The sequence below is a fragment of the Strongylocentrotus purpuratus genome, unplaced genomic scaffold (assembly GCF_000002235.5).
Source record: "Strongylocentrotus purpuratus isolate Spur 01 unplaced genomic scaffold, Spur_5.0 spur5_scaffold_8, whole genome shotgun sequence".
In the NCBI taxonomy this organism is placed as follows: Eukaryota; Metazoa; Echinodermata; class Echinoidea; order Camarodonta; family Strongylocentrotidae; genus Strongylocentrotus; species Strongylocentrotus purpuratus.
Window position 1 is genome coordinate 31,803,284 of NW_022145614.1, and position 243,793 is coordinate 32,047,076.

At 36.3% G+C, this 243,793-nt stretch overlaps 12 protein-coding genes across 15 annotated transcripts in view; 5 read left to right on the forward strand and 7 right to left on the reverse strand.

Annotated features, from left to right (window-relative positions):
- LOC762546 (katanin p80 WD40 repeat-containing subunit B1) overlaps window positions 1–8,685 on the forward strand; it is a 28,894-nt gene extending 20,209 nt beyond the window's left edge. Inside the window, exons 13-17 of the mRNA XM_030975255.1 lie at window positions 76–249; window positions 755–831; window positions 1,592–1,666; window positions 3,110–3,223; window positions 5,648–8,685. Of these exons, the coding sequence (XP_030831115.1) occupies window positions 76–249; window positions 755–831; window positions 1,592–1,666; window positions 3,110–3,223; window positions 5,648–5,780 (573 nt within the window). The 3' untranslated portion in view covers window positions 5,781–8,685. The remainder of the gene's footprint in view (window positions 1–75; window positions 250–754; window positions 832–1,591; window positions 1,667–3,109; window positions 3,224–5,647) is intronic.
- Window positions 8,686–76,126: 67,441 nt separating this feature from the next.
- Window positions 76,127–83,243, forward strand: LOC115920408. The gene is made up of 2 exons (XM_030976166.1): window positions 76,127–76,280; window positions 82,894–83,243. The coding sequence occupies exons 1-2, from the start codon at window positions 76,196–76,198 to the stop codon at window positions 83,241–83,243; spliced, it is 435 nt and encodes a 144-aa protein (XP_030832026.1). The 5' UTR covers window positions 76,127–76,195.
- A 605-nt stretch (window positions 83,244–83,848) lies between these two features.
- LOC100891702 lies at window positions 83,849–90,125 on the forward strand. Its single transcript, XM_030975065.1, has 3 exons — window positions 83,849–84,113; window positions 88,550–88,618; window positions 89,295–90,125. Exons 1-3 carry the CDS (start codon window positions 83,885–83,887, stop codon window positions 89,357–89,359), a joined length of 363 nt encoding a protein of 120 aa, XP_030830925.1. The 5' UTR covers window positions 83,849–83,884; the 3' UTR covers window positions 89,360–90,125.
- Window positions 90,126–98,701: 8,576 nt separating this feature from the next.
- On the reverse strand, window positions 98,702–110,571 carry LOC578820 (alpha-crystallin B chain). 2 transcript variants are annotated; one of them, XM_011683314.1, is made up of 4 exons: window positions 110,140–110,571; window positions 104,905–104,916; window positions 102,168–102,501; window positions 98,702–99,499 (listed from the first exon to the last, which is right to left on the reverse strand). In XM_011683314.1, the coding sequence occupies exons 1-4, from the start codon at window positions 110,169–110,171 to the stop codon at window positions 99,251–99,253; spliced, it is 627 nt and encodes a 208-aa protein (XP_011681616.1). In that variant the 5' UTR covers window positions 110,172–110,571; the 3' UTR covers window positions 98,702–99,250. The 2 variants fall into 2 exon arrangements, with proteins under 2 accessions (XP_011681616.1, XP_784059.3); XM_778966.5 differs by lacking the exon at window positions 104,905–104,916 and having other exon boundaries at window positions 110,140–110,568.
- A 2,577-nt stretch (window positions 110,572–113,148) lies between these two features.
- Window positions 113,149–142,261, reverse strand: LOC578765 (sodium/hydrogen exchanger 8). 2 transcript variants are annotated; one of them, XM_030975138.1, is made up of 15 exons: window positions 141,887–142,261; window positions 138,526–138,674; window positions 137,617–137,762; window positions 133,115–133,198; window positions 131,320–131,421; window positions 127,755–127,933; window positions 125,185–125,323; window positions 124,582–124,687; window positions 122,635–122,751; window positions 122,023–122,105; window positions 121,026–121,137; window positions 119,499–119,641; window positions 118,853–118,915; window positions 118,135–118,278; window positions 113,149–117,191 (listed from the first exon to the last, which is right to left on the reverse strand). In XM_030975138.1, exons 1-15 carry the CDS (start codon window positions 142,102–142,104, stop codon window positions 117,081–117,083), a joined length of 1,896 nt encoding a protein of 631 aa, XP_030830998.1. In that variant the 5' UTR covers window positions 142,105–142,261; the 3' UTR covers window positions 113,149–117,080. The 2 variants fall into 2 exon arrangements, with proteins under 2 accessions (XP_030830998.1, XP_784010.4); XM_778917.5 differs by having other exon boundaries at window positions 138,526–138,671; window positions 141,887–142,260.
- A 3,306-nt stretch (window positions 142,262–145,567) lies between these two features.
- On the forward strand, window positions 145,568–154,354 carry LOC590481 (eukaryotic translation initiation factor 2 subunit 2). Its single transcript, XM_030975390.1, has 8 exons — window positions 145,568–145,875; window positions 146,606–146,819; window positions 148,044–148,141; window positions 149,067–149,250; window positions 150,041–150,111; window positions 150,815–150,963; window positions 151,351–151,493; window positions 151,939–154,354. The coding sequence occupies exons 1-8, from the start codon at window positions 145,834–145,836 to the stop codon at window positions 152,112–152,114; spliced, it is 1,077 nt and encodes a 358-aa protein (XP_030831250.1). The 5' UTR covers window positions 145,568–145,833; the 3' UTR covers window positions 152,115–154,354.
- Window positions 154,355–157,798: 3,444 nt separating this feature from the next.
- LOC762470 (RNA-binding protein 39) lies at window positions 157,799–174,737 on the reverse strand. Its single transcript, XM_001198098.4, has 14 exons — window positions 174,576–174,737; window positions 173,477–173,576; window positions 171,311–171,387; window positions 169,433–169,507; window positions 166,537–166,911; window positions 165,978–166,089; window positions 165,410–165,502; window positions 164,630–164,827; window positions 163,675–163,740; window positions 162,999–163,206; window positions 161,873–162,096; window positions 161,135–161,352; window positions 159,931–160,115; window positions 157,799–159,320 (listed from the first exon to the last, which is right to left on the reverse strand). The coding sequence occupies exons 1-14, from the start codon at window positions 174,602–174,604 to the stop codon at window positions 159,211–159,213; spliced, it is 2,070 nt and encodes a 689-aa protein (XP_001198098.3). The 5' UTR covers window positions 174,605–174,737; the 3' UTR covers window positions 157,799–159,210.
- A 3,337-nt stretch (window positions 174,738–178,074) lies between these two features.
- Window positions 178,075–181,607, forward strand: LOC575390. The gene has a single exon (XM_011672288.2). It carries the CDS (start codon window positions 178,236–178,238, stop codon window positions 179,826–179,828), a length of 1,593 nt encoding a protein of 530 aa, XP_011670590.1. The 5' UTR covers window positions 178,075–178,235; the 3' UTR covers window positions 179,829–181,607.
- Window positions 181,608–193,367: 11,760 nt separating this feature from the next.
- LOC575312 (ubiquinone biosynthesis protein COQ9, mitochondrial) lies at window positions 193,368–198,647 on the reverse strand. The gene is made up of 6 exons (XM_030975960.1): window positions 198,537–198,647; window positions 196,687–197,047; window positions 195,905–196,091; window positions 195,168–195,323; window positions 194,575–194,628; window positions 193,368–193,412 (listed from the first exon to the last, which is right to left on the reverse strand). The coding sequence occupies exons 1-6, from the start codon at window positions 198,577–198,579 to the stop codon at window positions 193,377–193,379; spliced, it is 837 nt and encodes a 278-aa protein (XP_030831820.1). The 5' UTR covers window positions 198,580–198,647; the 3' UTR covers window positions 193,368–193,376.
- Window positions 198,648–207,197: 8,550 nt separating this feature from the next.
- LOC100893432 (vesicle-associated membrane protein-associated protein A-like) lies at window positions 207,198–207,909 on the reverse strand. The gene is made up of 2 exons (XM_030976167.1): window positions 207,633–207,909; window positions 207,198–207,311 (listed from the first exon to the last, which is right to left on the reverse strand). The coding sequence occupies exons 1-2, from the start codon at window positions 207,798–207,800 to the stop codon at window positions 207,198–207,200; spliced, it is 282 nt and encodes a 93-aa protein (XP_030832027.1). The 5' UTR covers window positions 207,801–207,909.
- A 1,713-nt stretch (window positions 207,910–209,622) lies between these two features.
- Window positions 209,623–216,955, reverse strand: LOC100892653 (ubiquinone biosynthesis protein COQ9, mitochondrial-like). The gene is made up of 4 exons (XM_030976168.1): window positions 216,632–216,955; window positions 211,462–211,771; window positions 210,874–211,060; window positions 209,623–209,823 (listed from the first exon to the last, which is right to left on the reverse strand). Exons 1-4 carry the CDS (start codon window positions 216,672–216,674, stop codon window positions 209,623–209,625), a joined length of 741 nt encoding a protein of 246 aa, XP_030832028.1. The 5' UTR covers window positions 216,675–216,955.
- A 3,342-nt stretch (window positions 216,956–220,297) lies between these two features.
- On the reverse strand, window positions 220,298–240,092 carry LOC754448 (GMP reductase 1-like). 2 transcript variants are annotated; one of them, XM_030975336.1, is made up of 9 exons: window positions 239,563–240,092; window positions 234,883–235,002; window positions 230,855–230,938; window positions 229,613–229,786; window positions 227,530–227,611; window positions 225,668–225,774; window positions 225,078–225,120; window positions 224,026–224,185; window positions 220,298–223,489 (listed from the first exon to the last, which is right to left on the reverse strand). In XM_030975336.1, the coding sequence occupies exons 1-9, from the start codon at window positions 239,665–239,667 to the stop codon at window positions 223,303–223,305; spliced, it is 1,062 nt and encodes a 353-aa protein (XP_030831196.1). In that variant the 5' UTR covers window positions 239,668–240,092; the 3' UTR covers window positions 220,298–223,302. The 2 variants fall into 2 exon arrangements, with proteins under 2 accessions (XP_030831196.1, XP_030831197.1); XM_030975337.1 differs by having other exon boundaries at window positions 239,581–240,090.
- Between the last annotated feature and the right edge of the window lie 3,701 nt (window positions 240,093–243,793).

Genomic DNA, 243,793 nt, shown 5'->3' on the forward strand with positions numbered 1-243,793 from the left:
ATTAACCTTTAACACCATACCATACCCTTATGTCATACAGCACTTATATATACACCATACCTTTATCTTGTACAGCCAGCCCATGCCCAGCAAGCACCACGTGTAAACGCCCCCGCCTCAAGAAAGCAGAGTGATAGCGAGCGCATCGAGGGTCTGAGGAAAGGGCATGACTCGATGTGTCAAGTTCTTTCTAGTAGACATCGGAATCTAGATGTGGTACGGGCTATCTGGACGGCTGGTGATGCAAAGGTAAAATCATATAGTGTAAACGTGATAATATCAAATGAATAAAGATAATTAATAATGATATTATATTGCTATAGATTAAATTAATACAATATTGATAATAATATTAAATTAATTATATACAAAATATTTAAATGAACTGATAAAACTTAGTGACAAGAATACATAATATTGTTCATGTATATTTTAAATGCATATGCACAAAATTTGTAAGATATGGTTGGATTTTATGTTGTTGCTGTCATTTCCTCTTTATTTCACAAACCATGATAAAATAAAACATTGCCTAAATATAACATAAATATAAATCTGATGGTATGAAGAGTACAAAATTGCAAAAAATAATAGAGTAATACATAGAAATATATGAACATGCTATATAAGTGAAAAACATACATATACCATGAAATGTACCATTTGAAAATCATGATGCTGCAATCAGTTAGCAACTGTAACCATGTCTTTGAAAGTGTGCTTGATGATTTCTGGTTTTATTTGGATGTTTCAGACGTCTGTGGAGTCGGTTGTGAACATGAAGGACCAAGCAATACTGGTAGACATTCTCAATATTATGCTCCTTAAAAAGTAAGTTTGATGCTTCCTTCTCACCACTTCTGAAGTTCGTTGTTGCCCCTCCCCCCCCCCCCCCCCCCCCCAGCACACAAAAAAAAATCTTATTCGCTATCAGTCTTATACATTTGGTAAAATTGGATGCAAAGCTAGGATGTTCAAAGTTCTGTCTATCAAACATAAATTGTGAACAGTTAGGAAATTACCTCACACAAACAAAATTCTTTTTTGGATTATTTGTCAGATTGTCAGATTGATGAATAGTACTTCTATATTATTATTAATCTCCATATTGATGATATGTGTCTCTTCTATGTGAAATTATTACTCATTTTTTTGGATATTTACATTTTGGTTATACACTACAAGTTTAGACATCAAGATATTGTATAGATTATCAAGCATATTTCATTCAAAAGTAATAAATGTTTTTTAGTCCATAAGAATATAATACTCTCTTATATTTTACATGCAGTATTGATATTCAGTCAGAGGGAGAAGCATGTGCAAGACATAGTTACACAAATGTTTGTTGACACCAGAGAAATACCATTTCAGCCTAGACAGATTTTTGTTCTGTTATGTTTGCTACTAAAATTCATACATCTTTTTATTTATTTTTATTTTTTTTTATTTATTTATTTTTTTTTTTTTTTTTGGGGGGGGGGCTATTTTGTTTGTTTGCTTGCTTCTTTTTTTTTTATATAAGAAATTGAAATGTCATGATCGGGCTTGTCAGTTCCTTATTGAGATACACATCTTTTTTTTATTTCAGGTCATTATGGAATTTAGACATGTGTGTTGTTGTGCTACCCAGACTGAAAGAACTCCTTTCCAGCAAGTATGAAAAGTAAGTCATTCATTGAACCCCAGTACGATTCATCATTATCAAGTATTTTCTTGTGTTAGATAGCTCTTACAGATACAAAGATGCAATTGGTCCACAGCTCGTCATGCAAGAATCATAATTTTTTTTCTTCTTCATGTTTTTTGGGTTATATTGACCATATTGTCAAATGAGTATATGTTCCACAAATTTTGCTAATCACACCGAGATCACAAATTCGAAAACATAGAAATATTGAGTTTCCATATCAAGCTTTCAGAGTGCACATTTACACAGCTAGCAGAAACCGCGTAGTATTGTCTGAGGTTGCTAGGAACTATACCCATAAAAACATTTTTAGGGCTGAAACTCTGCTGTTTTACTGTAGTGTAAATGCAAATCTCCACTTTTCAAATGTACAACGTATCAGTACTGTATGTTCAGGGCATTGGCAGAGTCATGCAGTGCAGCCACCACATGCATGCATTGAGCATAACTATTGTGTGTGCCTTCTAACAGCGCAGACATAGTGTGTATGGAATTAAGTAGGAGTAGCCCGAAGGTCATTTGCAAAAGCAATGACTTGTTGGCCTGTAATCCGTGAAGGTATTGGCTTATTGAGTATGAGTACTTTCACAGTAAGACACAAGTGTTCAGTTCTATACTCCTTTCTTGTTATAAAGCAAGAAAGTCAGCATTGGAGCTGGTCCCTGTATAATAAAGAATTTTTCTACTAAAGAGTTTTAGTTCTATAAAAAAACAGGCATTTCTGTGAAAGCCATAAAGGATGGCTTGATGTTATACTGGTATGCATTCTTGCAATGTTTTGACAGATTGAAGCCTGCTTCAGATATGCGGGAGTAAACCGTGGCAGTTTTTTATGATAATGTAAAGTGGAACACACTTCTCAATTCTGTATCTTATAACACAGAGCTATTAAAAGGGAATACGAGTAGGGCCTTTGTTGCGCAAAGTTGCCTTTCATTTAACACGTTAAAAACAATGCAGCATTTTCGTGATTTACCGTGACATATCTGAATGAGCCTTTTAGATAAAGATGAGTTATGGTCATGCGATTGCATTGCGAAAGAAATGGAATCGATCAAAAAAGGTTAATCATCTAGCATACAAGTATTGGTGTGTACTGCAAGGTTCCGGAATCATCAAAATGATAAGAAATCTGGCCCAGTCTTCATAAAGTTACAAGCACTGTACACAGAAAGATGTATATGGGACTACGTGACACGTGCGTTGTATCTATCAGGTCCAAATAGATATAATATTTTACCAAAAATATCAATTAGTAGGCGGTTTCTCAGCAAAAGTTGTATCATTACGATTTAGTCAAAACATATTCTTTACCATGATTGGTAATAAAATATTTCATTTTTTGAGAGGGGAGCATTTCCAAAACTGGCCTTTACCTTTAACCATCTTTGTGTTTGATTCTCCTTGTTTTCTTTCTAGCTATGTCCATACATCATGTGCCTGCCTGAAACTGATATTGAAGAACTTTACCAGTCTTTTCAACCAGAATATCAAATGCCCACCATCCGGTATAGACATTACCAGGGAAGAAAGGTAGGTTGGAAGGAATTCCAGGATTCAAACTTTCTTTAATTACTCTTGTATTATTCCATGAGGATCAAAAGCTGTTTGTTCTAAATTCATGAATCATTTATAGCGATATCATGAACTCTCTGGTTGACTTTGAGGATTTCATGTGCCATCCCTATCACAGTCAGTGTTGTCTTTACTTTCAAACTTATTTGTTGGCAGCCGTAGAGTCTTTAACCCTATTTTAACTGGGCTATTTCAGACCAGGTTTTTACTGGGGGGGGGGGGGGGTCAATTTGACCCCCCCCCCCTAAGATCTCGGCCGTTTCACCGCCGATCGCCGCGAAAATTTGCATGCATGTTAAGTGAAGTGTATAGAATACTATGGTAATTTCAAATTTTTGAAAAATTAACTCATTTGCATACTTATGGTAATTTATGCAAATAAGGTCATAAAATTCACATTTCGGCCCATAAATCATAGATTATTCATATTTAAGTATTCTTTTTCACTACATATATTTATTAGACCATTTGGAATAATAATACGACACAAAAATTGGAAGAGCCAGGTTATTCCTTATGTTATCTCTTGTTTTTATAATTTCTTATGTATTTCATTGTTTTTTTAACTTATGTATTTTATTGTTTTTGTTGTTTTTTTTCATTTATTACTACAATTCAACTATTTTGACCCCAAAACAAACATCTAAACTTTAAACAAGACTGAATAACCAATGTTATATCTATTTTTAGGAAAAATGACTTTTACATATGTTTTGTACACAAATCACGAAAATGAGCGATTTTCGGGCTGACATGCAAAGACAAAAGGTCACGCGACCTTGTAACCGTAAGTCCGATTTTCAAAAAAAAAAATTTGAAAGATGCGTAACACTCGAAAGTAAAAAGTCATGAGGAAAATTTTATATCTGCCGCGGTTTCGGAGTAGTCGCGAAATTTCTACAGGGGGGGGGTCAAATTGACCCCTCCCCCCAGTTAACGTAGGGTTAAGAGTTACAGTGCAAGCATTGTTCATTGTGCTTTCTTGTTTAGCTCATCACTGCTTTCAGACAGTCATTGTGCTTGTTGAACTTGTTTGTTATGTCTTCAGCTGCCTTTTATTTGGTAGAATTTTTGTTTCTGCAGGTCCATTAAATCAGATTCTGATTTCTCTGTAGTTGTTTTCCAGGATTCTTGATTTGCCTGTCCAGATGAAGATTGTTGTCTAAGACATAAAGAGCTGGATATCTTTCATAACATTTTATATGTGCATTGATTTTCTTAAAAATTAGGTCCACTATCAGATCATGCTTTTTCAGTAATATTTTCCTAAACACTGTTTTTTTAATACTTTTTCTGTTTTATATCTTGGGCTTGTGATCGAAAGATTGGGTTCTGTATCGTATCTTTGATGACTTGTATGACTTTTAATTGTTCTTGAATTATTTTATGGTTGCAACTTGAGAATTTGTTGGTGCAGAATGAGAGCTAAAGTAGACCAAAATTTTTCTAATTGTAGATAGTTTTGATAAAATTCCAGCTACTTCATCTCCAATTTAGCCACACAGATATTCATTGGTCTATAAATTTGATTATGAGTAAAAAGGAGAAATATGTCGCACAACTGGGTATTATTGGTATATAGTATAACCACTGCATAACCACTACAGAAACCGCTGCTCTATCCACTTTACCTCCATGTAATAATGTATGTAACTTGATAAATGTTTATGATTATAAATTTGCCAGGTTCATTATTACAAAAAAATTGTTAATTAGCAAAAAATGAAGTATGTAGATGATAGCTGAATAAAGTTAATTAGATTGTTTTCAGTACAAAACAGGCATATTGCAGCAAAACAATGAAAGGGCTTTTTTACCTACCAAGTACAAAGCTGAATTAAACACCTGTGTTGACTATGTGATAAAAATATTATTAGTAATATTGTATGTTCAAGGAAAAAAAAAGATTTTTACATGTTGATCACAGTTGTGAATATCAAAGTTCAAAATCAATTTTATTTAGCCTCTGAGTGCAAGTTCCCTGTTTCAATTGTCTAAGATCAATTGAAGTAAATTTGCTCACAAAAGACTGTTTTACTTTAATATATTCAAATTGTATGCATACTGTCTAAACAATGGGTGTTCTTGACAATTGTAAGCTTGCCTAAAGCTCGCCTGACATAGCAACAAGCAGACTGAATTCCAAGTATTGTAGTTTATTCATTAATTAATTAATAACAGGTTAATGGAATAACTCGTCACTAGGTCCCCAAGAAAGAAACATCCATAGATTTGAATATGTACAGTTAGTAAACCGGTTCATAAACCGGTTAGTAAATCGGTTCATTCAGCAGAGTTGATAAAACATCATGTTTATTCTCTTGGACACTCAATCAAATCACATTCACATGTTCTGTATCTGTGTTATGTCTCCCTCTATAGGTATAACAAGTGCAGTAAATGTTACAGCTATCTGATTGCCACGCGGGGCTACGTGGAGGAGAAGCAGCACGTATCGGGCAAGTTGGGCAGCTCATTCAGGGAGCTACACCTCTTACTAGACCAGCTAGAATAGGGAGAAGGAGCTATCAATCTCCCCTGATGAGTGTGTGTTTGAAGGCAAGACAGGGTTGTCTCTCTGTACTGCTCTATCATAGCTGTACTCTGTCATGTGATCTAAAGGAGGATGCATTCATGTCATACATTCATCTTTGAATGCAAGACAGGGTTGTTTCTTGTACTGCTCTATCATAGCTATACTCTGTCATGTGGTAGGCAGGAGAATCCATTCATGTCATGCATTCATGTTTGAATGCAAGACAGGGTTGTCTCTTGTACTGCTCTATCATAGCTATACTCTGTCATGTGGTAGGCAGGAGAATCCATTCATGTCATGCATTCATGTTTGAATGCAAGACAGGGTTGTCTCTTGTACTGCTCTATCATAGCTATACTCTGTCATGTGGTCGACAGGAGAATCCATTCATGTCATACATTAATCTTTGAATGCAAGGTGGAGATGCAATCAATTTGAAACCTAACCCTAGACAGAAATAAAGACAAACCTGTAACAATTTATATGAGATGCAACAACCCACCCCTGCAAGAAATATATAGTCCAATGGAGTCTTTGCAAGCCATACATGTCTGTAGGCAGATGAATAATTGTAGTCATGCTAATATAATAGCCTACAATTCAGTGAGTGCATTCAAAGGTTCTATTAACCCATTACTTGCGTGAACCAGGTGGTCTCTGTATAAAGCCTATGGGAATGCAAGAACCAAGCTGTCACAGGTTAAGCCTTGTTCAGATAGGAAGTGGTGTTGCGGGTAAGCCTGAATCCGATGACCGGGGTAATAATTTGTGCTGCGCCTAGAAACAAAGTATCAGGCGCATTATAAATGTGAGCTATTATTATTAAAACGCAGTGGATTGATGACTTAACCATAATACACTTCGCATTTCTCCATCTTATAACAAAAAGCTCAGTGAATGCTTGTAGGATCTTTGTTGCATGCAGCTGCCATTCGTTTACACGTTTTTATACAAAACTGTCGCAGTGTACCACTTCATATGGACCGCGTATTATAAAAAGTTCTGATAGATCTTAAGTTTGATCAATACGTGATGAGCAATAGACTTACACTCAATATTAACCTTACGATCAATCAAAAGGCTTTTTAATAGATGGCCATGATGGAGCAAACCTTTAGGATAATAATAATAATACTCAGTTTTTATATAGCGCTTATTAGAATCACTGAGCGCTTCCAAACTTGGAGATTATTACCCCGGCTTTAGCTGTGCTGCCATTGTGGCGCTCTAGCATTTCAAAGAATTGTTGTAGGTCGAGGATGCCTCAGAAACCTTACAGTCATGTCTTATGATGAAAGGCTTCTGCAGCCATGGCTCCTGTTATCCCCAGGGGGGCTCGTAATGCTCATGTTGACATTGGTTTTAATTTGAATCTTGTACACTTCAAAATATGCTCATGTTGACTGGGTTTTAATTTGAGTCGTGGATCTTGTACGGATTCAGTAAAGCTGAGCTTCACTGTGGCACTGTGGGCAGAATTATCCAATTAGATTAACTCTTCAAAGTAAATTAACCATTCAAAACAAGATGTGTTGTTTGTCTTGGTCACATGTTAAGGATATCTGATCATTGTTACTGTGGATTAGTTAATCAGATTTGTACAAAACAAAATGCATTTTAAAAATCAATTACAAAACCAAGGGTCTGTACAGTGCTTGAAACTAACTTATAATTAAATGTTATACTTATTAATTTTATACAAGTCATCCAAACTTGTCTGAACAGTTCTTTCATCATTAAGACTAAAACATATTTTGAGAACAGGTATGATATTGGCTCAATTTGGACTGGGGGGAGGCAAGATGTTTGACATGGAGTGGGCTCTGGAGCTCTTATAGTACATCAAACTTTTAAGGTTATTTTGACATGGTTTATACCAAGTTTGTGAGGGAAGTTTCGTTGAAAGGGGTAGTGGAATGAAAGCAAGTGAGAGAATACCAACTCTGTCTGATACCTTGCATCATATACTTAAAGAATGTACTTAGGTAGAAAGAAGATATTATATTTCTTTTTTCGAAAGTTCTACTTCAGGTTTGATTACTTAGAATTCCTGATTACTCTGTTAACATTTGTTAGTGAGAGTTAATTCTATTGTTGCTTACACAGTTTCTCTTTACTTAACATGTACACAGCCAGCTTTGTGCAGACATTAAAGATGGTTTGGCCTTTTTCAGAACTAAAAACCTGAAGTTCCATGTATGCAGGGGTATATTAAAGAGGCCTATTATTGGGAACCTCCCACCAAAAGCTCTTGACAGACAGTTTTTGGAATAGGGTTAAGATTCAAGCTTTATTATTTGCAAAACTTTGCAATAAGTATGAATATGTTTGTTGTATGAAGCTTTCATAACTTTTATTTTTCCTGATCTTGCATAATTTTAATTCATCTTTCATTTTCTTTCCATAACTCATTCTATTCCATCATATTATTATTGCAATTATACAAATAATATATGCACACATGATTTGTATGGTAACTGGGATATATTGGTCCAATAATGACTATTACTTTTATTTGGGTGTTGTCTTTAAAAATGTTTGCTGTGTTGTAGTGATTATTTTTTTCTTTTGATGTTAGTACCGGTATTCAAGCCATGGATTGGATGTACAATAAAAACCTGCCTTTTATTCCTAGAGAATGTATAATAAAGGAGAAATATAGAGTAGGAACCTCATTTCTATAAATACGCTTGTGATGTATGAATTCATATTTCAGTCCTTCAGTTTGAGGACGATGCTGCACTTTGGGGACTTAGATAGAATCAAATAACACGTTTCTGCTTTAATATGTAACATGAGTAGCATGTGGTCGCTGTCTGTCCTTTTCAACTTGCTATTATGTTATTCAATTCTCTGACATCTTTCTTCTCTCTGTCTCCTTCTCTCCGTATCTCCTTCTCTCCCTCTCCTCTGTCTCTCTGTCCCTCTCTCTCTCTCTCTCTCTCTCTCCTCTCTCTCTCTCTCTCTCTCTCTCTCTCTCTCTCTCCCTCTCTCTCTCTCTCCCCCTCTCTCTCTCTCCATCTCCTCTCTCTCTCTCTCTCTGTCCCTCTCTCTCTCTCTCTCTCTCTCTATATATATATATCTCTTTCTCTCTTCCCTTCTCATGCATTCCATCTCAGGACCGTTGCACAAAACTTAGCATTGAAGGTGACTTTGCTATTAATGGTAACTTCCATGGGAACTTTGATTTGATTGGCTGTTGAATGATGTTGCCATGGTAGTTAACATGTAACTGGGCCATGGTTTGTATGCCTATCATTGTTGTTCATCTCATACACCTTTTCTCTCTCACTTTTTCTGTCTAAAATATCTTATTCTCGCTTCTTTCATTTTTCTTTCTCTCATAAATAAATGAGGTACATTGTAAGGTAATTCATGTCCTATGAAATGTTGTATCTCAATTGTACTACTTATGGTTCTTGCTGTATGGTGATAGCAAGTTAAAAGAAATTATGTGAGGGATGTTATATTAAAGAGATAGAATCCTCTTTCCCTTAAGAGATGTTGTAAAAATAGAAATTGAATTTAATAAATGGATGCTATGTTAATGCTTAATAATTTGTAAAATTGGCATTGAAATAATTCTGAATTTATATCTTGAAAGTACTTTAATATATATATACTGCCAACTAGCATGTTTATGATTGATAATGCAATGGAATGACATCTAAAAGCTAACGATAATTATGTGCAGTTGATCTCATCTAAGTACTTCTGCATTGGACCCTCACTGTGTGTTTAATATAGAAATAGATATTTCTAGGCTATTACTGGAAGTGTTAGATTGATAGTGCCTGTATACCGTGTTATTTCTTCCAAATTTATATCATTGTTTTTCAGCATCCATCATTTTTGTTCATGATTCCTGCAGGGTTTTTTAAAACGAAATTAACCTGCTTAATTCACCTTGGTCCTTAGTTTTTCCTGTTTTTTGTTTCATCTTGCCTTCTTTCTATTTCACAATGCCATGGAAGCTAAATGGTTTACACAATGGAGGAGGTATAGCTGGATTTATGGAATAGCATGTGCATGCATGTTTGCTCCATGCTATAATGTTGAGTTTGCTATCGGTTGGTAACATTCTGTTGAAAGCTGTCTATTATTTTCATAACAAGCTGTCTATTATTTCATAATATATTGATATGTAATCATGATATTCTTTCATTGCGGATACACTGCAGCTATATACTAATGTTTATTTGTGATTTGTACATTTTTGTGAGAGAAAAAGAAGGCTCTAGTGCGACTGTTTTGTTTGTAATTACAGTTGTTGAATATTTGCAGATATCTGGTCGAAGAGTGGACATTAACAAAAGTATACTTCGATTTGTAAATAAAGAGCAGATAATAACACTTTTGTATTAATCGGTCTCATTTTTACCTTAGCCATTTTAAAAACCACAATGAAAGTTACCTACGGACTGATGGTTTTTGGAAGGCATAAAGAACAGATATAAAGGAGAATTTGAATAAGAAACTAAAGGGAAAAGGTCGGGGATAAGGACCTACATTTGACAGAGAAATTGTTGGAAAAGAATGAGTGACGGCATGCCTACTCTGACATGTGTGCAAATTACAGACAAAACAAATTGTATCAGAACAGAGAGAGAGAGAAAGAGAGAATCTTGTTATGATATGGAAGAGAAGGTGAAGGTGATTTTAAAACATATTAAAAAAAATAAAGATAGAAGCCATTGAAAATATTGTTTTAAATATATCGTAGAGAGAGAGATTCGTTTAATGATGTATAAGAGAATGGTGATAAGAAAGAACAAACAATACAAAACATAGGAGTCATTTAGAAATATAGAACGAAGAAAAACAATAAAAGGTTTCTTCATTTGTAGGCCCTATTACAAATGAGAGAGGGAGTTAGTGGGAGAGAGAGAGAGAGGGAGAGAGAGAGAGAGAGAGAGAGAGAGGGGGGGGGGCGGTCAATACCCGGAATGGGAAAATGTAATAATAGACAATATATAGTCGATCTGAGATTTGCACTAAAAGTTATAATCTATATCGGGATAAGGGAGGACAGACTCTGATGGGGGTAAATCAATAAAACAAGACATATAGAAAGAACCCTTAGGGTAGGTTAAACTGAAAATTACTTCTTCTTCTTTTTTAATCTAGCTGTGGAAGAAAAAATAATCCCTCACATTTTCTAGAAATGAAAAATGAGAAGGGATTGGAGTAGATTATGAGGCCATGAGGACGATGAAAGGAATTGATTTTCTTCTCTTTTTTTACCCGAAATCGGCTTGATGAAGTTCGATCTCCATCACGGCTCGTCTAGCTATCGCAGACCAGATATCCGTGCCATCTTCATCTCCCGGGGCGCTCGCCGACAAGTGTTAACTTACCACCCCGTACGTGATTTCTTCGTCGATATACCGTACGCGTGACGTCGGACGCATGTAGTGCATACTGCTTATTGTGCGTAGAAATAATAAACAACGGGCGAAATTGACTTCGGTGAGCGGAGGAGAGCGTGAATGACCAGGACGCTGAGAAGCTTATTAAAATCTCATGTGACTTATACAATGTCGGAGCACGATTCGCATGGATAGTCTGTAGTGATTATTTGTAGAAGGGCTTTAATTAACTTCATTTGAGAGGCCAGAGGCACTTTGGAAATCTCAATTCGAATCTAGTTGTTCCTCTGCAAATAGTACATCTGCTGACCAGGCGAAATTAAGACATCAGGAATCGGGACAAGCCAGCTTACTTTTACATGAACCCTTTTACCCTTTAGTTTCTGTTATTCTTTCGTAGTATAGTTGCTTCCATATAGTTTCCATCGTACCCTTCGATTTAGCCAAAGTTTCCTTTTAAATCTTTTTGTTTCTTTCCAAGCGCTCCAGATGCAATCCCCACAAGGGAGATATATTGCAGGGGCGGATCTAGCTTTTTGCCGAGGGGGGTGTTTGACCCAGTGGCGGATCCAGGATTTTCCAAAAATCGCGCCGTTTTTACTGTTTTACTCTTTTTTTCTCACTTGGCCGCCCAAGGGGGGTGGGGGGGGGGGGGGGGTTAAACCGCCGAAACACCCCAACCCCCTAGATCCGCCCCTGTATTGCATTTTCTATATAAATAGTGAACTTATGCAAACTCTGTGGGAAACATTATGGTGTCAAATTACATATAATGAGGCACTGGCGTATAGCCATGGCTTGTTGAACAGGGGGGGGGGGGCGGCACAAACAGAGGGTAATGTTAAGGCTCCTGACCCCCATGACCCCCAAGATGCCCCCCTCCCCCAGCTACGCATATGTAACGTATTCCTAACAAATTGTTTGACATTTTCTTATGATTTCTAAATCCGGGGAAGGGGTGGGGAATGGAAACGGATTCAAGAACGTATGACCCTTCATGGTATTTTATATAAAATGATTAAGTGGCCGGATGTATTTGAGACGTGATCAAAAGTCAAATAGCCTACTTATGTTTCTAATATCAATCTATATTTTTGTTCTTGTTTTATTACATCTACAATGTTAATTTTACCAGGAAACCATCATATATTTCAAGCACTACTTTTTAATAGGTTTCTCACATTCTAATTAATCTTTCACATGAATTGAGTATCATTGAGACGTGCTCATAATACATGTATTGTATAATTATATAAGTTTTTTGTAAACTGTGGAACAAATAAACTTGAAAACTTGAAACTTGATTGTGATATTTTTTTTTTTACTATATATCAATTTGTTTATTTGTCTACCCTGTAAATACAAGGCTCTCTTGCAAAGCAGTTTTATGTACTGAAGAGACTATCCTGTACGAACAAATATATAACAAAAAACAGAATAAATAAATAAATTCAATTATCCCTTTTATTTTCAGTGAGTGGGACTAACTTTCTTTACATTTTCAAACGAATTCATATTTCCATCTCTTTACACTTTTACAATAATTTTACAATCCAATGTTTCTTTTTTAATTATACCACTGCTTTGTTTTTATTTGATGCCATGATAATAATAATAATACATAATAATAATAATATGTCTTGTTTACCCAGGGTAGCCTCATCAGTATTCATACTGTTCTCCCTGAAGGCCCTGCAATCATATTATTACCCCGGTCATCGGATTCAGGCTTACCTGCACACAATGTATGCACATTCTCCTCTCCCTGGGGAGCATTCCAGCCAGGCGTCATTTTTACAAACGCACACTTGCTAATCTAAGCACATTAGCTTTCGCATCCTACCGGGTACCCATTTAACACCTGGGTGGAGAGTGGCAAATGTAGATCAATGTCTTGCCAAAGGACATTAGTGCCGCGGTGGGACTTGAACCGCGGACATTGTGATCCACAGTCTGGTGACATATCCACTCGTCCACGACACCTCTACTTATTAGAGAATAATACTCGATAATTCTTCCATACGTATTAATGAATCTTTCCAATACTTGAAATCGAGTGTGTAAATTGGGGATCTATAGCATTCGATTTCATCTGGCCAAATCTTTTCAGATATTTTTCTCCAAATTCCACGTTTTTATGAGGAAGGAACGAAACTACTCTCAAGTAATAGTCACGCTCTGCTTTCAATTCGAGAATATCTCTCAACTTCATGGAATGATACGAGAGTAGAATAAGATGTGATACTACTGGGAGTCAAGGAGGGAGGAAGTTATAGACAGAAGAAGAGGAGAATTTGCTTCTTGACTCTTCTGTTTTGGCCTGTGGACTGTCTTAAGGCATTTGAAATCACGCATATTGTGAAGTCTGATTTGATTTGATTTGATTTGGTTTGTTTTACGTCCACGCAATGACTATACTAATACATTTTAAAGAATTAACTCCATCGAACATCCCATGAAAGCTGCTCTTAATCTTATTTCCAAAGTTATCAGTATTAAACTCTGCTACATGATTAGAATCAATACACGTATGACACCTTCATGCATTTAGTCAATATTGGTACCCTAACTCGATCATTATTATTAACATACAACTTGATCTTATAAGAGTGCCCTTTAGTAGTGGTTACAACTAAGATCTTTCTTAATCCACCAAGCACTGACGGTTATAACTATATGACTATACAGGCGCGTACGCAAGGGGGGGGGGGGGGTCGAACCCCGCCTCATATTTGCGTGTGTGTGTGTGTGTGTGTGTGTGTGTGTTTTGGAGGAACCCCCCCCCTAAATGGGTGACCTAAACTAAAAAAGGTGACCTTACCCCCCCCCCCCCCCCCCCCCCCCCCAACGGAACGAAATGTCGATCGGTCAATTTTTCAAATTTCGGGAGGAAAAATGTGCTCTTTTAGTGCTATATAACAATACCAATAATTCACGATTCTTAAATATAAATAATACAAAATTAAGTCCAAGGAAGAAAACAAATCGGTTTGGCAAAGACCCTATATAGAGCAATTGCCACTCAGCATTATGTCTTGAAACTGTCTCCGTTTTAGTATTCACAAGTCATTCACAGTGTCCTTCGTCATCCATTTCCTGTAGTCATCGAAAGTAAGAGAGGGCTTTAAGTAAATACCATGAACTCTACAGGTTGACAGTCCGATAGCTGCCGAAATGGCAAGTGTCATAAAGTGTGTTGTTTTAGAAACCCCGCAGCTAAACTTCAACATTATCCCTTGTACTTCACAATCTCTCTAGCTCTTAGAAAAAGCATGTTTATCTCCATTACAATGCGAGAACATGCTTCTGATCACACACTGTTGATTTTTTTTCTTTCGGTGTTGGTTTTATTTGATTCATTGAGCGTCTTCACACTTAATCGTAAAACATTCGAAATGCATCGAAAGTTAGAAACGCGAGAATGCTGCATATACGATAAATCGATCACCCATTAGCGATTGTTTGCCGTCCTATCGTTAACGTCTGATAATTTGACAAGGAGGAGAAGTCCTGCAAACATTTCGGTCACATGATATACATGCAGTTATCGATTATACTAGTACACTGCCGTCATGGCCCGCATCCTTTAGATGTATTTGTTTTCGGGTTCGGTTTCCTTGTAGGCCTACTTGGCCATGGATATCAAAATAGATCATTACTTGTTGGACGGTGAAATGAAAAAATAGAATGGTAACCTTGAGAATCCGTAAATACAAAAAAAATATCGACATAAGATAAGCTTACAGAGTAAACAAAAATACTGTGATTATCTTCAAAAAAACCACCAGGGACAAACATGTCCGTAGAGCGCAAGTTTTCGATTAATCAAAACGAAAACTGATATGTATTCAGTATAATTATTCACGGTGAATCCGGGGAACATCCCTCCCAGCATTAAAATCAATATAAAAAAGTGCCACACAAGTTTGAGAAAATATGTCCATACAGTATACCAGTGTGTATTCTTTTTAGAATTCAATCAAATATCTAGGATTTGTGTAAAGTGCGTGATAAGATTTCCCCTCAAAATTAGTCTTAGGCTCCTCAACTCATGCAAGAATCCTAATCCCTCCTGTAGGGGCATGGAATTCCTATTCAAAGAAAGACAACAAAATAGGCAGTAAATTTTTACAATGCTTTTATAAATCAAACGGTATGGTCAGATTACAACATTATAAAGTAAATAGTGAATAAGAAAGAAAATGCTAGGATGTATGGCGTTATGTTTTAGCTTAATTGTTATTCATAACTCAACTAAGAGGGAGAACATTCTGATGTTTATGATAAACATAATTATACCTAAGAACAGCATTTTCCAACCTTTTTTTCAGTCACGACATCCTTATCAGAAATAACAGTATCTCGCGTCACCCCAAAATATGAAATTATTCCGTTTTTTAAATAATCCGAGCTTTAATATGCTTTTTATTTATTTCCTCATCAAATTACATACTCTATAGCGGTTTTTTAATATTTGTTGTTTCATAAAATCGACGTTATTTCAAAAAAGTTTTGTTTTAAATGAAACTAAATTTCTTTGGCAGCATCCCTAGAGATGTCTGGCGACCCTAGGCTTCTGAATGGCGTAGCTTGGACAAGGTATTAGTCACATGGTCAGTCAAGATACCGGTCACGAGGTTTGTACCGGGTGGTAGCCACGATGCTAGAAGCGGTTGATATTTCTGCATTAAATTAAACCTGGAAGAAAAATGAAAGGGACTTAATCACTATAAATGTTAGAAACCTTAGTGGGAGATATCTTTCTTAACAAATATATTTTTAAATGAGCATTTTTTAGCTGTAACTCCTAGGATTTAAGATTGTATGCACGACTTCTATTCATCATGCTGTGTCATATTATTCTAGTCGCTTTTCTTCAACGCACTGATCTCCTCCACTATTTTCTTTTCGATTACTCACCTTTCCCCTCAATCTCTTTCTTACTCTTGTTTTCTTACACATCTCATACACTCTCGCCCTTTCAATACTTTCCATGTCTATGTTTTTCTTAGTTATTCTCATACTTTCTTCTGCATCGAGTTCCTTTAGAGGTCATTACAAGAAATCACAACAGATATCCCAGATCAGTTTCCAGCGGAACTACAAAAATAGAAAACTGAACCAAAAGTATAATATTCGTGCACTGAAACCATATTCTTTATATTTTTCTATTTTCTCTATCCGATCAAAATCTCATAGCATTGTCCTTGCCATTTTTATATAACTCTATTTAGTATGTTATTTTCTCCGCTAAAAATCAATAGAGATTTTCAACTGATATAAAATTGTGCCTTTTAGCTATGAATCCCTCCACCATATAGTATTTTTTGTTAAATTATTTTTCCATCAACCCTGTATGATATTGTCATCCGATCTCTCTTTAATCACTAAAATCTTTTTTTCTATAAAACATGTTCGATAACTATAGTCTCCCAACCTTTTAAAAGGCATCGCGATTTGGTGTTACATCAACTTTTTATTCGGACCGATGAGCAACAACGTTTTGAAAATGGAAGATAACCCCTTCATCATCCTGGATGTAACTTGTACAGTGTTTTATCCATCAAAAGACTGCCACTCCTTTCCCCATTTAAATATTGCTTTACACGAGATTTCAGAGTGTAAAGTTTTAAAGCGATATAAACCGATGAACTTTCTGCCCAATCGTACTATTATTGCCATGCTCCATCTCATGGTCGACTGGCCAACAGTGCGTAACCCCCGGCGTAACCCAATTCCTTTTTCCTATACTTCGCAGTCCCCTGATGCACACAGGACTGGATGCACACACAACACATTCAAGTTTAACCTGCAAGATTATTTAGGATTTAAAGAAACAGAGGAATTACCCAGAAGAAGAGCAAAAGCTGCCCTAGACATGCACAAATGAAAAGTTACGATATATTTGTGGCACTGTTTGATAAAAGTTGATAAAATGAAGATAGACTTACATCAGCAAAGTAAACGATATAGCTATCTACATGCAGATTGCGAATCAACGTGCTAGACCTGCAAGACATGTGACCTTTACCCCCACCATAGCTATAATTTTATTAATGATAAGGGATAGATTATGATAGTGATAATTTCATATAATTTGCATACATTATTACCTTTGAAGTGAATGTCTAGAAATGAGAGTTTGACGCGGAAAACCATGGGGGTTTATTTTCTTTTATACTATTTCTTATGTGTACATGAACGGAAGTATATAGTTGCGCGAAACTAAGGTCATACGGGTAGTCACTATCTGTTTGTTATAAGATACAGAATTTGAAGCACATTAGGTTAAAATTACATTATTGTAATACATGTATATGATATAAAAACACCGCAGTTTACAGTGTTACTGTATGTGTGAACGAAGCTTATAATAAGTATCATATACTGATTTCAGATACGGCATATTCAAATTGTGAATGTATATCGCGGCTATTTTGAAATTATGCAGATTAGGTACGGAAGAGAGTCCACATGTTGTAAATATTATCATTATCTTATTCGTTAACCCTGAAAATATGGGTCTAGACACCAAAATAAAGCTCGTGAGTTTCAGATCCAGAGATATGACCAAAAACAATTGGATGGCGGCCATTTAGAATTTATACAAATAAGGCATTGCTCCGACAACTTCGATTTTCCTAAACTTTAAAAATATTGTTTGCGTAAGCTTTTCCCGAATCACCTAAACCTGTCCCTACTTTTACGTCTGCTGAGATTTGTGATTCTTCACCAATCACGTTCATCTTTACTTCAAACGATTCCAATTTGATTCAACCATTTATAGCACTGACCATTTGTTTTTATAATGTTCGTATATTTTCACGAATTCGGTTTATTCATATTACAGTTCAAAATAAATGATGGAAGATCATGTGTATCTTGTGTGGTCGATATATCGCCATAACCTCAATATGATATCAAGGAGGAAAAAAAGGGAAAAAAAGAAAGAAAAAAAAACTCCATCATCGTAGAAGGTATTGGTACACGTACTGCCGAGTATCATGAAGCCATTACCATGGTAACGCCATTGCTAATGGAGCAATTTTGTAACATTTTACTGTCATTCATCTCTACTCAGGAAAAGGTTAAGATATTTGACCTTCCTTTATTTAGAAGGGAGCTCAGACGTTTTCTTTTCAACTCATTGCCGAGTGAAAGGTAAATTTTCTTCAAGCTGATGAAAGGGCAAGGATGATGATATTGACAGGTTTGAATGTGATGACATTTAGGACACATTTCTGCAAGGATTTTCAAAACAAACGTGCTTGAAGTCGAATATTTATGAAAGAATGCAAAATTTAAGTTTTCTGCGTACAACAGAAAACAACTATATTCTTTCATCAATATTTGTCTTTAAACACATTTTTTTTTTTTTTTTTTTTTTTTTGGGGGGGGGGGGGGGGTCTTTGCAGAAGTGTGTCTTCAATAACGTTGTCTATTACACCTTTCATTCTACCAATTTCTTGTGGATATGATAATTATTAATGTAATTTTTTTTTTTCTTCCCAATTTTATTTTGGAATGGAGAGGAAGTCAAACGTCTGCAAAGTTGCAACCAGAGGATTCTAGCTCTTCTGTCACTCCTAAGATCAACCTTTCATGTCATTTAATGGACATTTCGAGCGACCCTCCTACGTGTCCTATTCGCCTAAAGAGTTTTTATTGCTAAACTGACCATCCGCTCTGTCCAAACATTTGTCCTCAAATTAGTCTATACGGTAGAGTTTCCTATTTGTTGTAACCCAAAATAAACCACTGGAAGAAAACAAAATGTAGATGAGATTAGTATACAATGTCATAAGGACCAGTGGTGTGTCTATTTTGTTTTTACAAGGAGCACGTGAAAGGTGTATAACAAATTGCGCAAAAGAGAGAGAAAGAGGGGGGGGGGTGGACGGAGAGCAAAAATGCAACCAAAAGAAAGAGCTAAGGGAAAGGAAAAGGGAAGAAAAAAACCTGTAATGCTCTCTCCATACGCGGGGTAAATTGCATTCCAAATAAACTTCTGTAGGGTTTAAAATGCAAAATTTCCTACATATCGATAACTTTGCTCCTTCGCATATTGCTTCGGGATTTGATTAAATTCCGCTGGTCTTACAGCCGGAGCCATGAAGATCCCAAAAGTTGTCACGTAGTTGCAGAAATTGTCACGTGATAGCCAAAATTTCCTTCTCCTCCCAGATGATTTGAAATCAGATAAAGAAAATGCGTGAGACTTTTAAAGTGCATGAGAAATAGGCTTTTGGAGGGTTTCAAATGCAACATTTCCTACATATCGATCGCTTTGCTCCCTCGCATATGACTTCAAGATCTGATTAAATTCCGCTGGTCTTACAGCACGTACCATGAAGACCCCTAAAATTGTCAGAGTAGTTGCAGAAATCGTCACGTGATAGCCGAAAATTGCTGCTCCTCCAAGAAGATTTAAAACCAAATAACGAAGATACATTCGAGATGATTATGATGATATCCGCGTTTAGCTAGAAACCTTACTATCATTATCATTATCATTATCATGAAAAACTTTTTAACTATTAACAGACTCGTTTTGAAGACCATGTCTGTTACCGTGATCGCTTATTAACTTGTTGATAAACATGTAAGAGAAAAATCATTGCATCAAAGCTCATCAGGTTTATGGAACCAGACGAGATTGGCTCAGGTGTTCCTGCTCAAACTGCATTATAAAGAACTTAAATCAATTCTGTATGATTAAATCCTCTTTTAGTTTTTATGTTTATGATTCTGACTTTTGAGGTGTGTTGCCATCACGGATGATATAAAAGAAATAAGAGACTTAGTAAATAAAAGATAAACGAATATGATTTTAAAAAATAGTTTAAATTTTAGGGCGATAATGATTATTCCTTATATAGGAAGGTGTATCACCATAATTTCTTTTCTTTTTTACTCTTATTTTGAAACTTTAATCTTTTACCTTACAATTCCTATAAACAGAAAACTATAAGTTTCAAAATGTAAGCATCTGGTAGCATGAGTCTCTCTCTAATAAGTCCACCATGTCCATGTTTTAGTAATTGCCCCACCTCTATAATACTTGTGATAATCTATGACACGCGACCGGATTTGCCTACCCTGGATATCATTATCGTTACTTTATGAAGGTGGTGCACTATTTGCACAGATTTACTGCAATCAGGGGTGCGTTCATATTAATACACGAGGTGTAATCAAAATCCGGACCACATATTAACAAGGCCTCGCCCCCTTTGCTCTTTACTGGTTCAATAAAGTCCGCATGTAGCTTCGCTGAAATCAGTCAGCTAAAAAGGGAGGGGGAGGGGTGGTAAAATGACAGATAGGTGGAGAGATGGTGCAGAGAGTGGTAAGGTCATTGTACTTGTCAGCGACAATATTGGAAGTCTCTGATCTTGTAAGGTGAAACGCTCAAACCACTAAACAAATTTAAGCAACCCTCGTAAGCTAATGCCCTTGGAGCCGTCTAATAACGTCTTTGCCAACGTGTTTGAAAGCAGCAAGAGAGAGAGAGAATGTGTTAAAGACCGTCACCACTACTGGGCAAGAAGGGATTAGACCACACAGCGAGCCATCGAGGTCACTGTGACAGGTGGCTATCTCATTAACTCAGCTCTCATTTAACATAAGAAAAAGAGGATCATGGGGGACCAACAGGCACCGATTGGGGAAGTTTTCTATATAGAGGGAGCAAGTAGCTACAAGTATGGCAGTGTGCCTTTAAGAGAGAGAAGGAATATCGAAGATAATACAACAAAGTTTACCAGTAGAGAAGAAAGAAAAGCAATAACTGCTACAACTACCAAAAAAAAATCGACCCCTTACGAAGAAATAAAGCGAGGATTTGACGACAGAAAGAAAACGTAGAATGTTAAATGGTGTCTTGACTATGTGCAAATAAATTGTAATTCTATACGTGTTCGCTTGTATTTTCGTTCACTCAACGTACCTTTATGAAGAAAAAAATGTAATGATATAATATCAAGTTGATAATTTGATCTTATTTGCCCAGGGTAGCCACATCAGTATTGATATCACTCTTTACGGTGCCCCTGGAATTAGTATCACCCCTTGCATACACACTTGGGTCGACAGGGAAAAAACTGGGCGAAACACATTGTCCAATGACGTAAGCACCCGAGCAAGGATCGAACCGAGGACCTCTGCTTTGTGACCCTGGAGCCTTCACCGATGTACCAGGGCGCTCCCCAAAATGTTTGAAATAAAACAATAATGATTAGAGGTGTATTGCGTTCCTAATTTTATTAAGGGATATTCTAACAATAAAATGTCTCATTAAATTATCAAGGCATCGGGGCTGCTTTCGTGTATTTCCGTATTTGAGGATTTGACTGATCACACAAAGAGAAAGAAAAGTAAATTCACCGACGACGAAAAGACCTAGATGATAACTATATCAGAGATCCGCTTTAAAAAAAAAGATAATGCATAGTCTGATTTAAGTAAAAGAAACAATACAACGACGCAAACAACATAGGTAGGATACAGATATTAGTGAAACCGTTTTGGTGTTCAAAATCGTACCTATAACTTGATTTTCACCCCCTTTCCCCGCTCGGGCGCTTCCCGTCCGGTAAAATGTCTACCTCAAATAATGTCTCTCCCCCCCCCCCCCCCCCCCCCACCACACACTAACATCATATACACATTCAGTTGTTGATCCTTTAAATGGTCACGTATTACGCTTGGTATTTACACGCTATACTGGCGAGAAACCAAATAAACTTGGCTAGCGCATTATGCCATGGGATAAAAATAGAAACGTTGAATTATTTAAAAAGAGTAAGATCATAAAATCGATCGGACGATCCAAGATTATACTCATCAAATGAGATGATTGGAAAGTGAAGCAGACAGACAAGGTACAATTAATAAAGATAAACATCATGAAGGGTTATAAGGAGAAGAAGAAACGGAAGAGGGAAAGAATAATGATAGCAGGATTTTATGACATAATTGTGTCTGATATTGATTGAATAATTTCTCAATTGATCTGTAATTCTAGTTCGTCTTTCTGTCTACTTCAATGTTGATTCATCGCTTGATCCTTGTTTGCCCTTTCAATTCGTTAATAATCGTGACAGGCTAAGTGATTTTCTGCTCTCATGGTATTCGACATCCCAAAGCTCCTACCAACTGTCCATATCACCCCGCTTTCTCTGCCTCCCCCTCCTCTTTTTCTCTCTCACTCTCTCTCTCCCCTTTTTTGTACTCATCCTCTGCTCTTTCTCTCTGTACCCTCTCTCTCCCCCATTGTACCTCTCCAGGCCCCATTCTCTCTTTCAATTCTCTGTCTTTATATCTTCCCTTTTTAATTATTCATCTGTTCTGTTTCTCTGTCCCTTCCCTTTAGCTTTCGTTCCCCTCTACTACCCGATCTCTTCCCATCTCCCTATTTCTCTAAAGTCTTTTCTTAAATCCCTTTTTTGTCTTCTCTTTATCTCTTTATGTTTTATTCTTCATTGTTTTTTCATATGTCTCTTTCTTTCTCTTTCTCCTTTTTTCTTCTTTATTTCATTTGTTTTTCTCTCTTTCTCTCCTGCTCTGTCCCTCTGTCAGCTTGAGTCAGGCCTCTTCATTAATTCTCCTTCTTTTTCGCATTCTCTGCTTTTCTCCGTCTGTCTCTCCCTTTTCTCTTCCCAGTATAGGGAACCTTGAAGAAATAAAGGCACATAGAAATCATTCTCAGAAATCCAGGGACGGGCCTAGAAATATACAGAAAAACAATCATACAGAGCCAAGGGGGCTTTTCTTTCTAGAATACAGAATATGATTCCAGCCAGATATTCTCTCACCCGCTACATTCGAAATAGAACCACAAAATATGTACCTACATAATTCGAAGGCCAGACATTGTAATATGAAACAAAATAATTTTGCTCGCGGTTTTCTTCATCGCCATTTGAATTAATATACCAAATATAGTTCATTGTGTTTAAAATATATCGAAAGGTCCAACTTGGAAATAGAAAGAAGAGATTGCATTCACGTGGTATCTTATCATTTCCATTTGTTCGTAATGCTATTTAACTTCAATTGGTAATCGTTTGACATAAAATAGGTAAAACATTATGGAATCTATCTGAAATTTCGTAGTATTCCTATGCTCAGAAATGCTGTTAATGGTTATTAGGCATATTGAATTTAGAATTTAGTATATTAAATATTAATTCTTTATTCTCGTTTTACAAAAAACGAAGCTTACTTATAGGATTGATATATTAGCTAAAATTATTCCTTTCTTAAGTTCTTATTGAGGATTCGATATAATATCAGAAGCGAGGAGATAGTAATTTCTATCATGACGGCAAATATTGAAAAGCAGGTGATGAGATGGCCAGGTATCTAGTATGATATTTAATTTAGATTGTCGGCATGTTCGATCGATTGGCGGACGATCAATATAGAAAGTGAATGCACGCCATATGAGGTTCACTGCTCGCAGTCATGCGCACTAAGATTTAAAAACAGCTGCCGTTTTAAGGATTGAAAAGTTAGAATGAATGGAGAAGATTAATATTTAATACGGCTTGAAAAAGATATAAGAAACATGTACATAATAACAAAGGGCATAATAAGCTTAGGCCAGTGTAAGAATTAAAAATAAATAAATAATTAAATTGATGATGAAGGATTAAACGCAGAAATGCGTGGGTGAATGATAAGAATGAAAACGATCCAACCTTGTTCAAGTCATAGGGTGTGCACGTATACCAAACATACATGGATATACGACTGTAGTTAATAATATATGAGAGGTTGAATTACAATATATATACAAAATCAACAGACTGATAAAATCAGTATTATCATACAGATTATTGCATTATGTTGTGAACAAAAACAAAAAAACATTCCATTCCATTTTTGTTTTCTGCGTGATAAATTGCAACTAATTGAATCTTTTTTTAGGAATCCTTAAAAAAATTCAATTAGTTTACAATATGACAAGCCACTGGCCTTTAAATCCGCCGAGAAAATTCTTTTACGCCACAAAACAAGCAAAATTTAGAAAAAGTCTATATAGGCTCCGATAGGCTTTTGTTAGTCTTTGCTTGGTTTTAAGGCGTTTTATTGCTAGCATAGAAAAGCAACAACGTTCTCCTTACGCATAAAAATGCTTTCCTCATGTCTATAGCAATTACTTGCTTGAATAAAAGAAATTTGTTTCCTAGTTTCTTTCTTCCGAGAGCCTCCCATTGTCCGAATCCCAGCCGGGTACTAATGTCCTTTGAAAATACATTAATCAACATTTGCCACTCTCCAGGTGTAAATGGGTACCTTGCAATTGCTGGGTTGATAATAACTGCAGCGCCCTCATGATGAATAGAATGGAAGCTGATGAGGCTTCCCTGCATGGGTAAACAAAGTTGTATCTTATTTCCCCCTTCTCTTTTCCTCATACGAGGCACTTTATTACTTTATATCATTTTAACCACACTAGTTTGATTACGATATATATAAAAAATCAACAGACTGATAAAATCATTATTACCATACAGATGATTGCATTATGTTGTGAAAACAAAAGAAAAAAATATTCCATTTGTGTAGTGTGTGATAAGATCCATCTCATTCGTAAACGATATTAACCTTTGACTTTTTTGGTCCTGATTCGGAGTTATATAATTAGTTTTTAAAAGTGTGGTGGTGAAAATATAATATATATGTGATGTGTATACAATAGCAAAACATGTAATTTTACACGATATCTTATAGAGGGCACGTTGTAATTATTGCAGACAGTGCCATTTTAATAAAGAAGTGAGCTTTTCTGTAAGCGGGTAGCGATACAAAGTATGTTGCTATGTCGGGCAAGTCTATATAGATGACGCAACAAAAGAATACCGAATTGCTACGTATTGTAACCATGTTCATGATGTTGGTTTGACTGTGTGAATAGATGACTATTACTCAAAAGGTAGAAGATGAAAAATAAGTTTTCACCACACACGTTATTATTTCTTTTTCAGAATTATATATTTTTAAATGGCGGCATTAATTTGATTGTCTTGGCCTCGTCTGTTACTTCAAGGGGATAAGGTGGAACAGTAGGGGAAAACCCATCCACGTCTATCTCCTCCCACATAATTACATGCGATTGTTTTGTAACGTGTCCTTTATGCAACATGTTACGATGCACACTCGGTTACAAAACACTAGGGATACATATTGGATATGCATAAACAGCTCGCAGCAAAATTAATTTCAATGTTTTTTTTTTTTTTACTTCATCAGATGAACAATGGAAACGCCCCCGTAAATGATTACATGATATTACATCATCACCATGGACAAGTACGTGAAGAATAGCATTACAATCACCCAAGGGGGAGTCATGATAGGGAGATGTCTCCCTGGTCATGCTATTTCAATGGCGGATCAAATACACTTTCCCTGGGGCACAGGTCCTTAATTTTCTTTACAAGCAACACAAAAAGTATCGAATTTCAGTTTAGAGAAGAGCTGGAGAAGACGGGGAAAAAACGAACAAAGCAAACTCCAAGTGATACGGAGGGTGGGGATAAACCTGTGTATCAAGTAGTATCACTTTATTACCGGCGGGACATGCCCGCGGCCGATCCATCCATCTTGCATAAATAGATGAGCCAGTGCATATAAATATATTATCATTGTTTGGTTTGGTTTGCTTATGTGTTTGTATGTTTCTTTTGTTTTGTTTATGTATGGTATCAATAGTATCACTTCAGCAGCAGAGCTACATTAGGGTTGTGTTACAACAATTATTTCAATCTATTAATTACATCTATGTCTAAAATGCTGACAGTTTCTCAACCAAAGCACCGCACAAAGTACGAAGATACTCTTATTTAAGAGGCCGGTACTCAACTGGAAGAAGGAGAAGAAGAAGAAGAACCTTTACACAAAATAAAAGTGTATAAACTGTTATCAACATACAAATAGGAGGGCAAGAGTAAGAACAATGCGAGCTAAGGTATTCTATACAAATATTTTATCATTACAATTATAATGATGATAATAATACTAATATAAAAAACAAATAATATTAATAGCGGGTTCTTGTATATCGCTCATGTTTGTCACACTTGACACTCCTTACGCTCCACAATTTTGAAAGATAAGAAGCACAACATATGGAAAGAAATGAGCGGAATGAATCCATATGAATCCATAGCTATATAGCTCGTACTTGTCACATGGTAAGTGATCAAGGCGAAACGTGGGTGCTTTATGAAAGGTTGGGGGGGGGGTGGAAGGGGTGGCTACAACATTCGCCATTAATCAACAGTTTCATATTGACCTCGAAATACAATACAACAATGTCCATGATAAAATGTCTAGCTGAAAGGCGCACCATCAACAATGCACCTGTTCAATTCAGAGGCTCTCCCATATATTTGCCTGTTTCATATCGACCTATTGTGAATTCCACATGGCCTCCTGTACAGAGTCATCATGCCTGGCATCAATATTTCAGCGTGCTCTTTTCATCGAATAGACACTCGGGATAAGATCATTGAAGATTATTGTTTGGAGTATAAAAAACATGAACACGATTAAGCCTAATAAACTACACCAGCACAGCCATACGAAAAAACGAGGTCTTTCCGTAACCAAGGAAACCACGACGCCATATCTTCTCCCAGGGTAACTTATTATCGTAATGGTTGAATTTCAACCAAACAAAATCGTATATATATTTTTGTTGTAGCCTTCTGTCTGTTTCCCTCCCACACTCGTTACACGCTGTTTTGCTAAAGCATACGTGATGTGTGTTGCTAGAGCATACGTGGTGTGTGTACGTGTGTTATAAGGTAGGGATAATACATTTTTTTCTCACATTTTTAAAATCATATTCTTGATTTTAACGGGTGGAAAGAAGCGCCGTGTTACACCATTGACCTACTACGAACGGTTATGCAGGTTATTAATGCAACCACGGTCTCAAAGATGATACGGTTATGTAATACTGCAGAGAGTCTCGTTTAATTTTAGAGCTACTGAAATAATGAAGTGGTTGATCTTTCATACAGACTGCAGAGATTGCTAACAGCAATTATCTCGAATAAAAAAACGTTCAGAGAGAAACAAAAATTGTCTGAAATATTATTATGGTGGATATATTACAAGCGCTTTGAAAAGTCACTCTGAGTTGAATTGCGCTATAAAGAAACTTATAATGTTATTAAAAACCTTCCTGTGTTTGAGGCATGTACGACTAACACCAGTGTGTTCTCGACTAATACCATTCACATAATATTTAACAAATTGAAGATCATTTAGACTGTTATACAGATACCTATTTCGACGAAAAACGATATACCTAAAAGTCTAATTTCGTGTGCTTTGTTTATGCTTATGTATATATTTATTAGTCAAACAAATAATTAGTCTTTCATCAAAAATGTCAACCTTCTATTTTTATGCTCATGTTAATTTCACTAATATGCAAGATATGTGTTTGAATGAAAGTCGTCATGTGGGGGCGTCTAAGCCGTCATACTTCGTCCACATTTTTAACCCACTAATGGGTGATGGGTCTAAGTCAATATGCCTTCGGCAAATATGTCTTCGTCATTTCAAGTCAATGCATGCCACATTCACGTTGCGAGAAAGAAAGTTAATGTGGACTACATAATGAATAGGCGCATTAGCATTCAAAATGATGTTCAGCCGATTTAGTATTTACAATGGGGCTATAATTTACAACATCGACATTCTACATAGAAAGCTTTTCTACTCTTTCTTTATGTTTCTTTTCGATCGCATTTATTTTTATTTTCCTTCTTTTCTTTTTCCTTTTCAAGATGAGAATGTTCCACTTTTAACACGTCCAAATAATATGTTGACAAAATAAACATGTAGAATTCTTCAATGTGTTATAGTGCGCATGAATAGCAAGAGATTTTCCATGAAAATGAGGAAGCTGTATACGTTACGTGCAACTTGATTGTAGATTATGCCAGAATACTTTCTCATCCCTTTTCTCTCTCTCTCTCTCTCGCTCTCTGACACACGCACACATAACATACACGCACACACACTCTCTTTCTCTCATCGTCTATCACTCTCTTTCTCTTTCGTTCCTTCTCTCTCTCTTTCTCTCTCTCTCTCTCTTTCTCACACACGTACACACATACACACTCTCTCTCTCCTGTCTCCTTCTCTCTCTATTCATCTCTCTCTGCCTCTCTCTGACACACACACACATATACACACACACACTCTCTCTCTCTCATCGTCTATCACACTCTCTCTCTCTTTCTTTCCTTCTTTCTCTCTCTCTCTCTCTCTCTGACACACGCACACACACACTCTCTCTCTTTCTTTCCTTCTTTCTTTCTCTCTCTTTCTTTCCTTCTTCTCTCTCTCTCTCTCTCTCTCATTCTCTCCTTCTCCATCTCTCTCTCTCTCTCTCTGCGGGTGTAGTTGTTTTTCTCATTCTCTCCCTCGTGCGGTTATGATATATTCCAGACACTGTGTTGGGTTTTTTTTTTTTTGGGGGGGGGGTTGGGTGCTGGTAATGTTGTATTTTGTCATGTCCAAATTATTTTAAAAAAACGAGTTTCCCGTCCGGACTCTTTCAAAAAAGGAGGAGGCAGGGCATTACTATTTACTATTTTTCAATTTTTTTCCAAGATGGCTGCCGTACTAAGCTGGCAAAGGTATATTTATTCACAGAAATTGTGCTGTTTGAGTATACTGATGCAATTTATGACAAAACAAATGTTTTGTAGCATTTTAGTTAAAAAATTAAGTGAAAAACTTACATGTGTTCAGCTTGCATTAGCTATAACAGCTATTTATACGAAATGTACATTAATGCCTTTTTTTGTGTAGCTTCGTTTGTGGTCCTTTTCTTCTGAATAGTCAATTGTAAAAAAAAAGGCGCCGGCCAAAAAGGAGGCAGGCGGGGACTAGAAACTCGTTTTCTTTTGTGATTTGCCCTAATTTGGTACCTACATTTATCTTTTAATCATATATAATTATCTTCCTTAGGTCGGCCCCTTATGTAAGGGTCAATGTATGATTCTATGAATGTATTTAATTTTATTTAATTTATGTGGTAAAAATTGAATTGATCGAACTTTTCCTCTGAAGATGTTTCGTGAATAGCTGAAGTCAATATTACAACCGGTGCACTCTTTCTTTCATAAAAGTACCCGACCAAAACATCAGTGGAAAAACGCCTTGGGTTGATACGCCCACCTAATGGAAAATAAATTAGAACAAGATTGCCCCGCTAACGCGTTAACTCTGTAAGATTGTTATTGTTAAGATTATCTGTAGGCAATTCGGGCTACGCTGCAAGCTGTACGTCCTACATATTGAAGCCTTATGGGGTAAAGAAAACGTTTGTCTTGTGCTTAGGAACACTTACACGAAGCCAATACGTTCCTGAGTTCAGGAATTTGCAACTGTTCATCCTAAAGAGAATGCAACGATAGGCGACTTCTAATTAAAGAAGTTACTCCTTTAAATGAAACAAAAACCCGGAGAAGAGAAAGCAGACGAACCGATTGATTCACAGACGGGTCGATGCCCGGTAACGTACCCATCTCCAATCAAAACACGTTCACATGTCTCAAGCATTTCTCCTCCCCCAAAACACCTGTTGCACATGCGTGTGTTTAGCGGCGGAGTGAACTACGTGAGCGAATAGGGGACACACCGCACCAGCAGAAAAAGAGCACTTTGCGCTCATAGATTTATAGCCAAATGGGAACGCTGTATCAACAATCACGCAGCGCACGCACTAAAGCAGCATTTCTTCAGTTTTGCCCGCACGATGACATACACTGTAGAATTTGTACGATAAACGGCGTGCACGTGTTCAAAGCGTCATTCAGCGCTACTAAACTCACGCGACTAGCTCGAGTATTAGCCGACTATACGAACTGCTAATAACTGAAAGCATTGTATTCATATCTACCTGAGATAGTGACACAAGTTCATAAAGCTGGTGATCTGACAATACTTGATACTTCGTCTTTAAAAGACATTATTCTCTTTGCTTTGTGTCAAGTTGCTTCTCAATCTACCTTGGCATTGTCTTCTGAAGGGTCTGAGAGCTCAAACTTGACGGAACTTTGACGAATATTTCGGTTGTTTGACGGAACTTCGCTTTTTTGCGGTAAGTTGCATTCAAAATGCATAGTCCTCTTGGACTTATGATGCTGTTATGTCGTATTTCGTTTACTGTTGGTATCTAGGCTGCATTACAATATTGTTTTGAAGTACATTTACTTTCATAATCTCGGAACATTTTCTTTAACAATTATTGATGGTAATTTAATGGTAATCTATTTTCTTTCTCCTTTCTTTCCTTTGTTCTCTCTCTCTCTCTCTCTCTCTTTGCTTTGTAAAATTCCTCTTAAAAAATGAGAATCTGAGTGCAGATTTCTTATGAATGAGCTTAAAAGTAATTCCATCTAGGCAGCAAATTAGCAAATGAAGACAAAAAAAAAAAGAATTAAAAAAACAATAAATATAGGTATGATGCTCGATTATCTAGGTTATTTTTAATTTCCCTTTCCTTAACAGCAAATTCAATTATGATCTTCTAAAGATGTTTTCTATGGCTTCAGAAGTAGAATATACGAGATAATAAATACTAGAATAGATTTACATAATTTTGAATCCAGCTAGGGATTAAATTACTCCGTTCATTTAACAGTTTTCATTTGTTGCCCAACTTGATTATTTTATCGATATTCGAAACAGCTTTTTCGAATAAACTGTAATATCGGACACATGCAGTGGCATTGAATTTTCCAGTTGTTACGTTTCTTTTTAATACATGTTCAAAACAGTGTGTCCCCTATTAGATATGATAGCACCGTACAAACTATACAAGTTATAATTTTACTCGTGGGTGATGTTTTTTACACAAAATAAAGTCTTAGCACGCATAGTGTTATTATCGATGCAATACTATATGCTGCATGATATATTTCTGTCATCACAGCACTATAGATCACAGGAGTCACAAGGTCACAACCAAGATACGACATGAATTAGCCGGAATTATTGAAATATGAGAAGGAATGCATTTTCTACTAAGAAGAAGAGAGTGACAAAATATTGGAAAGAAGGTTTTCTTACACTCGATAAGATTGTATTTCATTTGTTGCCACACAATGCAATTTACGCTGGCGTGCATTGTGACATCTAGACCCACAAGCCGTTGAATTATCGCTCACACCGGTACACATAAAATGCGTAGAAGAAACGTGTAGCTGATATTTTTGTCTCCAACTATTCGTATCGTCTGGATATGTAAGTCATCTGCTTATCTCGATGAAGATTACCCTTCCTAATTTCACAATTCACCCATTTCCAGTTTATACGTGTTCATACAACATGCATTTCTTTAAGAGTGGAAATTGGTAAATTGAAAATGTTTCTGCCTTTCAAATCCTCGTTTATTTTTACGACAAATCCTCGATTTTGAATCATACCAACATGACTATTCGAGTCATGTTAACATTCTTCCCTATTTTCAATTCCATGTTGAAATGTTTATGCAAAATATATTTTCCTCTAAGTATAACAACTCTGATTTTTAAAATGACGACGGCCTCTTATAGTTATACCACAATACTCACGCTAATACTCTTAACGTTTGCCGATACAGAATGCTCCTTCTCTCTTCCTCTCTTTTTGTTTTTTCCTGCGTCTAAAAATACCCTTTAGCCGGATCGAGCTCCGCTAAAAACCCACTCGAATATCACAAATACTAAACCGTTTTCAACGATGCGCGATTTAAGCTAATGTTCGGTCATTTGCGTTTGCCCAATTTACACGCGATAAATACAATTTATTACTTGCAAAAGCTGTTCAAATCCGATTACAGTCTTATTATATATATGCCCCTTAATCTGTGCTATTTTGATTGAAATATTGGTAATTCATTTGTCTTAACTTCCTGGCATATAAATCTTGATGCGTTTTTGCAGAACAAAATCGACATGTTTCAGTATTGAGGTGCGGACTTATCATTAGTTATTTGTGCGTATCAAAATATGTGACTTCTCTCTCTTATACATTTTCTGTACGTAGAGCTTGACCAAATATATATGATTTCCTTAAAATGAAAATTGCACCTTAAAAAGGATAAATTTATGCGGTCACATCGTTTACAATCATTTATAATATTAATTTGCTTCAAACTGTATACTCACTTACTTATACATATTTGGGACCTAATTGGACGGAAATAGTTTCGACACCCAATTAACTATTCCACCACGGTGAACGGTATTGTTTCCATTTCTTTTCCCCAACAAATTGTTTCAATTTAGGTTTACACATAAAACGACTGTCGCTGCGGTCAAAGGTTATTCAAGATAATGTGGGTGTGTGTGTGTTTGTGTGAATATTCCGGATTTTAGTAAAGATAAAGGCATGCATGCAAAGAAAAGGATTATGTTTGTAACATATTACCCCGAGCATTACCATAATCGTTGTTGCCGGATCATACATATTTTTGTTATAAATTAAGGTTGATTTGTTGTACTCTTTCGAAAAATTGAAAATAGTGTTGTGACTCTTTTCCAGTGAATTTTAATTTTGAAAATTTAACGTATAGTTTTTTTTCAAAGCATGAAATTTGAAGTTTCTTAGAAAATTTTAATTTCAGTAAAATAAAAATCAGTTTTTGATGTACACTTTTCATCGTTAAAATGTCTCACAATTATTGAGAAGTTGGTTTGTATGTATAACGTAAAAATTTTGTATGTAAATATAACGCATCGAGAAATCTCGTATTTTCACTTTCTATAAGGACTTTCACAATAGTAAAGCTATCTTGGGGTCACCATGTTTATCATCAATAGACAATTTTCGTTTACGTATCTTTGATAAGTGCTATGTAACAAATTATGTCATTCACATGTTACAAATACTTGTTTTTCAATAGTCAGAATGCCATGCATTCATTGTTGATTGTTTATCCTACCTAACAAAACAGAATTAAACATTATCAAACTTTTATCTTTTATTATAATTTAGAAACTGAAAATATAATTTTGATGCATCATGCTCTGTATTTTGAAGTCCTCGAATACTATGTCTGGTCATAGAAACAATATGAAAAAATGCCCGTATTCGATATGGAGAAGTGTTTCATCCATCCGGCCCCCACACCTAGAACAAAAAATTTTAAAAATAAAAAAATACAGAATCCTTTTGATGTATACAACAAAATAAAATTTGGCTTCAGTTGTTGATCTAGAATGTTCCACTAATTGACCCTTTTGGCATTGCATTGGCACGAAAGATGCGCATTTAAAAAAACATCTACTCGACTATAGTTTTCAATGCCCCCATCTATGCCCTATCTTTATCGACTGTTTCCAACGTCTCAAACTATACGCCTACAGACTAATATACTTAATGGATTGCAGCTCAGGGTTAGTATGTTATTGTAATCAGAAGTGGTAATTAGCTTTCTTTAACCGAAGGACTTTCTTTGTTGTATGTAATGCAAATAAAACTTAGCGGGAAAACATGAGTAGCTATAAGTAAGATGAAGAAGGAGAGGGAGACTAGCAGACAGCCACGAAATACAAATGCAAAGATAGAGAGAGACACAGAGAGAGAGAGAGAGGGAGAAACAGAGAGCGAGAGAGAGAGAGAGAGAGAGAGAGAGTGTGTGTGTGTTTGTTTGTGTGTGTTTGTGGGTGTAGGGTAGGGAAAGGCAAATACATCGACAATTTGAGACACGCAGAGACACCCATGATTATATAATGGAATATATAATACTTTCAAATAACATGTGAAAAAACATAACACCAAAGGACTACAAATATGACAAAGAAATAAGCCCATTCCTAAAATGATTTTTTTCGGGGTAACGATACAAGATTATGAGTAAACTATACTGTTTTTATTAAAAACGAAATATATTTAAAAAATACATACATAATTTAGTATTTAAGATTTTGTTAAACGATGAAAGATTCGATTCTTCAGATATTTAAGATTCCATGCATATTCAAAGGTCGATAAGTTTCAAGATTATTTAGTGATTCAGTATGATATTAAAATGTTAATCTAGTGTAAATCAAGTTTCTTCTAATGAATAATGAATACAAATTCTACACAAATTCACCATTGCGTCAATAATTAAATAATTAGATGTGTGAATTTTAAGATCCCAGATGTACTTGTATTATTTTAATAGGTCTCAAGTATTTTCTTTTTTCCGAAGGATTCGATGTTTGATTGGCCAACAATCAATTTGGTTGCATAAACACAAGAACGAAACGAAAAATTCATCCACCTGGTGCCCCCTCCTCTCATTCTGTCGGTACCCCCCTCTGAGGTTGAACCTAGCTATGCCACCGCTTCTGACCATTCTAATCTAATGAGTGAGACGCCATCTCATCGGTGTGACTCTGATAGAAGGTCTATAAAAGGGGTATAATTTCCCCGGATAATTTCAGTGCTAGAGCAGTCAGGTGAAACAAACAAACCAAACAACCTTCAATCCATTGTTGTTCTCCTTTTCCAAACATCCCCTATTCTTCCTATGCAAGTCATTCCTTCATCTCCCCGATTCCATAGCAATTCTACATTTTTTTTTTAAATCAGCCTCTTAACTCTAAGCTATATATTTTCACCTATGACGTCCACTTGGATATTTTGATGGTGCCGTTGATTGTGTTCGAATGCTGTTACCCTGGTTATTCATGAGTATTTGTGACGTTGGTGGTGCGACCTTGAAGCTATTCTGCTATATGCGATCGGGTAGTTTTCCTTTCTGTTTCTTTTTTAGACAACCCCGCTAAAATACCAGCAACGCTTCACATTGTCGTAAAAACATTTCTCCCATAAGTACAATATGAATTTCCTTCTTTTAAAATTGACCGAATTTTTTGGAGAATGCCGAAATGTACAGTCATTTCGTGAAAAAATAGGCATGAACCTCCCAAAATTGCAACAAACAAATAGTATGATAAAAATGCACTTAATAACATGTAAACATTTCTATGGAGTCCAAGTGGTGGCAAGAGTTGAAAAAAAATCATTTTCAATTTCCATAAGCTTGAACAGATCCATTTATACACATAGATTGACCAACTCGGCTTCAGTTGGACACACACTAGTTTTTTTTTCTCTCCCTTGGCCGCGCAAGGGGGGGGGGGGGGGGTTAAACCGCCGACCCCCCCCCCCCCCCAGACCCGCCCCTGCACTCCGATGCACATTCTTTCTTGTTTGCTTGCCTATTATCATCATGCACCCGAGTCCAACTAAACACGATTTATACATATATTTTCTTCCTACGAGTTTCTCAGATCAGGGAGACGATTAAGGTCACTGAGATATAGGACACAGCGATTTACAAACACATTCGTTCCGTATTCAATCACGGCGTCTAACCAAATATAACACGTTTTTATGCAGCATTTTTGTGTTTTTTCCTTTAATATTGATATTCGTTAAGAAATGAATAGAAGGTATATTCAATGGACGTAATTACTACGGTGGGAAACATGGTTATCATTTGCCCATATAATTCAGTATTTTATTTTCAATTTATCAGATATATTCCTATATACTTCAATTTAGTTTAAAAGCTGAATTTTCTATTCGTATATAGTGGTAATTAATTTCATTTATGAATATGCATGAAGAAAGATAAATTACCTAACTTATAGAAACGAATCAAACCATAACCAAACGAAAAGTAAAATTATGTATGGCTATTATTTTATCATCACCAAAACGTATCCATGTTTTGTATCATAATTCTATTCTTTGTAAGTTTTGTCTGAGCATTTTTTTGTTTACATGTGAGCGAAACAAATATCCATGTTGAACGTTCATCGGACAAACGATACATTGAATTGAATTGCATCTAACGGCTCTGAGCAACAGCTTATGAAAGAACGCCCTCGTAGGGAAGCCAATTGATTACATTTTGAAATAATAGTAGCGATGTAACACTAGATAGAAAAATAATTAGATTTTATTGGGATAGAAGAAAGAGAAAAGGAGAGTGAGTGAGTGAGAGAGGAAGATAGAGAGAGGGACGCAGAGAAAGATAGCGGTAGAAAGTCAGAGAGAAAAAGGTAGCGGGAGACAGAGACAGGGAGAGGGGGAAGAAAGGTAGATGGGGCGGATTTAGTATAATTAAAATACATCAGTTTGTAGAATTTCAGTTTGTAGCCTTTGATTATTCTAATGTATCTACTAAGTCAACCCTACTTGCCATTTCTTCTTTATCGCACTCTCTCCGCACCCTCTTTCTCTTTCTTCTATGCTAAAAAAAACCCAATCCCTAACATCTCTTGTTTTACGATTTTGAAATGAGATTTGATTGCTTTCACCAGAGGGCTTCCTTGTAAAGCTATTCCTTCGACTCTACTTTTCTTCAGAGCCCTCGATGTATTTTGTGTAAGTTGGACCACAGCGCACGTTGCTCCATTAGTCTAGCATACAACTCAACCTGAGTTTGCATGACTCTTTGGATAATCGGCTCTGTTGATAATAAGCCTTTATATTTTAAACACGTGCTTTTCACCATTTGGATTCCTTAGAACTTTTTACACGTTATTAATTGCGATTCTTATGATACTAAAAGATTTGAAGTAATTAATGCAATTAGTGGTAGCCATCTTAGTAACATGACTGTACAAAACTGACTTACTTTTTTGACTTAATGGGTAATTAGTCTAGTAAACTTTACTAGATGTAGATAAAATATATTACGATTACACAAGGTTTAAGAGAAACGTTTAAAGATCTCCATGGTCAGAAAGAGTTGTGTCGATGGGGGAGATTTGAGGCATCCGCACAAGGGCTCCTCGTTGAGAAAAAGAAACGTTGCGATTGTGCATTGAGATATAGAGTAGGTGCTACGTTTGGGTCAATCAATAAAAAGGTTCGATTTATTCAGCTGGATGGATTTGTAGCGTGAGCGCTTGTATTTAATGATTTGCTCTGTCTCGGATGGCGACTCACATATATATCATAGATGGTGATAGCTTCGTACGTGCTTTCCTGGAGATGTTACATTTTGTTTATCAACAAGACGAGATGATTGTTACGACATGAACAAAAATAAAAGAGGCAGCAATCGATTTTTAACAGTATTAATCCTAGAAGTTACCCTAACATTATACTTAATCCTAACTCTATATAGAGCTTTTCTGAACCCATACTGTATACTGCAGATTTTAAACCCAATCCTATGGCCTCATTTCACAAAATTTGTCATCAGTGACAAATGACAGTTTTTGTTATAAGCTATTCTTGCTTCTGATTGGTTATCAGCAGATTTGTCACTGATTTTTGTCATTTGTCATTGAATAAAGGGCTATGTGAAACGGGTCCCTGGTCACGCGATTTCATCATGAAAAACTGTCGGGAAGCAATCGGAAAAGGTTGATCTTGTAGCACATAAGTATCGTGTATAATATGAGGTTTTGGAACCATCAAAATGATAAGAAATTTGCCCAGTCTTTCTAAAAGTCTCATGTACTCTTACTTTAATAGAAATGCATATATGGGAATACTCAAATATGTGGCATAAGGTTTTGGTCCACAACCTGAATACTCAAACATGTGGCATAAGGTATTGGTCCACAACCTGAATACTCAAACATGTGGCATAAGGTTTTGGTCCACAACCTGAATACTCAAACATGTGGCATAAGGTTTTGGTCCACAACCTGAATACTCAAACATGTGGCATAAGGTATTGGTCCACAACCTGAATACTCAAACATGTGGCATAAGGTTTTGGTCCACAACCTGAATACTCAAACATGTGGCATAAGGTATTGGTCCACAACCTGAATACTCAAACATGTGGCATAAGGTTTTGGTCCACAACCTGAATACTCAAACATGTGCCATAAGGGTTCGGTCCACAACCTGAATACTCAAACATCTAGCATAAGGTTTTGGTCCACAACCTCTAGCTTTTACCTTTCATATTTCGAATATGAGGGCATTTATAATTTTGAGGGTTTTTTTCATGGGACATTTTTCCTGTCATACTCTTCCACTCTTCTGTAAAAAGAATGAAAAAGCTCACCAATTATGTTTCACCTTTCCCAGAGCTCTTCCTTCTCTTTGACACAATCACGCCACGGTAAGATCCCCCCCGGATCGAAATGTATCAACATTCCGACCCTTGCCTTAAATGAAAAGGGCAAAAAGGTGGAATTTTAATACACTATTGCCCATTAAAGTGGTCTCTTTTTATGAAATCATGGTGACAGTATGTCATAATGTATTCTAATGTTATATCTGCTCCGAAAGTTTGATATATAAAGTTCTGCGAAGATATACAATTTATCCATCAAGAATATAATAAATTGTTACAATCATGAAAGGAGGTAGGAAAATCTATTCCAACTTCATGCCCAAAAGGGTAGTATGGTGTATCAGTATTGATCTTCATTGTGGTGTATTGGTGTGACCGAAATGTCAAAGGTTACGTTTGATATTCAACTCATTTGTAATAACCATTATCGTAACATGAATGAGCATACAGGGAAATCATCACCATGATCACTTCTCTCTGGTAATGGGTGTGGATTACATTATCGAGGCTTCGTTCAATAATCACCAACAGGTATGTAGACCACCAGCCTGTCTGAAATTACAAACCGACTTGACGGAATCGAAGCGCCAAACACCACCTTTAATCGTCCATTATTCATAACGTGAAACGTGATGCAGGTACAGTATATCAAATTCAGATAGGGTTAGAGTTTTGACTTTACTTCTTATTAAACAGAGTACATCTTGAATATCAAGTCTAATGGCAATACAAGTTGAGTTAAGGTGTGATGTGATGTGACGTATTCTGACTTGGAATAACAGAGTAGGACAAAGGAAGAAATGAAGGAGAGGGAGAGAGAGCGAGAGGGGGGGGGGGGGGGTCAAAACGAATATATTGAAAAGGACGCACGGCAGGTCACCTAGTGAAAGAAGGATATTTGAAATCAGGTAAACATTTGTGTTTTCACCTTTAAAACAGACATTTTTCCCTCCGAAATAATAAGTCACAAGATAACACTCGAACAAAGGATGTGATGGATCCCTTTTCTTTATTTCATCGTCATTGTGGCATCGCAGGTTTATCGTTTACCCCTAAAAAGGAATCTACTTAATAATGAGACGTACATAAACTCAATTAGTGTTTCGGATAGCTAGCTTCCACTAGTAAGTATGATTAAGGATGTAGTTTTTAGCTGTACTATTATGTATCGTAGGCTTTGCATTAGAAGGGCTTTATCCTGCCATAAGCAATAGATAGCCATTACGACCTTCTTAGAGGCAGCCGACGGTATCAAAGAAGTGAAATCCTAAAAATTGGAATAAAAATACAGAGAACACTGGTAAAGGCATGAACGGAGCACAATGTGAATACGAAGACGATGGTCTACTTAATTTCTTTCAAGGTCACTTTAATTGATTTACACTGATCAATATTCACACCTCAACCATCCTAACGAAGTTATGACGCCAATCACAACCGCCCAAGATAGAACAAAATTGTCTAATCAAGTCTAATTGTCCTCGAAGCTTATGTTACTTGTTGATATAATTATGTGGCTATTTACAACGTCGTGAAAACCGCATTATTCATTTTTATTATTACATTATTATTATTACACCCTATCATGATTTTGATGTTATTTACATTGCTTCTATTATTAATTTACAAAATAACAAAACGTGTCAGAACGTTGATGTGGTGTAATTTGCTACAATAATTTTGAATACTCGTATTGGCAAACATGCATACACACACGGACACACACGCACACGCACACACACACATACGCACACCCGTAAGCCCGCTCTATCTCTCTCTCTCTCTCTTCAGATCAAAATCCGTCCAATTCAAACTCTTTATGATAACGAAGTAGTACGATTTACATGTGGAAGGTGAACGACTCAAATACTCCCTTTCCGATCACTGTGTCAAAACAACACCGTGTTTTGGGGTGTTTTTTTTTGCCAGATTATTTGTAAGACCCATAGGAGTTTCCATTCTCAGAAACTACGGAAACCATGGCCCGGAAGACCACTAAGGAATATCCAAATCCAATCTGGTTTGCCTTCCTCTCATCCATCAACCCTTCTTGTTGACTTGTGAATAGAATTTTGAGGTGCAACCTTCCTTTCATTTGATATTCACGTATCCCGTTCTGTCCCATTTAAACGTTTCCAAGTAATTTGGTGATGCTAAATACAGACCAAGGGCTACTAAATCCCATAAAGACACATCTCCGTCATAGTATATAGCTTGCATCCACTTAGAGAAGTAGGTCGATTTAGATGTGTTCACAATCTTCGTTTTATTGAACGTCGCAGCGGTTACGCAGATGAAAGCAGTAATTATCATGATTACAATAATAGAAACAAAAACCATGATATTAATAATGATACTAATAATAATAATAATAATAAAACATAATGAGAGATACAAATGATGACGACGATGATGATCATGATCATAATTTTAGTCATGAGCATAATAGTTATAAAAAATAATAATAATACACACGATCGAACCTACTTTAATAAATATTAACCTGAGGTCATTTCAAGAGAGTTGTGCAATTAAGTAATTTTTCGCTAACATTTTCCCAAGAAAAACTTAATTCGATCCGTCAAATGACTTATCCACGGGTCCACAGCACCTCTCAATATCATTTCTGAGAGAAGTTCTAACTTGATAAGGTTTTTTTAGGGGGCGGGGCGGGGGGGGGTACTGCTTAAATGTTCGGATGATTTTAGAGTAGTTTTTGTCTAGCCATTGCAACAGGCGAATTAGCATTTTTCCACACAAGGCAAAAACATTAAAACATACTGAGACTGCATGTTTAGCCCGTTAACCTCAACGCGCCAATTTTATTTACGTTGTAGATTTATTTCATGGCGAATAAAACAGAGACACGTGGGATTAATTTGCCATTTTAAGCACAACATGTCTGTCAAATTACCAATTTAGGATGATCCATCAGATTTATGAGATATGCCTCTGAGGAAGGCGCGGAAAACGAATCGGAGGGTCGGAGGGGAAAAAGATAAATTAAATTGGATTGAAATATGAACGAATGAATTAATTATGGAATCAGGAAGAGACGAAGATTGCCGGAGACAAATTTTTAGAGGAAGAAAGAGAGAGAGAGAGAGAAAGATGGGTCATTGATAAATTAACAGAGTCAATGAAAGAGACGGAGAAAAAAAGGGAAAAGGGGTTGAAACAAGTATTTGTAAAGGGGCAACAAACAAACTGTTAATAAATAGAGAGAAACATGGGAAGAGAGGATGAGAGAGAGAGAGATATAGAGAGAGAGAGAGAGAGAGAGAGAGGGAGAAAGAAGAACGGATATATTATAAATTATATACTACGGGTGTGATCAGTGTGTGATTGTGTGACAGTGAGCGTGTGAATGGTAAACACAACCAAAAATATGAGCGTATACTAAAAAAACAAAAAAAGGATGAGAGGGAAATGTAGCACAGTAACATAATGATGAAATTATGTGTGAAATATATTTGTACTACATTTAGTATGGAGTCCTTGGGGAGAAAGTAAATCATCTTTGTAAAAACATCTTTTTTTTTAAACAATAAACTAGATTACTGAAAAATATTATGCATTCACCAATGTGCCTTATTTATCGATGAATGCTCGGTTGGTTTTATACAATGTTGAGGGAGCCAAACTTTATAAACAACCTTCCAGAATGTACAACGTCAAAGATAATTAGACAATACCCTTTTCCCCCGAACTCAGATCTGCCCGAACTATCCTCACCCGGACAACTACCCCAGCAACTACCTCCTGGAATAACTACACCATGTGTGATTAAAAGGAGCATACACCCCTAAAACAATAACCCTAGGGCAATTATACCTGGGATGTACACTAAAATCGACTTTAGGTTGGACTTAACTATGGCAGGCCGTTCATGCCACTGTTTTCTCTCGTCATTTACTAGCATTGGTCTCTCAAGGGACTTACAAATCATGGTAAAAATCTATAACATTTAATTTTGTGGATAGTTCATTACTGAAGGAAAAATATTATCTAAAGATCAATAGTGAGAGCAACCAGTGGCATGAATGGCCTGCCATAATTAAGTCCAACTTAAAGTCGATCGTAGTCTTTGTGAAACACTCCCCTAGCTGGACAACTACTTTCTGATTTTATTCCCATAGTAAATTTCTGGAAGTTTTTGCGACATTTCTCAGAGAGTAGCTCGGAGAAAGTTGTCAGGGAGTAATTGTCCTGGATGGTAGTATTCCAGAATGTACTTGTCCGGGGGTAGTTGTCCCAAGGGGTAATACAGTTCGGAGATATTTGTCCTGAAATGGTAATATCTAAGAATTAGTTGTCCGGGAGTAAATGTGGTAGTTCTTTGGGGTAAGAAGTCCCGACTAATGCAACTTCTATCGTGAAAAGCTATAACATAGTGTCGTTATCAAGTTACTTTAACCGGGGTTATAAAACGGGGTAATTATCGAAATGTTATACTTTAAACCAATCGTGATTTTTTTTTCAATTTAAAATGGTTGAATTAAACAAACAACTTTTTTCAGAACAGAACAAAACAAGATAACAAAATAACGACGGACAAAAATCAATTCATCTAATTCTGTTTACTCAACTTGGAAAGATATACCTTTCCCTCTACTGCAATGGTATAACAATAGGATGCCTAATAAAGAAACAAATTTAATTCAACAGATTCAATTCTAAAATCTTCTGCTTGCTTTCCGCAGGTGATCAGATTAACATAATTGATTGAATTTTGTTCTTTTGCAGAGTAACATGATACTCCTGATGCTTTCACCTGCTTTACATCGGTGAAGTAAACAGATTTCAATTTCTATAAACATGTATAGTTCAAACGTACATTGAGGGCCATAGCGTAATGAGAGGGGTAGTTTTGACAAGCGCATCTACGCCTACGCGAGATGGGTCATAGGTTAAATCGTGTTGCTCCAAACAGTTCCCTCCCACTTATAATCTCTCTGAGAGGGAACTATTTTCGAGTTTCATCAAATGCCTGACCAATTACAAGCAACTTTTGGTGACACAGCTATCTCTCCCAGTTAACTATGATGAAGGGTAGGCCTATAAATGGGGCTATTGGTTGTTCTACAAATCATTTTGTGTTTATACCAAATCGGCTTTGAACTTATAATTGACAACTGACGCTTGTAATATTACGGTAATTGTGACATTTTGATTCATCCCGCTTCGAACGGTCATTTCCTGATGATAGGGAACAAAACTTTACAATCCCGAACGTCTTTGCTTGCACTCAGAGACTCCTTCAATATCTAAAGTTAATACCGTAAACGTCACCATGACGTCACGCAGTACGCTGTAATTAAGGATAATGTGTAGTAAATGCCTCTGTTTTGGTTCACATAAGCGCCTGACAAAAAACAAACATATTAGAAGGAGGCACTTTCGAACAAAATGAGAAAAACAGCTTTATTACTAGTTAAGTGGCATATCCGATGTTTTGTTTTGTTTTGTTTTTATTTCTTTTTAATGATGGTGACGCAAGGAAAGTCTTAAATATATTTAGATTGGTGCATCCCAAAAATGTAGAAAGGAATTGACACTCTCAAGATCACCCACCCGACCCCACGCACTGGCTCTGCTAGTGTATGATTATACTCTTTTCAAACGTGATTGAACCTCTCATGTGTCAAGGCGTTAAGGTACCATGGAAACACGTTTATACCGAGATCTCATCTTATTGGAGCTCATCAGCAAGCATGTGACATTGATATAATCTTAGATTCAGTGATCTTTTCTATATCTTACTATGGTTGCCTTCGCGGTTTGCCTTCAAAATGTAACATAAGAAGCAGGTCTATCGATTCACCTATATTCCGTCCAGTCGTTTTGGCGATGGTTTGGTCATCAAACCTTCCTAGGTTATTGAACCACTCCTTAGTATTTTCAGCTGTCAGACTCTTGAACTACTTCTGTTTTTATCTCATCTTGGATTTTATTTGGAAAGCTATTGGAACAAAAAGAAATCAATTTTAGAGGCGGTCGAGATAATGAGCAGCTGCAGAAGGGATCCATAACATTTCAGCCTTCCAGGGAAAGCCTTCATTTTTAATCTATCAAAATCCCCAATTGCGTATGGGTTTATTTAACACAAAATAGTATATGATACCCGGTTAGCAAGAAATGAACTTTTACAAATAATTTCTAATTAAATTAACTAAAATGTATGAGATTATTTTAGTTTTCCTCTACAAACACATAAGCTTGAATATCGACATCTATATCTTTCCATACTTCTCTTAATGAATCTCAAAAGAATGAATATGTCCTACTTTCGCAAAGTTCGTTTAAAATTCCTGTTTTCCAGGAATCAGAGCGGTCTCTTGGACACAATCATTTGAAGTAAAAATAGATCAACAATTGTAAGGCCTTGTTGAACAAACGTGAATTTCGATTGAATTAGTATCAATTAAATGAACAACCAACAAGTTTGTTCTAAAAACAACACGTCGAGGCGATTGTAGTGCAGTATCAGAGTGACGCAGAGGGTCGGGTTAATTGAACAATATGCCACCCAAGTTCTTTGCACAATTTGATTTGCAATTTAGAACAGTCGAAAATTAAGCAGCGCATGGTCAGGGGCAAGATAATTCAATGAAAATGTTTTGTATTCAGACTTCGGGGTATTCTGTCGCGTTCAGAATTGAAATGTGAACAAAAATTAAACATTTCTTGAGCAAAGGACAAGAAGGAGTCTGAATCAGTACAATGGAGTAACGCTATTCGGTGTGGACTTGTTGAATAATTTTAATGAAAACTGTACATTATTTTTCTGTTCAGATTCTAACTTCTTTTTATGTTAAATTGTTCAGGGGCCTTTAAAAAATCTTTTTTGGACAAGAATTTTAATGTTAATTCATATCATTACAAACAATTTTATTTTTGTTTTTTGGCAGGACTGATATTAATATCTATTAAAGACTACATTTTTCCGGTAAAGATTTTACTTGGTATTCTTTTTATCTCATGATTTATTCCGGATTGATCATTCTTCCAAACCAAGTTTCTTCTCTAAAAGTATACTTACTTTTTTCTTTGGGTCATGGTACTATCTTTTTCTGTTCCCACTTGATATGATCTATCTTTCCGTGATAGACGAATACGTTTCATTCATAGAATCAAGTAGTTGGGTTTTTCTTAAAAGTAAAACGAATTCCCGAAATTAAGTTGGCCATAATCAGAATATGAGACTGTTAACTTATTGATTTGATTTGATTTTGATTTGATTTATTTATTTCTGTTTGATTTTCTTTTTCTTTTGCATTTTTACAAATATATAGCATACAAACATTGCAAATTTACACATGACAAAAGAATATATGTAGAATAAATTAAGGTTGGCTGTAACTAATCGAAAACTTCAAACAGGAGGGTTGACAAAGTAAGTAAAACTTAATAGTATGACTACCCTCAAAGGATACATAATAATACAAATATTGAGGAACAAAATATTGGTAAAAGGGGAAAAAGACAGAAGAAAAAAAGAGGGGATGCACATCAATTTTCACAGACTTATGTGGTAGTTGGATTTCAATTTGATAAATAAAGACTAAAAATAAAAGAAAGAAGATGCAAATTTGAATATTGAGTGGCTAACTTGGGATATAATAGAATGAGAGGACTCGCGAGGTCTGGAAGACGTACCAATTTTTCCAGTAAAATACAGCAACACAATATTGGTCATTAATACTAATGCACTTTTAGGTAGAACTTCACTGATTGTGAAACCTTGTATATATTCGATGTTGCTTTTGTCAATTCACATAACCTATTTACACATGATTTGAATATTTTAAAAAACTCATATCTTTAAAAGTTTCATTAAGTTACCATGGAAACATTCATATTGCCATAAAAGAGAGAATAATACCTATGAACGTTGTATTCATGTAGACATAAAATCGAAGAGGCTACAGCGCATTTACATGGCGCCATGTCTGTTTTAAAAAACATCTAAACATACATGTAATTCCATTTAAAGTAAAAAGAAAAGTTTTTTTTCCTCTATATACCTTTTTATAAACTTGCCCAACTGCAAATTATATCATGATATTCTTCAGTTTCTCGTCTGAAATCCCGTGACTGGTTTTCAATAATTAACCAGCCTTCTTTTTAAGTGTCTCTTGAATGCCTCTCTATTCTTTGCGAACAATAGTAATCTCGTCCTCGGCCTATCTGCTTTAAACTTAATGCTTACCTTTCTCTTAAGGGAGAAGCACAAAGCAAAGTTCTTTTCTCAGATTCACAGACATTAGAATAGGTAATCATCATGTAAGATGAGGGCTTTCATCTGAAGATTCACTATTCATAGAAAAGATTATCTCAGAAAACAACATTCTACATAATTTCCCCTACGTTAGCAGGTTATATGGGATGAGTCCTACCCTGGGGCAACCTTTTGAAATGGAAAAGATTAAAAAGATTTTCGTATCTTTCTACAAAGGGTTAAGGGCGGTAAATCGAGGAGGCAGAGAAGGTAATCTTTTACAAATTCACTGAAAGTTCACCATCTTCGATAAAAGTTGCCCCCACATTGTGAGGAGTTATCTCGTGTAAAACAGTTTACTTGTAGGGGATAATTTATAATTGATAAGTTGGGCTCTTATCAGAATTTTGCACGATACCTCTCCTGACATGTAAAAGGTCCAAGTGGTTCTAATAAATGCACCTTATATCGTAAACAAATCTTGAATTGGTATAAAATGTTTCTTCCGTGTCTTATGTCAAATATCACCCATTTCTTTGGTGACAAATCATAATTATTTTAAATACCTGCGCATATTTCCTCATAGTTATGTAGCCGCACGTCTGTCGATTCTGTTATTGATTGTTACCTAAGGTTATATTTCATCATGGTTTCGGCACCTGAACGAAGGGTCCCCCCTCAGAACCAAATAATCATTGTTTTCCTCAGGCTTCATGGTCAAGTGCTAAAACGTATGCTTATGTTGCCGATGTTGCAAATAGTCGTGATTCCGAAAGATCAATATTTTGGACCATGCAGCGTTTAAGAGGTTTGTTGAAATCACCGTTCAGATCTTTAAAAAGGTGATCCACTTATTCCAAAACTGGAAGTAGGTTCATGAACCTGATCAGGCGCGTACGCTTTGTTATGTGTGTGTTTTGGAGGACCTCCCCCCTATTTTTTTTTAATAAAAAAATAATAATAATATTAAAAACCAAAAAGCTGACCTTACCCCCCCCCCCCCGAAAGAAACGAAATGTCAGTCGGCCACATTTTGGGACACACACAAAAAAAAATATATGTCCTCTTACCCCCATTCCCCCCCCCCCACCACCGCCCCACCCCACTTATTCAGCGGCTGGCTGAGTCGTTGCGAAATTTTCGGCGTGATTTTCAAATTTTAACCCCCCCCCCCCCACCCCTCCCCTCGAAAAAAATCCCGTGGCGTACGCGCCTGAACCTGATATCGCGTATCCTGGAGATTCAGTAGTCCTATGTTCGATTCTGTAATCTGAAATGTATCTAAAGGCTCGTTAAACATTAACTTTCGGAATTGCGACCTGCTAGCGGGCCTACTGGTATGTCCTCAACTTTCATTTATTTTCCCACTTTAATTCTTTGATCCTTTGTCGATTAACACTCCCCTTATCGTTCGTTGTCCCTTTCTCTGCAAAATCAAATCGCTGAGATCGAGTACGGCAAGTTACACGATCGGGTTTTTACCGCAGTTGTGGTCGATACAATCTCAAAATCAATTACATACATGGGTGATAGATGAAGACCACAATCTCTCGCCTACGTCAGACAAATTCAAGGGTTTATCTAACCCATCGTAGAAGACTGCTTATACCTTTATTTCATTTCATCGACGGTCACTTTGATGGAGACCTAATATCCCTTCTGCCAATCATTCTGTCAGGACAGCTTTTCAAGAAATTCTTCAAAAGTCCGTGCCTAATCAAGAAATGATGTGACCTACTTTGAATCTGACATTTCAGAGTCGTGATACTTCACCTCCACTTGTCACCGTCACTAGAACCCTCAATCACACGAACACACACGCGCACACCCGCACACACGCACGCACTTGCGCGCGCCCACACACATACAACACTTTCAGCCTCACTCACAAAAAAGAACATATCTTGTTCAAGACTAGTTTAACTGCAGCAACATAACGCAATGGAAATGAGATTTATGTATACATACTTTTATCAAATTATATAAATAAAACTTACCAGCCAATGTATCAAGATATACTGAGAAGGCTAGTTATCATAAACAATAAAATCCTATGTTGGTACTGTTTTCAAAATTGTAATTTTGTATAAATGCGTATACAAATGGCTCGAATGCAAAGCGGCTTTAATTACCAATAAATTATATTCTTGAATTTATGACAGGGTGACAAATATAAAAATTATACATGAAACGTAAGTTAAACAGAAGACTTTTCTGTAATAAGTCCCATCCAACAACTGATAAAAGCTTAGGAGAATTAAGGTATAACTCAAGAGTAGACGATAACGTGACAGTTGAATGTCACATTAAGACCTGAAGCAATTCTTCTTAAAAAAAAACACAATTCTTGAGTAACCATCTCCCAATTATTAAACTGAAAAACAACCTGTCAATATTTCTTTTAAAGATACGGCTAATATAAATCACAAAAGGATCTATTCATCCTTGTCTTCGTTGGACAAGATGAGCTGTGTTGTATAGTCTAAAAGGGGTTTTTATTATACAGTAACCTTTCAACGATTTGTTCTCTTCGCGTATTTCCACGCCACGCTGTCAACTTTGATCTTCAAGAAAAACACCTCCATCGATCGTTTACACACGGGACAACAGACATACGATCGAGTTACTCGGTCCATCGCAGACCAGAAAAATAACAATACCACCTTCTAAACAAAACACACACACGAAAAACAGCAAATTATCCCTTAGACTTTTCGTTTTTTGATAGAAGAGGGAGGATCTTTTAAGGTGTTATGGATCATTTGCAGAACAAGAGATGCTGCAAATCAAACTTCCTCACTCGTGAAATAAGATCGTCCCATTCGCTAGAAGTGTTTTTCTGACTGGCTAACTTATCTCTCGTTTTGTTTTACACGGAACTTTTTTCGTCAAATACCGCTCAACAGCACTTTTTTCAAAGGTCGAAGAGTGCATGAAACAGAAAGAAAATGTATTTTAAAAATACACTTACTAGATATAATCTAAAAGATGTGATTTATAACTTTTGATTCAAACCACGATTCCTCCAAAAGGAGAATTTGATTAAACCTACAAATCTATTATGTCTGCTTGTTATAATAATTTGACAAATTTATATAGCGCTTGTGACAAAAGTTTCAAAGCGCTATAGAATTTATAGAATTTTTGCAGTCGCAATCCTTATAAAAATAGATATATGTAATGCATATTTTGGAAATAAAACATTTATTATTTTTGGATGAACTACACACAACGAAATATATGAGTAATCTTACTCAAATAGGGAAATAAACTTTGACACTACTTAACTGAATGCATTAACTCATTAAATTCATATTAATAACGCACAGGAATGAGTTTTGTTAATTTGACTTTATAGTGACATGGCAAATGAGTATTTTAAATTAGTGAGTTATTTAACCTAATGTTGTGAGTAAATCGCTCTATTTCAACTAGTGAGTAATGCTTCAATTACTCAGTCAATCAGGTTATTAGGCTCATCACATGTGATCACATGGCAAATCTAATCTAAATTAGTGAGTTATTTAACCAAATGTTGTGAGTAAATAGGTGCGCAGACATAGGGCTCCCCATTATATACACACACACAAAAATGACATATCTGCACATACATGTACAGGATGTTCTATGCGAGCTGGGGATCTTACGAAATAGTTAAGATGAGAGAGAGCCCCGTATAGCCTTGATTATGGGTCTCGTGATTGCAGGACTTCGCCATGCACTCCTTACACTTCAGTCGTGCACAAGAAGAGCTTCAAACTGTCAGCACTAGATCTAGATTCTATATCTAATCGGTAACCTTAACTTGTTTTAGAAAAAGTCTGAATAAATTCAAGGATCCCCTTCAGTAATATTACTACTAACTGATTCAAAATTAAGAAAAATAAAATCTACTTACACTTATTCTGTGGCTCGTAGGCCGCTAAAAACGTGACGATTGGGTACGTACGTACGTTCACGAACGCGTACGAATATTCATCAGCGAAATATTTACGCGCATGCAAAGAGTAAGATAGCTCCTAAGACGAGTACAGCTTCGAAGAGACTGCGGTTGTTGGTTTTTTACTCATCCAACGAATAAAGAGTCTGTGACATATAATATTAGGGAGCAAAAAGCCACTCTACACACTTGTAAATATTTTTACTCATTCGGTCACTAAAGTTGGAGAATACTCATCCAATATTAACTTACATGTACTTTAATGAGTAAAAAGACTCATCAAGAAAAATAATCGGGTCACATATTCGTTAAAATAACATGTGTGTAAAATTTCACTCTGAGAAGAGTGGTGTATTAACCAAATGTGTAAAATAATGCATTTATTAAATACATTATCTCGACTGAATGAGTGAGCTACGATTTGTACTCACCATACTTAGTTTCGTTTTGTGTGTGTAACATACGTTTAATAAAGTAACGAGAAATTTACTGTCGCCTTCAAACATTTTATTTCAATTGTCTTATTCATTCGTTTTGTAGGTGTCCCCTCTCTGCCTTTAAGCGATGGAAGAAATGATATTTCTTCGATGTATCAAAGTATCAGGCATCTCTTCAAAGAAGACAAAAGGGTGAATAAAAGAAACAGAACAGTGTTGATAGAGAGAAGGAGTTACCAATTCAATAAACATTCCTTGAGGCATTAATTGCAATATTCGATTCAACAGATGACCCTGTTGGGTGTGCGTAGGCTTTGTCTGTTCAACGTCACTTGAGGGAAAGTTATATCAAGGGGAAAATAATCATTGAATTCGCAACAACAATGCCTACTGATTCATATGCTGTATAGCATTCACGACCTTTTTTCTTTCCATTTTACGATTAAAAGTTTGGTTGATTGCATTTAGCACTTCGATACCATGCAGCCATAGAATCATATCGACTGAAAATAAATTTATAAGTAAATTCAATGAAATGCTAGCAGTACATTTAGATACCTCGAGGACATATCTCTCAATTTTGTATTTCGAGGTGAAAAGGTTAGTTTTAAAAAAGGCAAGAGTTCATTTTGTGATATAATGTTTATAGCAATGCTTCTAAAAAATGTTCACAACATGTGGATAGAGTATTCCGATATTCTGCAGTGTGTTGAATGTATGAATTACACACATCTCGATATCAAACCTCATTTCGTTATACTAAAAAGTATTCGTATTTTCACAAATAGAACACATAATTCACTTACGGCAACAACATTGATTTAAAAGTTTTGAAAATCGCCCCCAAACCCCAGACGATATACGTCGATACTACCATGTTTACTTTTCAGTTAATGGCAATTTCAATGTTGTAAAAAATCTTACTATGACTTGATAAAAATCCCTAAAGTTGAACTGTCACTTTTGGGATGCGAAATCTTATGTTCAGTTATCAAAATAACAGCGGTAAATTTGTTTAAAATACACATACATTCTCTGATCTAAATATGTAAGGAAACAAAATGCCTCTAAGAAGGTCGTTCAGTTTGTAGATTTTGAACCCATTGTGGTACCAAGAAGAGAGAGGTCTATATTTTTATGCCCCATCCAAATTGCAAATAAAAATCTGATTATCCTTTTTCCTTTCTTTTTTGAATGATTTATTTCTTGTTATTATTGTTTATTCATTTTTTTTCGTTAGTCAGAAAATTCCTGGGAATTCTGCCCCCTCTGGTGAATGCTAGATCCACTCCTGATTAACAAATTAACGTCCTCCTAACTCCTTGTAAATGATAAGAGATCATAGACTGACGTAGGTGAAAGATGACGCAGGTAATATCTTATTTAGGAAAGTTTTTGTCCTGTGGCATATATCAGTTTAATGATCTTAAAATTATAAAGGTGTTGTAAGATTAATAGTGACAGGAAATTCATAGCATTTTTTTTATTACAGTAAAATTTATGAAACAAAAAAGAAATCGAAAACTTTTTAAACTGACTTATTTAAAATACACACATCACGCACACGCACACGCTCACACACACACACACACACACACACACAAAATTATGTCTTTCGTAACTTTAGACATACGCAAAACCATTTTAAATAGAGTACCCTCAATTTCCGATACTTTGTCTATTCGATTTGCTTTGTTTCAACTCAGTTCAAGCTATGCAAAACTATATATATATTCTAATGCCGATAAATTGTAATACATTTGTTTTACCTCTTTCCATGAAATGATTGTGACGATATGATTCGTCTTGAGAGATTGAATTATATATTCTAAGAACTTTGTTCACGAATCGAAAGAGTCAGAGAGATTGATCAAGAGTAGATATTAACTTTATCTATCAAGTATTAACCTTATTGTCACAATCACTTCAAGAAAACAGTTTCGAAAAATGATTCCAACTTTATGCGCAACAGTTTATATATACATGTAAATAAATACATAACATAAAATATATTATAGACATATATCCATCTTTATATAAGAAATATAAAACTGATGATATTGCATAGGCGTATAGAACCGAAGTGTAGACAATGGAGCTACGGGTTGACCGGAGGGCCAGGGGTGGCCAGGGGTGCTGGAGTGGAGGATGCTCATGGTGATTTTCACGGTACTTGTTTACGCTGGAGAGTTGATCAAGAATTCAGCTCACGCCATTGTCAAGTACCTCCACGCGTCACTCAGACCGCTGGATGAAGAGCTCACTCTCTCTCTATCCAGCATCGTGGTAAGGACCATTCATACGGACAACAAAGTCTGCTCAGCAACGATACTACGGTGGAGAAACGTTATGATGAAGCTCATATAATGATGCCAAATGTATGCTTGTCGAAAATTATATTTATGAAGTGATGTAGTCAGTTCAAAACATATACCGGTATAATTATCATGTGAAATTGTATTATGATATCTGTTTGTAACCATTTCATGTCGTCGTTCCTTTGATAAAGCTTATGAAGACCTTAACAGCAACAATAACAATAGATGGTTGGTATGGTTAAGGGTAGCTTTATAGGTGGGTTTATGCAGTGTCTTCGGGGTGATAAAAAGTAAAGTTGGGGAAACTCGACTCCTATCTTCTGCAACCAAACTGTTCCTTAACCATGTATTTCTGCAATAGAGGAGATTTCGAACGTTTTGGTGAGTAGGAGCCTATGAGAGGCAATGTGGACATTCTCTTTGCCCCGGGCACTAGGGAATCTCCCAAGAAACGCTGTGCCTCGTAAGATCTAGGTAGGAGTAACCGGTCACGTTCGGCCATAACGACTCCTGAATGACAAAGTCTTCAAAATCCCTGACAAAACTTAGAGGACACCCCTCTCTTTCATTTGAATTCATAAATCATGCATGGGTATTACACCGGCAGATCTTCTAAGATTTCCGTACTTAAAGTGGGTTTTGTATAAACTCGAATCTTATGAGAAACGAATGGCTCGTAGCACTTTGATCATGAGTCTTAATTCGGTTGACAGCGGACTCTTTATTGCCTCAATTCAACTGAAAAGCTTAGGAAAAGAATAATCCAAAACTAAACAAAACAATGAAATGACGTCTAGGCTTTTCCGCCTTTTCGAAATGTCAAGCAAAAGAAAAACATCTTAAGGGAAGGTCTGTGTGCATAATTAAACCTTTTTTTTCAAGCGCCATCTTTATCTCCCTTTTTCTGCTCTTCCACGTTTATTAAGCTACTTCTTGATCGAAGTTCAGTTAATTTCCTCTTGAAATATTCAAAATATCCCGACGATTAAAAAACAAGAGTGCGAAGCAAACAAATAAACATTTACAAAAAAAGTAAGCAAAGAAGACACAAAGTCCAATTAATAAATCAAGATTTGTTATTCTATAGTTTATTTAAATGTACCATTATCCATTTTTATTATCATGTTTAGGCTTCTATTGTCTGGTTATATTTATTCATTTTTATGCTAGCATCTGATGATCCGATAGTGTATTGTTTTCAATTAGTGCTATGGACCTTGTGGCAGATTAGACTTGTACTATAAAAATAAATGATCCAACATTTTTTTCTCGCTTGAACGCCATGTAAAGATATATCAAGAGAAAATCATAGTCGAGAGGGAAGAACTAGTGAAAGAGAGGGGATGAGAGAAACTAAAGAGAAAGGTAGGGGCGAAGGGAGAGGGGAGACAAGTCCAAGATAAAGGTATTATTAATAGTATTTGACATGATTTCGTGTTTACTTAAAGCTGTCTACGTACGGAAAGTAACGTCAAACTAGATGATTACAATGTAGACACGATCAAATATATTTTTGAGGTACAAATTTTGAAGAACCTTTCCATATTCATTCTTTAAATGAGAATATGATAGAGTATTATTTTGCATCTTAACTTTTTTATTTTGAATTAAATAACTTGTCGCATATATTAATGGACAAAGGAAAATGTTAAGAATACTTAAGATTCATAAATTGCTCAAGCTGGAAGACATATATCAAGAAAAGTAATACATTTTTAGATCTTGCAGGTGTCCCCATATTGATCAAATATTAGAACAGCATGTTTTAACAAAATACTCGACATTATGAGGACGATGATGGTTACATTGCTGTTTACCTTACCCAGTTGGTTACATTTGAGAATTGAAATGAAACCAGAAGAAGATCATCCCAAATGTTTTCCAGGAATCCCAAGTCTCTTACAATTCAATTAAATGACCGAATCACGCAATACCTGTTGAACTTGTTTTGTATTTTCCCCAAATAAAGCATTACTTAACTTGATAACTTTCAGGCAGCCAGGCATTATTTATAAACAGAGTTGATATCTTGCAACATATTTAGGCACAATCAATTACAGCGTCTGCAAGCTTAGATATCATCCGATCGGCATATTTTTTTTTTCGCCATCTCTAAAATCTTTTCCAATCGTTTTAATAGAAGGGCGGTGAATCTGATGTCATTTATGATATGCGAAATAGACGATTAGATAAGCGGTAATATGCAGAAACGAATCATCTTCCTATTAGTACAGCATACATCAATATTGTCTTATACATTAACTTCATTATTTTGTATTCATTGACCCTTTAGACTTTAATAGGATTTTATTTTTGAAACTGAAAAGTCTACGGTATCTGCCTAGCGTTAAAAAAACAATAAGTACGTAAGTTAGTCAAGTTATGCTTGAGAGGAAGGAGTCGGAGGGACCCAATTCTTATCTTGTTTGTAGGTGGATCTGCCTTTGGTCCCTGATAAACATCAGACGATGACCAGCCCAAAGAAACAGTCTTGAGATGTGAATCATTTTGTTCTCAAACCACAGATGGAACGTAACCATCTCTGTCCCTATTTCATCTGAACCAGATAAAACTCTATCTGTGAAGAGCAGATGTTTATCAAGATTGAAATAGAATTTCTGAGAAAGAAGGTGCTGGGAGATATTCTCGAATATCTGTCATGAAGAAAGACGATCAGACGATCAATTTAAACTGATTGCCTACTCCATAATTCACTTTGTCTGATCGTGCCTTAATTTCTAATCAATAATTCTAAATTAAATCAGCGGTTGTCTAAGTAATTGTACCTTTCAGTTAATTTGCGTTTCAATAGTTTCCAGGGAACTTATTTTATCGACTCATATTTTAGTTAAGAAATCGTTCAAAATTATATTTTATAGCACACCGTTTATTTTTAGAAACATAAAGTAGCGGTTAAGATAATGATCTCCATTCTTCATCACGTAAGGATATTTCTTACCCCCATGTGACTGGTTTGACGAGGTAAAGAGCTACTCCAAGCTTGGAGCGTCTTTTTAATGTTACATTCGATAGGAGAAGCTGAATTAAAAAAAAAAAACGGGGGGGGGGGTATTGGGTTTTTTTTATGAGTAAACGTTTTAGGGTTAATGGCTCCGCCGGAAGATTCGTTCTCTCTTCTTTTCATTTTTGGGGTTGTCTACGAATTTATCATCATACGGTACTGAGATCCTGGTAAAGGAAGGCCAGGTTATATTTCAGCGTATAGTTTCCATTCGCTCTCACATCATGACTAGTATTAAAAGTGTTAAAACCTCGAAAGGGGAGTCTTATCTTTTTGGCATCATTGTTTTTGGATTTTTTTCTTCTATATCTAAGACATTGATACACCAGGCAGCATATATTGTTTAAAAAAACCTAAATAGAAAAACAGACATTTTCTTCTTCGCCGACATGACATAATGCATTCGTGGCTACAGATTCCGAGAAAAAAAACTATTTAGATTTTGTGTTCTGCAATATTACAGTTGACTATCCGCCTCTGTTAGGTGCCACGAGCTTATCTAAAATGGATGTGAAGGTATTTTATAAGGATTTTAGAATTACAGCATCACAAATCCGAATCCGACAAACATAATTTTGAACAAAAGAGTGATTCATTTCTTGACAGTCCCTATGACTTGTGTTTGTTAATCAATGTAAATCCGCTCTTCGGGAATTGTGAAGAGAAAAAGAGGTTTAAGACTGTTGATCAGTTCTTTAAAAGTTTTCGTGTTGAACACCTAGGGAAATGGGTTGAAATGAATACCATTGCATCTCGTATGCCTTAAGCAATAACGAAAATCGAGTTAAACGTTAATTTTTCACAACCTAATCGTGTCTTATCTTTCCAGACGGTAATAGGCCTACATTAGATAGTAAGCGGCTCAGCAAGCTTCAATTATTACTAAAGCACCTATAAGAGAGCTGACGATATTATCTGACACTTCTCTATTAGAGTTAAGAAGAGGACTTACATTTCATTTTGAGTCGTGAACTTATGATGATCAAAAAAGGTGCTGGGAATATTTCTCAAGGGTTTACCTGCGTGTCCTAGTAGTATATTTAGTAGGGAAACAAACTTGTTATTCCCGACGATCGCCTTTCTTAACTTATGTGAAAAAGAAGGAAAGAAACGTTCGTGAAGTAGAGGTAGGTGTTATGTATAGATATTTTGCTCTCCTGGCTGGCCCCCATAATCCTATAGAACCAAAAGATGTTTGATGTGTACGGATGAGACAGTATCAATAGATCTTACCTGCATATCTAATATCTGTTATCAATACTCTCTCCTTCCGAAAGTCATCACCTTGCAGCCTCTTTCGGGGTTTAAACCTACTCATATACTCGACGTGTTTTCATTCGGATAGCTTTAAATACTTAGGGTTCATTTGGACAGAAACTGTCCGAGTTTTTGCTTCAAACATGGTACCTCCCCGATACAATACTCGACATGTGTTTTCTGCTGGAAAGAGGATTTTTAACGGCTGCCTGTGTGTGTATTTAACGACACAACTGTAAAGTAATTTCATATTCCGTGACGTTATCATTTTTGTTGGTAAAGGATTAATGAGGGAACACAGATTACAAAATATTGTGTTCAATATTATTAACTACACAGGCGAGAGGGGATATGAAGAAGGGGGAGAGGGAGAGAGCAAGAGCGCAAGAGAGGTGGAGAGAAAGAGAAAAGGGAGGGGGGGGGGGAGGATGTACCTAAGATTCAAATCACTTTACTCTTACCAGGGACAAACGATTTAATAATTCCAATAAACTTTACGTTGCTTTTTTAAAACTAAACTAGTTGTATTGAAAAGATATTAACCTCATATTTCAATTAGCTGACAGTTGATTTAATATATTTTTCATCCATTAATCTAGATTATCTCAATTGTTGAAGTTAAAACATCTGCATCTGACATAACAGTTATAATATGTAATATGATACTACAATATTTGAAGGGCTCCGTCACAAAGGAGGTCATTGCTCTTAGCCTCTTATTAATAATTATCTTTTAATATTTTCTGTCAACTGTGCCTGCAACGGGAAAAACAATCTGAATCAATGAGACCCTCGGGTTTCTCCTCCCGGTAAAATTATTGATGGATATCGTGAGTGTTATGTGCATATTTTATGAAAGTATCGGCGTAATAGTTTATTTCACTCAATGCGTGACGTCGTATTGATAGAAATGATTAACAAGACGGAAGTGATGATAACAATATTTTGACCATTAATTCATATTTCAGATCTGTGTTTAGAAACTACCTCCTCATCACCTCCAAACGTTATTGTATCTAGCTGTTACCATGTCAACGCATGGTACCTCGGGCTCGGAGGATAAAACTTAAAATCTTATTAGGATTCAGCCCTGCAGCTAATGCCCGGTAATAGGGTGATATATTGGTTGGGGATGCACGCACGGTAATTACGCAGACTAAGATTTATTAAAATAAATAATAATAATAACAAATAAACACAATACAATTCATGTAACAGACAATCTGAGAAGCAGATTGGAGCATCAACTAAGACTCGATGGTTATCCTTAAAGCCGCTTAGCTATCACGCATTCATTGGCGCTGTTCAAGATGTTTTTTTTTTAGATAACTGCAATCCCCGGCTGCAATCGTAGTCTTCAAACTCTCATTTGTAAACATTATGTGCTGCTCTTCCATAGATGGGTGGTATTTATATCTAGAGTAGTCGGCTATCTTCTGCCATGTTTGAAACCAGCATCGTCATCGAACAAAACAAAAAACGACAGCAACAAACCAAACATACATAACCGACACGGAGTGTCATTGCTTCAGTATTATTGAGAAGCAGGTTCCATAACCTCGTATATTGATCTACTGACATGGTATCTGGTTATGTTTACCTTTAACTTGTACTCAGTCCACCCATACATAATGTATAAGGCCAGCAGGGTATCTGAGATCATGAACCAGTCCAATGCATACAGATAGCACCGACAGTCATGAATATAACTGTCTCTCAGTTCACTAAAGATCTGACAGTCTTTTGAAATTAAAATATGCTGATATTTTTTTCATAGCGTGCTTTACATTCAAGCCTGACTTGGCAGATACCTCAGATTTTCACACATGAGCTTTGTAAGAATCACATCAGGCACGGCCCCTTTTAAGTAAATTTGTTCAAAACCTTGTGGTTGTGGTAAAGAAAAAAGAAGAAGTTGCATGAAGGGGAACTTATTTTTGTTAGGTCTTTATATTTGTCAATGGAACAAACGTCTTGTGTTTAAGGTGAGGTTTCATTATACAAAAATGCAATCGTCCCGATGTTGCGCTACATCAGAAGTCCCCCCCCCCACAAAAAACAACAACATGATATAGGAAAAGTAAATTGCCGATACACCACCCTGAGCAAGAGGGCTGGCGGGATTCCTGTAACCATGTTCCTAAAAATTGTCGAAGCTATAGCGGCCTCGAACAGCCAGACACAACTTTATTCCCTGAGCGTTATTGACCGTTTTTCGAGTATTTGACAGTACTCGGCTTTCCCAAGTTGTGTCCGACTGCCAAAGTCATGTTCCTAGAAAGGACAACAAATGAAAGACATCAGACAAATATGTAACCACTTCTCTTGCCCCCTCTCATAATTCCTTAGATGGATTGATGTCCCTTTAAATCAGGGGGTATGTTGGGTCCATCTTTTGATATATTCCAATCTAATCCAATCAAGCGGTATTTTTGGTTTACATGTCTATCAGGATTTACAAAATATCCTTGAAAGAAATGTTATTTGGTGTTTCCTTCCAAAGACGCAAAACACTTAAATATCTTTCCATTCTCTTTGTCTCTATGGCAGGCACAAGAACTGGATAAGCATTTTTTGTAACTCTCACTTTACACTTTTCATTTAATCTGCCCTACATAGTGCGGTATGGTATGTATAATCCCGTAGGATTTTTTTGCCAAAATTGATTTTAGTTTTTTTGTTTTGTGCTATTTTGGCTTCAAAAGGGTCCCAATTGGCCAAAAATGATAGGGTTCAAATGTTCAGACCCCTCCCTCACTTCCTGGGGGGGGGGGGGGGTCCATTTTGGGCGCCAAAATGGCTTATATAGAGCGCAATAGGGAAATTTGGTGTCTTCGGGAAAATTTGAACCCCATCAATTTCTGATAGCTTGGACCCCAATGAATCCAAAAATGCAACAAAAACAACAACAACAACAAAACAAATCCATTCTGGCACAAAAGTCCTACGGGAGCTGTTTCAGTGACATACCGTACCACACTAACACGGCACTCTCTCTATGCCTCTTTCTCTCCCACTCTCACACTCACTCTCACCCACTCACTCTCTCTCTCTCTATCTCTTTCTTTTTCGTCCTCTCTAACAGTCAAATGCATTTGCAGACACACATTCCCTTGATCATGATTAACTCGGGACAAAAATAGGACCCAATATGTCATAATTACAAACCCCAAACCAAATCTCATTTGATCCACTTTCCATGGCGTGTATACGTGAATGCTGCATGCATATAGAGGAGTACGTACCCATCTCATGGCGCCTTCCATCGGCCCAGCTTGGGGAGCACTGTCTGCCCTAGATCGCTCTCAAAGGAACTCTGCTATTTTTCCTGCAAAAGCTCGAAGAGTGTTTTTTTTAATGGCTCCTTTGATACAAAAAGTTTGAGGACTGCATCCGTTCTTTTTAAGTGATAATGCCCCCATCTCTCTAATTCTCTTTTTCTCTCCTTTTTCGTCGTGGTCTCGTCTTGTTAGTGTGTACTTCTATTTATCCTCCTCTCTACAAAACACACACACCCCTCTCTCTCTCTCTTTCTATGTTTTTTTTTTTTTTATTTAGTGCAAAGAGTTTGAGGACTGCATCCGTTCTTATCTAAGTGATAATGCCCCCATCTCTCTCATTTGCCTTTTCTCTCCCTTTTCTGCATGGTCTCGTCTTGTTAGTGTGTATTTCTATTTATCCTCCTCTCTACAACAAACAAACACACACACGCACACATAACCTCTCTATCTCTCTCTCTCTCTCTCTCTCACTCTTTCTCTATCTCTTTCTCTCTTTCGTTGACTCTTCTACCCTGCTTCTGTCCTCCTCCGACCTCGCTCTCTTTCTCTCAGGGTGCGTACGTCCCTGGATTCACTATTTCCGTGTGATCAATTATTCTGAAATCATATATTGTATAAAACAATTTACAAATGTGAAACGACCCCCCCCCCTTCCAAGAAATTGGACTATCAATCTCTTAATCCATAAATGTAAGTCAAAGTTATAAATGAGCATAGGCAATTTAAACGTCAAGATTACGAATGGACATGGAAACTTCAAACGTCAAAGTTACAAATGGGTTTAGAAACTTTAAACGTCTAAGTTACAAATCAGCATAGAAATTCAAACTTCAAACTTTCAAATGATTTGTTTTTGTTCAGGAGTGAACAATCCGTCTTGGAATGTCTTCCCTAAATGTAGAGTAAGTGACTGGATTAATAGGAAATAAATTGGAAGTTTTTATGATGTTAGCACAATTTCATGTAATGCCTTTAGGATCTCTGTTCATGATCTCCGTCTAAGTGGAAATTTCTTTATAAATTATTTTCAATATTAAGTTTGCATTCAAAGAGAAAGTGCTGAAAGACTTGTTAACTACTTCAACATCAAAAAAGCATCCTAGGTAAAATTGTTCATGCATCATTATCGTGTAAAGGCTATCCGAGTCTCCCTGACTATTTTATCCTAGGACAATATTATCATCCCCACCCTCCGGTTGGAAAAATACCAGACCACTGCCCGTGTATCTCATCCCCAATTACGATTAACATCTTGAAATGGTGTCCCTCCTCAGGTAGATTTATTGAAATTATGAATCGCGAATAGTGTGATATTTGCACATTTCAACAATGAACAAAACAATTATCAATACATTTTTGTTTAATTCGTATCTTTATTCTTTAAGGATTTACTGACTAAATTGGGTGTGCCATCCTTCCTTTTTTAGTGACATCATTATGGATACATGGCACACCACTAATTACAAGAAATAAGAACGTGCACTAGAAATTATATTTGAAAAGAAGATTATCGTTATTATAATGAAGAATCTTACCACAATTAACGATTAACATCAAGGTATACGTCTTTGGAGTCTTTCTGTCAATCAAACAACAAAGTAAATAAGAACCTTTCTTTCTTTATGTTTCACATTATATTTTATTAATGACAGACATGAAAATGAATTTCGCATTCACAATGAAAAGTGATCTCTTATCCTCGCAGGCTTAAAATGCAAGGGTAGAATTATTCTTTTTATTATGCTTTCCTTGTGAAATGGCCTTTACATCTGAAGCATCAAATAAAGCGTTAAAAATACAGAAGATCTAAGCTTTCAGGTTATTGATTGAATTGAACGTGATCATCTTGAAAATACTCAATCTGATCTCATCTTTTACTCCTTTCTATTGATTGCGATTGAATCATAAACCTGGATGTATGCTCTGACCCGCTATAGGCGAGGCGCATGAAATAGGCAGTCATCTGTTTAGATTCAATTAACAGTGGAAAAGGTATACCTTTTCCAAGAATAGTGAGTGAGAAGTCATTTGACCTTTGAGCATAATACAAGAACGAAACAAAAATTACAAAGCGTAGCTTGTTTTTCATAGGTCCCTTTGAAGAAAGAGCTACCATTCATGAATGACTAATATTGCAAGAAACCTGCTTTTTTAGCAATACTAAAACTAAGTACAAAGTAACAACAGACTGACTGAAACAAACAACTGAAAAATCAAAGAAATAATTTTATTCTCGTAATAACAGGGATTTAAAACAAACGTACAAACAAATACGACAAAACAGAATTATGGTGATTACTATACAATCACTTTATATGCGTCGTTTGATAAAACTTGGGAATTGCTCATTTTCCCGGCATTTTCCCGGCATTTTCCACCCCAAAAAATTTGCCAAACTTGATGCATTGTTTAATTACTTTACTTCTTTTACGAAGTGTAATTTCCGCCATTATGTTTAGTTGAGCATGTTATGAAGTGCTTTATAATGATGTGAATTCCAGTACATGCGTACCTAGAAGCAAACCAGACGAGCTATCTAGATCACCCGTGACTAAACTGACAGTCTGCAAGTCAACCGTATTTCGATCAAAACAATCTAACTTTAGAGTAGCATCAGTCGGAATGTAATTATAGAAAAAGCCCACGTGTTTTGCCCGCTTATCTAAAACCTTTTTATCTGTGATTATCATTCGACTGACCGGTCAATTGGATGTTTATCTCATAATTCTTCAATTTTTCATAAAATAAACAGGGATACCAACTGATAACTCACATATAGCCAATCAGATGTCTATAGAAATGAAAGTATTCTGATGAACTAATATGTCCAGGACTACGATTCATGTTTATACGCTTTTATAATAATATAAATGATCGAGATTTCGCTTTCAAAATCGTTGCAGTTAAACTTGACTTGAGATAATAAGATTGCACTTCAGGAGGAAACTAAAATTATCTAACTAAGATATGAATTCATCGAAGGAAATAATATACCAGAAATATAGACATTATGAAAATTTGAATAACGACAAAAGTTTGAATGAATATAATGGGTAGAAAGAGGATTTAAGGAAACTCTAAATTCAAAAGAAATATATTAAATATATATTATGTTGTCTTCACAATATACCATATTCCAGATAATACACCGTCGCTTCCTGATGTCTGACGATGTTAGGGGAATTTATAAAAGATCAAGGACATTCTGGTCTTCTCCTCTTCTTCAGTTTTTAAATTTCTCCCTATTCTGCTAACCGTTACCTCATAATGCTGACTGCTTTGTTATTATAGTGTCCCATGACACACTGTGTCGCCATGATTATATCAAAATGCTAATTGATGTATAATGCAGCCCGTGGTCAAAGTGTCAAAATTTGCGCTCGCTCGTTGAAAAGCTGATATTTTCAAGGAGGAGCCCTTGCCTGTCACAGACAGTCCTTGCCCTCATTTACATCAGTCTATCTGACTCTCCATGCTCATGGAGATAAGTTTGTTTAATTATTTTTGTTTACATACCTAGGTTCACTTAGAAGCTTTTATAAATTCTAACACGGCAAAATAACGAGAAGTGATGTGGATTCTGTTTTTTGTCTCTACTTGAATGAATTTGATGGTGTAACGAGAGGAGTTCATGTTGATTAAAACACACTTCCCTTTTTTTTGTCTCTCATTGAAAGATTTTTCGATATTGATTTAAAGTCACAGAATATTTGTTTAAATTCGTTTATTATCTGTATAAAATTATATACACTTAAAATATTGTATCAAACCATATTATGTTCATGAAAATGTATGATGAAAAAAAGAAATAAGATGCAGAAACCAATAAATCAAATCAAATCAAATCAAATCAAATAATAGGACAAATCACATTCTTCCCATGCCGTATTATTCGTCCGCATATCATACGTGTTAAACCACATGGCGGAGTTTCTCGTCGCAAAGCGAGAAAAACCACAGACAATTTTCTCAACCACCGTTTCGTTTAACACAGTTTATTTGACGCGAAGAGCAGGCGATTGAGTGTTAGACAACCGCACAGTTTTAGGTATTAATAAATAAGATAAGAGTGGTGGCAAATCAAAATACATACACTGCCAGTAAATAATTTGATAACCTCCCTCAAATTGTAAGAACGCAAGTCAAACTACCGGCTTTTATCAAATGCGTCCAACATATTTTCCCAGTGAGTTTTAAAAAAAGTTACCGAGTTTCCTTTTTTTGTCAGATAGTTTCTTGTATATACAATCAAAGTGTCTGGTACTATATATTTTATATTAGGGACCCTGATTAGTTTTACATTAAAATATAGCTTTAACCACAAACAGAAATGATAGGAGAGTGTTTGACCTTGATTCTGAAATACATCAACACTTTTGACAAAACAGTCACAAAATAAGGGAAATGTTTATCTACTTATTCGGCTCTGATCTTGCTTAAAGGTAATACAAAGTTTTGGGAAATTTTGAAATTGGGTGGATAGTGATTCTTTACAATTTTGTGGATGTATTATAAGCACAAGAAAATTTAGCCCCTAAAACACTTCTGCTTTCGAGAAAACTTGAATATAAAAATTTACCGGTGCTCCCGGTAAATTTTGATAAATTTCAGGTAGCGCCTACGTACAGCCGCAAACTGGTAGCTGTGACCATGCAAATTTCAGAATAATGTAGTTGTGATATATAATTTCCAAACGGGAATAGCTAATAGGTCGATTTTAGTCAAGAAACATTGTTTTATAGCTTGATTCATATCTTGACCTTGAGAGGGAGCTATACAACATAAAGAGTTTATTATCTACAATTTCATTACTTTAGACTCGATTTCAACCGCAACAATGATCACTGAATATTAGAGGATCGCATATGCTCCCAATTATATGTTTATTTGAACCAAATTCATGACCCCATACCAAAACTTTGTATTACCTTTATACGATTGAGAGTTGTACATCGACGATGGCTTTTCTTAAAACTTGAGACGGAGGATCGATTTAATCAAGAGCCAGAATCAAGCCGGGTAAGAACTCGAGCGTTGATGCAGGGATGGAAAAAATACCATTAGTAATGAAAGAGAGGTAACTATGTTAGAAGACTGTCAGGGAAAACCCCTTCCTCTGGTAATGCGTATTGAGCGCTTCAAGAAATAGATCGTCAATAAGATTATCATGTGGTCAAAGAGAATGCGGTTTGTACCTCAAATGGCAATTATTTCAATGGCTATGGATAACATTCCCTAACCAATCTTGAAATAAGAGGTGCCTGCATGGGGTCAAAAGTACCGTATCAGTCAATCATTATTAGTGATGAAATAGATACAATTTTTATATTTAAGAAGTATAATTTCGTTATTGAATTATTCCATTTAACTTGAGTACTTCGGATAAAGACCTCACAAAGATAATTATGTCAGACAGCATGGAGAGAGAAAACAAGACAAAACGTTTTTTTATTCTAATGTTGTTTTTTATTGCATTTTTGCTGTTTTTATTTTCTTTGTATTTCGTTCGATTAAGCCTCTTATAACTTGCATCACCTGAACAGCCACTGTTGTTTCGAGTAGTCATCGTCACACGTTCTGACTCGAAACATAAGTTTAACAGGTACATCATGAAATAAGAAATACATTATCCTTGTCTGATACCAATGAATTTTCTGTTTCTGTCATTACTATAGTTAAAGAATGAAATCGTTTTCCATACATGAATATATTACAATGAAGAACATAAGAGCACGTTGCCCCTCTCGACCAGACATGAGCTCTAAATCTGTATAGTCTCACTACCCGGTTCCCGATCACAAATTGAATTTCAACACGGTCAAATGGAACTGTAATGAGTCTGGAATGGGCCAATAAAGATGAGAAAGACCGAACTAGAAGGTTATTACTACCCCTTTCATTGAGGGCATGAGGGTAAATGCAGTTTCATTGAAAATAGGAAAAAAAAAAAAACTAAAAAACAGGCTCTAAATCTACAGTTTATGTTTTATTTTGTGTACAAATCGCCATGAAAGTCAGTGTAAGCATCGTGGGATATTGGTGGAGGCGTTTGAGAGGTCCAGGGTTCGATACTAGCCCGGTGCTTTCTTCCTTGGACAATATGTTATGCCGCCCCTCGGCCTCTCGGCCAACTTGAATGCGTACCTGGTAATATGTTGGAGTAACAATAATTGCAGGGCCCGCAGGAAGAAGACTACGTCTTCCCAGGGTAAACAAGTACAATAATTATCAAGGTACTGATAGCTCAGTCGTAGTTCATAGCACGAAACACCAACAGAATATTAAGTTTCGGGGAAAGTTTTAGAAACGCATTCTCATTTTTTGGGGCCTCTTTTAGAAGGTGGTTTAGATGCGATTTCGTATTTCATATTAAGGCTCGTTCAGATATGGCGTGGTAAACCGCCACAAAGAAGCCACTGCCGTTTTTTAAGTGTAAATGAATAGCAGCTGCTCGCAAGAAAGGACTACCGCGTATTCACTAAGATCTGTGTTATAAGTTACAGAAATATGAGACGTTTTACACTATAAGTCATCATGTCTAAACGAGCCTTAATGTGTTCCTTTTCCAAATGAGAAAGCAGTAGGAATCGGTGATATACATGTCATGAAGAGGGTTCTTGTATGCCCACGCGAACCACTGATATTTGTCAATGTTTGAAGAGTGCTGGGTTAAAACGGAAGGTTGTCACATTCTATACGGAGACCTATCCCTCTAAACCTATACACTAAACTGTCATTTAGGTTTGTTGCTTTGTTTTATTTTGACAAATTGCCCGTCATAGCATTCCTGAAACAAAAGTGCATTAATTTGTTAGCATTTGAGGAAGCCATTATTCTGTCTTCCCCTCTTAATGTCAAATACTTCCCTGTATTTGAGCCCTTTTAACGGATCATCTTTGAAGGGTATTTTAGAGGGATGCTGACATTACTCAGGTTACAGAGTGTTTTATTTCCAGCAATTGCATGAATTGGTTTTGAAGTTGTTTTTTCTTCTTTGCATCTTTCGTTGCCATCGATCTTAAATACCTTTTTCTCCAACATTTCTATGTTGGCAACCATCTACACTTAAAATAAGAGCTGCATAATTTATCTTGTATACAACTGTGGTCATTGGTTTGTGAAGTTTTGTGTGTTTCGAGAGTAATGATTATCCTTGCTTATATAGCGCCTAACACTTACTTTATCAGAAGTCTCTAAGCGCTCTACAATATTTTTTCAAGGAATAAATTCCTAACAGGTACCCATTTACTTCACCTGGGTGGAGTGTGGCAAATGTAGATCAATGTCTTGCCAAAGGACATTAGAGCGGCGGCGGGACTCGAACCGCGGACCTTGTGATCGACAGTCTGGCTACGTATCCACTCGACCACAATTACCTCTGAGTAGTCTTTAGGAGGCCCTTATTCTGATACAGAATTCTCTTCGAGTAGAGACAATCATTCTGCTATAAACAAACCTCTTCGATTTGGCGACGTGAAAAGCTCTCGTTGTAAATGGAGTGTAGAAATAAGTTTTTCAAATCTTTATCAATCTCATCTCAAAAGCATAATGATATCTTCTAGAGGACCCTTAGTCTGAGGATGATGAGTCTTGATGACACTTCCTCGTTCTCCAACCTTGATCTGTATCTAAGTAGCAGAACTGTATAATGGCATATGCATTTAGAAAGAAAGAGAGAGAGAGAGAGAGAGAGAGAGAGAGAGAGAGAGAGAAACAAAGAGGGGGAAAGGAGAGAGAAAAACGGAGATGTTGAGCAATAGCAATATGATTATGATGCGATAAAAATTATTAACAGGAGAGAAATTGAAAAGGGCAAAGAAAAATAGAAAGGCATAGCGAGAGAGAGAGGGAGAGGGAGAGAGAGAGAGAGAGAGAGAGGGAGAGAGAGAGAGGGAGAGAGAGAGAGGGGAGAGAGAGAGAGAGAGAGAGAGAGAGAGACAGAGACAGAGGGAGAGAGACAGAGAGAGGGGGAGGGAGAGATCAATATGTCATTAGAAAAATTAGAGGACAGAGATGAAGTGGATACATTTTTCTTTCCTGATGTAGAACAAGATACATCCAAGAAGATGTCCCAGACGTTAAACTAGATTTCAAGAGCAAATACATCTCTGGAGGAGATCCCCAGAGTGCATTGGTTTTGGAGTATGTACTTGACTGGTAAAGGAGGCGTGTACAGTCTCGACTAAGACAGGGTTGGTTAGTCGAGACGATTAGAGAGGAATAGAGGGGAGAAAGACCAAAGAAGTTTGGTCATCCTGTAAGGGGCACTTCAGACGCCCTCTCGATGGCCCCATACGAATCATATTGTGTCCTAAATATCAAGGATTAGATATCGAGTGGTTTGATTTGTATCAATTTCTTATGTTCCTTCCCAAATGAGTTGAGGCTTCTAGCAAACTAAGTTTTCTTTATTTGGCGTTTGTTTTTTGTGAGTATATTCTTCTGTCATTCGATGCTAAAAGATCGAAGTGCCAGATGTTGTTGAAGAATACTTTCTATGATTTTCCTTTCCAAAAGATAAGATTGATCTAGATGAAAAGAGCGGCCATTGCTCTTGACAAGAAAGATTAAGGTATTGTATTTACAGTTTGACTTGTATCATAGTAACTGTTACTGTCTAACCAAGGAGATAATTCTCCCCTTTGTCATTTCTTGTCTCCACTGTACACCAATCTAGGTTGCAATGGGTAGCGATTTGAAGTGAAATCACAAATTTGCTTTCAGGCTTTCAGACCATCGAGCCATTCATTCTAATTCAATTTGAGTCAAACGCACTTGTTAGGAGTTGAGGAGAAACGAGTTAAGGAAATGAAACCGACATAGTGTCAGATATAACATCCATCATCTAGAAATTACTATGATGCTGTGTCCGTGACGCCTTGAACGCGTAAACAAAGAAATAAATTCCAATTTTAGCAGCCGCATGAGGGAGTATTGACCCCAAAGTGCATTAGACTACAAAATCCTCCAACCTTTTATTATCAATTTCAAAAGTTTAAAACGAAGATTCCAGCTACATCCATTGTGTATCTGTCTATGTACCCCATTAGGGAAGGACTGTAAATCTAGAGAGGATTAGACTTGTCAGAGAGATTGTGATTTCAAAAAATTCTCCATTTGAACCTCTTTTTCTGAACAATAAATTACAAGTAAGAATAGACATCAGGAACTTGATATATGTTGAGGTCATGACGTTGTGATTTCAAGAAATTCCCCATTTTAACCTCTTTTTCTGAACAATTACAAGTATAGACATCAGGAACTTGATATATGTTGGGGTCATGAAGTGTATGACATATAATAACTTCCCATATTTTGTTCGATTTCTTTAGTAGTGATAACCCTGCTGTGATCAATATCAGGTCTGTCGATATAATGTTACGTATCATGTTATGTTCGCTATGCCGTAATGGCAAGTATTATGATTATTATGTTTGTGAAAATAATACATAATAAAAAATCAAAAAAAATCAATGCAATACATATGAAAGCAGTATGTTACATAATACATAATTAATTGTCTCTTACTGTCTCTATCTCACTTCATCTCCCTCTTCTCTTTCCTCAACATCCTCCTCTTTTTCTTTCTCTCTTTCTCTCCCCTTTCTCTCTCTCTCTCTCTGTTAAAAGCTGTGCCAGCCTTTTCTTTTCGTTAGACATTGATTTCAAATCACTCTTATAAACGACAAATCTTATCGAAGAAGACAGTCTGACGAATACCAGATGTTAAAGGGAAATATGAATTTGATTTTTTGACGAGCATATGCACCTAGACATTATTTCGATTATTTCTATGCTGTGTTTTCCTGCTCTATTTGTGCGTGTGTGTGGGTGAGCATCTGTGTGTATTGAGTTTTTAGCTATGTTATTATGATGAAAAAGAGTTTTGAAAATGTTATTTGTATTGTTTTGATAGGGATTGAAATAAAAATAAAGATAACGGAAAAAGTGTGGGCGCGCGTTTGTGTCGTTGTGTGTGTATGTGCGTGTGTTTGTGTGTGTGTTTGTGTGTGGGTTATTACTCCCTTCTTCCCCAGTGAGATATCAAAGATTTATCCTTTCCGGTCCTGAATCTAAATCCACGTTGCTCAGGAGTGACTATTACTTTAAGTCGTCGCCATCATGTTTTCTACTGATGAATGGCATAAAAGGTTCAATTATTTCTTGAAAGTACCGGTAATAATTTAATAGAAGAAAAACAAAAAAAAATTGTATTTTCAATTCAATGAAAACCTCCATTAATCATGATTAAATAGGATTTTAATCCTCTGTTTATTTATTTATTTGTTGAGGTAAGGGTAAAAATTTAATAGAAGAAAAACAAAAAATTTGTATTTTCAATTTAATGAAAACCTCCATTAATAATTATTAAAAAGGAGTTCAATCTTCTACTTATTTATTTGTTGAAAGTACGGGTAATAATTTAATAGAAGAAAAACAAAAAAAAAGTATTTTTTATTTAATGAAAACCTTCATTAATAATTATTAAATAGGAGTTCAATCCTCTGCTTATTGCAATCGGGTGTAGATTCAGTAGTTAGCATCAGCGATGTAGGATAGAAGGAAGAAAGACGTTTGCTTTAGATACGATTAGCGTTTATTATAGCGTCGTGTGGCACACCCATTTCAGAAAGGTCACCTTTTTTCTTTGCTAAGCTTTTCATGCATTCATCACGATAGGTAGAAATCTATAATCACCTTTCACATATAATAGCGTGACGTAGTTCACTGGGAATGAAGAAGAAAAAGCAAGGGGCTAAAATGTCTAAATGTATCTGATCTTTTGGCAGCATAATACATCAATCCCAGGTGTACTCTAGCTTCAGATGAGCGGAAGAAATCCAATTATTCATTCATCTCTATCCAAGCTTTATGATCGATGTAACATCATTTAAATGGAATGGGTTGAATTACTGAGGTGGGTTTTTATTTTATTTATAGAAAGCCAATAGCGAAGGCAGCGTCAGAAGGAGAAAGTAAAAATTATATCACGAACTCTCCATTATGATGACAGTTTACTTTCTAAATTCCTTCATTTAAATTGATTTTCTCATGAATTTCAAAGACATAAAAGAGCTTATGCAATTCAGATGACAAAATAAGTCATTACTTTTCAAACTTCGTATTATGTGTTATTACTATTTAAAGAATTTCACATATCTTTTTTTTTTCTTCTGAATCACACTTCAAATTAATTCGATTAAAATGCTTGCATGATACAGGGATAATTGAGTAACGTGCTAGCAATTACTTACGTATGAATGAAATCGCCTGCATCTTATCCAAAATAATATAATAAAATATAGTCTGCAATTGATAATAATAACTAAATAAATTGATAAATAACCACATTCTTCTACACTACTCGTTAAAATATGAATTTTTGTTTGGTGACATAGCCTTCTCCTTGTAGTTTTACCACTTATCAATTACCCAATTTTATTAAGTCAAACCAAACCTAAAGTGGGTCTGTAAATCTCGGTTTTATATTTTTAGACTGTTGTGTTTTTTGTATGTATGATATTTTTTTATCATGTCTCTTTTATGAATAGTGGTTTATAACCCACTGTTCCGGTAACGTTTCTATGGAAAAATAACCCCATGCCGATATTAATTATTTATATGTTTGTTGAATAGCTTTTTTTTTGTAATGCCTGTACTAAACTTACCGAAGGCGACTTCCATACATGACGTCATTTCTAAATACCACAAGCTGTTAATGCATTGACAAATAAACCCACATGCTTTGGTTTGATTCTTCTAGCTCAGGTGAACATGAAAAGAAAACCAAATTTCCGGTTAAGGTAAAAGAAATCGGGATTTTCCCATTGTTGGTCTGTTTCTTACTTGTAGTTGAAAATATGGGTATCAATTCGCCTGCAATTTCTTATCAAAGAAGATTAAATCACCAATATTTTGAGGGAACATGAGACATTTTCGTCTGCAAATCATCTAAAATAATAAAATAAGGAAATTTGGTCTGTAGCTAACCAAATTAATAGTCGTCTAGACATGTGAAATAGGTATAGCGTTACGGTTAGAATTATACAGAGAGTGGATCTTTAATAAAAAAAGCTTTTTTGCCACAACCGTTGCTCTCGGAGATCCAAAATATCTTCCAGAGCCAAGCATGCTTAGCAAAAATCAATATCAAAATGTTAAATATTCGACTAATGAAACATAATAACTCGTCATATCATCATAGTCGCTCGTTGAACAAACAAGGATGAGACATATTCTATTTAATGACATGTTTGTATTTGAAGCAAAATGTTGTCATTGTTCACCTTTGGTTGATAGTTGAGTGGAAGATGTGCGAACGAATAGTCATGCTCGTGTTTTGTTTGCATAAGACCTGAATGTCTTCCTCTACATCGGCTGGATGATGTTACCATAGCAACGAGATGAGATGGAAATGAAGATGAATGAGTGCTGAAAAAAATAATCCGCTGTGGAGAAGTTTACGCATTGATTGAGACTATAAACTAATAAGGCGATAACATGTGAATCCCAACGGCCAAAATGAATGTGAACCAAGAGAAGATGGAGAGTCGGACGGAGAAATAGAGATATAGCAAGAGAGAGACAAAGGTTAATGGTGATAGAGGGGGGAGAGAGAAAGAGAGGGGACACACACACGAACACACACACACACACACACACACACACACACACGCACACAATAAGCAGAGAGACAGAAAGAGAGGTATATAGTCATATTGGCAAGTGAAAGCACTGGCATCCTGCATGCAAATGAAATGATCAGTTAGGGGAAATGAAATGGGGAAAGAAGAGAAGAAAGAAATTGACTTTCTTTAAAATGGTAATGAGAGATGGAAGGTAAGAGAAAGAAATTGTTTCATGAAATTACACAAGACTTTTGTCCGATTTATGAAATTGGATAGCTTTCTTTCTCTTTAAGGAGAGAAGTAGGCCTATTTGATACGATTCTACACTCTTAACCACTTTCTCACTTCAGCTCTAATAGCATCTCACGCTTGAACTTGACATGAAGACGGCCATTAGAAGGTCATGATTTGGTCTCACGTTCTGATAGTCGGTGTGAATGACTGTATATAAATGCCACATTGAGTGGTTCGAATGGAGATTGACGACAGACATCATTGATCATCTACATTCAAAGCAGCCATGAGGGGGTGTCAACCTACCTTTTAAAGAGATCACCGTGTATTTGTTTCAATGGTGATATCTGAGATAGGGGCCTATTAAAGTCAGATCTCTATAAGAGATGGATTTTTCTCACGCTAATGTGTCTTATGTTCCATCTCAAGTCCATTAGCACTCTTTTAAAGGTTGTAGGTGTTTGCTAACGTTTTTCTTTGAAATTTTTTTGGTATTGTTTACACCGTGTCTTCTATCAAAGATCCAATATTCATGAAAGGATTGGCGAAGTCCTCTATAATCACTCTGCTTCCTGTTGACTACCTTATTGATAAACATAATGCCTCCGTGGAAAAGTTTATTCACAAACGTGAGAGTTATTCTGTAGCCGGAGGGGGGGGGGGGTCCCATAATCTTTTATACTTTGGTGCCATTTTTTTAATGTGAAGCTGCGAGGCGATTTCTTTTTTCTATTTTGAACCCCGTAAGTGATGTTTTCCTGGCATCTAGTAACATCTACTAATACTGTGTGGGTCTGGACATAATGAAGGCGTTTTTCTATGCACATCACATTTTCACTTGGCGGCCCAAGGGGGGGGGGGGGGGGGAAACCCCCTACCCCCTTAGATCCGCCCCTGCTTTTAATTGTTATATTCGATCTCCCAAAAGGTGTTCTTAGCTTCATAGCGAGAGCAGCAATTAAAACACCGCCCTCAGGGGAGAACCTCAAACGATGTGGAAAGAGCATGACAACTAGGTATATGCTATGTGGGAACCAAGAGATCTCATGTCATATCGAATACTCGTGCCCGAAAGCACTCGATCAGGAACGCTTTAACTACAGACACGACAGTATACCCAGGGAGGTGGTAGAGATCTCCCTGGTATACTGAAGCATATTGTCTCTAAATCGCTAACAGCCTGGTCAAGATCAAATACACCCTTTAGCTTATATCACAGGGTTCATGTTGAGGGTACGATGCCTAGTAATGTTGTGACATCTGTTGGAAGGGCAGATATATATTTTGTTTACAAAATGAAGAAGACTGTTGTTCTTTGTGAACTAAAGGTTCCTCATGGACCAAACATCAAAACTCCAAGGAAAAGGAAAGCCAAAAAGTACGCCACTCTAGTATCCGATATCATAAACAAGGGTTTCAAATGTTCACTAATGTGTGTCGAGGATCTAGGGGCCTCGTAATCACAGAAAACGAAAGAAATCTTCTGGTCATTCAAGACGAAAGATCATTGTCGAGTCATCTCTTTAATTGCAATTCTCTCTTCCGGCGACAAACTACCTGCCTTTTTTGTTGTTGCAATTTTGCATATTGTATATTTTTTTCTCCTTTCGTTGTTTTTTGTTTTTATCGTATGTTTATCCTATTTCGTTTATTTTATTATTTACATTTAAAATCACGTGTTTCGTAGTTACGCCTTGTAATGTCCTGTGCATTCAGGCAATAGCCTAAATACTTTCTCTTGTGTTTTTCAATAATTAAAGTATGTGAATACTTTTGTACAGGCTGACTTTAGGGTTAGAGTCAATGTTGCGTCTGGGGTTCATTTCAGTTTTAGGTTTGGATTAGATAACGTTTTGGAAACAGACTTGAAGTTATGAAGTTTGTTGACCGCGCGGATGAAACATTAATGTGTTGTACATTCAAATTTGAGATATTTTAAGGAGATCTAGAGAACATCCGACATCTCATGTAAGCGGTTTCAATTCACCGAATTTTCAAAGGAAGGTTATTTCTTTCATCGAACGATTTCCCTGCAAATTAAATATACACATTAGTATCAGTATTGCAATCGACAAATTAAGCTCCGAGACTATATAGATCTATTACTTGTCTTCTCATTCTTTACTACCGATAACATGGATCTGCACGCAATTTTTTTTATTAAAGCTTCCTGATTTAATAGATTTTGTTCTCATAGATTCCGATGATCTTCATGTAGAAGAGATGAATGCAATATAAGTGCACTCAATGTGAGTCAGATGCCAATGCAAACCTTCCTCTAGTACTGGCGGCTGGCCCCATTTCATAAAACTTGTTATCAGTATCAAATGCCACGATTTCAGTAGCTTATAACAGTTTTTGTAGCTTGTTTTTTTATAACAAGTTTTATGAAACAAGGCTCTGTTCTGATATCTTAAGATAATAACCGTCGTTTATATAATCACAATGTTTGTGCTATAAAGTTAATCTCAATTTCATTGGGTAAAATAGAAAAAACATATAATTGCTGATGAGATTGTAAAATAATATCTTTTTATTTCCCATACAGGATAATTCCAATACGCTAAGCAGATCTTCGTGAGGCCATGCGGAAGAAGATCTTTTCATGACCCTCAGATCATCATGTTAGTGGAACAGACAATGTTACAGATGATGGTTGCTATGGTGATGACCTGTCTCATTCCTGCCGTGACCTACGCCGTCCAAGGTGCGTATAATGATATGAATAATTTGCATGTTAGGTACACTCCAAAAGCTCAAATGTTAACTAAACACGTTAACTTGCTTGATCTAACTTTAACAAATTGGTGGATCCAGCATGTTCAAAGTATAAACCTACATGACAGTTACTCTACGACTTAAGTCAACCCTGCTAAATTTCGATTTGACATTTCAGTTGTGTAGTAGCACATCTCACGATGAAAAATTGCCCTGCTCATAATACTGACGTAGTTACCATGGTTACTACGCAACTTTAATTTCATCATGGGCCAAGCTAAAGACCTGAGATAACTTTAACTTTAGACTAAATATTATGTGCTTCCAAAACATAAACTTCTAGCAATCACAGAATTCCCCCCTTGGTACTATTAGCACGAATGAGCAGAGGAAAAAAAAATTCCAAAGAAATCTATGAAAGTTGACAAAACGATGACTAAGAAGATGTCACGTAAAATTCGTTATAACTGGAATTCCTACACATTTCCAAGAAATATTGGTCTGAGTTGAGAAGTATTACCAAAAGTGATGTGCATAGCAGTTTGGGATTGGGGGGGGGGGCAAACATTCCAGGGGGCTCACCTTCCGAGGGCAGTGACGTAATGAGAAAAAACGTTCGGAAGGGGGGGGGGCAGACGAAAAATCTGCATCACCACCAGTCTTACACGTTACATGCAGGTCCCGCGGAACGTTTTTCAAAGTGAAGTATTAACGATCAGGTAGAGCGTAAATTGGCGTGGGGTCCAGCCTCGGCAGGGTGTCAAGGGGCTGAGCCCCCGGAAGCTCAGGGATTTTAGGTATTTAATTACGGTTAGATGAGCATCCAGGGGCCTCTTTAAGGCCATTGACGTGTTCCAGAGGGGGGGGGAGCCCCCAGAAGCTCAGAGGTTTTAATATTTAACTACGGTCAGATGAGCAACCAGGGGCCGCCCTAGGGCACTTGGTGGGGTCCAGGGGGCAGGGCCCCCGGAAGCTCAGGGGTTTTAGGTATTGAATAATGGTCAGATGAGTATCCAGGGGCCCGCCTTATAGGGCCCGTGGTGGGGTCCAGGGGGAAGAGCCCCGGAAGCTCAGGGGTTTTAGGTATTTAATAATGGTCAGATGAGCATCCAGGGGCCCGCCTTATAGGGCCCTTGGTGGGGTCCAGGGGGCAGAGCCCCCGGAAGCTCAGGGGTTTTAGGTATTTAACTACGGTCAGATGAGCAACCAGGGGCCGCCCTAGGGCACTTGGTGGGGTCCAGGGGGCAGGGCCCCCGGAAGCTCAGGGGTTTTAGGTATTGAATAATGGTCAGATGAGCATCCAGGGGCCCGCCTTATAGGGCCCTTGGTGGGGTCCAGGGGGCAGAGCCCCCGGAAGCTCAGGGGTTTTAGGTATTTAATAATGGTCAGATGAGCATCCAGGGGCCCGCCTTATAGGGCCCTTGGTGGGGTCCAGGGGGCAGAGCCCCCGGAAGCTCAGGGGTTTTAGGTATTTAATTACGGTCAGATGAGCATCCAGGGGCCCGCCTTAGAGCCCTTGGTGGGGTCCAGGGGGCAGAGCCCCCGGAAGCTCAGGGGTTTTAGGTATTTAATTACGGTCAGATGAGCATCCAGGGGCCCGCCTTAGGGCCCTTGGTGGGGTCCGGGGGCGGAGCACCCGTAAGCTCTGGGGTTTTAGGCATTTAATTACGGTCAGATGAGCATTTTTTATGCCTTATTTGTGACATTGGCAGGTCACTTATTTTTTCTCTCCGTCTTTCTTTCTTTTTCTCTTTAACATACTTTTTCAAAAAGTGAGGGGGGAGGGGCTCGAGCCCAGCCACTTTGCAGACCATGTCATAAAGGCTTCTAAATAAGCGTATTTTTCGCCCGACTGTAATTTGGGAATTTCTTATTTTCCAACAAACGCATAAAAAGGTATGACTTAAAAAAAAATGGAGAAAAAATACCGGAAAATCATGTCATAACAGCAACATGTGTAAATCACTGGTATCGTATAGATATACCCCCCCCCCCCCCATCAGTACGCCAGCGTTCAGGGGCTCATGTCTTCTCACCCCTATAACAAAACCAAAAAAACAGACACGTTTTCCCATTCTCGCACAATATGTCCACGATATGCGCGTATCGCTATTATAAACCGTATAGGTAGCATGCGCAATGTTTATAAAAATTTAATTCCTGTGAACTTTCCTTTTCTTTGAATGGAATGGTATATGTGCTTTAATTCAGGTTTTTATTATTGTTATGTTCTTTTGGGTTAAAAATACAAACCATGTTTATTCCTTTACTGCTTTTTTTTTTTTTTTTGGGAGGGGGGGGGGGCGTTTTGGGGGGGCAAAAATGCGTTTTGCCCCCCCACTTTTTTGACTGGGGGGGCAACTGCCCCCCCTGCCCCCCCACTTCCGGCGCCTAGGAGTGATCTTAAAGCCCCACTGTCCTACTTGTAGCTACTTGCTCCCTCTATGTAGAAAACTTCCCCAATCGGTGCCTGTTAGTCCCCCATGATCCTATATTTCTTGTTATTTATGTTATTTGAGAGCTGAGTTGATGAGATAGCCACCTGTCAGTGACCTCGCTGTGTGGTCTAATCCCTCCGAGCCACACTAGTGTTGATAAGCTTTAATACGGTCCCTCGGTCTTCCCTTATACAACGTGTTTGTTGAATTCCGATAAAACCTGGTCTTCGCATGACCACAGGCAAGAATGATTTACATGACAATTCTTTTCAGAAAGACAATTAATTCAGATCCTATAAACTGGTATTGATTGCGTTGCTCATCTTCTACTCTTCCTATTCTTCTTCATTTCTGTTTACGGATCTTGGCAGTATACATTTCATTGTATTGCCTTGAAAATGATGAAACTGTTTTCAAAAAGAAGAAATTTAATGCTAAATTTACAGAACAGGAAGAAGTACTTTGTCTTTCGTTAGTAAATCCATGATTATGACTACAGGCTATGAAAACTGATAAGTAGATGTCCAACTATCAAGAACAAAGAAACAAGAAACTAAGACAAAATGGGAAAAATCACGAATAGAATAGCTGTGACTTCCTGTGGTATGTTCCCAATTATTATCATACCAAGAAAGATAGGGGAGGGGGAGGGGAAAATCAATTGCCCCTTTCAGAAAAAAAAGAGAATTTGAAAATTCAACATTATATCATTTTCACTGTGAATGTTCTTTCAAAGACACCATACGAGAATGCCTTTACATGTAGTCATTTCAGTTTAATTGGTTTGGTTTGATGGTTTGTTTTACTTGACTGGTAAGAAAGCATGTGTAATCGTGTTAGTATGCAACCGGGGGACCGACTGCTCTAAGTCCTCTCCGAGGGACTTGGCAGTGAGGATTAATGCCTTATCAAAGGGCACTAGCAAATCGACTTGGTGTCGAACCCGGGACCTCTCGGTTACGAAACGCTCTACCACTGAGCCATCGCGTCTGATTTAAATTAGCTTTTTTTTAAATCTATCTTTTTTTAAAATAAATCTATTGTATTGGTTTCATGTTTCAATTTAATTCAATTCGATTCAAATAATTTCATTTCCAAAACTCAATCAAACCATGAAAAATTGTCTTTGTTATGTTTTATGAGGAAAAAATAGAAAGGGTACATAAATGTTATGATTTAAAAAAAAAAAGTTTTTATTCACTGGACTAATCTATTGCAATTCGTGTATAAAAAACAAAAGAGAAAAACAAATCTGAGAAGAATGGGAATAATGAAAATAGTTTTTCTTTTAAAAAGTAAGGAAATGGAAGCGTAATCTAAATGCCCCGAATAACGAATACATTAAATGCACAGCCACAGACGGTAAAGTTGAATAACATGAGAGATGCTACTTATGATTTTATCAAATTATAATTCAACCTGCGTTTAATGACAGTAAAAGTATGTCACTCACAAATACCGTTATTCTATGGATTATCGCATCAATAATGTTAATCTTTTTAAAATCATTGAACTTAGATGACATGCAGACGATGATAATACCAGCTGGTTTTCAAGAGAGGGCCATGTGTGGGGGAAACTGAGATGGATGTATGTCAGAAGTGGAACGAAATTGAGTGAAGTAAATCAATCGCGAGGCAGATGGAGAGAGGGAGAAAGAGAGCGAAAGAGAGAGAGAGAGAGAGAGAGAGAGAGGGAGGGAGAGAGAGATATATATAGATATAAGGGGCTTTTAGAGTTTGAAGGAGGGAGATGAGGGGGAGATAGAAAGACAAGAAGGGTGAGAAAAGGAAGACACAGAGAGAGCGAGGGGAGAAGGGGGCAAAGATTGTGGGAATTTAGAAAGAAGACATGAAGACAGAGGGATATAAAGAGGAGAGATGGTGGAGGGGGATAAGAGGGAGGAAGAGAGAGAGAGAGAGAGATAATGAGAGAGAAAAAGGGAGAGAGAGAGAGAGAGAGAGAGAGAGAGAGAGAGAGAGAGAGAGAGAGAGAGAGAGAGAGAGAAGAACCAGTAGAAAGCTGGTTTCGTGTTTATTTTCGGCCATGTTTCCGTTTGCCTTCGGCTTGACGAGAAAGTCGATAGCTACAATTCGCCACAGTGTCAAAGTTTAAATCCCTCATATACATGTACTTGCTTTCATCAACTTTCCGTACGATTTATTAAAAAAAGTATTCACAAATTGTTCAAGGGACTCACGTAAATTGGGCAATAATTATTTTAAAGTTGAAATATTCCAGTCAAATAAAACGGATCTTACATTAACAATCTTAAAAAAATGAAATTATATATGCCTACTTAGGATACTAGATTAGCGATGTATTCAGATCTACCCAAGATGTTTTACCGACATAATATAGACCTACATGAAATATCATCGAGTACGTGATTGTTATTCTTAATGAGGAAATCGTGATGTTTGTAACACGTTTTTTCTCTCTAAAAGTATTTAGGCACACATAAAGCTGACATTTTTAATCATCCTAATGTTTCATTATAATTAACCAATAGGACTCTAACTCACATTCAGCAGACGTACAGTAATGGATCAAACAGAGTAATGTATCCATTTAACTGAATTCCATGATGTATTCAAGCTCTTTTATTTTCAAATTAGACAGACTATTTCTCTGCCCTCTCTCTTCTCTTCCATCAGTTCAATCAGTGTGTCTGTATAATGTCTCTCCCTATCCTTATATCCCACTTATCTCTCTCTATCTCTCTCTCTCTCTCTCTTCCTCTCTCTCCTTTCTCATTCTCGCACTCTCCCCTCTCTCCATCTTTCTCTCTCTCTCTCTCGGTCTCCTCTATTTTTAGTTTATTTCTTTTTCTGTCGTTCTCACCCTTCCTCCATTTCTTTATTTCTTCTCTTCTACTCTCCTGACCATCTTCTTATTACCATTCTCCTTCGGATGACTTGTTCTATGACTTGTTCTTCTTCTCCTTCTTTTTCTTGCTGTTGTTCTTCTCCTCCTCCTTCTTTTCCCTTCTTTTCTTTTCTCCTTCTTCTCCTCATTTTCCTCCATCTCCTCTTTCTTTTTCTTCTTCTTCTCTTTCTTCTTCTTCTTCTTCTTCTTCTTTTTCTTCTTCTTCTTCTTCTTCTTCTTCTTTTTCTTCTTCTTCTCCTCCTCCTCCTCCTCCTCCTCCTCCTCCTCCTCCTCCTCCTCCTCCTCCTCCTCCTCAAACCGCCCTCCTTCATTCTCCTTCTCATCTTCTAACCGACCGGTATCTAGACCTCGTGGTTTGTAAGAGGCGTGTAAGAGTGATGGACCCACCCCCTCAGGTAGACATGTACTTTCTACAAAATACGGTCATTATGTGCGAATGCGTCCTAAACCTGCAAGCAATCCTCCAAAAATAGCTCCTACGTTTTGCATTGATTTTCCCTCCTTCCCACGCACTCATTTGCGAAGGATCAGCAGATGTTGTAGACTTTATTATTAAGTCAGGAGTTTCTTCAGCGGACGGTTGAATATCGTATTAATTTCAGAAGCATGACACTTTACCTTGAAGATTATTGTTTTTAATCTTCATTTCCCAGCTATTCGATGTCTCGGTTACGCTTACACATAATTCTGCATGATTTCTCCTTTGCACAAACTTGTTGATATTATCTGCATCTAGATATAAGAAGAAGAAAAACTTATTCATATTCATACACCAAAGAAAAATTAATATATTTTAGAGAGAAAAACATGTCATGTGTGATTGCCACCTACGTAACATATTACATCATCACCATCATCGCAAATAGACCAGTGGAAGACCTGAGGGGAAGGGAGCACTCCCGGTCCTCGCCTCCTTTTAAACCCAATTGCCCCTCCTTAGGACTCGCACATTCATTAATACAATATAAATTGCCCCCTTAATTGTGTAATTTATCCCAGTTGTTCATCCCCACTCTTTCATAAATCCTGGATCATCGCTCCAGCCCATTAAATCTTTATCCTAAAATTAAGATGAAGTTAACTTAAGTTTGTAGTAATTTGCCTCCCTAATTACTTATACAGGTCTGGTTATCATTGGAATTATATTTCCATTATTCGTCACTAGGGTAAAACAACGATGAGATATTTATCAATTTTAGACAACAATGTCAAAGGTTTTTTTGAAATGGTACGATGTTTATTTATTTATTCTCTGTTTATTTGCTTTCTTCTCAGTCGATTTCCCCAAAGTGCCGCATCGCCATCATAAAATACGCTCTTCATTGACCCATGATGAATCGGATGTCGACCCCCATCCATCAAGGATAATCGATGACGCGTTCGACAATGCCCACATCATCCCATTCAACGATAAAACAAGAGCGCCGTCTACGTCTGGACTGGATTCCCAACTTAAACACGGACTGGTAGAAAGACGAAGAAGAAGTCAACATAATCAACATTGGAATCAGAAAAATGACAAGAACAATCATGACAAAGGAAGGACTTTAAAATCCTTGAGGACGGAAAATAAATATGAGCACAAGCTTCTTAAAGATCATGGTAATTTTTCTGTTAAAAATTAGGGAGTAATTCTTTGTTGTTTTCTAAAGAGACAACGTAGCCATTTTTATTACATTGAAAAGCAAAACAAAAATTTTAATTTTTGTCCGTCAGAAAACGCAGGTAGGACCCTGACAACTATATCCGAAATAAAGGCAATCAAAAATATTTATTCAACACACGGCGTAAAGTATCCATTGATGTTATAAGATGATGGTGGGGGCATATTATTCGTGCTCATGCCCCTCTATGAAACACAGGTGGCATACCTTTAGTGCACATCAACATTGTGTAATTTATCAGGATTGTGAGCCCCTCGAATGTAACAAACCCTGGTTCCGCCACTAATCCAGGGCGAAATCGAATTCTTTAGATATGTTTTGGTTCATGGTCAGAAATTTGTCTTAAGATAAATAGTATTTTATTAAAAATTGATAACATAGGTGAGCCAAAGCTCATAATACATGATTCTTGTTTTTCTGTTGGTCAGTATTTTTGTCAGCACTTAAATATTCATACTTCCGTTTCCTTTTCAGAAAGGATTAATGAGAAAGAACATAAGAGGATAAAACTTGACGAAAATGGACACAATCGACGCATTTCCAACAAACATCTCGGTGGAACACCCGCTCATAAACCTTCTTATCAGAAAAGCACCGAGCTGATGACGTCATCAAAACGCAACGAGAGTGTTGCCGATATGAAGGTTCATCGTAACCGGGTCAAGCGGGATGGCCCAGCGGCTCCACTACCTCCCTCTCTTTCTTTACCCACCCACCAGCCGCCCCCTGGGATGGATGAAGAGCAGCCATGGAAAGGGGTGCCGCCCCCTCCACACTTCCCTTATATCAACCAAGTCCCACATGACAGTAAGACAAGGACACAAACTACCAGTAAGTTTAATCATGTACATCAACGATGATTATCTTTGTCATTTTTTCATCAATTATATTTGTAGGAATTACACTCTTAGCGAGCAAGAAATTATTCCCCCTCTCTCTCTCTCTCTCTCTCTCTCTCTCTCTCTTTCTCCCTCTCCCTCTCTCTCTTTTTTCTTCTCTCTCTCCCTCTTTCGCTCTCTCTCTATTTCCGTCTTCTATCTGTTTCTTTCTATTTCTTTCTGTCGCTCTCTCTCTCTCTCTTTCTATCTGTCTCCATCATTTTCTCTCTGTACCCCTCTCTCTCTCTTCTCGCATCTCCCCTTTTATGTTACACAATTTCACACAATAACATGTCATCATCAAAGTTTGCGCCAACGATATTTCTATATTTTCTTTTTTTTCTCAAACAATTAAAATGTCCGAATGCATAAAATTAGAGTCTTCGAATCAGCTGTCACTGTCTTTCTAGAAAACTTGGCAAGACAAGAAGCTTCATTTCATGTAAAATGTTATTAGTTTAATTGGGTGCTTTTGCTTTGCAGGGAAAGATATGAGTCGAAGAGCAAGACGAGAGATATGGGAAAGTTGCCCATGCATATAAAGGGCTGTGTCAATCAAATCATGGGATATATCTTGATGTAAGTAGAATTTGAACTCAAGAAGATATGGGTGAGAGGGTGGAAATGGTAAATAATTATATAACTAAGTTATTATAGAAATCCAAGAGAGAGAGAGAGAGAGGGGGAGAGGGTATGGGCAGATCAAGGGTAGAGAGAGAGAGGGGGAAGATTTAAGAACTTTTGATATATTTGTAGCTCTTTTTTCCTTCATAGGTTAAAGATAATGCACGATAATTCCAAAATTCTTTTTCCTTCAGGCATTATTGTTTTGGTTTTCTATGTATCATTTCGAGTTCAACGACACCTGCCCACAAGGTCCTAGCAGAATTTCATGATTTGAATGAACTAGTATTTTGTCATAAGAGTCCTAAGGATGTCGATCGACCGATACCGTAATAAACCTCTTTCAGCCTTTATAGATCCTACAGCCGTGACGCAGGAAAGAGATTTAATCTGAAGAAAATAAGAATTCACCCTCAGAAAAATATTCTCCACATCATTCTGACTAATGCTTAAAAGCGTTTCACGATAAATCCTGTCTCAACTACAAAACACAGTTTCAATTGGGTTGAAGAATCCTCTCATTGTATGAACAGTAGGTAGGGTCATCTTTTATTAGGTGATCCTTCCCCAAAAGAAATGCTGTTGGATGTTCGATTTGTTATCTGTCAGATTCTAAGGGCCATAAACTCAGCTTAATTCGTTTTTAACGAGCATGGAAACAAAAATAAGAGAGAGAAAGGGAACAAGTTGGGGTAGGTGAGATAGATTGAAAGAGAGGGGGAGATTGAGAGAGAGAGAGAGAGAGAGAGAGAGAGAGAGAGAGATAGAGAGAGAGAGAGAATGAATGAATGAGTGGAGAGAGATCTGGCTGTATCGAATACATATTCTATAAATGCATCAAAATGATTGTTACACAGTCCTTCAGGAGATCTACTTTTGATGTGAACATCCAAACACACCTTCCATTCTCTCCCACTCACTCACTCTCTTTCTCTCTCTCTCTCTCCCCCTCCCTCTTTATTTCTCTCTATTTCTCTTAATTCGTTTTTGACGAGCATGGAAACAAATAAAGGAGAGAGATTGAAAGAGAGGGGATTAAGAGAGAGAGAGAGAGAGAGAGAGAGAGAGGAGAGAGAGAGAGAGAGAGAGAGAGAGAGAGAATGGAGGGTGGTTTAGATGTTCACATCAAGAGTAGATCTCCTGACAGACTGAGTAACAATCATTTCGATGCATTTATAGAAAATTTATTTGATACAGCTAGATCTCTCTCCGCTCATTCTTTCTTTCTTTCATTCTCTCTCTCTCTCTCTCTCTGTGTGTCTATCTCTGTATCTGTCTCTCTCTCTCTCTCTCTCTCTGTCTATCTCTCTGTCTGCCTGTCTCTCTCTCTCTCTCTCCCTCTCTCTCTCTTTTTCTCTCTCTCTCTCTCTCTTTCGCTGTTTATGAGTATTATATTTATTGTGTGATATATGTATTGATACTTGTTTTGTTATTTATTATTGCTTTTTCAACAGCGGTGGAAACCAACATTTGTATTTTTAAAATTTAGACCCCAAAATAAAATCTGAATCGTAAGACAGCTTACTCTGAGATCAGGGAATTTTAAAGTTTTGTTAAAAAGCAAGACCCCTTTTAAAGTTGAATTTAAGGCCATAAATCTTAGATTTGGTAAAGATATCGATCCTTAACAGTTAATATTTTGTTCATTTATCAATAATGATTCTGCATGAAGTTTCGGCAATTGAAATGACATTTATCACAATGAGAGCTATACCTGTAGAGGAAAGTGATAAAAAGAACATCAGTTAGTTCTCTATTTTAAAATCTGAGAAAGTGAAAGGAGAAAAAGAGAGCACAAGAAGCCCCAAATAAAATCTCATCTGCAATTTTAAAGCTTGAGATTTTGAGTGGGAGACCGAGGTAGTGTTTACCCTCCCCCGTCTATGTGCTCTCTATTCATTCCCTGTCGTCATGATAAAACAAACCTAACAGACAATCTCTACTCTTTATAGCAGACCAATAAATGTTTGTTCTCTAGATGAAGGTAATAATCTTTCTTGTCTATCAAAGTACGTTAAGAGTGTAGTTGGAAGGGCAAGTCAATACACCGATCTGCTCGGAGCTGACTTTTGTAGTTTTTAATTTCCTGTGCGTCTTTGAATCGTTCTACCCGTGGGCGGGTTGGGGGCGCTGTTGTTTGTTGAAAGATCAGGCTGGAAACGCAAACACTGGACATATTATTAGCTGATTTTCGGGATATTCCAATCCCTATAGTACGTGGTCGAAAATAAGCAAATAGAGGATATGTTAGCTTAATTTAGGATATAATAGAAATTTGTCAAAAATATGTTTTTTGGTAAGATTGTTGAACTTTAGAATGCGTTCATGCTGATGTAACAGCTTTATAAATACACCATACATAATTATAGCGTATGATTTACGTCACCACATTCATCAAAATGGTTAAAGTCGCAATTTCATTTTCATAAGCTTGATTTAGAATGGTTTTTGACATGTTTGATGGTACGTCACAACTCATTCAAAGCTGTCATGCCTAATCTGAATATCAAGTTCTTTAATTTCATTTGTACATTTTAAAGAGTAATTTCAACAACAACTTCTTTGTTGTCTTACTTTTCATTTAAAAATAATGACCACTTCCAGGCTAAAGTGAATTTAGAAAACTGCTTATTGTTTTACTTTTACAACATAGTGATAATTTGTTCAGAAAAAGAGGTGCCGGATGAAAGAAATTTAAACCTTCTCTTAAACCACCCCTAATCAATGGCGTTACCTCAGTCATACCGGCAAAACCGATTCCAAAACTACAGATGTTTGTCCTTTAAGGGTAGTGTGCATTGTATAAAGACGCACGATAGCAGTAGTCGCTATAGTTGTTTTGTCTTCGGTTGTGTAGTCGATGTGACTAGGGGAGCCCTATACTTTGTATTTTGTCCACCGAATTAGGCAGATGACACCCCCCCCCTCTTCTAAATGTGAGGACATATACGTTCCGACACAGACCTGACTGACTCACTTAGATAATCATAAAGCTAGACATTTGTCTACACCCTCCCCTAGCAAATGGACTTGTTAATTTTCATTTTATCAACCGACTGAGGCCGATGCACCCCCACCCAAATGATACGAAAACCCAATAAGTGCCAGGACACGCTACGCCAGAGATTTCCTTGGACTATTAGATCTCTTCTTATTCTTCCTGATGAGCGAGCGCGATCAAAAAGTTGATTATTTTGTTCATTTTGAAAGTGATCGGCGTACGGTGAATTGCAGTTTTCACCCTTAAAGGCATCGTTTAACAATGTTAAATCTGAAATGCATAGAGTGAGATGTTATCCGTGTCTGTGATATGGTGTAATATTGAAGCCCTAAAAAAAAATGCACTTCAAAATTACCAAGAAGTGCTTCAAAAAAGTAAAAAATCTTTGAGTGACCGCTTTTACCATACTCATTTTTTCTAGTAGAATGTAGTGTAATAAAAACCGTTAAGAAAACGAAAAAAGAAATTTTGATTTCTAATTATAAATATCTTGATAATCAGACAGGCGATCGGCTTATACAAGTCATGGGGTTCCTAACTGACCTAAAGGTTTATAATTATGATTGCAGCATGAGCGAAATCCAGGATTTTGTTTCAGAATCGGAGGCAATGTTACCGAGTCACTTTAAGGTTAAATTATCCCGTCTGCTGAGAGGCAGAAGGGTATCTTCTCGCTCTGAACAAACGATCAGTCTGATAATTAGAATATAATATTATAGCTTAAATGTTGAACTAAACGCCAATCCGCCATTTTGTCTTACTAGGAATGCCTACAACATCTAGTACAAACCAATCTGGAGATGGAACTGGATCCGCTGTAAGTCATTTATATGGTGAGTCAAAGATCGGTATTTAGAAATTAATTTGTCGTGTTTCCATTGATCAAATTGATTGAATATAACAAACAAGATAACAATAAGAAAAATCATTCGAATTGTTTTGGAAGCAGAACTGTATAGGGCATAAATAAGTAATAACCAATAACGCGGACGTTAAATTATTCACGTGATTACGCACCTGGTATGAAACGTGTATCATTAATTTGAATGTCTTATTATTAGTTGAAGTGTATAGTCTTGTAGATCACAAATCTGACGTTTATTATGATGAGTAATATGCAATTATATATATGATACATAAGTGCAAAGTAATATTTTGCCTTTTTTACTGTATATTTTAACATTAAAGCTTAGCTGCATTATTCTGAAGGCCATGTTAAAAGAATTGCTATACATTTTGATAATTTTTTTTTATATCACCCTCATTTATTTCGCATCCTACACTACATTAGAATCTTTTTTATATTCATAAAATAAATCGATATTACTGTTGCCGCTTTTAACGCCGCGCAGTAATCTACCTGCAGATTCCAGGAAAATATAGTCGTCTTTCATGATACACTTTCCGCTAATTGTAATTACTTCGTCTGTTATTATTTTGTATTGATTTTATTCCCCTATGCTTATATGAAATTATCCTTTTGCTTTCTTTTATTTTACTTTTCCTTAGGAACAACTCATTGGACTTTGGCACTCCCTACTTTATTATCTCTTGCAATCCACGTTTTATTGTAATTACTGAGCATCAAAAGTAACATCTATTCCTGAAACAGACAATTTCGAGCGTATGTAATGTTCGGCTGGTAGAGAGGAGCGAGGATAATCACCAAACGCATGGCGTGGAAGAAAGAAATATATGAAGTCATTCCAGCTCCATCTTCAGAAGAAATCACATCTGGGCTTAGACTGACTATAAAGTATCGACATCTAACCCGCTGGAGATGCCTTGCCAGGTTCGAGTGACGATATATTGCCAGGCCGGGCAAGCCTTTATCCTCGAGGGATTGCTAGAAAGATGGATATAAACCTTTGTCTGTACTATGACTCTCCTGTACATCATTCTCTTCAGGTGAGGATGTGCATGGAGACGATTCGGGAATGATTGCACCTTCGCAAGATGGCCTATTTGTCATGTAATGCATCAATCATGGCGGAATTAACGGCGTCCAATCTGATCTCTGGGTTCAAGATGTTGTTAGTATCGAGTGAAAATGAGTACCTTTCGTTTTTAAGTTGTGCTACCCTTACACGATTATCCGAAAATAGATTGCATCTCTGGCCCCATCACCATGCCCGTGCTATAACAGCAAAATGACACGAATTCATGATGACCTTTTCCCGGGACCTTTTATTCCTGTCTGGCCTTTCGAAGAAATGTTTTTATCAGCATCAGCAACTGGACGGATCAACAAAAGGGGCGCTATTGCAGCTCTCATGTCATGCAACATGGTGTTTAATGCTGGAAGACAGTAAAGGCTTGATCAGAAAAGGAGGATACAATGTTTGTATATTATAGATTAAGTGAATCCCTTGGCATCTTTCTTTCCCACTCATGGCCGGACAACTGCAGACCTGGGACCATTATCCCTCTAGGTGATTGGCCTTGCAGTAAGCAGTCCTGAAGATAGTTGTCCAGGGATGGTGGTCCCGGAAGTGGTGGTCCTAGCTCTATGAATACGTATAGGAAGGGTCGATCCTTTCCACACATCCTTTACCCTTGAAGATATGAGCCTTTACACATACATATAGAAATCGCTTCAGCACACGATTTTTAATATCACTATCAGGACAAGAAATTTGTCAATGTTGTATTGTAAACTTTAATATATATTTGTATGTAGTAATTAATTTTGAAGAGAATATTTCAAGATCGTTTTCTTCTTTAAATACAGACGAGCGAAAATCCATTCTTGTAGGAGTCGTATCAGGCATCATGTTGTTTTGGAGTTGAATTCATTCAAGTTATTGTGGAGTCCACTCTAAAAGGAGTGGTTGAATGACTCTTTTAAGAGTGGATTTCACTAGTTTGATAGTGGATTTCTACTCTTGGGTCCCGTAACACTAAGCTTTACAATCAATTCCAGATTTGAAAAAAAAACGATTCTAATTGGTTAATGTTCACCCTTTTGAACGTTGTGTCCATGCAACAATGATCTTGATTGGACATTACCAATGATTACATAGTGTTACGGGGCAATGTAGTTGTATGTTTTATGTTATCACGGAATACGTTGTAACACAACTTTAAACAAGTGTTAGCATCTATCATCATTACACCTTGAAAATCCAATTATTGTGTAATTAATAGAGTTATGTTATGAATAATTCAACTCATTCAATGTCTGATGTGTAACAATAACATGGCTCATAATCAGGCACGTAGCCAGAGTTTGATGTTGGGGGGGGGGGGGCACATACATGTAATCGATCGAGGTTAAAAAAAGGGGTCTATAAAAATTCAACGATCTTGGACATTTTGGGGGAGCACGTGCCCCCCCCCCCCCGTGTCCCCCGTGGCTACGTGCCTGCTCATAATCAATTGGTGAAAGAAAATGATAATGAATATATGTTTTGTATTTCTGTAGGCCATTTCTCGTTTCTGAAACCCGCACAAAATGAGCACCATTGTATATTCTATCTATTTATTACTACATGTTTTGTACAAAACGCCTTGGTCACTAAACGTATTTCTGCTATACTGATGTTGTATACTGTATACCTAATACTTATAGTCATAATATACAGTTTATTTAAGCTGCATAATGTCTTTAGATAATGTTTTCCAAGCCAAAAAAGTTGCGGACTTTTAACAACTCCCCACAATAGAAAGATCCATTTTTAAACTCAACTTTCAATTGTTTTTGTATACATGATAGTACCTTGACCTATACATTAATATAATGTACTTGACTCAACCCTACGAGTCGGGTTTACTAGTGCCATAATTATAATCACACATTACAGACTCAGTTACTAACGGACTTATCAGCTCAGCCTTAACAACTGACATGACTGACTGATCATGAATTGCAACAAATACCCTCTCAATTATAAGAATAATTGAAATAGTATCAATACATTTACATATTCCAGCGTATTTTTTTTTTCCTTTGAATTCTCAATTTTATACAAATTAAACTTTTTCTTACATAGACGAATATAGTGACTATTTCTTTTCCGACCAAGAAATATAAATAACCTAGAAGTGAATTTAGTATAAAAATTCAAATTATTCTGGCCAAGTTAGAAGTTACTAACCCTTCATTTATACCTGCATGTGGTGACCACTGGTCAGGGAAGGAGAATCCATGTTGACCAAGGACCCACGAGGCCGAAAAAACAAACAATATATACCATTTGTTCTCGAGACCAATTTCCATTGTTCATTTTCTCTCACTTGTTTACTTTTTTTCTCTTTCGATGACGTACTGTATCATTGACTGACTGCCCATCACTGACCGACGTCCGGATTCCACCCTTTTCCAAACAAACTAGACAGAACGTAAGCACCAATGAAAGCCTTTGACTGTTTGAAAGGCAAAACCATAAACGTAGATCAATAGCATGTAGTGACAGTGGCAAAAATAGCAAATTCAAGCCCCCTTTGCAATCTTTGCCGATTTAACTTGGACTTAAACTCGCTGTAACTAATAAAACAACATGTATACCCCCCCCCCCCCACACTCCCACTATTACTATCGTATACAAATACCATACCAGACAAAGTTTACAAATTGGGCCAGCGTTTCGATTTGTGTCTGTTAATATCAGCCTTGGATTTGATTGTTAAAATCAAGATTTTCTCAAAAAAATTATAGCTAACATGGTATTGCAATGTCTTCTAAGAATAGCAAGCTTTTTATTCACTGCACTGAATTCACTTTCACACCCGATAACAATGAATTGCACTAAAACTTAAGATATACGTGACATGTAAACATAGAGGAATTATATATTAACAGTAGCTAGATAAAGCATGCTATACAAAGGATTTATATATCATGTTATTGCTGTTATGTAACATCCGAATACTATTCGGTTCCAAACGATTTTGTAATAATTTTTAGTTAAACATTGTCTATTTTTTCTCAACATATTCAGGCTACCTTATCCTAAAGGTACTATTTTAAAAACAAGTACAGACAGAACAGGCATTTTCATGGTTTTAGGCTGTTTAAGAGAAGTTAAAAGAAAAATACAAGCTTTAGGGTGGTTTTGCAGCATTTTCATCCAAAAGAATTTGTTTTATATATATACTTTAAAGATTCTTTGTTTTATTGAAAGTCAAAAAAGCAAAACAGAATTTTACGTTGAGGAGCTATTTTTGTATCTAGAAAAATCAACAGTAAATCAAAAGAGAATATATTTGTAATGTAGATTCGTTGTATCATCGTGAAACATGTCATTTGAAATCAAATATATAGCTACGTTAATTACATGTCGGTTGATTTGATATTTGTGTGTGTAATTCCTATAATAATGTAATTTGAAGATGTACATAAGTATGTATGAAAGCGCAACAGAAACCATATTTTTATGCCCGTTTAAATAATTATCACATTTTCTTATAACCACTGTTTGAAAGCTCATAACTGTCATCGCTTTCTTCATGACGACTGTCTATCATTTCGTCTTATTCAGTTAGTAAATACTAATTTTGCTGATATAATGAGTGCTTTTCTTGTTCAAAACCTCAAAGCAATATTATTTTGGTTTAATCACTATATTTAAACTAACATCTCGACACCTCCTTTTACCACTATAGCAATTAAGGTATTACACTTGAATATAGGATTCCATCAATTTTGTTTAAAATTTGTTTTTTTACTTTGAAAGAGTGTCGTTCTGTTCCGTTTAGATGATTCGTACGATGAACCCAAGGATGAAACCGTTTCGTAGAGATCAGTATATGAAATCTTGATTCTAGTGTAGCGCCCTCTTATTGAACTTGGTATAAGACCATTTCTTAACTCTTATCATGCCACGCAAATAATCTCCCTGTTGTGTTTTTCATTGGATAGATATATATAGCACAGGCATTAAGGTTACTTTACTGTTTTCTGTACAAAACGTTAATCTATACATGTGTTAAAGGGTTGTCATGGAGCTAATCAAGACCAGAAAAGGGTAATTTTGCAAATCCATTGTGTTGCACAAGCCACTAGCAATCAATATTGTTTTGTGCAAAACTGCATGTGTCGCAAACGAGCGACCTTACAGTAAACAGAAGAGAGTAACCGAAGTGTTAACCCGCAATGAATTACTTAGTCATTCAAATCACAATTTTAGTTCAAGTGCAGGGAGCCACGTATTTGCTAGGTTTTGGTGACGCTACGTTTATCACTATCCAGAGCACATTGTGGGTCATTCGGCTGATTCTCAATCCACAGGTTAGGGGTTCAAATCTAACCCGGTATCGTACACTCTAAAAACTGAAATGTTAAATCACCATTTAAAAGGGCCGAGGAGTGACCACTCTTTCAAAATGGTAGATTAACACTTTGAACATGCTGGATCCAACATTATAAAGGTTGAATCTAGCAGGTTAAAAGAAACAATCTGACATTTTGAAAGAGTGGTCACTCCTTGGCCCTTTTAAATTGATATTCAACATTTCAGTTTTTAGAGTGTATGGACAATGTATTTTGTATACTAGTGTGGGACCAAGATCAAATAAGTGATACTATGTAGTTAACTTCATAGTAGATAACTACTACTAATTATTTTTGAGTGCTTCGATAAATTATGTAAAAATCTGACTTTTTGATTAGCAATCTTTTACGTCACTAAACATGGCGAACCGAAATCTAAAAATACAATTAATTGTTGTCAAATTCAGATAATCATGAAACGTTAGTTTGATAGACTGTTTTTACTTAATTGCATTCTATATTTGGAGTTCAGATTTTATTTATAAACCTTTCTTAATGAGATATTGACAGTCATTATCGTGGAAGAGAATAAGGACGATTAATTCACGGAGTTATGCCCTTCTGCCTTTGTATAACGTATAACACATCAAGATTTCTTTGCATTCTCTATAAAATTATAATGTTGTTTATTTGAACAGAACGTAATAATTTTTCCTATTTTCTGTAAATATTATGTTTTTTCATTTATGTGCCAGTCTTACGTAGAATATCTCATCTATCTCATTACTGAATATGCATGCTTCTGTCACATGTTATTTTTGGAACATTAAAGGAAAATAGTTTAGACCGTTAAGGAATCTCTTAAACGCGGTGACGTAGGTATGAGGAAAACGGGGTACGTGCCCTTTCACCCTCAGTAGAATTAAGAAGAAATAAATAAATAAAAGAAATTAGAGAGAAAGAAAGAGGAAGGTGGAGGGAAAGGCATTGTGGAAAGAATATGATACAACCCCTTCCCACACCCCTCCCCTGACTTTATGGAATTCCATCCACATACTATTACCAGTGCCTCCCTCTCCCCTTGATGGCCAGACTCACACCATGCCACTGCGTGGATAGCATGAATCAATTACTATTCCGATAAAAAGCAGGTCTTATCAAGATGATTTTAATTCCTTATTTTGCACTGAAATTTATATATCTACTTTAATTTTCTATACATTTTTTTCTTATGTATAATTATAAGTTTGTAATTAGGATTTGTTCTTAACATGTGGTTTCTCTTTGTAATTATCTTCTTATATAAAGTTATTTCATTTAGATTTCATTAAGTGTATTTTGAAGAAAATAATTTCTATATATTTGAGTCTGAGTGCAACTTGATTGATGTGATATGTTTGTACAATTTGATAAATGTAACATATATACATGTACTCGAAATGCTGGTTATATTTTACGAGTAAAAAATGTTATGAATAAATGTGAATACTTTGACAAGCTTTTCGTTCATTCCTTTCTTAAATGACCATCAGGAATTCATAATTTTGCGCTTTCACCACGTAGGTAGTCCTGAAAAGGACTGTGGCGTTTTAAGGGATATAGACATCTCTAGATTGTTTCATGATCCCTTTTTATTCAGACTATGTTAATGCAGAGAATTTCATGAAATGTAGAAAAATACCCTTTTTTGACATAAAATGGCATCATCATTTTTGACCCAAACTATGAATTTTCAAAGAGGCTTATTTTCAAATCTGTTCATCTCTAGAAGGTGTATATGATCCCTGTTTAATCAAACCATGTAATTGTAGATAATTTTATGAAATGGACAAAAATGCCCCTTTTTGACAAAAACGGCAAGGGGTAAGCCCATCCGACTTTTGGCCAAAAATTATGGATTTGAAAAAGGCCCTTTTTCAAATCTTTTCATCTCTAGAAGGTGTATATGATCCCTGTTTAATCAAACAATGTTATTGTAGATAATTTCATGAAATGGACAAAAATTCCCCTTTTTGACAAAAACGGCAAGGAGGTAAGCCCTTTTCTTTTGGCCAAAAATTATGGATTTTCAAAAATGCCTATTTTCATATCTTTTCATCTCTAGAAGGTGTATATGATCAGTGTTTAATCAAACTATATTATTGCAGATGAAATTGAGTAAATGCCCCTTTGTCCTATGTTGTACTACTTGGTAATGTATAGATAGAAATAGATGACACACAGTCAACCTGATCGAAACATCGAGTCCCGATCCTCTCTTCACATACATAACCTGTATGTTTCACCAGTCCTTTTCACGACTCCTCTCACGAAAGAATACCTCTCTTAAAGAGGAAACCCACCCTGATATTAAGTTGGTTTTTATAAAAGCATTGCAAATTGGAGAAACATATTAGTGAAAATTGGATCCGATTTAAAATAGGAAAGTTATTAATTTTCGAAGTTGTCATCAGTGGAACACAAATTGGCAACAGCTAGTGTAACGTATCTTGCGAGCCCGTCTCCAATTTGCTCTGTACAGGAAATTTCACAAACTTCCATTTTCTTAATTATTGATGACGGAATATATTTGTGTCACACAGGGATTGTATAAAAACATAATCTGTTTAGGGTGAATGTATGATTGAAAATTTTCTTAAGGGAATATTTAATTTTTTGAAGTATTTTAGTACAAGACAAATGAGAAGGGACCTCGCAAGATACGTCATAGAGTTGCCAATTTTTGTTTGATTGATCGCACCTTCAAAAAATCATAAATTTCAAACTTTCACTGACCTGTTTCTTTCATTTTACTGCTTCTATTAAAACCAACTCAATATCAGGGTGAAATTCTCCTTTAATTTTCCTACCTCTATTCATACCATTCCAATAAGTCAGTAATCAAGTATAACAAATTATATAAACAAACGAACAAAAAATAACCCTTGGACAATTACCGGTCGGTTAACAGTACCCCCCCCCCCCCTACCGAATGGACTCGTATCCTAATTTGGGAGACAACACACAAGGTAATATATTTGTATTTTTATCTGGGATAGTTGTCCCGGGGCAATCAAAAGACGGTAAGGTTTTATTCAAAGTCTCAATTGCTCCTCTAAATATGGTTTCTATTTTTAGTAACTTTATAGGGCAACCGATAGTAGTTGTTTATGACTAAGAATAACACGATATTCGAAGATAGTTTCATTTTACGTCGTTTCGCTGTGTTAAATAATGAATGATATCAAAATTGATCTCCAATTTTAAGGAAGTTTATTGCAAACGAATCATCCACTGCTAGAAAGCAAGTGAAGCAACATACTCTACAATAAATACATACAAGATATTTGCCTAATGATACATGTAAGTTTACAAACATCTACAGTGGATGACAAAGATAATTTGGAAGAAGAATATCATTATGTATTATACATTTAATAAATAAAACATATACAAAGCATAATGTGAACGTCCACACTCTGAGTCCGCATGAGGCGTAAACCTATACGTTGTTAAAACAAAGTGTTAGGTGACTATTTAAAATACGAGCAAGTGACAGAGTTCTCATAAACAGTGTTAGAGTCACGATGTTACTCCTCATCCTTTAAAAAATAATTCAGTTTTGAGAGTGCAGAGTAATTATTTGGAAGAATAGATATAAATATATAATTTCAACATCCAAAGATGAAATGCGATATGAGGCCATTCATACAACAAGAATCTAGTTTCCCCCTGACAATTCCACTGACGCAAGGATACGGTTTATTATTTATGATGTACAGATTAGCAAAATAACGATTACCTTCATGATATAACCTCGACTACGAACAGTATTTATTTGTACAAATCATCTCTAAATTTATGTCCTGTTCTTTTAAAGCTTATGATATTTAAAAGCTAGGCTTCTACAGAAATTGTGGATCTAATAATAGATTCCATAAAAATTGACATAAACTTATATATTCTTAAACAAAAATTAATATAGAAGCCAAACGCTTGTCACTGGCAAGAGAGCTGTGGACCAAGGGTTTGCAAATATAATTAACTTTTTGAATTTCGTTTTGAATGTATGATGTTGAAGCTTCAACCTAACTGAGTATTTTAAAGTCAAGTTATTTATTCAAAAACAGTAATTTGATCTATTAGTAACATTTAATGTAACATAAAAACAAAGAGTAAAATGACGTTACAAAAATGAAGGAAAAAGATAAAGATTAGACAGGATGATCCATAAAAGATAAAAAGTTCATTTAAAATTGGGTCATATCAAACAGTCAGTAATGATTATTCCTTCAATAATTTTCTAAGATATAAAATAGTCACAGTAAACTTTCAAGAATATAAGCACAAACAAGATAAACTTCTAGATCTTTGAAAATGAAAGCATAAAATAATATCAATATAACGTTCCTTAAAGGGATCCGGTAACTTTGTCTCAGATTCTGAAACTAAATCCTGGATTTAGCTCATGCTGCAATGATAATTATAAACCTTTAGGTCAGTCAGGAACTCCATGACTTTTACAAGCCGATCGCCTGTCTGATTATCAAGATATTTATGATTGGAATTACAAATTTTGAAAAACGGTTTTCATAACACTACAGTCTATTGGGGAAAGCGAGTATGGTAAAACCGGTCACTCAAAGATTTTTAATTTTTTGAGGCACTTCTTGATCATTTTGAAGCGCAATTTTGTTAGGGCTTCAATATTACATCACATCACAGACACTGATAACACGTAGGGCCGTGCATCTCAGATTTAACATTGTTAAACAATGCATGCCTTTAAGAAATTTATCAATATGTGATCAATATCTATTTTTATTATAATAATTATGTCTGATTTGGTAATTTGACACAGCGTAGAGGCCAGGTTGAGGTAAGGTTAAAGATCGTATTAAAACTATTAGATATACAGAAGCAGTAGAAAATGTCAAATGGTTTCACATTGTTTAGGTATTTATACACAATTGAAATTACCAATTTATATTCCAAAGCGCAAAGGGGCCTGTACATGAGTGATGTGATATGTTTTGTTAAACAACTCATTCAGCAATCATGATATATTTTTAAACAATGAACGATATTTGGGGGACAAGGGCCTCCATTTTGAGAATACTTCTGTTTCGTTATTTTAGCCTCTATTTTATGACACCAAGCAAGGCAATCACAATCCAGTCATCATGCATACTATTCAACAATTTTAATTTATAAAATCTACACATGCCTAAGCGAAGACAGTTATTTAAATATCTGGCGAACTATCTGATGTACTTTACTTCTTAGCACCACTGATTGCTGGTTTACTCTCCACTTTGATAGGGATGTTTTGGTTCTTAGGTTTGGGAGGATTGCGAGGGGCTGAGATAGCCAGGATGCCATCTTGACCTAATGATGACGTCACAGTAGTGGGGTCGACATCGGGTGGGAGGGTGTAACGACGGGTGAACTCCCGGGAGATCTTCCCGTGGTCGTCCTGCTTCTCCATGTGTTTACCGTGCACGGTCAACTCGGATTCAACGATCTGAAAAGAGATTGAAAGGAAAGATGACTCGTTCGTCAAACATGAAATCTTAAAGTGGTGTAGAGGTGTCGTAGTCGAGTATTTTAATCACTTGACTAGAAATGCAAAGGTCATGGGTTCGAGCCCCGCTACGGCACTTAATATGTCCTTGAGCAACGCATTAAACTACATTGCTCCTCTCCACCTCACATTATCGTTATCATCATCATCATCATCATCATCATCATCATCATCATCATCATCATCATGGAAGGTGTTACATTGCAATATGACACAAAAAGAAAAAAAAAACCGTAATATTTGGGGAACTGTCTTCTGAATGACGTCTCTGAAACAATCATTACTATTGTCATTATAAATAACATTATCATCCTCATCATCATCCTCTTCCTCATCATCGACATTAAAAGTGTAACCATGCAATATAAGAAGAAATAAAAGCATATAAATGAACATGGAAACGGTTGGAAGTAATTTCTCGTGATGACTGTACGTATAGGAATGTGCAACCCCATGCAAGCCAGCAGGGAGTACGTACCAATTGAGTTATATATAGGTAGACGTTGGCGTAGCTACGGGGGCACGGGAGCAACCCCCCCCCCCCCATCGAATTGGGAAGAAGAAAGGAAAATGGAAAGGGGAGGAAAAGGATGAGAAAGGAACGCAGTAAGACCCTCTCCCCCTATACATCGGTGGCCATGTTAACTCCCATTTTATAAAAGCGATACCCCGCATGATATTAGTGCCCCTAAATGGCTGTGCCCACTAGTTACATTTATGATGTAACAATAGCATACATGTCTATACGCTAGAGTGTTGATACAATGAAGATTTTTGTTAAAAGCAAATTCTTATTATTTATAAAATTATTACTTACATGGCGAGCCCTAGTTATTAGGCTATGTTCCGACAACTTTAAGAAATGTGTAAATTCTATCAAGCAGTCAAGCTCAACAAAAATAATATCCTTTGAACATGTGAAATCTTCAGGACCTAAATGATTATATCCTTTCGATTGTAATTTAGTGAGTGGTATGCTGTATCTGTGACAAATGAATGAAGCATATTTATTCATAACGGCTGTATCATTTAAACTAAAGTTTAAAGTTCATTTCATCGTACAAGAGTTGTTATCGTATTTATTCTTTGTAATACGAAATTGTTCTTCTCATTTGTTTTGCATATTTTTAAAACCAAAATTTCTAAAGCTAAGAAAAGCTAAGAAAAAAATATCAAGCTTAATGGTTTAAACTAATTGCTTCTTATAACTAGATGTCATACCAAATGCATTTTGTAGATGGAAGTTTAAAATCCTTATCATTTCCTGATGCTTAACTACTCCCTTCAAAGTTTAAATGTGTTTCATTTCTCACGTATAGACAACCTTAATAGCAACCTCCAACTGAATGCGTTCATGACCTTGACTCTCTATAAACGTAGTATGTACATAGCTCACATGCATGGCGTCAACTTGGACGGTGATGAGTTTTGTCACCAACACGTTAAAAATAACAGTTAGTGTTTGCACAACACCTTCTCATTATACAATAGCAAAGCATTGACAGTGGGGCGTGAGAAGTTTGAAAGTGACTACTGTGGTAACTTCTGGAAGTTGGTTTTCTAAAATTGTCACTATTTTTTGGATTGGTTGATTTTTGTTTGATCGACGTCATAATAAAGAAGTGTGTAGAATAAGGATATGTTGTTGTTATGCAGGAAGTATTGTAATGTTTTTTTTTTAAAGCTGGGTAGTAGTCCCATATTTTTTTATTTCACCACTCTTTATATATTGCAAACAACAACATCGTATACAATTAATAGTTCAAATATATTAGTATATTATATTGCAGCCTACATCTTATTCTAGGGTTTATTCTTTTTCATGGGCAATATCCAATTAAAGCCTTTTTAAGCTTAGTTCGTCCCGTTTTCATTCTTTAATTGAAAAAATGGGTTGTAAGATAGAGAGTAAGTGTCATGGGCTGTTTGCATTCTAGAGCTCTTTGAACCTTCACTGTACAGTACATCTATCACCGGTACATTAAACTGAAAGGGCTTCATAGCTGTTTGGTAATGCGAAGAATCTAGACTCAGTGAGACCATGATCGGGACTGAGAGGAGATACTTGTGGGGAGAGGGAGTGGGGGAGGGGGCGGGTGTCATTACACTTGCTTAAAGAGATGGTTGAGTTCTGGGGAAAGGTGAAAAATAATTTGTGAGCGTTGTAATTGTTATTATGCAAGTTTAGAAGAACATCAGATAAAAAAATGTTCCCTCAAAAGCATGGCTCTTTAAATGCCTTACATTCTTATGCCACATTTTCGTGTAGTCCCAAGTACATAATTTTGTGTACAGTGCTTGTAACGGGACTTGTAACCTTACCAAAACTGGGCCAAATTTCTTTGTTATTATTTCGTCGATTCCAGAACCTTGCAGAAGTTACAGTACACACCAATACTTATATGCTAGATGATCAACGTTTTCTGATAGATTCCACAACGTTTCTTTAACAATGCGATCGCATGACCAGAACTCAACTTTATCTTTAAACCCGTCATTGTGAGCCCATCTCATTGTGATGTGAAAAAAATTACATATTAGAATTTCACCTTTTCGAGAACTCAACCTTCTTTTTATTGGAAAATGATGTATTACTTTAGTATTTTACCTTGATTTCGATGTCCTCTGGGTCAAAGTTACTGACGTCGACAGCGACTTTGAAGTCGGTATCGGTCATCATGACATCCCCCGTCGACACGGGAATGGGTGTCCTACCCATCCTCAGCGGAGGCATACTAGCGACCTCCATCCTCCTCGAAGGCACCATGGCGGTCGCAGTCGGCCTCGACGTCACGTAGTACTGCGATGATTGAGGGTGAGCAGGGAAGTCGCCCAAATCATCATCGAAGTGGACGACATCGCCGAAGCGTTGCTCCAGACCGAGTCGACTAGGCATTGGTTGTTGCTCCCATCCGCCATCGTCGGTGAAGCGACGTCGAGAACTGTAAGAATAATTGTAAGGATCTCGTTGATAGGCCATTCCAAAATTTTGATTATCGGGCTCCAGGTTGGCGAAAGAAGGAAGATAATAATACAGGGGCAGTATTACAATAATCCGAATGCAAGACACTGGTGAGACGTTGATAAAATGTTTAGAATACGTCCAAATTTGAATCAAAATAAGTCAGCTAAGGAGATGAGATTCTAGCTTCAAGTGAGAGTATAGTACAAGAAAAATATAATCAGGAAATGCATAGCATTTATCCAAACTGCAATAGAAAATTGCTGGTCGAAATATTGAGATGACTAGTACGTAACCAGCCTGTGAAGGCGAGAATGGGTGTGAGTAACACTGGTAGCTATAGTTGGAGCTGGTTTTATCCCCTCCTACCGTGCATTGGTATCTAGATCATCCAATGAATTCCATCCACCTGACGACCCGCATCAGATGCAGGCGATCATTCTAGAAGAGGGGCACCATGGTAGTACCATAGATGATAATACTTGTTATATAATCGAATGGTCTACAAGCAGACAATCGGGACTAAGTAAGTTGATTTTATATTGTTTGTCGAACAATGTACATGATGAAGTAAAAGAAGAAGGATGGGAAATGCATGAATTAAGAAAGATCATCACAATTCTAAAGCGTAATGGGAGAGAGAGAGAGAGAGAGAGAGAGAGAGAGAATGTCCCCAAATAAAACTATAGTAGAAAGGTGGAACATTAATAAAGAGGGGCAGAATACACTAATAATCAATACATGCATAATAATTATGTGGATGTAGGACATAAGCAAATCTAGTGCGTGTGAGAGATATAGAAAGAAGTGAGAGGAGGGAGAGAGCGATAGGGTGAGAGGGGATGGGTATGGAGAAGAGTGAGAGGGAGAGGGCGGGGAGAAGAAATTTATTTTGTAATACTACTCCTCCGCACACAGCTGTTGGCTGGTCTTATTCATCACAAGTGAGGCATTGAATGGATGGAATACAGACTAACCCCCTTGTGTCAGATTCCAGAAATCACTATTACATCCACCCAAGCCTGCTTTGAATACCTTCACGTCTTGATCAACATGAACTCCTCCCTGGTAGAAGGGTGTAATAGCCGGATGAGAGAGGCTCTCATATCTGATATAGAGGTATAACAAGAGCGTCTAATGGATGAGAGGGGCACTATAGGTTATCATAGGGGCGTAACATGGAAGAGACATGCACCTTTCTGTGGTATATAGGGTGTAAGAGGGGTGTCTTATAGATAAAATGGGCACTCCTATCTATAGTAAAGAGAGTTACTCCTCTGTCGTATACAGAGCCGGTACAACAAGGGTGTGTGATGGATGAAACGGACACTCCTTATTCTTGTACAGCAGTATAACATCATCGCTGAAAGGATTGGAAAGGCAAATTCAACCTTTACCTCATACTTTAGTAATATAGATATAAATGTTACAGCTTTACCGGCCCTAAATGGCATTCAGCCGGACAAGCCCCAGGATATTCCCGGAGATGAGAATGTTAGAGCGCACCAAACATTCCTTTCATTTCATTTCTCCATCCAGCCGATTATTCGTGATGGAATCCGAAAACGTGCTTGCAGCACCTAATCCACCATTTCATTCTATTGAACACATACTTAATCATGCAGAAGCACATACAATAACACCAATAACAAGTCGAATTTATAACGCAGTGCTACTATGTATAATTTACTCTACTGCACTTGAAATCAATTTAAAAAAAAGCATATTCTTTACCTATCAATTATGTTATTTATGCTTTTAACCCCCCTTCATTTTATTCATCATATTTGCCATAACGCACCAGAATTTGGTCTATTACGAATTTATCGCCAGTTCGCATTTCACGTAATGCATTCTGTTTTCCATCAGACTACCAATTACCGAGTAATATATTCTTTCTAGAATTCTTAATGCGGAGCTTGAGGAGTACGGATAGAGAGGGGGGGGGGTGAAAAAGGGTGTGTGAGAGAGAGGGAGAGGGAGAGATTGTGAGAAATAGAGAGAAAGAGAGAGAGAGAAAGAAAGAAAGAGAAAGAAAGAGAGAGAAGGAAAGAAAGAGAAAGAGAGAGAGAAAGAGAAAGAGAGAGAGAGAAAGAAAGAAAGAGAAAGAGAGAAAGAAAGAAAGAAAGAGAAAGAGAAAGAGAGAGAGAGAGAGAGAGATTATGGAGAAGATAGCGAGAGTGTCTGATTCTTAAGAGAAGTATACTACAGGATGATCGTATTTTACCCGCTTTTAATTTACATCTTCATAACTTGCAATCAAACGAAACGGTACTAAATAAAATATTAGATAGAAATAATAATGGAAATACTAATAAAATGCACCATAACCATGCATATTGATCACAAAGGAAGAATAGTCAAACCTTAAGAATAATCTCACCTCGTTTGATGCCTCCCAGTGAAATTACAAATAAAAGAAGTGACAGGAAAATTACATATTACTAATATTGTCCATGTAAACATTTATACTAAATCAGTTTAGACCAATTGACATTGTTAATATTAAATATATTTACAATCGATATGCTATATTATACTTCATAACTTAAGTAAGGACGAAATAACAAATGTTAACCGTGTTAACCTTGTTGTGCGCGATCTTCATCTACTGGGTGCAAGCCAAAAATTTTCTTTACAATTGAATATTCTTCTAGGAAGCCTAACATTAAAAATGTAAACCTTTTTGTAAGAAAAGAGAGATGCATCCTTGGCTTTACCCATCCAATGTGTGAAATGATAGGAGTGTCTACATGAATTAAATCGGTCTGTAAAGCTCCCTTGAGGCATAGCTTCTCGTCACATATCATTGCGCCGTATGTACTGTAATCTACATCAGATATGAATGTGGTTTTCCCGGTTTGGCGCGCGAATGTATATCGATATCTCGATGTGTACCCTCTTTCCGCGCCCCTCGTCTGCACTATGAGAGCCCAGCGAGCAGAACGAACGTCTGCGATGGAAAGTCGTGTTATGTTTCTAGCATCAAGAGTGCGACAGCGCTCGTTATTCATGTCGTCGTCGTCAAGTCGCCGTCATGTTAAGAAGGGGGTGCTTACAAAGGGTACCCGGTTTGTTGACGATTGGAGTTAAGTGGAGTTTTGAAAGGGTGCTAGTTGGTGCTTGTCTCAACATATCCTCATTGTCATGCTTAAGAAAGAAAGGAAAAAGCTATCATTTTGAAAGGTTTGCCTTGACTGAATATACATAAGATGCAGGACGCAATAAAGGGGCTATCAACAACACCAGAAGAATGACATAGCTTTTGCAAAACCCTGGAAAAAGTTTATTAGATATACACTACTTGCAAGTAAACTCTGAGGGAAATAAAAGTATACACAAATGGGCACTACATTTTGTAGGGTTTTTTAGTTTGATAAACAAATAAATACTTATTTTATTCTGACGATGACAGTAGCTCTATAGGACAGTGATCCTCGGAATTACTTGAGACGAAGTGCATGTATTCTCGCTGAGAAAATGACAAGTGATGAGTGAGGATATTGGAAGGAAATGAGTATAGGAAAGATACGAGGATTGGTAGGAAATAAGCGAGATGCGCGATCTGAAAAAATGAGCAAGCGAATAAGAAAAGAAGAAGTGGAAGCAATACGTAGAGTTCACGGGAGGGAGAGAAAGGGAGAAGAGAAGAAGAAGAGAGAGTTTGGGAGAGTTTGGAGAGTTTGGGAGAGTTTGGGATAGAGAGAGAGAGATAGAAGAGAGTGTGTGTGTGTGTGTGAGTGTGAGAGAGAGAGAGAGAGAGGAAGGAAGTGGACAGAGAGAGAGAGAGAGATGATGAGGAAGTGGATCGGGGGTGAGGGGTGGGGGCATTCAGAGAGACCAATGTCCCTATCGACAATGAATAATAATTATCATTTTCCAGGGGGATGTATACACTTGCCCATTGGTCATCATAATGATCCCTTTAAAATTTAGTTTGCGAACAGACAGAGTAGTCGGAAAGAAATTAATATTGCAAACACTCCACCCAAGAGATGGACTTAAATATCGTATTCCCTCGATACTCAAACTATATCATGATGAACAAACAAGCACAGGAAATATATTCAGTAAAGATTTGTGATAATACAAAAATATCACAGCAGCAGTTTGAGATTAAGATAGATGAACGACATAATTATACAGGGAAAATCCCATGTCTATTATGATCTTAAGTGAAGGAGGGCAGATGGCATTATCATTTTTTTCAAGGTTTGCGGATTATTCATTAACCTCGAGGGTGCAGAGGAAAAAATGAAGACGCCGTGAGAACGGAACGAAAGGGGTGGAGAAGGGAAAAAAGAACGAGAACGAGAGAGAGAGAGAGAGAGAGAGAGAGAGAGAGAGAGAGAGAGAGAAAGGAGATAAAGAAAAAGAAGAGGAAAGTGTAGAAAGTGAGAAAAAATTGACAGATAAGGAAATAAGGAAGGGTGGAATTTATTTCCAACGTTTACAAAACTTGTTGTTGACATGTTAGTAATACCTGCAGAGAATAGTTATTATGTGATTGATCTGATGTGCACAGCCAACTTACTTTCTCATTAACTATACACTTTCAATGTCTGCATCCAAGTCAGACTTTCCCTTCCTTTAAGTTCGCCAATAATCCCTCTTGCATTTAACGGTGATGAAGGGTAATCGATAAAAGCACATCTGGGACACGAATGCGTGCAAAGGAGAGCGGTAAGGAACAGTTTCAGTTGAGAATGATTATGTACATTTACGGGTAGTAGTAACGATGATGAGGAGGAGGAGGGGGAAGATGATGACGGTGACTATGATGGTTCCGCAGACGAAGATATTGAAAATAATGATGTTGATAATAATGATGGTGACGACGATGATGATGATGATGTTGTTGTTGGTGATGATAATGATGATGAAGATGATGATAATGATGACGATGATGATAATAATGAAGATAATATTGGTGATGATGATGATGATAATGAGGATGATGGTGATGATACTGACCACAATGACAATAACGCTGAAAACAGATAACGAAGGGAATAACAAGAAGCTGAAATACATCATACAACGCACATCTTAACCTACTAGTCTCAAAGCATCTTCCCTCATTCATGTAGGCTCACTTCAATTACAAGCCAACATGAGTTATCTATAATCTTTGCTCATCTTTGGTTCACCGAGCAAAGGGACTAAGGTCTCTGTCTACTTGAATAATGTATGCACCTTCCTGGCATTAAAGATGAGTAAACCATCTGGTCTCTTACGACCTACAACGACTAAAGTGATTAATCTCACAAAGCTATTAATGGAGCCTAATGTTCAAACACTGTTTAGATTAATTATAGTCATTTCATGGAGAATCGAGATGGGTGACCACGGAAAGCACCGCCTCCAAAGTAAGATTCCCACCAACCTGCACCTCATCTCGCCTCTTTTGCCCACCCCCCCCCCCATTTAGATGAATTGGATCAGGAGATGATTTCCTGGTCAGATTATAAGATTGAATGAAGACGTGTTGAAAGATTTTCTGACTTGCAGGTGAAAGTTCGCTGACGTTCCAGCGAACTACCCTCTTCTTTTCATGGTATACAGCGAGTACACCAGACTGTCGTTTCTGTGAGCACATTATATATTTATAATGTTGACATGCAGCTTTAATTTAGAATTTCTTAGCTACATAATTATGTCTATTTATTGATTTCCAAGCATACTTTGTTCATGTTATATTGTAAAACAGCATCTGAGGAACTAACACTTCAACAAGCTCTGCTAGAAGTTAGTTCCTCTTTTCTCGTGCTTTTTTTTACCCATTATATTTGTCGTTTCATTGCGTATTTTTTGTGATATTATTCTATAAAATCATTTGAATCATTAATTTTATGTCAGTGTTCAATAGTCTACGCTTACAATATTCCGCGTTGATGATGGTTTGCATTTGCCTGACTGCTGTAAGAAAGCATGTGTGTGCTTGTAATTAGGCAACCAGAGGACCGACCCCGGCTTATAGTCCTCTCCAAGGGACTTGTTAATGACGAGTAATGCCTTACCAAAGGGCACTAGCGCATGACTTGGTTTCGAACCTGGGACCTCGCGCTTACGAGACCGCTGCTCTATACCACTGAGCAACCGCGCCTCCTTTTGAGGAGCGTTAAAGCTTTTGAGCCTTCTGGGGGGGGGGGTCTAAAAATAAACATTTTGGTGTAGAATATCTTTGTATTTCTATATGAAAAACAGCTATGAAATCTCCGCAATTATTTATAATCGAAAGGAAAAATACCAACTTCGTCACCTAAGAGAACAACTTTGATTTTCAAATAGAAAGTAGTAGGCTCTGATATACTCTTTATAGTTCTATTTTGGCTACCCAGTACCGTTCTAAAGAACAGTACTGTCAATATTGAACAGCACAGCGATACCTCGTATAAAGCCTCGGGTAGTACGGGTAATACATCTAAGTGCCTCGATCGTTTTCAAGTGTTTGAGATCATGTCTCTATCTAAGGGAGATTGCGAGCTATGATAAGACTTCGAAGAAATTGGCAATATATCTTCATCTCGGTACTTTAACAAGACGTGTGTGTTAGAGGAGCTTTATTTCTATTGATGTGGGAAGTCCTTCAAAAATCCTTCAAAAATAAAATAAATAAATAATTTGATAAAAATGCATGTCCGAATATCATCCGTCATTATAATTCTAAGATTTCCAACACAATAACCTTCAGATTATTCTGTAACTTCTTGCATTTTGTATCACACAACCGTCGAAAACAATATTATTATTAAGTCCAAAAAAAAGAAAAGAAATGTGTGTACACAAATTATGAAGAAATGGTTACGATTAGGGACAATGAATATGAAATAAATATATTTGAATAACTTTTGGTCAATTTTGTTTATAGATTCTTAGCTATATCATAGTTTTTTCTTGTTCATGCTCATAATAAGTCAATATATTTAGGTTCTTTCTTAGTCCTCAATCAAGTTGACTGAAATCGTTTCTATTTACCCGTTTTGCCCACCTCAAGCAAGGAAAAAAATAACTCTCCAAATTATGAGTTTTATTCTTCATATTGGAAAACATGAAACAATAATTACTATGCATAATATTCAGCTTTTAGAATAGTTTCTTTTTTCAGATCAAGACGTTGATGGGCGATTATTGAGGTTAATATACTTTTACAGATATCACTTTGGAAAATATATGCACGTTCTGCTTCAGTTAGGTTTTCCAATAGGTTGAAATCGTGTTTATTAGAAGTTCATGACGGCTATAATTTTCTACTTTACGTTTAAAATAGATATGAGAAGGATTGGTAAATACTACATCGTGTGTTGTAGAGCTTCTCCTCAAAATGGCTATTCTTTTCATTTTGAGAAGAGCTTACTCTCCGTTGCTAAACAATTAACCTGCGTCAATGAAGGTATCTATTTTTTATTTTCCATCTTAAATATTACAAAAGAAGGTCAGTTCACAATAAATAGATATGATGCAAACAATCTATTCAAATGAGATTGATTTTCCCTGGATACTAAAAAGAAATGATTAGTGGGTAGTTCATATGGAAAAAGCAATGAAGAATTAAGACAAATCAGTATCTATATTTTGATCTAGTATACAATTGGAACGCACGTGATTGTTAACTTACCTACTGTGTTTAGTAATCACTTTCCTTTCCATATTGTATCCACGTCCGTTGGAGAGACTTGAGACAGAAAATAATTAGCGCAAGTTTGTTCAAAATGAGGTCAAGTTAGCAATTCCTGCGAGAGGTTCGAGATAATGATTTCGAGAAAATCGGTCAAGAGTGCGGATGCGACGAACGTACGTGTGTATCTAACGTGCGTGTGTATCAAACAGGCAAAATGCAGACGATAGAATGTTCTTTACACGCAGAGGGGTGGCGACGTTTGGCGGGAATGTGCAACCTGTTACAACTATGGTGGAAAGTAGACGAAAAAGGGTCCCACTGCTAAAATCGCACCGTGCATTTAGTCACTAGTCGAAAGCAGCCAAACTTCGTGGTATTTATATGATGCCACGTTCCTTCGCTTTATTTCAAAAAAGTATTTAAAACAATAATTATTGGAACTTTCCAGAAGTGGACGATGATATTCAACCTTCAAGTTTCAATTTTTTATCTTTCTGTATTCTTGTTCATAGTCAAAGAAAAACAGAGTTGGAATAGTAGGTTTCTCATGTCGGGTGGGTGGATGTATGGCCATATGATTGTTTTTATAGCGCAAGGGCTTGTAATATTTTCTTTGTCTTGCAGCCTCTATTATGTTCTCCTTCTATTCAGCTATACTGGTTGCTGTATTCAATTCCAATGACAGAATACAATTACGGCGTATTCTTAAAGGTACAGTGGGTGGTTATTGGTGTGAAGTTCGAATGTTATCTTGATTTCAGGGTTATGTATCTCAGAAACTATCAAGTTGCTTGTTGCCTTGGTGATCGAGCTCAATGACAAACTTTCATCGAACTCATTTGTTGCCAATGTTGCCATGGTTACTTCTAGAAGTTTCCACGAAGAACAAAATTGGAAGACAAGGCAAGGTGCATGATCGTGCATCAATATCAGTTTGAATTAACCTAACTAGAATAACTATAAGAAAAAGCTAGGACTCAATGATCAATACCGAATAGATTATTAACTCTCAAACTATAGAACACAATTTGGAGAACAACAGTGCTTTCAACATTAATTTGTCTTTTGTCACCTCATCAAGTAAATCTTTTTGGGGTGCGCAAGAAGTAAAATGCACAATGCATATATTATTAATGTAAATCTTCTTTCCCCATCGCAGCATCCCACATTCAACAAACATTGTTTAAATTAGAACGTGTTGAATGTGTCAATATTTCGATTTGCATTGCAGTGCCAACTCATAACTACCATTATTATGAGATGATTAAAATTTAACCATTGATTTAAATGTATCTACTAGCCATTGAAAACACAATTTGTGACATTTTCTTGAGTCGACTAGTGGTAAGACATTACAATGTACTCCTGTTCTAGTATATACGAACATGATTATTTTCACATTGATCTCTTGTTCATTTGTGAATTTTCTCACTGATTGTCAAGATATCTCACTGACTATGTGAATTCAAAATAAGACAAATACAGGTCGTCTGTTCAGAGCCAGGAGGACGTTAACTCTGTGGTAAAGTATGTGACTTAATGCCTTTTTGGCTCTAAACAGACGGCCTATATGAAATACATTACACCCTGAAACACATAAAGCCGTGAACGTAATATCAATACCATGTTTGATGTTGATTAAACTGCATACCATACTGACCGGTGGAGAAATTGTAACACTTACACACAGTGTCAAACTTCATTAGAGTCAGATCAGATAGTTCCATTTTTAACAACTTCGTATTTTCTTTACCAATCACCATAGAAACGTCGTGTTGTATATAGTATCAAATCTTATGACCGTCTAGGTGAGAAAAAACAACGATTTGAAGGCGGGTTTGAAGGTCAGTGTAGCATGACGTCACAATGAATGCGGTCACTCTCTTTTGTCATCATTGATAACTCTAGGTCTGCCTCATATTTTCCAGTAACGAAATCGGGTGGTACATTGCGCGTGTAAATTCACCCTAAACTGCTTGAAATTTGTTAGATATAAGACCCTTTAAAAATAAACTTATCAAGTTTTCATGGGTTCCTCAGTCAAGATTATTATAATCTCTTCATTCTTTATTCATGTTTTCCCTAAGCTGCAGATTATTTTGCATGGTGACTGAAATAAAATGGAATCAAAGATATGTTCGCCATTTATATATCTTTGTTTTCTGGGCGTGTCAGTGTTGAAAACGTGGGGTATTCATGGGAAATACCCATTATCCCAAAATGTATTTGCAGCAAAACTAGAGATTGACACACTATGGGTGTTTTTTGTGTTGAAGCCTGAAGTCAGACTGTTGTTCTTCAATTTATTTTATTTCATTACTTATCCATCACGTTTTTTTTCACCGGTACATATTGGATTGTTCTCAGTTCCTTTTGAAAATCATGTTCATACAATAGTTATTTTATACCATAAGGCTGTACAGCACATTAGAATCACGTAATTTCTCACAACTCATACACGCCTGCCCTTCTATCCTTGTTTTTTGGTTTAAAAAAATAAGAAAAAAGGAAAAATGTATACGACTAGCTGACAGTTAGCTTTTTAAAGGTGACCTATGTTTGATTTGTACATACGCTTTGAATTGCCTTCAAGCGACATGCTCAAATCAAAGAATGATCCAGATTTCAAAATCTTCAATTTCAACTCAATAATTTGTCACGTTGTTGAGGTATTTATAAACATGTGATGATTTCCTATTGACGTACATGTCCTTCGAAACTTCCTGAGCAATGTTAAAATGTTTCTAACTATGCATGAAAACTGATGAATAAAGACGTTTCAGGATGATATTTCGAAGACAATTTTCTTGAAGATCAATTGACATTATCTTGAAAATCTAAGTTTGGTGTAAGTATGTCTAACTTTGAAAGGTGAATAAATACGTCACGGGATGTTATTTCGAAGACAATTTTCTTGATGATCAATTGACATTATCTTGAAAATCTAAGTTTTATGTAAGTATGTCTACCTTTAATGTATGAAGATTGCAGGAAACAAAAACATTGTAAAGTAGTAATTCTCTTTATTTCTTCATGAACAACATAATGCATCCTTTTGCTCTGTGTTAAATACGTATATACACATACATTTAGTACATTTAATAAATCTCTCGGTGAAAGAGCAGCATTTTCTACTTAGCAACTGACCCTCAAGCTATTGCACCATGCATTGAAAATCAAACTCGGATCAATGAACAATAAACAAAGCAGAGTGGAACCAAACATTACAAACCAACTCATTTCACTCTTTTTAGGTTTCAAATAATTAGTAAATTGTTAATTCATTATTTTGTTTTAGATCTGTTGTTATCTATTTCTTGAAGAAAAACCCTCTATTGCTTCAAGAATTTATCACCCGCAACTTGTTACGTCTGTAAAATATATTACATTCTGATAGAAAACAATCCATGTTTTTACATTTTACCATGCAAAGAAGTAATAATCTACACAGACATTGAAATCATTTGAGCTGAAAAGTATATAAAATGCATCAGAAAAGAAAAAGCCGCGTACTCTACTACAGGGATGAAGGTGATGATATCCTGTCTTAACCTCTATTTTCATCATAATTATTACATAAGAATATATATACAATACAATACTACTAATATGATTCACTGACGGATATTAATAATGCTGGAAAGAAACACACGAAAATATAAATAAAGAAGTTTATGAAAAAAAAAAAAAATAATGGTTGGTTAGTCAAATCATAAAATCAAATGAAGAATTGATAAAAAATTAAAAGATCAAAATAATTGTATAAAAGTTTTAAGACGATATTAATCATTTGATAAGCTGGAAACAAAAATACTTTCAACAGCAGCTGAGATCTGTATTTGCTTTCAATATGTCATTTCAGATGTTGTGACTACAAAAGTCACAAACTAAAAAATCATAAATCTATATGCCAGGTCGAAGTTACAATTTGCACTTGAGCAGATAAAGATCATTAATTATGTTGGAAAACTGTAAAAACCCACAAAGAGAAAATACTGGATACATGATCATGACATATTTGTAATTATAATTAACTCATGTATCAACAGTAGGCTACACTCCATGATACAAAGGTGGGAATATAATTTTCAAGAGGAGATATAAAAGCTAACCATGTAGCTCCTATATCACTTTAAGAGTGATTACGCTAAAATGCTGAAGCAGGATTTCTCCATTGTTTAAAAAATGAGTGGAAATTTGGGATCATTTGTACCAACTGCTAACTACAAATTATTTTGTCTATTTGAGGAATGCTTGGGTTGATAACTATCAAGACCAGGGTTTACAGTCGGCTGCGCATTTTCTGTAATTTATCTTTTTTCATAGAAAAATATTTGTGTTTGTATGCATCTTATTTAATGTACTTACAAATTTATAATTATGTATAATAAAGAAATAATTGTTACTTTATGTATATGATTATGTTCTATTTTGAAAGCGCAGAATTAAAACAAACAAACAACATCAAGATGTTACTTGAGATAGTGAAATTGACAAATGATAATACTCATCAGGGTCAATTTCAAACTGTAATATAATCATAATCTAAACAGATTTCTAAAGTTAAAGTTACTTTGTAATTTGGCAACTCTAAGTCTAAGATTAACTGTCAGAACATTCTAAACTTTTTGAGTTGTATAACTTGTCTTAGTTGACATTAGTATTACCAGTATGTATCAAATCAATATATCATATAAACAAAATAAAGATTTCAGATTGCATGAAAACCTTTACAGACTGTCATCAAATAATATAAACAAATAGTGAATAAATAACAAGGTAAATACAAATAAAGGTGATACAAAAATCCTTGACCCATCCTAAAATATTACTATCTGTGATCAATATTCATATAGTATTGGATGGCTTTGAGTGTGATACAAGAATATATATATATAAAGAGGTTCACGATTCTAGTACAATTAATTTGTTCACGGTCTGATACCTGAACTTCAACTAAAGTAGAAAGGAGAGGGAGGGGGGGGGGGGGCATTCAAGTAATGTCTTAATACATCTTAAATGCCTGATAAAAATGTCTGTAAAGTAATGATGAACTCATCAATGGCACCGAGCAGGCTTATAAGAAGATGTACAAATCTAATATTACCATTTACCAGCTAAAGGCATTTTTATGCTAACAACATTCTGTTTAGCTAAACAGCGCAAAATGCTTACATCCATCTGATAGCCACACAACGAAATGCTTATATAAGAAAAATAGATGTGAAAAAGAAATATTAATACAAAACTCTATTATACAGTACCATGTGTAATGTAGATTGTACTACATATTTATTACAGAAGGGGAGATTAGACACATCTTCTCAGAGTCAGATGGTCATCAAGTCGTATAATTTAGCAGAGTTGACACCTTTCTGATGAATTACACAATTAGAAAGTGATTAATGATACATTTGATGTGGTCTGTGATGTCATGAATGCCACGCCCACTACCTGCCTTGGTTTGTACCAAGACAATCCAACCAAACTAAGACACACATATACATATAGCACAACAGGCATGATTATGAAACTATGCCACATGATCCATGGGACATGAAACTCCAAAAAATTTAGATTCACAAAAAAGTTTTTCATAATATATCTGGAGAACAGATGTAAAATGTTATCGTTCTCACGAATGCAAGTAGAAATCTTGTTCCAGGAGAGTGTAGTTTGAAATACATGTATATCTGATTTTGACAACTAAACACAGAAACAAACAAAATGCATGCATTCAGATGAGATAAAACTTCCAAAAATGGTAAAACAGGAGGAAATATGGTAAAACAAGAGGAAATATTCAAATAAAGTACTATTTACCTTAGTACTATATTACTACTGCATATAAATCTCGAACCCTGCAAATAATTTCTTCACAATGAACACAAAGAAAAATATACACCTGAAAATGCAACTTACGAGAAGAGCTTGACAAAACAGAAACTACTGGATTTCACTGCATATATAAGTAATCCCTTTTTTGAAATAGTTACAAATTATCAAATTACACAACCTATGAATACCTTTATGATTTTGTATGCACCATATAGTCTTAATATAAATTTCATAAAAACAAAGAGAGAGAAGGGTATCTTGAAATGAAAACATTTTGATCACACACACAGACAACATTTAGACGGATAAAACGAAGCGAAAAAAAAGTACATTATTACATCAGTCAATTTAAATATTTAAACTATTCATAATTTGTTGCAGCATCGATATCAATCCTTAAAAAGACCAAAATTATTTAATTAACACGTATATCATCAACACAATGACCCCGTTCTCATTACAAGAAATCCAGTACGCTAGGTCACGCTTTCTCTGAAGTGAGAACAGAGAGATTATTTTTGGTCTAAAACAGCAGGCCTAGCAGACCTCTTCCCTTAATTATGAAATGAAAAACATATCATGGCTCCTTTATAACAATTCCATACCTTAGTTCTCTTAGCTATTAAATAAAATAAATATGTATGTGTGGGGATATATATAAACGGATTTTCTTTAGTTTTTCAGCGACATTTTGCTGCAATATTGTTCCATGCAAGAGGTTTTAATCATAGTTGTGATTGGGATCTTTAAACCACTTCACATGTAATTAATGCATATTTCAATGTACAGGTTTATTAGTAATAATCATAAGGCTTTCCAGAGACTTGCCCAGCATGGCAACAACTAATGTATACAACCTGCATTCGGACTATTGAAATGCAATCACTTGAACAAGTGAATGCAATCGTTTATCATGGTCTTCGTCTAGATGAGTGCATAACTTTGGATACCTTTGTGAACTGGTATGACCTTTGACCTTCCTTGGAGACGCAATCCCTCTTTGCACATAAGTTTGTGATCTCTTTTAATACACAAAGCGTTCCACTGTAGAGATGTTTACACACAGGGAAATCATTGTCTTCAGGCATCATTCCATTTCATCAGTTCCCAATAAGTTCTGTTTCATCGTCTGTATCAGAGACGGGGCCACGCACCTCAGAGTACCAACGATTGGTCAACTGTCGCATCTGGAACCGCCCATCAGTGATTTCCTGTAGAATGAAGTTCATATTAACACACATTAATGATGATTCCATTTAAAGAAAATACGTGGTGTACTGCAGTCAATATTGCATTGCGACTACTGGTACTATTTCAAGTCTTTTTCTTTGGTTGATTAGTATACAAATGATGCATGCGCATGAGTTCATTATACGATCTATCCGCACTCGAGTTGAGGCTGTGTATTTATCGCACGAAGCCGTTAGGCTGAGTGTGATAGATACACACAGCATAAACGAGGGCGGATAGATCGTATAATAAACAAATGAAAACATGCATCATTTGTTTTATACAACGAAACTCCTAGATCCTTGTTATTTGATGTAAAAAGAATTAATTCAAGATTGTTTCGTGACAGTATATGGCTGACAAATAAATCTCAAGTTTTTATAAGTCTCAATTTAGTGCGCACACATAAGTATAGATATAGCAAGCGCACTTACCTCTGAACCAATTTACGCATAATGCTGCGCAAGAATAGGCCCATGCACACGCATTATTAGGCACTCTCACCTCTACGGGCACTACTGCGCGCTCTGAAAACGAGTTCAATAGTACTGGTAAATATTGCACTCCTTTTCATGAAAACGAGTGCAATAGGCTCAGCAAATGAATCACACGTGACCGCGCATGACAAATCATTTGATTAGGATCTGGGAGTGAGTTGTATAATACATCATAGATGTTGTTGCCCACAAAGCGGTAAAGTCAAAACAGAGTGAAACATAGCTGTTGCCATGTAATATTTGCAGCTATTTGTCCAAAGCTCAAAAGTCAGATATTGCATTTTGATATACTTTTCAAGTTGATGATCATTTGTATCGAACGGCAATGAAATAATTTGGAAAGAACAATTCAGCACTTGTTACATCTAAAGGAAATACGATTCTGCCAAACATCATGAGAGGAAAAATCATGTTTTAATGAATATACCTTATTAGTGAGTCTCCTAGTAAAGAATGGTGTTAAGTACTTGGTGTCCCATCTCAGGAAGCCTTTGAGACCTGGTCTGATGTAATTCACTTCATATTCTTCTTCAGTTAGCTCAGAGAGATGTTCAGCATCTAATGCACTGCCCTATTGGGTGATAATAACAATGTTATAGTGACAGTCTGGAGTCTAGATGCACTTTATCTTTAAAAAAAACACCCTATCTATTACTGCCTTTCACAACGACTAAAGTGATTGTTGAACTGACAATTTTTCTGTTAAGTAAAGAATATCATAATTTCTTCTTTCCTACTATCGATCTTAAATTTTAAAACAAATTCTTTTCCAGCATTTTTCTCTATTATTTTTGTTGTTCTCTTTACCAATTCACAAAATTTTGAACATTTTCAAGAGTTAAAAATTAAGTACTTTATTCAAAATCCTCTAATCATGTAAAAAAAAAAAAACACTTCTAGTGACAGCTAATGACCGGTAGAAAAAACAGCAGCTCTAAGGATTCATTCATTCATTTTTAATAAGGTAGGCAAGCTTTCAACTGGTAAATTGCAGTATTTAAAAATTTAAAAAAATTTGTCAATTACTACCTCAGTCAACTTGCTTTAGAAGTTATCTATCTTTCGTTTAAAATAAATGAGGTTGATTGTAGCATTACTACTTTTTCATCTTGATTTATGTCAGATTGATAAAAATCTGAACTTACCATCTCTTCTGTTTTGCTGAGTGAGATTTCCTTCTTAGATTTTCCGTTATCTGCTCCAATACACTGCAACAAAATAAATAAAGGTCTAAACAATCATCCATTCAAAACAAGATAGACATGAGACCATACCTCAATGGATGAAATAATTCATGAATGCTGAATTGATGAAAGATTGTAATTTACAATTCTGAAGGTGATATAAGTGTATTATCTTAATTTATAAGTACACAAGACTATTGAAATGACTTTACGTTAATACTTCTCAGCTTAAAAAAATAACACAGGTTCAGACAGCAAGCCAAGTTTACTTCCTCTTGGAGTAAACAGGATCATCATTTTTTTTAACAGTTACATCTTTTACTCTCTTAACAGATTAAATTAACTCCTTCAATGCTACCAATTTAAAAAAAAATAAGTGAACTGTTTTTTTAAAGAATTAATTTTGATCTTGTAATGTTTGTTTCATTGTTGTAAGAAGTGTATCAATGAGATTATGTTGAATATCAGGCAGCTTTCATTTAGGACAGGATGGAGCTGCTCCTCCTAACCCTTATAGAGAGGGCAAGCCCAAAGCCCTCCAACATAAGGGACTATATGTACATTTTAACATCCTATCCAAGGGATATGGAAACCAAAACCAGCTTACCTTTAAGAGTGGTAGAGTTGATCCTCCAAACCCTATGACAGTGAATAAGACTATAACCAGCGTGGTGGTGACGAGAACATGTCTGGTGTCATTACCAAACTCTAGATGCATGCTGAGTGCATATGCAATGGCTCCTCTTAGACCTGTGTGAGAAAAAATAAAAATAAAGGAGTGATAAAAAGTGATTTGACTTCCATAATTCTCTATACTCAGTGGCCCGAATTCACAAAGGATGTTTAAATTTAACCTATGGTTTAAGCCCTCATTTACATAAACCATGGTCTAAAATTAGCGCTAAATAAGTGCGAAACAGTCAGATGTCCAATATTAGACGCGCGCAAGGCAAGGTACGCTTATTTTGTGTTAATTTTTAAACCATGGGTTAACTAAACCTTCTTTGTGAATTAGGGCCAATGAGTTTATTTAATATGATTAGCTTGAGCAGAGATAAAGTGGTAACGATGCTTTTGTCTGTGTGACTCCTCCGCAGCGCCCAATGTCACTCTATGAACTCACACAGGGTCACGTCTACTACATAACCCTAGGAAGACATCCCAGTGCTGTCAAATTGAGAAGGCTTCAATGAATCAACCATACATACACCATTCTTTTTATTTAATGCATTCTCTGATTTAACCACCTAACTAAGTACACTAGTTATAATGAATGCAGAGGTTAAAGGGTTGGTTGACAGGGAGTTCGGATATCTTCATAGGGTTATGTGTTATATACGACCGTTTGTGAGTTTGAGGAGTGACCTTGGGCGATGCGCAGGAGCCTCACAGATACAGGGAAACACAACCACTCGATCACCAGCTTTGCTCAAGCTGATGATATGTATAGCTAGGTCATGGTGTCCCTTACAAAAAATGACCATGGTACACAGTATTTTGGTCATTGTACATATACCATGGTAGTACCATTACAATTATTAAGGTACTCTACATATAAGAGACATGGTAGTACTGTCTGTATCATGGTAGTACCGTGGTAGTACTGTACAACTGTATACCATGGTAGACCATGGTAGACCATGGGGTCTAAGGATCACAGACATCAGAGTAGTTCTTCTTCTTAACTTTCATCATAAGGGGAAAATCTCCATAACTGGGTCTACTTCTGTACGTCGTATATTGTTATGATTCAAGTTGTCTACAATAAGGGAATTTCTTTCGGGATTGTAAACAATGAACATAGGTATATAGGCACTCTTTTATGATAAGCATTTAACTGCGGGTAAAGTGTTATGGGCTGGTTGAAATTCAAAGTATTTATGCGTAAATTAAGATTGCACCCATGCAAATTATGATGTGAGCGCACAACGCAGCGCGCAGGCAGTGATGTTATCATAATTTGCATGGGCGCAATCTTAATTACGCACAAACAATTTGGAAAAATTGAACGTCTGTCCTCTCATCTAAAACAGAACTCAGGAGAGGGGGACATCCTTAGTAATAATTTTACTGCTCATGTAGAAAATACAAGCTAGATATAACTGAAACTAAACTGCTTATTTTGTATACTCACCACTAAACCACATCACAAACTGCATTTTAAAAGTGATTTTATGCTCTCTAAATTTGTTACAGATGAAAGACAAAGGAAATGTATTGAAGGCTCGCCCAACCAGAATAAGCACCTGAAAGAAGAAAAGAGTAAAGGGCATAAAGGACTCTATCTTATATGAGAGAATAATATCTACTTCTTCTTCTTCTCCTACTAATTTTGCCAGATATCAGCAACAAAATAATGTGTGTAATATATGTCCATCGAGCAGGTCATTATATTTATTGAGAAAAAAGCAACAAGATAGAATTTACATGAATCCTCAAGATCAGATAAAAACAAGTGTTGCAATGGTCAGTGTCAGTACAATGATGTTCTATCAATATGATTTTGTATCACTATTATGATTGAGTTGTGTGCATATTAAATAATAAAAAACAATATACCTATGCACCTTGAACTTTCCTGGCTTTAATGAGCTGGTAGTGTTATGGACATATCTCAATCTTTCATCTAATTTGGGTTCAGAGAGATTCAGAACTGTATGTGCCTTCTCAAAGGGCATATACAAGGAAAAGATTAAAAATCTTGCCTTCTTGATTAAAAGCCAAGTTCATGAACCACAGTATCACTAATCCCAACAGTCAACTTAACATGCACATTCTCAAAATCATATCTTTTCTGCTTACCATGACAACTACTTTCTATAACTGGTCCTAATGGTTCTTTTGCAAATTATTTACTGTTCTGTCACATATATGTACATCTATTTGTTTTTCAAAGGAAGGTGCATTTACTACCAATGATTTCTATGAGATATTCAAACAAGTATCATTTTGAAATATATTATTGATTTAAATTGTTTAAAATTGTATTCAATTCAATTCAAGACTTTCTTCCAGACTCAGCTGCAAGAGTAAAGGTCCAAATAACATATTTACATATGGTACATATGATTGTTGAAACAAATGGATGGATTACTAAATACAATATTATAATAAACAAACCGAGAACTCACTATGCTCCACAGAACTAAGGCTGGTTCAAATCTGTGATTGAAGCTAGGAATGGCCAACCCCAGGTACATGAATACACACGTTTCTGTGGGGATAGAAAACAATGAGGCAAGAGAATCAGTTCAGTAAGTGAAGAATACTGTTATCAATTGCCAGTGACTGCTTAGGAATTAGATGACAAACTTTTTAGGTGATTAATATCAGTTGTTCACTTTCATTTGGTATTTAAAACCCAAATTAATAAGTAGTCCTCATAAAATAGTAATATATTCTGGCTCAGTACTTTTTAAAGCGCAAGGCTTTTAAACATTTTATTTATATTGTTTTTCTTATACAAACACCATTAAAAAAAAATGAGGATCATTATGCATTCCAATTTAGTATTTCAAATTAATTTTAGATGGATTCTCTCCACAAAAAAAAAGAGATTTGCTTTCATCTGCTTTTCTTGATATTACTTTAACATAAAATTTACATGGACAATTTTTGGGGTTTGTAAGCAGTACATTTGTTCTTATTTTACCTTTTCTTTGTGGAGGTGGGGAGAGACTAATGTACCTCATGTAAAATATTTTAGAAAGATATTCTAGTAATAAAATATTTGAGTAACTTACCTGCTAAGAAAGCCATGGTTCTGAAGGAGTGTTGCATATTGATTTGAGTTACTGGTGATAGGTTGTAATGAGTGTAATGAGACATCACAATACCACAGAATAGGATAGCCATAATGCCTGTCAGGAATGAAGAAAACACTCTTTTTATTATTTATCTATCAGTACTTGATCAGTCACACTAGCAGAGTAGATGTTGAATAGTGTGGTGGTGGTGGTAGTCATAGTAGTGGTATTAGTAGTAGTAGTAGTAGCAGTAGTAGTAGTAGTAGTAGTAGAAGTAGTAGTAGTAGTAGTAGTAGTAGCTTTAGTAGCAGTAGTAGTAGTTTAAGTAGCAGAGGTAGTAGTAGTAGTAGTAGTTTTAGTAGCAGAGGTAGTAGTAGTAGTAGTAGTAGTAATACAAGTAGTAGTATTAGTATTAGTAGTACTAGTATTAGTAGTACTAGTATTAGTAGTAGTAGTAGTAGTATTATTATCATTATTATTAGTAGTAGTAGTAGCATACATGCCAACATTTGAAAATCAGAAATCTGTACAAATTATGCTATTTTAAAAAAAAAGAGGAACAATCCTAACTCTCCTATTCAATACTACAGACAAATTTGTACAGGAAGAGGAACACCTGCATTAAAATGATAATTATCTTCTCCCAAAAAGAGGAATGTTCCTCTTTAATCTGAACAGTTGGCATGTATGTAGTAGTAGTAGTAGTAGTAGAAATACAAGTAGTAGTAGTAGTAGTAGTAGTAGTAGTAGTAGTAGTAGTAGTAGTAGTAGTAGTGGTAGTAGTAGTAGAAGTGGCAGTAGTAGTGGCAGTAGTAGGAGTAGGAGTAGTAGTAATAGTTGTAGTAGTAGTACAAGTAGAATTAGTAGTAGTAGTAGTAGTAGTAGTAGTAGTAGTAGTAGTAGTAGTAGCAGTAGTGGTTGTAATGTCTACATGTTTAAGTAAAATGATCAGTAATTTTGAATTACTATATAATGGCAAAAATTTATTTCTAACACAATTGAGACCCAATAGCTACTAATAAACAACAACAAATTCTGCCAAATTGACTGCATTTCTGTAACCTGATATAATTAATTTACAGTTGAGTTACGACATCAATTTATCATTACCATCACAATACATGCCATGTTAATAGCAGTGCAACAACTGCAGAAGAGAAGCTGGGGCTCCATAATATACTTAATATTCAAATACTGAGGCATAGCATTACATTCAAATCATATGTAATATATTATTTTCTCTCTCTATATATATGATATATTATTTTCTGATATATCATATTTCAATGACATATTATCACCTCATCTCACAGTAAGCTGTTCTTCATTAAAAAACTAAAAAAAGAAAAATTACTTGATTGACTGCAGACACACTATTTACACATGTACATTTCGTGTGAACAAAATTGATTTCCTTTCACAAAAACATGCACTAGACAATAAAATTGAACTGATATGAAAGTAAATATGCAAGCTTCCTATTCAACATAAGCCAAACAGGGACATGGTTTTATTTTTAGTCTATCATGAGTTATTTCCTTGAAAAATAATACAGAAAGAAGTGCTTACAAATAGGTTGGGGTGTTATAATAGCTATCATATGATAACACATAAATCCTGATGGTTATTCTTACATAGCATAGCATAACTCATGCTGTTACAATGTCTGTTTTCAAATGTAAACTAAGTCATACTTTAATTGAGTAATTGTTTTGTTGATTCATAAATGTATGCCCTAAATTGATGGGTAGACATTAAATATTCTGATCGATTCTACGATTCATAAATGTAAAGATATCTGCAGATATCTTTTTCTTTTCCACACCTCAGCTCTTCTCTCCTTTTCTTTTCTTATTCTTGTTTACAGTAATTGTGTATCTTTTAGCTGATCTGTTTAGACCTTTAGCAAACCGTGAACTGCAATATAAGAGTGTCTCTCCGTACCTGATAGCTTGATTCCCTCTGCAAGGGCGTAGGGTAGATAAGCAAAGATGAGCATGAGACCAAACTCAAGTGATGGCGTGTTCCTCAGATCAACATGCTTCAATAAGTAAGGGTAAGGAGTTAAGGAAATCTAAACAAAATATATACCAGATAACCTTCCTGTTACATCTATACAGAGTGAGCTTTGTGAGATTTCTTCCAATTTAGATTTTAAAAAAGGGCTTGTTTTCAAATGAAATAAAGAAGTTGAAGTCAATTCAGCTAGAAGTTATTTGTATCATCCCTTTTGCTGCAACATATCTATCAAGCCATTGCTACATCATAGAAGTAATATGATGAAATGAGAATAGCTACAATGTACAGTGTATTGTCTCATTCTTGACACTAATATTTAACCGTTCCAAGAAGGCTAATATGTAGCCCATTTAAATACTTTTTGATTTTGGTGCAACATGCCTTTTTCATAGGCCCTAGATTCATCTGCTTTCATCTTGAGTAGTTTGCTATCAAGGTTGAAATTCCCTTTAATAACGGAATTGAGAGAGGTTTCAGAGCAAGGATAGAACGTGTACATCTACCAAAGACCAGTTTACGAAAGGATATGAGAGCACTGATGAGACCAAGGGCGATGCCTAGTAGAGATGAACCAAATAACATGACACAGAATGAACCCACGGCATAACCAAGGGCATGGAGGGCTGATACATCAGCCATCTCGGGAGAGTCAAGGGCTATCACGGTACTGGGAAAAAACAAGAGGAAAACATTAATGGGAATTAAAAACATTGATATACCGGTAGAATCTATAGTGAACATGTAAAAGATAAATATTAAGTATTGCAAATATGCCTAAAAGTGCAATTGTAGGTGAAAATTACCAGTTTCTCCTGAAGGTGTGAGTCCATTTTGTTAGTATTCTAATTTTAGCTGGTTATTAAACATATTGACTAATGAACAATATTATAATATTTCTTTTAGGGGGTAGAGTCGCTGCCCGGCAAGCTGTAGATGGCAGGTTCAGATCCCGCTGGTTCTAAGATTTTTTCTGACTTGCTTTCAATTACAGATTGAGCAAGCAATCTTTATTTACTGGGTGCAAGCCAAAAATGTGTTTAAAACAATTATAATTTTTTTTTTTTACATAAATAATGACCTGGGTCATACATGTATATACACAGCTGTTAGTGAAACACATTGACTCCAAGGCTGCTCATGAATAACATGGTATACATGTCACTATGGTCATTCTGAAGATTGCAACACAATAAAATTATATTTTTAATTCAGTTACTTCTGCAATTAACATAAAAATACTTACATCACAACTTTTGATCTTCAAAAACACATCACATAAATATGTCTTATGTCTCAATATTTTTATGTGACCTACATTGTATCGCACTGTGCCACTGCCTTTTTATTTTCTGAATATAATCAAGCTTCTAGGCTGGGATGTTATAGCAATTAAAAAATATGATTCTATATCATTTTCAATTTTGATTATAGCTGCTTAGTTACTTGTTGTTCATAGGAAAAGTAATAATAAAGATGGAAATAAACTCTGAACCACTTTTTTTGTGGTAGACAAAGAGATTGATTCCTTTCCGGGTGACCTTCTACACCGTAGACACCATATTGGATTAAAAACCACAACCTAAACCATCTGGTTCATTTTATTGCCATGTCTTCTCCTCTCTTTGGTGGAGGAAACTAAACCAAAATTATCATAATATCACACTCTAGGAGGAAATTGCTACGTTCAGTCTGAATCATCCCTGCTCCTGTTTTTTTTCAAGGTTTTTTTTTTCCTGATAAATTTCCCTTGTATAATGGCAGACGTGGATTCATATATGGAGGTACTACTAACAAATGTATATGACTATTCAGATCCTTGGTCATTAAGATTTTACATGCTTGAATGTTCATATCAAATGCTATTGCAGATTCTTCCAAAATCGGATCACTGTTGGATCGTATAGTGTGCAGTACGTGGGCTTTAAAGAGAAGGTTAAGTTTTGTGGAGAGGTGGACAATAATTTGTAAGCGTTTTCATTGTTATTACGCAAGTGTGGAAGAACATCAGAGAAAAAATGTTCCCTGAAAAGCATGCTCTTCAAATGCCTTCATATTCTAAATATGACAGGTAAAATTAAGATCCATGTTTGTATGCTACATGTTTGTGTAGTCCCATAAACATCTTTCTGCGTACACTGCTTGTAACATTACCAAGGCTGGGCCAAATTTCTTATCATTTTGATGATTCCAGAACCTTGCAGTACACACCAATACTATGCTAGATGATCAACTATGCTAGATGACCACACCGTTTCTTTCACAATGCAATCGCATGACCAGAACCCAACTTTATCTTTAAACTTTGCTGTAGCTGTAATAATATTTCTAGAAGAATACTCTAGATGGCATCATGGTATTGTGCTGGTACATACTGTATATGGTCTTATTTAACATTCAAGGTGATTTGATCCATGTACCAGCAAATATACAGATTCTGCTCTGAAACTTTTCAGGAATTCAGACAATGAGCAAATGATACACGTGTATGAAGCTTTGTATCCTTGGAGGATAATTTACAATTATTTCAGTAGTACCTAATTCCCACTTCACAAACAGGGGACAATAGCGCAGCTAGGGAAGCAGCAAGTTAGGGAACTGTACTGCTACAGCTGACCTGAGATGGAGCTAGAGGGGATTTCGCATTAGGGCTTCAAGTACAGAATGGCTTTAAAGGCCCACTGCACTACTTACAGCTACTTGCACACTCTATATAGCAAACAATGCCTAATCTGTGCATGTTGGTCCCCCATGATCCCCTTTTTCTTATGTTAATTGTCAGTGACCTTGCAGGGAGGTCTAATCACCCCTGGACAAACAAGTACAGATTTGCTTTAAACTTACTTCAAGAGTACAATTGAGACTGCATCATTGAGGATACATTTAACAACATTCCCCCCTTTTGACTAAGATAATTCGGAAAAAAAATTGGAAAATCAGGAAAAAAACAGGAAAATAGGTGTAACAATCGGGAAGAAACAAAAATCGAGGAAAATGGGGAAAAAATCAGGAAAAACAAAAAAATGTGGAAAAAATCAGGAAAAATATTAAAAAATTGGGAAACCAATTTAAATTGGGTAATTATCAGGCCTGAAACTTACTTTGAGAGTACAATTGAGACTGCATCGTTGAGGATACTCTCCCCAAAGACCAACATGTTGAGTAACGGATGAACATCTAGAGCTGAGAAGATAGCGATGGTTGCTACGGGGTCCACTGCTGAGATGAGGGAACCAAACGCAAAGCTTTCTACCAAGGTCAACTCATATGCTACCTTGGCCTGCAAGCAGAGAAATGATGAAAGAATAAAGGGAATATAATTGAGATTAAATAATAGAGTTACCTGACATCACTCAATGAGAGTGTAGACAATTTGATAATACTAAGAACATAACATTTTCTTTTAAAGCCATGCGGGGCATCAGGAGCCTCAAATTTTGACATAAATATTTGTCTTTCATATGTGACATAATGTTTAAAAAGACAAAAAAAAAGTGCAAGTTGGCAGTGAATTGATTTGCAATTCAATCTGTTACTGTAAACCACTTTCTAATGATTTATTTTGTATTTATAAATTCCAGGGAAAGTTTTAGAACCAATCAGTTTGTATTGATTTCTTCTTCTGTTGTCCTCTTTGAGCTATGTTTTCACTTTAATTCTATGCCACCATGAGTCTTTGAATCATATCTCCTACACTGTTCACTGTATTCTTTTCTATTTTTCATTATGAGTGAGATCTACCATTTCAAAAGACCCAATTTATGCCACTACTTCAAACATATATGTCTGTACCAATGATATTTTAAGTATGCTTTGAATCTTCATTCCATTTTGATGTGTAAAATTTATAATTTCATTATTTTCATATCACATGGGTACATACACGTTAAACCATGCTGATAGGCCATTTTTGTAATGTAACCGAATGTATACTTATGTGCCTCAATACAAATTATTTAATTCACCCGTTTCAAATTATGTTATTTCATTACCGGTAGAATGCAAATTACATACTGTATATTTCGTTTGTAAGGCAAACCATAATGTTTGTCGTACCTAGCAACAACTAATGTGTATGCAATTTGAAATCTGACTATTGAGATACCTTTATTTGTAACAGGTGAATTAAATAATATATGTATCAAGGTCCTTCACAATATACATTACGAAAATGGCCTAATTACAAGCATGGTGTTTCCTTCCCTCTGTCAGCTGATAGAACACAGTAATCTAGCCATTTGTGATATTAAAACAAACAAAAAACTTAATCTGACCTTTGGAAACTGACCAGCCACAGTCTACATGTACAACCCTGCATATTAATTTATAAGGACTCTGTATCAAATATGCTGGCAGGCCGGGCAAGATGTACATGTTTGTATGTAGATCCATTAATCAAACTAATTGCAGGATTGTCCATTAGTGACAAATTCTTTTTTTAAAGTGGACTCTAGCATGTTACAATCTGTGACCAAACCTACTTCAGCCCTTCATATTTTGCAATACTTTTGTACATGCTTTCAGTTTAACATGGTTTTTCCAAGCAGTGAGGAAAAAATATTTACAGGCATCTTAAAACTTTGAACTATCCTCTTCTTGTGAACACTTCCCCTAATGTGTGTTTGTTAAAGCGCTTAGAGACTTCGGTGGAAAGCGCTTTATAAGCACCGTTTTGTTTATTATTATTATTATATAAAATATAGCATGATTGCTCATTCCTATCCTTGTTGACATTCTAATCAATCAATAAACATGAAATGTGCATTATGACCATTATGAAACATAAACTAAAATATTAATATTTTATATCTTAGATGGACAACTGATAGGAAAATCAATAGAACAAGTCAAGAATGAGAATGATATGATAGTTTAATAATACAGATATTGATTATGCTCTGTTGTTGTCATTTTGTGACCTTTTCAATAATGGGAGATGACAGGAGAAATGTACCTGGTTCTTATATATCTTAGCTGCAGACATGTTGACACCAAACAGCAACATACATGAAAGGCTTGAAAGCAAATGAAAAAGTGCATCATATGTCTCTTAAAATTGGGAATAATTTCAGTTTAATTCTGAATTCTCTTCTAGGAATTCATATTAGTGACTTCACATAAGTCAAATTATTAAATTTCTTGATCAATTTTTCTCATTTTCCTCACAAAGCTGCACTGTACCTGACTTTAAAAATGTTTTTAGTGTGCGTCTTTGTCACTGTCACATAGCACTTTTATTGAAATCATTTCAGAGATATGAGAGTGCTCTACGACAAGAATAACATGATGCATGATCTCAAGAGCTAGTCCATGTATATTCACAATGGGTTCTACATGCTGCTTGGTGAGAGAAAGGGTTGGGCACCAGTCCATAAAGTGTTACACAATATACATGTACTTGAAAGCCACATCTAGACTCATTTCCTTCTGGTTTCCTCTCTCTTCCTACTAGAAGTATTTCCTTGAATATATTTCCCTGAGAGCCATAAAGACATACAATCTACCTTAAATCCTTAACATGCACTTGATTGAACGCCCTTCTGGCTCTCTGCATATAATGTGATCTCCTCTCTTTCCTCCCAAGACTTCCCTTCTAGCAGGCCAATAAAGCTGCCCTAACCAGTTACCACACCAGGAGAACATTCCACATTGTAAGACTTGGCACAATCCATATTCCTCAATTCAAATTGTGCAACTATTTTAAAACATCATGCACAAATAAGATGCATTTTCCTTGCTTTTTCTATACATTTCTTTATTCAATGTTTGTCTTGATAGTCTATATTAAATTAAAGCCTGTCATGATATTGAACTTCGCTTGAATCAATGAGCCTATCAATATCAAGAAGAATCAACCTACAGCCCTAAAAGGGGTGAAATAAGGTCCACATGTATGACAAAAATGAATGGCTATCTCTGTACATTATGTCCCCATTTTGTTTACCAACCAAATATTGGTTAATACAAGCTTTATTAAAAGGAGAAAAAAAGACCACCATGTTCTTAAAGTTTGAAACAAAGTGATAAATTTGAATTAGATAATTTTTCATTAAAAAGGAGCAAATTTCCCTTCGTAGTCAAATTCTTCATAAGTTCAGATTTTCACAAGCCTTTTTGTTAGCATTGAATTGCACTAAAATAAATATTAGTACCAGGGTATTACCAATTGAAAAAAGTGCATGATTACCATAAAACCATAAACATTACAACCTTAAATGTTCATATGTGAATCAATATTGACACAACACTAACTATCAGCAATTGACCATTTTGGAGGTAAAAGATACCCCAAACTATCCACAGATTTTTTAAAGATGGAGAATTCACACTTTGTGCATTACAATAATTAGTGCCACAGTGATGGGCGTGCTTCATGAATATCTTCTGTTGCCCTCTTGAGAAAAATACTTCCACCTGCATATAACAAAAATACTGTTTTTGCATGTACATAAGCATTGATTACATAAACTTCAGCATGCCTCTCAAACTTACAGTATGTTTATAGTTTTGTACAAATGACCTTTATCTGCCCAAGAGCAGATCGCATCTCCACAGTGGCTTATTTGTGAAAATTTCTGGAGTGCAAATGGCCGTCGTCCACACTTCTTGAAGGTTTCATATCAGGAGAGTTTCTGTTTTTTCTCATTATGATTAAAGATGACTTACCTGCCCAAGAAGATAGACACCCCCTCCTACGATGAGAGTTGAGATGATGGTACCAAAGATAGCAAACACTAAGATAGAACCAATGTTCTGGAAGAAATTACCCTGTAAAGGTGAAAGGAAGGATGGATCCAATGAAGCAAGAGGAGAAAAGAGAAGAGATGGTGAAGAGAGGCAGTATAGAGAGGGAGGTAGAGATAGAGAGAGATGGGGAGGGGAGGGACAGAAAAGAGAATATAGGGAAATTTTTGTAAATGGTAGAAGAAAAATGAAAATGGAATAAGGTTAACACAAATGAGGTAATTAAAGACCACAATGTGTACATCTATGGACCAGTTCAAGGAATGTTTGAAGGCCCACCTATTTTGTTGAGACCTTGGTTGACTGGATATGAATTCTAGCAGTGGATTTATTCAATTTACTTTCAAAGCAATATACACTGTAGTTCAAATATCAGGGGGGGGGGGGGTAGATGTTCTCTGCAGGTTTCCATGGTCAGTGATTATTCACAATTGAATATGAATAATGCCACATACGAGGTAACTTAATTCTGAATAGGACTAAGGACTTGGCGGGAAAGCTTTTCCCCACGATGCTCACATGTATGGTGTAGACCAGTGGCCAAACAACCCATACATGATTGTAAAATACAAAAAGGACTAAAATAAGATTTCCTCATAAACAGAACAGTTGTGAAGAGTATTTCAATGTGAAGAGGGATACAAATTAAAAAGCATATCCAGTAATGATTAAAATACATTTCAGTATATAGGGGAAATGTGAACAAGATATACATGTAGTGCAGATCAATTTCAGCTTCAGAATTTTTTTTTTAAAGCACACATCGATAACATTATAAGTGACAACTAGACTCTTGCAATTCTCATTTCCGCAAATAATCCCATCTTATTTACTTTGAAAGAAATATTGATTGGTCTGATATTTATTTTTAGAACAGAAAGCTTGAGTGCTTATTCAATAATACTATACAAACACTATTAATTATACAGTGTGGATTTCAAACCCAACACGACACCTAGCCTAGCAAGCGTGTAAATGTTTGCTTTACTGTAACTCACATGCCATTTCCTCTTTGCAGGCTATGCAAAAGACAAGCCAATTATTGAAAATAAATTAGGCACAATGCCTAGCTTTAATAGATCTATACTGCAGTCTGATATACCATATTTGCCAATATCCTGTGATCCATTGAAGAATATAGCAACATAATATAAAACTATTATTCTGAAGATAAAAATAGATAGACACTTATCTGGCAAGGGAATATGACATGCATTACTTTGCTGAGCGATTAGAAAAATATACAAAATAAACATAAAGTTAATTTAGTAAATAATTTGGCAAGTGAAAATGACATGCATTACTTTGCATAGTGATTAGAAAACATACAAAATAAACATAAAACTGAACTCACTCCATCCAGCTAAACACATACATTAAAAAATCTGCAACTGTTTTGTCTCATTTTGATGCTTTGAAAAATTGACTATATTTCTTTGCTGAAATTTCAAATCAAAGCAACAGGTACAAACCGATTCAGACATCATCTTTAATTTAATCTGTATAAATGATAATAGGAAAACAGTCTATCTTGGTTGAAATAGGTCTTAACAGCAACAAAAGCACAACAGCACAAATAATGATGAATCATGATAATAATAATTAATTAAAGATTACACTCTTCAGAACTGGTCTGCCTCTTACACACAATTGAGGTTTCCATAATGGAAAGAGTAAGGAGTAATGATTGGATATTGCTGCTGCTATGCTAGGTTACCTTGTGTAAGGAATATCCAGATTCAAATATGATGGGAGGGAGAAGAACCAAAAAGAATGTTGTAGGATCCAGGATTTCATCTTGCTGTGTGAAAAAAGAAACAAACAAAAACAGATATAAGATTATTTACCTGTAGAAACTTTATATCAAATAGCAATGATAATAGTAATAATAATAATGATAAAATCTACATTTATGTTAAATTCATATCCACCCAAGGGTAGGCTCAATGTGCCCACAAAATAGTATGTTACCCTGGCTTTAGATTTTAAAATAAAAAGTTAGAGTTCCATTCATACAGCGGTAGGCATGACACAGAAATCATAATAGTGGCTAATTTACATGTACACTGTAGAGACTCTATAATGATCATTTTCAATTAAATCGCTCTTATTCATGAACAGCACAATGTATGTACATGTACTACAACAGAAGTGGACTCAAAATTTCCTCTTTTTTTGCACTTTCTGCTCATGTATAATGAGTTATTCAGAGCACTCTTGATCATAGGATGAATTAAAACGTCACTAAAAGACGTTCTCTTTATATGGGATAGTACACAATTTATACATGGACTTTGAGTTCAGTACATTTACATGTTAGAATAGAGCTATTTGAATGTGTAAGCTTTCACAATCTTAAAGAAAAAGCCGTGTTCTGTTGCAGAGGGCGCTTCACAAAATAATTTTTTTGTGAAATATAATGAAAAACTGAGCGTCAAATTTGAAATCGGTTCAGAGACGGCTGAAATATCCATAAATATAACGGTTTTTAATATTTGTGTACCACCAAAAATATTCAATAATTTAAACTAGCTGTTGAAAAACGAAAAAGTGAATCCTACGTTGTATTCCATTTCCAGCCAATGCCTATGTTGGCTTTTTGTTGGCTTTTTTGTGTTGGTTACATGTATATTACCCACAGCCAGCCGGCCCATGTATTGTTATTATTAACTAATCAATTAATTAATTAATTAATTAACGATCACCACATTTTTTTAAAATTGGAGCTAAATTGATATGATCGTTTTGGCTAAATTTCACACATTTTGGGGTCTAAAATTACCTTCATAGCAATTTTAGGTCGCACTAGAAATGTCATAGTTAAGAATAAGAGCAATAACCGTGCACTTTGAAGAAATTTACGGTCTGAAAACAGAACTCAACTATCCCTTTAACACTCTATACATCGTTTTACTGACTAATGCCAGGCTTTTAATTGTCATCTAGCATGTACATGTAGCTGTACAGTACACACACCCACCCAAGAAGGTGCGTAGAGACAATGCAGTATCACCACAATGTTTGCTAGAGAGCTGTCAATGTTTACAATTCAAATATTCAACCATGAGTGATTGAAGGACATTCCTTGCTCATGACATTGAAACGTGGTTGAATTCAAATTAAAATTTTATTCTAATTTTCATTATGGCCGGACACAAGACAAGATTTCTAAATTATTTCCAAGGTTTTTTATTGTTTTAACCCCTAGCAAAACAGTGTCTCCATTTAGTGATTTTTTTTCATTATATTTTGATCCAGAATGCTTGGAAGTAAGCTTTTAACATACATGTAGAGCAGAAGTCTGATTTTAAGTCTATTTCCAATGCAGTATGTTGTGTCCTTATTTCTCAAATAAGAGTGTTCTAATGTTTCCTATCTGAAGTTAGGGGAGTGTTTGGCAACTGCTGAATGCAATGGATTACCAATATCTACTCTAACACATTAGAACTGTCGCAACTTGTACTATTCTAAAATTAAATAAATTAGTACCTTTAAGCAGCAGAGCTATTTGGACTATAGTCTTACTTGTCAAATATAATCATCTTTCGTTCTAAATACAAACATATTTTATGACCTTGGATAAAGCTGCATGTCAGGCCATCCAAGAGGCATACAGGTCATTAACAAACAATGATCAGTCATATCAAACTTGTTTAACCTATAGAAAACAAGTCAACAATCTATTCACTTTTCAGGAAGTTTAAGGGTTAAATTTTATCTCAAGGGCAAATCCACCCTGACATTTATTGACTTTAATTAAAGAAGTAAAGTAAGACAAAATAATGAATTTTTAAATTTGTAATCAATGAAACAAAAATTGGCAACATTGAGGCATCTTCATGGTCCCATCTCATTTCTGTTATGCTGAAAATTTAAACAATTTCTATTTCCTTTGTTAATTAGGAATTACTATATTTGTTACATATAGGGGTAGTGTGAAAACATATTGCAATGATTATATTGAAGGTATGTGTAAGATTGAACATTTAATTAGAGAAATTCTATTTCCTTTGTTAATTAGGAATTACTATTTGTTACATATAGGGGTAGTGTGAAAACATATTGCAATGATTACATTGAATGAACATTTAATTAGAGAAAATAACAATTTATGAAATTGTTAGTACAGAGCAGATAGTAGAGGAACTCTGAAAATACGTCACAGAGTTCCCAATTTGTACTTTGATCGATTGCAACTTCCAAAATTCATAACTTTCTTATTATTGATCAGATTTTGCTAACACTTTCTCTAATCTGTTTATTTAATTTTTCTTCTTTCATTCCAACCAACTTAATTCGTGTCAGGGTGGACTTCCCCTTTAATCATTTTGTATGCCAATAGGACCTCTATTATGTACTGAAATTGTGTTATATAACCTGTAAAAACCCTGTGTTAATTATCAATCACTTCCATTGAAAAGGCATCATTAATATTGGTAACAAAATTATAACAATAAGTTATTACCATGTAATAGCAGATGGAAAATTATTTGCTTTAGCATTCATGAATTTACTAAAACTTGAAAATCAATTTTGTTCACTAAATAGAATCTGTATGTTTGACATGTGTAAGTGAGAACTGTCCCTATATAACTAATAGAAACTTCTTGTTCATGGATTGGTCAAGAACATTTTGAGTGACTAAAAATATTTCTGCATGAAGTTTGAAGAGAATCACCTTTAAATACTTAGTCTCATTCTAGTCAAACAGTCAAACCTGTCTATAGCAACCGCCCAAAGGAAACACAAAAAGTGGTCTTTGTAGACAGGTTCCTTTCATACATGTTTCAATAAGAAACCATTTTCAAGGGAAACAAAAAATGTGGTCTTTGACTTTGTACACAGGTGGTCTTTATAGACAGGTGGTCACTAAAGCAGTTTTGACTGTATCAGAGTAAGACAATTTTTACTATTATCCTTTGGTAAAAGGCTGAGCCCACAAGGCACATGTGAAGTTTGAGTCCCTTCCATACCATTTACAGTACGCCCTTTGGCAAGACGTCAATCAGCATTTGATGCACTCATGTGAAGATTTAGTAAGTGGTAGGATCTATTCCTTGCAGGCCTTGAGTGGGATTCATAATATCTTAAGTGCCTTTGAAGCACATACATGTACAGTACCGGTACATACAATACATGTAGAGATCATGATGCACTATACAAGAATGGAACACTAGATCAACAGTGATTTAATCTTCATGTATCAACTCTTTGCACTGATACATACCTGTATATATATACACCAATTTAAAACTTCTTGAATAATTTTGAATTCTCCTCTAGGATACATGTACATACAAAGCTTTGTGTTTGTTTAATGACTTAATTCCTGAAAAATTTCAGAGCAGAATCTGTATACTTGCTGGTACATGGATCAAATCACCTTAAATGTTAAACAAGACCACACATGTACCAGCACAACACCATGTTGCCATCTAGAATGTTCACCTATAAATAGTATTACAGCTAAAGCAATGTTTGAAGCCCACGGCACACAGACACTATACGATCCAAAAATGATTTTAAAGCCAATTGAGTTTTTATTCTGATCTCCCATCTCCAAACATAATGGCAGTTACAGCGTACCTTGTACATGTATGCCAAAAAAAGTATTGTAGTTTATAAATCAATCACTAGATAGTACATCACAGGGTAAAGTGTGTGAATCCCTGCCATGGCACCAGCATCCTTTGGCAAGGCATTAATCTACATTTACCACACTTGACCACATGAGATAAATGGGTATTAGGGCAAAATTTGGAGTTGAAAATAATAATTCAACTCACTTTACGTAGTAGAGTAGTAGCAGTGGTAGAATGGTTTATTTAAACCACTGCAAAATGATAGCCCGAGAGCTAAATTACATTGCAAGTTTTACAATCTCAGATTTTAAAAACATTTCAACATAACTTAGGTATAGACAAAGTTACAAAATTACACAATAAAATAGATTACAACTTATTACATTTTCTATACTTGCAAAAGATTTGAAGTTACAAATAGTATAAATTCGTCATTATCAATTTGTTTTAATAATTATTATTAAGTAAGGAATAGTCTTATTTCAAAAAGAAATTGAGGCTGATAAATTTATGACCAGTAAATACTAAAGATTTGTTTGATGGAAACTGTTTTCACCTTTGAGAAGAACAATACATCTTATAACAATACTACGACTTGGGAAATACTCTATCAAAATGGTATATTTTATTAGCTTACCGTGAAATCATGGTTGCTAAGCTTTGTGTGTTTGAGAGCAAGGATAACAAGACCAACGAGGACACCAAGACAAACTATGGCAACGCTCTCAGGAAGATAATGGAACTTGAGTTTGATCACAAGATGAGTTAACAGGATACACACACCTAAGACACAAAAAATAGTTTATTATCCAGCATTAAGATACTCAAAGAATAAATAATGTGCAATATCTCTGAAGTGTTAATATAGATCTATATCAAAAGTGATTTGCAGGAAAAGTATTTGATAGAGAGATAACTACTAAAAAAATAACTTCATTTCTATCAAAGTTCTTTTAATAGCTCCACTTGACACTTATCTAGGCACCCATTACATCTGGGTTCTCCAGGTCTAACTAATTTGCATAGAGACCCTAAAATGTCAACCTTGATGACTCTTGTGACCAAAAAATAAGAAAGAGTTTAGTGTGAAGCCTAGAGCTCTGGCTTTTAGGAAAATAAGCATACCGGTAAATGAAAATGTCATTTATGGGAGAGGCATGATACAATTATGTTAGAAAGCAATTCCTACTTGTATCAAAATTATAATTGGAGGAAGCTATTCCTCAGGACTACACATCAGAAAAAATATATTGAGAGTAAAAGAGTTAAAAAGAGTAAAAAGAGAGAGTTGGAGGAAGATGGAGAGAAGGGGGGGGGGGGAAGGGGAAAACAGATTGACAATGAGTATGTGAGAGGGAGAAAGACAGAGATGGTGGGGCAGGGAGAGAAAGAAAGAGAGAGACAGAGACAGAGAGACAGAGAGACAGAGAGACAGAGAGAGAGACAGAGACAGAGACAGAAAGAGAGAGAGAGAGAGAGAGACAGAGAGACAGAAAGAGACAGAGAGACAGAAAGAGAGATACAGAGAGGGAATGTATTTTCTTACCTATGATACCCAGGATAAAGAAGAGAGCTAAGCTAGAGGAATGTTCTTCCTCAGCAGAGCCTATTTCTGGTAACTGTTCATCAGCCGGTTCTGTTATCTTCTTTGTTGTGGTTGGTACATGGGTTGTACTAGTTGTTTCATTAGACCTGCTTGTGCAATCAAAGAAAAGGAAAACCCACCAGTATTAAATAAGAAGCAAACAAGGGGGAAAAAACACAACTGATATTTTGTAATTCTGTCATTCACTGGGCTATTAAGAGATTCAAAATGTATGTACATGTATGTAAGTAGAATTGAATTCACTTATATTTTCTATATCATATGACTTTAATTTAGGGTATTACTATAGTACTAGCAGGACCCGCGGAAATCCGCGGGTTTCTAGAGGGGGGCGGGGGTGTAAATAGATATATAGAGACTGTCTAAATTAAAACCACCTAGAACTTTGCTTGCCATTCAGGCCATTAAAAAAATATACATGTTGAGCGTCCCCGCCTGCTTCCTTTTTGGGGGCCGCCTCCTATTTTTTTTATTTTTTTTTTATTTATTTATTTTTTTTTTGAAAGAAAAAAAACATGAAAAGCACTGCTAAAATGTATTTCTGTTTTTAAAAAAGAAAAAAAAAAAATTGTCGGCCGCCATCTTAAAAAATAGCCAGAGTGTCAGGGAAAATGTACGGAGCGGCCATTTTGAAAAAACAAGAAAAAAAAAAGGGCCTCCTCCTTCCCATTTTTCAAAAAAAACAGGACGCTAAACATGTTTTTTTTTTAATTTGGCCTTATATATAAAAAAAAAAAAAAAAACGATCCAACTGTACCTGTAGTTATTCTTTAAGCCACTGGAACTGCGTAGAGTTCCGTAGTGTGGCGTACCGACTACGCAGAAATTAGGCTGCATATTAATGGGAAAATAGTCCCTGCGTAGGTTATGCGTAGGCTGGCGTACAGGTTTGCTTATGGTTGCTTACTGTGTAGAAAGCTTTTACTGCTTTGACGATCTGGCGTAGGGTAGCGTACTGTTGCGTAAAAAGGCGTACTTTCTGCGTTAAGTTTCTACGCCGAAAGTACGCGAAAAAAATTAAACATGTTGAATTGTTTTCGTTCATCTTGCGTACCTCTTTCCGTCCCTGAGCATATAGTAACGTAGGCCAGCGTAGTTGGTACGCAACACTACGCAACTCTACGTATTGACCCCACGCCAGTTAGTGACCCGCAAGTGTCACAAATAAAGTATTAAAAATATGCTCATCTGACCCTAAACGCCTAAACCCCCCAAGCTTTTGGGGGTTTATGGCCCCTTGAAACCCGTGGACCCCACGCCTATATTGTATATACACTCAACTCGCCGCGATCTGATCTCCCCCCCCCCCCAACTTTGAAGAACGTAACCCCCGAGCTTTTGGGGGTTTATGGCCCCTTGAAACCCGTGGACCCCACGCCTATATTATATATACACTCAACTCAGGACCCGCGGAAATACGCGGGATTCTAGAGGGGGGGGGCGCAGGCAAAAAATTAAGTTTTTTCATTTCGGGGGCTCCATTTCAAATTTTTGGGAAATTTTCGGGGGCTACTTTTTCAACTTTCGGGGGCTCTTTTTTCTGGGGCTACTTTTTCATAAATTCATAAAAGGATAGGCCTACACTTTGTTGAGATTTGTTTAGTAGGCGAAGGTTTCAGGCTTAATACTTCATAGGTCTAATTGCCTATTTAAAAAAAAAACATTTTTCTAGTTCAATAACTAAGTTTTCATGCATTGCTTTGATGCAAGAACTGTAACATAATTAATAGATCTAGATTGTGATTATTTCTGACCATGAATTTCGATAATTATTTTTCAAAGTAAAATTTTCACAAGAAAATCAGACAGTCGTTTAAAAACGTAGACATTAGTAATACTTTTACTAATTCTAAGCTCAGGTTTCGTAAATCTATTCACGAAACTATATTGAAATCGTGATGCAAACCAACAGATAACAATTTCAAAGTGTCAAATCTCTTCGACTCGAGCTCAGCTCAGCTGATGGAACTCGCACACACTCCAGCGTAACTCCATGAAGCTCGAACACCGACGCCGCAGGCCTTGGAAACCTGCGGTGCGCGGTGCCGGTGTTACACTGCACTGTGTGTGTGAGGACTGAAGGCAGCTTGCGACTGCAACTGTCAGTCCAATGGTTTTCTTGTGAAAACTTTCCTTTAGAAAGTGATAATCAAAATGTAGTATACATTAACCGTCATAATCACAAAATAAGCTTTGATTTCATACCTCCATTCACGAAAACTATATAAAAATCGCGGCAATAATGATGGAAATAGGTCTCTAAGTTTGGACGTGGACGGGAAGCTTCGTGTGTATCTCTGTTGCTTGTGCAGCGCTACTACAAAGGATATCCTATAGAAAGATGCTTTACTCGGGTAATCCCGACCCTGTCCAGCGTGCATTTAATACGCAACTTAATGTGAGTGGATAGTCATCGGTCGTGTGTCTACGGATGTCATGTTGAATATCCATGAGGTACCTCTGTCGTCACGCATATCCTGCATTATGCATGTCGCGTCTGTTTTCGCCCTGGACGTCGACACGGAGGAGGACCTCGGGCGGAGTATAGCCAATTCGCTAGAGTAGACTCTCCCGCGGACGACGGCACCGGGCACCGGTACCCCGAGGGGAGGGTTCAGGAGGAGATAGCCGCACCAACTTGGGTCGGCGATCTCATTAAAAAACAATAGAATACAAAGGCCGGCGGAGACGTCGCGCCCCCCGCGGAGCCTTAGCGTATTATTATTATAGATTTTCAAACCGCTATGATATTCATCTCACAAGTTTGATACAGAAGATATATTCTTGTCACCTTTCAAATTACGAGCACGTTGCTTAAAGACGACCAATGTAGGACCCTCAGCCATACGTTATACGAGCCTTTGTTTATCAAATACCAAAATTTCAATCAAAGATTAAAGCATTAAATTGAAAATGATAACATTTGTTCTAGGACAAGAACTAGGAAATGTCATAGATTTGACATCCTTTTAGTTTTAAATTTTATTCTCAAATAGACCCTATTCAGGATAGCAATTCAAGATCCAACAGCGATTGGATAAAATCATTATTCACATATAAACCGGATGAATACATCCAGAGACTTGACTCTTGAGAGTCAAAATTTGAAAAATAATGTCAGTCAATATTTTTTTTCTTCTCAACTTGTTCAACAACGGTTTCACTCAGCTCAGTAACAGTTTCTATTCTACTTTCTAGCACAAACAACCAGTTCAGAATCAGATCATCTGTTATGTGGTGTCAAATTAAGACTCGAGACAGAGTCACAAAGACAGAAGGAGAAGGAGATTTCCAAACTAACCGTAAATCATCGCCACCGCCATCATATCCAGACGAAATAGAAGCGTCTTGTTGTTCACCAGGTGTAACCCTCGCTGTCTCGGGCACTGGCCCAGTTGTTTCTTGCCCCGGTCCCGTAGCTTCCCCGTAGGACACAGTCAGTAATCCGGCAAACAACACTGCGAACAAGATGACACCAAAACGTTTCATCTCGGTATTCTTGGTCATCCTCACATTCATTCCGTGATTCTAAAGAAAATAATTTTGGATGTGCTACAAATATGATACTTCAGCTTCTGAATGTGAAATTATGGCAACAATGTCCTGTAGATTCTAGATCTAAGTTAGATAAACAGTGTCGATGCGCAGTGTGCAGCAGTGCATTACGTAATTAACAATTTACGAAAATTATTTATGACACGTCTCCATCTGCGGCAAATCTTTAGAGAGCCGTCTATGACGTCATAATCTTTTATGATAAGCTGCCGATATAGACCGCTCCCGTTTTCAGTTAGGCCACCCCTTTACATTTTGTTTTGTCCTTTATAACTTTTGTGAAATATATGACATGCCCATGACTTGTCATCGTATTTCAGTGCGTACATTTACAACTAGAATAATGGCCGACGGACTGCATTGGTTGGGTGGACTGCGGACAATAATAACAAATAAAATGAAAGAGCTAGTGAAAAGAAAGAAAGAAAAGAAAGAAAAAAAAAAAGGGGGAGGGGGGAGAGGAGAACAAAGAATATAGAATAAAACCTAATTTTTCCTTCTTTTTTTTCTTCCCTTTTTCTTAAGCTTTGTTAACTTGAAATGTATTACATATACCACCAAAAAAATTAAAGAAAGAGATCGTTTGTACAATGCGTCCCAGAAAGAAAAAGCAAACGTTTATTGTGAACAAATTATATATGAGCTATATATAAATACAATTTGTTAATTTTCTACAATTATGTGATGTGATGTGATGTGATTTGTGTACATGTACAGCGCTTTGAAACTTTTGTCACAAGCGCTATATAAATTTGTCATATTATTATTATTATTATTATGGTGTGCATTCAAATAAGCGGTTCCAATAGATATGGACGAATACCGAGATAATAATAATAATAATATAATATTACTAGTAATAACGTTTTATTTACCCATGGTAGCCACTTCAGTTATAAAACTGCTCTTCCAGCGGGCCCTGCATAACACAGGCGCGTACGCAGGTAACCCCCCCCCCCCCTCAAATTTGTTTTATTGTTAAGGGGGTGAGTATTTCGAACATTTTTTTTATTTTTATTTTTTTATTTTTTATTTTTTATTTATTTTTTTTTTTTGGGGGGGGGCTTTTTTTGAGAAAATCACCCCAAACATATTATATTTGATAGGCCTTTATCTAATTCTACAATTTCTGTCGATGTATTGAGCATTTTGTTTAAAGATTTTTGGGGGATTCATGGTGAATTTAACAATAGAACGATCAAACGTCATTGAAATTGACTTTTTGTGTGATACAAAATGATCAGATTTTTCTCTAAAAATGTAATAATATCTACTATAAACTTTAAAAAGACATCTCTTACTGATGGGTGGGGTAAACTCCCCCCTAAAAGAAAGGGTTTTTAAAAGTCTCTTTCGAAAGTGATGAATGTGTTGATACATTTTTCGAGCAAATGTCTACGATGTTCTAATCATAAGGAAGATTTTTTGGGCATGGTGATCCACGCCCATCCATTATTTATAATAAATAAAGTGGCATTCACTGTACCCCCTCCCCCTAAGTGTTTCACAAGTGTTTCAATTTGTGGCGGCTAAGCTCCCTCAAATTGTTTTTTTTTGTGAAAGTTTCTTTCTGAAGATTATCGAATAACGAAAAGGGCAAGATAAAAAAAGAAGTTATGAAACAAAAGAGGGAGAGAAAAAGAAGGAGAAAGGTTAAAAGGCAAATGGAAGCAATGAGCATTGGAGAATAAACAATAACATATGCTACTTGAATATCGGCAAATAAATCTTCTGCAATTTTGGAATAAACCAGAGGAATTATATAAACATATTGGGATAAAATGAAGCCGGTATACCCCACCATCAAAGTATATGGGCGAATAAAATACATTTCATTTCATTTCATTTATTTATTTCACTCTCTTTTAAAAAACATCAAAAGTATATACATGTTCGTTCATTATCAACATAAGATAAAACGAAGTAGGGAATCATGAAAGCCAAATGATCCCCAAATAAATACTAAGCATAAACAAGATGCAAACTTATTTTATATAAAAAACACATACATTTACAACAACAGAGGACAGAGGAAAGATAAAGATAACACGGTAAAGATAGTGACAGGAAGACAAGAAGAGAGAGAAGATAAGAAGAAAGAAGTTACAGCTTGAGTGTTACATTTTACATAATAAATTACAATTTCAACTAAGCTTGCCTAGATATAATACATCGACCCGGTCTGGGCATGTGGGGTATTTTACTTAAGATAAAAAAGAACTAAAAATGACTTCCCCCTTCTAAATCATTAAGAGCCTCACTAATTAAGTGATCATGCAGGGAATCACAACTAAAACTGAACTCCTCGTACATTCATCATTTATTTCGTATGTGAGAACACTCCGGTTTTAGAAAAACGTTTATAATTTCAGACAGTGGCGTACGCAGGATTTTTTCAAGGGGGGGGGGGGGTTGAAAATCGTGCCGGCCGAAAAGTCGCTCAGTGGGGGGGGGGGGGGGGAGGCGCTTTTTTTTTTTTGCTCCCAAAAATTTGAAAATTTTACTACTCTTTCAAACCCACCTTGGACCCATCCGTGAATTTTCATATAATTGGTAAAGCTTTGCATGTGCAATGTGCATCGTAACACCTTGGTCTGAGCTCAAACCTTGCTTTGTGAATTTGGGCCCATATGTTTTGGGATTTTAAATCTCAAGCATCTTCTCTTGCCAGCGCTTTAAACGCCATAATCCTGTCGGACAGGATTATGATTTCGCTTTTCCCGGGCGTCCCCCCCCCCTCCTCAAAATTGTATGACCACCCCGGCCCAAGTCATGTCAAAATTCATTCGGCAATATTTGGCAAGGAAAACAAAAATGGAGGGGAAAATAAAAAGAAAATCAAATCTGTTTAAAATTAAAAGAAAAAGTATTTAAACTCCTTACACAAAAAGAGAAGAACAAAAATAATTAAAAGTTTCAAATTCAATAATGTTATAAAATGAAATTTAATTGGAAATATCCTCAAACACAAAGGCCCGAATTCGGGCCAATAGATTCAAGCAGGATAAGGTTCCTTTAAAAAAAAAGTAATCTGAAAGAAAATTCGTCCACTTTTTTTGCTCGCTCGCAAATATATATATATATATATATATAGATAGATAGATAATAGTACTGAAAACTGATTTTGCTTATCTTAATTAAGCTTTGCCACTTGATCCAAATATATTGACGCTTTATCCTGTTATAAAATTAAAAATAAATTATCGCCCTCAAAGATCGCAAATACATTATAGATCTACAGCAGCAAAGACGTTTAAATATAAGCAGCTGAGTAATATAATGTTGCGCTCACACTGCGCTTACCATAGTTTTCTTTCTGTGCGTAAGCTCCTCAGCTCAATGGACTTTCATGTGTGCAGTTTCTGATGCAATACCCGCGCGTTCCGATCCGGTACGGTCGTACGAGACATGTACTTTATATGTACGCATAATTGCCATTGGTAATAACGCACGTTTTTCCATAGAGTTCTGTACAGCTTCAGGCTTTTGTACAGCTAACATACCGTACACGGTGTTAATGTTAACGCAAACCAGCTGGTCAAGTTAAAAAAGGACAATAAGAGACCGAATACGAGATTGATATTCATAATCTATAAAAAGGGAGAGCTAATTTCTTCCCCCTGAGTACCAGGTACAATTTGTTTTGAGACAGAAGTTCTATCGCACAGAGAGGGAAACGAAGGAAACTTGAAAATGACGGACGAAATTCAGGTCCAGGAGGAAGATAATGAAGCGGTAAGAAACTTTAATATCCATTAAATAATTCATTAAAATGATCATACCGGTAACACAATATAAATTAGCTTTATTTTCAATATCTAGACTGATAAATCAGTCCATTTCGTTAGGGGATATTACAGAAATGGAAAGAGAGAGAGAGAGAGAGGGAAATGCCAAATGAATGGAATATGATTTCACAAAACTCAAAACAAGAATAAGAATATGCAACTTAAAATAATTTAACCTTAAGCCTGGTGATAATATGATATTCATAATCATACCATCATGCCTTTGTTGGCAATCATTCACCTGCATGGAGAGTGATGTAAACGAATCTCAATTGTTGTGAATGTGAACGTAATCACCCAGTCCTGCCGCACTCCCGTGCATGACATTGACAACCTTACTTAAAAGTTAGAGTTTGCTATCAGATTATTCTTTCTTATACAAAGCAATTTTAAATCGGTCAAAACTTTAACCAAACCATAAGAATCTGACAGGAGTTTGTGATGATGATGTTGGTTCTGCCGCCATAAATACATGAATGATGAAGTGTAGGTAACAATGCCTGATTTTTGATTGCCAACTTGATGCGGACTGTATGATAATAGTGATTAGTTTAGTGTACTAGGGCGCGAGCGAGCACTTTTTTTCACTAATTGCTATCGTCTGATATTTTAATTATGTAGATTAGATGTATTATAATCAACTTCTATACATACTATACCTATTTGACACTGCACAGATCTTTGATCCATCCATGAAGAAGAAAAAGAAGAAGAAGAAGACGCCCTTTGACCTAGATGCTGCCCTTGGTGGTGAAGCACAGAATGATGAAGCTGAAGCTGATGCTGATGCATCGACAGAGAATGTTGATTCAGGGACCAAACCAGCTGAGAAGGAGGCGGAAGGAGATGGAGAGACGACGACAAAGAAGGAGAAGACATCCACAGATAATTGTACGTTATGTTAGAAACACCACTATGTAATATTAAAGGCCCACTGCACTACTTGCGCCCTCTGTATAGCAAACAATGCCTAATCGGTGACCATTGGTCCCCCATGATCCTCTTTTTCTTATGTTAAGTGAGATCTGATTTGATGAGATAACCACCTGTCAGTGACCTTTCAGGGTGGTCTAATCCCTCCTGTAAACAAGTGCAGATGGGCTTTAAGACTTGTTCAGATACGTTGTGGGACACCACCACTAAAGAAAAGAAGCTAAAAAACACAGGTTCGTGTTTCGTGTAAATGAATGGTAACTAAGTAAGTCAATGGCTACTGCGGGCAACAAAGGTTCTTCGCTTACTCATTGAGCTCATTGAGATACAGAAATGTGACGAGTATACATTACACTTTATGTCATTAAAGAATGTCACATCTGAACAAGCGTTAAAATGTGTTCTTATTCTCTTCATGCACAGACCCTTATTCAGCTACTGCCAAAGAAAAAGAAATTAGAAATGATTCAACTAAAGACTATTTGACTAAATTACTGAAGAACATTTAGCAGGTCTAACGGAACAATCCATAAACACATCAGCTGGTCATGCTCAAATTTAAGTTGCCATTTCTTTTGATGGTGAAGTAACTGCCTTGGTTTTTGTTTCTTAATTTCAGTCAATTTGTTTGAATGTCTTATTAATTTGAATACCCTGAAGTGGTGAATAACAAAGAGTCTGGTAGTTGTAATGAAGATGAATTTAGCATACAGATTACTGATTCAAAATTGGGGTGTCAAAATCATCCTAATTCTTTATATTTCCAAAAGGTAAGGCTATTCTCTTTGTGTACAGTAGATACCGTGGAATAGCCTAAAACAGGCCTCCTAATTTTGATTAATTTGACGGAGTGTGATTCCTTATTCATGAGTACCGGTAGAATATTTCAGAGCCTTTCAACTGTAATGACAAGAACATTTTAATAGTCTGTATATTTTCTTTCAAGGATGAAGAATGTGGACAGATAGCTATTGCATGAACTTTGATTTGTCTCTGCTCATTGTTAAAGACCAGAGGTAGCTTTCACTTACATGTTTTTTTTTTGGGGGGGGCTTTTACAATTTCTAAACTTGTCTGTAAGATGTACACTTCATAAGAGATGTAAATAAAGCTTCTTTTTAGAGGTTATGCCTAAAGCAATGTTTTTAATTGGTTTATATTCTTTCTCATACTGTTTGGCAGTCGATGATCTTGATCTAGAAGATTTCACAGCCATGAAGAAGAAGAAGAAAAAGAAGAAGACAGCTTTTGTCATGGACGGTGTGGAAGCCGCCTTGCCAGTAAGTATAACCAACATCAGGGTGGTACCGACCATGGTCCACTAACAAAACTTCAAACATGAAAAATTGGAAAATGGAAGAAATATGAAACTATGAACTGATGTGGAGGGCTCTAGGTCTTGCTTAAGGGTACTAAGGTTCTTGGATGCAATCTGGACCCTCTGGTACAATCTGATCATATTTTTTAACCATTTTAACCATGGTTAACCATTTAAAACAAATTTTATCACTAATATTTCATAAATAATATTGGATTGGAATGAATATTGACCTATTGCTATTTTTCAAACTTGTGCAATCCAAATTCAAACCTGTACAACTAAATTTCAGGCCTGTCATAGTTACATGTTTAAACATAGTGTGGACCACCTTGGTCAACATCATATTTGAGGTTTTTATAGCGACGGCAACCTCTCTTACCCTATTGCAGTGGTAGAGGTGCATCTGGTATGTCCATTATAATCTTGCCTCACTCTTGCATCATGCGATGGACTCTGTTCTGTACTGTGCAGTTATGTGGCTGTCTGAAGGATGTATACATTGTAATGATTGTAATGCATCATGCAATCTTGGCCAGAAGGTTTAACAATTGTCTATAAAACGAGCTGCATTCATGAGGAGGGTTTGAAACTATTCTGGACAGAAAGGTACATGTATCATTACTCTTTACAAGGATGAAGCAGAAGAAGAAGAAGAAGAAAACTGCCTTTGTTGTGGTGAGTCTTTTTATGGCTTTCCCAGACTTGAATTGTGCAAAACATATGGGGTTTTATTATGTATGGATCTCATTTAAAACGGCTGGTATTGTTGACAAATGTCATCATTGTTTGCTCTGTCTGTTTTTTAAGTAGAACATTGAATCCATGTGTAGCCAAAGAGAAAGCCATTTTATTCTCGTCTCAACTCGTCTTTGTTTATCTTTCAGGAAGTGGATGACAGTGCAAGCAAGGAGCAAGCTGAAGAAGATGTTCCCATGGCAACGGAAGAGATGCCAGACATGGAGGATCTCGATATCACAAAACAGAAGAAAAAGAAAAAGAAAAAGAAGAAGCGAATCGAGGACATGGAAGGAGAAGATACCGTTGATGCTGTTATTAGCAAAGAAGAAGGTCAGTTAACCCTTTGCTTGTGGGAACCAAGTGATCCCTGTATTAAGCTTATGGGGATGAGGGGATTCTGTTGTCAACTGGTTAAACATCTACCATGTTTTACCAGTCAAAAAATTCAAAATGCACAAGTGATGATAGTAATCGTGGTAGCTCCTTTGTACTCTTGAGATATTCTCCACGAAAATTGCAGTTCGATTCAACTCAATAATGGTTTTATTTTGACAATGCTTTTTAGCAAAGGTGCAATATCTCAATATCATTTCACTTCACTATGTATCATTAACGATAGCAATATCACATAACAAATTACATTTACAGTATACAATGCTTGAGAAATGTGTAGAATATTAGTTGAGTTACAATTCATAAAATTTACCAAGCAGTGATAGTGATCTATTCTTCAAGAATAAATGTGGACAGCACTCCTTCTTAATATTACATGTATTTGCAATTCGATTAATTGTAAGTCATTCAATCAGTCACTCATTACGATGTTCTGTTTGATATATGTAAGGGATTGTGATTGATATGAAACTTGACTTTTGTAAGACACAGATATATTTCATGCTCTGTTTGATTTCTTATACAAGACAAGTGTTAATGATTCCAGTGTAGCATGTTGATTCCAATATGTTAGAAAGAAGACTTTAAAACAGTTTGTTAGGTCAAATGTGATTACAAAATAGTCTTATGTTCTTTCATTTTCTGATTTTTTTCTTCTCACAAATGTAAATGTTTCTGGACATTTTTGCTATGTATTTTATCTTGATTTTTCCTTTTGATTTGATAGATAATTCAGAATTAAAGGACACGAGTGGTACAACGTGGGTAGGAACAGAGCGTGATTATACATATGACGAGGTAAGCTTCATACCGTCTTGAAATGTATTCTAACAATCAAAAGGTTATAGGTTTATGATGGGCATTTAGTTATCAAGCTTGTGCTTATTTGAGTAGCCCTTGCATAATCTGTTCAAGTATTGCGATATTGCATATGCATTTGGCCTGTATTATTCTTTGTCAAAGTTACTAGTTGCATGTGTGTATGTATTTTGATTTGTTAATGAATTAATTTTGTTGATATACAGAAACATTGAAACAATTAACTCGAGCATACAACTCTATTCAAAGTTGTTTTATAGCCAGTGTTTCTCCAACAGGTGATGAGAAAGGTAGATAATTCTGGAAACATTTATGCAATTCCTTTAAATTGGCCTATTACTTTCTTCACACACACTTAAATTAGTGTTTAGTCGGCAACCTTCACCAGAATTGTTGGCCAAGTTGATTGATAGACTTGAGTGAAAGCTGAAACTCAAAAGGAGCCAATGTTTGTTCTTCTTGTTCCAGTAAAGTACAGTCCACCTTGGTGCTGGTGTATTGTCGTACTAAAGCTCATCATCTTAACTCTGAGAGTTCATATGTAACTTGCAAAATTATAGGAGGAAAAACCATTACTCCTGAATATAAATGATTATGTTTGATGTAAGATGAAGTAAAGGAAAAGAAGGGATGAAATAAAAACTTTAATTGTGCTCTGTGTTTTTCTATTTCATTGATTTAGTTACTGACGAGGGTGTTTGACATCATGAGGTCTAAGAATCCTGACATGGTAACGGGAGAGAAGAAGAGGTTTGTTATGAGACCGCCTCAGGTCGTCAGGGTCGGAACAAAGAAGAGCTCCTTCGTCAACTTCACTGAAATTTGTAAAATGTAAGTATAAATGTCTTTTTCTACAATTGTTTTTCAAGTATTTTATGTCAATGTGATTTTCTTGTGAGGATTTTTTAACATTTATCAGTACCTTGTATATTTTAGATGGATAAGTTGCATTTTACATCAGTTGTAAATCTTCTTCCTAATAAAATCATTTTCTCTACTATGTTCATGATGCTGAGAAATATTACAATTCTGCAAAGTGGTTGGTTGATAAGGATTATTTGATGAAGAAAGTAAAATTAGTTGAATCCTACAACACATTACTGGTCACCTGTGTATTAAATTTGATAAGTTTAAATGTAAAGTGATTACGTTGTAAGAGATATTGTTTTATGTTGTGATAAGTAAGATATCATGAATCATTTTGATTTTGTTCTCCAGGCTTCATCGACCTACAGAGCATCTTCTCAACTTCCTATTAGCTGAGTTGGGTACAAGCGGGTCAATCGACGGAAACAACCAGCTTATCATCAAAGGTCGCTTCCAACAAAAACAAATGGAGAGTGTTCTGAGGAGATATATCAGTAAGTATTCACTCTTATCCTGGTCAATCTTATCTCTTATTGACACAATAGATAAGTTTAAACCCACCCTGAAAACATATTTATTTCAATTGTTTATCAATAAAATCCAATCTCTCTGCAAACAATATATGGGTAAAAGCTTTGTGAAAAAGTTGAAATAGTGGCCTATTTTTGTACAAAAGCGATGAGTTTAAACCTCTCAATGTGTTGCCAATTTAAGGATTCTAAAACTTTTTAAAATTAAAAAAAAAAAATCCTGGCATCTAATGCAATATGATCATGCAACAAAATGGATGCAGTGTGTGCAGAAATTTTTTTCTTTTCGACCCACGCATCTGGTATATTTTTAGGGCTCTGCATCAAAAGTTATTGAGCCAAACTACAAAATGTGGAAAGCCTGTCACAAAAGGACTAATGCACGTCTATCTGTCTTGTCTTTTTGCAGAGGAATATGTAACCTGCCATACGTGTAGATCATCAGAGACCTTCCTACACAAAGAGAATCGACTCTTCTTCTTACAATGCGAGAGGTGTCAGTCACGCTGTTCTGTCGCTAGCATCAAGTCAGGTTTCCAGGCCCTTACAGGCAAAAGGGCACAATTACGTGCCAAGGCAAACTGAAAGGGTTTTTCGTGTTTATATGTAAAAAGACCTTCTCTTTATAACAATGTTGTTCTTTACTGTATGCATAGATAGATATGTTACAATGATATTGGTACGCATCATGCACGGGCCAGATGGACAATTACTCAACCCTGTTTTCACAATTCCCACTTTCTCTTTTTTTTCTATTGGGTAGTAATGATAATTTTGTCCTTCTACTTGTGTTTATTTATCCATGAACCCTTATCTTCTAAGTAATTGTTCTTTGTTTAGTATGTGTTCCCTTCAGAATGTTTAATTCAGTCTGAAGCTTGCACAATTTGTTCTTTTATTGGTGTTAACACTTTTATGGCCGAAACCTTCAAATACGTGTCACCAATGATCATCTCCAGAGGCAGGGCAATGAAAAAAGTCTTTATGAGAGATGCTTAACGGTTAATAAACATGTCTCTAAAAAGACGGGAATTTAAAGGGTTAGTTAGCCCAGTGCATGCTATGTTTATCATTTGTTCTGTGTATACGTCACCCTGTATTTTAGTGTTTTGTCTGTTCTTTTGAACCTTTCACGATTCTCTCTTGTTATGAATATATTCACTTTTAGCTTGTCACATTTTTTTTGTTTTTTGTTTAACCTGACTGCTAAGAAAGCATGTGTAACTATGCTTGTAAGTGAGCAGCCAGGGGACCCACAGCTTTAAGTCTTCTCCTGGGGACTTGGTAATGAAGATTAATGCCTTACCAAAGGGCACTGTGCTTCGAACCCTGGACCTCCCGGTTATGAGACCACTGCTCTACCACTGAGCCTTCCCGCCTTCCTGTATGGAAACGCCAAATTAAACAAAATTGAATTGATTATTCAAAACTACACATTGGAAGGGATGTCTCTTGAACTTTTTCTGATTAATTTTGTAACATGTCAGATAAAGAGCAATCTCTTATTGTCTCCTTCTCATATTATTCTCATACACTGTTTTTCCCAGAGGAAACAATCTACCAAAATGTTTGGAACAACACATTTTGAATTTTTATAAATGGATTCAATATCGGTACTTAAAACAATCTGCAATTTAGTTTGTGCTAGAATTTTGATTTGATTATTGAATTGATTTGACAAACTTACAAATTGTATCTTTGATATAAAATCAGAGATTCTTTGCAAACAAATCTGTGTAGAAGTTTTTGATTTGGAATGACCGACTCTATCCCTCTAGTTAAGTGAACACAATTGCAAGCAAAATATTACACTGCATGTATATTTACAATTACCAGTACAGAATATAACAAATCAATTCCCTTTTCAACCTTGTGTTTGTTTCTCGTTATTCAAGATTATTATCTAAATGAATGAAGAGATCATAACAATGTCAATATTTTTGTATGCAGTATGATGTGGACACATGGATATACATTTATCTTCACTGTTGGCATAAGGGTGGATCATTTTGCTTACCTTTTTCATGAAATGATTGTGACAATATGGTTTATTCCTGATAGATGAAAATATATATCTTCTGAAAACTTTATTGCTCAATGTAAAGAGTAATGGATAAATAAAGTTCTGAGAAGAAATAAACTTTATTTGTCAAGGATAAATCATAATTTTAATTATTCATGAAAAAAGGTAAGAAAAATCATTGAAACTTTTTTGGCAACAATTTATCATAAAGGGTGGTTTGTTTGTACTTAATAGTTGAAATAATTACCAGCCCTGTACCACATACATTCATTTAGTTCAACTTTCTGAAGAAGAGCTTACAGCAGGAAGAAAGTGTGTACTTCTAGTGTATTCAAATACACACAAACTCTCACATTTAATATTTGGTGAGTTAAATGTAAAAGATAATTCTTTTATCAGAAGTTTTATTCTGTAGAAAAAGCTTAATCAGGTATCAGAACACAATACCTCTCACCATTATTGATGAAGAACGCAAATTAAGTACAAGAAGTTTTCTTTCTTCAAATGGGTGGTGTAACTATTGTTCACCTCATCCTCCTCTAAATATTCTAATGAGATTTGAGTGAGCAAGTGTGTTTTACCACTCGGTCATATATATTTTTGACTTTCATTTTCAGAGATCCAACATCTTTTGCCTTTATAACAGATTGTGTTGGTAGAGAACGTTGCCTTTTTCTTATCCTGAGTTGACCCGAGTTTCATTCCATAACAATTTTTGTTCTCATTTGAAAGAATTGTGAATCAAATCAATCATGATGTGATCTTGATAGAATGATTAAATTTTGAAGAGATTTCAATTGGACATTGTCTTGGTTTTGTAATATATACCAGGTATATTTTTTTCTCTCTGTAACATAAGATGTATTATTTTGATATTCCCTTTTTATCAATTTGTTCAATTAAATTACTGTGATCAGGGGACAGTTCAGAATGGATGATGGAAGAAAGAGAGTGCTAGTGAGATGTAGAGTAGAGTAGAGAAGAGAAATAGAGAGATAAGAGGGAGATGGAAGAAAGAGAGAGGTAGAGGAGAGATGGAAAGAGAAATCCAGAGATATGAGGGAGATGGAAGAAAGAGAGAGAGAGAGGAGAGAAGCGGAAAGAGAAAGAGGGAGATGAGATAGAGAGAGAGAGATGGAAAGAGAAATAGAAATAGAGAGATAAGAGGGAGATGGAAGAAAGAGAGAGGTAAAGGAGAGATGGAAAGAGAAATCCAGAGATATGAGGGAGATGGAAGAGAGAGAGAGAGAGAGAGAGAGGAGAAGCGGAAAGAGAAAGAGGGAGATGAGATAGAGAGAGAGATGGAAAGAGAAATAGAAATAGAGAGATAAGAGGGAAATGAAAGAGATAGAGGAGAGAGATATGAGGGAGGAGGAAGAAAGAGAGAGGTAGAGGAGAGACAGAAAAGAAATAGAGAGATATGAGGGAGGAGGAAGAAAGCGAGAGAGGTAGAGGAGAGACAGAAAAGAAATAGAGAGATATGAGGGAGATGGAAGAAAGAGAGAGAAAGAGAGATATGAGGGAGATGGTAGAGAGAGAGAGAGGCAACTGGGAAAGCGTAATGGAGAGATATGAGAGAGATGAAAGAAAGAGATGGGTAGAGGAGAGACGGAAAGAGAAAGAGAGATAAAAGAATGAAGTAAAGGATAAAAGTGATGCAATGATGCAGAGGAATGGAGGTTGAACTTGAAAATGTAAACAAAAATGAGCAGAATAAAAATGCCAAATAATAGGAGTGGATTGAAAAAAAGAGAGGGTGATACAGATGTGTGAAGAGAGATTGTTCATGTACAGAGAGGAGAGAGAGGTGGAAAAGGTGCCTGTTTTATCCTCATTCTCTTCCTCTTTCTCTCATTGGTGCTCAGACGTATCCTCTGACTACAGTTGCGCTGGGTTTTACTTTGTCAGAGATATTGGGTTGGGTTTTGGGTTAGATTTGCGGTTGGGTATGTAATAATCTTTATTTTTGTGCAACTCTTTGCTTATTTTGTTATACAATGGACAGGCGCGGATCCAGGATTTCTTGGGGGGGGGGGGGGGGGTGGGGGTGGAGGCCCAAATTTGAAATCAATTTGAAATTTAGTGTGCTGTAATTTGAAAATTGGGGGGGGGGGGGGGGGGGGGTAGTGAGCACTAGTTTTTTTTTTTTTTTACTGAGCCCCGGCCCCTTGTGCAAAAAGGAAAAGTTAATTTTCTGGTCACAATTTTTTTTGGTTGTTTTGCCAGTCTTTTTTTTGGGGGGGGGGGGCAAGGCCCGCTCGCCCCCCCCCCCCTGGATTCGCGCCTGACAATGGCCATCATTGATAGTATGTTAATACGTATTGAGCTCTTGAGCTGTGATATGGTTTTTAATCTTTTTGAATCTATCAATCAAAAGAAGGAGAAGACAAGCATAAAACCTGAACTACAAACCATCCCTCTCACTGGCTACGATTCAAAATCTATTAGCACCACATGTGCAATCTCCCCTATTTTCAGTAAAATGAAAATTTACAAAATAGAAGGAAAAAAAATACCTGTTCCACGAGCCAAATTTTACCAGTAACTTTTTAAATCTCAACTTTTAAATATCTGTATTTGGAATCATAACTAAAATCGCAAGTCTTTGAATGAAAAAGAGTGATGAAAAACCAGTAACTGGCAAAGTTGTTTCAACTGAAGGCCATTTTTTGCAAATCTGGACCACTCAAGAAATTAGTTTAACCATTTAATACAGGAGCCAGGTGGTCCCTGTATTAAGCCTATGGCAATGAGAGAATTCAGTAGCGGAAGTTTCTGGCATCTGAAGGTTTCTGATTTTACAATACATAACTATACCTTAAACAAATAAATTGACAAAAATACACAATTCTTGATTTCTCTATGAAAGTTTAATCTTTAAAGACGGATAAAGTCGATGATTGGAGAAAAAAACTGTGGAAAAAATTAAGAAAATAACTGACAAAAATGTTCATGAGTATTATTAATACAATGTACAATATTTCTTTGGCACCACAATAAGAAATAATTCCCACCAAAATGTTTTGAATTTTAGAGATAGAGTATCATCTACATACGAATGAGAATCAAATAATTTCCAAACCATTAAATAAATTGACCAACTCATAACTGTACAGTAGCCCTCAAAATGAGTTGAATAAATTTGTAATACCCAACTTTCCTCAATATAAATGACCAGAAGTGCTTATATAACTAGAATCAAAATGAAGTGATTTTCTTTTACAGTTTAAAAGTATAATGTGTACAAGTAATTCAATTCAAATTAGGTAAGATGTATTTAGCCAGAGCTATAACTAACAGGATAGTTCATATGAGGAATGCAGTTAGAAATCATACTAACATCATTTTTGTAGTTGGCAAGTCTGATATTGTGTGTAAAAGCACAAAAACCAACAAATACTTGGGATCTATGTTCATAGATGAAACTAATGTATTCTTTTCTCTCCAACTATACTTTATACTTAACATTTATGCATTTAAATGACTGGGTGCCTGTATGTGAGGAATCATGAAGTTTACATATGTACATGAATATGTTCAAAAATGTTCTTCATTGTGGTGAAATACAAAGTTTAATGTTGCAAGATTTCTAATACACATATCCGAAATGAAAAATTAAGAAATATTGATAACAACAGTTTTGCAACTATATTATATACTGTCCAGTGTGAAAAAACAAAGTGAGAAACAAACCGAACCAAACACAATGACATACATGGTTTAAAAATACACTTTATGAAACAGAAAATGAAAATGTGTTTGTCTAAACATATTCTGAAAATAATACTATAAGTGATATCATTGAATTGAATGTGCACAAGTCTTTTTTGGGCATGGTATTCCATAAAACATGACCACAATGGCCCGAATTCACAAAGCAAGGTTTGAGCTCAAACCTCCTTTTGTTTCGCCAAACCTCCTTTTGTTCTTTACAAACCAGGTTTGTAAAAAACGCGTAAAACGCGTCATATGACATACAAAAACCAAGGTTTGACGACAAACCTCCTTTGTGAATTCGGGCCTAAATGTTTACATGTAAAAATGCAATCATGAAATAAAACTATTGAAATTGAAAAAGATTAAGAAACCTAAGGCATTGAACATTCTATATCATATTCTCATCACAGCTTCCTCGTCTATGATTACAATTGATTGATTCGAGTATTATGATCCTTGTGTGAGGATGGGCCACTCACAAAATTACTTTTGGTAGATACCTAGGAGCCGTTTCTCAAAATCCATCATAAGTCTAACTTCTTGGACACCCCATTGAAACAAGTGTTTCATGAGTTTATATGGGATGTCCACAAACTGCGACTTATGACAGTTTCAGGAATAATTGGCACCTGTTCATTTTCACTGAACAGATTATCTAATTTTATACCAGCACCCACTAATTAGCTACCGGTAAATTCTATTTTGAAAAGCAAGAGTGGAAAGTAAAATGTAATATACAAGTCAAACTAGCGAGGGACAATAGAGCAATACCAGTCATCATTGGTCAATTATCTTTTGGAGTGGGAGAAAAGTTGGATTAAAAGATTAATCCAGGAGGGCTAATAAATGACTAGACAAAGAAATGAAAAATAAAAGACATTTATCAAAGTATCTTGAAATGTATTTACATGTTTAATAAACAATAAACGCCTTTGTCCTCCATTTTGAATTAAGTGAAGGAACTGGGCCCTGTTTCATAAAACTTATTGTCTATAACAAATGCTAAACTTATATGACAAATTTTTGCTCAGCCAATCAAATGCCACAATTTCAGAAGCTTTAAACAGTTATTGGTAACTTGTCATTGATAACAAGTTTTATGAAACAGGACCCTGATCTGCACAATAATTTAAAGTGCTCATTGACGTCAGAAAGATTTTTTGGTTGAAAAGACCTCTATTTACAGGTAGGCATATTTATACAAGATTTACAAGTCTGTAAAACACTTCTCCAAGTCTCACTCTTATCATAACAAAGAGTTTTTATTCTGTAATTTCATACCTCACAGGGAACTTTACAAGCTTACAATTTCCTACAAGTGAAGTGCTTCAATATGAGTTCAATACATTGCTTTAGCAGATACATATGGTTATATAAATGAAATAAGGATTCAATCAGATTTTGCAAACACACATACAAACACATGTGATTCCCTGCGAGATATACAAGGGATTTGATTCAACAATAACGACAAACTTCAAACCGTATCGTGTTTTACAGGATTTCTTCCACTAAAAATATCAAATAAAAATAGTTGAAGAAAACGGGTATTGGCTTTTGCAGGCTTATGTTTAGATAGCTATCAGGCAAGAATTATGTTGAATCATTGTATTCCTCATCATAAGATCAAAAAGTGAATTCCTATCTCATATACATCATATCTATAAAGTAGGACTTTACATAGGGTAATAATGGGAGCAAAATATTGACACCGCAACCTTTCAGGCTTTTAATAAACCATATAGTAGGAATATTCCCTGGGATAAATCTGATGACCGAGATAATAATCTCTGTAAAGCGCTTAAGAAACGGTATTCATATTACACGCTATATAAATCCAGATTATTATCATAACGGCACAATATAAAAAAGCCCTTGATTGAAGTGATTCACATAATGTTGATGAGAATGGCACAAACCAAAGCGTTGGTATTGAGTGTGTTATACTCTTCTGGGTGTGCTTGGCTGAAGAAGCATTGTAGCTGATGCAGCTTGAGGAAAGATGGCATGGTAGTTAGCGACAGGCATGTAGGCTGCAGTGATCATTTTACCTGTAACAAGATCAGACAAAACAAACATGTGTATTAGTCTCCAATTCTACAATCAAACCATACCTAAGCATTGATACACTGTAATTAAATCAGATGAGATTGAAAGTTTTTTGGGGGAAATGACATGTCAAATGAGAGAAAAGGTGTGCATAGTCATATTTCAAGTTTTCCTGAATATTAAAACACTATAAAATGGGTTCAAGAATGTAGCCAATGAGACACGTCGAAATGGATCACATGTGCGTGCATAAATTCTTACCATATGGGGAGTGTATTTTGGTGATAACAACCATCAACTTTTTAAACTTTATACTCATATTGCAGACCCATCCTATAAAACAAATAATACATGTTTTTAGCTCGTTTATTAAGTGATATGCACTGCACTTGGCTGAATCACAATAAGACAAACAATGAACTTGACAAGTGTTGTTCATTATTCTACTGTGACTTAACCTGCATGCAGTGTCATCATCAATCACCTCATCAGTTTCTGATTTTACTATAACCCCCTGATGACCTTTACATCTTATATCACCTTCACAGGATTCACAACTCCCACAATAAGAACAATGGTCTGTCATTGGACATGTCTAGGATTGAGACATACCTGCAAACCATCTGTTGTGAAGGTTATTGAGGGCAGCCATAGCTATCTGTGCAGTCGGGCACTTGACATAGACATTGCCTTGTGGTGATGCTTTATCTACATGTATGTGAAGAACTCCTCCGTGTTTGTTACATTCCTCAATCACGTCGTCTCTGATATCCGTCTCCCAACCTAACATTGTCTCTCTGTAAACAAAACATTCAGAATTGTCAGTTGAACATTCAAGTTTAGGATAAAGACAAGTGGATAGCATTTCACTCTTTTCTATAGAACCAGCAAATATGATAAATGATTGCAATTACAATAGAAGTATTGCACCAAAATCAAACAAAATATAAATGAACAAATTGTGGGCAGAATGAATGAACATGAACCAACAAAACAATCAGTATTATTTTTTATTTTTTCTAAGTATGACCAAATTAAAATCTGAGGTTAATGATAGAGTGCCTGTACATTCTTCCTGATGATAAGTTCACTCTAAACATGTATTATTATTCCCCAACTAGTCCTCAAATATTTGTACGCATTGCTTCACATATTCCCAATATACAACTCAACTAATGAATTACTTATGACTAGTAACTTGACTAGTTAAGCTGTGAGCACCCAGGAGATTGCTTCAAATGTTCTCAATCTAATGAATGACAAGTTTAGCTGTGAGCACCCAGGAAATTACTTCATATGTTCTCAATCTAATGAATGACAATGTAAGCTGTGAGCACCCAGGATAGAAGAAACTCTGTGTTAATACGTTAATACGCTGATGAGAAACCTCTTTAGTCTGCCCTTCAGAAGCAGTGAGGAAATAATGCCTCATTACATCATCTCTCATTAACAATATAGAAGAATTTCTAAGCGTTACAAGATATGAGGATTAATTCCTCACAATAAGCCAGTTTACGGTTGCAGTCTGAGCATGAGCAGATAAAGGTCATTTGTACCAAAAAGGTTAAACCCACAGAGATGAATACTGGATATGCGGTCATGACAGTTATGTAACATTATTCATTTATGCACCAACGGTACATTCTAAGATACGCAGGTGGAAGTATTCTTTTCAAGAGGATTCATGAAGCACATCTAGGACTTTGGCAGTTATTATTCTAAGATGCTCAAAGTGGAACTTCTCCATGTGTAAAAGATCTGTGGATATTCGGGGTCATTTGTACCATGTGCTATCTGTAAACTCCCCTATACTTACGCTTGAGGATCAAACATGTTAGAGAGCATGAAGCAAGCTGTAGATCCAGCTCCAGTAGGTCCAGGTCCTGCTGCAGCTGGTGCTGGGGCCTGGGCTACAGGTGCTTGTGCTACCTGCTGTGGTTGTACTTGTGGGGGTTCAGGTAATAGACCAGGTCCTAGAGGTGGTATACCTGATAACACGTCTGGAATGGATCCCATTCCAAGCGCCAAGTTAGTCTGTAAGATACACAAAGATACAGAGTTGATTTATAAAGAAAATGACCTTTGCTGATTTTCATCATCTATCAAAAGTCCTAACCCATAAACAGACTGGACTGAGTAGATGTTGTTCCAACCTCAAAGGACCTAACCTATAATTCTGTCTGGAAAGATTTTTTTCCAAAATGCACACTGGAAAACAAACAAAAGCGCTTGTCCCCCATCCCCCCCCCCCAATTTTTTTTATTTTTAAAATAACATAATAAATAAATAAATAATAATAATAAACAATAATAATAATAATAATAAATAAAATAAGTAAAAATCACAAATAAATTAAATAAATAAATAAGAATTCATACTTGAAGGTAAACCTAGACTAAGAAAAACTAGCTTTGTGGCTTATCAAAAAATACAAAAAGATATAGATTTTATTCATTGACATGTGATAATACCAGCAAACATTAAGAAACATTCTTTGGGCTACCCTGCATTTAAATTTGCTCCGTCCAATACTTTCACTGAATGTGTTTAGTACCTGTGCAGCGGATGCTGTAGCTGCTGCTAGAGCCTGTGCACTGTGATGAGCTTGTAACTGAGCAGCTTGTAATGATTCCTGTAGGTTCATAGTAGCTGGTGGTAAGGTGATGGGCTGATTGGGAATGATCTGGAGACCTTGTAGACCTGGTAGACCTAGTCCTGGTACCTGACTCAATGGATGTAACGCCTCTGCTGCTGCTGCTGGGATCTGGAAACCAGTACCTGCACATTAACAAACAAATACACTAATATACTGTCCTTTGGCGAGACATTAATCTACCTACTCTTAACCCAGGTGTAGTGAACAGGTACTGTTAAAGACCTTTTTCTTCCTTGAATGCTTTTAGCAGCTGAAGGCAGCTGGTAATGTCAGGGTAATAACAAGACTTTGTGGGCACCTTGAGTGATATATAGTATCTTACACAGATGAATACATGCTTTGCCACAAACCCGCAGGTAACTCGTACAACGTTTAGACTACAGCGGGACCCAGATTCTTTGGCATTTCGTTGGAAACAATGCTCAAACATGCATTTGTTGGTATGAGTGGGATATCAACGCCTTTGAACATTTTAAACAGATAAATAACACCATACAAGTGCTGTGGATCATTATCATCATCATCAACAGGGTGATCCACAAACATTCAAACATGTTAAATTGGAACATAAATGAGTATGAACAGAAGTCCCTTTTGGACAGGGTCCAGGCTTGCTTTGAGACTCTTAGATGCACTCTGGTGCAATCTGACCCATATTTTGAAACACATTAGATGACTAATGTTTTATGAATAATTTTGGTTGTGAATGCATATTAACCGGTTGCTGATTTTCCAACCTATACAGTCAAAATTCAAACCTGTCGCTGTATATGCTTAAAGCCTCTCTAAAATGTTGGGAGCCCCCCAAAATGATGGCAAAATTTAACTTAAATTGTATAATGTGAAAGGGGATGTCATTTCAGACATATTTAAGCAAGAATTTTCAAAATAAATGTGTTTGAAGCCAAATATTGATGAAAGAATACAGAATTTAAGTTTTTTGTTGTACGCAGAAAAACTTATTTTTGTATTCTTTCAACCCCTTGTGGACCACCCTGGTATCCAGGTCTGCCGGTGATCTTACCTTCAGCTAGTTTGGCCATGAGTTGCAATCTTCCAGTGGTATTGAGTGTAATACCTCTCTTATCTAACTCTTCGCTATCCAGGAATGATGGAGCTTGTTGACCTTGTTCATTCCTCTCTGTTACATGGTTGACTTTCATTGGTCTTCCAGCTAACTCAAAACCATTCAGCTGATCTAAAGCTCTCTTCGCATCCTCAGCATCATGGAACTACATACAAAACAAAATACATCAACGTTTTATAAGATACTACCCGACTTTTGAATCGCGAATTGAGTGTCAAATCAGACATGAGCGCTATACAAGAACCCACTATTATTATTATCATCATTGAGAACACAAGTTGAAATTAGTGAAAGTATTATTGGAAGCAAGATAATAGGGTTTCTGGCAATATATTGGAATTCCTTGCAAATTGCTCCCGTAGATATGAAACCTATGATAAATTATATATTTTATACCATGATATGAATGCGAACATAAAGGAGGTCTGATCTCGTAATCAGTAAATAAAACAGTCAGGAAAAACATGATTTTATGGGGGGTGTGTAATGTTATTTCATGGGCAATCAACGTGTGAGAGAATGGTCATTCGACCGTGAGAAATCTTCATAACTGACGGGTCAAGAATGCTATTTTATAGGTGACATCATCTATGGTGGAGTGGAGTGTACTTACAGTAATAAATCCATATCCTTTGGATCGGTTGGCATCTGTATCCATCATCAACTGAATATTGTCAATCTGCAAGGGATACAAAAAGGAGTTAAGGAAATGAAACCATGAGCAAAAGAGAAATGTACTCTCACATGAGAAAGACAGTAAAGATGTTGGTGAACTGGCTTAACTATGTCATGGGAAAATATTGGTTACAAGAGCAATGCTATATAACTCTATAATCAAGAAGCTTATACTGTATACTATAGTGATGTTTAATTTATTACAGACTATATCAGCAAACGAGCATTGCATTTTTATAATTAGTGACAAAAAAATATATTTAAAGATATTCTTTTGGACTTTAATTTGGTCAAGTGCATCAGACCTGCCAACCTCTGGAGTTCAAAAACTGTATTCTTTAGTGTCAAAAGTTGTATTTTACTGACAAAAGTTGTATTATAAAATAAACACGGATTGTTACGCAGATCGATGCCTCTTACAGTTTCTACCTACAGGAAGAATTTTTTTTATTAATCATTGGTTGAATATGCATTATTTCGTCACGACTGGTGTGTAAACATCCCCAAATTGCCGATATGAGATGCATGTAGGATACTTTATTAGACAGAATGGACATTTTGCCATTGAAAATGGCGGACGCACACACAAAATATTAATTTAAAAAAAAAAAAAAAAAAAAAAAAAAAAAAAAAAAAAAAAAAAAAAAAAAAATCGTTTTTTTTTTTTGTTGAAAATCGTATTTTATTAAGGAAAATCGTACTGTCGTATTTGCTTCTAAAAATCGTACTAAATACGACTAAATCTTACTGTTTGGCAGGTCTGGTGCATGCTATATTGGCACACATTTGGACTTCATAAACTTTAGTTGGTACAATGTGGCAGGCAAAAACAACAGGGTTGGTCATTGGACGAGGACAAGATTCAGTTCTTTGGAATCCCTGCCGGTACTTACCTTTCCAAATGGTTCAAAGATGCCTCTAAGCATGGCTTCTGTGATGTTATAATGTAGAGATCCTACGTAGAGCCTCATAGGACCTGAGTTGACTTTCTGTAGAGTCACATTCTGACCAGCGGAACGGTTCTTCTCTGCATGGGACGGCTGTACTATGATAGGCACACCTAACAGCTTCTGATTGTTCAATCCTAGAGCCTGCATAGGTCACACAAAACAAAGAATTCATATCATAAGAAATTATTTCATTGCTACACAAATTTACCAATTTAACCCTTACTGTACTGGGCTATTTCAAGCACTCTCTGACTGGGGGGGCATGGGAGGCCCCCCCCCCCCTATGATCTCGGCCGTAGAAAGTCCGATGAACGCGAAAATGTGCATGTTTGTAGATATTTACGTAAGGAACAAGATGTTATAATTAGTATTTTCCTAATATGCACATTTTTGTTGTTATAGCCTAATTTTATCATTTTACAGAAAACTCTACATATTTGTCCGTAGAATTGTGAAGAATCTTGAAAATGTATTGAATAAATGTTTCCTTCATCTCAAATTCATGAGGTTTCATTATTTTTTATATTTGAAAATGCATAGCTTAATTTCCATAAAATATGAATACGCATTCATAAATATTAAATCTGGAAATATATATAGGGAACAAGAATCATTACCAAAATTGTCAGACTCCACTTTTTGAATGTTGAAACTCATTATTCATATGAAACTTCTTTTCTAACACAAAATAGTTATTTGATGTACAAGGCCAACGAGACTTACCAGTGGTACTGAATCTGCAACATCATACTCCACATAACCAACTCCTTTCGATCTCCTCGAGTTACGATCTGTGATGATTTTTACAGTTCTCACCTTGAAATAAGAAAATAAATAATAATTGGTTCATCATCAATGTATATATAAATGTCTTCTACTTATAATGTACACTATCATGATTAATGATTATCACCCATGTTTGTCCTTTTCTCTTTCTTTTAATCAGAGCTGCAATACAAAGACTGTTCTAGTATATCTAGAGTATACTATACTGCTGAGAATTAAATGTGAGAAGTAAGATTTTTTATCTTTCCTACTGATAAGAATTCTCCTTTTTTGCTCGTTGTGAGAGCTGCATCACAAAGACTATTCTAGTATCTCTGGGGTACACTATATTGCTATTATTGAATATGTGAGGAGTGAGATATTATACCTTTCCAACTGATGAGAAGAATTCTTTGAGTTCCCTTTCTTTTGCTCTCTGTGAGAGCTGCATCACAAAGACTGTTCTAGTATCTCTGGGGTACACTATATTGCTATTATTGAATATGTGAGGAGTGAGATATTATACCTTTCCAACTGATGAGAAGAATTCTTTGAGTTCCCTTTCCTTTGCTCTCTGTGAGAGCTGCATCACAAAGACTGTTCTTGCATCTCGGGTGTCTGCATCAGGATCATCTCGCCTGAAATAAAATAATGATAAGATTAGTAAATTTAGCTGGCAGTGAACAAAAATGTACATACATTAGCTTGTGATTTTCTTTCTCGCCTGAAAAAAAAAATATACAAGATTAATAAATTCAGCTAGCAGTGAACAAAATAGTACATGTATTAGCTTGTGATTTTTTTTTCTTTTGCCAGTAATTGCAACTGGCAAGATTTATACAAAGCATTATTAGTATTTAAAGCAGTACGACTTTGGATATTTTGCCTCTCAAAATAGATTTCCGATTATCAACAATTGAGACTTGCAGTTGCAATCACAAAACTAGGCAATTCCCAGACAGGAAAGTATTTATGATCATAGTAAGCATAACAGACACATAAGTTGCCTGTTTTACTTTGATATATAAATTAGACTTGTCAATCTGTTAGACTACTCTTTATATGTTGTTTACTAAATGACTTACACAGGGCTGATTTCCTTGTCCTTGTTGCGTTCTTTGCTGCGTGACCTCTTTGACCTGTAGTTATCTTCCTCCCTGTCTCTATACCCTCGTCCACCCCTATAGCCTCCTCCTCCTCCCCTTCGGTCACCTCCCCTGTATCCTCCATAACGTTCCCTGCTCCGGCTCCTCCTCCTCACTGGGCTGCGTCTTCTCTCCCTCTCTCTATCACGATCCTTTCTGTCTCCATCTCGATCCTTCCTGTCTCCATCCCGATCCCTCCTGTCTCCTCGGTCCCTGTCATGATCTCTATCCCCTCTATCCCGCTCTCGATCCCTGTGGCTGTCCCTGCCCCTCTCACGATCCTTGTCTCGGCCTTTGTCTCGGTCCTTGCGATCCCTATATGCAAGGAGGAAAGTCAACACAGTAAGCATAATTCAAACAACTTCCTAGTAGTATTAATCTACGAGAAAATTACTTAACCCAATAAATTTGTAGTTTTATATTATGATAATAAAATAAGAATTTATAAATATCTGAAAGTATACATGTAGGAAATCCACCATAATGGCATTCATTTATAAATAAGGATCAGTAACATAGAATGGATATATCACTCTTTATATCTGATTGGATTGAAGTTAAATTTACGTTGAATTTACTGTGAATCTACTAGGCTTGGGCGGTTCCCTTGTTGATGAGAACCGACTCCGGTTCCCACTCTCGGCCTCGGTTCCGAGTGGAATCGACTCCCGCTGGCTGCCATATACACTTATACAGTATATGTAATTGAAGCCACAATGCTGTAAAGGCCACACACACACACACACACACACCAGGGAGGTGTTTACACACTGTATGTTATGTACTGTGCATGTCGGCTCCACTCAGCAGTGGCACCGATAGCAACAGATGATTTTCTGAGATATTTTTTTGGAAAACTTTACTTTTAAAAATGAGTATCAAAAGTATGAATGTATGTGTGACTTGTGTGTGTAAATTGATGTTTTGTTTATATCTGTTTTGTCTCATGATATCTCTACAATTACATGCAAACAATATATAAAGAAGATCAAAGTGCAGACCTTCATAAACAGTTATGAAATGATTTATTTTACTACTTTCGATCAAATCGAGAAAAAAACATGACCACTGCTAATAAAGTAATTAATTATTTAATAACTCATGGCAACTTGGCAACAATGTAAACAAACAAAAATATGTTAGGTCTAATTTAAATTCTAAACTTCAACATAGAATGATGGAATAATCAACTCGTACTTACACTGCTAAAATGTAAGAAATGCAGAACAATTATTTCCAATATTACGGTAAACAATCTATTATGTAAAACTAAAGATTCTGATTCCCTGCCTAAAATAAATGGAATGTATCCGAAACATGCCTGGTCCGCTGGCTCTCCTCCCAGGGACCAACCTTCATCTGAGAGCTAAGTGTAAATAACTCATGCTCACATGGCCGCCCGCCCGCCCAATGCCACCCAAAAACTTTAATGACCCCAGCCCCAGCTCGTGGCACTCCATTCCCATGGTTACTACTAACCACGTGCTTTCTAAACAACAGATAACAGCGCTAGATCTTGGTTTCAGAATAACTAGTCTGCATTTTCAGCCACTATTAGAGATTGCGCTAATGCCACAGCGAGAGGGGACACTTGACTTGCCTGAATTATTCTTATTTGTTGAAATACCCCCAAAAAGAACACAAGACAGAGAGTTGTAGATCTGCAAACTTATTCTTGAGACAAAAATAATAACAGAAGGGGATGCTAGAGGGGGAGAGAAAGGGAGAAGGGGAGATGTTGACCTGCCACATTTATTCTTGTAAGGAAAACAAAGTAACTGAAGGAAACAAGATATAGGGGGTGGGGGAATGTACATGTAAATTGTAGACCTGTCAAACTTATTTTTAAGAAGAATAAAACTTGATGAGGAGAATTCAAGGGAGAGAAAGGAGGAGGAAATTGTGAGTTGTGTGATTTAGTTTATTTGAGGAAGAAAACTAAACGTCTGATGTCTAGGGGAAGGGGAGACTAGGGATAGAGAGAGAGAGAGAGAGCAAACACAAAGTCACATAAATCAGTTTGCGAGAGAAAACATGAATCAACTCCTTGATCACACACTCCAAGAGGAGAGAAAATGGGGCCATTGTTCCAAGACTCTTGCGCAATTTACCAAAGGTCAAACGTTCAGCTGGGGGGGGGGGGGGCAGTTACAGACAACATGCAGCAGTGCTATACACATAGCACACACATCTCACTCTGATGCACAGTACTACGAAGGAGGTACACACACAAATGTGTGTATCAAAACAGCATGCTGCTAGTGCGCCCATCGCTCGCATGCATTCTGCTTTGACCATAGACGTAATTACGTCTATGCTTTGACAGAGCTGATTTTGTTCATTCTCTGTGCTGTGGAATCGACACCAGTTCGTTCGGGCATACGTCTATGGTTCGGGCAATGTTCCTTCGTTCACTTTTGCAAAGTATCTCTTTGAATTTTGGTGCTGTGGAGTCGACTCCAGCGCCAAAGACTCGGTTCTTATCTTGGAACCGAGTCTCCTTTTCTCGGAACCGAGTCTCCTTTTCTCGGAACCGAGTCTCCTTTTCTCGGAACCGACGTGCTCGAGTAATCGACTCTCTAGAGATTGGAGTCGACTCCTCGGTTCTGGATTTCAGAATCGGTTAGAGTCGGGTACTCGGCTCTCGCTCCCAAGCCTAGAATCTACTATGGTTTATCACCTCTGCACAGATGAATAGAAGATCATGTGGCAAGCAAACACCAAAGGCTTACCATTAAGAAGCAAATTTAAATTGACAATTCAGAATGACCTAAATACTATGGATACATGATTACAGATGTTAAAGTTGGGAGAAATAATATGAGAGCAGTCTCACCTGTGTCTTTCTCTGCTCTTGCTACGGCTTCGTTTCCTGCCTTTGCTCCTGCTGCGACTTCTTCTCCTTTCTTCCCTGCAACACAGACAGTGACAACATGTTAATTACACACATCAAAGTATCTTAGTCTACAAGTACCCATTAGATCCTACATAAAGTACAATTCATATCAATACAATCATTTCATTACTAGCTCTTGCGGTGACTTCCTTTGTTATTTTAAGTTTGATCTTTTCTTCATATTTTTTCAAACAAAATATTAATATAACCTCTTAATGTATCATTTTAGAAAAACGGATTTCTCCTGCCTCTCTGTATTAGAATATTCCCATAATCCTTGAGCCAAACTTTTACCCGCACTATCTAATCCCGTTGCAAGAGAGGTCCAGTGTTTTGACTTCTATTTGTACATTCATTTCTATGCTGGTGATATCTAATAAGCATATGCTTAGCTGCAATATTGAGATGTCATTTATGCGTCAGTCGTTAGAGGGGAGACAGTAATGACATATTTCTAGTACCGTTTGGTATAATAGCTCTCATCTCTCTTACCTCCTAGCACTTCCAACATCACATCATATTGAGATAATTATAAAAGTGATCATTCCCAAAGTATGCCACAGTGAAACAGAGTAGCCCAGGATGATTAATTACTATAATGTACAGTGTATCTCTCATAGCTCTGTCCCCGTTGTAGACAAACCATGTATATAATCTGCAGTCTCAACATCCATGAGACTGCACCTTATACTGTAACCTTATCTACTCTTTCTCATATGTATGAGACTAAAGTAGACAAGCGCAATGTGAGAGGGAGGTGTCAAATCTAATGAAATGGGATGATCTCGACACCTTGCACCGTGAGGATCATCGCTGCTCTTCTTTCTCCAGCCACCAATGGACGAAAACAACTTTCCATTTGTGTTCTGCAGGCGTAGTTGGCTAGGTATTTCTCACTTTATCCATACAATCTGCGGCAATAGACATTGACCCAAGTTGTTACTCATTTCTTAGTTTGTATTGGGGTGGGGACGGACGTAAGGGAGGATTCACATAAACTTAACTTAGACCAGCTCACATTAAACTTAGAATGTATAAACTGTTTTGAAGTCATAGATGCATTAAGTATCTTAAGAGCCAAAATCCTTTGATGAATGAATGGTGTCATATTTCAAATTCCTAACATGAATTGCAAAATGAAAGAAGTTTTGTTTGCTCGGTACACCAGCACTCTCCACTAAAAGGACATGTTCGCCTCTCCATGCATTTCTTTTAAGTAACACGCAACATGAAAATTGAGATGGGGTATACGTCTCTGAGAATTCCATGGAAAACATTCTTGAAGTAACTTCTTATCCTTCCCAGCTCTCTTACACTTGCTGACATTTGGGCATGCATTAAATAAAAGAATGGTATATTTTCGCTCAAGTTCTCTTCTTAAAAGGCGTTTAAAAAAGCAACCATCTATATTCAATCTGGGAGATGGCTAACAATGTCTCTCTGCATCACATTTCCACTATACCTTACCTTAAGAGGGGTTTTTAAGCAGGGCTGACTTTTCCGCATCAAGTTCACCAAACTATCCCTCAAAAACTTGCCACCTATGTGTATGGAGCACACGTGTAAAATTGTTACTGTTTTTTTTCTGGAAAGAAATATAGTCTTTATGATGAGATGTTCATGTGTTTTTATTGGTAGCTCTCTCACACTGTTAATCCACTCTGATGATTTCCACAGACAAACATTCAACATCACGACTGACATAGTTTTATCATAACTCTTCTTCTCTTGCCTATATAAGTGATGCATTGTCATTGTACATTTTCATGAGGTAATAAGTTAGAGACCCTCTATAAACTATGGTAGAGTGCAACTTACTTTTTCTTTGGTGCTGGAGCCTCCTCCTCTGGCACTACTACTTCTTTAGCTTTGTCACCATTCTCAGGGGCAGCTTCCTGGATTCCAAAGGAGAACATCATCAATGTAACACCACAAGCACGATGGGGAGTATTGGGGAGGGAGCAAAAAGGGGAGGGGCAAATGGGATTGTGATGGAAAAAAGGGAAAGAAAAGCAGAACAAAGCAAAGACGTATGAATAAATGTGTTCACATTTCATATCTAGACTATTTGTCCTTTTCTCGGCTAATGTCTTAGAAGCAGCAGTCTCAGTGATAAGTTGTTTGATGCTGTCAAACTAAACATTAAAAAAAAAAAAAATCTTCTTGAGGATGAAATTTCAGCACAGAACTGTGCCAATCATGTTTTCTTCTTCTCTGATTACCATTCAGAAGTCAGCAATGCATTACAAATGAACTTCACATGAGACTACTGCTTCTGAGCGATTTGACACGAGATCATCTCATGTGGTTCCCTTGCTCGTGAACTTACCAGACTTATAACCCACTGTACAACACAATGCTTTCAAATTGACAACACAAATGAACTCGGGGGAATGCTTTGCCTCGGCCCTGCAAAGAACAATACTTACACTGACCAACAACCATCAGTCATGAAACTTTTTAAAAGACCGATCCAAATAGAAAGAGTTGGTCCAAATACCAGTAAAAAGGAATCTGTGACAAATGAAAATGTTGGGAAAGTGTGAAACACTGTAGTCTTTGAGTGATATGAACCTTACTTAAAGCAGAGACCTTCTATTTGGTGCATTGTGATTCTGACAGAGGGGAAGTGGAATTTCTACATGCATTATAATGCATACATTATCTGCCAATGGTGATAACCCCATTAGAAATAACATACATATTCATAAGAATCATCTTCACAGACTAGTGGAGATACATTTATTAGGGGGGGGGGGGAAGTACATATTATATACATAACATTTTTTGGATAAAGTGATACAATCTGCTTCCAAAAATGTTCCCAAATTAACATCTTTATTCCTCAAGCTTAAATGTACATAGCAGAGAAAGATAAACCTGATGATTTACAATTTACAGTTTGCACATCTAATGCACCCCATCCCCCTCCAAAAAAAAAAAAAAAAAAAAAATCAAGAAGAGTACATGAAAAAGATAGGAGTGAGAGAGATCAATTTTGGACTAGAAGGTTAAAGGTGGGCATAACATCATCTTTTAATTTCAAGTATATCTTTAGTCATTACTCTCTTTGTTAATGCTGGAGAAGAACAGACTTTAAGTTGTGACAAGGTGGAAAAGAATTTGGGAATAGATTTAGAAATCATGCATGCATAGCACTCATACAATTACAAACAAAATTGCCCTCATCTCTTTCTTCTTTTGTAAATTCAAACAATTATTGCTATTTTAATACTCTCTACATGTTTTACAATGTATGCCTTTTTCTTGATCTTTATACTCTTGGTCTTAAAGATGATAATATATCTTTGATGTTCATGAGCTGTCTAAGAGCATCTGGATTCAGGTGTAGAAGAACATTCTAACCAAACCTAGAAAAGACAGATGGGAAGTAGATCCGTCATTTGCATTCTTCAAGAGCACTTTACATGAATGGAAATATTATAATGCTGATCATTTGATTAACTTTTCGGATAGAAAACAATTCATTACACAGAAACAAACACACAGGTGATTTGTATAGATACTCCAAACAAAAAAGGTGGTGCATCTTTCAATCAAAAGCAACTCTTTCCTTTCAACTGCTGGGTACAATAAAATGATAAAATATAGAGCCAATGCATATATGGGAACACAGCTTTATTATTATTATTATTATTATTATTATTATTAACTTCAAATGGAAACTGCTTGTTGGCTATGCAGTTTTGTATTGTGTAAATGAGTGATATTATTTTTTTAAATCCTCCTGTTTACTAAACATCCAGTTTGCTAAATTGTTTCAGATGCTGTCATGTATAAGAAATTTAAAATTGAAATTCACTCTCGCTGCAGGGATGAAGTTAATTCTTCAAACCTCCACTTTTTTTCCTACATTCTTACTAAAGCCTGGATGCTTCAAATCCACTCAAAAAGAACCAAGTCTGATTTACAAAGTTCTGTGAAAAGTAACAAAAGGAAAGTTGATCAAACATAGAATCTCACCTCTTTTTTGTACATGTAAGGTGCCTCCAACATGGCCTCAACGTCCAAATCCTCTGTCATTTTGTATTTATTTCCGCTCACTACCACGTCAAGATCTGACCTAAAAAATACAAAAATGAAATAATAATAATGACTGTATACATAAATGTAAATGATATTAATAATATGGTTATTTATATAGCGCTGGCACCCGTCAGGTTCTAACTCTCATGGCGCTTTACACATATTACCCTGGTCGTAGCCGATCATTAATAAGGATCATCCCCAAAAATGCGGACAATCCTTATGTTTTAGGACGCGATTTGTCCGCGTTTACAGGATATCCTAGTTTATCAGTGCTGGTCCATAATGAGAATCGTTTACATAAACGCGGACAGATGCATCCTCATTTTCGCGGACGTTTCCTATCTCCGATCCGAAAACGGATTCTGCAATGATTTTTTAGATGCATTTCACATTGGCTTTGTAGTATTGTAGAGAGACTTTTACATTTAATGAGCGACAAATCCTTGGGAAGACAGACAACCCATAAGAGTAGAGTTAACTGGAGGTATTTTATAACGCGGAATCCGTTTTTTGCATCGCCAGCATGCTGATCGGGAACCCGAAACCTGCAGAGCGCCGATGAAAAAAAAAAACGTCCAGGAAAATGTGGACAATCCTTATTTTTAATCACGCAATTTGTCTGTGTTTACGAGGATATCCACATTTATGCCGACGATCCTTATTCTCAGAACAGCACCCAGTCTGTACTGATTTTTCTTGACGTTTGACTTATTTGGGCAGAATCTTAAGAATTACCAAAATGTTCTCAAGGCATCTTCAAGCTTACCCTTTTGGGCTTTTCGATTTTGTTTTGTAGGTCTAGTCGTAGACTATTGCCGAGCCCGACCCGATTGAACACTCAGTCACAGTCCACTCAAAAGGTCGCCCCACTCACACGACCCACTCACACACCCTGCACTACATAATGTTGTTAATGTTACTGTGTGTTACTTTTTTTTAGTGATTACCAACTTACTGAAGTCTGAACTGTGTTCGATACAACTCGAAATCGAAATTTATGAGTAGATTTTTCATTTCAAAAACTCAAACTTACCTCGATATTACACCGGGTATGTATATCATCAGATGATGCAACGAACCTAGGCACCTTTGTCTCGTTAAAACAGCAAAATAAACGATTCGTTCTCCCCTTCCGCCACAGATTACCACAATTTTCCACAACGCAGTTGTCAATTCAGCAACTCCACACTTAGTGATTTGTAATTTAATAGAACAAAATGTAATTCTTCACAAAAAATGTATAATTAACATTTAAAAATATAGAAATTTCTCATTTATTAGAGTATTATGATACAAGTTGAACTTTTTTATTTCCTCAAAATATACTTTTTATATTTTATATAAACACATTTTGGATCGAGCCAGAGTGCATACGCATGCGTAATACATCATCACGTGAAACGCTAAACCATGCATGCTAGCTAATAGTTCAATGGTTTCAACGGTATTACGTCCAATGTGTACGTTTCTTCTTCGTCCTCTGATCGTCCAAGTAACTACCACGCTTTTGGAATTTGTCATAGCGAATGCATAACGTATCCCCAACGTATCATAACGTTTGTCTAACGTTTGAATGACTGTTCACCTCTTATAATTCTGCGAAGGATACACTCCGCAGTTCTCCAATCCTGGAGGAAACCAAGAAGAAGGAGAAGAAGAATTACCCTTTTTACTTTGACACATGCTCCTTTTCTTTTGTAATATATAATTTCTTTTCCCTTCAGAGTAGTGTCCCATTTTCCATCACACATGCCCCTGCACGAGTGCAACTTTTTCTTTAATTTCCCCCATTTAAAGCTCGCTCGCATTTATTGTTGATATAATTATGTAACTTATTAAATTTCTTTTCAGTCTTTCGTGATTAGATTGCGCTTAAGACCCCATCAGGATTTGTTTTTTCTTCATCATTATGAGACGTAATTGAGACGTATAGCTAGCTAACTCACCGAATCTTAAGACTTCGCTCGCTCACTCGCAAATGATATTCAGACGCCACACTCCAACTGCTAATTACAATGCTGACAGCGTTATTAACACGGGATCAATTGATTCTTTTTGGTTATGCCAAGTTATGCGCAACAATTCCTAAAAGATTGCTCTATTCCATGACCACGTGCTTCGTTTCCGTGTCTTTATATGGACTAACAAGGGCTAACAAGTCTGTCTCGGACATGTCAGGGAGGTGTTACATACCCTGGCCTACCGAAGAAAAAGAGGAAGAAGAGAAAAACAAATATTGAAATCCCTAATAATGTCATGCATCCCGGGGGTAGCTATAATAGCTATAGCCCATTCCAATGTCAATTGTATACAGTCATATTCGCTTGAAGTTTGGAAGTAATTTTGTATTGTGTGTGTGCACAAATAAAGGGGGGGGGGGGGGGCGGGCGGGCTCGTGGTCGATGTTGAGTACAAAGAAAAAACTATGAACAACTTTTTATAGAGGTCCATATCGCCCCCCCCCCCCCCCGCCCGTGTCTTTTCACTTCTGCGGCACAGATTGGGGTTAGGTGCGTGTTGAGCCTATGGGAAAGTTTAGGGTTAGGGTTAACGTTTGAAGAAAAAAAAGCCCCAACTCTGTGCCGCAGAACTGAAATGACGCCCCCCCCCCCCGGCCCCCGGCTTATTCGGCTGGTCGGCTGGGTCGCTGCTAAATATTTTTCTCATGAATTGGGCCCCGTCCCGGCGCCGCCTGCTGGATCCGCCCCTGCCCTTGGGGACCACTCAAAATATTATGGATATTAATTATTCCTCAAAAACACAAATTGACAAAATTCTCTTATTGCAATAACAACGCTGATTTCTTTGCAAATAGGGCCTATATTGACAAATTATTTTATGAAAATGTCATAGGCTTTTACACAGAAGGAATACATTTTTTACGAAGAAAAAAAAATTCCGCTTCATGGTCTCGATTCACAAGGACTGATGACTCTATACCTCCCTCTCTCTCTCTCTCTCTCTCTCTCTCTCTCTCTCTCTTTCCCTCTCTCTCTCTCCCTCTCTCTCTCTAATTATAAACCTTATTTGTTTCCCCCCACCTAGCTATGTGATAATATTATCGGTATAAATTTGTAATGTGATCTATTTGCTTCCATCTGAGAATATCCATGTGCATGTAAAATATTCATGTCGACGATATGTTTTATATACAGTAGATCGTGTAAGTTGATGGACTCAACATAATTATATGGCGCATGTTGCATTGTTGGGCAAGCATTGTGCAGCGGAGCATGTCCAACTGAAACCGAATTTGGCCGATCTAGGCCTATTATGTTTGGTTCTTCTGTTGCTTATGGAAATAATTATCACTGATATTGAGTAATTAAGCCTATTTTCAAACACTTTCCACCACTCTGATTTCTCAACTTTTTACAAGTAGGCTAAATGCAGTTGAAATATTTTCTCTTGAAATTAGAAGGAGGTCATTTCCGTTAAATAACTGCATGGACTATTAACGCTTTCATTGTAGAAGAAAATGTAACTTCGGCTTCGACTAGATAAAATGCCTGTACTGAATGGGAAGTAATGGCTTGCTTCTCCCTCGCATCCACTTCATCATTTGTTTTGTTTCATGTTCAATAAATATATTCTTCTTTTTATTGTTTATTCCTTCATACTTCCCCATTGTATATTTTTTTTTAAAGGATTGTAAATAAATTAATTTAAAAAAAGATCCGGCACCTCGCTGTCCGGCTATGCGGGCATCCCTAGTTTGCCCCGAAGTTTTGAAGAGCGAGCAAATATTGTTTCACATTGTTTTCTTCAAAACTTCATCATCAACGGGCACCAGCGTTGAATTCTTTTTGATCTATCCCGGTATTTTCGTATTTCTTTGTCTCAATATTTATTAACAATATCACAATCCTGCTTTTCTCCAGGGCTGGAAGGAATTCAACGTACCTTAATAAGAAGAATGAGAATGGAGGAGAAGAAAGAGAAGAAGAAGGATCGAGAAGGAAAAGAAGAAGAACTTAGAAGAAGAAGAAGAAGAAGAAGAAGAAGAAGAAGAAGAAGAAGAAGAAGAAGAAGAAGAAGAAGAAGAAGAAGAAGAAGAAGAAGAAGAAGAAGAGAGAAGAAGGAGAAGAAGGAGAAGAAGGAGAAGAAGAAGAAGAAGAAGAAGAAGAAGAAGAAGAAGAAGGAGAAGAAGGAGAAGAAGGAGAAGAAGAAGAAGAAGAAGAAGAAGAAGAAGAAGAAGAAGAAGAAGAAGATGAAGAATTAGAAGAAGATGAAGAAGAAGAAGAAGAAGAAGAAGAAGAAGAAGAAGAAGAAGAAGAAGAAGAAGAAGAAGAAGAAGAAGAAGAAGAAGAAGAAGACAAGACAAGTTGTGTAAGTTTATCAATCGCTATATAATTATAATACGTGTCAAGAAAGGTTCTTTTTCGGTTCTTTTTCGGTTCTCTTTCGTACGTTAACTCGTCTGAGAAGCAAATAAGAAAAATCGAGAGTGTCACATTTGGAGGTGCCTCAGTTTTATGGGCTGGCTTCGTACTGGCGCATGGCGCTTCTGGTGGTTGGTCTAGCGCCATCTTGAGACAGATAATGAACAATATCCAGCAGGAGTTCGCGATAGCTACACCAATTTTCTCTTTCTGGCTCAGGAAATTCACTTCAAACCATGTTTTTGTTATGGTTTGCTCAATTTGGAAAGGAAATCAGTTATTTGCTCATTTGATGACAACGTTCATAAATTATGTCGTCCGTTAAGAAATTGAGTTTGAGTGGCTTTAAGTCCACATTCAAGCGGAAATCAAGCCGAGGAATTTCAAGGAACAATGTCGAAACTACCGCATCAAACGGAGAATTACAACACGGGAACGTTTGTGATAACGAAACTAGCAAAACAAACGACGAGTACCAGAATATCCCGACCCAAAACGGGCCAGGTAATGTAAAAACGGAGGGAATTGTTCCCCCCAATAAAGATGAAAGTGGTCGGAAAACTCGGGGGATGAAAACAAGTCGATGGGGTTTTCGTCAAAAGACGGACGGCAGGAGCAAAATCTGTGAAAATGGGAATGAGAAAATAACAACTTTACCCGATTGTGAACCCGGAAGTGGTGTTCATTTAGATCACACTGCAGATGATGATTCTGCATTGCCAATGTGCAACCCACCGTCTGCAAATGGACATATTGTAATCAATAATCAAAATATGAATGGCAATGAAACTGGATATATTGGTGCCAGATGTATTTCGAGTAGCCATTCATTTCAAGAGGTAGACAATTCCAATCATCACTACATCAATGATGTGAAGTCCAAGAAAAATGAGAAGACGGAAGCTCTTCCGGATGAAAGTGGCACAGAGAATCAAGAAAGTGTCGGACAAGGACGCTACAATTTTCCATTGCCTGTGCCTAGTGAAAAACATTGTGATAATGAAGTTCGCAGTATCAATAGTACGAGGTGTGATGTAAACGATAATGCTGAAATATTTGAAGAACGACTCGATGAGTGCCTAGAAAATGATGTTCCATGTATGAAGGATGATGAAAGTGTTCCATCTGAAGAAGACCGACCAGCCATTCCACCTAAGCCTGCATCCCTCTACTGTAATGGTCAATGGCAATTGCAGGGTGCGGACTCTGTTCGGTCCAAAAATATGAAGAATTCAACCATATCACTTGGTGAAGAACAAGACTTACCTCCCCGACCCCCTGCACGTTCAAAAACAAGACATGGCGTAGACATGAATCTGCCATTTTACAAGCAGTACTTAGAACAGAAAGAGAGAAGCGGCAGCCAGACAGTACCAATATACGAGGATGTGAGGGTAGAGCTTGGTTTCGAGAGTGGTGGTCTTGCAGGAGAGTTGTCCAAGCTGCCTCGTCAGCCTTGGTACTGGGGTCCAATGAGTCAAGATGAAGCGGAAGGAAAGCTGGATGATGCAGATGATGGCAGTTTTCTAGTCAGGGACAGCTCAGATGACAGGTATCTTCTAACGTTGAGCTTCAAGTCTAATGGTCGTACCCTACACACAAGGATTGAACATCGTAATGGTCTCTTCAGTCTGAATGATTCTGAAGGTCATGCCTCTGTCATTGAGCTTATAGAGAATGCAGTCAAGGAGTCACAGGGTGGTGTCTTTGGTTACATGAATGACTCCACTGGAATCCAGAACTTCCCCGCCAGACTGACGCAGTGGGTATCCAGATACAGCGAGGTCAAGTCACTCCAGTACCTCTGTCGCTTTGTGATACGGGAAACCTACCCCAGACATCACATTCGTCATCTTCCACTTCCTAAGAAGATCAATGAGTATATCCTAGAAAATCAGTACTAAGCACAAATTTGTTTACTAATTAATATTTTTGAATCATGAATTGAAATGCAGAATTATTCCAAAGATGTCTCGAGTGCATTTATCTTTTATATATATGCCATTTTTGTATCAACAGCAAACTGTGTAATGTATGTACACTGTACATGTTGTGCATGTGTAATAGACAATATTAATTGATGACAGTATACACATGTAGTTTCTAGTTAAATGTACATTAGACTCTCTAGACATCCATAGTTTAGAGAAGTTGAAAAACCTTTGAGTTTGTAATGAACGTTAAAGAAATTATAACCGCCTTTTTTAGTTATGCCTGTATCATTAGCGTGACTACAAAGCCAATCAATTTAGATTATATACTCATTATCTTAAGGTGAAGTGGGAATTTTTTAGGATGCAATTTCTTTTCAAATCTATGGAATTTTCTTTTGATATTGTAAAATATCCTGATGTTCTCATCAGGAGTTGGTTGGATTAGAGGCCTTTAAATCAATTCTGAAATAAACCTTGTTGCCTTTTAGGAGCATGCAGCCCCCCCCCCCCATTCCTGCCCAGACTTCTAGCAATGGTGCTCAATGTTACCTCTCTATTACCTCCCCTTAATCTTCCTTCTGTGCTTCCAGTACTATCCAGAACAAACAAAAATCCTGATAAGTGCCTTAACAGTCTTTGTAGTTTTTTAAAGAATTAAAGATCAATACTCATGGATAATTTGGTATAATGTATAGAATGACCAAAATGACAGAGAATAGTTTCTTATGTTAATCTATCAAGAGATAAATAAGTTTCTTGAAGGCCTACAATTTGTTTCATTCTTTGCAGGTTATTACTAGTAGAATGCTCCTTTTCCTGGTTCCAGTACCGTTGTTTTATGAATTTATATCACAGTACTCGAAGCTTTTATTTCATTTAGATATATGCCATGTTTATTCAGCCCACCTCAGTTGGATAGGAAAGCACAATTTAGTGTTTTTAGTTTTTACCAAGTTGCATGATCATGTTCGTGGTGTCTTAATTTGCTTACCATTTTTTTTAATGCAACTTGGAAGCTGAACAAATTTTATATTGTAAGAGTACTGGTAATGCAATTGTTTATAAATTTATATCATACTTGAAAAAGTGAAATTTCAAATTTATCTTATAATCCTTTTTTTTGCATACTAGCAGTACATGTACATGTATACCATTTTGTCTAGATTTGTACAGTTTTCTTAGTTTTTCTAGCCTGCCGAGCTACTAGAATATAGATGTAAAGTCGTTCTCGCAGTATGTATTTTGGTCATGTATGGGGTATATTTAGTACAAAACTTGAGATTGTTTCACTCTTTAGCGGCTTTGCCTTCTCATACATATAAAAAATACCACTTAACTTTTGTGTCTAGCTGTCTAAAGCTCAAGCTTTTGTTTCTTGACAATTAATTTTGATGTTTCCTCTCCCTTTCTTCTTCTTTGTAACAATTTTACATTCCATTTTTTTTGTGTTCAAACAATTAATTGTTGCTGAAATGCTGTAAAAAAATCTCAGTATCTTGATATGTCCACTTATAATTGTGCCTTACATAATTTCAATTAATTCACTGATGTGTAATCAATGGACCTCCAATCCATGTAAAGATGATTGTATGTTATACCTCCATGCCTTTCATCCGTCTCAGTACATGCGTCTTACTTGTGCTATTGTGCTTCACAATCCATCCTTGAGTTGATTGAAACGTAGATTAAAACTTAGATTGAAACGTTGATTGAAACGTAGATTGAAACGTAGATTGATACTTAGATTTAAACGTTTATTTAAACATTGATTGAAACGTTGATTGAAACATTGATTGAAACGTTGATTGAAACATTGCTTGAAACGTTGATTGAAACATTGATTGAAACGTTGATTTAAACATTGATTGAAACGTTGATTTAAACATTGATTGAAACGTTGATTGAAACATTGATTGAAACGTTGATTTAAACATTGATTGAAACGTTGATTGAAACGTTGATTTAAACATTGATTGAAACGTACATGTATGACAGGACCTCTTGTCGGGGCTCCATACTAAGCTTTTTTTAAGGGAGTTCAGATTTAATGTGTCACTGTCTCTATACATGAGCCCTTTGTATTTTTTTTGTTGTTGAAATTTAGGGGGTCCAGAGACTCCAGACTTATATTTTGGGCACCCATGTGTCCCTGGCGCCTGTTAGTGTCAAGCACTCTTAATCTTTCTTTAAATGTTTCAGGATGAAAAAAAAGTCCTTATAGCCAAAGAGTTACCACTTTGGATATCTGCACCCTATTGCTCATAGCTGGTGTTAATTGTGAAACCACTCTGAACACATTGTGTGATGCCTAACTCGTTGCATATTTTAAAGCAAATTAACTTTGAGAACATACTGTAGGAAAACAATTGGGTCAATGTTTGTAAGAGATCATTCATGTATCTTGACCAATTTCTCTCATGAATTGAGTTTAAAAGAGGAGATTAACTGCAATCGAAGATGTATATTTTTTAGAGATCTGGGGGGTGTTTCACAAATTTTGTCACACATGTAAGTGACAACTTACATTTTTGTTATTAGCTACTGAAATCCTTGCTTCTGATTGGTTATTAGCAGATTGTTCACTGATTTTTGTCATTTGTCATTGATAAAGGCTTTGTGAAACGGGTCCCTTGGCATTGCTTCATTAAAACGAAACCAGTCCAAAAACATCCCATTAAAACCCATGTTAATTACAACAGGCATGTTTTAATGGGATTTTGGTGAGCTTTTACTTTGTTTTGTGATACACTGCCCGGACACTCTTGCAGATATCTCAAACTGCTTGCATACATGTATATCCCAAACTGCTTGCATGAGATCTACACACAGACCATGATGCAGATAGTGCATTGTCCTTTGTACAAGTTCTTGGAAACATCAATCTAAGAGGATGTGGTTGATTTTTAATGAGTTTCTAAAAGTCAAATCATGATGGGGCCCATGGTCATACGTAGGTACTGTAATATGTAATATTACTCATTGATGCCATTGAAACAAGTCCGTTGCACTGTTTGTTTTGAATGGCTGCCCAAGCATTCTCTTCTCCTCTCCACATGTGATATATACATTGTACATGTAAGCATATGAAGTAGATACATGCAGAATAACATATAAACTTGTACACGTCATGTCAGCAAACAGAAGTAGACAATGTCGTACAAGGTCTATTTCCTGTATGTATTTGTGTTCGCATTGTCAATAGGCTTATATAAAGTTTTCTGCATATATTGCTTGCAATGCACATAAATGTGCACGTTCATTTGTACATAGTACATGCATTTTCTCTATTATTTGCTCAGTGCCAAAAGCTAAAGGTATGCAGTGTTATATCCTTCATTATTTTATGCTTTATAAGGATTTGCCTCTTACAATTACAGAATGTATGTAGCACAATTACATATGTCAAATGTTTGATCTCTGGAACTCTTGTTTTTTTAATATTTTTTAAGTTGCCCCATCGCCTGATAAATTAATTGCGTTATGGCTGAATTGATTATTGTGAATACTGATAAGATTCTATTTATGTTGATTCGGAATTCCCAACCCGGGAGAGTAGAATGTTTAATGTGGAGAACACAGTTGTTGATTCAGATAGATAATGTGACCTAGCTAGGGTACATACTCTTGGAGCCTTCACCAGCTCATTGAGAGAGAAAATACTGATTCACATTTCATTTTAGGGAGGATGAAAGACCTTTGATCCTAATTTTTTTAAAAAGAGGAAATACATGTACTGTATATTGCTTGCAAATATTTCATCTTTTTTTGCAGCAACGGACTGACATTTGAAACAAGTGATTGAGAGAAGATAATTTTGGAATTCAACGATCCTCCGTTAGTTACTAATGAAAATTAATTGAGGGAAAAAATTGGATTTGGATACTTTAAAGGTTCAATAATGTACTGCAAGTTATTTAAAAAAAAATACATTTACCGGTATCGAAAGTTAAGAGGAGAGCATGGTATCTGACTTCCTGTCATGTACGTAGCTTGTGATTTCCTATTAGACTTTATAACGCGACCACACCTACTTCACAACTTCCTCTAAAGCCCTTCCTAATCACATAAAGGGAGTAAACTACATTTTCTGTTGCAAAATAACCACCACCTGTATTTATCATGGCAAGAGCCAATGTTGTATGGTTAAAAAATCACTTCTCCACCGGGCCTTATGGGGCATGTGCCCACCAATTTGTATTTTGTAGAATACTGATTGTGTGATCGATGCAGTTTACCCCTAATCATTTTCACTTTCTTTTCTTCTTTTTACTTCCCTTTAAATGATTTTTACTTCCTTTTTGTAATATTTTTCACTTCCTTTTTGTAATATTTTCACTTCCCTTTTTACTATATTTAAACAAAATTAAATGCTGTTTACATCCCCATATGGGAACACGACTTTAAAGGTAAAATAAGTCACCTGGTCACTTTGTTGGCTCATTGCCTTATTCTATGTAGTATCAAAGTTAGGTACATATCAATTGCCAGTCATTTTGCACTGTGTTTATGGTTCGAGTTGAATACTAACATTGAAGGGAGCCAGTTCCCTGTGGTAACATAATGTATATATTGTTAGAACAAAGATCACCCCGAACCTACTGTAAGACTGTAGAAAAAAAGATGATGAAAATATGGAGACAAAATATTTAATATCAGTGATTATGGGCATGAAAGTATAAAGATTTTACTTCCTAAATTAAGCATGCATAAATTATATTGAAGCCTCAGTGTTTGTAGTAATGGGTCACTTCAACCTTTATTTGGAATGTTAGTAATACATACCAGTATTTACAGAAATATTACCTGTAATCTAAGCTGATATTTCATAGAATTGATAGAAATATACAGGCATGGAGCCCCAGACTTTGAGAGCAAAATATTTTGGATGTTTAGTCCCTTTAATGTATAGCCCTTGAATTGTGAGCACAACCACTGTCTGTTCATTGTACCAAAATGGAGTCTGGATTTGGAAAATAACATTATAGAGAGCACTTTGAAATGTCATTTTATAATGAAATATCTAGCCTTGGGAACTGTACATACACATATGTGGCCTATTGTTATTACCACAATGCAAAGATGGTATTTAGTTTTCAGTTGAAATGATGACTCTGTGATATTTGATCAAGTACTAAACCACATTGTTTATATGTTTTTGACAAGTCCAATATCAGGAACTAGATCAGAATATGCCCTTGAGTAACATTTCTTGTGATAAAGGATGTTTACCTGGGGGGGGGGGGGGGGGAGCCTGTAAGCTTGGGTTCCTTTTTAAAAGCTGTATGTTGGTGTGATATTACCAGAAAGGTAACTTTTCAGACTTCTGATATGGTTCTGTGTAGTGTATGTCAATGATTTTTAGATCAACATAAATGATGAATAGATGCCATGTGCATTGATTGATTGTTTATAATCTTGTGTTTGTAGAATCAACTGTTTCCTACAGCTTTTGTTGAATGTATACAGATATTTGGTACATTCTGTATACTTCACATTGATGATTTAAAATAAAGATGTTTATATACAGTATGCAGGCCAAATTAGGCCTACACATTAATAGTCTCAGTAATAGTATTCAGTAAAGCTATGTACCAATCAAAATGCTTTGTGATATACATACCGGTACATATATGATATACGACCAAGGTCTAAAAGCTGATATTGCACCCCTCTGAAAAAGCACCCATGCAGTTATCATGCTAACAATACATGTGTGTCTGTGGTCAGTTAGCCCTTGGCTTTGTACTACATGAAACTGGTAGTAATAAAAGTTGTGTATAACATGTTAAATCTGCATTTAATACTCAAAGTTGCACAATTTAAGTTTTTCTCAATTAAAGCCGAATGAATTATTTTTGACCAAACTATGCAAAACATGTTTCAGTTACACATCCTACGAAGTAATGTAAGTAGAATTTTGCATAAATCAAACTATTGTTTGCGTTCCCTTATGCAGAGTTTTCTGTTTTATATTTTACATTAAATGGGAATATTCATGTATATTGTTTGGCCCAGCTAAGATGTAAACAACGTTGAAATAGGATTTCATCTTTAATTTTGTATCATGATATAATCATATAATCGTAGAGAGCAGGTAGTGGCCTTCCTGCAGTGCAACAGAATCTTCTTTTCATAACTAATTTAGCCATGTCATGATATTTCAAACTAAGTTGTACATAATTTCATCTAATCAATCACATTTTGTATATTAAAACAATTATGCTTTCCTGTATCATTATACACAGACATAGTATTGTACAATGTCCATTTGAAGCAGTAGTCACAGACTAGTGACACAGGCATTCTTGAACATTTAGCAGAAGGCTACATTTGCCTTAGAAAAATGTGACTCGGTTAATATGAAAGTTTTGTAATATATTTTTCTTTTCTCTTCTCTTCATGGCTTAAAAAGCTATGAATCTTTGATTTGATGATGGACCATACACTTTTAGGATTCCATTGCAGACTTGTGCATTTGTGCAACAATGCGTTTTATGTATATTTTTCTTCAATAAACTAGGCGTCGACAAGGAATATGGTGCCTTGTCTAACAGAGTAGAGAGGAAATGTAGCAGACGTTAAAGTCTTGTGTTGATAAGTACAATTGAAGTGTTTGTACAGTGTGATCATGTTAATGAAGTGTATCTTCACAAATGTAAATGTTAAGGCATACATGCTGTATATTGTTTTGTAAACAAAAATATATATGCATACCTGTACATGTAATAAAAAAGAAATGTGTTTGAAATGTAAGTTTATATGTGGATCATTTTGTGGTACTGGATCATTTTATATTATAAAAAGAAAAGTAAAGCATTTTTTTATTGCTTTTGTGACCAATTACTATTTTGTACTGATTTGAAAAACTATGTTCTGCCTTTTCTAACATTTTGTAATGTATTTTTATATCTTGACAGTGCTAGAATCAGAATCAGTTGGCACTTTAAAGCCTGAATTATGAAAGAAATTGGAAAAGTGTACATTTGAGATTAGATGCAACATTTTTTTTGATGCATTATTATCTAATGTTAACTTTGTAACAGAATAAATGCAAAATATCTTTTTTTGTAAGCAAAAATTATTTGACTCATTTTTCTTCTTATAAGTTTTTATTGTGGGAAGAGAGAATGGAAGATGATTGACAAAGTAGTGAAATATTATTCTTTATAAAGTAGTGACAACATTTTAATATTAGCTTTCTATGTTGACTACATGTCTATGTAAAGTTATTGTCTAAAAGTTTGCATTTTGTAAATTTACCAATCAAATAATACCTGTTTGCATAAGTTCAGATTAATACATCCTTTTTTTTCCTTTTTTTTTTGGTTGTATTTTTGTATTTTTGTTTTTATTGAAAATAAAACTCAACATCGGATACAGTAATAACATATCAATAAAGTAAATGGATGTATACAGAACATGGTACAACACAGGACAATACAACACAAAACAGCACAACACAAATGCCTCATTCTAGTCAGTTGATTAATACATACGAATGAACAGAAGAAACGTGTTGACCACAGGAGAAACAAAGAGCAATAGGAAACATTTTAAAACCAAGATGTGTGAGTAGAAGATGAAGATATGAATGAAGCATGGTATTACTTTCAAAACAAATATAAATCAAATGAAAAACAATGGAAAGTAAAGCAATAAAAAATAAAAACAAATACATCTATGTATATCCTATAGAACAGACACATTTGTACATGAAATATCTTTTTACAATGCTTGGCGTTCAACAATAAGGGATAGAGCAACGTCGATCTGGTGCTGCTCAGTGGCTGCCGGGCTCACGATCAATTGGGCAAAAAGAATTTCCGTTTCGGTTTAATAAAATTTGGAGTGGACTATTAGGCTATTATTATTATTATTATTATTATTTTCAATTTTTCATACCTTTGGTATGTTTGTTTGTTTCATTAATTGGTCTAATGTACATTCAAATATGTAAAATTGTTTTGCTTACATTAACAAAAAGCTCAAAGTGTAGTTTCAGCCTTTCCTTTAATCTGAGCAAAACAATTTTTCTACAATTATGACGTGTGATCGAGAAATCAATACGTGCACACTATCAGAGTCCACAGTATTTAAAGCCAAAGCTGAGTTCTGGTCATGCGATTGCTTTGTGAAAAAAACATGGAATTGATCAGAAAAGTTTGATCATCTAGCATATAAGTCTTGGTGTGTATATATTGTAAGGTTCCAGAATCATCAAAATGAAAAGAAATTTGGCCCAGTCCTGGTAAGTTACAAGCACTGTACACAGAAAGATGTATATGGGACTATACACGAACACGCAGCATAAAAATCTGTCCTGATTTTTATGATGTTACATGACATATTTAGAATATTAAGGCATTTGAAGAGCCATGCTTTTCAGGGAACATTTTTGTATATGATGTTCCTCCACTACGGAAGCGTTAAAGTGCCATTCTACTTGACGACATGACGAGATATTTCATCTTGTCAAGTCGACTTAATATTCATATATATCATGTCGACATGTAAAGATATTTAACCTACATGTCGACTTATCAACTTTTATTAGTCGACATGGCAAAACAAATTATCTTGCCAAGTCGACTTCACAAAAAGTTCATGTCGGCATGACGACATAAGTTACCTTACCAAGTCGACTTCTAAAAAAAATACATGTCGTCATGGCGACATGTATTATCTTGCCAAGTCGACTTCACAAAATAGTTCATCTCGTAATAGCGACATAAATCATCTCACCAAGTCGACTTCCCAAAAAGTATATGTCGTCATGGCGAGACATGTAGTGTGACGACTATTTCATGCAGCGCGCGTACGTGTAGTTCATTCACAGTCGACTAGTCTAGGTCTAGTGATGTTATTAAGTCGACTCAGTAACATATTTTATCTCGCCATGTCAACATGTACTTCATCAAGACGACTTGGCAAGATATTTTTATTTCGCCATGACGACAGATACTTTTTGTGAAGTCGACTTGGTAAGATAATTTATGTCGCCATGACGACATGAACTTTATAGGAAGTCAACTTGGCAAGATAACTTATGTCGCCATGACGACATGAACTTTTTGTGAAGTCGACTTGGCAACATAATTTATTTCGCCATGTCGACTAATAAAAGTTGATAAGTCGACATGGTAAGTTAAATATTTTTACATGTCGACATGATATGAATATTAAGTCAACTTGACAAGATGGAATATCTTGTCATGTCGTCAAGTAGAATGGCACTTTAACGCTTCCGTACTCCACACTTGCATAATACAATGATAACGCTCGCAAATTATTTGTCACCTCTTCCCAGAACTCAACCTTCTCTTTAATCACGATCAGTTTCTCTTCTCTCCCTTTCCTCTATTGTAATGCACTCTCGCACTTTAGTCTCTTCTCTTCTACAAATTTCAAAGGTACACAGAACATATTGAACCATTCACATCTCTTTTTTCATTAGACTTGTTTTATTGCAAAAATCTAATTGTACACTATGTTTACAAAATCATTGAAGACCATTCTTTCAACAAAAAATGCCCCAACACAACAACACACCAGTCACTATTGTTATTAAAGAGAATGACATGACCTTGTTCCCTATTCACAAAAGCTGTGAGCCATGAAGTAGAGATTCTATATTTAAAAGGATGTATCTTATGAAATACATTCATGTGATCAACGTGTACACACTTTATCTTGATGTTCATATCTATGATAAGTAGATACAATGCACATTTCAAAGGCCTAAAATCGTATACGAACACCAAATACGGTAGCTCAGTATTGTTAATCTCCAATATTAAATGGATGAGGAGGAAGAAGAAGAAGAACTACAGGACTGAATCACAACTGAGAATTCTGAGCACTCCACATTCAAGTGTTCAAAAGGTTGAGATAAATCATTGGTAAATGACTTTACACTGACAGTTATTATTTAACTATCACAACGTTTTCTTTTCTTCACAATAATGGACTCTCAAAAAAAAGGTTTCACACTTATTGTTTATTTCTCACATATTACAACTGAATCTAGAATTTCACTTCCTATTAAATCATTGTTCAGGCGAGATTTCCTTACCATGATCATCTGACAGTAAGATTCATTGTATGGGGTAAAATATTGAATTGTACAAATATCTAACTTCAAGTGCTTGGAAAGTGAGATGAAAAGTTTCAGTTACACAGATTATTTTATAGAGTACTAATTACTAAAACAGACTTTTGCATCTTGGATACCGTAGTTCTCAGAGATTTCATATATCTCAAGAGCACTATTGTTCTTAAAAAAAACAACTTCATTGGGCATTTATGTTGGTGCCGGTTCCAAATATTTTGGATGGAAATGCTAGACTTTCTTTAACAGGTAAAAAACCAACAGCATTCTCTTAAACTTGGGGAAAATCTGCATAGTAAATTTCAATTTACTTTACTACAGTAATGTAAAAGATTTCTTCCCATGTTTATAAATCTTCAGTCAAAGGAATCAATCATGCCTTTACATCAAGATCTTGATAACAGTGACTAGTATAAGTGCCATTCTATGGTTTCACTGTACTTCTAATCATATTTATCACTCTAAGGCTGTGTCTGTACAAGGACATTTGTCATTGACATTTGAACATGCGGATTGGAATATGACCAATCAAGAGGGTTATGCCAGTGTACATGTTTTACATATATAACATAAACAACATAAGCAGATCACAATCACAAGTCTAGGTAAAATGGCGCAATCTTAACCCCTTGCATACTGGAACCTGGTGGCCCCTGTATTAAGCCTATGGCAATGAAGGAATTCAGTAGTCTACGGGTAGTCAAACCTGCTTTAGTGACCACCTGTCTACAAAGGCCACACGTTTTGTTTCCCTTGAAAATGGTTTCTCAATGAAACATGTACTATAGGCACCTGTACAAAAAGACCTACCTGTCTATAAAGACCACTTTGCTTGTCTCCCTTGGGTGGTCTTTATAGACAGGTTACAGTGTATATAAAATTGAGGTATTTGAGCACTCTCAGTACACAGTATGGCCAATGACAAGGATACATCCATGCATGCTACATGCAGGGCTCCACACTAACTGTTCTAGAAGGGGGTCTAGATTGAACTTTATACAGTCTGTACGCATGAGCCCTATGTACAAATGTCAAAACTTTGGGATCCTGACTTAGATTTAGGACGCCCATGTGTCTCTGGCGCCTGTTAGTGTTGAGCCCTTCTCATGTACTACTTTTCTATGAATTTTCACGTCTATGGTCTATACAATATTAGGGACTTTCAGATTTGCGTGGACTGATACGTGTGACGTCCATTCAAGGCAGTGCATTAAAAAGACATCGACCATAGCAATCCACATTGTCTTCGTGCAAATCTAAAAGTCCCTATTAATTCATCTCTGTCATTACACACCCTCTCTCTCTCAAAATATATGAGGAAGAGTAAACTGTGAAATGACCATTGTTGACAAGAACATGTTTGATAAACAGCGCAATATATTGTCACTTTCACTTTGTGTAGTATAACTAATACCTTCTAGATGACTTGGTTAAAAAACATGTTATGTTTGCAGAACAACCAAGCCTGCGTGGGAAACATGGAATTAGAAATATGACAAATGGTCTCTTGTGACTAGTGCTCCTTGAGCAAAGTATATGGGTTGTCTGTCAGAAAATTCTACTTTCAGAACTTTGATCATAATTTTGTTGACAAGAACCTAATTGATAAACAGCTCAATTATATTCTAACTTTCACTTTGTGTAGTTTAACTAAACCAGTATGTTCATGCATTCTAGATGACTTGGTTAAAAACATGTAATGTTTGCATAACAACCAAGCCTGCGTGGGAGACTTGAAAATAAAATATATGACAAATGGTCTCTTGTGACTAGTGCTCCTTGAGACAAGTATAAGGGTTGTCTGTCAGAAAATTCTACTTTCATTCTTACCTTTAAAGAGAGAACTTTGATAACAATTTTGTTTGGTAAGAGCAGCAAAAAGAGAGAGAGAAAAACTTACAGATGCTGAATGGGGAAGTATGAAATAATATTTATACAATTGGATGTTTCAAGTCTAGTCTGGATTTAAAATGGTAATTACTGTACAAACTGTTCCTAAGACCATTCAGAGCCTACTAACATGAGAGGTACATAGAGTTTTTAGAAACACAACCTGATATTTTGTAAGAAAAGTACATACCGGTATATAAATGACAGATACACATATGATCTATGTATAGCAAAGGCATTTATATGCATAAACTTTGTTTTTTAAAGAAGAGGAAAGACAAATATACTGTACAGTTCTTGTACTAAATTACATTCATAGGGCAAGTTGACAATGATTCTGTTTAACTGTAACTCTAACTGTTTTTGCATACAAAAATACAATTCCTCATCATTATCAATAGCAATTTTGGTATGTATCATGGAAAAATGTATTTACCAATTTCCATAAATTGACCAAGTTTTTTTAATAATAATTATAAGATCAAGAAATAGTAGTGGATCCTTTTTTTTATGACAGTGCTTCTCTACAATGGCTCTTCAATTATGTAAGATAAGGTAAACACTGTGCAGAGGAGTACCCCCACCCCCTCCCAGCTCTAAACAAAATTTAAACACTCTCCTCCAGGTTGCCTTACATACTGGCATGTTAATAGCGAATAAATGGATAAATAACTGGTAGTCTACATTTGCCACACCCCACCCATGCGAGGTGAATGGGAATCAGTAGGAAGACTTGATTTCCCCAGGTCCTTATTAGGGAAGTGAGGCTATTAAAAGCTGGAGTATCATGATTCATGCATCTAAAAATAATAGGTAAGTAGACATATCAGGCAATATAGGTGCATTATACAGGGCTCCACACTAACTTCATTTGAAGAGGGTCCAGGGGGGTGTTTCACAAAGATTCCAAGTTGAACTTTTCTCTAAGCTGGACTTAACAATTATTGAAAGCCGTTAACATCTATGAAAATATTTTGTAAAAGTTATTTTAAAAGGCATAAAATGTTGATTCAAATCATGTTCTTGACCCGGAATTTATAAAAAGTCTAAAATACTTGATTTTTCGCTTATGAATAAATTTTATTTTAAGGCTACAAATGGCTCTCCATAATTTTTAAGTCCAACTTAGGATCTTTGTGAAACACCCCCCAGATAGAGTTTTTTAAGGTTGTTATACTGTATACATGTCTGAGCCCTATGTAAAAATTTTGAATTTCGAGGGAAGGGGGGTTTCGACCCAATGTCACTGGCGCCTGTTATTGTTGAATCCTGCATTATATTATTAATACCAATACAGAGCATGATCAAGTGCATGACATCATCATTGCTGCTGCCCTCTACAGTTTGCATTTAGCAATGACACAGAAAACAAATGATGGAAGAACCATTCCATGTGGTCTCCTTTATCATCCACAATCCAACTCAATGCACCTGTTAAACACAAGAAACCTGTTTGGTGTACATGGTTCTACAGCTGAGCAGACAGGATGGTGGATGAGACTTCATGTTCCATGTTTCCTTCAGTTTCTTGAATTTAGGCCTGAAATATTCCTTGCCTGCAAAGACGAGAAAGGTTTACATGTTAAACCTTGAGTTTCATCTACAAAATTAGGCAATGCATGAACGGATGTAGGACAGGAGTGTTATAAATATATTAAGAAACACAGTATAATCTCCTTCCATTCTTTTTAATTCTCATTATACTGAACAGTTTAAATCAATATACATTTAAATTATTCATTCCTCTTGTAAATGTTATGTTTTTTAACTCAAGAATGAAAGTTGGACTGGTTGAATTACAGCCATTTTTGAATACCTTAAGATGTAAGCTTTAATATGTCACATTCTCAAGAAACGCAAATCGGGACAAATCATTTGTTGATGGTAAGGGTATGAATTTAACTCTGAAGTTGTTCACTGTACATGTAGGCAAGGATATCTTGTTTTAAAGGTTGCAAGGCAATTCTAGTTAGTGGCACACACACACACACACACCCACTGAAATAAGAATCACAGATGAAATGGGATCATTACATGTTGGTGATCTAATATTGTAGTCTGACTTCAATATCTGAATTTTATAGTATTTGTATCTCAATAAACAAGTAGGTTTTCAGGGGCATCATATCGATAACAATTAACCTTTGAATCATAGCAATATGAAATGTGTTATATCATGCTCATTGGGCAAGCTATTTTGTGCTACAGGGTTTGGCTTTGAAGTTAATTTCAAGCAAAGCTCTACGCAAATAAATGTAAAATCAAATTGTGAACATTGCACCAAAAACGTAAGAAGTGACTTCAATATATCTCCTCAAACAGTTGAAGGAAACATGCATGCTCTCTTCATGCCTTTTAAAAGCCTGATATTCAGGATTTGTTTTTAATGTTGAAAGAAATGCACCACCACTGCAGTTATTACATACAAACCTCTTCTCTCTAATCTTTTCACAATGCTATATAACTAGTTTTCTTAATCTTTCAAATATTTAATTTGAGGTCATGTTACTGCTCATCAAGGTGTATGCGTGCCATACAAATTAAGATCTTCATCTTTAACAACTCAGCAATTCATGGAATGGGATGAAAAACCTTACTATTATTTTTTCTCTTCAAAAACAATTATTTCTTAGATGCTACTTATAAGTATCGGCTTGCATGGTGATGTAGATGTAATTATTTCTTGTTTATGAACTTTGTATATCCTTGGATACTTACAGAAGTGATTGCTGCTGACATGAATTCATTCATTGCACTACTCGCAGTCTCCATCTGAAGGGAAAGAATAGTAAAATAGTGAATTATTACATGTATCATAGAAATGAATCACATTGATCAAATACGTATCACATCATGCTTACAATGCGTTCTTCATTTGGTGCCTATACTGCATACGAACTAGACAAGATATTCCATGTCAAAGGCTTCCTCACTCAAATAATGACAAAATGAGAAGAAAAAAAAGCAATATAACCTGTTGAATAGCAGGTCCAAAATAACTTTGTTTAAACTTTAATTGGAAATCTGTGCTAAGTGAAAAGTAATTGTTTCCAACAAATTCCAAACAAATTCCTAAAATAACTATAATATTTGTGTGTTTGGATTAATATAATTTTCAGTGACAACAAGTACAGAATTGGATAGCAAGTATTGTATCCCTCTATTGATAATAAAATACAAAATTGGAAGGAAAAGTGAACATTGTTTTAATAGTTCAAATCTGATTTTCTGCAAACTTTGGACTAATTAGAAAGTAGCCATGAGCCATTAATAAGGCACCAAGCAGACCTCAGTGTGTCAAAAGGTTTTACCTCTCCTCTGAACTTTGCGAATCTAGTAAAGTCTGTCAGCCTGTTGTCTAAAAATGTCCAGGTTTCTTCAAAATCTGGTGACTTATCCTGAATAAAGCACAGTTCTGTACTCTTATACACCGCTGCTAGGGATAGTCGCTTGGTGTACCAGTTGAACTAAAATGAATAATAAAAAAAATTAACGGCATATTAGTTGAAAAGAAAAAAAATCAGACAAATTTTGTTTGATAATACATTAGTATACAAATAATCTACTGTGAATATATAAAACATTGTAGAGAATGTCCCCATCCTCAATGAAAATGTGTTTGCAGATATAAGATTTGTCTATATATTGTTCACCAGCTAGAGAGGGAGACAGAGGAAGATAAGTCTACATTTCACTGAATATCTATTCTGCTAAGAATGCAGTAAACATTCTGAAGAGCTATTTGTTGTTCGTGTCAGGAACATTAGTTCTTCCATTGTGATTTTAAGGACGTTTAAATAGATTTAATACTTTACAATGGATTACAGTCTTCTCGAATAGAAGGTGAAAGGTGCTATATCAATCAATGTCTGGATTTAGAAATCTGAGAAAATAGAAAAACTAAAGTATTAAAACAGCAGAATAAACAGATGTAGGATCATAATGAGAAGAAATTAAATGAAGATTAATAAAGAGGAAACAATAAAAAATACAGAAAAAAGAGGGGGGAAAGGAGAATGAATAAATAACTTGAAGATGTGAAACTTACATCTGCTGATTTATCTCCGGCATGATACCAGATAGTATCCATGAGGTTTGCTAGATTACTGAAGTGTTCTGCTATATTCTCAGGTCGAGCTGTAAGACACATAGCTTCAGGCCACTGTGCATGATACGGGATGATCATTCTTAGACGAGTCTGTAAGGCATCACGGATTACAGCACCTGTCTTCTTCCTGTGGTTAATCAAGTCAATTGAGATCACATTGGTTTTTATATTTGATATGCCTACTTAATTATATTGCTTTATACTTTGTCCTGTTTCTATAATAATTCTTATATTTCTTCTACCATGCAAAAGCAAAATATAAAAAAGAACATAGCAATATGTCTCTTGTTGGTACAAATAACTTGTTATGATTTTTTTTATTGAGCACATATTGTTGCAGAAAAAATAAATATAAAACCTGTGAGTTGTAGGTGATAAGACATTATTAATGATGTAATTTTGAAAGGAATGAAAACAAATTGATTTTGGGGTGCATTGATATAATCAAACCTAAGTTAAAAAAAAGGAGCGGTTAAAAATGTGATTTATATAAACAAATACTAAGCAAGAAATGATTGTCTATTTTTTAATTTATTTATTTATTTATTTATTTATTTATTTATTTATTATTTATTTATTTTTTTTTAATTTTTTTTTTTTGGGGGGGGATTTTTTTCTAGACTTTCAGCCTAGGGCAAACTGAATTAGCATCTAGAAAAGAAGTGAATCTGAGGAAGATATTTGTCTGAGTTACTGATGAGTCCAGGGATAACACAACATACCTCTCTGCTTCCTCCACTTCTTTACTGGCTTCCAAAGCCAGTTGCTCTGCTAACTGTGAGTTACACTCCTTCACAAAATGATGCATGAGATCACCCCCACCTCTAGGGAACATCCCATGGGCTACTCCAGGGTAGCCTTCATGCTTGGCAGCCTCAGAGAGGGACTGGACTGTCCAGCCATGGATGGGTACAAACTCTAGAGCAGTGTTGAGTACAATCTTCTGGATGTCCTCTACACTGGGTTCCTCTTCATGAGCTGACTGATCACTCTCTGATGAAGATGATGAGTCACTGCTACTCCGGGCTTCACCGTCTCCTTGTCTGTATCTCATCGAGGTGGATAACCATCTACAGTTCAGTCCTGTGCAATGAAATTATTTTAAAAAAAATAATAGGCTTCCATAACTTTTATTTTGTGGTGAATGAACCAAGTATTAAAGAAAAATGAATGAATAAATAAATAAATTTAGAATACATAAATAAATAAGCAAAGAAACCTTTGTTTTCATCAATCAACCTGTTTTGTCTACTCTCCTCACATGAGAGATTTATTTTCCTAAAATTTTTAAGAAATTTGGGCTCTATAGAATTGATCTAGGAATAGTAGGATTATAGACAATGATAGATATTAGTTAGATCATAGATCTAAATATCATCAAGCATTTGTGAATCCTCTTTCTCTTGGTCCAATTACATAGAGCCGGTCTTGTTCAAGACGATTTGTGTATAGGTACCAAAAAGCTTGCATAAGGTCTATATTGGAATATGCATTTCAAGTCTTTTGCGGGGGCCTAAACAAAGAACGATCTAATTATTGGAATCAATACAAAAAGGTGCCTTGAGAATAATCACCCCAACCTACCTTATACTAATGCTTCAAATGTACTGAACATTGATTCCCTAGCTGATCGTAGAAATAATATGTGCTTACAATTATTTAACCAAATACAGAAACCAGAACACAAACTAAATGACCTTCTACCACCAAAATGAGAGATATCGAGAGAAATATAACCTTAAGAGAAGTAAACAAGTGAGTCTGCCCAGGTGTAAAACAAACCGATTTAAGAATAGTTTTATCCTAGCTTGGCCTTTGGTGAGTGTATAATTTACAATAAGCAGGTGATTAGTACAATATATATTTTCAACCATTCCATATTCTTGCCTGCCGTAGCAACAAACAGAGTTGACAAAAAGTCTTAACTCTGTTTCGTTGACGACCAGCCATGCACATAGAAGACGAAAGACAGGCAGCCATTGAATACAAATTCGTTTACTGAAATTATGGAAATACAAGCATTACTTTAAATTTAAACAAACAGAACTTTGTTTGATATTCCTGGCTCATTGTTCCTGATTGAGGTGTCATATGAGCGGACAGAAAATGAACTTTCTAGAAATGTGATTTTCTCTTTGAAATTCAGATAGATCTAGTCTACCGTCAGCCAAATGACTTTTTGGTAGGGCCTACCCTCTCTTCAAATTGTTTTTAATCACTCATGCATGAAATATGCATCATATGAGCTGCATCAAATGAAAGAGGATCTAAGCTTTACAAATATGTGTCATCTATTTATTATAATTGTGATTAAGTTATGATAGAACATCGATATGTCTCGGTTTCGTTTTTTGTGGGGACGCACTGTACATAGCCGGTGGCTGGTTGGCTCTACGGGTGTGTCATAGTACTTTCGACCGAAAGTTCGGGGGCGCAAGTGAACGAGGCTTCGTAAGACCTCCAGCTTCAGACCGCTTGCAGCAGGCTGCTAGAACGTGAACAACAAGGCCCAAACGTTTCATTTCAAGTAAATTGAATACATTTTCTTACCATTTATATGAAGAAAACTTACCTAACAAGTTCCGAGCAAATCTAAACCCCTGTAAGGTCGCCATTTTCAGTAATTTATGTATGCTTTTGCTAGCAATTTCTGTCGGATATAAATGCTAGGCCCTCTGTAGCTAGCTGTACTGTTTCATAATAATTTTGCTGATGCACTGTGTGTTATGGTTTTTAATATACATGTATGCAGCTGGTATACGGTAGCAGCGAACAATTTTTCACAGGACCACTTACTGCAGCTAGCAGACGACATTCCCTTTTCTGGTTATGCCGTTTAGGCCTAGATCGATCTATATAGTTTAAGTTTTGTTTGCTTGTCTTTTGGGGTGGATACTAGGCCAAATGTATCATAAGCAGGAATCAATGCAATAATTGGCTTCAATCTAATTATTACTTGTGGGCATTAGGAATGAAAATAATTTGGTGTTTGAAATTAATCCCAAGAAAAATTGCATTGACCCATGCAAAAAGGATTTTTTTTATTTATAACTTTCCAGTAACTTATTTTTAATTGAATCCCCCAAATTTCAAGGCTTCAAACTTATAGAAAAATTAAAAACAAAGTGGCAAGAAAGAATGGTAAACTTACTATACATGTTTATAAACAGAGTTTTGAATTTATGGTTGAAACTGGTTTACCAGTTTTTATATAATTATATCCATGATATGTACTGCATTATTTAATTTAAGTATTTATCTTTTTTTCTTCTTCTCTCCTTCTATCTCGATTTTGCTGTTTTTTGCTTGTTTTTTTCCCCATCAATACAAAAAAAAAATCAAAAAAATCCAACCCTAGTAGTAGTTGAATTGAGTGAAAAAGTAAAATTAAAGGTTACCTAAATACTGTGATACAAAATGATAAGGTTATAACTTGTTCAAGATGAGATCACTCAAAACTGGTACAGTGGTCCTTTGACTGAAAAATAAGTATGAACAGCTGCCCCATTTCTTCAACACAATATACATACCTAATGACTTTCTATATCTTTGCCAAGCACCTTTTCCCTCAAGCTTGTACTATTTGTGGCATATTTTGTCAAAGAACCTCCAGAAATATTGGGATTATGCTCCTTGTCCTGAATTACCCAAAATGAGATGCTACACCACATACTTAATACAAAGTTTCTAAGCGCTTGACAAAAATAAAATACAAAGTAATGTTAACCTACAAATTACAACAAATGTATTGCCAGGTTGAAAATTCCATGGTTTGTGATTTTAACAATAAACATTAATCTTTAAACAAAACATTTTATGCAATTTTGTTCAAAATTTCACCCACTTTCTTTTGTTTTCTTTCAAAGAAACTTGTTATAAAGGTTGAACTTTGATGGTACAGTACATGCAGGGAAACATGTATCTGCTCACAACCATGTTAAAAGAGAATGTGATTACATGATGGTTGTTTGAATTTTAAGATAAAGACTCGATTGGCAACAGTTTTTTGAATTGTGAAATATATTCTAAGATAATATTCTGAGACAAATCTTATAAGTTTCATGCCTAATCATGTTTCATATAATTTTTATTACAAACAATAGCAAACAGGCTGAATCCTACTCCTTCTACTTCTATATGGTAATACTCATGCATCAACGCCTGTTCAGCATCGAGATGAGGGATAAAGCATAAAGTTGTTATATACAGCTCTATGCGGTATACAGTTCCTGAAAATGGAACTAAATTGTTTCAAGAGCCACCTTGAACTGCTCCAAAGAAGGCAGTTCAACGATGATTTGAGGTAGCAGTCCTTAAGTGTCCTGGGGAAATAACTTAATTTGTAAGTGTCCATTGAAGAGCCTAGTCTCGTGTATCGTTGTTGTTGACTCCTCCTTGACTTATAGTTCGCTCCCTCGGTTTGATGTAATCCGGTATTGGTATCGCAAATTTATTATTTACTATCTTGTAGAACATTGACAAACGTGCCCGTTTGCTTCTTTCTTCAAGAGTTGGGAGATTAAGTTGTTCTCGCATGGATGTTACACTGGCATCACGCTGGTAGTTTCCACAAATGAAACGAAGTGCACGTCTTTGGACCTTCTCTAGTTGGTCTATCTATAGCAGTAAGGAGAATTCCCCGAATGATGTAGTATCTGCAACACCATTGTGTTTTGTACTGTTGATAGGATAAACAAATCTGTATACAAAACTTACCCCCAAAAAGGTGTGAAAGAAAAGAGAGAGAGAGAGAGAGAGACTGTCCACAAAAGCTCTAACACAATAATTATGATTGTCACTCAATGACTAAGATGTTTTACTACATTTCCATTTTTATTATACACTGTCAACATAGCACAATAATGGTGGGATAATGTAAATAAGTACACAAACACATGACATGTATCACGTATAAATAATATCATTTTATTGGGGTGAAAACATTTTCCAAACAACAAAGAATAATAAAGTATACAAATATACACTGTCTTGAGAGGTTCTGGTTAAAACTCAAGAGGTGAGTCCAATATTTGCTGAGGGTTGCAGCCCCGAAGCAAATGGTACTATTGGAGTCACCGAGGCCCATAGTTTTAACCATATACCTCGAAAAGAAGGCATGGTATATTTGTTTTATATCCTGCGTCAAAAATTTATTTTGAAGAAGAAAAAAAATACAATTTTTTGAAAATTGTTATCTAAATGTCGAAAATTACAGCTTTTGTTAAAAGAGAATTGAAAATAAAAACAAATAATTAAATTAAGATTTGAAGAAAAAATAAATTCAAAAACAAAAACGACTGCGAAAAAATGTCAACTCCCAAAAAGTACTCCCAAAAAATACTTCTACTCCCAAATAGTATTTTTTTCAGAGCAACCTTAAAATAGTTGAAATATTTTTGGTCATATGACAAGCTCTCAACCAATCAAAAACCAATACATTTTTGATGCAGGATAATGTTTAAATGTTGCCTTCAGAGGGTTAGATGGCAATACTTCAACCTAATTTCGCAAAAAAGCCAAAGTTGAAGTGTATTCGCGATATCTATCCAGGCCGGATCGATATGATAATTTACCAAAATTAATATATCAATTAGTAAGCGGTTTCCCGGCAGAATTTGTATCATCATGTATTAGTCAAAACATTTTCTCTCACATGATTGGTAATAAGAGCTTCCATTTCATTTTTTGAGAGGGGGGCGTTTCCAAAACTGGTTTATACCTTGCGGGTTGGCAATGTGTCTTTGAGCAAATGGGTAACATGCACATCATGTACAGCTACATCTGTAATGGATAAACAACCCTAAAAGTGGGGAATACTGAATGCAGAGTATTGGAGATTGTTCAAGTATTAGTTATACCTCGTCATAACAATTTCAAAGAATGCCCAAACATATCTTTGTCTGAAAAAACATTGAAATTGAACCTGAAATCTCAAATTTCAATTTTAAATTACCTTGGAAAACATGAAAATACTGCTTTAATAAGGTTATATAACATGAAAATGAAATATATGAGTTTTATTCCAACATAGGATTTGTGTTCAGACAAAAGAAAAACACGAAGAAAGTACAAACAGAAGACTTACAAATACTTAGTCACAAAGAACTAGACACAGAACATTGAAATGAAATTAAAAAAACTAAGTAATATATTTGTACAGCCCCCCCCCCCCCCCATGGCCATGTGCTCATAAGGTACAACTATATTGAGAAGATACTAGTTGTAATGGACCATGGGGATTTTTGGTAAGTTTGATAAGAGCAATCATAACTTTTTCGGTAATGGCAAAACATATAATTATATATATTATGTACATACCAATAATATACAAATCTTTTTCATTTGTTATGATACAGTCTGTTGACTACTACCAGTATTCAGTGTGAATGTTTAAGTCACATTTTGTGTCATATCCATTATTGTCTTCTGCTTGCATGTCATCTACTTGCATTGCTTATCATTATATCCAATGTTGATGTACATACATAATACATAATACTTTATATTAAAGCAGAATAAGCAGCTTGCTGTAGCAAAGAATACGCAAATAACTACCGTTGGTGAAGGTGATGGGACTCCGAGGCGATCTGGATGTAGCTATCTTTCCGAAGCGAAGCTAAAGAAAGAAAGCAAGGGTGTCGATTTGTATCCGTGGTTGGGGGGGATGATAGGTGCCAAAATATTTTCGGCAATGGATCAAGCAATCAGGAGGTAGAAGCGTGTTGCAAGTTGCACCCCTCCCAAGCGCGTAGCCAGGATTTCATTTTAGGGGGCGGTAGTGAGCACGCGAAGCGCGGTCCCTAGGGGGTTGCGTGCAGGGAGGGGGAGTCCCCCCCCCCCCGGCGAAGCGCGGAAGCTTTGACGTTTCACTAAATTATAAGGGAAAGAAGACGATTCGTTGGACCGTTCTCGACTCTTAATCCTTGTTTGAATCAAGTTCCCCTTCCTCCGCGCGTAGCGCGGAACCTCTGACGTTTCATCAGATTATTAAATAAAGAAGACGATTCGATGTACCATTCTCGACTCTTAATCCTTAATGTTTGGATCAAATTCCCCCTTCCCCGCGCGTAGCGCGGAAGCTCTGACGTTTCATCAGATGATTAAAGAAAGAAGACGATCCTCTGTACCATTCTCGACTCTTAATCCTTGTCTGAATTCATTTTCGCCCATTCCTGCGCGAAGCGCGGAAGCTTTCACTTTAGTGAAAGAAGACGATTTGTTGTATCGTGTCCTTCATGAACTCGGTTTCCCCCCTACCGCGCGAAGCGCGGAAGCTTTAACGTTTCAATAAATTATTATTCTTAATCCTTGTCTGTATTCATTTTCGCCCATTCCGCGCTTAGCGCGGAAGCTTTCACGTTTCATTAAATTATTCGTAAAAGAAGACGCTTCGTTGTATCGTGTACTTTGACGTTTCATTTGATTATTACGCTTAATCCACGTCTGAATTCAGTTGCCCCCTAACAGCTTTGCCCTTTTCACTGAATTATTAGAGAAAGAAGACGATTCGTTGTACTGTTCTCTATATTAATCCTTGTCTGAATTCAGTTTCCCCACTGAATATAATTTGTGTTACAAATAAGTTGTGACATAATAATCTTTCTCCAAAAATGAAAAATCTTTTAGGAAATATCAGGAAATAAAATGAGTGAAAAAAACAAAAATTAAGATACAATGACGTGAATTTTAAAAAGGGTGAACGGAAACAACATAACAACTAGAGAACTAGTTTATAAGTCATACTAACGTCCGAAAATCTTTCTCCTTGTCTCCGATCTCATCACGAAATCGTTACAGAGTTCATCTATGTTTACACTGTCCAGGATTGTCTGATGTGCATTGCAGATTGCTATTTTTGCGCTTCGCGCCTAACATTTAGCTCGTTGCTTTTTGACGCTGCGTCTTTGCATTTGGCGCACTGCATTTCTATGATGCTATTGATTGAAAAAATTGAATAAATTCATCAATTCCTGATGAAGCCGTATGAGCGAGAATTCAATTTATTCTTGTCTCATATACGGTTGGCTTACTTGCTTCGTATATATGTATGTATTATGAAAATGAGATAGCAAAATGTGTATATTGATGGTCATCTTGCGAGTAATAACCATTAACTACTCTCATCGGGCTCTCATCCTTAATTTTTCTCTTCATTTTTTTTTGTTTTGATGGTGAATTATTGGGGGGGGGGGGTGATTGTACAGGCCATCCCCCCCACCTGAAATATTGGGGGGATATATCCCCCCATCCCCCCCCCCCCCCGGGATCGACACCCATAAAAGAAAGCGTAAACATTCAGATCGCCGAGGATTATTTGCTTTATATTCCACATCGGAAACATTTCACTTCTTCCGTCATTTGAGAGCAACACGTCATCAATTAACAGCTAGCAAACGGCGTACGATACGTACAGTGCATGCAGTATGGTAGTGTGACCATACAGTGATCTCAAATACTGTGAAGATAATCAAACTGATTTCACCTCTCACATAATTAAACGCAGACGTCCCGTCAGTGTACTTTTCTTGTATGATCCTCAGCTCAGACTTGAATATTTTTATCTCAAAAGACAGTGAGACATCTATGATGTAAAATTCACTGCTCTCTCAGTAACAACGGGTGGGGAGGGGGGGGGGGGGGGGGAGAGCTTGTTATTACATCTGGAGAATCACCACCTGATTGATATATTATATTGTTCCTTCTCATGCTTATTTCATTTCTAACGCGCACTTCTTTTTTTCTTTTTCTTTTTTCTTTTTCCTTTCTCTTTCCTTATCTTCTTCTCAACCCCACATGCAGCTCATCTTTTAGTATTATTTTCTGTACCCTCGATCTCTCACTTCTTTTTTTCATTGTCTACTCTTTGTATTATGACCGTGTTCTTCTATCTTTGTCGTGTAAAGTATTGTTTTGTCCCTTTCTCGTCTCTGTTCGCATTCCCCTTTTATTTCCCCTATTTTATAGTTCCTTTTGTAGTTACATATTAGATAATTTAATTACTCATTATTCCTAAGTTTCATTTGAGGTGTCCACACTTGTACAAGCATTGCTTTTTAGTGGACCCCTCTGTTTCCAACATGTATTTCTTAAATTTGTTTTAAATGCTTATAATTGATTTGTAATGTTTTGTTGGAAACATGAATAAATTTGAATTTGAATTTGAATTTGAATATGCTATTAAAAAAAAATTGAATTTCCATGAAAATAGTATTTCCTTTCTTTGCTTAGTTTCCACAGAAAATAAATGGACGTTATTCAATCCTCTATTTGGATTTCAAAGGATAAATTTTAGAAATGGAACAAAATCCTTTGAAGTAACTGAAAAGTTAATTTTGTAACCAAATTTGAAGCAGGAAGCATACCGAGTAGGTTGTATTATACACTCTAAGAAAAAAGGATGCTAAAAAGGGCGCAAAATAAGAGTTTGCAACCTTTACATAAAAATGAACCCTATTGAAGGAAAAGGGGTTAAAAAAAGGGTGCAATGTAAGATTTTGCACCCTTCCCACAAGAATGAACCCTATCGACCAAAAAAAGGTGCAAAATAAAGGTTTGCATATTGCACGCATATTCATGATTACTTTACACGTGTTCTCATAAAAATACATTTATCATGATTTGTTAAGGAAATTATGACAATGCACATCAATTTTGTGATTTGTATTTTCCTTCGGCAATCATTAACTATACCAATTGATTATTTTGTCTGATCTTGTTGCAATACATTCATGTTTTAGCAATAGATATATTGATTATAAATTATGATTACTAACCAAGAAACAACATGCATGTTTAATATGTATTTGTGTACGAACAAATTTCACGAGTATTCCTCGAGCATGGGTACAGGATTGCACCTTTTAAAGGGTGCAGGATTGAACCCCTAAAGGTGCTGCTAATGCATCGGTTTGCACCCCTTATGGAGCAGGATTGAACCATTAAGGGTACTAACATGTCTCCTAAAACTGAAGGTGCAATCTGGCACCCTCTTAAAGGGTGCAGGATTGAACCCATAAAGGTGCTGCTAGTGTTGCATCGGTTTGCACCCCTAAAGGTGCAGGATTGAACCATAAAGGGTACTAACATGTTACATGTCCCCTAAAAGGTTCAATCCGGCACCCTTTTAAAGGGTGCAGGATTGCACCTTTAAAAAGGGTGCAGGATTTAACCCCTAAAGGTGCTGCCAGTGTTGCATTAGTTTGCACCCCTAATGGTGCATAATATACTTGCACCATTTTTTCTTAGTGTGTAATCACTTCATCCTCAAATATCAATATTTCAAAAATCCTGAACAAACCTATCAATACTATCAAAATTAATTATTATTAATAGTGATGGTTCGTAACAAGAGAATACAATACATGTTTGTACCCTAGAAATAAATGAAGTATATTGATATTATTGACTATATAATGTCGCACTGTGCATGTATTTCAAATAATTGATAAATCAAACATGAAGGAAAAAATGATTACTTTTACATTTGTTAGCATATAAATGAGAAAACTACATTCGTAATTATATTAGAACACAAATTGCAGCAAATACTCTGCATAACAAATCTCATAAGCATTGAGTACATTGCAATGTCAGATACACTTCGTTAAAATTGATCAACCCAGCATCCCACTTTTTTTTTTTAGCGGTTAGAGACTTCGGTGGTAACCGCTTTATAAGTAACATTTTTATTATTATATATTATTATTTACACTATGCATGTCATAAAAGAAACACCCCAATATGATAAGCACGCGTCCAGTTTGAATTCATTTTCATCTTGTCAGAGCAATTTCTATACAAATTCTCTTTCAGATCAATGTGATTCTGATAAGAAGAATATGTCTACATAGCAATAAACAATCGGAAATAAAAAACACATTAATAATAATAATAATAATAATACATATGATTTATAAGGCGCCAAATCCACTTGACAGTCAAATGCTCAAGGCGCAGCTTGTGCAAAAGATGAAATACATACATGATACATTTATACAAAGTGCAATAAGAAAGGTACAGACATGAAAGGTAATGGTAATCAATTATAAGCTAAATTAAACAGATATTTCTTAAGACTTCAGAGATCCAGCAATTTTTTGAGAACTATCAACTTCCCATCCGGAAAGATAACAGTATTCATCCACTTCCTTAACCATTATTTACATTTTTACACTTTTTCTCTTTCCCACCACCATCCATATAGCTTTATACAGTCATGATGACCTTTGGCGTGTCAGAAGACATATTTGCCAACGACGAAACCCATGAAGAAGGTTGCCAGGATGATCATGGTGGTAGGTAGCATGTGTTGTTCTCCCTCAAATCTTCGCTGCCTCACGCCCTCTGTCTAAGGTCAAACAGAAAAATCATTAAAAAACACTTTACACACCGTATTTTAAAATGGATATACATTTTGGGGGATACATGCTTTATGCAATGCAACTGCGTTTCATGACAAAAATACCAAAGGAAATAAACCTCCCATAATGTAGACTAAACCATTTACTTGAATGATAAATATTCCTACAGTAAAATAAAGCTTGGTTGGTAACGCAGGATAAACATTACCTTTGAATATATAATTGCATATCAAAGAAACGGACAAAGCCACTTTATTGAGATGAGAAAGAGCATTTCCAGTCTAAATATAATCTTAAACGTTCCTCACCCTTAGTTGTGTGTTTTCTGCTCGTAAGCTGCCAACCTCTCTCCTGAGTCGCTTGCATTCCTTGACCACTGTATCTAAATCCCTTGTTGATACCTTTTCTTGTGAGGCAGGTGCAGGAGCTTGCTGGTTGGCTGGCCATCCAAAAACACACTTTAGTTCGTTGTCCATTATAGCAGAAGTATTTGATGCTTTCCACTACAAAGAAAAAAAAACCCAGTTACAACAAATTACATATCTTGATGTCTTAAATGAAATTATTCACATGAAGAATCTAGGGTCTTATATCAAGAACAATCACCTTTGAGTCATAGCAATATGAAATATGTTATACTATATGCTCATTTGGGCTTGCTCTTTTGTGCTACTACGTTTTGCAATGAAGTGACTTGAAATGAAAATTGATATTTTCCCCAAATGTTTGAATAAATTCATCTTACTATTGCAGTTATAATTCTCTCTATATACAGTTTTCTTAATCTTTCAGAAATTCAATTTGTCAAGAGGTCATACAATTTCTAATCAAGGCAATAAATCAAGTGTATCAAGCCCAACAGATATCAAGATCTATTTGTTAATCCTTTGTCATCCTCAACAGAATTTTTGTTCATAGCTAGACTGGGGTGAAAAACCTTTCCATAATTTTGTTCTTCTGCAAAATACAATTATTTCTTGTGTATGAACTGTTTATATCATTGGATACTTACAGAAGTATATATAATTGCTGCTGACATGAATTCATTCAATGCACTACTAGCAGTCTCCATCTGAATGCGTATAAACAGTAAAATGAGTGAATAATTAAATGTTTCATTGGAATGAATCACATTGATCATGCATATAAGTATCACATTATGTCTATAATGAATTTATAGTGCATGTTCTTTATTTGGTGCATAATTTTAATGCATACAAACGTCACAATATATATATATGTCAAAGGTTTCCAAACTCAGATATTGACAAAAATGATAAAAGCAATATAACCTGTTGAGTAGTAGGTCTAAAATAACTTTGATTACACCTTGATTGGAAACGGATTTCAAGTGTAAATGTAATTGTTTCCAACAAAATAATTTACCACAAAAAAAAACCCTAGATGGATCTTCAACTGCGCGCAGTCGAAAATAATGCCTCCGCCATAGAGCGATTTTATAAACTAATTAAAGAAGCAATTTTAAAAATGCATTTTTTTATAATTGTAATCCATTTACAGGTTCTCAGAATATCGTGACTACAAGCTATTTTTCATAAATTATACATTATGGCTCTGCACAAAACAAACATGTCCTGAGTTTGATAGTAATCCATCTGTCGGTTCTAATGATAATGTGTTCACAAGCTATTTGTGCATAATTATGAGCCCCGTGACCTTTGACCTCATGACCCTAAAATCTAATCAATTCATTCGCTCTGCAAGATATACATGTCTTGAGTTTGATGGTAATCTGTCTATCGGTCTAATGATAATGCGATCACAAGCTATTTTTGCATACATAATGATCCCATCACTTTTGACCGTTGACATATACCCCAAAATCCATGAACCGAGTTTGGCGGGAATCCATCAATCGGTTCTTGAGTTAACGCAATCACGGGCTATTGTTGCATTTTTAACGAGCCCTGTGACCTTTGACTTCGTGACCCCCCAAATATAATAAGTTCATTGGCTCTGCAAGATACATGATACATGGCCCAAGTTTGGCGGGAATCCATCAATCGTTTCTTGAGATAACGCGATTGCGAGAACGGGACGTACTAGTACCGCATACGGTCGTACGGACGGATGGACAACCCGAAAACATAATGCATCCGGATACTTCGTTGCGGGGGCATAACAATTAAATATAAATAATATTTCTGTGTTTGGATAAACACGATTTTCAGTAACAACAAGTTCCGAATTGGATGATAAGTATTGTATCCCCCTATGGATAATAAAACACCACTTTGGAAATGAAACATTCTACTTTTTAAAAAGCAGACAAGGGCCTTAAAAAGCCACCAAGCGATACCTCACCGTGTCAAACGATTGTACATCTCCTCTGAGCTTGGCGAATCTAGTAAAGTCTGTAAGCCTGTTGTCTAAAAATGTCCAGGTTTCTTCAAAATCTGGAGACTTATCCTGAATGAAGCACAGTTCTGAACTCTTATACACCGCTGCTAGGGATATTCGCTTGGTGTACCAGTTGAACTAAAATCAAAAATCAAAAATATTAATGATTAATATAAAAATTATAATTATGAATAACAGTATAAGAGGTAGTTTTGTTTGCTGTTACACTCTATCCCCTAACCATGACTCATTAGCTCCTATAGTCTATATGTTTATGCATCATCCCCAAAAAGACTATGGCATTATTATGTGATAGTTTTTATTATATTCCACATTACTAAGAATCTTGCTCTACGATTGGTCAAAAGTAAATCACGAGATAAAAGATAGTTCGCCCATCATTGATTGGAGAAGAAAAGATCGTTACACTGTGTAGATAGCACTATCTACACAGTGCAACTCACTTTCACTGAAGATAGTAGTACTATTTATACAGTGCAACGCACTTTAACTGAAGATTTGTATACGTTGCGTATACGTATAAGTTCTTGAATGTATAAGTACTGCATGCACTGTACGTATTGTACACCGTTTGCTAGCTGTTATTGATGACTTGTTGCTCTTAATTGACGGAAGAGGTGAAATGTTTCCGATGTGGAATATAAAGCAAATAATCACTTTTTGGTTTCAGGCGATGGCAAACTATCACTTCCTCGGCGATCTGAAAGTAGCTATCTTTCCTCAGCTTCGCTTCGGAAAGATAGCTACTTTCAGATCGCCTCGTAAGTGATAGTTTGTCCCATCACCTTCACCAACGGTACTTATTTGATTATTATCACTGCGACTCTGCTTTGGATATGCAACCTATTTTGTCATATGACCTCATTTAGACCAATTGTGTTGCAAGAATCTTGGTACGTGGGGTATAGAGTGTTTTATCATCAGCAGGAGAGAAAGGTCATGAGTTTACATTAATTCCTCTCTTGGTACAGCACTATGTAAACTACATATTCTACTAAGAATGCAGGCTACATAATTAAATTATCAAAATAGAAAACTAGAGATCAACAGATAGGAAGCAAAGGGAGCAAAGTGAAAAGAAATCAAAAAGATATTAATGAAGAGGAAATAGTTACTTTAAAAAAGTAAATAACTAAATAACTTGATATAAATAAATGTGCAATTTACATGTGCTGATTTATCTCCAGCATGGTACCAGATAGTGTCCATAAGGTTTGCTAGATTGTTGAAGTGTTCTGCTACATTCTCAGGTCTAGCGGTAAGAACCATAGCTTCAGGCCACTGTGCATGATAGGGGATGATCATTCTTAGACGAGTCTGTAAGGCATCACGGATAACAGCACATGTTTTCTTCCTGTGGTAAATCGAGTCAATTGAGATCACATTAGTTTTATATGCCTACTTGAATATAATGATTTTATAATATATTATGTTCTGTTTCCATTCTCATTCTCGTATTTCTACTACGATGCAAAAGCTAAATATATAAAAAAAGACAAAGAAATATGCCCCTTGTTCTTACAAGTATCTTGTTATGAGTTTTAATTGAATACATATCCTTGAAGAAAAAAAAGTAAACATAACAACCCCAAACCTACGTTTAAAAAAAATGATCAAACAGGCCAATGTGATTGATAAAACGAATTCTTAGCAAGAATTGATTGCCTGTTTTAGGGGGTTGTTTTTCTAGACTTTTAGAGCAAAGTGGATTAGACATTATGAGTTAAAGATGAATCCAGGGAGAAAACAACTTACCTCTCTCCTTCCTCCACTTCTTTGCTGGTATCCAAAGCCAGTTGCTCAGCCAACTGTGAGTTACACTCCTTCACAAAGTGATGCATAAGATCACCCCCACCTCTAGGGAACATCCCATGGGCTACTCCAGGGTAGCCTTCATGCTTAGCAGCCTCAGAGAGGGACTGGACTGTCCAGCCATGGATAGGTACAAACTCTAGAGCAGTGTTGAGTACAATCTTCTGAATGTCCTCTACACTAGGTTCCTCTTTGTCACTGTCTCCTTGTCTGTATCTCTTTGAGGTAGAAAACCACCTACAATAATTCTGTCCTGTTTGACGGGGGGAAAAAAGGGGGAGATTTCAAAACTTTTAATTTGGTGATGTAATGAACTGAATGTAAAATATACCAATGAATTAATAAATATATAAATTACAAAGAAATAATTAGATAAGCAAACAAAACAAACAAATCTTTGTTTTCATCAATCTACCTGTCTGACCTACTCTCACGGGGTTAGTTGTTCTAAGGGGTAGTTTACTGGGGGTATTTCTCCGAGAGGTAGTTGTCCCAGGGGGTAGTCGTCCTAGAAGGTGGTTTCCGTAGGGGGTAGTTGTCCTAGGGAGTAGTTGACGTCGGGGGTAGTTGTCCGGGGGTTATAGTTATCCCGGAGGGAAGTCGGCCTAGAGGGTGGTTGCCCTATGGGGTGGATGTCAGTGGCGGATCCAGGGGGGGGGGGGGGGGGGGGGGGGGGGGGGGCCACCCCTCCCCCCTGGCAAAAAAGAAGATTTTGTTTTGTTTTGGTGTGTGTGCTAAAGAAAGCAACAAACAAAAACGTGTTCCTCCCCCCCCCCCCTCCTAAGCCACTGAACAAAATATCTGACGTCATTTTCTAATTTCCGGGACAATTTTTTTTTTTTTTTAAATCGCTCATCTGACCGTGATTATATGCCTTAAAACCCCTGAGCTTCCGTGGGCTCTGCCCCCTGGATTTCACCTAGGGCCCAAAGCCAGGCACCTGGATGCTCATCTGACAGTAATTAAATGCCTAAAACCCCTTTACTTCCGGTGGCTCTGCCCCCTGGACCCCACCCAGGGCCATAAGGCGGACGACTGGATGCTAATCTGACGGTAATTTGATGCTTAAAACCCTTGAGCTTCTGGGTTCTCGGCCCCCTGGACCTCACGCCAATTAGTGTCCAGCCAGTGTCACAAATAAGGTATAAAATTAGGCTCATCTGACGATAATTTGATGTATAAAAACCTTGAGCTTCTGAGGGCACCGCCTCCTGGAGTGGGGTCCAGGGGGCGAAGCCCCCAGAAGCTCGGGGTTTGGGACAATAAATTACGGTCAGATGAGCATATTTTGATACCTTATTTGTGACACTGGCAGGATACATATTGGTGTTGGGTCCAGGGTGCGGAGCCCCCAGAAGCTCAGGGTTTTTATGCATTAAATTATCGTCAGATGAGCATATTTTATACCTTATTTGCGACACTGGCAGTTCATGAATTTGCGTGGGGTCCAGGGGGCGGAGCCCCTGGAGGCTTAGGGGTTTGAGGCAAAAAATTACGGTCAGATGAGCATATTTTTATACCTTATTAATTTTTTTTGTGACACTGGCAGGACACAAATTGGTGTTGGGTCCAGGGAGCGGAGCCCTCAAAAGCTCAGGGTTTTTATACATCAAATTATCATCAGATGAGCATAGTTATATACTTTGTTTGTGACACTGACAGGTCACGAATTGTCGTGGGGTTTAGGGTCGGAGCCACCAGAAGCTCAGGGGGTATAGGTATTTAATCACTGTTAGATGAGCATATTTTATACCTTATTAGTGACACTGGCAGACCATGAATTGGCATGGGGTCCAGGGGTGGAGCCCCCGAAAGCTCAGGGGTTTTGGGCAATAAATTACGGTCAGATGAGCATTTTTTATACCTTATTTTGTGACACTGGCAGGTCACGAATTGGCGTGGGGTTCAGGGAGCGGAGGCTCAGGGGGAGTTAAGCAATAGATAACGGTCAGATGAGCATCCAGGGGCCCGCCTTATGGTCATTGGTTGGGTTCGGGGGGCAGAGCCCCAGAAGCTCAGGGCTTTAGGCATTTAATTACGTCAGATGAGCATAATTATACCTTATATTTGTGACACTGGCAGGTCACTAATTGGCGTGGGGTCCAGAGGGCGGAGCCCCCTGAAGGTCAGGGGTTTTAGGCATCTTATAACAGTAATACAAGCATGCAGGGACCCGCCTTAGGGCCTCTGGTAGGGTCGAGGGGCTGGACCCCCGGCGGGTTTTAGGCATTTAATTACGGTCAGATGAGCATATTTTGATACCTTATTTGTGGCACTAGTAGGTCACTAATTGGTTTGGGGTGTTTCTCCTTTTTTTTCCTTCCTTTTTTCCTTCTTTTTTTCCTTCTTTTTTTCCCGTCCTTTTTTTTCCAGAGGGGAGGGGGTGGGGCCTAGATCCGCCACTGATAGTATAAACCGCTCCCGTATACCCTTCCTGTTGTTTTGAAACATCTGTATAGATTCTTAAACAGTGATTCTATTTTTCTAATGACTTCTAAAGAATATAATTGATAAAGAAAATCTTTTATTTCTGTAGATACACATGGCATCTTATAGTGGCAATAAGATTTAATCATCATGCATTCAGTGAGTTTGTCATTATTCCCATGCAATCTCTAAGTTCTGCGATCTTTTGACAAAAGGACCTTGGCCCATTTTCCAAGCGTATCTTTAATATTGCCAACACGTTAAAAAGACTTTTTTTTGTAAGATGGTTACTTTTAACTGCATGCAAGAGCGGCGATTTCTTTTCATGACCGGGGGGACGTTATGCGAGGGACGAGGGAGCATAGTGAACGAGAGGGGCGAAGGTGACGGAAGGGGGGGGGGGTTCTCATATTTGGTTTGGACGAGGGTGTGCCGCTCAAGCCTTGAAATCATCACCCTATTTAAGGGCCATTTGGGGGGATTTTTCTCAAAAAAGTGCCCATTTTTCACAATTTTCTGGGTGTCATCCGAACATTTTGGAAGTTTAGAAAAAAACGAACCAATGTTTAGGGATATTTTGTTAATTTTTGTTGTGTGAAAAATTGGCCCATTAGAGCGGCACACCCCCGTATGTATTAATATGTGAGTACCCCCCCCCCCGGCCCCTAACAGGTTTTTGAAGTTTTGTGGTATTCAGAAATTTCATTCCTTAGCAAAACTATAGCATAAAAACAAGAAATATGCTTTTTCACGCTTCACTTTTACTTCGCCTGTAATTAGTATACAGTCCGAAGGGTTGTAAATGTTAAGTAGGTAAATGTTAGTAAGTAGGGAGCTTGGGCATACATAAAGTTATAACTGTGCTTACGTGATACCAACGGAATACAGTTTTTCTACAATATTTACTTGTATATTTTGAAGCATATTATGTGAGGGAGCGTAGCGACCGAGCGAGAAGATTTGCGCATGTTTATTAGTCTAAACGCTGCAATATTAGGCCCCTTTGCAGTATTTGCTATACATTTTTTGTTTGCACCTTCAAAATTTCCAGGGGCGGGGGGGGGGGGGTGGGAGTTCGTGCAATGGCATTTCCCCGCTTTCAACTTGTAAAGCCTTGTAAAGAACTCCACTAGTAAATGTATATAGGCCTGGAATTGTATGGTGTCTAATTTTTTTCAAAAAGATCGGATTAAGCCTTTATAAACATAGTGAAGTATTTCCGAGTTATAACCCCATTTGGTACCAGCAATACACCTCATAAGATGTCTTTTTTGCATCTTATTTAAATTTCAATTAATATGTGTACTCCACGTCAATCTCAAGTCGAACCATACTCCAAAGAAATTGTATTCCTTTTCCAATTGAATGATTTTGCTATATATTTGTTAATCGATATTTTTCTTTTCTTTTCTGCCGAATGCTACGGCTCTTGATTTTGAATATGAAAGATGCATACCCCATGTATCACACTATTTTTCAATTAAGCCTAGAGCCGCTTGTAACTTTTTTGGGTATAATTTCGGTGAAAAAAAAACATAATTATGTCGTCAGCATACAATGATATTTAAACAGTATCCTGAATTCGTCCAAGACCATTGATCATGAAATCGAAAATTAATGGGCTTATCACGCTTCATTGTGGAATGCCTATATTACATTTATTTCTGTTCTGATAATAGTTTCACACTCTCAACACGATTAATGCATGAATCCATTTTAAACTATGCCTTGTCTCCATACTACGTCGTACGCCTTCTATAGGTCAAGAAATATCACAACTGTATATTCTTTATTAGCCATTAATTTTTGAATATCTGTTTCCTAATTTGATTAAATGGTCGGTTTTACACCTATATCTTCATGAATCCCGATTGGAAAGGGGTAATAATATTCCCTCTTTCAATATGTACCACGAGAGTCTGTTTTTCACAAGTCTCTCTATTAGTTTGCACAGTGTTGGGATGAGAGACAGATATTGTGCGGTATTAAAGACGACAGGTTTGAGGTATCTTCTCCTTTGTTTTATTATCAGAGTTTGAATAGCCTCGACCAGTCCATTGGGTTTACAGTGCTAAAAATAGGGAAAAGACATTTTGGCTAATTCGCTACAATACTATCGGCAAGATTGACGGTATAGACTCACCATTACATCGGTAAGTTGAAAAGGTTGTAATTTACTGCTATTATGTGTCATCAATTATTGTCACAGGACCAGCCCCGTTGAATTCACTTCCACATTATGAGCTGATCAGAAATCCGACTCTTTAACGTCTTTTAAGAGCAACCTTAAATCCCATTTGTTCAATTTCGCGTTTTGAAGACAGACATTCATTCATTCTTTCATTTTTGCATTTTTTTCTTATGTAAATGTACACGATTCTTTGTCATGATGTAATGTGTTCCCTAAATATTTTGAAGCGCCTTGAGCATTTAATTATAAATATAAATCTCATATATTATTATTATTATTACTAAAGTACCGATTTTAAGTGAATTGAGTTTGGGCAGTGGTGTTTGAAATGTTGAGAATCAATAGAGGTTGTCTGAACAGTTTTTAATACACACAAAGTATACTAAATGCTGATATGTGTGGGTAGAACGTGAACAAAACCCAAACATTTTGATTCAAGTAGATCTGAATAGAATACTTAAATTTTTTCTCAAAATATTTATGACGAAAACTTACCTAATAAGTTCCGAGCAAATTTAAACTCCTGTAAGATCGTCATTTTCTGTAATTTGGTTATATTCCCTTGCTAGCAATTTCCGTCGAGTCTCTTCCCTCTGGGGGGTTTCATGATACCAACTCCATGGCATGACAGTCATATCTTTTTCGGCGACCAGATCAGGAAGAGGAAAAACCACAAAACCATGAACAGCGACAAATATCATTTGTCTGCGGTGCGATTGTATAGCAGGCAAATGTTTTTGTATTATTAATGATCGAATGCAATACTCATGTTGGGTCCGGGTTGTAGCCCTGGTGGAATGTTATTTGTATAGGCGGCTCGCAGGTACTTTGAAACGTACGTGCTCCTTTTCTTTTCTAATAAGTGTGTTATTCCTTTCGATATCCTTTCATCTCATTATTAAACGTGCCCCTAATTTAAAGGGACTAAGAGCATTATTATTTCCCCCAAAGCTCGCTCGCATTTAGATGATTACTATGTTACTATCAAAGGTCTGTTCAGTTGTCCGTTATGAATGTGCTTATAACCACATCGGGATTGGGTTTTTTCCTTATAAGATGTAGTTTTTAAGACCTCTTAAATGTTTTCCTCGCTCACCTCGCTCGTTCGCAAATGAATATTCAGACCAACACACCCAACTGTATGCAAAGTATGATGCTTAAGCAATATCATATGATGTATAAAGAGAAACAAATATTGAAATCATGCCTGATAATGTAATCACAATGTGGGGGTATATAACAATGTCTTAGAAAATGTATATATTTTCGCTTTGAGGTTTCCCTTTTTAGTTGCCCCCTTTTCCCGGAAAGCGCCCTTTAACGTTGGTGCTCCCCCTACTATGAATGACGCTCCGCCGCCCCTGGCCTGCTAAAAGACCCGAGCTTTCGGGGGCTCCGCTCATACGCTCTACCTGATCGTAAATATTTTAGCCCCACCTGCCAACTTTAAAAACATTTCCCGGGGCCTGGTGTGAGGGGGGCTGAAGCCCGACACCAGTCTGCTCATCCCAACTGCCGTACTAGTCTTACGACTGGTTTTGACAATCAAGTGATACCTGAGGTCAGTGGCGGATCCAGGGGGGGGGGGAGTCCCGCCCCCCTCTTGAGAACAAAAATCATGTAAAAACACGTGATTTTTACCTTTTTGGGGGGGTTGGCCCCCCCCCTTGAGCGCAACCCCCAAATTTTTTTCGAGGACCTAAGAAATCCTGGATCCGCGCCTGCCTGAGGTACTAGGAAACTGTACCGTGTCAATTATGGTTGTCAACATTGTTGCAATTGAAGATCTTGTTTAGAAATGAAATACAAGTGGATAAACGTTACACTCCTTGGACTCTTGATCTTGTTGAGGGAATTATTATGACTGTGTTTATTAAACACTTAATTACACGTTACACCTCTAGGTACTGGTGTCATGAGTGTCTATACTTTTTGTTACACCGGCGAACTATATCCATGTGGACTGCACACATAGTCCCACCTCTTGTGTTTACATTTATCTCCTCCTAGAAATCCTAGTGGAAGAGGGGCGTTAGCTCGAATTTCAGGTAAAAAATGAAACGTTAAGCAGAAGGGCGTTAGCACTAAATCGCCTCAAACTTGTATAAACCTGACTTATTTCCGAAAAAATTGTGGCCGTGTTCTACTATAACATTTCTGATTAGTCTTCAAAGTTTTAAACCAATTTTCGGGACGGAAAGCAGTTTAAATATAAAACAAATCTTTGAATGTGAATTATTCGAAAAGTAGTTTTCGAGTCGCTAGCGCGCTAACGCCCTACTGCCAGCCAGCCGACGTAATTATGCTGGGATTTAAAAAAAAAAAAATATCCTGGCAAAAAGTACTCCAAATCGCACGAATAGAGTTTGAAAATTCGATTTTTCTTCAACTTCTGACTTCACCCTGTCCGCACAATTCAAAGCGCGGAACGCGGCGCTAAATATATCCTGGTGGATACTAGGTCAAATTTAATCATAGGCAGGGATCACTGAAATATTTGGCTTGAATTTAATCATTGCTTGGGGGCATTTGGAATGAAGGAAAAAAAGGTGTTTGAAAATCCCGGGCCAGGAAAAATTGCATGGAACCAAGAAGGTAATTTTCTTTTTATGACATTCCAGTAACTTATTTTTTTAATTGAATCCCCCAATTTTCAAGGATTTAAAACTTTTTTTTCCCCTGTATGTGTGTATATATAGTAGGCTTTAAAGGAATCCCTCCTTTCTGCCTATCCAAGATGCTCTCATAAATTGTCATTGTAATTTGTATCACCATCTTGTTCTTATCATTCCATTCTGTATTCGTATGTTTTGAATGTTTTTTGAAGAGTGTGGAATCAATCAATGAATAATAACAAGGAAATTGAATACCGAGTGGCAAAATGGGGTTTTGACTTTTAAGAAAGTATCCGTGTCATTATGCTGCATTAATTCATTTATTTAGTTATGATTTTTTTAAAATTCTTCTCTCCTTCTTTAAAACTCGATTCTACTGTAAATTGATTTTAAACAAAAATCAACACAGAAAGAAATAGAAACAATTTTTTCAGATAGTAGTGTTGGCCTGAAATAACAATCCAATCCTAGTAATAGATTGGATTAAGGTAAAAGGTAAAATCAAAGGTTAAATACTGTGATACAAAATAAGAAGGTTACGCTTGTACTGAGATCACTCAAACTGGTACATTAATTGGTCATTTGACTGAAAAATAAGTATGATCAGCTGCCCCATTTCTTCTACACAGTATACATCATGACTTTCTATCTCATTGCCAAGCACCTTTTCCCTCAAGCCTGTACTATTTGTGGCATATTTTGTCAAAGAACCTCCAGAAATAATGGGATTATGTTCCCTATCCGAATTACCCAAAATGGGATGCTAATAATAATAATATATTACATGTATATAGCGCTTAATACAAAGTTTATAACCGCTAAACAAAAATAAAATACAAAGTAATGTTAACCTACAAATTACAACAAATGTATTGCCGGTTTGAAAATTCCATGGTTTGTGATTTTAATTTTAAAAAATAATTTACAAAAAAAAATGTATGCAATTTTGTTCAAAATTTCACAATTTGCTTTTGTTTTCCTTCAAAGAAACTTGCTATAAAGGTTGAACTTTGATGTTATAGTACAGCCAGCGAAACATGTATCTGATTTTTTAAATTTTGAAATATATTCTAAGATAATATTTTGAGACAAAAATTTAGTTTCATGCATAATTGCGTTTCATATAATTTGTATTAGAAATAACAAACAGCACAGAGACTGAATCATACTAGTATTATAGCAGGAAGGGGAATTCCCTGAAGGACGTAGTATCTGCAACACAACAGAGACATTAAATGTCCATTGTGTGTAGCACTATGAATAGGATAAACAAATCTGTATACAAAACTAACCAAAGTACAGGTGTGAAAGAAAGAGAGAGAGAGAGAGAGAGAGAGAGAGAGAGAGGGAGAGAGAGAGAGGGAGAGGGGGGAGAGAGAGGAGGGAGAGAGAGAGAGAGAGAGAGGGGGTGGGAGAGAGAGAGGGGGAGAGGGAGAGAGAGAGAGAGAGGGGACGGGGGAAGGGAGAGAGAGAGAGAGAGAGAGAGAGAGAGAGAGTACACAAAAACTATAACACAAAATGATTGTCACTCAATGGCTAAGAAATATTTCACTACATTTCCATTTTTATTATTCACCGTCATCACAGCACAATACTGGTGGGATAGTGAAACAAAGTTCGCAAACAAAACTGTATAATGTATACAATAATTTCATTGTATCGGGGTGAAAACATTTTCCAAACCACAAAGAATAATATAATAACGAATACTTGCTTTGTTACACAGACAATAGACAATGCCACTTCAGCAATTATACTAAATATCAAGCTATATTTAGATTTGCAAAAATATATCAAACTGTTAGTTTTCCAGGCAATTGGAAGTATTTATATTGAAAGAGATATTGAATCAGAAAAATAATCATAACAAAAAAGAATTATAAAAACTCTGAACCTTCATCACACAATGCCAAATATATTTCTACAAAGCTCAAAAATAAACTTTGTATCTATACTTACAAGCTAAAATCACATCAGCTGCCCATCAACTGATTTTTTTCTTCTTCATTTGAAGTTTAAAATCTTTAAATCGATATCAATAAGAGAATCAAAATCAAAAGCCTGCATTCTCTGACTGCAAATACAACCAGTCAAAAATAAACACTCTAATCTATGTGTAAAAAAAAAATCAATCTAAAATCACATTAAAAACTATGCTAAGAACTGTGGTTAAAAATTCAAACGTGGTACAACAAAGAAGCCCCTCCCCCTAAAAAATAATAAAAAATGAAATAAAAATATATAATAATAATAAAAATGAAGTTATTAAATAAAATAAATATGATAAATAGTAGGTAAAAGGCAAACTTCCCAAAAGAAATATGAAAATCAAAGTACAGTTAAATAGGGTTTCAAAGTCTAACCAAATATGGACGGGAGGAAATATGCAAATAAAACTAATACACTGTACCATGGAAATGTAAATACTTTCTTGAATGTAATATATTTTTCAACAAAAATTGAAGATTTTTTAAAAACAAACTGGGATGACATTAATCTTGTATCAATCATTTCCCAATCCAGTCCTATCATTTACTGTGCAGTATATATATCACATCCAAATCAATTAAAATATATATGAACAACAACATTCATGAAACTTATTTCTCATCCACATGAAAACACAGCTTTCAGTTATAACTAGGGCATGCTGATCATACAAACAAGCTTTTATGTAATGACTAAAATACAAATGGTTACATTTTACAAGTACTGCTCAAAGCCTCAAAGCTGCTTATTTTTTCATCAAGGCATAAAAACTTGTCTATGGCAGGGCTCCACACAAACTTTTTTGAAAAGGGGACAGTCAACATTTTACAGTTGTATGCATCAGCCTTATATCAAAGTATTTCAAAATGTTTGAGGTCCAGACTTGGCTTTTGATCACCCACCCATGTATCCTGAGTGCCTTTTAGTGTCGAGCCCAGTCTATGATTATTCAATTTTGAATGGAAGTCATCATCAAAGACTCCTTAAATAAAATAAAATATAATATACAAAATGGATGACAAATGCAGCCCATGTTTCTGAAATGGGACTTTGTACATGCCAAAGAATATTTCGTAAAACTAACATCTTTGTAACAAATGGAAGCTACATACAGAGCTTGAGAGGGTATCTAGGAAAGAGTTTGTCAAAATCTTATTCATCCTAAAATATATCCATTATGGTATATAAATATGTGGGTCTAGTAATTGTGTATTACAAATACAATATGACAGTTTTTTAAATTGAATTTTTTAAAGAAAGTGGAAAGAACCCTCCAATATAAGTCACCTGGTTGCAAAGATTATATTCAGAGCTTGACACTAACTGGGATCTAGTACATGATAGGGCCCCCACAATTTTGTTTTGTACTAAACTGTACAGGAGCACATCATCACTACCGCATAGCTTTACACAATAACAAAAGATGGTTCTCTCTTGTGAATAACAGATAATGATGGACACGACACACACAACAGTATAGGAATGAATACAGTCAGTTGTCTTATAAGATTTCCCCAAGTGTTTTCTTACAAATACGCATTTCTCTATCGATACTTTTCTAGGCTATGGCGTACCCATACATGCTTGTCTTATATAAGTACAAGGATTAAAAGTTCTCAAATTCTACAAGCATTTTAAATCTGAATACCTTGACCAATACCAAGTTAAACTAGTGACACAAGTATGGATTTGTATTATTACACCAGAGAAAGAATAATGGAATACATTAGTAACTAAAAACAGAGAAAGTCAGGAAACTTTAAATATTTGTGGTAAACAGGACAACATTTTGGCTGCACTAGTATTATGCAACCTCTCTGACGAGAGAACCAGTTTGCATTTCGAATTTCGGACAATAAACTTTTCATACATTGGCAATAATGCATTAAAATAGCCTTTAATTTGTTTCTTCTTCAGTTGATGGTAATAAGTAGATATGAACCAAAATATATTCATGTGTATTCATATTTGTATGCATGAGGGTATATATGTACTCTTACAAGTAGGGAAAGTTTAGACTGGTTCGGATATGATGCAGCAAAACCACAGCGTTATTTTAATAATGCAATAAAGCGTAATACGTCACTTTACATTTCTATATCTTGTAAGTTACTCAGTGAATATCCGCAGTCACCATTCATTCTACATGTTTGAAAAAACATGGCTGTTTTCTGCAGCAGTTTTCTGCAATATATCTGAACAAGCCTTAATGCCTCAGTCACACCTTTGCGTATTTGGCTTGCGTATTGTTGCATTTTTATGGCAAGCCGTTTTAGCATTTATTCCTATTTCTTGATATCAAGAAATCAAATTCTTGGTATCAAGAGTCCAATTCTTGATGTCAAGAATTACCATTGCTTTACAACAGAAAATCATTTCTTTATATCAAGAAATAGGAATAAATGTTCAAACGGCTTGCCATAAAAAAGCAGCAATACGCAAGCCAAATACGCAAAGGTGTGACGGAGGCATAAGGGTTGATAATGTGTACCCTACACATACATGGATTTCTCACTGTAGAGAAATCAATGAGCATGGACCTATTGCGTCCATCCAGGTTTCTTAGGAATGCCCAAATATATCATTGGTTTGTTGTGTGACTCGGATAAACGTTGTACGGCGACTGAGTTCCTTCAGCTTACTCGCTCCGACATATGTACAAGCAGAGCGCAAACCTCCCAAGATATCCAAGATAGTGCAGTTTACATCTCCCTTGTATGGAACCTCAACAGTCTTCCCTTCACTAGCTCTGTAACAGACAAGTTCGCAATAAATATAGGAAATGGTCAAATTATACAATTTGGTACTTGGTTACAGGTTTATTCAATAGATCTTCAATAAAAGTGGATGCTTCGTTTATGATTTCATAATTGCTATCTTGACATCACTCGACAAGAAAGATAATTAGTTTAACTCCATATGAAATATCTGATAATTAAAGGAAAAAAATGCTTTATACAGCAACTCCACCAAGAGTTTGTTTAGTAAGTGTTACAACCACATGCTCACTTACACAAGTGTTTCAACAGCATGGTATCTTGACACTATGTGGCATTATCAACAAATCAGACTACAGCTACAGCTTCATTATTGTCGTCATAATCCAATTATATTCATTATCATTTGAAGTATACAAGTTTTTATCGTTGATAAAACACAATCCCTTAAACTTCTACAATGACGTTGTAAATGTGTGTTGTTGGTTTTTACAGCTACGGAATTCTCTAATTTCTACCACCCTGTTCCTGTAGGAAATGGCTCATGGTTCATTGCTCCGAGACATACCTGTAGTTAGCCACTCCTCCGACATGTTTATTCATAGCCGTAGCAGAGCTCATCCCATAGAAGAGTTTCATCCTCTTGCCGTTGCGTTCAATCACTTCACCTTCTGTCTGGTCATGACCTGAGAACATTCCTCCAAGCATCACAAAGTCTGATCCAGCACCTGAGAGGTTAGAGTAAGAATGAGAAGTGTACAAACAAATATACAGTCAACCCTGCTTAAGTGACCACTTGTCTACAAAGACAGGGGTGATAGTGACAACCACCCACCCCTTGAGTAAAAAAAAAAGTTTCTGGAAAAAATGTCATCAAACAAAATTCCCCCCTTTTGAGTAAGAAAATAGGGGTAAAATCGGTAAAGATAAAAAAAATAAAAAAGATGTTGTATTGCCCTTTAGGTGCCAAAACATGGGTCGGTCGGTCAGAATTTTTTTACTTCTTCTTCTCCATCTTTTGGCTGATATTTCTCAGTTTTGAATGCTTTGATACTTTTTTCTCTAAAAAACGAAAAAAAAAACTTTTTTAAAGAGCCGACCATAGATTTCAAGATTTTGGGGTCGGTCGCAAAGGGCAATACAACATCTTTCTTTCTTTATTTTTTCCCCTTTAAAATGTTTCTTCATTGAAACATGTACCGGTACTAAAGGAACCTGTTTTTTGAGCACCTATGCTGTGAGCGACCCTGGTACCTATTAGTGTCAGCCCTGTGCAATGTCATAATGATGGTTACTGTTGTCTGCACAAGGCATTTCAATACAGCTAACAAGACTGATGCATGCGGAATGGGCGTTGGCAGGGAAGACCCGGGGATCCGACGTGGGCAGATTTGATCGTGTGTCTGGGGTCTCGCTGGGAGCAGGCATGCACAAGATTTGATGCATACTGACGATGATCTAGTACTTGACTCACACTGGGAATCTCGCTCAACAAGCCTAGGTTTTTTTTATAGATTCCCTTTTTCCCCTCTCAGTTAAATCAAGCAAATATAAAATACTTTGTCTCATCCTCAAACTTAAATATACTCTGTAAACTTATTTTTGAATAGAGATATTTACCAAAAGCTTTGACGACATCACCAGGACATGTACATCCACCATCCTGAATTAAATCACAAAATGAAAGAGATATCCATCCATTAAAACAAATCATAAAGATTCACTTCAGTCCTTGGTATGCACAGTGCCACTTTTGCAACGCTAATCTCAATCTATCATAAGTCTGACGGACTGCAATCACCAAACGATTTTAAATCAATAACCGAATTTCCCCACAAAATTTGCTACCTGTTGAACAAATTTACAAAGATTAAAATATACATCTTATTCAGGGTTGAAACAGTAAATAATAATTATGAATCTGAGACAATCAAACTAGCTTTGCTCTATGCAATGTCAACAAAATCCTAAGAAATCAGTGGCTTGATATTTCAGAAGCTTTAAGGCAATAGTATGTGTTACCTTAAACATTGTGAAAGCGAACACCTGACATAACAAAATTACACATATAATTACTAAAGAAGATAGGATACAGTGAAAATATTTCATTACATGAAAATTGTTACAAAACTCTGCCAAAGGAGAGAGCATATTTTAAATTATGTTTTTGTGGGAATGAAAACTTCAAATAACCAAATGAAGAATCTTACTGATATGATATGTCCGTTGAGCCCATGAGCTGCATCTGCACACTCAATGACAGCACTCAGCTGAGGGTAACCTACACCGGCCTTCTTCCTGGTGGTACACACGGAACCTAGACAAACATAGCAAGCAAAACATGTCAAGTCAAGTCAATTATATCAACGGTCAGTAGTACTGAGCACCAACCTCCCCCCCCAAAAAAAAACAAAAAACATAATGAAGTTCTAAAAAGAATATCCAAAAAGTAGAAATGGATTTAGAATTTTATTCAGTCGGTAGCAGTGATCAGCTAAGAGCCAGGAGGTTGTTAACTTACTTAAATTGCCATTTTGTCTATAAAGGGACACATTAGAGAATGTCATATTCACTCGGCATCCAGGTTACTGGTTCCAAACAACAGAGCCTGGGCATGAGGTTAATCATGAAATCATTCAAGCAACGGGCTGGAGCAGGGCGATATCAGTGTTTGGTGCTGGTGTGATCACGCCATTGTTTAGCACAAAATTGTGTGGCACTAGCAACCTTGACAACTTGGCAGGTATGATGTCACACTTCGGTACTCTGTACTGATTGGCTGAACAAAGCTTTTTGATGAGAATAATAATTGCGCCTCGCGTGAGCTTGTCCCTACAATACATGGTAAGATGGAAATCATATTGATGGCATACATTTAGTGACCGAATGGCATTGTCTTCATTGACTGGTGAGTTAATTGCATCAGAGCATTTGGGAATGATTTAATATGAGCCCAATCTAACAGCCCATCCTCCATTTCCTCTCATATATTTAATAGTGTCATTATTATTGATATTGATTTAACTGATATTTACTGAGCTCTGTTTTAAAATGGAATTTCTGCCTCTTCATGTCAGAGACAGTTTCAAGTCTTCAATTATGACATTACATGCAATAAAATCCTATTTGTTGATGCGCAACAAAGTTAGGGTAATTGGTATTATTATTAATCAAACTTGACTTTGCTCTTTGCTCTCTTCATTCTAATCCAGGGGCAGATCTAGCTTTTGCCAAGGGGGTGGAGGTTTGACCCAGTGGCGGATCAAGGATTTTCAAAAAATTGCGCCGTTTTACTGTTTTACTTTTTTTCTTCTCACTTGGCCACCGCCCCCCCCCCCCCTTAGATCCGCCCCTGTAATCTCCTGTGAAGCAGTCTCTCTGCTGCTCAGCTGTCAAACATTGTTAAGCTATGCAACTACACACAACAAAACTTGTGCCAACTTAAGATGACAGTCCACTGTAGGGGCCTTTGATGTGTAGTCCAACTGTTTTGTCCCCATTTGCATTTCTTTACACATAAAATTGTTGTATTTTGTTGTGGCAGTGTTTTTTTAGGAGGCTTATAATTACTGGACAATCGGTTGGACTATTGATAATGTCGGTTATTTTCATCAGATTCTATAAATTAAATTTGAATTAGTAAAGGTATTACATTCATTATACTATTAGGTGGGACTTTAAAGGGATCCTGTAACTTTGTCTCAGATTCTGAAACAAAATCCTGGATTTAGCTAATGCTGCAATGATAATTATAAACCTTTAGGTCAGTCAGGAGCCCCATGACTTTTACAAGCCGATCGCCTGTCTGATTATCAAAATATTTAAGATTGGAAAACGTAAATCGAAACCAAATTTTGCGTTTTCCTAACGGTTTTCATAACACTACAGTCTATTGGGGACACGAGTATGGTAAAACCAGTCACTCAAAGATTTTTACTTTTTGAGGCACTTCTTGATCATTTTGAATCATTTTTAGGGCTTCAATTATACACCATATCACAGACACAAATAACATGTAGAGCCATGCATCTCAGATTTAACATTGTTAAACGATGCCTTTAAGATTACTCACCTGGTCCGATTCCCACCTTGATGATGTCAGCTCCAGCTAAGAGCAGTTCTTCAACCATCTCACCTGTTACTACATTACCAGCCTAGAAGAACAACAAATCAGAATAGAACTAGATGGAATTCGACTGCGCGCAGTCGAAAATGATGCCTCCGTCATAGAGCAATTTTACAAACCAAAACAGAAGAAATTTTTCAAATTCAAGTTCAATTGTAATCCATTAACAGGTTCTCAGAATATCGTGATTACAAACAATTTCTCATATACATATATGACCCTTTGAACTTTGACCTCATGATCCTAATATCTACTCAGCTCATTGGCTCTGCAAGATATCCAGAGTTAAATAGTAATCCATCTGTCAGTTCTAATGAGAATGCGTTCACAAGCTATTTTTGCATACATAATGAGCCCATGACCTTGGACCTTATGAACCAAGAATCTACACAGTTCATTGGCTCTGCAAGATACATAAATGATCTAAGTTTGGCAGGAATCCATCAATCTGTTCTAATGATAACGTGATCACAAGCTGTTTTTGCATACATAATGGGCGCTGTGACCTTTGACCTTTGACCTCGTGACCCCAAAATCTAATCAGTTCATTGGCTCTGCAAGATACATACATGACCAAAGTTTGGCAGGAATCCATCTATCGGTTCTTCAGATAACGCGATCACGAGCCGTTTTGCATACATAATGAGCCCTGTGACCTTTGACCTTTGACCTCGTGACCCCAAAATCTAATCAGTTCATCGACTCTACAAGATACATACATGACCAAAGTTTGGCAGGAATCCATCAATCGGTTCTTCAGATAACGCGATCACGAGCTGTTTTTGCATACATAATGAGCCCTGTGACCTTTGACCTTTGACCTCGTGACCCCAAAATCTAATGAGTTCATCGACTTTGCTAGATACATATATGACCAAAGTTTGGTAGGAATCCATTGATCCGTTCTTCAGATAACGTGATCACGAGAACGGGACGTACGTACAGACGTACGTACAGACGTACGGACGGACGGACGGACGGACAACCCGAAAACATAATGCCTCCGGCTACTTCGTAACGGAGGCATAACAAATCAAATATATGTATAAACCATTACCAAAAGAATACGTATATATTTGACAAAGAAAAGGAAACAGATTGCTTGTTTTTTTTATTTTTAACATAAAATCAGTATATTTTAGCTGTTCTAAATGGGAGATGTTCCCATTAAAAAGAAAATGAAAAAAAGAAAGAAGGAAAGAAAGAAAGAAAGAAAGAAAGTAAGTAATGCTATGGTCACAAAGGTTCGTACGAACGATAATTTCGTACAAATTTCTGTTTTTCCATTGTCTTCCCGAATTTCCATTGTCTGAAAATCGTTCGTACGGCGTTCGTAGCAGTTCGTAATGGCATTTGTGACCGAGGCTTAAGAAAGAAATATACATGTAGGAATGGAAAGAATATTTGTATGTTCAGTCTTCTTTGAAATTACCTAACTCGATCGTTCATCATGTCTCAATTGTACAGGCAGAAAACACTTTTTCGACAACATTGTTGACTTACGTGTTTGTAAGATTCATATATATATATATATATACTCATGATGCTGATTTTCAAATCAGCATTCCATCAATATTGATAAATTTTGCGAGAAAGAAGATGTTATATTTCAGACGATTAACCATGCTATATAAGGCTCATTCCAATACGAAACTGTAAACCACTGCAAATGAATGACAACTGTGTGCAATAAAGGCCCTGTGCATACTCACTGAGCTCTTCGTTATAATAGAAATGTGACATGTATTACGTTTTGAGCCATCATGAATAATTGCCACGTTTTTGCGGCATCATATCTGGCAGGCCTAAGAGCTCTGTAATGCTGACATAGCTATTTTGGACTGTGTTTGACAACTCCATGTAAGTTTTATTTGCTGTTATGAGTTGAAAGTAATTAACTGACATTTAATACTCAAGGCAAATTTGACTTTTAAAGTGCAATAAATAGGTTAAAAAGTGGCTTCCAAGAGAGAAATTGTTTTTTTGCTTCTTGAAACCATCTTGTCAATACCAAGTATTTTACACTCACGAAAATGGTATGCTCTGGAAAGTTTCGTCTGAATTCTTTGACAGTTTGTACGAAGACTTCTGAGTAGCCATTAGCAACATCAAGACAGATGAATTGAATGGCTGGTATAGCAGCGATGATCTCGGCCACTTTGTCTGCCTCCTTCTGTGATGTTCCAGAACTAACTGCTACATGCTATAGATACAAGAAACATGCACAGGGTGGCAATGAGATATCTTATTTAATAATAATAATAACAATGTTTTATTTACCCAGGGTAGCCACTTCAGTTATGAAATTGCTCTTCCAGCGAGCCCTGCATAACTACCCTTCTCCAATCTAATATGCTGAGTGCTGAGCGCCTAGCTAGAAGGCAGAAGGTCCCATTGTTATAAGTCTTTGGTATGATTCGGCCGGGGTTCGAATCCACGACCTCCCGTTCATGAGGCGGGCGCTTTAAACCACAGAGCCATCATGCCTGACTATGTTGTACACGTTATTTGGTACAGGGTGTTTGAAGAAAAGATCTTTAAATGCATCAGAGCACATGATAAAGTGCTGTAATGCATTAGTCCACTAGCCATTTGAAAAGCACTCACGTTGTAAGAACAGATACAACCATTGTGTTTAGACTAGCATCAGCAAGTGCTTTTTCCACACACCATTCCAGCAATACATGACACTCCTTGTAGTTACTCGCCTCACCAACCATCCCATTATAGCTTTCTGAGTAAGCTGCCAAGGGATTACCCAACCAAGAACCAAGTACCAAACGAATCATTCTTACATTTGCTAAACCCATCCAGTGTTTATATACAGTCAAACCTGTCTATAGCGACCGCCCAAGGGAAACACAAAAAGTGGCCTCTGTAGACAGGTGGTCTTTGTAGACAAGTTCCTTTCGTACATATTTCAATGAGAAACCATTTTCAAGAGAAACAACAAATGTGGCCTTTGTAGACAGGTGGTCACTAAAGCAGGTTTGACTGTATATACATTTTTTATTTTAATTTTGTATACATCACAAAGAAAGAAAAGTTGGATTCAAAAGGCAATTACCCGGTAGACAAATAATGTGTAGTACAACATAGCAGAATTATTGGAGGGATGATGTATCTAGGGATAACTGGATGAACTATAAAGTAAGAAGAAAAGTTGATCCCCTATAAAATTCATTTCATTTGAAACATTAACATACATCCAGCAATAGAAGGAAAAGATTTTACACCATCCATCAGAGTATATATCTCTGTATCACGTTACCTTTAATGCCTCTGGATTGTTGTTAGCAAAGTCAACCCAATCTTGCACAGTATAATGTTTGTGGATGCAGGAAAACAGACCATGCTGTAGATAAAAAGGAGAAAAATAAACATGTAAATACATCAATACCTCAGTCACGCCACCCAAAAGACTCCAGGCTGACTCCAAACTGACTGATTTTTGGTCGCTGGAATTAATTCAATTTTTGGTTTGGCCTGTAGTCGGTTTGGTGTCTGTCTCATTAGGGTGTAAATCAATGTTATTGTTGTGCATTGGAATTAGAATATTGTGGGTGCTTTAAGAAATTTGACTATTACTTGCCAAGTCCAAGGTAATTTGTCTCATATTTTAAGGACCACATCCAAGATTTTATTATACCTGTATATCAGGCGTTCTCAACTGGCGGCGCGCGCGCCACTCGTGGCGCTTGCGGTCACTCGAAGTGGCGCGCGGCTGTTGCCCGGAAAGAAAAAGAAAAAAAGAAGAAGAAGAAAAAGAAAAAAAAATTAACAATTTTTTTTTTAAATTAAAAACCCAGCAAAATCAAGAAGTCGCAGTCGAAGTTAAGCCCCAAATGTCTGCTTAACAAACAGGAAGAAGGTGAAATTAACGGCTTTTACCATTTACTCAGGGCTATCTGCTTGAAGTTTGGGACTCTGTTGTGCAGATGTTTATCTACATTACAATGTTTATCATTGCCGATCTGAGGAAACACCGTGTATCTATTTTTAGATTGGTGATCCGCGCGCGGGTTTCTGGGATAAATCGAGCTAAACAATAATACTGCATTGCGACATTTTAAGTGGAAAAACTGGTCGGCGAGAGTGATGTCGCAATAACCACGTTAATTAATTAGGTCATGACCTCATTTGGCCTGAAGCGCACATCGTGCAAGCGTTGTTATTCCAAAAGCATTGTTTACCACTGCAACTTGCATAATAGTTTCATATAGTGTGAAAATTATAGGAATCAAGCGTGATCAGAGACCAGGGGTAACTAGGAACTTAGTATCATGGCATCTACTTCTTTTGATGCTCCGCCTGAGAAGAAAAAGAAGAAGAGAATCGGATATTCAATGATGAATGGATGCGTGAATTCTTTTTCATCCTGCCGGAAAGATCGAACGCTAAGCCGACGTGTTTGATTTGCAGCCGCACGGTAGCCAGCGTAAAGAAACACGACATTCGGAGGCATTATACTAAAACACATCAGACTTTTGAACAAAAATACCCTCTTGGTAGCAAAGAACGCGTTGAGAAATTGGCTTTTCTTGTCAAGTCACATGAATACTCGACCAGGATTATTGTCAAATCAACTACACTCCAAGAAAAAACTACGGAAGCGTCACTACGAGTTTCATGGATTCTGAACAAACACAAAATGGCATTTTCCAGTTCGGAAGTAGTGAAAGAATGCATGGTTGAAACGGCTCGCTTGTTATGTCCAAACGAAGTTGAGACCTTTCGCAAAATACCACTTTCAAATGACACTAATACCAGAAGGACCGAGGTGATGGCCGAAACTGTGAAAGAGAAACTTATTGATGCACTGAAGGTGACAGAATGTATTTCCATTGCTACCGATGAGTCCACGGACATTTCAGATGTGGCTCAGTTGTCATTGTTTGTTAGGTATCTTGATCAAGATGCAGGTTTATTTAGGGAAGAACTACTGGCGCTTATTCCAATGATGGGATCGACAACAGGGAAAGATATCCATGGAGCAATTATAAATTGCCTTCAAACAAATGAGATACCTTTGGAGAAAATCACTTGTCTCGTGACTGACGGTGCCCCTGCGATGGTCGGCAAACACAATGGAGCAGCAACTCTCCTAAAAAAAGACTGTCCGCGTTTGTTGACATTTCACTGCATCATTCATAATTCGGTATTGTGCAGTAAACTCAAAGGTGAATTCGTGAAGCCGATGAACACTATCATTAGTCTTGTTAACTTCTTACGGGCAAAGTCAGCCAAACAACACCGGGATGTAAAGGCATTCTTGAAAGAACATGAGGCTGCTTATCATGATGTACCTCTTCACACGGCAGTCCGCTGGCTGAGTAAAGGTAAAGTCTTGAGTAGAGTGTGGGACTAACGACAAGATCTCTGCGGGTTTCTTCAACAGTTGGGCAACGAATCTTCACAATCATACTTTGACTTTCTCAATGACAAGGAAGAAATGACGGTCATTGTTTTTCTTGTGGACATGTTTGAGCACTTGAACAAACTTAACCTTCTCCTGCAAGGGAAATCTATGTCCCTTTCTGACGTGAAGACAGAGGTGAAGGCATTCCAGTTGCAGTTGGATGTCTTTAAAGATGATCTCATGAGTGAAATGATTCACTTCACTCAGTTGAAGAAATACTCACCTGATGCTGATGTGGAACAATTTGTTTCGTTCATTGAGGCACTGTCAAATGAGTTCAAGGAACGTTTCTCCAACTTTGCATTCATTGACAAGCTTCTCGTGATGGTCAAGATTCCATTTGCTATGGAGGCCAATGGTCAGTGGTTGGAACAAGCAAACCTTGTGGCTCCACAGCTTTCAAAAGCAAAGCTGCAAATGCAGTTTGTACGGATGAAGGCTGACGATGAACTCAGACTACTCTTTGAGCAGAGAGGAAATGAGTCAACAGCTACATTCTGGATGAAACTTAATGTAGCACGATATGGAGAGCTAAGAACATTAGGCTTGACAGTGTCGGGGATGTTTGGAACTACATACATCTGCGAACAGAGTTTCTCACATATGAACATTCTAAAGACCAAGTATCGAAGTAGCCTGACAAATGCTCATTTGGAACATTGCTTAAGAATCTGCACAACATCATACACCCCAAACTTCAAGCAGATAGCCCTGACTAAAAAGTGCAACTTCAGCCACTAAAATTGAGGTAAGCAAGCCATTTTGTTTGTTTGATTTGCACTTATTTTGGCATTTCCCGTGTTTATTGCACCACAATGACTACATACATATTTACTTTCTGTGTAATTGTACCCAGGCATTGTACTAACTTTTTCACATCAATATGAAATTATGATTGATACATTTTGGATTAAAAGGTGTTAAAAATGCAACATCTGGGCCTTTAAAAAGCCCTAAAATCCTCCACCTATGGTGGGCCCCTGGGACCCGTCCATTGTCGGCTTGGTCGCTACATTTCCTCGCAGCACATTCATCAAACATACAGGTTGGCACTTCAACTTCAATTACATTTCGTTTTGGCGCTTCTAACAAACTAGTTGAGAAGGCCTGCTGTATATGATGACTGTATCATGCTGATAGCTCTACTACACTTTAAAGCTGACAACAAATCAGATTCTGTTTTTCAACAATTACAATTCAATATTACTTGGTAAGGGATGGAACGAACACTATACTTACATACATACAGTACATGTAGAATGGGGGCTATTTTGAACCCCCGTGGGTCTGGACACATGATGGCGTTTATCTATGCACATCACATTTTCACTTGGCAGCCCAAGGGGGGGGGGGGGGGGGGGGGGGGGGTTTAAACCCCATAACCCCCCCCCCCCCCCCCCCCCCCCCCCCCCCCCCCCCCCCGTTGATCCGCCCTTGCTACATGTAAGTCTAGTTGTCAACTTTGTACTACAGCCTATGGAATTACATGTAGTGGACAACTAGCTTACTGTAGTAAGGTTTTATTGATACGGTATGGGCCCTGGTGTTCAAAACGAAGAATAAAATGTTGTAATTGAAAGTTTTTACTCATTGGCGTTAACTTGCTCCAACAAGCAAGACTCCTGTGCAGTTGGCTTCCTGACAATTAATCTTGTCACCGAGCAACCAAAGGTCAATGAACTTAACACTAGCCCTGGCGGGGTCAACAGAAAATATGCTGCCAAACAATTTTAATGGAAATAATTAAGTAGATGCAGCAAAATAAAATCAATTACAGCAAGGAAAATAAAGAAATAGTAAAATTTCCTATTTAGTGGACAAAAGAATCTTGTCAAATTAAGTCAACTTAGAATAGAAAGAATGTGAGAAAATGAACTCACACTAGCAAGAGCTTTGGCCATCTCAAAGTTTCCCACAGTGTCCATGTTAGCTGCCATGATAGGGATGCCCTCATACGTCTTCTTGGAATTCCTGAAGGTGTAATTCCTCGTCAAATTTACCTATAGAAAGAAGGGGAGGGGGGGAGGGATAAAGGGAGAGAGAGAGAGAGAGAGAGAAAGAAAGAGAAAAATATGAAAACCTTGAAATCTAATTGTACAACATACTGATAACAAAATGCATATATTTTTTTAAAATGACATACCGGTAATGCAGTCAAGCTATGAGGGATCCATTGCTTACATTCACATGATCTATCCTACATCTCATATGATCAGCAAATGATTTTTCTAAAAATGTTCATGGAATGTAAATTGAATATGATTTCAAAACCTGCTGGTACACTATAGTCATATATTATTACTGGCATTGCATATTATGCATGCCAGTATAGTGAAAATATATTTACAGTACATGTGCATGGATGCAGCAAGTTAGGAAAGTAAATATTCTATTAAATTTTCTGGGGATTTTTTTGGTTCATAATTGTCATCAACTTTGAAAGGTACTGGTATTTACAAAATGCATCTATCACAAAGGGTCCCCACATTAATTAAAAAAGAGAGAGAGAATTCTGTGCAATTTCCTTCGTGAAAGAGTGAAATACAACAGCACAACACATAGTGCATTGTGTCCTTCATTTCTGTATCCAGCAAAATGAAAGAACTCTAGCCTGGTTTCACCTGCTTAACTTCACAAGGCATAAACAAGCCAGAATGGATTTTTCACCCAGGACAAAATCTAGTCGTTCTCAGTTCCTGTCAATTTAGAGTCCATTTAGCAATTAAATGTGCAATGATGTGTTCCTATTAGAGTATGAGCCTCCTATCTCTCCATCTCATTATAATGGATGCTATCAATCAATCAATCTAGCTCTTGATATATCTAAAGGTCATCTCATCTGAACCTGTCTGTGATGTGATCGTCTTCCCGAGACTTTCTACCAGGTAATGATGGTGAGGTTTAGGGGTACCGTAGTACTATCTGCTTCATGCATTTCTTTATCTTGCATGCAGGTATTGGCTCAGAATATAATCAAATCAATTTTCATCAGCATTATTCACATATAAAAATATATTAAAATATTTCCAGTAATGCATTCACATGTAATTTCAATCAAACATTCTCATATCTAAAAGAGAAATTTGGTTGTAATCAGCATTATTTCACACATTATTTAAAATATCTACTTTTTGTTCAGCTTATTAACAGGAATACGGCTTCTTTAAATATCATGTTAATTGAAATAAACAATAATCAAATTCCAAGTTTTAATGTGCAGTTCAGATTATTCTTATTTTCCACATTAATTAGTTTCCCTTCTTAAAATGGCAACATTAATTTCATTTTCCACTCCTTCAATTGAAAAAAATCAAAAGGTTTATTGCCAATTTGTACATGTACGAACTAAATACCGGTAGTGATGTCATATTTTGCACCATTTTGCCAATTTAGAGATTTCAATGATTGGTTACAATTAAATTGGTCTCAATACCGCATTGGAAATGAAACAAACTAAACTTTTTCTGTGATTTTCACACTTTGGGCTAATTCATCATGTTTAAATTCCTATCATTATGGATCAAAAGATAATGCAAAAATATCAGTAAAGGAGAAACTGTATTGATACGGGTTAACAGAGAAAAAGAGCTTCACATTTTTAGTTTACATCTGTATCTAAAACTCCCTGAACACCATCCACATTAGCATGCAAAAAGTTAAAAACCCATGTACATGTATACAGTACTGCTTGAAATAAAGTACCGGTAGACACATTACCACCTACATGTACATGTAGTCACACCAAAGTCTATAGAGTACAGAAGCTGTGACGTCATAAAAATCTAATTTTAGAATTTCTCAATTTTTTCTTCATTTTCCGAAAGAGGATAAAAAATAATGTCGAAATATCGAAAACCAATTGAATATGTTAAGTATTGGCTGAGATATGGCCATCTGTTATATGCTCTGGCTCCTAGTGGTTAGGAGCCAGAGCATATAACACTGAGCTCCTATGGGGAGTATATTTAATCAGATGGTCATATCTCAGACAATACTTAACATATTCAATTGGTTTTCGACATTTGCACATTATTTTTTTTGCTCTTTCGGAAAATAAAGAAAAAATTGAGAAATTCTAAAATTAGATTTTTTGATGACGTCACACACTTCACCACTCTATGGAACAATAAATGCATTCACACATGACACAGTGTGAGAGTGTCTACATGTACTTTATTTTAAGCAATACTGTGGATACAAACTTGCATCTCTTGTTAAATTATGTCTGAAGTTATGAACCAAATGGATATATATTTTCACCACAATTGTGCACATACATGTACATGTATTACAAGAGAAAGTGCACACAATGGAACCTGTATGTAATAAACCACATGCGTATGATACAGAAATGTATACAAAAAACATTAGTCTAATTTGATACTCTCATATGTCACAACACAGCAAATCAAATGGATATCATTGTGCATTGATATCAAAGTTTACAACATCTTGAACAAATTTAATTTTAAAATGGCCGTGTACTAGAAATATTTACAGAAAAGTGAGGAGAAACATTGAGAAAATGTGTTACAATTGAAGATAGGCAGGCTTGGGTGTAATTTACAGAACTTTATTGCGGCATGACTTAAGTAAAAATGAAAACTATAAAACTGTCCAACTCACTGCCAAGACGATGGGCCAAAAAAAAAAAAAAAAGATTTTTTTTATTTGTGTACAATGTTTTTGTAGGTCTTCTCTAGCAGAACACACACATTTTGTAAAGTATAACTTTATCTTTAATGGCTTCTCTTCTACATGCATTTTCTCAAAATGCAAATTACATACCGTAGACCTACATAAACGTGTCTTCTGATGAAGAATATTGTAAACATTTTATCTTCTCAATTTTCAGCTCTGGTTCAATTTACAGTATTTCATTTGCTTAAACACTTTTATAAAAACAATACAAAATTAAAAGCTGCCATGGCTATTGGTTTTCTGATTCAAGACTACATATTCTGATTATGATCAATGAAATTATTTTCACTTTTACAAGAAAACATTTTTTGAAGGTAACTAAAATTAAAATATCTTTAAATTTTGTAGACAAGCATGATTTTGGATGCCTTCACAGTCACAGTAAATTGGAAAGTTATGATTACCATGTGCATTGTGCAGTCATTGGATTCAATTATTATTCTTCACAGAGTGCACCCTCTCCATTCCATTAATATAGAGCATTTTGGCCTGTCACCATTTTTAGTGGCACGAACATGCTAGTTTAAACAAAAATACATGTAAACCTGTACATGTATGATGGGGGTGGTTGTCCAGACATTTATTTTTGCCTTTGGATTTAATGAAAAATAATAATCAAATAGCCCTAACCATCTTCAGAATATTAATCAAATATTGCTGTTCAACTTATTCATATGGTGTTTCAAATCAACTGTCAGGACACACGGCTGGATAACATGCAGTACTGGGTTCCCATTTGTACACGTGAGTGGAGAGAACTTCAAAGAAGGAATGTATTATGTAGATAAAATTGGGACACAGTACTTGAGATGGGATGCAACAGTAAAGAGGGACAATAAGCTAAGCTTCCAGTCTCTACACCCAAGTATACCCAAGTAGATTTCTAAGTAAGTAAGTAATTTAAATACTGTGCTTTGGACTGAACCCCATAACCGTGTCACCTCCAGTCAAATTTCTTGACAAAGACACCTCTTCAAATCAAAGTTTTATGTGTTATGTATGATGTAGAAGAATTAGTAGTAGTAGGAAGTCGACATGATTTTCTATTTTATTTATAACAAAACCCAAGTTTGGTGAAATGGAATGGAGTTAATGCCTATGGAGTATGGACTAGTATGGCTATGGGTCTACAGAAGTTTTTTATGACTGTAAATCATTGTTGTTATTCTCGACCCTGCGTTACATAAATTAAGTGACAATTAACACAAATTTACACTCCAAACATACCTTCAAACAGGCGCGTACTTAGGGAGTAATTAACCCCCCCCCCCCCCCCCCTTTAACTTTGTTTATGTGTTTTGGAGAAACCCCCTCCCCCCTTTTCTTTGTTATAATAAAAAAATATTTAAAAAAAATTGTGGTAATGGGTGACCCCCAAAAAGCTGACCTTAACCCCCCCCCCCCCCCCCCCCCCCCCGCTTATTCAGGAGACATGAAATTTTTGAGACAAAAAAAAAAATGTCCTCTTACCAAGTCTTAGTCTTAGTCTTACTAGTCTTACCATTCCGCAGCTGGCTGAGTCGTTGCGAAATTTTTGGTGTGATTTTCAAATTTTAAACCCCCCCCCCCTCCTCGAAAAAATCCTAGGTACGCGCCTGCCTTTAAACAATTAAAGACATGACAAATAGTCTACTAACGACTAAAAGTTAGGCCTAACGTCAACGATTTGGATTAGCTCTAGAAATCTGAGGCAAATACAGACCTAGATTGCTAGAATTTAAAAAAAGTAGAAATTAGAATCTGGTTAGAATGTGAAAAATTGGGGTGTGAAAATGAAATGACCAAACAACCACATGATGTACATCACTTCAATTTACTGCACACAATCAGACAATAGCCATGGCAGCTTAAAATTTCACTTTATCTTGAAGCTCCACCTCTGATCGGCTCTTCAATGTGCTCCTCTTTGGGCGAACAAGCACATCTTTGAAGTCCAGCTTGATGTCACTGTCGATTCTTGGCATGATGGATGTCTGCTAAACAATGCTGGTGGAACACAGATGTAATTGGAAATTTAGATGACACCTAGGTCTAGTGCCTTAGTGGATTGGTGCCGATGTGTTTCTTTGGTGGTTAATGCCTGGCTGGAGCTGGAGTCTTTTGGAGTATTTGGAGACACAGTCACAGTGATGAGCAGCTCGATTATGAACAGTCCAGAAACAGTTGAGTTTGTCAGCTTCTGCAACTTTGTCCTTGAATTGAGAGCTCAAATAAGTCCGGTCATTAAAAGTGTGCTAATTCCTTCTTTAACAGAGAAGCACTTCAGCACGTCGGGAATTCCGCTTCTACCAGAAAACAGATATTTAGCTGATGATATTGAATTGACGATCACCTCTGTTGGAAGCAAGATCACCGTCAAAACATTCTTCGCATAATTCCCGCGCGCGCGTTCGATCTCGTATATCTCTCGCAGATATATCGGTGAAGCTTTTCTTCACACACCTAATCGGAGATGAAGGTAGCCCATGTAATGTGTAAAAATTGCCAATTTGATAAGTGTAAGGATCGCATTGTACACATACAACCGCTATACTACACACACGCAATATATTCTTTGTGTATTGTATCCGTCAGGCATGATCAGTGCAACGATGGCTGGCTACCAATTAAAATAGGCATGGTGGTCGGATATAATGAGAGTAGATGATGGAAGGGGGGGGGGGGGGGGGGGGGGGGGGGGGGGGGGTAAAGCGCAGTACTTAGGGGCAAATCAAAGAATTATACTAAGACCTCACCTCATGTATGTTAGAAATTAAAAAGTTATTATCTTCTTTTGAATTGCAATATATCCCGACCATAATTCATGCATGAATGTTATTTGTCATATGTTATATACTTGAAAGGTGGTACAAGATTCAAGCTCTATTTGCTTATGTTTCATCACCTTTGTGTGTTCTTTCTTCAAACTGTATATTAGTTGCAACGTGTCTATGATAAATCATTGTTATATTCTTTTTCATGTGAAGTCAATTCAAATGGATTGTAAAATTGAAATGATTTGTTATATTATTTATATTCATTTTCATGTGATGTTAACTTCAATGAATTGTGAAATTGTGAACATGCATGCATGCATAAATAAATAAATAAATAAAAAAATATGCCTTCTCTGGGAAAAGGGGCATTGACTCTTTAAATACCAAATCACAGAAACTATTCACCATTATGTCAACGTCATGTACATATTTTCTATGGATATATTTTTTAAAATCTCAACTCTTTACCACATCAGCGTCATGTACATTGTCGACGGATAAAGTGGAATATTTATTCTTCACCACCCTACGCGAAATTTTCACCAACCTAGCGTCATGTACAGTGTCTATGGATAAACTGGAATATTAATTCTTCACCACCCTACGCTAACTTTTCACCACTCTAGCGTCATGTACATTGTCTATGGATAAACTGGAATATTAACTCTTCACCACCCTACGCTAACTTTTCACCACCCTAGCGTCATGTACATTGTCTATGGATAAAGTGGAATATTAACTCTTCACCACCCTACGCTATCTTTTCACCACGCTAGTGTCATGTACATTGTCTATGGATAAAAGGTAATATTAACTCTTCACCACCCTACGCTATCTTTTCACCACCCTAGCGTCATGTACATTGTCTATGGATAAACTGCACTCTTAATTTTTCACCACCCTACGCTAACTTTTCACCACCCTATATAGCGCCATGTACATAGTCTATAAACTGGAATATTAACTCTTTACCGTGTTAGTTTGTGTTAGTTATGCCTATGCCTTCACGGTGACCATAATGGTAGGAATACTCCCCAGCAGAGGCCGCACTCCTGGGGGGGGGGGGGGGGTAGGGGCACAGTGCCCCCTCCCCCCACTTTTTCAAGCACCCGAAAAGTGCCCCTTTTCACATAGGAATAGTGTTCCTTTTACTCTGATAAGTGCCCTTTTTATTTGACACGTGCCCCTTTTCCTTCGACAAGTTCCCATTTTCCATTGCAATAAGTGTCCATTTTCCATTCTGGTAAGTGCCCTCTTTAATCTCTAGTACTAGGGTAGGTGTGGGGAATTGGAGACCTTAAGCACATTTCCATAATTTACATAAACATGCAAAATGTTACACATACAGAAAGTTTTGTTTTCTCTTAGTAACTTCTTCTCTTTATTGGGAAACAAAATTGTGGTCATGATGTAACTGATTAATAAGATAAAAATAATTTATGACGTCATCACCAAAGGTCTCTCATTACCAACATGCGTAGGTAATAAGGGACAGTTACAAATCAAGACATTTCAAATCAAGACATCAAGACAAAAATGGGATTGTTATAGTTAGTTCAAACACTTTTTGAAAGAGATATATGCAGCCAATGAACTTACTGTAAGTTTGAAACGATTTTGAAAGAAGAAATTAATCCCATATTATCCGCTGTTATGCTTTATAATTCATTGATATTACAGTATATAACATATTGCAATTTAGTATTGGCCACCGCCCAAAATCAAAATCAACTCTATTTATTTATTGCAAAAGAAAGCCCTTCGTATTTTGTACTGGTTCACCATTATTTATCTCACACAAGTCCAATATTTACAAACTGAAAAAACCTTACAGTATTCGACATAAATTCGCTACAATGTTACTGATCATGTTAAGTATTTAAAAAATATGCTCCCTCTTTCATTCAAAACTTTTACACTATGAATGAAGCATTCACTCTTACCCTACTCGTAATTCCTCAAATTTTCATCTAGTATACCCGAAATAAATCCATAAGACACCATGGTCCTGACCTATGGAACTTTCTCCAGAATCTATTAAATCATGTTGCTCCCTCTCAGGGCCGTAGCCAGAGTTTGATGTTTAGGGGGCGGGGGGGGGGGGGGGGGGGGGGGGGGGGACACATACATGTAATTGATCGACGTTCTGGGGAGGGGTCTAAACAATTTCAATTTTTTTGACGGGGGGCACGTGACCCCCCCCCCCCCGTGGCTACGGGCCTGCTCACTCTACTCATTAAGGCCAAAGTTAAAACGATGTTATTATCAGAATACTCAAGGTAGAATTTCTGTGTCAACTCTTCATTGTTTATCATGTCATCTCTTCTTTCATTCGAATCATTATCATCATCATCATCATCATCGTCTTCATCATCATCATCATCCTCATCTGCATTGTCAATATCACCATCATCGAAATTTGTATTTCAATTACCTATCCGTATCTGCTTAATATGTGTGTTAATATATTCATGAGTTTTTGTCTGGGCTGCTGTCGTATTATCAAGCAATCTGCTTACAATGACAGTCCTCTTCCGCAAATAATTGTATCATGTTTTATAATGTTTGAGGAAACGTAGTATATATATGTATTTGCTAATTTATGATTAATTGTCAGAAAAATACTTATTGTACTTTATATTATTATTGTTATTGAAAAACTGTATGATTACACGAATGCAGAAGAAAATATAATCAAATCAAAATATACTTATGTTATTTTATCTAAGGTCTTTTCAGTCTTCCGTTATGAAAATGTACTTATAACCCTATCAGGATTGGTTTTTTTTCCTCTTTATAAGATGTAATTTTTCGCACTGCGACCTCACAAATCTTAACACTTTTCCTCGCTCGCAAATAAATGTTCAGACCATCACACCCAACTGCAAAGCATGATGCATTATGCAATATCTTGTATGGTGTATAAAGTGAAACAAATATTGAAATCATCCCTGATAATGTAAACACAATGTAGGGGTATATACCGAAGTCTAAACAGTGTCTATTTTCTCTTTGAGATTTCCCTTTGTAGCCTAGGTGCCTTTTTTTCTTCAGAAAGTGTCCTTTTTTCTTGGTGCCCCGCCCCCTTCACTTTTGAAGTCGCTCGGGCCGCCCCTTTTCCCCAGTGAGTGGAGACTACAAACTTGCGATTGATTGGAGGACTTACGATTGATTTGGATCAATCGTAACTCTATAAGACGGGGACAACTAAGCTCTCATGAAATTCTCACAATGATACACATCTGAAGTTTGAAAAACAATATTAAGACTGCGGACACCAGAATATTTCGAAAACTAATAAATATTTATTGAGAAATTACAGGAAATGCCAATG

Bases quoted from the DNA above. Each gene is read 5' to 3' on its own strand.
- LOC762470 (XM_001198098.4), bottom strand. From the start codon at position 174,604: ATGATATACATACCCGGTGTAATATCGAG. The intron at 173,577-174,575 runs GTAAGTTTGAGT...TGTATTTTTTAG, and splicing joins ATACCCGGTGTAATATCGAG to GTCAGATCTTGACGTGGTAG. The intron at 166,090-166,536 runs GTAAGTCATTTA...ATTTTATTTCAG, and splicing joins GACAAGGAAATCAGCCCTGT to GCGAGATGATCCTGATGCAG.
- LOC575390 (XM_011672288.2), top strand. From the start codon at position 178,236: ATGTCGTCCGTTAAGAAATTGAGTTTGAGTGGCTTTAAGTCCACATTC.
- LOC100892653 (XM_030976168.1), bottom strand. From the start codon at position 216,674: ATGACGATCTTACAGGAGTTTAAATTTGCTCGGAACTTATTAG. The intron at 211,061-211,461 runs GTAAGTTGTTTT...GATTTACCACAG, and splicing joins GAAGTGGAGGAAGGAGAGAG to GAAGAAAACATGTGCTGTTA. The intron at 209,824-210,873 runs GTAAATTGCACA...TTTTGATTTTAG, and splicing joins CTGGAGATAAATCAGCACAT to TTCAACTGGTACACCAAGCG.
- LOC100891702 (XM_030975065.1), top strand. From the start codon at position 83,885: ATGACGTCATCAAAACGCAACGAGAGTGTTGCCGATATGAAGGTTCAT. The intron at 84,114-88,549 runs GTAAGTTTAATC...TTGTCTTACTAG, and splicing joins GACAAGGACACAAACTACCA to GAATGCCTACAACATCTAGT. The intron at 88,619-89,294 runs GTGAGTCAAAGA...ACTTTTCCTTAG, and splicing joins CGCTGTAAGTCATTTATATG to GAACAACTCATTGGACTTTG.
- LOC575312 (XM_030975960.1), bottom strand. From the start codon at position 198,579: ATGGCGACCTTACAGGGGTTTAGATTTGCTCGGAACTTGTTAG. The intron at 196,092-196,686 runs GTATGTTGTGTT...GATTAACCACAG, and splicing joins GAAGTGGAGGAAGCAGAGAG to GAAGAAGACAGGTGCTGTAA. The intron at 194,629-195,167 runs GTAAAACCTTTT...CTTTCCCTTCAG, and splicing joins TCGCAAAGTTCAGAGGAGAG to ATGGAGACTGCGAGTAGTGC.
- LOC100893432 (XM_030976167.1), bottom strand. From the start codon at position 207,800: ATGGACAACGAACTAAAGTGTGTTTTTGGATGGCCAGCCAACCAGCAA. The intron at 207,312-207,632 runs GTGAGGAACGTT...GTTTGACCTTAG, and splicing joins CAGAAAACACACAACTAAGG to ACAGAGGGCGTGAGGCAGCG.
- LOC115920408 (XM_030976166.1), top strand. From the start codon at position 76,196: ATGTTAGTGGAACAGACAATGTTACAGATGATGGTTGCTATGGTGATG. The intron at 76,281-82,893 runs GTGCGTATAATG...CTTTCTTCTCAG, and splicing joins CGTGACCTACGCCGTCCAAG to TCGATTTCCCCAAAGTGCCG.
- LOC578765 (XM_030975138.1), bottom strand. From the start codon at position 142,104: ATGAATGTGAGGATGACCAAGAATACCGAGATGAAACGTTTTGGTGTC. The intron at 133,199-137,616 runs GTAAGCTAATAA...TTTTTCACACAG, and splicing joins TTAGCAACCATGATTTCACG to CAAGATGAAATCCTGGATCC. The intron at 119,642-121,025 runs GTGAGTATACAA...TTTCTCACACAG, and splicing joins GTTTGTGATGTGGTTTAGTG to GTCTAAGAGGAGCCATTGCA.
- LOC578820 (XM_011683314.1), bottom strand. From the start codon at position 110,171: ATGGAAAGGAAAGTGATTACTAAACACAGTAG. The intron at 99,500-102,167 runs GTAAAATACTAA...ATCTCTTTTCAG, and splicing joins CAGAGGACATCGAAATCAAG to ATCGTTGAATCCGAGTTGAC.
- LOC754448 (XM_030975336.1), bottom strand. From the start codon at position 239,667: ATGCCAAGAATCGACAGTGACATCAAGCTGGACTTCAAAGATGTGCTT. The intron at 235,003-239,562 runs GTGAAATTTTAA...TTCTTTCTATAG, and splicing joins AGGTGGAGCTTCAAGATAAA to GTAAATTTGACGAGGAATTA. The intron at 227,612-229,612 runs GTGAGTGTAAAA...TTGTTCTTCTAG, and splicing joins TTCCAGAGCATACCATTTTC to GCTGGTAATGTAGTAACAGG.
- LOC590481 (XM_030975390.1), top strand. From the start codon at position 145,834: ATGACGGACGAAATTCAGGTCCAGGAGGAAGATAATGAAGCG. The intron at 146,820-148,043 runs GTACGTTATGTT...ACTGTTTGGCAG, and splicing joins GAAGACATCCACAGATAATT to TCGATGATCTTGATCTAGAA. The intron at 149,251-150,040 runs GTCAGTTAACCC...TTGATTTGATAG, and splicing joins TGTTATTAGCAAAGAAGAAG to ATAATTCAGAATTAAAGGAC.